This window comes from Zootoca vivipara, chromosome 17 (genome assembly GCF_963506605.1).
Source record: "Zootoca vivipara chromosome 17, rZooViv1.1, whole genome shotgun sequence".
Taxonomy (NCBI): domain Eukaryota; kingdom Metazoa; phylum Chordata; class Lepidosauria; order Squamata; family Lacertidae; genus Zootoca; species Zootoca vivipara.
In genome coordinates this window covers 1,424,267-1,665,413 of record NC_083292.1, presented here as the reverse complement: position 1 = coordinate 1,665,413, position 241,147 = coordinate 1,424,267, and the positions used below count along the sequence as shown (strand labels likewise).

The 241,147-nt window shown below is 44.7% G+C and overlaps 4 protein-coding genes across 14 annotated transcripts; 1 reads left to right on the top strand and 3 right to left on the bottom strand.

Annotated features, from left to right (window-relative positions):
* Window positions 1-9,996: 9,996 nt before the first annotated feature.
* ZCCHC8 (zinc finger CCHC-type containing 8) lies at window positions 9,997-27,222 on the bottom strand. 4 transcript variants are annotated; one of them, XM_035098231.2, is made up of 14 exons: window positions 25,389-27,222; window positions 22,721-22,763; window positions 21,455-21,529; window positions 20,803-20,908; window positions 19,566-19,643; window positions 19,101-19,204; window positions 18,524-18,589; window positions 16,839-16,902; window positions 16,322-16,464; window positions 15,311-15,453; window positions 13,707-13,831; window positions 12,215-12,298; window positions 11,076-11,190; window positions 9,997-10,896 (listed from the first exon to the last, which is right to left on the bottom strand). In XM_035098231.2, exons 1-14 carry the CDS (start codon window positions 25,570-25,572, stop codon window positions 10,079-10,081), a joined length of 2,148 nt encoding a protein of 715 aa, XP_034954122.1. In that variant the 5' UTR covers window positions 25,573-27,222; the 3' UTR covers window positions 9,997-10,078. The 4 variants fall into 4 exon arrangements, with proteins under 4 accessions (XP_034954122.1, XP_060125775.1, XP_034954123.1 ...); XM_060269792.1 differs by having other exon boundaries at window positions 11,076-11,178; XM_035098232.2 differs by having other exon boundaries at window positions 16,839-16,899.
* Window positions 27,223-27,918: 696 nt separating this feature from the next.
* RSRC2 (arginine and serine rich coiled-coil 2) lies at window positions 27,919-39,651 on the bottom strand. 3 transcript variants are annotated; one of them, XM_035098699.2, is made up of 10 exons: window positions 39,488-39,651; window positions 36,191-36,338; window positions 35,701-35,744; window positions 33,230-33,420; window positions 32,580-32,723; window positions 32,377-32,499; window positions 31,838-31,917; window positions 30,948-31,180; window positions 30,237-30,326; window positions 27,919-28,542 (listed from the first exon to the last, which is right to left on the bottom strand). In XM_035098699.2, exons 1-10 carry the CDS (start codon window positions 39,491-39,493, stop codon window positions 28,360-28,362), a joined length of 1,242 nt encoding a protein of 413 aa, XP_034954590.1. In that variant the 5' UTR covers window positions 39,494-39,651; the 3' UTR covers window positions 27,919-28,359. The 3 variants fall into 3 exon arrangements, with proteins under 3 accessions (XP_034954590.1, XP_034954591.1, XP_034954592.1); XM_035098700.2 differs by having other exon boundaries at window positions 33,230-33,442; window positions 39,488-39,636; XM_035098701.2 differs by lacking the exon at window positions 39,488-39,651 and adding an exon at window positions 34,914-34,991 and having other exon boundaries at window positions 33,230-33,442; window positions 36,191-36,279.
* A 16,002-nt stretch (window positions 39,652-55,653) lies between these two features.
* Window positions 55,654-140,859, top strand: KNTC1 (kinetochore associated 1). 4 transcript variants are annotated; one of them, XM_060269573.1, is made up of 63 exons: window positions 55,654-55,733; window positions 56,165-56,318; window positions 58,246-58,366; window positions 58,815-58,930; window positions 61,730-61,802; window positions 62,147-62,224; window positions 63,768-63,802; window positions 64,513-64,623; window positions 68,522-68,615; window positions 71,566-71,618; window positions 73,314-73,423; window positions 74,069-74,126; window positions 74,220-74,318; window positions 77,564-77,607; window positions 77,702-77,767; window positions 78,831-78,906; window positions 79,212-79,337; window positions 79,903-79,992; window positions 80,751-80,816; window positions 81,687-81,748; window positions 84,080-84,191; window positions 86,827-86,970; window positions 88,140-88,196; window positions 88,277-88,378; window positions 90,215-90,328; window positions 94,734-94,877; window positions 96,436-96,534; window positions 96,667-96,770; window positions 98,281-98,386; window positions 99,202-99,336; window positions 101,014-101,136; window positions 101,332-101,401; window positions 101,499-101,566; window positions 102,454-102,698; window positions 102,858-103,030; window positions 103,192-103,292; window positions 104,009-104,153; window positions 105,897-105,953; window positions 107,692-107,855; window positions 110,390-110,494; window positions 111,356-111,484; window positions 111,960-112,076; window positions 112,738-112,847; window positions 114,216-114,423; window positions 115,110-115,199; window positions 115,548-115,719; window positions 118,348-118,406; window positions 121,291-121,507; window positions 123,325-123,398; window positions 124,204-124,414; window positions 125,133-125,242; window positions 127,760-127,794; window positions 128,288-128,366; window positions 130,185-130,303; window positions 130,778-130,913; window positions 131,144-131,239; window positions 132,570-132,626; window positions 134,131-134,185; window positions 135,690-135,753; window positions 136,588-136,717; window positions 139,043-139,132; window positions 139,236-139,378; window positions 140,059-140,859. In XM_060269573.1, the coding sequence occupies exons 2-63, from the start codon at window positions 56,187-56,189 to the stop codon at window positions 140,222-140,224; spliced, it is 6,645 nt and encodes a 2,214-aa protein (XP_060125556.1). In that variant the 5' UTR covers window positions 55,654-55,733; window positions 56,165-56,186; the 3' UTR covers window positions 140,225-140,859. The 4 variants fall into 4 exon arrangements, with proteins under 4 accessions (XP_060125556.1, XP_060125557.1, XP_060125555.1 ...); XM_060269574.1 differs by having other exon boundaries at window positions 55,687-55,723; XM_060269575.1 differs by lacking the exon at window positions 55,654-55,733 and having other exon boundaries at window positions 55,748-56,318; window positions 140,059-140,149; window positions 140,703-140,859.
* A 1,897-nt stretch (window positions 140,860-142,756) lies between these two features.
* On the bottom strand, window positions 142,757-217,739 carry ZNRF3 (zinc and ring finger 3). 3 transcript variants are annotated; one of them, XM_035098013.2, is made up of 9 exons: window positions 217,168-217,738; window positions 168,744-168,869; window positions 155,129-155,203; window positions 154,830-154,961; window positions 152,871-152,981; window positions 151,375-151,542; window positions 150,789-150,891; window positions 148,819-150,492; window positions 142,757-148,397 (listed from the first exon to the last, which is right to left on the bottom strand). In XM_035098013.2, the coding sequence occupies exons 1-9, from the start codon at window positions 217,411-217,413 to the stop codon at window positions 148,360-148,362; spliced, it is 2,673 nt and encodes an 890-aa protein (XP_034953904.2). In that variant the 5' UTR covers window positions 217,414-217,738; the 3' UTR covers window positions 142,757-148,359. The 3 variants fall into 3 exon arrangements, with proteins under 3 accessions (XP_034953904.2, XP_034953903.2, XP_034953905.1); XM_035098012.2 differs by having other exon boundaries at window positions 142,757-150,492; window positions 217,168-217,739; XM_035098014.2 differs by lacking the exon at window positions 217,168-217,738 and adding an exon at window positions 169,298-172,632 and having other exon boundaries at window positions 142,757-150,492.
* Window positions 217,740-241,147: the final 23,408 nt, after the last annotated feature.

The following is a 241,147-nucleotide window of genomic DNA, read 5'->3' as shown; positions in this document are numbered from 1 at the left end:
CATCCCAATGTTGTTTTGCACTCCCTCTCAGCATGGGCGTACCCAGGATCAAAACTAGGGGGGGGGCAAGGGGAGGGGCCAAGGCACGGAAGGGGAGGGGCCACAAAGTGGGCGGGAACAGCGAACTCGCGCTCCGCCGGGCTGTGCCCCTCCCTAGAAGCAGGGCTGGTGGGCGGAGGCGGAGCCCAGCCCAGCGGAGCGCGAGTTCAGCGTTCCTGCCCGCCGCACCACGCTCTCTGGTTCCCCGCCGCGCTTGGCCTTGCCAGAGGGCGTGACGGGGAGCTGGAGGGAGGGCGCGGCGGGCGGGAACAGCGAACTCGCGCTCCGCCGGGCTGTGCCCCTCCCTAGCAGCAGGGCTGGTGGGCGGAGGCGGAGCCCAGCCCAGCGCGAGTTCGGCGTTCCCGCCCACCGCGCCGCGCTCCCTGGTTCCCCGCCGCGCTTGGCCTTGCCTGAGGGCGCGCCGGGGAGCTGGAGGGAGGGTGCGGCGCGGTGCGGCGGGAATGGCGAACTCGCGCTCCGCCGGGCTGTGCTCCGCCTCTGCCCACCAGCCCTGCTTCTAGAGTAGGGCAGCTGCCCTAACTTGCCGCATGGTGGGTACGCCCTTGCCTCTCATCTTGACTGGCTGGTGGCGGTGCATTTTTGTGGTTCACCTCAGGTGCCAAAATGTTTTGGGCCGGCCCTGGAGATGGCCATGAACTTGGATGGCTTTAAAAGAGGATTCAAATGCAAAGGTTCCAAGCACTCGGGCCAGGAGAGAGATTAATTTTAGTCTTCAAGCAGTTTTATTTTTTTATGATAATGAGACAAATTCCAGTTGAAATAAACTCCAGGACAAGGCCCTGTTTCGTTAATTCTTCGTCAGCTAGATTTTCATGGTCATGGTGTACCAATTCTATGTTTGCCTGAAAGCGGATTCAGCAAATTTATAAGAGGATTCAGAAAATTTATGGAGAAGGAGAGAGCTATCAAGAGCCAGTAAATGCTTCTGAATACCAGTTGCAGGAGCAGAGAGGCCTCTTGCACCCAGGTCCTGCTTGCAGCTTTCCCAGAAGAAAGGTCTGGTTGGCCACTGTGAGAACAGGATCCTGGATGAGATGGGCCACTGGCCTGATCCAGGTGAAGGCTCTTCTTCCATTATGCCAAGTCAGATCTAGTCCAGGATTGCCTACACTAACTGGCAGCAAGTCTCCAGGGCTTCTGACAGGAGTCTCCCCTAGCCCTACCTGGAGACGCCAGGGATTGAATCTCTAGGCCAGGGGTAGGCAACCTAAGGCCCGTGGGCCAGATACAGCCAAATTGCCTTCTCAATCCGGCCCACAGACGGTCCAGGAATCAGTGTGTTTTTACATGAGTAGAATGTGTGCTTTTATTTAAAATGCATCTCTGGGTTATTTGTGGGGCATAGGAATTCGTTCATCCCCCCCCCTATAGTCGGGCCCACCACATGGTCTGAGGAATGGTGGACTGGCCCATGGCTGAAAAAGGTTGCTGACCCATGCTCTAGGCTTCAGCATCCAAGGCAGCCATTCTACCATAGAGCCACGGGCCTTCCTTCCTTCTCTCACTTTCCTGTTTCCTCAGAGTAGCACCCCTTACACTACTTATGCTTACATCCTCTTTCAGTAGAAGTTCTATTTTTAAAAAATCCTCTTCTTTTCCCCACTTTGTTTCCTCATAGGCCCACCCAATCCTAAATATAAATTAATTAGCACTATCAATATACTGCAACTTCTTCCCCACCCTTTCTCTCTTCCCCTTTAAAAATTCATTCATTTTCACTTTCCTTCATAGAGAAACAACCAACCCTAGCTACATCCTATTTATTTCAGTGAGGCTTCCGTTTCCCCTACAACCTCTTTTGTAAAGCATCCATTCCTACTTTTCCCACAATGGAATCAGCAAGCCATATGTACATCCTATTGATTTGAATGGAATATTTTCACCGCAGACAGGCTGCCTAACAAGTGGAATCTGACACATGCTTACCCTGAAGTCAGTCCTACTGAATTATTTCAGCTGAAGCAAAGTAGCAGACAGCAGATTATAACAGGGTGGGTACATTTCTTTGCAGAAATCCATTGATTTATATGTAAGACAGCAGAATAGTAGGTGTTGGTTTTTTTTAAATAAAAGCAATGACTTTGTTCTTCATGGAGAAATTGGCAGGATTCATCAGCCAGAATTCCCACCTTAAAACACACCCAAGTGCTATTGGAAAACATTTGCAACTTTGTCAAAGAAAATGGCAAAATTGATTATTTAACATGAGCTTACTGTATGCCATATTGAACTATAGCACTAGAATTCAAGTCAGTGTGGAAATTCATGCCACATGAAGACACCATGAGTAAGGGTTTTTAAAATTAACCCTTTTCCTTCTACAGACCAATATGGTTCTGGGCTGATTAAGAAACACACCTTAACGGGATGCTTTACTTTTATTAATCTATATCAGTGACAACGAGTAGGATCAATATAATATGCTTTTTATTTTTTAAAAAAATAGTAGTGATGGTGAAAATGCAGAAGATATGTTAACAGTTTCAGAGGGAAACAGTTTTCTTTGTCACTTTCAACAATGGAAAACCCACAGCTACCGATAAAATGGGAGCAGTCTCTTTATCCTCAGTGGCCACATGGCCATGAAATTCCTGTCTTGTGCTCTTTGAGCAGATATATACATCACCACCCCCTGCTCTTTCCCCCTGTAATTGGCCAAGCAGAATCTGAAGACTGATAAGCCTCCCCCCCCCCAGCCCCATAGCAATGCAACTACCTTCTGCCACCTTTTGTTCCTCCTTTTGCCTACAGATATTGTATAACTGTAGCATAAGCAACAAGAGTTTACAGAGTACAATTCTTCAACACAAACAAAAGGGGATCAGGATAGGTTTATTCCTGTCTGTTTTTTGGGGGGTTGATTATGTACTTTTGGGACAAAATAAAATAATTAGGGGAGATTAATATTCAAGCAAGCATATGGATGAAGATGGCCACTGCTGCTTAAATCTTCATTTTTTTCTCTCTTTAACACACTCAAAATGTTCAACTCCACAGAAAAATATCATTACTGCTGGTCCATTTTAAACAGTCTCAGAGGGGCACCAGCACACTCTGCGTTTATCAATTTTACCTGTATCAGCAAAAATTGTAGATTTTTTTTTCTTGAGACAAAAAAGAGGAGTTTCAAAGTACACCAGGAACTGCATTATTTATTGTATGGGTCTTTGTCCCTCTAAGACAGGGGTGTCAAACTCAAATTCATTGGGGGCCGCATCAGCAGTTTGGTCACCCTCAAAGGGCCGGTTGTGTCTGTAGGACTATGTGTCCACTCTTTATTATCATAAATTATTGTCACTGCATTCAATTATTACTGTTTTTTGTAATAATGTAAGCTCATTCCCGCCCCCATGCGGATCACATTCCTGCGTCGTGGCGCGTGTGTGGGAGGGGATGTAAACGAGGGAAATTTGAACAAAAGGTGGGGATCGACGGCTTCCGGGGGGGGGGCTTAACTAAACCTTCGGCAGGAAGGAGAAAGCCACTGCTGGGATTAAAAACCTGCAGATGGAAAGAGGGCTTCCCTCTCCCGCCCTGCGCACACCCAACCCCCGCTAGGCAGGATGCCACACGCTGCAACCCACCCCATGCTTTGGAGAGGGGCAGGAACATGCGGTGCAGCGCCAACTCCCTGCTTTGCTTTTGCATCCTCCCTCCTCAGCGCCAGAGTCCCTTCCCCTCGCGCTGAGGGAGGGCAGCGGATTTCCCGAGGAGGAAGGCGGCGTCAGCCCCAGCGGATGTGCATCTTCACCTCAGAGCTGCTCTTCCCCCCACCCGCGCTGTTTTCGTCTTCGCCGCCGCCTCTCCCTACCGGGACTGCAGGCAGAGGAGGCTTGAAAACCTCCCCCCCCCCAAAAAATTTTCCCCTCCCACCTCAAACCGCGAGGCGACTCCATCTGGAGCCCTACATCACGAGGGGCTGAGAGGAGGCGGCGGCAGAGCGGGAAGAGCAGGAACCCATGCCGTCGCCGCCACCTCCCTCCCGGAACTGAGAAGCCAAAGGGCAGCTCGGGGTGGGGGGCAGAGCAAAAGCCAGGCACCCTCCCGAGTGTCTATGAGGAGAAAACAGGGGAAGAGGGAAGAGAAACTTGGCTCCATCAAGAGAGCGGCTGTTGCGCTTCGCCTACTTCCCCCTCAGGCTCACTCCGCGTCCCTTTCGCCCGCTCGCTCGCCCACCTCCCGGATGCAGCCGAGGAGAGGAAGGGAAGCGGCGGGCGGCGGCTCCCCAGTGCCGCCTCACTCGCTCTCGGAGACAACAGCAAAGCCCGCCAAAAAAAAATCCAGCGCTGCTCCGTCCCAGCACCAACTTTGCCGGCGGCGCCTGTACGGCTTTCCTACCTCCTTGGCGGGCTTCCTCCTCCTCCTCCTGCATCTCACTTCCCCGTCTGGCCGCTTTGCCACCGCCTCCCTCAGCCTCATTCAAAATTGAAATTCCCTGGCCAAGGCCGTCAGCGCGGCTCCAGCGCCCCGGCCTCCGCCTGCAGCCCCGCCCCCGGTTTTGACCCTCGGCCAATCACAGGCTCCAGAACTACTGTCAGTGGTTATTGTCGGCGGCGGCTACGCGGGCCACATGACGAGGTCTGGCGGGCCGGATTAGGCCCCCGGGCCTTGTGTTTGACACCCGTGCTCTAAGAGGAAAACAGGATAAGCACTTCCAAAATAAATTCGAGCAGTTTTGCTTCAAAGCATTTGCTCTTGATGTGTGTGTTTGCGCATGCGCACCCACCATTACCCTTCGGTAAAAAGGGAGCCAGAACACCGATTGCATTCAAAAGTGCCATTAAGACCTTGTGCACGGCAAAGAAGCAGTACCGTAAGTTGGCAATGCCAATAAATTGATCGAACATGGCAATTCCTTCTTCTAAAAGATGTGGCGAGCGCTTTCTAATGTGCGTTGTTAAATATTGGTTACATCTGCACTGTTGTAAGCGCTTCAGCAAAAGTGGGAGTGAATGATATTATGCAACCCTCAGCAGATGTTCTTTTTACTCCTGGAGTCAATATGGTACTGGCAAGTGCTGCCACATTGACAGGCCTGGACAGCAAAGCTCTTTGTTCCACAATGCACAGCACAGGCTTCATTCTTATGCTCCTGGCAACGAGACAGAATGCCTTCATCCCTGAAGAAGCTGAAAGGGAAACTTGGAGGCTTTGAAAGGGTGAATAAACACATGCAATGGACTTAGAAGAAGAAAAATGTATAGATCAGCAACACACACACACACCTGTTGCAAGCTATTTGCGTTACAATCCTGCACACCCTTTTACTTGGGAGCAAGCCTACTGAAAATGGAAGTTTCAAGAACACATAAAAGGAGCCCAGCTGGATCAGCGTGGCCAACCAGTGTCTGAGTGTCCAAAGTCTGCCTCTTCAAGAGGTTCTATATACAGTAGTTGTTTCTCCACATCCAGCCACCTTAGTTAATGGCCATCCCCACACCATGGGGCAACTCAATCCATTAATTTTGTAGTATGAATAACTATTTTCTTTTGTCTGTCCCAAACCATTCATTTCCCTGGGTGATCCCAAGTTCTAGTTCTTTGGGATAGAGAAATGTCTATTGGCTTTCTCCACACTACGCATAAATTTATAAACCCGTTAATCCCCATTGTAGACATCTTTTTTTCCAAGCGGGGAAAAAACAAAGCCCAGCCTTTGTGGCAACTTTGTGCCCTCCCATTCCCATCATGTGTTATGCTGCTTTTTTTAAATAGTAGTGTTCCTTGATTTTTATTTTTCTGCTGTTTTTCAGGGATTTCTTAAGATGCAATTCAGCAGTAAACCGGGTTTTCCTGGGGAAAGCGGTGGAGGAAAAAAACACAGTTCTCAGACCTGTGATAATAGATCCAATACAAAATAGTAGAAAGCATATGACAAAAGTGTGGATGGACCTTAACTTAAGTCCCCTTTCTTTCAAAGGGACTTAAGTGACTATTTTAGCTGGGTTGGAACCTTTGCCATTCACAGCTCAAATCATTTAAAGCAGTCCCAACAGGTCTGCATAAATCACCATCAGGATTATGTGGTAGGAGAGCTACCAGCCAGGTATGAATGGCATTAGAAAAGTTGTGTGGGAAAGCTTCAAGGCTCACTCTTACTTAGATCAAGCATTATTACTCACTCATTTTAATTACCTGGCCTAGATTGTCATAGAACACACCCACAGCCTAAGGGAGAAAATACACACTTGTTAATAGAGTCAGCCATGAAGGTCTCTCACCACAACAGACTAAAAAGGGTTCATTATGTAATAGAGAACTGTAAAAGATGTGAAACTGAACAAATATTTTAAAAAGCAAGAAAGGACAGGAGGAATGAAACCAGAAAAAATAACAGTACTATTATGTAAGTGCACAGAAAAAGTAACAAAGTCTAGCTTTTGTAATATACAGTGGTGCCTCGCTTAACGAATGCCCTTCTTAACGAAATTTCCGCTTAATGGGTTTTTCGAGCGGAGGTTGCCTCGCTAGACGAATGCTTTTTACGAAAAATTCGTCTAGCAAATCGCGGTTTCCCATAGGAATGCATTGAAAGTCAATTAATGCGTTCCTATGGGCAAAAAAAAATAAAAAAAATTCAATGCATTCCTATGGGATTCGCTAGACAAATTTTTCGCTATAAGAAAAGACCCGTGGAACGAATTAATTTCGTCTAGCGAGGCACCACTGAACTAAGAGTTCTGGATGGAATGCTAAAAATAAACATACACATACCTGACAACAGATAGAAATTAATTTCCCAAATACTGTATCTAAATTTAAGTTGCCTTGGAACAGTAATGAAACTATAGGAATGCTAATTACTCAAGCACTCTTAATAATTTTTCATATATTTCAAATAACCTTTGCAGCAACTGCTATGCGACAAAGTAGGCCAACATTTTAATTCCTGCACTTTGCAGGTTCAGACTGGTAGTAACTCAATGGTGGAGCATATGTCTTGCATGCAGAAAACTTTCTCCAGGGATGATGAGAAGCATAGTTCAAAAGATCTGCAGGAACACACTTAACACACATAAGCTACATGGCTCTCAGGCCTCTTTCCTAGCATTGTGTTCGCTGACTGAGCAACTCCATCAAAGAGTGAACGCCCCCAATTACTCAGTTTAATCCCTGGCATCTCCAGTTTAGAGCATTTTATGGGAAAGGCTTGCACTGGAGAGCAAAGAAAGCAGCTGCCAATCAAAAGTAGGCCACAATTCACACAAACCAATGATAGCATGGGCAAGTTCAAACAAAGTCAGAACTGCTCCACCCATTTAAAATCTCCTGTAATGTAGTCAATTAACCCTTCAGATGCAAGCACTTCTCATAGTTTGCTTTTTATTTTATTTTCAGTGATAGGTAGGTCATGTGACCTAGAATACATAATATTAAGAATATATTTATTTATACCCCGCAGCCATTTTTCCCTGACAGGACTGAAAGCAACTTACAGATAGAAACAAGAACCATTAAAAACATAGAAAAAGCAAAACAATCTCTGAAAAACAATTAAACACTCATACAATTAAAAACTATATACTTTCTTATTAATAATACTTAAACAGTACAATTTAATTCCCTGTTCGGAGCCCCTGATGAATGCCAAAGAAACAAAAGTGCCAAATGCAAGACACTCAGGCAAATGGAACGAGCTACCTGCCACCCTGAAAAAAAAACCTGGAAGGTATGGCACAAACCCCAAACATGCCCAGGGTGGGCCTAGAGTCGTCCTACTGTCATCCAAGGAGGAGCATTCATGGGAAGTGGATCGTCAGAGTATAGTGGTCAGTGACGAGGATCCACGAGGCTGAGTCATAGCTGCACTCCGCCATGAAGCACACATGGGCAGGTCTCTGCCTCTCAGCCTAATTTACTTTACGGGGTTGTTGTGGGGATTAAATGAGGAGCAGAGAACCATGTATACCACCTTGAGCTCTTGGCAAGAAAAGATGCGATAGAAATGTATCTAATGGGCCCTTCTCTGGAGAAGGCTTCCTTCAAATGCTGCCTCAGCTGAGGCATACGTCAATTTTATAGTGCCTGGAGAAAGGAGATGGAGCAGCCTTTGTAGCCATCAGTGGATTTCCAGCAAGATGTTCGTGGAAAAGATGAGAAAAGCAGCTGGAGCCCTGGTAGAAGGCCTGCTAAGGAACAGGTGGTGGTTATTATGTCCTCCTATGTAAAACCACCTGGGACGCGGGTGGCGCTGTGGGTTAAACCACAGAGCCTAGGGCTTGCCGATCGGAAGGTCGGCGGTTCAAACCCCCGCGATGGGGTGAGCTCCCGCTGCTTGGTCCCTGCTCCTGCCAACCTAGCAGTTTGAAAGCACGTCAAAGTGCAAGTAGATAAATAGGTACCGCTCCAGTGGGAAGGTAAATGGCGTTTCCGTGCGCTGTGCAAATAACGCGAGATGAGCGCCACAACCCCATGACTGGACCTTATGATCGGGGGTTCCTTTACCTTTTTATGTAAAACCACAGAATTCAAAGAAGGTGTACTTTCTTTTTCCCATGACTGTACTCGCCCTCTCAGAGGGATGAGTGGGCTTAGGGCAAAAGGAATGGAGAACCATTTACTATAAAGGCTGAAATAAAGAGTAAGGAAATAGATGAAGGAAAACCATGTTAGCTGAAGAAGGAACCTGTACTCAGTGAAGCAGGCAAAGGGAGGGGGTAGAGAAGGAAGAATACAGCACTTCCACAGATTCCAGGCCACGTCTTGCCTAATACATGGTTGTTGTGGAGGCCTCACACATACCATTGAGAATGACCATACACATCATTGGATAATCCTTTAAACAAGTGAAGTAAAAAAAACTAATTTGACATGGCACAGCATGTTCGTATTTGAAAACAGCTAGCTCAGCTATATTTTGAACCATAGGGCAGCTTCCTTGAAGGGCCAGGAGGGCACCAGTCTTCAAAATAACCAAGGTGCCTGCATTGGAGCATTTGTGCAAGGAGGGAAAAGGGCATTGGCGGGATAGCTGCACACAAACCTGCAGTGTGCTCCTGAGAGACTATCCATGCAATGCCACACCTTCATTTTTATGGCGAAAGGAAGGTAGCGTGCAAATGTACAAGCAGCTAATTATGTATGCATGCAACTTTAGAGAAGGCCATTCAACTTATTTTCCAGCCGATGGCCTCATTTCCTCATGAGCAACCACCTGGGGGCTGCTTGTGGTGGGCAGGGCCAAAGGGGGTGCAGGAACTGGTGTGATTTTTACACACTACAGTAGGCTACACCACACAGCTCTGCATCCAGGCAAGCAAGAGGCTGGTTTTTACCATTCAGGAACATGCAAAAGCACTTGAGGGGGGAGTGCAGCATGGGGCATGGGGAGGGCTGCGTGGCCTGGGTAGCGTCTCAAAGGCATACAAAAAAGTTATGAAAAAATTGTTTATTAAACCTCTGTACAGAAGCATCAATATGTATGTACAGCAAGTTCAAATATGGGACATTACTAAAAAGAAAGAAGAAAAACGGTAGTACTAAAAAAATCTGACCCACATAAATTATTTATAAAACTCTTCAAAAAGGGCAGGGATAATTGTGAAACAACCCCTGATTATTCCCATTTAATTGCTACAATTTTTCTATTTTAAATGAAGGAGAAACCATTTAAAAGGTTTTTGAACCTTTTAAAAACTACTGAGAATAAACTGGTTTACAGTGATGCAGAAAGTACAGAGAAAAGCCTCCAGTTGCTGCTGCTCTAACTTCACAAGTCAAACAGGGTCAGAAAGATTAACCCATATTCAGGAAACATTTTCAGAAAAGTTAACTCACTTGGTAACACCTTCTTGTATTAGCAGAAACATTGGTTTTAGGCAGCAACAGACCCCGAAGTCAAAATGGAAGCTCTGTACACTGCACTTTTTAAAACAAGTAACATAATTATAGGAGGAGCTTTCAATATGTCTGTTCTTACTTGGTCATTATTTATAAAGTAAGTACAGAGTAGTATCCAAAGTTAATTGGCCAGTCAGTTTCTTTTGGGTGCAAGCGTGCCGCAGTAGTCACAGGGCACCTAGGAGGAAGCCTTCTTGCTTTTCTGCTGGTTCCTAGGAGAGTTCTTTAGCACACTTCTTATTCGGAGGTAAATCCCAGTAGATTCAGCCATGTTATCAAATTCAAAAGGTGTTATCCCAGCAGCAAACTTGCTCATGTCAGGGACAGGGCTGGCATTTTTGGGCACCTCAGCACTGATGACCACAGGAGTGTCACTCTGGCTTTCCCTGGACACTGAGGTTGAGGGGCAGTTCTCCACACTGCCTTCAGAATCCATGTGGTTCGGTTCTTCATTGTCTGTCAAATCAATCGGTTCATCACCTGAAATCTGTTTCTTTTCGGACTCTTCTGCTTTGAGTACCTGTTCACTGTTGTCTGAAGTCCCAAGTTCCAATACATCCAGCTTCTTGCATGTTATTTCTTCTGGGAAAATGTCTGACTCGGCTCGAGATGGTGATGAGGCTACAGAGTTTCCTGTTAAAGGATTCTCTCCAGGTATGTCAGAGTCACTGTTTGCACTATCTGCTTGCTCCAGGGCTGCCCAAATGAGGCGCTGCTGCTCCTCAAGCTCTTCCAGTGTTAAAGTGTCTTCATCCGTAGCAGAGCCCTCTGCTCTCAGTGGAGCAGAATCACTGGAAGGAGTCAAAGGTGGAGTATCACGGGAAACTGGTAGGGGAATACATGGAGGAAGCTGTGGAGGGGTAATGTTGGGGGGAGTACATGGAGGGGTCCCACGTGGCAATGGGGGAGGAGTGGCATTCAGTGGTGACCCTGGAGGCAGTGGAGGTTGGAACTGGAAGCTATCATAGCCAGGAGAACTGTGTGGAGCTTCAAAGTCTGAAATCAGAAAAAGAGCAACTGTTAGTAAGCATCCCTATCCCTATCTTGTTTTCAATGGAAGCTGGTATTCAGGTATGGTGGATCAGAATTTTTAATAGGGATGGAAAGAAGGAAGTTTTAAAGCTATTTCATGAACTATATTTATTGCACAGGTTTATTAGTATTGAAAGGCTTACCAGAATCCATCTCCATGTCAGCTGATGATACTTCAGCACTGTGTCCTTTCTGTCTTTTTGGATGATGAGAGTTCTGGTGAGATGAAGATCTTTTATTGCTGGACTTTGGGCTCGACTAAAGAAGCATCGCCAAGGAACAAGAGAGATTAGGAGTATTCAACATGATTATGAAGATACATTCATGGAAGGTGCTCATGTGGGCCACAGCCATGGAGAAGGCAGCCTCACAGGGTCTCTGAGCTTTCAATGTTCATTTTTTTAAAGCATTTAAACAAAGTAAATTTCCATCCCTTTCCCTTGCTGCTTCTGACTTCCAGTAGTCTGGCTAATGATTCTAAAGGTACCAAAAGAACTGGAAAGCACTTGGAAATTTATATACTGTACACTGCTTGGATTTAGGTTTGTTTTAAAATGTATATATCTATGTACGTATTGCTATTTTGCAAAATAAATACTAAGAACTGCCTCCAGCATTCTCTGTCTGCTAGTATAAAGCTCTTGCACTAGCAGATGGGCAAGTTTTAATGTTGCATAACCAAGGAATCCAATGCTACAGTTATGCCACAGGCTGCATGATCTATTGTGTAGCACATTATCAGCAACCTGCTGAGCATTCTCTTGCGCAACAACATTTTGCTGGTGCAAAACATTACACCAGCAGAACAAGTATTCCTCTAACTTACGCTACACTGGATTCCACTACACTGGATACAACCCTAAATTTTAGTCTGCCTACTAATATGTCTGATTATAGAACTGCACACTCTTTATTCACATTATCATAGGTGGTTTGAAAGAGTTCAAAGCAACCAACTGCCATATCTTGAAGAAAATATGTTCCCATCAGGGACCCTAGCTCTTCTGTGATTTATGTTAACAGATTTCAATAACTCCTATTGCACTCTTCAACCCTGAAAGGCTAATGGAAAAGTAACTAATTGAAACTAATGAACAAAATAGGACCTAAAGACACCAGAAGACTAGCATCAACCATGGCAACAATCTACAGAAATGTACACCTCTACATGTTCCTCTGACCTATGTATGCTTTTTACTATCATAAATTAGATAATTCTATGTAGAACTAGAAATATGATTGTTAGCACACAGCTTTCACAAGCACATTTAAATATAGTCACCGAATGATAGGTAGAAAGATAGTGGGCAAAGATATCCTTCTGCTGACTGGGCTGAAGGGGTACGGAACCAAACATCCTCCATTCCTGCAGGAATATAAATACATGGCTATCAGTAAAAGAAGATGCTGATCAACGTGCAGGACTAGAAAACTTGCTTGCATATATGTGTTTAGCAAAAAGAGGAAGAAAGCAAAGAATAAACTGTAAGAAAAATATTTAATAAAGGCATTTGCTCGCTGAAGGCACGTTTCTGCGTGTGCGCGAAGCGCTGATAGAGCGCTTCTGCGCACACATCCGCTGCGCAGATCGCGTCTGCGCATCCGACGCCGCGGAACCCGGATGTAAACACTTTCGGGTCCGCGGCGTTCATAAATGGAGTTTTTCGTAAACAGAGGTAGGCGTAATCCGAGGTTCCACTGTATTCCAAACACAGAATTTACAACAGATGAGGACATAATATATCAATACAAATTAAAAACAAGACAATACAGCTTAGAATATAAAAACATTGGGAGCTGAAATACCAAGCTAGTATTAAAAAGTAGAACAGACTAAAACACACATGAAAGAAACCAAAGAGGAAACCCCTCCCCAGAAAGGGAGTTCCAAAGTTGAGGAACCACTGTCAAAAAGGCCCAGTCCGTGGTACCCACCAACTAGATCTGCCTTAATGGTGGCCCAGAGGAGAGGGCCTTTGAGGACCATCTCAAGGTCAGGGCAGTTAGCCGTGTTGGTCTGCCGCAGTCGAAACAAAATAAAAAAAAATCCTTCCCGTAGCACCTTAGAGACCAACTACCGTCTTTTTCACTCCATAAGACTTTCTTCCTCCTAAAAAGTAAGGGGAAATGTCTCTGTGTATTATGGAGCAAATGTGTGGTCGATCGCTGGCTCCCTTTCTGGCCCTGCCCCCTTGCCCAGGCCTCCGTTCTTGAATGTTCTGCAGACAGAGGCTATTTGTTTCCCCAGCAACATGTGACTGGCTGATTAGATTATCTGTCTGGAAACTGTAGAAACGGCTCCCTTTCCTTTCATAAAGAAGCTGCAGAACTCTGAGTTGAACCCCATAAAAACAGGATTTTTTTCCTTTTGCAAAGTAGGCTCAACAACTTTGAGCTGATCCTCAAAAAGGGGGGCTTTTCCCCTTTGCAAAAGAAGCTGCACAACCTTGAGCTGATCCTCAAAAAAACAGGGCTTTTCCCCTTTGCAAAAGAAGCTGCACAACTGTGAGCTGATCCCCCCAAAAGGGTGCTTTCCCCCTTTAAAAAACTAGGTGCGTCTTATGGAGCAAAAAATATGGCATGTTTGTTATTGGTATGAGCTTTCATGTGCATGCACACTTCTTCAGATAGAGGCCAGGGCAGTTCATGTGGAAGCAGGGAGTCCCTCCAAATAAATTTTGAAAGGACTGTCAGATACAGATAACATGTAAAAGAAATTCGTATGTCACTCTTTGGAGGAAGGAGGTGATGAAAGTGTAAAACTAGTCACTTACATCTGTTACTCCATTTGGAGTGGACATATTAAAACCTGGATAGTTTATCAACTTAGAGACATCATAAGTGACACGCCAATTCTGTTGGTAATATTCTTCCGCCTCTGTTTCACCACCAGGAGATGCTGTAACAAAACACCACAAATAGTTAGTGATACTATTGACAAAAGAGGACTTGGCACATATACTGGTGAGCTCTTGTTGCTTCTAACCACTTTGACAACAGGGTGCTGGAATGCACAGATTCTGTGATAAGAAGCAAAACAACATTGTATAATTAATCACAAAAGAAATAACCAGCCATTTTTTATGCACCATATTCAGAACTGAAAAATTTAGCACCACTCCAGCAGAACCCCAAGATAAACCACCCAAGCTCGGCTTATGGTAGTTATTTAAGGTTGTAGTCAATGCTAGTCCTACTCAGAAAAGACCCATTAAAATTAATGAATATGACTTAGGCACATTCATTCCAACAGGTCTACTCTGAGTAGGACTTTATTTGCTACAAGTCTAGCAATTGAGTCCAACTCCCCACAATGCAGGAATCTCAATCAATGCCTCCATAGATTGTTCCCATGAATTTTAGTAACAATGGAAGTTTTTCTGAAAACATGGGGGGGGGGGTCCTAAGCCACACACTCGTCTTATCATACATATAACTGTTTATTATCGTATTTGGACTTACAATCCACCCCAAACAATCCCAGGGGAGGGGTGTTTCAGGTTTCAAATAAATACAATGTACATTAAAATCAGAAAATGAGAAAAACAACCAATATTAGAACAACAGCACAGAACAAGAGGACAGACATCTGGTCAACCAAAGCCCTGGGTAAAAAGGTGTGTATTGACCAACTGTTGAAAATCTTATGTGTTGTTCCAACTTCTTAAATTGGGCTCCATAGTGGGCTGACAACCAGTGCAGATCTTTCAAGGTCAGTCAGAATGTGTATACATCCACCAGCAGCCTCACTTGAGTGTTCTGCACTAGCTGCAGCTTCGGAATGATCTTTAAGGGTAGCCTGACACAGACTGGGAAGTGACCATGGATCACTGTGATAGGTTATCCCAGTCAAGGAACAACATAACACTGGGTCTCAAATGACATAGAAAGATAAAGTAGGACCCACCAAGCTATAATCCCCCGTTGCTGCTGTCTAAAATCGGCCTTGAAGGTAGGAATGGAATCACTGTACAACAATGCCCCCAATTTCCAACCCCCAAGTTGTTTGAGAAGGATGCTGTAGTCAATAGTATTGAAGTCAAAAAGAATCAACAAGGTTGCACTACCCAGTTCCTTTCCCAAGAAACCAGGCCAGTCAAGGTAGTTTCAATGCCTTGAATTGAATTGGGTCCAGATAATCTACTCGTATTACAGAAGTTCAATTATTATTGGAAAGACTCAATAGGCAAACATCTCATATAACAGGCTGTAACAATAAACAACACTATTTTAACTATTTTCTTTACACTCAGAAACCAGAAAGGTGGAATGCTTTTCAAAGTCAAAAGCCAAATAATGGACAGGTATCCTCTTATTACGAAAAAATAAAACACATTTGCAGTAAGGTAACGAGGGCCTTTCTCACCACTAAACTTACCCTTTCCATCATAGAGTGTTAGTCCAGATTTTTCCATTTCTGCTTCCTTGAGCCAACCTGGGGGATAGCCCAGTTGCCGCATTCGATAGATGAAAGGAGGAAGAGTCTTGTCAGTGACACCAAGTGCATCTTGAAGTTCCTCGCTGCAATAGGAAAAATGCATCTTGTTAGAAATAAGAAGGGGCTGAACAACACTATTTGGGGAAATTGTCTGCTACATTTTAAGAAAACAAACGAGAGATTTGTATCCTGATGGAAAACTTAGGTCACACTGAAATTATATAAGCAAGCTGCAGAGTTGTGTCCAGCTTGAATATATTTGCATGTTGTTACACATAAGTGATTTTCATGAATACAGTATGTTCTTTTCCATTAATTGTTACTCCCAAACCAGCCAGGTCTTGATGCAGCTTTATTGCTAAGGGTTCCAAAATTACAGTTTGAAGCAGTTTTATTTTCTTGGTTCTTTTTCTGGTTGTTTGACAGTAGAGAGATCTTTCTGAGGGGCGGTCACTGCCACCCCTCCTTTGGCCCATTCCCTTTTTTTGCACTATTTGAGATACGATGTACACCTTTCTATCTGTCTCGGGCACTAATGCTGCTGGTAGATCTGTTCTCTGAGATTTGCTGCTGAGAATGTTGAATTTCCTCTAGTGACTACCAGATGGAAATGACAAGCCCAGTAATATCATATTCCTGCTTTTTGCAACTTAAACACTACTGGACACATTTCTCTTTTTTTCTTTTAAAGGTATTTTGAATGACCGTTTAGATTTAGTAAAAATCAGGTACCTGAAGGCAGGAGTGCTGAGCCATCCAGTCCCTTCCCCCCATGTTTTCAGCTTTCTCCAACTTTGTGCCTTCCAAATATTTTGGACTACAGGTTCCAGCAGCAGCCGCCAGCACAGCCATGCTGGTCTGGTCAGTGCTGACATGAGTTGTAGTCCAAAGCTTTCAAGGAGCACCAGGTTGGGAAAGGCTGGTTTATATTCAGTGAGAGAGAGAAAATACCTAATTATTCCTGGTTTGAACCTTCCAAACCTTTCTTCAACTTCATCTGCATGGTACCGCTGTTGGAAGTTTTGGTTTCCTGCTTCCCCACAAGCATCCATAAACTGCTTCCTTTTTTCACTTATACGGGCAGCATTTCGTGGCTAAAATGTAGTTAGAGGGGGGAAATCAGGACAATGTCAGCTACCAAGTTACACATAAAAATTCCCTTGATTCACCTGTGGGATAACAGTCTGCTTAGTACTATACAGAGTTAGACTATTTGATACTTAAAGGTTTTAGCCTCACAGAGGATATATGTTGCTGAATACAATTGTTTAAACTTGTTTTTTAAAAGACCCTAGAATATTTTAATAGGGACATACATAGCAAAATATGTTTCTTAAGATATAAAGCATATCAACAATATTCAAATGGATTATACAGTTTTATCAAAACCCAACTGAATCCTTCCAAATTAATCCATATCTGATTATCAATGTGCTCTGAGGACAGAACATCAGAAGGAATATTTTACCTGTGGACAATCTTTCATTTGGTGGTCTTCAGAGCCACAATTGAAGCAGTGAGATTTTGGCCTGCTTTATAAAAGTAAACAGTTTATAACACTAATATTTAATACTGGCTTAACAAATATGTGAGTCCATTACATATTTCCAACAGCCTTTTAAAAATGTCATCCATATGGTTAATATACCAAACCCAGTTGTGACAGCACAGAAGAATGCAGGATGAAGTATACTAACAGCAATGTCACTTAACATTTTAAACATTTTGCAACTATGCCACAACAGTCTGACAAATAAATACAGTGGTGCCTCAACTCACGAATTTAATCCGTTCCGAAGGCACCTTCGTAGGTCGTTGAAAAGTGCCATTCGAAACGCGATTTCCCAAAGGAATGCATTGGAAACGGAAAAATTCATAAGTCGAAGCAACCCCATCTAAAAATTCGTAAGTTGAAAAAACCCTATATAAAACCGCCGCGGTTTCTGTTCAGATGTTAAGAAATTCATAAGCGTGAGGCCATTTGCCCCATTCGTAAGTTGAAAAATTCGGTTGTCGAGTCGTTTGTAAGTCGAAGGAACCACTGTAAAGTAGTATATAGTGGAAATTTGGATGTTGGAAAGAAAAATAAAAAGTGCTCTGATCTAAGACATAATAGTTTGACTCTTGCTATGGACTTTGTGATTTCGTGCTCCTTCTTTCTCTTGCAATCCCTCCCACAGACCACACCGCAATTTGCCATGACATCCAAAGCAGGTGAATACGGTGTGCCTGAACCATGGAAGCCCATTTGAAAGTGTGGTTTCCAATTCAGGTTTGAAGGGAAACCATTGTTTGTGAGAATCAGGAAGTGTGAGAGGAAACTGAATGGGTCAGTGCATGAAACAATTATTTTCATGCTTTGCCTATTATGGAGAAGGCCACTTTCGCACTTAATATCACAAAATGCTTTAAAAACTGCAAGCTGTTACATCATGAAGGGTGCTCTTTTGGAGAAAGAGTATCATTATGGAGAAGACCACTTTCAACTTGCATTAGCAGCAGTGCACTGCTTTTCAAAATATTTTAGAAATACCGGTAACTACCTAGTCCATCTTAAGATATGTCAAGGTACATGGCCCTCTCCAATTATAAAGCTGAGTAAATTCTTGTTTTTAATTGTTCATGAAATGTTGGCTCAATCCATTATTCTAGTGCCCTACTTGAGGACTCATCTAGTTAATTCTTAATGAAAGTTAATTAATAAGCCTGTCTCCTAGCAGATTTCAATTTTCTATCAAATTAAAGAAAACGAGTTTTACGAGAGTTATGAGCAGGATGATGGACAGCGAGGTCTGAATAGCCCTTGCTAACCTGGTGTCCTCCAGCATGGCTGTGCTGGCTGAGGTTGATGGCAGCTGTAGTCCAAAACGTCTGGAGGGCACCAGGTTGACAAAGACTGCTATAGTTACTTTGGATGTAACTGAATAAGGTCTTCAAAGCACCCAGAACATTCCAACTCCCTCTCCCCATATACTTTTGGTCATAAGAGGCTGCACTTAACACTTAATATCACAATGAAGGGTGCTCTTTACGTCAGCAATTTAATCTGCGCTTTGCTCTCATTCTAATCTAAGTCATATCCATTACTAATCAACCACAGTACATTTCAGTTTTTTTAACTAGAAATCTTCATAGATTTAGAGAAATACAAACCTTTTAGGCTTTACTTGTATCTCCTGTCCATCTAGAGAAAGAATCTGCGTGAAAACTTGCTGGTATCTTAAGAGTTCAATAAGGAATTGCCATTGTATAAAACAGAACAACTGAGGTTTACATGTCTGTGTATGCATGGTGGCTATGTCCCAGCGGTGTTTTGGTATAAATTGTTATTACAAAGTTCAATTTTGTTTGTTTTTTGCTTAAGAAAGGTAAGATGAGACTCATAATCAATACCACAAAGGCAAGATTATGCTTGAAAGGATGGTTCCATCATTGTTGAAAGTATGCTATTTTTTATTAGTAGAGTTTGCCTGATCAGTGTAGCGTGTCAGCTGCCTGACTCCACTATTGAGAAATATAGCATGGAAGCACAGTAGCATCTTAAAGCAGAGCAGAAAATCCAATCACCAGAAATAATGTTTCACCAAAAAGGGCATTCCCTGTAATGTATGACACCACAATTATGTAGTTAATAGACTCAAAATATGTAGATTGAAACTGCTTTAGTACTGATTGGATTAAGTTGCAGTGTTAGCAGGAAAAGAGGAGGACATTAAACTAAATAGGATACTTGGGTATTTCCCATCCGTCTGTCAGCTGAGGGTTTTCATTTAATATAGGCTGCCCCAGTTTATCAAGACAAAAATTGGTAAAATAGAGAACACTTCCTACAACCTGTAGAAAGAGTCAAAAAGTGTCAGCATTTTATCAGATTGAAAGACAACATTCCTTTTTAAAAAATGTACTTAAATATTTCACAAATATGTATTCTGATATAATTAAGTACATTAAAATAAAGGTTCTCCTGTTTAAGGTTTTACAAATAAGATCTTACACCCTACACACCCATAACTAAAAGCCCAGCCAATTAATGAGTTTCGGCCTTCCAAGAATTACAACAACTTAACAATAATTAAATACAGTGAGAATTACATGGCTCTTTCAGCATCTTGTCAACCCTTTTCTAATGCCATGGCTCAGAAATCTAAAATGTAGGATTCAAGCACATACACCACAAAACAAAGGAGTAACTTACACTAAAGGCCTCCTTGATTTTTTTTGATGTATTTGAGATTGTCACTTTATGGTCTTCTTCCAACATAAAACTAGAAGGCTAATAGAAAGACAAATCACAGTTTGCAAAACTAAGCTTATATTTATCAAACAACAAACTATATAATTCTGAGTGTTCTCCTATACTATGCCCGAACTCACTTCCAGAACACTTGTACAGTGGTGCCTCACAAGACAAAAGTAATTCGTTCTATGAGTCGCTTCGTCTTGCGATAATTTCATCTTGCGAAGCGCGGTTTGCCGCGGCAAAAAAAAAAAAAACATCAACCCCCGAAAACCTTTGTCTTGTGAAGCACGGCCATAGAAAACTTCGTATTGTGAGTCACCAAAAACATCGCAAAACGCTTTCATCTTGCGAGTTTTCCGTTGCGTGAGGCATTCGTCTTGCAAGGTACCACTGTACAGTATCAGGAATAGGGAACCTGGTGCCCTCTAGAGGCAGCTGGGATTCCAATGCCCATCTGTCCCAGCAAGCATGGCCTATTGTCAGGAATGATGGGCAACTCCAGAGCAGAGCAACATCTGGAAGGCAACAAGTTCCCTGGCCTACAGGATTCTTTAAAAAATTCTTGCATTTATATCCCAACTTTCTTCCATCAAGGATACTCTCTCCCCCCCTCCCCACCGTCCCTTCAAATTTCAGCTAAAAATCCACTCTCTTTGCTCTCTTTGAAGTCTTTAGCTTAACCTCCTATAAGTATGGCGAAGTCCTCTTCCACAAAGTGAACAGGAAAGGCCATGTGTGCCCTGGTGCTCTGAGTGCACACTGGATGGACATAGCTCAGTGGCCACTTTGGATGTAGCGGAATCTCAAGCAAAAAAGTCCTCAGATAGCAGGGCTGGGAAAGTCCCCAACCTGAGACCTTGGGAAGCTACTGTTAGTCCCAATAAACAATACTGGGCTAGGTGGACCAATGGTTTGACTCAGTATTGCCTATCTTCACATGGAACAGTATACTTTGCTACTGAAGAACATGACCAGAGTTAACACATTGCAGCAGAACATTTTTGACAGACCAGTCATATGAATAGAAAGATGTTATTTCTTGAAAATGTAGCTTACGTGCTTCTCTTCTTATGCTTTTAAGGAAACACGGTACACTTTTCATCAATAACAAAGGCTAGTAGGGCTCATCTACTACTTTAGTAACAATGAATACCAAGAAAAGGTTTAGATCATTTCATTAATATATAAATACCTGCGGCTTAACATTGAAGTAGGTCTTGTCAGATTCAGCACTTTGTTGCTCCTCATATTTTTGAACTAAACAAGATATAAAATCTTCTATTTCTTGATGATATTGCCTATACAAGAATTATCAAAATAGATATGCTGTCTTTGATTGTTATAAAGCATCTCTCTCACAGACTGCTGTTACACACTGTTCAAGCTGAGGATTTTGTTCTGCAATTCTGCAGAAGGAAGAGCTTGTAGATCAAACTTGGGGGGGGGGAGGTAAAGGCATTTGTCCTATCCAGTGTTTTGGTAGCTCTGCAGTAATTCAAAATTCCTTTCATGTTGCATACTTTTTCTTTAAATATCTGTAGAGCAATAGTTTTCAGTGTTTTTTAGACTAGGGACAACAACCTACTATGTGGGAACTTTAACTTTTTAAAAAACCCTACATATGGCTTATTTACCCAACCACCCAATGTTTCCAGTTCTCATTTGAACACACACGCACACACACACCTAAATAATTGGGGTACAGCTACAGACATGACACCTTATATTGGGAGACAGTAGACTACAGTAGTGGGTTCTGACCCACCACTCAAAGCTCAATACTCTAGAAGGCACCCACGATTCAAACATTCTGAACTTAACCAATATAAAATATATACACTTACTTTGAAACAGTATTGTTCATAAATAAAATTTGTAACAAAGGCCCATCAAGTTGAGAGTCGTCAATGGTAAGTCCACTAAAAAAGAAAGCATAAAGCTACCATTATCATTCGGTAGCAGCAGTTCAGACAGGCCCACATGTCTCTTTGACGTAGTTTGGAAGTATTCTGGCCACATTAAGATACTTTAATATATGTAGGGACGCGGGTCACGCTATGGTCTAAACTACTGAGCCTCTTGGGCTTGCCGATTGGAAGGTTGGCTGTTAGAATCCCCACGACAGGGTGAGCTCCCATTGCTCTGTCCAAGCTCCTGCCAACCTAGCAGTTTGAAAGCATGCCAGTGTGAGTAGATAAATAGGTACCACTGCAGTGGGAAGGTAAACAGAGTTTTCATGTGCTCTTGCACTTGTCACAGTCCTCCGTGCACCAGAAGCAAAGCTGTCTGTGGACAAACGCCAACTCCCTTGGCCTGAAAGCGAGATGAGTGCCGCAGCACCATAGTCACCTTTGATTGGATTTAACCGTCCAGGGGTCCTTTACCTTAATATGTTTGTTTGTTTGTTTGTTTCTCTCTCGTCCCCCACCAAATTCTTAGTAATAAACCTTTCTCCTTACCGCAGTTTGTTAAGAACAGTGCATACTAAGCCAAAATTATTTTCTTTTGATTACATGCATTAGATTCTACAGCTTAATATCAGTGAAGTGGTGACCACTCAATACAAACAAATGACAGGTATTTTCTGCTACATCAACACCCAGAATCCAGAAAACCATGCTGCTTCACGTGCTCAAGGAGGCTTTGTGCCCCACCCCATAAATGGAGCAGGTCAAACCACCTTTTAAAAATCACCTAACTTTCGGCAAACCCGGAAGTCTTTTCGCCGTGCGCGTGTTCTGCGCCTGCGCAGAAGCAGCGCACGTGGTCGGCGCATGCACAGAAGCACAAAATAGAGCTTCGCGCATGCGCAAAGTGGGCGCTTTGACAACCGAAGAATTCAACTTACAAAGAGCGCCGCGGAATGGATCGCCTTCGTAAGTCGAGGTACCACTGTACGAACATAAAGTATGAATTACATCATACATCTAAAACATGGCAAGCCAGTTTTGAAACTGAAAAGAATTCCACAAGCAATTTATGCTTTGGCATTGTGTGGGTGGGTTGGAATCACACAGGGCATGCCCAAATTCTTACACATATCTAAAGTGGCTCTTGGGAGCCCATCCACTATATTAAACATCACAGATGATGAAGCAATTTACACATACCTTGGTCGAGTCAGCATATTCAATTTTCTTCTGAGTTCATGATGTTAATTATTTGTTAAGGAATTTAAAGTCATGCTACTATTTCAGAATAATGACAGATAATTTATGACTGCCCCTGTTCTGCACTCTCAATCAGTAATGATTAGAACCAGAGCTCCAGATGTAAGCTTATTTGACATATAAAAAGTAGGTATGAAAGTTAAAGTATGTTAGCTGTGAATCAACTGTGAATCAGAGAGCAGCTAAAACCTATTCATGGTACTCAATGTACATGAAGGAAGGAAGGCATCACAAGGGAAGCCTGATGATGGCAGAATTGAATGAATATATTGTCAAACGCTTCAGGCCACATCCTTCTAGGGCTGCTGACATTTATGTCACAGTTCTGCTAAAGGAAGAACTGTACTCCTTCCTGGTACAATTCATGCTTATGAACAGTCCCTTCTTTGAAATCTGGTATCCTGTGCCCTTTAAAAAGCTGCACGTGTGATATATTCAACAGGTGCTGCTCTCTCCACCCCAGCTTTGTCATGTGTCCTCTGTGTGTGTGTGTGACCACAAAACAATTTGCAGAGGGATGATGACAGTGGTACTTCAGGTTAAGTACTTAATTGGTTCCGGAAGTCCATACTTAACCTGAAGTGAACTTTCCCATTGAAAGCAATGGAAAGTGGATTAATCCATTCCAGACGATGAAAAACACCCCCTAAAACAGCAATTTAACACACATTTTACTGTCTAATGCAGGCACCCCCAAACTGCGGCCTTCCCAATGTTTTGGCCTACAACTCCCATGATCCCTAGCTAACAGGGCCAGTGGTCAGGGAAGATGGGAATTGTAGTCCAAAACATCTGGAGGGCCGAAGTTTGGGGATGCCTGGTCTAATGAGACCATTGATCCATAAAATGAAGGCCATAATTAATGTACTGTACTATAAAATAAAAAAGACAGTATTCCAGATTTTAAAAATCAACATTTACAGTAGTACCTCGGATTAAGTACTTAATTGGTTCCGGGGTGCCATTCGCACCCCAAAAAGTGGCGATAGAGCGCATGCGTGAAGTGCCGATAGAGCACAGAACGCTTCTGCGCATAGCACACAGATTGCTTCTGCGCATGCAGCGGAACTCGGAAATGAGCACTTCTGGGTCCGCGGAGTACTTAACCTGAAAGTACTCAACCTGAAGCATACTTAACCCGAGGTGTGACTGTAATATAAAAGTGCTGGGTGTTCTTCAAATCCATGCTCAGCTACAATGTTTACTAGGTGAACTTGGATAATTCAGCACCTCATGTACTTCACAGGATTGTAGCCAAGGAGAAAAGGGGACAGGAGAGAACCATGCACCACTGCTCAGAGTACCGGCCTAAGACTGGGAAGACCCAGATTCAAAGTCACACTCAGCCATGAAGGCCCCTGTGTGATCTTGGGCTGCCACTCTCGCTTGCAGTCTATCTTATCCCACAAGTAGGTGGTGTGGTATGGGATGAAGTAGTATAAAACAAAATTTAAAAATCACAGCAAAGTTCCAAGATACAACTTCTCAAGTGGATAGCAGTATGTTGCGGCAAACACAACACAAACAGGATCAGCAGAGTGGAATTTTGGTCAACTGGGGGGGCAGCAAATGGTTCTTTAGTTAATTTATTATTGCATTTTTACTGCCATAAAGGAGAAGAAATGCCTGTGGGAGTTTCTGTCTCAAGTGTCAACATAACTTTGCCAGTCTTGTTTCTTATACAGTACACTCCAACAGGAGCAGGACAGGGTGAGAGTTTCATTGTTCCTGCTCTCCCGAAGCACAGTGATGTAGGGTGGATACTTTTTCCAGAAATAATTTCACCAGTAACGGTGAATGGATGCAAACTACAAATAAGTAAGCCTGGCAGCTTCAACCTTCTTAGCATTGCTTATGGAATATATTCAGTTGGTTAGCTTTACTGTACACAGCCAAAGCATCTTATGAAATAAAAGTAAAACAAATGTACTAAATTAGATCACTCTTTAGGGCAGCCTTTGCCTGCCTGGTGCCCTCCAGATGTTGTTGGGCTACAACTCCCAACACAGGGCAGCCAAACATTTGCTAATGCAAAGTACCTTAGAATTTACTTAAGTATCTTTTTACAAAAAAAATCCTGATCACTGCTCAGGCAGCAAAACGTCTTGGGCCGGGCCAACCCTGAAAACAGAGACTTGTCAACTTCCTTCAAAGACTAACAGCGATTGTGACATAAGCTCTCATGATCCAGGGGGCTTGACTGTGTCACCCCTTCAAATGCCACGAGGCTCTGATCCCTGTTGCAAGAGGCTAGTCCCTAACACTTTCTGCAACTACAGCCGAAGCCCACGGAACTAAAACCACCGCATGTTCTAGATTATAGATGGGGTGGGGATGGGGGTTACAACGGCTAGGACCTCTTTGTGAAGATAGGTAACAAGATGTCAACAGCACATTGGGCGCCGACGCCCACCCAGAGGCGGCTCCATTCTCAGCCCCTTTTAAGAAAGCTCCACGCGGTCCCGTAAGGCCGGGAGGCGCCCCTCAGCAACCCCAAGGGCAGCGACGCAGCTGCCTCTCGGTGGGGGGGAGGGGAGCGGGGCTCTCAGGCACCCTGTCAGCCGAGGGGAGGGGGCGCCCCCCAGGCCTGCTTCCCCCGCCAGGATATTTTCGGCCTGCAGCTCCCTGACGGTCTCCTGGCACTCCCTCAGCCGCTCGCGGAGCTCCTCCGTCTGCGCATCGGCCTCCTCGAAGCGGGTGTGGACCGGCTGCGCGGCCGGGATGGGCGCCGCCTCGCCGGCGTCCAGCTGCTCGAAGAGCTCCTGGTCCCCGAAGTCCACCTCGGCCGCCATCTTAGGTCGGGGAGGGAAGGCGCCGGCCGCGTGTGGCCCGCCGGCCGCACGGCCAGACGCTGCGGAAGAAGTTGCCGCCGGGCGGAGAAGAAAGGGGGCGAAAGGCCCCGGCCTCACCTCGGAAAGGCCCGCAGTTTCACGCAAGGCCTTCTGTCGCCAGAGCTCTTCGGGCAGGCGACTACAACTCCCACAATGCAACGAGGCCGAACGGTACCAGCAGCCCGTAGGCCTGAACTTCAAACTGGGAGAGTGGCTGTGGGCAGCGATGCATGCTGGGATTGGCGAAGCACTTCCGCCCTATTTTCAAGCTTCCGGAAGCGCATACTAGCGGAAATTGACTTGCAATAGGAGTCGGGGGGGGGGGGGGACGAGCTGCGGCTGTTTTTGCTCAGTCTCTTCCTGTGCGCTTTTCCACTTTCTGTGCTTCACCACTTTCAGGAGTTCAAGCAAAAAGAACCTGGTTACAGCGCAAGCAGGAAACCAGGCAAATAACCCTCCTTTTCCTCCACTATTGTCAGGTCTCTCTCCTCATTAAAACATAAGGGCAGCAACAGACCATCCAGGTTCAATCACTAGGCATGTTCTGATAAGAGATAGAAGAAAAACCCTGGCAAGCCACTGCCACTTAAAACGTGTTTAGCTTATTTTTTAGTTGCTGTTTGGTTAAGTTTTACAGATCGTAATTGTTTTACTGATTATTTGTTCATAATATGACTTATGCTGTACTTGTGTTCTATTAGGTTACTATTACAGTGGTACCTCTACTTACGAATGTTTCTACTTACAAATGGAGCTCCGTCCACCATCTTGGGTGTGGTTTAGATAGGATTTTTTCTACTTACGAATTTTTAGATAGGGTTGCTTCGACTTACAAATTTTTTCGACTTACGAATGTGCATTCGGAACGCATTAAATTCGTAAGTATATGTGGAACGGCTTAGGGAGCTGGGTATGTTTAGCCTGGAGAAGAGAAGGTTAAGGGGTGATATGATAGCCATGTTCAAATATATAAAAAGATGTCATATAGAGGAGGGAGAAAGGTTGTTTTCTGCTGCTCCAGAGAAGTGGGCACAGAGCAATGGATTTAAGCTACAAGAAAGAAGATTCCACCTAAACATTAGGAAGAACTTCCTGACAGTAAGAGCTGTTCGGCAGTGGAATTTGCTGCCAAGAAGTGTGGTGGAGTCTCCTTCTTTGGAGGTCTTTAAGCAGAGGCTTGACAGCCATCTGTCAGGAATGCTTTGATGGTGTTTCCTGCTTGGCAGGGGGTTGGACTGGATGGCCCTTCCAACTCTATGATTCTATGTACCACTGTATGCTATTATTAAGTTTGTAAGCCACTTTCCATTCAAATGAATCAATACATCTATATTTCTGGGTACAGAAAAGCATACAGTAGTCCACTGAAGCAATCCAAGCACTCCCTACCTCTTTCAGTTATTTCCCTTTGAATAAATTCCACAGACGTCTGTGGGCTTTGATTTCAATTTTAATCAAACTGGCTCTTGTAACTCTATAGCATATGAAGCCCTTGGAACTATCGAAAGAGTACCACTTGAGAAAAACAGCATGAGAAGTCAATCTGGGGCAGACAGTATGAAAATTCTGCTACTGTTCCAGACCACCTATGCAAACTAGAATGCTAGCTTTGGGTGAATAAGGGCTCAATAACTGAACAAGAATTATTGACAACTGATTCTGCAAAGAGATTACCTATTGATCTTACAACACTTCTAGTGGTAGTTTCAGTTCTCTTCTTTAACAGCTATCCTAATCTTATTTAATAATAAACATTTTATTCATTAAAACTGAGGAGACATGCCACATTACATGGGCATTAGAATCTTAACATGCAACAAAAGTTACAGTTCAAAAGGTGCAGCGCAACATACTCTGTTGCTATGCAACTTTTTTAATTACATTACACAGCTTAACTAGAAGACAAAGCCCCCACATAGCATATTATGAAAAACATGTTTTTCATACAGGTCACATTGCAAATGTTGATGGTGATAGTTTTACTTTGCCAAAAGCTTTTATAAAAACCTACTGCTAGAATAAGCAGGCATGGGACATTGTAAAATTCATCTTGTTGGATATGGTATGGTTTACTGTACCTCCATTTGTTTGGGCAGGTTGGAAGAAGACTAGAGTGAGTCCAGTACGAACTCTGTCTAGAGGAGCCTGAGCAAGGGCTTTCAGTAGCATAATGCAGGAACTCATGAAAACTCGATTTTGCTCTGCTCTAGTTATGTTGGAGTAAGCTTCTTTCTAGACATAAAGTTATAATGAATTGTATAAAATTAAGCTCTGAGCAATTCATCCACTGAACTTAAAACAGTACTATTTGAGAAAAAACATTTTTATTAACCAGGTTTTTGCACTGCATTATGCACCCACTGGCCCAGTCTGCTAGAGTAACACCTACACAATGTGTTTTATGTTTCAAGAGTTGAAAATAACTGTACAAGGTTAAAGTACAAAAGTACACAAGACAGTGGACACAAAATATCCATGTATGAGTTTATCCTCACCTGTTCTGTTCTGAAACACAGAACTAAAAATGTCCTCCTACTGCTCTGTCAAGTATAATGGAAGTGAGTATAACCTGATTACAACATGGAACACCAGTTATCACTGATCTGATATTTACAAAAATTGTAATGTCAATAAATTAAAGTCAATGCAACACCCCATGCAAGCTAGAATGCTGGCCTTTGGTGAACAAGGACCCAGTATCTGAACAATAATCTTTGACAAAGTCTCAGGCTTTAAGATCACGTTCTTTCAAACAGCATCCATTCCTCGCATCGAAGATGTGAATCCCAATCCCATCCCTCTTTGGGTGTGTGTCTGTGACCTTGCCATTTCATATTGTGCATCTAGATTTCTAAATACTTCTTCCTGCTGTTTTAGAGTCTTGTAACTTTCTTCATCCACCGAACTACTAGCACCAGCTTCCTCTTCACTCTAGAATTGAAATAATGTATTATTATTTTTATTAAAATATGTTAACAGATATGTCCTCTAAACTAGTCATCTATTATTCTGGCAGTTCATTCATTAAAGCATCTTTTCTGCAGCTGGAATTTCCAGAACAAGTAAATGCAGAATGCAAAAGCCTGGGGAAATAGGTTATCAGTTTCAAGGATATATAACAAGCACCCCCAAACTTCGGCCCTCCAGATGTTTTGGACTACAATTCCCATCTTCCCCGACCACTAGTCCTGTTAGCTAGAGATGATGGGAGTTGTAGGCCAAAACATCTGGAGGGCCGCAGTTTGGGGATGCCCGATATATAGCTTATGTAACCTTCATTAATTCATTTTGGTGAAGGTTTATAGAAGCATTTTGCAACAAAAAAAAAACTTGCCAAGAATTTAACATTCAAAGATTCCCTTGGGTCAACCCAACACATTTTTGCTTTTCTTTGGAATATTACAGCTTATCTAGTACTTGTCATGGACTGGGTGGATGCAGAGGAATAGTGTGAGGCACCAGCTGGGGAACCCCCAAGGGAAGAGATTCTGAACCTGGGAAGTGGTGGTGGGATGATGGTCAGAGGGAGAAGACTAGGAGGAAGTGTCGGAAGCTGAAGAGGTAACACGGCTTAGTGAGAAGAGAATCTGTGGCAGAGGGAAGTCCAGAATCAGAAGCAGCAGACTCATCTCTGAGTCACTATTGAAAAAGTATTGGGGGGATCTCCCCCTCCTGCTGCGACAAGCTCCCATCCCCCTGGTCTCCCAGCACCAGGAGAGACATGAAGTGGGAGGAATAAAGGCCAGCACACTGCCACCATCTCAGATTGCTTGGGAAATATCTGGGAGAGGAGGAGACTTAACCAGCTGTGGGAAGGAGAGGACCTTCATTCCCCACAAATGTCTCATGGGGAAGACTTCCAAAGAAGAGTTCCTGTGCTTAATGGGTTTTGTACTCCTGAGTACCAAAGGGACCCAGGTGGCGCTGTGGTTAAACCACTGAGCCTAGGGCTTGCTGATCAGAAGGTCAGCGGTTCGAATCCCTGTGACGGGGTGAGCTCCCGTTGCTCGGTCCCAGCTCCTGCCAACCTAGCAGTTCGAAAGCACGTCAAAATGCAAGTAGATAAATAGGAACCGCTACAGCGGGAAGGTAAACGGCGTTTCCATGTGCTGCTCTGGTTCGCCAGAAATGGCTTTGTCATGCTGGCCACATGACCTGGAAGCTATAAGCCGGCTCCCTCGGCCAATAATGCGAGATGAGCGCGCAACCCCAGAGTCGGTCACGACTGGACCTAATGGTCAGGGGTACCTTTACCTTTACCTTACTCCTGAGCGGTTCCTGTTTCTTCTAATAAAGAGTTAACTCCACTTGCGTTCATATAAGTGCATTACATTTACTAGCACATAATCTGTGTGATTTATTGTTGGCTCACTCTTAATTATTACTTAATTAAATTTCTAATTTGAAGTTAGGTTTTGTGGGCTCATATACCTCCCCTGATTATACTGGAGGCCTACTGAACTGGCAATGTATTAAACTGACCACCTACTTCTGAGCCAGAATCTGCGGTGAATGGCATCTTGTCTTGCTATATATGCTGATTTGAACCGCTTCTACAGAGTCATTTAACCTGAGCTCTTACTTGAAAGCAGTTTAGGTTATGAGTTTCTCTACATTTCACATACCTTAATACCCATTAATTTTCTAAATTTGACATTTTGGTCCTTGTTTCCAAAGTTCAGTTTCTCCCAGATTTCTGCAGACTGTGATTTATCCTATAAAAACACAAAGTGATTTATTACATACATATATAACACATAGGTAAATTTGCAACTCATTTTGATTTATAGATCTGTTGATACAATGGGGGGGAACTGTTTAAATATACTAACATGCAACAGGTCCTAAAGTATTTCTCACACACTCTTGTTTTAACACATTTCCTTTGGAACTGGAACTAGAAACAAACTATCTGGCTGCAAGCCTAAAACCTTTCAATAATGTAAATAAGAATGTTGCAGGACTGCGGGTTTAGTGAACATTAAGCAAATATTTTTAATCCCAGCACCCTTAGGACAAGTTCTACTGGCTCTGTAGACCGTAAGACACTTGAGATTATGATGGCAGATGCTCATTAGAATTCTGAACAAACCAGACTTTTAAAAAATAAAACAATGGTTACACTTCCAAGTATGACCATTAGATGGCTAAATGTTCTGTGTGCTACTAAGAGGCCCCTCTTGCTGACTTGTGCCCATTGTATCACAGAATCACAGAATTGGAAGGGCCCCATGGGTCATCTAGTCCAACCTCCTGCAATGCAGGAATATTACAAGTTCTATCCTTGTCAACAATTCCCAAGACACAAAGTGGAATAATTAGACAAAGAAAAATACCCCTTCTTTTTTGCCTTGCCACAGCATTTTCCGCTTCTTTTCCTGTTCAGCAAACTTCATGGGATTTACTGCTGCTGGATTATAATAGCTTGGAACAGCTATTCCTGTCTCTGCCAGGGCCTTTGCTTGCAGGGCTGCCATTTGAGCTGCCATAGCTATCTGAGGAGTGACTTGTGTTCCAGAGGCCAGAAGAGCTGCAACATTGATGACAGAAGTGCCGGTAGCAGCAGCCGCTAAAATGAACATGAACATGTTACACAAGAAGCAGCTTCCAGATTTTTTTAAAATCTCAGATACATGGACTAAGTAAAAAGTTTTATATTAATGGGCAATAAGTACAAGCTAGCCAATTGAAAGATCTTAGACAGCTTTTGCTACGGTAGTTCTCTAACCATTTGTCTGGTGATGCAACTATTTTTAGGGACTGTCAAAAAAAGAGAAAAGTTATAAATATTTCCACTACTATTTTGTAGTGGAAAAGTACCTGGTCCCATGAGACTAGGGCCCTGTGGGACGTGATCTCCTTCTGCAGGGCCTGTAAGACAGAGTTATTCCGCCTGGCCTTCAATTTAGCCTGATCCCCCATTCCTTTTTCCCTTTCCTTTTTTATGAAGAAACCCATCTGGGTCCCCACATTAAAACTCTTCCCTGGTCTCCTTGCTGGCCTTAGCAAGTCTAACTTGGCGATGCTAGCCCTGGCGATGCTACATTGATGTTGTATTTTATGCTGTTTGTAAGCTGTTTTTTAAAGTCATTTTTAATCAATGTTTTATATTTGTTGTTAGCCGCCCTGAGCCCGTTTCTAAACCGGGAAGGGCGGGGTATAAATAAAAATGTATTATTACTATTATTATTCATTATGTTCTAGCAGTTCATAAAAACAGAATTACCAGCAGCCATTTCTTGTTGCTTCTGTTTTTCAACCAGTTCTTTCTCTCTCTGTTCTTGCAATTTTTTTGCTCTTTCCAATCTAGAAAATATGCAGAATAAATCAATTTATCAAAAGTTATTATTTCCCCCCACATTGATCTCTTTTCCCCTTTGTTTTTTATACTAACAATTGTTATGTTGTTCCTGAAGGGCATACATAGAACCCTCCAACTCAAAGAACATAAAGGAGTCGTTCTGTGTTGTACGTTTCTAGCTTTCACTATAGCAAAGGTACTTTTCAGTTGTGTATTGATGAAAGTGCCAATACATCAAGCAAAAATGTTGTGAGTACACTATTCTTTTGACTTCATCTAGGTATCAGTGGCTAAAATAGCTCTCCACATTTTAATCTAACTTAAAATTTGGTGCAGGGATGTGTAGAGAATGACAATGGTCCCCCCTCAAAGTTTGCATGCTGTGCTTCTACTCTAATTCAGTAAAAGGTAAACAGAGCAAGTTATTGGCGTCTATAAACTTAAGGCCAAAAAAATCCTAGTACCTTCTAGCTAATGCTTCCTGTGCATCCATTGCTGTGTTTCGACCCCTAAAAGGAGGTGGACTAGGAGTTCGGCTGTGACTTCTGCTGAATCGTCTGGGCTTTTCAGGTCTCTTCTTTCTTTCTCTGCAGGTAAAGGTATTTTATCATGTAATTCTTTGACTGTTTGACCATAAATTAACTGTAAAAGAAAGCACTTAACATACCTGCTTCTGCTCCTAGTTCTGCTTTTGCTCCTGCTCCGATGCCTGTGTCTAGATTTTGATCTAGAACGTGATCTTACACGCCGCTTTTTATCTCGGCTTCGAGATCGTGACTTTTTTCTATCACGGCTTCTACTACGGTGACGCCTGCAAACACATTCCAAACTTCTGGTAACATTTCCTAGCTTTATTATTCACATTTAAAAGCAACAAGATGCAAAGGAAACCTACGGATTATCTTCTACTGAGAGGTCACAAAAAGGTGTCAGACAGTTTTGGGCTCATCTACAAATAGTGTAACTTCACTTCAAATGAAGTCAGTGGCCTGAACACTACTGAGTATTTTCATTCTGTAAAACAAATTAGTGGCATAACCTAAAGGTTTGGCAAAAGGGTTACAGTAAACAAATCCTAAATCTGCGAAGAAAAAACAGCTGAAACACTGGCCACTTGATCCTCAAAATCTAGTAGGTGAAGGTTATGAACAGTTACACCAACCCATGCAAAATAATGATCTGGCACATCTGTGATGTTGTACCAGGTATGCTGGAACAAAGGATGAAGGTGTAGCTGGGCATGTCTACCAAAACGCAAACATAACAACAGCATAAAGAACACTGAAGCATTTCCAAAGTAGAAACTGTTAAGTATACCTTTCACGAGACCTAGATCTTGAATGACTTCGTCCCCTTGAGGATTTCCTCTCCTTGCGCTTATGTCGTTCCTCACCATTTTCTGAAGTGCTCAGGCTCTCTCTTCCTTTATCAGAAGAGTGTTCTTTGTCATTATGGTCTTCAAATTTGTGTTTCTTCGAGGACTTCTCTTTGGACCCATGTCTTCTTGCCTGTTTTAAGAAGAAGTTGGTTCTTTCAGGAAAATAGTGCAACAAAGAGAGTTAGTATGGGCATCAGCAGATAAAGAATGATATGTTGTGATGCAACATTAGTAACCTTAGGAGTGTGGCCCAGACAACTGTGATGGCTTTTAACACCATCAGCTACACAATGTTGCAGATGCTCACTATCATTCCTCCTCCCATTTCCCATCCCACACTTTTCAAACATTTTTGTACCATGTTGTTAAAGCAACACACCATTACCAGTTTCACAGCATTAGCTAGAACAGCATCCTCTCTAGTGTTTGATTACTTTATGCATAGTGACCATGTTTTTCCACCCCTATGCTCAAAAGGTAGATGGGATAAGCATACACATGAGAACTGTCTAAATGTTTTATGTACAAGCTCATCAGCAAATAAGATAGCTTGGAAGTACATGCACTGTAAGTATCTCCACCCTAAAGTCTTACACTATAGAGGTCCAATAAGACCAACTGTCATGTTTTGAATCTGCAGCAATCTGTGTGCTATTTTCTTTGAAGAAATTCTCTTAGCATATAAGGCCAGTTTACCCAAATTTCTAATTATCTCAGTAACTTTCTTTCTTTGTAAGTTAATTGTATGGAGAGATTTCTACTCTAAAGACCATGTGAGTCTTTATTATTTTTTAAATCCCCAAACTCAAACCCACAGGTAGAAGTAAAGGAAAACCTAGGTGCTTCAAATAATACTTTGCTTCTTCCAGGTGCAACTAACCCCATTGAAATACCAATACTGCACATTAAAGACAATACTGCCCATCAACTAACTGCCAAAGAGAGTTGGCTGTGCAAAGAGATTTTAATACTTTTTCATCTTAGACATAGTAGGTGGTGAATTTTTGTTTCAAATAGTTCCTAACATCAATTAGATCCATTTGGGCTACTTTTTCAGTCACTTGTACAACCACTGAAGAAAAATCATTAGAATTTTGTTGTAAAATAAATAGTGCAGAGTGTCCACTTATTATATACACGAAATGGGCAAGCCAGCCCGCAAACATGGAATGAACCCTCCACAAGGTAGAGGCAATCTGTGAGCTTCCTGTGGTGGGCATGCATCCACACAGGTGCAATGCCCGTACCCTTCTGCCCTTCTTCCTGTCAATTGTCTCACTAGAACCATAAAAGTCAGTGCATTAATTCAACAACTATTGAAATGTTACAGATTTTAAGACATCCACAGCAGTATCAAATAACACCACCAGTTATTCCCCATTGAATTTAAAAGCTAAGGTGTACAAGTTGTGCACAAAGAAACCAGCCTTTTAAAACAAACTTTTAACATGTAATCCTCCTTCTACACACAATTTTTTAAGTTTGAGTGAAAGATTTTCTTACTTTAACATAATGGAGCAGTCTTCTAAATATACACTTTGTATTTAAAACCACCATTATATCCCATAACCGATTTAAGTTGCTTTTTAAAGGGAAATATGAGTTTGAATGACTAATAGTTACCTTATCATGAAGTAGGCTTATAATTTTGCTATCTGAGTCTGGAGCGTCTTCAGTTCAGTCTCTTCGCGCATTAGCACGCTGAGTATGATTTATTATAGAAATGTTATCATGTGATCTAAACAATATAGTCAATTTCACAAATACTCTAATTTCTTTTTAAAACAGAGCTTCCATTGGGTAAAGGGGAAAAGGTCCCTGGCCCCACATTAGAACTGGCCCCATCTCTCTCTAGCCTAACACTATCCCATCAGAAGTTGGCTCACCTTCTGGCTACTGCTAGGGCTCCTCCACTGATATTACTTCACCACTGGAGGCAACTGCCTTACCTAACAATGTTATCACTACTACTGCCTCAGCTCAGTGCCCTGGCCTTTGATTTACTCTTACAAACCCTGGCAAATGCACTGTCAGGAAAACTTAAAATATTAAGGAAAACTGAAGAACTAAGTGGATAAGATTGGGGGCAGGGAGAACAGCTTTGCAAATTCTTGAGTAGAACTCTGGTCAATGGAAGCTCTGTGAGAATCAAATATACCAATCCTATTTCTCCAAAGAAATGTTTATTGTGGCTGTTTCCACAGTTAATCTGTCAATGAACTTTTGTCAACTGTTACCTTTTTGTCATAATGATGGCTTCAGTCATGCTTCTCTCTCCAAGCACATTTTTCTGAATTATCATTTTTTGTACTTACCATTAAGACATTTATATACTAAGATTTACACATGCTATGATGTACTTTTAAATACATCTTGTACAATTACCTAAGCACTACAAAGTATTAATTACCTCTTTGCTTCTGCTCCGACTTCTGTACTTTTTCCCGTCATTATCTAAGGAATAAAACATTTATTGTCAAGTAAAGGTGCTTGAAAAAGGATTTTCATTCTTTATAGACATGCCATTCCCAGTCATACCCACTACTTAAACTATTTCAATGGTTTACGTTTGAAATAGCATTTTCACATCTATGTTACCTTTCTGCTCCTCACCTACTCCAACCCCCAACCCTTAACATGATGCTGAAGCTTACGTGTGTTGAGAAATTTCATATTTTTAAGAGGTTGAAACATAGAACTCAAAAGGACATGCACATAAATCTAAAATTTATTGTTTACTTGGAAGTCGCAATAATTTCAATTGAATTCAATTTCACCTCTACATAAACATGCTTAGGTTAGCAGCCTAACTACACACTACCACTAAATCACAAGTTTATGCACCAGCAAGTTTTTATAGTGAAAACTCTTAACAGCTAGACTGCTAGAGGCTTCCATACCTGACTTTCGTTTTCGCTCTCTTGATCGTGAACGTGACCTTGAAAAATGATGTTTTGAAGTTCTAGGAGAATTAGATGCATCTTTTTTCTTTTCTCTATCAGGAGATGATTTCTCTGGGGCTATTGCCTCTTGCTCTGTATCACTAGCCTATGATGAAATGAAATATTGTTATTATTACATAGTTCGCCACCATTCTATTGCGAAGTAACTTAACTGCCTAAAGCATTCTAGACCACTATTTTTAAGTCATCACAAACATCCAGAAACTAGTTAATGTTGAGTTAATGTTGAGTTAATGACAGTAAGAGCTGTTCGGCAGTGGAATTTGCTACCAAGGAGTGTGGTGGAGTCTCCTTCTTTGGAGGTCTTTAAGCAGAGGCTTGACAGGCATAAGTCAAGAATGCTTTGATGGTGTTTCCTGCTTGGCAGGGGGTTGGACTGGATGGCCCTTGTGGTCTCTTCCAACTCTATGATTCTATGAGTTGTCCAAGCTATATACTCCACTAGTAGGAAATCAAGTCCACAGCCACTAGATAGGGTGTTAAAATAACCAAATTCAAGCACTACAACGTTTTCTACTGCAGAAGAGTGAGATGGATTTTCTGTATCCAATCCAAAAAGGATGCTCCTCCTCAGTGACATCTATGTCAACAGATACTGATGAAGTGACCCATACGGTAGTTCCTTCTTTGAATTGATTCTTTTCTGTACCTCAGGTGAATTTAGATGTTTTGATTAGTAAATTTTCAAAGAGAATGACACATCAGTCCTTGGCCTATTACATTTTCTATCTGTTTATCACTACCAGGCACAGCAACTGTGGCCTTTACTCCCAACAACAGAAGTCAATGCAGCCCAGTTTGAGGCCTGTTTTAATGCATAACAGCAACTTACCTACAACATGCATTTTCCAAATAGGTATTATTTTAAGCACATTTAAATCCAATATATAGTGCTTTGTATTTTTATGCTGTGAACTGCCCTGAGATCTACGGATGAAGGGTGGCAGTGTTAGAAACTAGGATAGAAAAGCTATCCACCCCATGGCTCCAGGAACCTGGGTTATGGGCGCAAAAAAAGGCGGCTAGTCGCCACCCCCACCCCCAATGCAACAGCACCTTTTATTTTTATAATTGTAGAAAATTTATTTCGTTCTTTTTGCAATTTGTGGTATTTAGAAGGTTGTAACCAGCCATAGCAAAACAGGCTGTATAGAGAGCACAATGGGATTTAAGTTTAGGCATGTATAACACACTACAGCTGCAATGGTAATTGGAGGTGGGGGCAAACCTTCAAAGAAACCAATGATTTTGAAATGGTGGAGCATCACCCTACTTTTTTAAATGTTTGCATGAGTGCTCCTGTACCATTTACAGGGGAATGCTTTCCTCTACAGAAATAAAAACATTAGAATTTTTAAAATAATCACGTTACGTGGGCATGAATGGACAGAGTGAGACAATGTCCCTTACCGGCAGCTCCACCTATCACAGAAGCTGTGACTTTACAAACTGAAAGAAAAAAGGTTCACCCCAGTGAGAGCCACTGTGGTGTAGTGGTTAGAGTGCCCATTGGAAGAGTGCACTGCTGGAAGTTAGTTCAAGGAAGCTAGACCCTATAAATGCTTACTCAGAAGCAAGTCCCAGTGTATGTATCTGATGGGACATGCTGCCACGTAATCCTATATTAAATATATGTGGTTACAATCCTTTTGGGAGATTCTAATGAAAGCTATGGACACCCTACCCATAAACATTCACAAAGTTTTGCATACAATTTATCTTATTACAGTGGGAACAAATCATATTGAGGTGCCTGGTTCACAGGACCCTCAAAGTGCATCCATGGATCTCAGGTTAAGAACCCCTGCTGTGTATGATCCCATCCTTAAATACTTAATTGAGGAATGAGTCCAGCCTTGTGCTTAAGCACTAGCCTGATAAGACATAGATTACACAAAGCCACATATTGGCAAGCACATGGAATTCCATGTAGGTCAGTGAGTGACAGAGCACTCTGCCCCTTTTGCAGGAAACACAAGCAACAAGACCCTCACTCCAGGTCCAACAGAGATCAGCAGCAGGGGTGGGGACAACTTCTCCACCATCCCCACCAGTTTAAGTCCTCCCCAACCCCCTGTACTAACTTCTGTGGGCTTCCTTACAAAGCTGGAGTGAGTTCCATTGAACTCAGTAATGTTATTAGGGATCCAATTCTGTCAGTTCTGACGAGGTTTAAGTTGCACAATTTTTCAAGCTACCACATAATGGCACATTTCCTTCTCCCACCCCAACTCATGTTAGGGCTCTCTCCAAAGCCTCATATATCATCACCCTCAAAATAATCCCTTTCCTCAGACTCTGTATTTAACTTAGCATTGTTAATTTAACTAGCTCTCCCCTGCTTTCCTTATTTACAAAGTGTCTAATAAAAAACATTATATATAGGTGAGCATGAACCATGAGAACCTTCATGCATTTACCTGGAAATGAGACCAACTGAACATAGTAGGCCTTTCTGTGCAAAAACACATGGAACCGAGCTGTCAAAGAACAGCCATACTTATAAAGGGGCCTAATTTCAAATACTGTACCACTCATATAGACCCTTTTTTGGGGGGGGGGGAGACGATGCCACTACCTTGCTATCTAAAACGGTCAACAGGAGTGTGGAGAGGAGAGGAAACCTCTTAGAACAGGCATCCCCAAACTTCGGCCCTCCAGATGTTTTGGACTACAATTCCCATCTTCCCCGACCACTGGTCCTGTTAGCTAGGGATCATGGGAGTTGTAGTCTCAAAACATCTGGAGGGCCGCAGTTTGGGGATGCCTGTCTTAGAAACATGTGTGAATATAGATTTGTATACTGTACTACCCTTTACCACAGATAACGGGGGAGGTTCACAACATGGAAATGCAAGCTAAAAACGGAAAATACATAATAATGAGGGAAAACACCCGCAAACCAATAACCGCCCCCCTCCCTCGCGCCATAAAGACCAAAAAAACCAAGGGACGTTGAAACCGAGATGCCTAACTCAGGGACGTTTCTATTGGAATAAAAACCCTGGCCGCAAGGCTTCCTGCCTACAGGGCACAAAGGCGGAGGGGCTCCGAGGAGGCGGGCTCGGCAGCCCCCCCCCCGCCCAGGCCCCTCCCGAACCCGCGGCGAGCGGGCGCCATCTTGACTGGCGAAACGACGGAGCCTCTCACCGCCCTGCCGGCCTCCTTCCGCCCAGATCGGCCTCCCCATCGCCCGTTCACGGCGGCCCCCGAGAAGGAGTGGCATAAGCTCACCGCCATGTCGGGGTGTCGGGAAACGCGGGCCCCTCGCCGGGCCACCGGCAGCTCCGGCTCCTGCTTGCGGCCCCTCGAGCGGTCGACGAGCAGCTCCAACGCCCGCGACGCCTCGGCTGCTCGGCGGCGGAGAGCGGTCAGGGCTGCCCCGCCCACTTCCCAGGGTTCCCGGATGTAACCTGGGCCTCTCGCGGGGAGGGAGGAAAGGAAGAGCGAAGCCGCCTCTGCGCTGAGCGGCTGCGCGAGAACGGGGGCGGGGAGAGTCTCAGAGGCATGAAAGGAGTAGAGTTGACATCGAGGTTGTTCAGGGGCGGAGATCCTTGGTGTGCTTATGCGTTGGGGTGTGTGTGTGTGTGTGTGGTTGTCATAAGGTTTTGATACTTGTTACTTTTTTGTTACTTAATACAGTATAAGTTTTCCAATTTATTTTTATGCGCATCGGACCATATTGCGATACACTCTATTTAGACTGGCAAATGTAAACAAGCAAGAGAATCCTTAATCATTAGTGCATTTGCACAGAATCAAAAGCTGGAAAATCCGGTCCCTGTGGCAGTTTATTTCCTAGGGTAAAATCCTTTTAAAAAACCAACAACAACAACAACAACTTCAACCCTTAAAAAAGCTCAACAACTTTGGGATAAAATCATTAAAAAACCTCATCAACTTCAATCCTAAAAATGGTTGGCTCTCATGACCCTTCAGTTCATCAAATCTGGCCCTCTTTGAAAAAAGTTTGTACACCACTGCAAGTTTAAGCAAAACAAAAGCCAAGCAGATCTATCCTGTTTCCACTTGCAGTTTTAATTTAATCCCATGATCGACCAAGATCAATCCCATGCTCTACTGGTCAATCGTGATCGACCAGTTGGACATGTCTGTTTAGACCACAGTGTTAAGGTACCTGCATTCCTGGAGACTGCCTAGGATAGGCCATTAAGGAGAACAAAGGGAAAAAGATGAGCCATTAGGAATGCCAGAGAGAGAGGCCCCTCCTTCAGCACAGAGTTACAGTGGTACCTCTCAAGAAGAAATTAATTCATTCCACGAGTCATTTCATTACGCGAAAATTTCATCTTGCGAAGCACGGTTTCCCACAGGAATGCATTGAAATTTTATTAATGTGTTTCTATGGGCCAAAAACGCAAAAAAAGGTGCCGACTCACCCGCCACGCTGTCCACCCGGGCCGGATGGAGGGCCAGGCAGTGGCAGCTTCACTTCCTGTAGCGAAGCAGGCACACGGCAGTGGGGAGGCATGGACGAGGCCTGCTGCCGGCTGCACTGCCCAACCAGGCCAGATGGAGGGCCAGCCGGCGGCGGCGGCGGCTTCACTTCCCGTCTCAAAGCAGACACACGGCAGTGGGGAGACGCGGACAAGGCCTGCTGCTGGCTGCACTGCCCACCCGGGCCAGACGGAGGGCCAGACGGTGGCGGTGGCTTCACTTCCTGTCGCCGTCGGAATCCAAACCACAGCCTCCTCTGGAGCGCAGGGTGGCGAGGCTACTTCGTCTTGCAAAGCACAGCCATAGACCACTTCGTTTTGCGAGTCTTCACAAAAATCGCAAAACGTTTTCGTCTTGCGATTTTTCTGTTGCCTGAGGCGTTCATCTTGCGAGGTACCACTGTAGTTAGAAGGCAAAATGAATGAGTTTCAGATAGTTTAGGATTAGTTTTTTCCAGAAATGTTGCAGTCTGTATAAATCAGCAAGCTGGAGATAGGGTCACAGCCACGTTTTGGAGCATGTTTGATTTCTGATTGAACCCTATGCTGCAATTATGGGAAAAGCAATAATATTGTGGGGTGTCAATGCTGTAAACTCCATTGCAGTTGTGTGTGTGTGTGTGTGTGTGTGTGAATAAACCATATGTCCTAAATACAGCACAGTCTTTGCTGTGCCTTATTTCTGTTAGAGGGAATCCAGGTCCAGATCAGAGGTCACAAGCAAAAGACTTCAGCCAAGAGACAGAAGCGAAACCGGGGCCAGCAGGCCTGATCACTTTATTCTTACAACTAGACGAAACAGCAAGAAGCCAATAACATCAGTTTTTAAAAGTTTCCTATATTTCCCTATATTTCCTGGCGTGCTGTAGTCCAAGGGGTCACAAAGAGTTGGACACAACTAAACGACTAAACAACATATTTCCAATAAAACATGCATCATCAAAACATCATAGGTATGTCACAGAAAAGGTATGGTGTCAGGCAGAAGTCTGAGATCCAGATATGTCCCTGTCAATCATGTATGGTTCAAGTACTCACTTCTCACAAGCTAATTAAAATATCTACATAACCTTTTGTCAGGAAGGTTCCTTTTGTCAGGAAGGTTCCCTCAGCATCTTTATTTGTTCTTCCTTGGTCTCATTTCCTTCTGATAACACCTAGTCTGGTCCCTTTGTCAGAGCTGTTAGCACCAGTTTGGGAAATTGGGAGGGGTATCATTAGTAAGGCTGCCATATTTCAAAAAGTGAGAATCTGGACAGAAAATTTGAGTTGTTGTTTTTTCTTTTGCAAAATTCCAAATAAATTTGACATTTTTAAAGCTATATTGAGGGAAATCAGGAAAACCAATGTTGCAAACAAAATCTGCCCTTATTCCTTATGGGGTACACAAGAGCCCTTATAAAGTCCTTTGTAGGTTCTCCATTGGTAGGAGAAAATAACAAAGGCCAACCAGAGAATATTGAGAAGCAAAGCAGCTAGTAAGCCTGATCTTTACTAAAGCTGTTGCAACAGGGTGCTCCCCTCACATGCAGGAGAGAGGAGGAGGACCCAGAACAAAGGTGTGCCTGCCCTTAGTCTACAACATAAAATTGAATGTTGTTGCTTTTCCTGTCTGCCAGGTTATCTGATAATCAAATGCCTTATCTGACTGCCTTTTCTGGTAGTCTGGCCATTCCTTTGAGATGGTAATCACTTAATTCCTGAGACAATGGGAAGGTTCCCTCACCCCTCCCTCCTTGCAGATATAAATTTGGTCAGTTTGGGAGTCAAAATGGTTTCAGGACTGTCTTCCTGTCCTGCTCCAGACATGTGTTTTATATATTTATACACGTACTTGTTTGTTACATTCATGAACATTTATTATACTGTATCGAAGACCTTAACATTCTTATTACAATTCCCCCCTTTGGGGCTATATTTTTATATAAAAAAACCATTGCCCCACAAAATATTAACATGGTATGTTAGAAATCTTTGTGTAAATCTGAAGTCTTGCATTTCAGGCCCCTTAAGGCTATTTGCAAGTGTAGCAGTGCACATGGCTGGACATAGAATATCACATAAAAATACCACATGTTTCATTTTGTTACTAAATTACTTGTGGCATTCTAGCACTTTGGAAGAAACATTTTCTCAATAGTGGTCTATGCATTTAGCAGGAAGGTCCACCAATGACTGAAAATGCTGTTTGTTTTGTTTCTGCCTTTTTGTGTGTTCTCAGGTGTTAAAGTTAGATCTCTGGTCTCACACCTTCAACATACCCACAGCAACAACTCCTGGCGAATTCCCTTAGGACTTTCATTTTGACTATGTCGCCTTGCCCCTGGCATATGTTTGGACATGTCGTGAGAGAGATGTCTTTGCCTTTGGCTTCCTATGGGATTGCATTATTATTATTATTATTATTATTATTATTATTATTATTATTATTGGCATTGGTCTTGCACTCTAGGAAAGTTGCTCAGTTGTTCTAAGGGGACCAGAGAAAGTTCATTGCACCTGGGATACATGCCCAATCAGAACTGAGCCCATGGTTATCAACTTTACAAACCAATCTGTTTATATATATATATATGTATATATATATATATATATATATATATATATATATATATATATATATATATATATATATATATAACTCTATAAGGGATTATTCCTTCATGTATCTGGTGTTTTCATGGATCCTGAAGCTTGGTAAAACAAGTTTTAACACATGTTAAAATGGGTAGGGAAGGTTCGCAGAGTGCCAGGTGAGACAAGGAAATGTGGTCATATATTGATCTAATCTAAATATTGATCTATTAGAAATAATTAAATGCGTGAGAATCCTCCATTGGGGTGTAATCAATAATACAGTATACATTAAGACACTATACATTAAACATAAAAACAATTACACACAAAAATTGCGTCATCATCCCCCCTTTGTGGAAATAACATATACTGTCAGACATAGTTCAATGTTTCTGCATAATATCACACAACATAAAACATAATAATTATATACGGTATCAGTTGCATATATTGAGGTAAATTCTTGCTGATTTGACATATCTTTTCAATTCTAGGGCCATAGCTGCCAAGTTTTCCCTTTTCTTGCAAGGAAGCCTATTCAGCATAAGGGAAAATCCCTGTAAAAAAGGGATAACTTGGCAGCTATGTCTAGGGCACAGAGTATTGAGGTAAAAAGGAGAGAGAATGTCCCTGCAATTCAACTTTCCTCCCTTTGTTAGGCTGTTAGCCCCCCACCCCCGTCAGTCTATGTCCTTTGGAAAGAGATTGCTGTGGCCACTTTGAAAACTCTGGTGTCTGTTGTTGCAGGTAAAAAAATAGTATTGTGGTCACAAGGAATTGGGCTCAGTGTTTTTCATCATTGGGTCTGTAGCAACATCTATAGAAGGGATACCCTGTAAGGGGCAAGGTTTGGGGTACTTAAAGACACAGTTAGAGAATATCCTTGAATTTTCTTGGGAAGCTGCAAACAAATGAACAAAAACTTAGAGTTAAGCATTTTATTCATGTCAATATAGTGGTACCTCTGGTTAAGAACTTAATTCGTTCCGGAGGTCCGTTCTTAACCTGAAACTGTTCTTAACCTGAAGAACCACTTTAGTTAATGGGGCCTCCTGCTGCTGCCGGACTGCCGGAGCACAATTTCTGTTCTTAACCCGAGGTACTATTTCTGGGTTAGCGGAGTCTGTAACCTGAAGCGCTTGTAATCCGAGGTACCACTGTATTATCATCACTGTTATTATACTACTGTTATTTTTGTTGTGACGTGGGGTTTGTGATTTCAGCTCTCTTGACATAACATGCTGGAGACAGTTCTCTAGTAACAGCTCTTTATTAAAGTGAACAAGACTGAAGACTGAGGAGAGGAAAGCTACATTTATAGGGACAGGGGACTAGCTAGGAAGGGATACATTTTGGAGGGAACAATATCAAGCAATCACAGTGCTGCCTTTTGGAGGAAACCAATAAGACAGAGGATCCAAATACAGCAGCTTAAATGAACCAATAGTAGCTGTACCCTCTGGAACCAAAAGGCAGTTACTTTATCCTAATGCAAATACAGACAATAATAATACAGATATAAAATCATTTGACTCAATACACAACACCCCTCCCCCCCTAGTGAGCACAGCAGACGTAATCCCTCAGGTACTGTGGGGTCCTACAACTTCTACCTGATCTCCTGACAACAGGTGTTGCAGGTTCTGGATTGGGTGTTACCTGTGGTGGAGGGGCTGCTATAGGGGTTTCATCAGGAACAGATGGAGTCCCAGACATCTCAGGGTCCCCGACCTGTACCTCGTCATCCTGAGGACTAGCAGACCCTGGTTCATTTGCTGAAGCCCCTGGTGACTGCACCTCTGGGCCATCTTCACTCTGGTCTCGCAGCTGTGCGTCATTAGCCAGGGATGAATTATCTGACTCCTCCCTGCTGAGCGCCCGGCGCCTCAGCTGATCTATATGTCTCTTCCAAACTTGCCCATTTTCCAAGGTCACATAATAGGACACAGGTCCACTAGCCCGGGTGATCACACCGGCCACCCACCGCGGACCTCGTGAATAGTTCCTCACCCAGACCAGATCTTCAGGGGCGAGATACCTTGTTGTGTCAGTCTCAGCCTGGGGGGTTGCTCTTGAATTACGGTTTGGCATTTTATCTGGGTGGACATAATCCAGCACCGTTACCAGTCTTCTACCTAAGAGCAGCTCGGCTGGCGACTTGCCCGTCGCAGTACACGGTGTCGCATGCTGCAAAAATAACATTCGCGCAATGCGAGCCGACCAGTTACCCTCCATTAAGCGCGCAATGGATTCTTTGGCTGTTCTTACCATGCGCTCAGCCTGCCCATTGGAGGATGGGTGAAAGGGCGCGGATGTGACCCCTCTTATAAAGTTATCAGCCAAGAATGCCCTGAATTCTTGGGATACAAAAGCTGCCCCATTATCTGATACAATGGTCTCAGGTAACCCGTGGGTAGCAAACAGCTGCCTCAACACCTTGATTACGGCAGCTGATGCCATGCTAGGGACCATCGCCACTTCTAACCATTTGGAATATGCATCAACGATAACCAAAAAGACCTTCCCTTGGAATGGCCCAGCAAAATCTATGTGCAGCCGGCTCCAGGGAGTCCTGGACTGCTCCCACCAGTGGACTGGTGCTCTGGCCACTTCTGGCCGCACCTCTTGGCATGCCTTGCATGTTCGTACCCATTGTTCTATGTTCTGGTCCATTCCAGGCCACCACACATAACATCGGGCTAGCGACTTCATTCTGACCATTCCCGGGTGTCCCATGTGAAGCGTCTCAAGAACCCTGTTTCTCAGTGGTGCTGGGATGATCACCCTATCTCCCCATAGGAGACAACCCTTATGCATGGACAATTCGTGCTGCCTTGTTGCATAAGGCCTGAATTTTTCTTCATGCGGACCACCTGGCCACCCCCTCCCCACCCAAGTGAGCACACGGGAGAGAACAGCATCTTTCCTAGTTTTCTCAGCTATATCCGTAGCTGTTACAGGAGCCCCCGGAAGTGTTTCTAGCATCATAATGTGCTCCGCCGGAGCAGGATCCTCATTGCTCCCGCCAGGAAGGGGCAATCGACTCAGCGCATCAGCATGGCACAACTGTTTCCCCGGCACATGGGTCAAGGTGTACTGGAACCCATTCAGGAATATTGACCAACGCAACATTCTGGGGGAGAGAATTTGTGGCGTTTGTTTGTTTGGGTTGAACAACCCTAACAGTGGTTTGTGGTCCGTTTCAATGGAGAAATGGCGACCGTACAAATAATCATAGAACCTTTTGATTCCGGACACAATAGCCAGTGCCTCTTTATCAATTTGAGCATAGTTGCGCTCTGTGGGCGACAACGTACGGGAATAGAAAGAGATGGGCTTTTCCGACCCATCCGGTTCCCTATGACTCAGCACAGCCCCCAGACCGTATTGAGAGGCATCACATGCCAGGACCAGCGGCTTTGACTCATCATAATGAGCAAGGACGCTCCTGCTACTCAGCATTCCTCGCAAGGAGTCAAAAGCCTTCTGCTGCTCCCGCCCCCATCGCCACACATTCTTTTTCTGCAATAGTCTATGTAATGGTTCAGCTACCGAAGCTTTCTGGGGTAAGAACGAATGATAAAAGTTAATAAGTCCCAGGAATGACTGCAACTCCGTCTTGTTCTGTGGTCGTGGTGCCTCGATGATGGCCTTAATCTTAGCATCTGTGGGGTGGATGCCTGATGCATCAATTTTAAACCCCAAGAAATCCACAGTTGGCACCCCAAAACTGCATTTTTCTTTTTTCAGTTGCAACCCCACCTCCTTGAACTTGAGCAACACTGCACGGACACGCGCAACCAGTTCCTGTGGGTCTTTTCCAGCAATCAAAACGTCATCAAAAAATGGCAAGACCCCCGGCAGACCTCTTAACAGGCGTTCCATGAGCCCTTGAAAAATCCCTGGGGCCACACAAACTCCGAACTGTAATCTGTTAACTCTGAACGCCCCTTTATGTGTGACAATAGTCTGTGCTTCCGCTGATTGTGGGGTTACTGGCAGCTGTTGGTAAGCTTGTGCCAGGTCAATTTTGGCGAACACCTTGCCCCCAGCCAGTTTAGCCAACAGATGTGATACGACTGGAATGGGGTATGAGTTTCCCCTGAGTGCCTTATTGATAGTACATTTGTAATCTGCACATATCCTGACTTCCCCATTTGCTTTAAGGGGCGTGACGATTGGAGTCTCCCACTTAGCAGAGTCCACGGGTGAGAGAACTCCCTGCTTGACCAATTTATCCAGCTCTGCCTCGATCTTGGGTTGCAGTGCAAATGGCACTCGCCTTGGTTTGAGTCGGATTGGGGCCACCCCGGGGTCCAACTCGAAGTCAACTGGGGGCCCTTTGTAACAACCCAGTTTTCCATTAAAGAGACCAGCAAATTCCTTGCATAATGCCTCGCTCATCTCAGGGCAGGTTTGGATTGAATTAAGCCCTGAGATACTCAGTCCCAGGGCGGGGAACCAGTCAGTGCCCAGGAGACTGGGGCGACTGCCCTTCGCAATCACCAGTTTGAGTACAGCCTGTTTGTCCCGGAACTGTACTCTCACGGCACACATTCCCATAACATGGATGCGGCCTGCTGAGTACGACTGCAAGGTTGCCGGGAAGGGCTCCAGAGGGGGCAACTTACCCCTGAGGAAGAATGTCTTCGCGGTCTGGTCCGACACGATGGTGAATGCAGATCCGGAGTCCACCTCCATGTCGCACTGCTGACCCTCAATCTTCACCTTGCCCTCCCGTTGATCTCCGTTACATAGTGGCAGTCCTTTAGAAAACGAGTTGCTGTGGGCGGTCTGCGATGCTCCAGTCTAGGTGCTCCTGTTGCTCCCGACGCCGCCGATCTACAGACCCTGGCGATGTGACCCGTCTTTCCGTACGTCCGGCACATAGCATCCCTGAAACGACAACTCTTCCGCTCATGGTTTCCGCCACAACCTGGGCAACTGCCTCGGCGATCTTTGTGCACTGTGCAGGCCTGACGCACCAACTCGACCCCACGGACTGGGCTCTGGCTCGGAGTAGCCTCTAGCTCGTCCATGGCATGCGCAACTTCTATCTGTGGCTTAGTGGCCTTGCGACTGGCATCAAGCTCCTCTCTTTCATAATTCTCCGTGGCGGTGGCCTCCTTCAAGGCTGAAGCAAGGGTAACCTCTTCTTTAGCCACGATGCGTCTTCTGGCTTTCTTGCTGCTCAGACCACCAATAAACCGATCCAGGAGAGTCTCTTCCAGATTTTGGAAGCCGCAATGCTGAGCGAGCTTCCGGAGCTCAGCCAGAAATGTGGATACAGACTCCCCAGCACGCTGCTGCCTCTTATGGAACTCCATCCGCCGGGCCATCTTGGTCTCAGTAGGCGCCAAGTGGCTTGTTAGGCAGGCAAGAATATCTTTGAGAGATGTCTCACTCAGCTTCGCTGGAGCAAGTAATGCCTTGGCCAGCTTGAAGGTCTCGGGCCCACAGTAGCTCAGGAATGTGGCCCTTCTTTTGCTGGCATCGGTGATCCCTTGAGCCACTGCGAAGAACTCGAAGCGTTCGACGTAGTCTTCCCAGGTGTGGGGCTCTGATGGCTGGAAGGGCTCCAATACCCTTGGACTCTCCATTGTCCTAGCGGGCAGGGTCGTCTTCTCAGCTGGCCAGTGAGTCTTGTTCTAAGCTGCAATCCGGACTCTGAGGCAGGGCTGTGTTTAACCGCTCCTCAGCATTCCGGATCCCACCTTCGTCGCCAGTTGTTGTGACGTGGGGTTTGTGATTTCAGCTCTCTTGACATAACATGCTGGAGACAGTTCTCTAGTAACAGCTCTTTATTAAAGTGAACAAGACTGAAGACTGAGGAGAGGAAAGCTACATTTATAGGGACAGGGGACTAGCTAGGAAGGGATACATTTTGGAGGGAACAATATCAAGCAATCACAGTGCTGCCTTTTGGAGGAAACCAATAAGACAGAGGATCCAAATACAGCAGCTTAAATGAACCAATAGTAGCTGTACCCTCTGGAACCAAAAGGCAGTTACTTTATCCTAATGCAAATACAGACAATAATAATACAGATATAAAATCATTTGACTCAATACACAACAATTTTCTCCTCAGTCTGTTTAACTTTTTTCACTTAGTTTGGCTGTGGAAGAAACAAAGGAGTTCTGCCCTTTCTCTGTCCCCTGTTCGCATTTCACCATCTTCTCTTCTAAGTGATACCACTGTTTCCTTGTTCTTCCTTTTGCTACGGACATACCCATAAAAGCCCTTTTTGTTGCTTTCAACCTCTCTAGCAAGCCTGAGTTAATTCTGTGCTTTAGCTTTTCTGACTTTGTCTCTACATATGCTGGCTATTTGTTTGAATTCCTCTCTGGTGGTTTCCCCCCCTTTTCCATTTTTTTATACATGTTGTTGTTGTTGTTTAGTCGTGTCTGACTCTTCGTGACCCCATGGACCATAGCACGCCAGGCACTCCTGTCTTCCACTGCCTCCCACAGTTTGGTCAAACTCATGTTCATAGCTTCGAGAACACTGTCCAACCATCTCGTCCTCTGTTGTCCCCTTCTCCTAGTGCCCTCAATCTTTCCCAACATCAGGGTCTTTTCCAAGGATTATTCTCTTCTCATGAGGTGGCCAAAGTATTGGAGCCTCAGCTTCACGATCTGTCCTTCCAGGGAGCACTCAGGGCTGATTTCCTTAAGAATGGATAGGTTTGATCTTCTAGCAGTCCATGGGACTCTCAAGAGTCTCCTCCAGCACCATAATTCAAAAGCATCAATTCTTTGGCGATCAGCCTTCTTTATGGTCCAGCTCTCACTTCCATACATCACTACTGGGAAAACCATAGCTTTAACTATACGGACCTTTGTAGGCAAGGTGATGTCTCTGCTTTTTAAGATGCTGTCTAGGTTTGTCATTGCTTTTCTCCCAATAAGCAGGCGTCTTTTAATTTCGTGACTGCTGTCACCATCTGCAGTGATCAAGGAGCCCAAGAAAGTAAAATCTCTCACTGCTTCCATTTCTTCCTCTTCTATTTGCCAGGAGGTGATGGGACCAGTGGCCATGATCTTGGTTTTTTTGATGTTGAGCTTCAGACCATATTTTGCGCTCTCCTCTTTCACCCTCATTAAAAGGTTATTTAATTCCTCCTCGCTTTCTGCCATCAAGGTTGTGTCATCTGCATATCTGAGGTTGTTGATATTTCTTCCGGCAATCTTAATTCCTGCTTGGGATTCATCTAGTCCAGCCTTTCGCATGATGAATTCTGCATATAAGTTAAATAAGCAGGGAGACAATATACAACCTTGTCGTACTCCTTTCCCAATTTTGAACCAATCAGTTGTTCCATATCCAGTTCTAACTGTAGCTTCTTGTCCCACATAGAGATTTCTCAGGAGACAGATGAGGTGATCAGGCACTCCCATTTCTTTAAGAACTTTCCATAGTTTGCTGTGGTTGACACAGTCAAAGGCTTTTGCATAGTCAATGAAGCAGAAGTAGACGTTTTTCTGGAACTCTCTAGCTTTCTCCATAATCCAGCGCATGTTTGCTATTTGGTCTCTGGTTCCTCTGCCCTTTCGAAATCCAGCTTGCACTTCTGGGAGTTCTCGGTCCACATACTGCCTAAGCCTGCCTTGTAGAATTTTAAGCATAACCTTGCTAGCGTGTGAAATGAGCGCAATTGTGCGGTAGTTGGAGCATTCTTTGGCACTGCCCTTCTTTGGGATTGGGATGTAGACTGATCTTCTCCAATCCTCTGGCCATTGCTGAGTTTTCCAAACTTGCTGGCATATTGGGTGTAGCACCTTAACAGCATCATCTTTTAAAATTTTAAATAGTTCAGCTGGAATATCATCACTTCCACTGGCCTTGTTATTAGCAGTGCTTTCTAAGGCCCATTTGACTTCACTCTCCAAGATGTCTGGCTCAAGGTCAGCAGCCACACTACCTGGGGTGTACGAGACCTCATATATCCACACTACCTGGGGTGTACGAGACCTTATACATATCCCTTTTGAATCTTAGCTCAGTTAAAAGATCTTTAGATAGTCACTCTGGCTTCTTTAGGCACCTTCCATGTTTCCGTCTCATCATGAACTCCCTTCTGTTTTAGTATTTAGTATTGCTGTCCATGGGATCTCACCCAGCGTTTCCCTAAGTTTTCTGAAGTCGGCTTTCTTAAAGTCTAGAATTTGAGTTTTAGTATGCTTGGTTGCTCCTTTCCGCTGTATAATAAACTCCAGAATAGCATGGTCACTTCCACCTAATGATCCTGCCACTTCTACCACGCTAAACAGGTCATCACTATTGGTTAGGATCAGATCTAAAATGGCTGATCCTCTTGTTGCTTCTCCCACTTTCTGGACAATGAAGTTGTCTGCAAGGCCAGTGAGGAATCTGTTCGACCTTATGCTCTTGGCTGAGTTTGACATCCAACAAATATCAGGATAGTTGAAATCCCCCATTACTACTATATCACTTCCTTTTGAATGCCATCTGTTCCAGGAAGGTTTAATCTCTGTCCTCAGTTTGGCTTGGGGATCTATAGTAAACTCCCATAATGAGATCACTGTTATTTTTCTCTCTCTTAATTTTGACCCAGATACTCTCAATATGGCTTTGAAGTTTTAAATCCTGGATATTTTCACAGGTATACACATCCCTGACGTATAACGCTGCTACTCCTCCTTTCCTGTTTGGTCTATTTATCTGAAATAGATTGTATCGCTCTATTACTACATTCCAATCATGAGACTCATCCCACCAGGTTTCAGTGATGCCTATTATGTCGTATTTAGCTTGCTGTACCAAGAGCTCAAGTTCATATTGTTTATTTCCCATGCTCTGTGCATTAGTATACAGACATTGAAGACCATTGATCATTCCCCCATGTCTCTTATTTCAGGATATTTTCCTCCTACCACTAAGTCTGTGTGCTGTTTGCTCCATTTGGTCCTTGACATTTGGGTGATCATCTTCAGCACTTGGTAGACTCCTACCTTTAGGACCACTGTCTCCCTCCCCCCCCCACAAGTCAGTTTAAAGCCCTCCTGGTGAGGTTTTTTAGTTTAATGGCAAAAACATTCCTCCCAACCCTTGTGCCAGAAGTCCATCTTCAATAAACTGCAGACCGTGATCTAAGAATCCAAACTGTTCCTTCTTGCACCATTTGCGAAGCCAGTTGTTCATTTGTGAAGCCAGTTGTTCACTATTTTTCCCTCTCTCCCTGGGCCATGTCGTTCAACTGGGAGGACAGATGAGATGACAATTTGTGCATTTAATTGCTTCAACTTCCTGCCAAGAGCCTCATAATCACTTTTGATTTTCTGAAGGCTATGGCTTGCAGTGTCATTGGTTCCCACATGGACCAAAAGGAAGGGGTATTTGTCAGTGGGTTTTATGATTCATTGCAGCCGTTCTGTTACATCTTTGATCTTGGCCCCAGGGAGACAGCACACCTCTCTAGATGTCTTATCAGGCCCACAGATCACTGTGTCTGTACCCCTCAGTAGGGAATCCCCTATCACCACTACACGCCTCCTCTTAGGCTTGGTCAGGATTCTTCTGTGTGCTGTCCCTTCCAAGGTCACCTGCATATTCTCGGAGGACTCACTTTGCTGCTTGTCTTCATATTTCTGACCAACTGTGATGAGGGAGAGATCTTCAAATTGAGTCTGTTATTCATCTTCTATGTTAAGGGAGAGCACTTCAAATTGATTGTTTAGTTCTAAAAATTCAGAACGATCCCTGGGCCTTCTACTTCTATGAGTCACGTTCCTCTATACATCTGGCTCCTGTGTTGGAGAACTGACCTCCTCCTCAGGGATGTCCCCTGTCTCCCCCTTGGTGCAGACAGTGTGCTCTGCTGCATCCAATAAAAACTTCACCTCTTTAATTATTTGGAGCGTAGATACACAGGCCATAGCTGCCAAGTTATCCCCTTTTTACAGGGATTTTCCCTTATGCTGAATAGGATTCCTCGCGAGAAAAGGGAAAACTTGGCAGCTATGACACAGGCCTGAAGTTGCTGGACCTTGTCTTCTAGTAGAGCAATCAATTTGCAATTGCTGCAGGTGTAGCTGCCTACATCCTTTGGCAATAATACAAACATTGTGCAGGAATTGCAGGTGATTGCAGTTGTTCCCTTACCCTCCATCTTGAAAAGCCTGAAGTCAGGGAAGAAGAAGAAGAAGAAGAAGAAGAAGAAGAAGAAGAAGAAGAAGAAGAAGAAGAAGAAGAAGAAGAAGAGGAAGCCGCCTAGGTCTCCCCCAATAAACGTTTAAGACAAGCTCCCCTAAATCTAAAAGGTGGGTCAAACAGACCATGTGCTCAGGAAGAGCACACTTCCAAGGTCACGTGCAAGGTCACCGGCCACAAACAAACACACAAGCCTGGACAGTCTCACAAATCCAAGAGGCAGAAGCCCTTGTGCTCCCTCCTCAGTCACTGAACTCCAGGCACTGACTAGCTCCACCCACAGCTAGTCACCTGACTCCACATAAGCCCCGCCCCCTTCGACCATGTGCTCAGGGAAAGCACACTTCCAAGGTCACCTGCAAGGTCACTTGACTGCTTTGAGCACCAGAATTGGGACTACTTCAGGTGCCACATAATACCTGTTCCATATTTGTAAGAACTGAGTCATTCAGCGTGGAAGCACCTGTACTTTGGAAATCCCTGCTTATTGAGATCTAGCAGGCACCTTCATTTTTTTTTCTTGTTTGGTGCCCGCCAAAAATAGTATTGTTTAGACAAGCCTAACTTTTGTTTTAGTATTTGTATGTTTTATAATACGGTAGGGTTGTGAATTTTTCTAACTTTCCTTGTTTTAAACCACTTTGAGGGTTCCCCCCCCCCAATCAAGTGGTGTATGAAGCTTATGAAATAAATAAAATGTTGCTACAGAAAGCAGGATGGCACCAGGGATGGTTCAGGTGAGAATTTAAAGTGTGCTGAGCTGCAGTACGGGATGTAGGCTGCACGTGTGAAGTCCAGTCTTTGTAGTCCTTAATATCCCAATTGTGCGTTTTGTTCTTTTTCTTTTTACTGCCCTATCCACCTGCCCCCCTCCCCAATTCAAAACCAGGGAAAGTGAAATAAACTCAGTGTAGAGCCATCGGTTTTCAACTCATAGTAAAATCAGTCAACCATCCGGTAGGAGTGAGTAGTGCCCCGCCCAGATCCTAGGCTATATATACTTTATTGACACCATCAGTCACACCTGATAGACTATTCCAAACTCCCCTCCTGGGGCCGGATTAAACAGCTCCTATGGGCCAATCAAATTGCTACATTATAAAATACTATCTGCCTATGGGTGAAACTCGGAAAATTATAATATTGTCAAAAAGTGCATTCATTTCAGTAATGCAACTTACTGTTTTTTTTGTGTTTTTATTATATATATTTTTCTTTTAATTTTACAAATGCTTTATTTTGGAAATTCCACAGTAATACAACAAATAGCTACAATAATACAAAAAGAAACATTGCTATTACATTTCATTAATCACATTAAATTTATAATTGACCCACCTAACGACAAATAATTACAATTACAGCAAATAAAGGCTTGGCATATTTTGCTTTGCATTTCATGCATCTATCTCATATATTGGTTTCACCTTTTAAGTTGCATTACTGAACTAAATGCACTTTTTGATGATATTATACTTTTCCGAGTTTCAGCTGTATTCCAAGCTCAAGAGACATAACAGACAGACAGGTAGGAGGGGGATGTTTTGCTTTTATCGTTTTGTTTTATCTTTCTTTCTCAATATTATTAATATTATGTTCATATCCTGCTTTTCCTCTGAGGAGTTCAGGGTGGTGTTCGAGTATCCTTTCCCTTATGTCTTCCTCACAACAACCCTGCAATGTAGGTTAGGTAGAGGGATAGCAGTCACACAGGGAGCTTCCTGACTGCGTAGTGATTCCAGCCCTGGTTTCCTGGGTTTCTAACCCACTTAACATCCCTTCTTTTAATTCCATATTCTTCAAAGAAGTTTCAAAACTGAACAGTACTTTTTTTCCTGGGGGTACTCACGAGGGCACAGTATCGGCATCGTTTTTTTTTTTAAATAAAATAAATGCCTCAGAAGCGAGAAAGCTACGGGAGGAGAATAATCTCCCTCTGTGAAGAAGACGCCGTGCTGCACACGCCTATTGGGCAGCGACGCCGGGGGTCTCTGCACATCACTCTCCATTCTCCCGCTGTTCTGAGAGGGGCGGCAGGTCTAAAGAAACAAGAAGTCTGTTTCCAAACATCTCTCTGCACGTTCCTATCTCTAGTGTGTGTTGTGGCGCGGAGTGGCAGGGCGGGGTTTGCCAGCAGCCGTGTGCGCTGTGCGCTGAGGAGGTTTGACCCTCGCGGTGTCCCGTAGCCGACTGCCACTTAGGAGCGTCCGCGCCAATTTGAGCGTCTGAGGCGGCGGCGGCGGCTTCTGCGGGGAGAGCTGCGTGTGTGTTGGTGGCTATCGTCGTCTTTTTGCCGTGGGGAGCCGGGAGAGCCTAAACGGGGGCTGTAGCCGGGCGGGGAGACTAGTATTATGGGTTGCTTTCAGCTGCTGGATGCCCAGCAGGCGAAGCGGGGGTGGGCTTCTCCTGTGGGATTTCTGACTGTTCGTCAGCTAAGCTGATGCGGGAGCCTGGCTAGCAAACACTGTCCGCCCAGCGGGAGGGAGTCCGGGGCGCTGACACGGCCCTCTCTCCCATCACACAGTAAAATGTAAAATGGGGGCACGTGTCTATTCTACCAACTAAATAGATGCATTTCAAATTTTTGCCTGTCAGGACATTGCTTAAAAACAGCATGGTTATTTTGTCTTAATACAAAGGTTCAAATAATTACTTTGCTGGTCTGCTATGTTGTTCATTAGTTTCTCTTCTGATTTTCTCCAGGGCATAAAGATTTATTTAAGCTATGTGGGATACTGTTGAGCTTTTGGTCTGTGATGATACAGGAAGTGGTCAGCTAAACTTACATTCCAGACAAGAATGTGGAAGTGCGCTGTATCAAATAAACACACTCGTTAAAATCACCTCTTCTGAAAAGGTAGAATTTCTTTTTGTGGCCTCACTGCAAGAGAAGACTATGCAAAGACCTGTACAGTATAATGAATGACTTTAAAACTGAACTAAAAATCATGTTGACAGATGTTTCAAAGGTGCCATTGACTGATTTGTCCTGTCAGTTGAAATGTGACTATAACTTAGGTTAAACTACTGTGGCATTATGGACTGTAGTATCTGGTCAGCATCTAGATCTACCACAGGGCCACATTATAATAAATAATAAATTTTATTTGTACCCCGCCCTCCCCGGCCGAGACTGGGCTCAGGGCGGCTAACGCAAATACAGTACACAGAATCAACCCCTTACCTCTTCCAAGAGGTTCAATGAATAGTGGAATAGATCTGCACAAGTAGCTAAGTGTGCAGTGTAAAAATGAAAGTGCAACCTTGTGAACAGAATACTCCACAAGTCTTGGGATTTTTGTGTGATGATTGTGCAAGTCAGTTGCATGTCTGTGCAACTCAGACTTGAGGCAAGTGCTGAAGGCACTTCAGGGCTGGCGACCACTTCCCAATCCCACTGGGTTCCAACAACTGCACTAACCCTTAACTGTACAGAATAGGCACCTGAATGTAGAAGCAAATCCAAAGGGTTTGTGGTGGGTGGAAATAGTAACTGGGATCTGTAAGTCCTTGGTGAGACTTTGAATTGCTTGCCAGACAACTCTAATAAGAGTTCACTGGTTCCAGGCCCTTCTTCCCAGAACTCGCCTGACATTGTCCAAACAATAAAGTCTACCTGGAACTTCAGTCCTGTAGTAGGAATTCCTGAACTCTGCTCCAATCCTTGGTTCCCCTTTTCCAGCTGTTTCTCCTTGGCCTGTTCTTTCTGCAAGCCTGTTCCACCTAGGCCTACCAACTGTATCTCCACCCTCCCCTCTAGAAAAAGGAAGTCCAGCCTCTCCAAAGCCAGGGCTGCTGGGAAATATAACCCCTTTTAGATTCCATTACATTTGTGTGTATAGCCTGAGATTAATCACAATATTCTCTCCTTGGAGGAGAAAACCTATTCTTTTTTCTTTGGCGATCACTTGTAGCCGAGTAAGATTGTCTTCCATAAACACAATTTTAACAATGGGTCTGTAAGTGACTGTGGAGGCCAATTCTGGATCCACACGTCCTTCCACAGTGGGGAGGCGGGAGTTGATCACGGTGTGGATTTGCCAAGCGTGCCTTCCTCTTAGCACGTTTCTCCCTATCATCCTGAGATCGAGTTTTTTCAAAGTCCATGACACCTTTGGTAAAGGCTGTTCTTCAACTGGAGCACTTGCAGACCAGTGTTTCCTAGTTGTCAGTGTTTATAACCTGTAATGTGTGCTAAAACTCAGTCTAAGCTTTTTTAAAAATTTGTTTAACCACATCAGTTAACAAACTTGGATACATATGCTATGTTATCACTTTAGTTAAATAAATTATTTAAATTGTTATTAAGGAAATTGTTTTTTCTCTCCTTCCAATAAAGTACAGCAGAAAAGTTGTCCAAATATGAAGTTAACTTATTAAACCTCACAATAATTTCATAATTATCGGTCTATGTATTTCTAATAGTATAACCAAAACAGTAATTTTTATATAACTGTAAAAACTACTATGAAAATTTATTATTACAAAAATGAAACATTCATCTGATTGTCAATATTAATATTATACCAGCAAGAATGAGTCTTTCTGTAAAAAAGTGATTTAAATCGTCTTACTGACTAGTGATTTAAATCAAATCCACCCTGTTCTTGGCTCTTATCCAGTCCACGACCGAGACAAGACATCGGTTCATTCAGATGCTAGATTTTGTCCTGGATACACACAGAAAAAGTTCCAACACACAATTTAATTTGGACAGGCTGCTTATCTGTTTGTATTTGTAAATAAGTTCTGTTTATGTTCAGATGCCTTCTTTTATTGGTCAGGTTTTGTCTAACCCAAAGTTATATGGCTGTTCCTCCAATGATGGATGTGTGTTGGTGGCTGACAGAACAGCAGTGGTGCTTGATAATATTTGCCAGTCTCTTAAGATGTTTCTTCAGTTTGGTGAGTTTACCATTTTGTATCTTGAAGCAGCCATAAATTGAATACGCGGAACTTTCAACGTAGTGTACCTCAGTTTGTTTTCTTAATTGAAATCTGTGCTCTGATCTGGAATTTGGCATGTTCTGTGATATGGTTTTGAACACAGGAACTCTTTCCCCTTTGAAGGAAACAGATCAGCCTGGTGTTGTCATCCTCTTATGAAATCACTTGATCAGGGCAGTGGCTCTCAGTATTAATGTTAGTATATTAGAGATACATACCCCAAATTTTAAAGTTTGTCAAAATAATTTTGCCATCTTTTGATCTATGAGTTGTTAAGACAGTAATAACTATCTAGTATTTCCCACAGCAGAGGAGTCTATGAGGCAAAAGTTCACTGCATCTCGTTATGTAATAATACATCATTATTTCTGAATATAGTCACTCGCTTCTTTTTAAAACCTTTTAGAGACTGAGGTGGAAGTTGTTGGATTGTGTCAAGAAGCACAGTTTCTTGTGATTGGGGAGAGAAGTGGAAACCTACATCTGATTCATGTATCATCCAAGCAAACCTTGTTAACTAAAGTATGTAGCTTATTTCTTTTTTTCTTCTATATGACTATATGCAGTTGCCTCAGACGTTCTTAAATATATGAAGTGTAAGTTTCTAAAAAGTTGCCTCATACTGGTTGCATTGATATGTGACACTAAACCCTGGGGATAAACCTAGGTGAGCTTTGGCCTCACGTATTGCCCCCTTCCTTTTCCTCCTTTTGCTGATTGCAAGGAAGAGATTGGAAGCTTTTGCTTATATTTTCAGCTAACTGTAGTTACTCATTTTGTCCAAGAACTGTGGTTAGGGTTAAATATAGTTTAGGGAAATAAGGTAGGATTGAAAACTATTGTTTGAAGTTGGCTTTCTCCCTAAACCTTAGTTAATACTAACCACAGTTTGTCTGGATTTCAACATAGCAAGTAACCATAGTAGATACGAGGTGTGTGTGTGGGGGGGGGGAGTGTGTGAGCCCTGAGGCTTGGCATAGTTCAGTGTTACTTGTGAACCATTCCAGCCCAGTTACATCAATAGTCCAGTGTTATCAAATCAGTTGATTTTTTTTTAAAATTATATTTTATTGATTTTATACAAAACAAAAACAAAAACAAAAGATACAACATTACATGTTTACCACTGGCTTCCACCCACCCTCCCAGGGCCCTCTTCTCCCACCAGAGGGACCCCCGAAAGGCAGGCAGCCGGCAGTGTTTCCTTTTATGGCAGGGTTTCTCCCCCACCCCTCCCTCCCCCCCCAGAATCCCCCCCTGCCACCAGGAGACTCCAAGAGAGGGAACGAAGAGGAGGGCATCCACCCAGCCAATTTCCAAACTGAAAAAAGCAAAACAAAAAAAAAGAAGAAAAAAAAGGAAAAATGAAAGAAAAATGACTTCCCCAACCTCCCCCCTATCCCGATTTCCATTTTCAATTCTTATTTAACAGTATTCTTATTCTTATTCCCATTCTATTTCTACAAAAAAAATTAACCTTATATTATGAAAAACTGTCCCACTTTTTAAATCCTCTTTAATCAAACTAGCTTGATATTTCTAAATCTTTTTCATAAACAAATCTGCTCATTACTTTTATTTTTGACCTGCCTATTTTTATCCTCCAAAGCTTCTCTTTATTATTCTTATTTGCACAGATTAAAAATCATAATTTTCCCCCTCCCCGCCCCGATCACGGCCTTTCCCTTCCAGTCCAGTAAGTTCCAAAGTCGTCAGTCCAGTTGTCAGTCCTTTTTATCTGTCCTCAAAAATTGATATTCAATCTTCAACCCACCCCCTTTTTAACCTGTTTCAAAAACCAACCCCCTCTGTCTCCCCATCCCCAGTCTTCTTTTCTTCTTTGCTGGCCATTTTTCTCATGGGTGTTCTGTGTCTCCTGTAGCTCTTGCATTATTGACTCCTGTGATCCATCTTTGTTCTTTAAGTTTTCCTTTTTCCCATCGCTCAGTTCATACCGCCGCTCGTCGTCTTGTGCCTTTTTTTCGGTTGAAACCTTTTCCTGTAATTCTTGTGTTCCTTCTTTAACCAAGTCCTCTTTTTGCAAATCTTGCTCCTTTTCCTCTGGTAAGTCCCGTTCTCTGAGCTCCTGTAGATCTTGATTTATTTCCAACAATTGTTGCTGAGTCTTGTACGTTTCTATTCTAAATTCCCATAAGAGTTTTATCACTCTGTCCTTGAACGCAGATGTGCAGTCTTTTGTTGCCATTGTTCCAGCTTGCTGAGAATGGCGCGAGGCTTGAGAGCCAGGGGGTGTTTACAAAAGAGATATATTATTGCAAATCCAAACTGGAAACTGTATATTGTCCATAGTATCTAACTTCAACTTTAAAATTGTTTCAAACATTCAATCAAAAGGTTTATAAGTATCAAATCCTTATTGGCATCCATCTTCAGTCAGCTTACCGTCCTCTCCGGGCTGCCGATTTCAGGGCAGGGAGAAGCTCTCCCTTTTCCTAAGGTGCAGGGAATATCAACTTTAAAATAAGTCTCCTTCACCCTGCCACCGGAGGTAATTCTTTAGATTTAATCTCTGAAGGAGTTCATATAATAAGCTGCTTTTCGCTGAGACTGGTCATCATTTCAATTGCACTGCTTCTTGCATCAATCAGTGGGAGAAGGTGACTTCCGTTCTTTTCCCCTTGCTCCCGTTACCGAATTACAGTCCAATATTATATATTCAAACTTTACTCACGGGTTTTTCCAAATCAAAAATTTAGAAGAATCTGCCGCTCACCACCACCGGACTCGAAGCTTCACTTCGCTGAGGTAACAATGTTCTCCAAAATGGCCCCCGCGACTGCAACCCTTTCTCTCCGGGACTCTTATTAGAGCTCACCAGAGGATCGGGGAGTCGCTGAAAAATGGGGCACCGCCGGAGCTTTGTTTCCAGAACTCTCGATCTGGAACTCTTTGGGGGCGCTGCGGCGCTTTCGCAGCCTTCCCCCCCCTCAGCGAAGCCGGGCTGTTTCGGAGCTCGAGACAAACCCCGCCGGCCAGATCGGGCGACAAACCGGAAGTCCTTTATCAAATCAGTTGAATTGCCTGTTTTGCTATCAGAGGTCTATATCACTAGAGATCCTTATAATTGAACTGTGGGACTTACGGGTGTTAAGCAAATATTCAGCAATTGAACCGTAGTTTTGGTATCCTGGTGAATTTCTGCTGTTGATGTGCTGACTGATTTTAAGCTACCATATAATAGATACTAATGTAATTTACAAAATTCATGATTTGAGTGGGATTAAATTAATATGTGGTGTAAATTACATTGCTTTTTTGAAACTCATTCTAATAACCTTTTTTAAATTAAAATGTGTTTAGATGTTGGTTCAAAGATCTTCAAATGACAGGACTTATCTGAATCTTATTCTAGAAAAAGATAATGGAGATACAGGTAAGATATTTTTTCTGAATAATCTGCACTTTCAGTTTTTTTCTCTTGTAAGCTCAGGTTGAATTGGGGGAGGGGAGGAAATAGAATTCTGCCTGATAGAGGAGACTTGTATTATGCTGATTTGAACTTAATTCTATGAATTTTAATCATATTTCAACTTGTGCACCCTTGATTATTTTTATTTACTTTGATTTCAATTACCTTGGTATAAACCAAGTTTTTTCCTTTATTTGCTCATGTTTGGAGATGCCAGGTGGCAGTTCCTTTACTCACATGGACACAATTTGATAACCCTTGCTGGGAAGAGTTGTTGACATTTACCTTGTCTTTGGTTATTTTGATAGGAACCTACCATGCATTTATTCTCACAAACAGTGGCTTCTTCTGCATTATGCACCTCCCATTTGCCAAAACTCAGGAAGGTAGGAAAAAGTTGTTTTGGATCTAAAGTCTAATTGTGCATCATTGCATGGAAACCTACAGTAAGAGATGGAGTTTTTCCTTCTGCTTTCTATAATACAGTAATTAGAATCTCAGTCTTGTAAAGTGCCGAGCACCAACATCTTAATACTGCAGGAGCAAGAGATTTTGTTTAAGTGGTCATTGGTTGTGTCTTAATTGAATTACACTAGCTTTGATCATCTTTATTGGTTTGTGGTATTCAATGCAGACCAATTTCAATGTGTTTGCTCTAGAGCAGGCACCCCCAAACTTCAGCCCTCCAGATGTTTTGGACTACAATTCCCATCTTCCCCAACAACTGGTCCTGTTACTTAGCTAGGGATCATGGGAGTTGTAGGCCAAAACATCTGGAGGGCCGCAGTTTGGGGATGCCTGCTCTAGAGAGCCAACAATAACCACACAAGTGTTGCAATTGTAATATTAATAAATGAATGCAGGATTCTTTTCACATGACCTTGAGCAGGACTTCAGAAACATTTAGTGTTGCTTTCACAATATCACAGCTTGTTGTGGTGTATTAACCAGAGATTGTGGTTTGCAACAAACAGGTTAGTTTAACAAGTTGTCTTCATAACCCATGGCTTGAGGTTGGCTTATTTTGAAACTAACCAGAGTTTGTTATAAACGGAGATTTTTGGTTTCTTCACAATTATAATCTGGGATTTTGTGAAAGTGAAATTAAACGCTACCAAAATACAATATTTTCAGAGGAGAATAGCGTGTGTGTGTGTGTGTGTGTGAGAGAGAGAGATGTGCAGGTGGGTTGTTCAGTTTTGTTTCAACTCTTGCATATAGTGTTAAATTGTGGATTAATTTTGCATGTGAATGTGGTCATTGAGTCATCTGGAGTTACCTGCCTTGTAAGCATACTTGTGTCATGCTCTAGTCTGGATTGTATGAACTGTGATGGTGGTAGTGGTGGATATCAGTCTTTGAAAAAGTCTCATTACAGTGGTACCTCCGGTTACGAATGGGATCCGTTCCGGAGGCCCAGCCGTATCCCGAAAACTTCATGACTGCATAGCTGCCAAGTTCTCCCTTTTTTTAAGGGAAATTCCCTTATGCTGAATAGGCTTCCTCATGAGAAAAGGGAAAACTTAGCAGCTATGTGACTGGAGGCACCCTTCTGCGCACGCACACGGAGTGATGGAGCACTTCACCGCATGTGCTGGGCAAAACTCGGAAGTATATACATTAGATTTCATTGATGCACAGACACTAGTCCATGGAAGCTTAAATTATATTAATCTGTTAGTCTTAAACTGCTTCAAGACTCTTTATGTTTGTATGCTATAAGTTATTGTAGTAAGCTATTGCAACTGCAAATTTCCCGACGTATACATTAAAAAAAGAGGCCAAGTTAATAAATGTGTGATCAGTAAAGAGTTTACAGAAATCAAATCTGCTTTCTGAATCTGTGGCTACAACAGTCCAATAGAAAATACTTTTAAAAAATAGATATATAATGTTGCTTTTCTCAAAACACTTTTTATGTTTATGTAGCAATTGACAAGCTGGACTTCAATACTGCAAAGAAGGCAAGTGGGAACATTCTTATATCTTATATATTGTGTTTTGGTTTTTGAAATAGTTTGGTTGTGATTCATAGTACTGGGTGTGTGTACGGATCTACTAGGGATGCAAAATGTTATTTGCCACTTAAAAAAATGAATTAATTTATCACATTTGTAATCCACTGCTCTTCTGTGATGGAGATTAAGCAGAGGGAGTTATTCTTTCCACTTGCCTTAGGAACAGGACGATGCAAATAACTTTGTGTATTACTCTGTTGGTGGAAGGAGAGACCTTCCCCTGTTCCAGAAAGCCGAAGAGATTTCATAGAGCTTTGTTAACATCCTTATAAGGATAGCTGCCAGATTCAAGGTTGATATCTCTGACCCCGATGGAAAAGGATGGCCTACGGTATATGAATCATAGATGGCACGCACCAACTTCTCTCATAGATGGGAGGGAATGCCTCTTCTGAGATGATGGCTGCTGCAACACATGCATGCATCACCTTATAAATAAAGCAAGCATTCTTATTCATCTAGAAATGCAATTTTTATCCATATCCAAATATCTAAAATGTAATTTATAAAACTACTTGGCTAAAGAACTCATTAGGTTTTTAAAATCAAGTTACTGCTCCAAATTAATTTTTTATCATTTCTCTTCTGATTGTGAGTTATTTCTACCACTTTAACAATAAGTAAAATCTGTGAGTGGCTATTTGTCTACCTTACAGTTACAAGGGCAGGTGGAAACATGTTTTATTTCCACAAAAGACTATCACACCATTGGCTGCCTGACTTCCACAACTCAGCACACAACTAACAAGATCACTTTGATAATAGGGGTAAGTATTATTTGAATACCTTTGTCTGTGAACTTCCTGTGGGTTTATCTGCAGCAATCTGTGCTGACTTGGATGTGTGCAAAATATTTGGCTTCTGTACTCCCTCTTATGCGCTCCCATCTCTCTGTTGAGAACATCACATGCAGCATTTTGTACCCAGGTGTGTTTTACTATTTTTGTCTTCGTATGTCTAAGGCCACAAAATGTGTCATGTGATGTTTCCTTTTCCCAGCCACTTCATTGCTAGCTCTTGCAGAGATAGGCAACATCATTGTTGAATATCCCTAGTGTTATAAGAACTTAAGGTCTCAAATACATAAATTAAATGTTCATAAGCTTACAAGGCACATAAACACATACATATGTATATAAACCACATGTCTGAAACGGTGTAGGAAAGCAGTCCTGAATCCATTTTGACTTTCCCAATGAGCTCAAATATTCCTCTGCAGTAAGAGAGGCAAATGGGGAAAGCCTCACCATTGTCTCTTTGCTCACAAATCCTGTCTTAAGGGCGTATCTGTGTTTGAATAGAGGGAAGCTGTTACCTGGATTCAGGAACTAAAGTATTAACCATCACAAAAGAGTAGCCAGACTGCCTAGGTAATGCAATCAGAGACCATTATCAATCATTCAGTGATCATTATCAGGTATCCTGGCCTTAGGCTTCTGCTGTAGACCGCCCCTTCTGTGATGTATGTACTGTATGATGTATTGGGGGGTTGCCTTAGCTTACAGGGTGGCAATTTCAAAAAGTCTATATAACGTCTTGCACACCATTGTTCTGGGTTCTTCCTCCTTCTGCATGTGGTGAGGGAGGACCCTGTTGCAACAGTTTAATAAAGATCAAGCTTACTAGCTGCCAAACTTTTCAATACTTTGGTTGGCCTCTGTTATTTTCTCCTACCGATAGGGAACCTACATAAGGACTCTATACGAGCTCTTGGGTACCCCATGAAAAAGGAGCAGTTTTTCTTACAACTCTAGATAGGTCTGGCAAACGGGGGCATGTCTAGTTCCTGTTCAGATGTATGGGCACTGGAAGTGCTAATTTCAACTTCCTGGCACTTTTATGCTCTGGGACGACGACCTATTAATGTGATGATATATTAACGTGATATGTGCTGTAATCTACATGCAGGTTACAGCTGGGCTCCAAGTGCCTTCTCCATAAAGGGGATTTTAATAGTAGTAATAATTTTATTATTTCTATTATTTATACCACCCACCTGGTTGGGTTTCCCCAGCCACTCTGGGCGGCTTCCAACAAAATATTAAAAATACGATAAAGTCTCAGACATTAAAAACTTCCCTAACAGGGCTGCTTTCAGATGTCTTAAAAGACACATACAGTGGTGCCTCGCTAGACGAAATTAATTTGTTCCACGGGTCTTTTCTTATAGCGAAAAATTCGTCTAGCGAATCCCATAGGAATGCACTGAATTTTTTTTTGATTTTTTTTTTTTTGCCCATAGGAACGCATTAATTGAATTTCATTGCATTCCTATGGGAATCCGCGATTTGCTAGACGAATTTTTCCTAAAACGCATTCGTCTAGCGAGGCAAGCTCCGCTCGAAAAATCCTTTTGTTAAGCAGAAATTTCGTTAAGCAGGGCATTCGTTAAGCGAGGCACCACTGTAGTTGTTTATTTCCTTGACAACTGATAGGAGGGCTTTCCACAGGGCAGGTGCCACTACTGAGAAGGCCCTCTGCCTGGTTCCCTGTAACAATCTACAAAAACGCGCTGTCTAATAACTGTTAGTAAATACATAATTGGTATGATATCATACAAAATATGCAAATAAGCCACTTCGAAACAATATACTGTATATATCATGCAACACATCTCACAAATATACAAGTAACTGCAAGACAGTGCATCTGGAATAGTTCAACTGTTTTGGAACAAAGTCTTCATCAATGAATAATTATCTATGAAATATACATACTAGTGACGATCATGCTAGTGGATCAGTGCTCACTGGATAATGTAGCTACAACAGTGAGCACTGATCCACTAGTATGATCTTCACTAGTATGTATATTTCATTGATAATTATTTGCTGATGAAGACTTTATTCCGAAACAGTTGTGAGATGTGTTGTATGATATATATATATTGCTTTGAAGTGGCTTATTTCCATATTTTGAATTATATCATACCAGTTGTATAATTACTAACAGTTATTAGCCAGCGTGTTGCATTTGCTTTTTTATAGATTCCCACATTTTGCAACACAAAATGTTGGTTCCCTGTAACTGCACATCTCACAGTGAGGGAACCACCAGAAGGCCCTCAGAGCTTGACCTCAGTGTCTGGGCTGAACGATGGGGTGGAGACGCTCCTTCAGGTATACTGGACTAAGACCGTTTAGCGCTCTAAAGTTCAGCACCAACACTTTAAATTGTGCTCGGAAACGTACTGGGAGCCAATGTAGGTCTTTCAAGACCAGTGTTATGTGGTCTTGGCCACTCCCTGTCACCAGTCTAGCTGCCACATTCTAGATTAGTTGTAGTTTCCGGGTCACCTTCAATGGTAGCCCCACACAGAGTGCATTGCAGTAGTCCAAGTGGAAGATAACTAGAGCATGCACCACTCTGGCGAGACAGTCTGTGGGCAGGTAGGGTCTCAGCCTGCGTACCAGATGGAGCTGATAGACAGCTGCCCTGGACACAGAATTGACCTGCGCCTCCGTGGACAGCTGTGAGTCCAAAATGACTCCCAGGCTGTGCACCTCATCTTTCAGGCACAGTCATCCCGTTTAGGATCAGGGAGTCCTCCACACCTGCCCGCCTCCTGTCCCCCACAAACAGTACTTCTGTCTTGTCAGGATTCAACCTCAATCTGTTAGCCACCAGCCACCTCCAACCACTCACATAGGCCCTTTACTGCCTTCACTGGTTCTGATTTAAAAGAGATGTAGAGCTGGTTATCATCTGCATAATAATAATAATAATAATAATAATAATAATAATAATAATAATAATAATAATAAAAATAATAAAAATAATAATATATTATTTATACCCTGCCCATCTGGCCAGGTTCTCCCAGCCACTCTGGGCGGCTTCCAACAAAACATTAAAATACAGAAATCAAACATTAAAAGTTTCCCTAAACAGGGCTGCCTTGAGATGCCTTCTAAAGGTCTGGTAATTGTTATTGTTTTTCTCTGGTGGGAGGGCATTCCACAGGGTGGGTGCCACTACCGAGAAGGCCCTCTGCCTGGTTCCCTGTAACTTGGCTTCTCATAGCGAGGGAACCGCAAGAAGGCCCTTGGCGCTGGACCTCAGTGCCCGGGCAGAACGATGGGGGAGGAGACGCTCCTTCAGGTATACTGGACCAAGGCCGTTTAGGGCTTTAAAGGTCAGCACCAACACTTTGAATTGTGCTCGGAAACGTACTGGGAGCCAATGTAGGTCTTTCAGCCCTACTCAAACCCCCAATGATCTTTTCTCAGCAGCTTCATATTCATGTTGAAAACATGGGGGAGAGGATTAAGCCCTGAGGCACCCCACAAGTGAGAGCGCGGGGGTCTGAACACTCATCCCCCAACACCACTTTCTGGATATGGCCCAGGAGGAAGGAGCAGAACCACTGCATAACAGGACCCCAAGAGGCGCAGAAGGATTTTGTAATGTGTGTAGCAGTTGCAATTCAAAGCAGCACTGGAAAAATCCACCAGCAACTGGTGGCCCAAAGTCTTCTAAAAATGTGATGCTGAGCCCTGAAATAGGGGTGGGAGGAGGATTCCAACTTGGCTATTACAATTTTAAAATCTTTGTGCCTTTAATGATTTTTATAAGAACTAAATATCTTGAGAATCACTGATTAGGTCTGTTGTGAAACAGAATGCAGGTTTCTGATACAAATACTGGTATTTCTTTTCTTAAAAGGGTACAGGTGACTGTGTGATGTCTGTGTGGGAGGTGAATCCTAACAAAAGGCTGATAAGCATTCAAAGTGTTGCTGATTCAAGTCTGATTGAAGGTACGTTTTCCAGGTATAGGCATCCTAAGACTTAGTTTCCCATGACCTTTGGTATTTATTTAAAAGCCTTTGTTTCCATACTCTTCCAGCTTGTCAAAATCCTTTTTAAAATGTGCTGCCCAGAACTGGACACAGCAGTTCAAGCGGGATCTGACCAAGGTGGAATAGAGCAAGGGTGACCAACTCTCAAGAGACTGCGATCTACTCACAGTTAAAAACTGGCAGTGATCTACCCCCATTTTTGGGGTGCAGGGCAAAGATGTTGAATATTTTTAGAAAGGAAAGCCCTGTTTTTTTGGGGTGCAGGTCAAAGTTGTTGAGCATTTTTAGGGAGGATGTAAGCCCTGTTTTTTTGAGGTGCAGGACAAAGATGTTGAGCTTCTTTTTAGGGGAGCCGAAGTTGTTGAGCTTCTTCGGGGGGAGCTGGTGATCTACTACAGACGTCCAGTGATCTACTGGTGGATCACGATCTACCTGTTGGACATGCCTGGAATAGAGCAATACTATGACTTCCCTTGATCTAGACACTATTCTTCTGTTGATGCAGCCTAGAATAGCATTAGCTTTTTTTGCTGCTGCATTACACTGTTGACTCATGTTCAGCTTGTGGTCTACTAAGACCTCTAGGTCTTTTTCACATGTACTATTGACAATCCAGGTGTCCTCCATCTTACATTTGTGCAGCTGGTTATGCCTGCCTAATTGTGTTACCTTACAAAGGGGGTCTGGAAATATGCCAGTCCTTTTTAGCCAAATAAAGGCAAGCAGCATCTTGGAAAGAGTTCAGATTTATTGCAGACTGCGGTAAGAATAAATGATCCAAAGGCATTATGGACCCTGAGCATACATTTCAAAACATCTTTACAGTATAGCTTTTGCTTTACACAATTAATTTGTGAACGATTCTTATCAACAATACAATTGGATAACAGAACATAAACAGCTTTTGGACCCCTAAAATTAGCTTCATTGGTTTACGAAAATTATGCTCCTATCTACCAGCAATACAATGGCAACAGATAGTTCTGAGCAAAGTTAATAGATTCACTATTCTTCCGTCTCATACAAATGCCCTTGAAGTTTCTAGTCTGCGAAGGGCAATGAGCTGTTGGTGTGTTTTGCTAAACTGATAAGAAAACAAGAGGCCCCGCTTGCTAGGAAAAAGACAGAAATACATCTGTTCTCAGGTGGGGATGCAGGGAGAAAATGCTTAAATTTCCAACTCTATGATTCACAGGAGTGCCTGGCGTGCTCTGGTCTATGGGGTCACGAAGAGTCGGACACGACTAAACAACAACAAATGATTCTATTCTACAGTGTACCTGACCATAGGACACACCTAGTTTTAGTGGAGGGAAACAAGAAAAAAATATTTTGCTTTCTTGAATTGTCCTATGCATAGCAGCCAACTCCTAGAGGCCTAGGTGCTTTTGCCCCTCCCACTTTAAATATTTGAGAAAGCTTCTTTTGTAAAGGGGGAAAGCTCCATTTTTTAAAATGATCTGCTCAAAGTTGTGCAGCTTTTTTGCAAATGGGAAAAGCCCTGTTTTTTTGGGGGGGAGGGTCAGTTCAGAGTTGTGCATCTTTTTTGCAAAGGGGGAAAGCTACATTTTTTAGGATCAGCTCAAAGTTGCTGCGTTTCCTTGGAAAAGGAAAAAAATCCTGTTCAACTCACAGTTCTGCAGCTTCTCTAGGAAAGGAAAGAGACACATTTCTACAGTTTCCAGACAAATAATCTAATCAGCCAGTCACATGTCTCCCTCTGCAGACAACAATTGAGGCCTAGTCAAGGGACCGGAGGGGCCAGGAAGGGAGCTAGCTCTCTTTAGTCCTTCCCTGATTTTTTGCAGTCAGCTGCTGAGCAAGTTCCTTTCTCTTTTGCTCTTGTTAGCCTTTAGCTCTTTCTTTCTTTATTTTTTTTAAAAAAGCAAGTTGTCTCCAGGGACCACGCATTCGCTCCATAAGACGCACAGAATTCCATCTTACTTTTTAGGAGGAAAAAAGTGTGCCTTATGGAACAAAAAATACGGTAAATCCTTCATTTACTCAATTGACAGAGATTATCTGATTGATACTGGACATTTCTGATTTTGGGATTTAATGAGCATTACATTAAGTGTGGAAAGAGAGAGATGCCTATATTTCCAGTACATTTCCAATAGAGGACAATGGCATAGATACATTGTAGCTGTGGCTGTGAGAACGTGCTTATACAGACTCAGCACTTAGCAAGCCTCGGTTTAAGTACGCTTCGGTTTGAGTACTTTCAGTTAAGTACTCCGCGGACCCGTCTGAACGGATTAATCCACTTTCCAGTACTTTCAATGGGAAAGTTCGCTTCAGGTTACGTACAGACTTCTGGAACCAATTGTGTACTTAAACCGAGGTACCACTGTACTGTGATAGAGGATGTGAACATAGGTGCACGCTGTGCTGTGTTGAGCTGAGGGTCTTGACATCTGTCCCAATAATGGCATTCACCTGGATCCCAGGTTATGACAGCTAGGTACATTTGTCTCTATTGAAATCTTTATTAGCTTTGACCCCGTTTCCTAATCTGTTATTATGGTCATCTTAAATCCCCAGAGCAACGTTCTAGGGCCTCAGGACCCTAGAGTTTCTGTTCAGAGACCCCAGGTGTTTTACTGTAGGGATGGGGAACCCTGTGACTCTCCCGATGGTGCTGGACTGCAGCTACTCTCCTCACCATTGCCAATGCCATCATCATATTATTATTATTTGTACCTCACACATCTGACTGGGTTGCCCCAGCCACTCTGGGCTGCTTTGAACATATATAAAAACATAATAAAATATTATACATTAAAAACTTCCATGACTGCTGTATTGGAGACCTGTAACGGGTTCCACACCCCTGTTTTACAGTTAACTTTTTAAAGCAAGAAATTAACAGACTTACATCTTTTTTTCCTTTTTACATTTTTTACAGCTGCAAAAATGCTTCAGGTTGTAGACGGATTATTGTTTGTCTTGGATAATGAGGCAAGTGCTATTTTGACTTATTTGTTGCCCAATTTTACAAATTGCTCCTGGATAAGGTTATTGTAAGGGTGACTCCCTACAGGGAGCCAGCCCCCCCCCATCATCCTGACATCCACCTTGTCAAGTACAGAGAGCACCAGTGGTTCTGAAGCAGCCAGAGGGGGAGGAAGAGACTTGGAGGGGGAGAGAAATCAGAGTGAGGAACAATGGGAAAGCTCGGGGGCGGAGAGATGCAGACGGGGGCTCAGGGATGCTGGAGAGCCAGGTCACCGACTGCTCAGGGAGGAAACTGAAAGGGCATCGCTCCTTCTGGCGCAAGAAGTAAGGAGAGCGCTGCGATGCAGGTCAAGGGGGAGGCGTTTTAGGGGTGCCCTGACTACTTTGGTGGCGTAGGAACAGACGTACGCCATTGTCGGATTCTGATTCGGGATGAGAGGTCATGTTTTAAGCTGTCTCTGCACTGTAAATAATTAGCACAATAAACGTCTTTGAAGACAAAATGGACTCAAGCGGAGTTACTCTAGTGTAGCCACGACGACCCTCTGACAGTTATGTTCCATAGTTTCAGTACTTTGTTTCCACTAGTGGTATTCAGGGGCATTCATAACCATGATGAGCTCTTATTTAAATGGTTAATTAAGATATTAAACTTTGGTTATGTTTTAAGAATGTTTAAGACAAAGGCTATTTTTATTTTTAATTGATTGCTAATTTCAAGTAACAAAGCATACCCATACAAGGAATATAGAGCTTAGTAGAAAAGAATGAAAAGGAGCAGCAGATGGTTTTAGATGCTTCAAGAAAGCCAATCAAATGAAAGTGTTTCTTGATAAGGTTCCATGACTTGATGGAGGGTGAAAACCTTGTTCGATTGTCTTAACAAAGTCAGTAGAAGGATACCATGTCAAGGCGTGAGCCTCCCCCCCCCCCAATTGATATTCCTTTTGTGAAATGGTTAATTTGTCCACAAGCAGGATTTCCAGTGTTCAGAATTTGCCAGGCACTGTGGGTTAAACCACAGAGCCTAGGGCTTGCCGATCAGAAGGTCGGCGGTTCGAATCCCCGTGACGGGGTGAGCTCCCATTGCTCGGTCCCAGCTTCTGCCAACCTAGCAGTTCGAAAGCACGTCAAAGTGCAAGTAGATAAATAGGTACCGCTACAGCGGGAAGGTAAACGGCGTTTCCATGTGCTGCTCTGGTTCACCAGAAGCGGCTTAGTCATGCTGGCCACATGACCTGGAAGCTGTACACCGGCTCCCTCGGCCAATAATGCGAGATGAGCGCCGCAGCCCCAGAGTCGGTCACGACTGGACCTAATGGTCAGGGGTCCCTTTACCTTTACCTTTTATCAGTGCCCGGATGGTGCCTGAAGTCTCCCATCTGGAGGTGCATGCCTAATGTTTTTTGGAACTTGATTGTATTTGCATGCTAGCAACATATCCTGTCATGTGGGAGGGGGACCAATGTGAGAGAAGATGTGCACTGTGGAGAAAAAATGGAAACGATGAAGGGACAGACGCCATTGACAGCCCTGATTAATGAATGTGACAAATTATCCACCAAAATAGAAATATTTGTTTCATAATATGAAAGATCTAAGTATCACAAATGTATACCGTCATGGTTCATATAGTCAAAGGTAATAGGTCTTAATTAGTTACATCATCATGACACTTTTGTTTTCCTTTTCTTGTAGAATGTTTTGTCTTTGTGGAATATTGCCACTCTTACCATGATTTGGAACTGTTCTGTTCACATTGAAGAATTTCTTCTGATTTCAGAATCGGATTTTTCAGCAGCTGCAGGGTAAATTCAGGATTATAGCATACTTGCTGAGAAATATGAACGGGTATGCCACAGCAGAATGGCTCCTCACCTGGCCTCTTTCCAGAGCTGATGCCCCCACTTTCTTGAAGTTTTGTATTCACTGACTTCAGAATAAGCCCCTGGGAGGGAACAAAGAGGGACCTAATTTCTGAGCAAACAAGGAATGGGCTGTGTGCATGTGTTGTGTGACTAATCAGTTGTTACTGAACTACATCTCTGGCCAGTCCAGTAGCCATGTTCCATGCTAAAACACAGGGGTGTTGGGGATCCATAATCATTGGAGGGCCACAAGTTTCCTATCCCCATATGGCAAGGATAGGCAACTTGGTGTCCCCTCCTGATGGAGCCAGCATAGTGTAGTGGTTAGAGCATCCAACTGGGTTCAAATTCTCACTCAGCCATGAAGCTCACTGGGTGACCTTGGGCCAGTCACTGTGTCTTAAACTAACCTACATCAGAGAATGCAATAGGGAGAGTGAGAATCATTTATGCCATATTTTGCTCCTTGGAGGAAAGGTGAGATACCAATGTAATAAATAACTAAAGTACTGAAATAAAATGTAAATGGTGATGGCTCAGAACTTTTGTCATTAGTTGATACATTTCCCTTCTTCTTTTGTTAAGACAGGGGATTGCCAGTCTCAAGCTAGTTGCTTTGACAAACCCTGATGATGGCAAACAGGTAATTGTCTTCTATCAGAGAAAAGCTTCAAAACTGTGTCTGTATTTTGGCAACATCCTTTAGGATTATCCTAATTGCACTGTTTCTCTGTAGATGAGGAGCATCACGGTGTTTTCACTGCCTACTATGCACCAGCTCTATTCTTTGGAAACTACTAATGTTTCTTCGTTGATTCAGAGCGGAATAAATATGGTATGTTTTTATTTCTCTTTTCTTCAATCCTAAGTAAGACTGGCGAGGGGGAATGTAAAAAGAAATCCAAGTCAGAGTTTAAGTATTGTAGGATTTGGTAGAAAATGAACATTTTTACCAGCCAGAAGAAGTTTGCACACCTTTCAAGTCTGTAAGTCTTCAGTAGAACCTCCTTACTAAGTATATCTAGCATTACAACCGAAGGGTGGAACTACATGTTGTATGGAAATGTGAATAGCAATAAAAAAGTAACTGTTTTTGCTGGAAATTCTCAGGAAGCCTCCTTATATTAGGTTCTAGTACTGTATCCTAAGAACATAAGAACAGCACTCATGAAACAAACTCAAAGTCCATCTATTCCAGCATTCTGTTCCCACAGTGACCAGGCAGATTCTGAAGGGAAGCCCGCAAGTGATGCATTAGCACAGGAGCACTCTCACTCTGACTTTAATTCTGGAAGTACTATATAACCCTCTCATCCAGTTGCCCAGGTTGGCCTTATTCATGAGAGCATCTCTCCAGGGTTCCAGCCAGAGAAAGATATTTTCCATTACTTGCTAAATGATTCAAATGTAATGTGCCTGTGAATGGAGGTAAGGCATTCAGTCTGATATTTTTGGAAAAGAAAACTGAAAATTTTCATATACAAAGAAGGAGATGCATGAAAGTTGGTGAAACTGAATAAAACAGTTCTCTTTAATTTCTAGCTAGTTGTACTGTTCACCATCAAACTTTATTACAGTTGTGGACCAGCATAAGATAAAAACTTGCGAATAAAATAAAGCCCATAAGACTTAAAGAAGAAAGGGATAAAAGCTAATAGTTAAGTGATTGTCTCGCATAAACTTAGAGAGAAACAGAAGATAAGCAGTTAAAAGCGGCTGTAAAGGATGGGATGTGAAGCAGCATGGGTCTTGCATTATAGGCCTTCAGTTTAGGCCTGGTTTGTGGCACAAACCATCCTTCAACGGATGTCCATCATGGCAGCACAAAATCTAGGTTTTCATCTTGGAGTAGTAGGGATATATAGAGTTGTTCTGTATGTCCTGGGAATTTGTGTAGTATAGGCAGGATGATCCTAGCCTGTATAGTATTGGCAGTGGAAAAAAGGCATGTTCTGTTGTTTCCCATGTGGGCGTTTCCTCTCCTCGTACACATGTAGTAGTAGTAATAATAATTTATTATTTATACCCCACCCATCTAAAAGCTAAAGCACAGAATGAACTCAGGCTCGCCAGAGAGGTTAAAAGCAACAAAAAGGGCTTTTATGGGTATGTCCGTAGCAAAAGGAAAAACAAGGAAACAGTGGGGTCACTCAGAGGAGAAGATGGTGAAATGCAAACAGGGGACAGAGAAAGAGCAGAACTCCTCAATGCCTTCTTTGCCTGAGTCTTCTCCAAGAAAGAAAACAACGCCCGACCTGAAGAATATGGAGCAGATGATTCAGCAGGGGAAACACAGCCCAGAATAAGTAAGGAGGTAGTACAAGAATACTTGGCTAGTTTAGATGTATTCAAGTCTCCAGGGCCAGATGAACTACATCCAAGAGTATTAAAAGAACTGGCAGAGGTGATTTCAGAACCACTGGCAATAATCTTTGAAAATTCCTGGAGAACAGGCGAAGTTCCAGCAGACTGGAGGAGGGCAAATGTTGTCCCTATTTTCAAAAAGGGGAAAAGAGAGGACCCAAACAATTACCGCCCAGTCAGCCTGACATCAATACCAGGAAAGATTCTAGAGCAGATCATTAAGCAAACAGTCTGTGAGCACCTAGAAAGAAACTCTGTGATCACTAAAAGTCAGCATGGGTTCCTGAAAAATAGGTCATGTCAGACTAATCTGATCTCATTTTTTGACAGAATTACAAGCCTGGTAGATGAAGGGAACGCTGTGGATGTAGCCTATCTTGATTTCAGCAAGGCCTTTGACAAGGTGCCCCATGATATTCTTGTAAAGAAGCTGGTAAAATGTGGGCTAGACAATGCTACCATTCAGTGGATTTGTAGCTGGCTTACTGACCGAACCCAAAGGGTGCTCATCAATGGCTCCTTCTCATCCTGGAGAGTAGTGACTAGTGGGGTGCCACAGGGTTCTGTCTTGGGCCCAGTCTTGTTCAACATCTTTATCAATGACTTGGATGATGGGCTTGAGGGAATCCTGAGCAAGTTTGCAGATGACACCAAATTGGGAGGGGTGGCTAACACCCCAGAGGACAGGATCACACTTCAGAATGACCTTAACAGATTAGACAACTGGGCCAAAGCAAACAAGATGAATTTTAACAAGGAGAAATGTAAAGTACTACACTTGGGCAAAAAAAATGAAAGGCACAAATACAGGATGGGAGACACCTGGCTTGAGAGCAGTACATGTGAAAAGGATCTAGGAGTTTTGGTTGACCACAAACTTGACATGAGTCAGCAGTGTGATGCAGCAGCTAAAAAAGCCAATGCAATTCTGGGCTGCATCAATAGGAGTATAGCATCTAGATTAAGGGAAGTAATAGTACCACTGTATTCTGCTCTGGTCAGACCTCACCTGGAGTATTGTGTCCAGTTCTGGGAACCACAGTTCAAGAAGGATACTGATAAGCTGGAACGTGTCCAGAAGAGGGCAACCAAAATGGTCAAAGGCCTGGAAACGATGCCTTATGAGGAACGGCTTAGGGAGCTGGGTATGTTTAGCCTGGAGAAGAGAAGGTTAAGGGGTGATATGATAACCATGTTCAAATATATAAAAGGATGTCATATAAAGGAGGGAGAAAGGTTGTTTTCTGCTGCTCCAGAGAAGCGGACACGGAGCAACGGATTCAAACTACAAGAAAGAAAATTCCACCTAAACATTAGGAAGAACTTCCTGACAGTAAGAGCTGTTCGGCAGTGGAATTTGCTGCCAAGGAGTGTGGTGGAGTCTCCTTCTTTGGAGGTCTTTAAGCAGAGGCTTGACAGCCATCTGTCAGGAATGCTTTGATGGTGTTTCCTGCTTGGCAGGGGGTTGGACTGGATGGCCCTTGTGGTCTCTTCCAACTCTATGATTCTATGATTCTATGATTCTATGATCTGGCTGGGTTTCCCCAGCCACTCTGGGTGGCTTCCAGCAGAATATTAAAATACAATGGTTCATCAGATATTAAAAGCTTCCCTAAACAGGGCTGCCTTCAGATGTCTTCTAAAAATCCGGTGGTTGTTTATTTCTTTGACACCTTGTAAAGTTAAAGCACATGCTACATATTGTTTCCCATGCAGGATACAATTTACTTTTTGGAAGGAATGTATGAAAATAACCAAAGGTAAGTTTGCACTTTAATAAAATACAATAGAAAGCTGCTGCTTTATTTTTGATGGTTATCAAAGCTCTTTTTTTAACCACACGCTCATTTCTAGGGCATCAGACCATCCAGTCTCACTTCTGGTATTGAGATGCTTAACTGAAGCCTTGCCTGAGAACAGGTACACATATATTTTGGCTTCTACTACTGCTTATGTATAAAATTTGGTACTTGTGATATGACTGAGCCAAAGTTCATGTGTCATAAGTCTCATTAACTTCAACGGGAAAGAGTTAAACATATGCTTAACATTACAATCCTATAAGTTTCCACTCAGAAGTAAGTCCTATTGAGTTAATTGCAGACTCATTTTCCCAATAAGAAGAAAAATGGATCTCCAGGTGGAAATCCCTAATGGTAAATGAAATGGGCTTTGGACCAAAAAACCTCTGAAATCAGTTTCTTTACATCTAAGAGAATAATCAGTAAAATGCACCTCTTTCCTGTCTGAATGTCACATAATTTCAGCTACCACAGCGGCTTGCTGGAGAGGGCGTGAGGAGGTTTGGTCATATTTCCTTATGTGGTGGTCCTGTAAGGCAGTTCAACCCTTCTGGTCCTCAGTTATTTAATTGTAGAATTGTAAAGCTGGAAGGAACCCCTAGGGTCATCTAGTCCAACTCCCTGCAATGAAGGAATCACAACTAAAGCATCTATGACAAATGGTAATCCAACCTCTGCTTAAAAACCTCCAAGGAAAGAGTACACCATCCTTCAAGGGAGTCTGTTCCACCGTCAGAAAGTTCTTCCTGATGTTAAGTCAGAATCTTCCTTCTTATAACTTGAAACCATTAATTTGTGTCCTATCCTCCAGAGCAGGAGAAAACTAGCCTGCTGCATCTTCCTTGTGGCAGCCCATTACATATTTGAAGATGGCTATCGTATCTCCTCTTTTCCTGGCTTGACAAACCCTGCTCCCTCAGTTAGTTAGTTTAGTTAGTATACCAGCCTGTGCCTGTAGATCTCAGGGTGGTTGACAACATAAAATTACAATATAACCCCCCCACCCCCCACAGAATACATAATAAAAATAAGAACAAAAACAAGTCAACTCCCACTCTTTATTTATCCCCCTCCCCAAGGTTGTGATCATGTAACTAAAGTGAGTGTAAGTAATTAGATGAATAGACTTAACTGGCTATAACCATGTTTATAACAGCACTTCATTTTCTCCCCCTTTTTAGACTGAGCCGCTTACTTCACAAGCACAAATTTACTGAAGCTGAGAATTTTGCTGTTCAATTTGGACTGGATGTTGAGGTAAAGGGCTTTGTCTGCAAATCGTACCTCATCACTTACTGCCAGCTGCAAAACCACAATGAAATACATAGACAAGGAAGCTCTCTCTGGTAGCTTCTATGCCTACTCATTCCAGTTACCCACTATAGCAGGAGTTTTAAATGTAAATGTCAAAATTGTTAATGGAGGCAAGGGGCTGTTAAAGAATAAACAAATGTTCTGCAAATTTTACTCTGACAATACTAGACAAGCCTGCTACCCTGAAAACAAGATTTTTCCCCCAAAGGGTAAATAATGTATTATGTGTGTGTTTAAAAAAACAACAGAACGTTTACAAAGTGAAAATGATCTCTATTTTGGAGAGATTGGCTTCAGAGTCTGTTGCCGGAGATTGCCAGTCAGCCTGGCTAGAACTTGTGGCTCAAGCTAAAGAAACCCTGGATAAAATAAAGGTATGGATTTATCCTACTATATTTCTTTATTTAAAAGCATTTTGATACCACTTTATATACAAAATATCTAAGTGGCCTACAACATAGAATGCACTGTAGCAATCGAGTCTCGTGGCTACTGATAGCCAGGATATCCCTTTCAATGAGCTATTGTAGGCATATCAGCCAAAGGGACAACTAGGACCTCCAATGACCAGTGATGGATCCATGAGTACTCCCACACTATGCTCCAGTTCCTTCAGAGGGTGTGCAATTCTGTCTATACAGGCAATTCACCTGTTTTCTGGATCCAAGTACCTCTCACCCACAGGACCTCATCTGACCAGGATTCAACTGCAGTTTATTAGCCCTTACCATGTTCAGAGCCTATACCACTACATCTGATTTAGATGTTCTGTGGAGAAGTCATACTCTATGCATGTCTTGTGCATGCGTATCTGTAGTTCTTGCAGTAGATAATTTGCACATGGGTGTATGTGATAGGTTTTTCTTTTAAGCTGTTTAGAAGATAAGTTTATACTTGGTTGTGGTTTTTGTGGTTTTAATTGTTTCTCCTTCTAAATAGGATAACCAGTTTGTGACTGAGTACTGCATAAATACACCGTGGCCAATATATGAAAGTGCTCGGGAAATGCTGAACTATGCTAGAAGCAGGGTAGGTTTTGATAGGTGCTTTCACACATCCTACTCGGCTAGGGCCTTGGGAGACCCATCTTGGAGGAAGAGGTGTGTGGGACCCCATGGAGAACCGAAGCTTAGCTGAGGGCCTGGAAGAACCTGCTGCAGTTCTAAAGCAGTGTAAAGTACCTAGTGTCACCTGGGTCACTGACAAACCTCGCCAGCCACAATACTGGCTTTGCCTCGAACCCTGATTCTTTTCGCTCACCTGAACCTTAAGAGTGAAGATGTCAGAGCATCTGGTGGGAAGCCCCAGAGTCAGCCTGGCTGCCAGGAGGCATTATCACCAGGTGTCTCTGTAGGATTAAGTCACTTTGGATGAAGGAGTCAAAAATCGCAGCTGAGAGCAATGGCCCAGCAGATGACCAAGAAGGGCAGGGGCTGGCAGTGAGATTCTCAGGTGGGTTAATAGTTGTTTACTGAGTTCCTTTGACCAGTTCCCTCTAGAGCAGGCATCTCCAAACTTCGGCCCTCCAGATGTTTTGGACTACAATTCCCATCATCCCTGACCACTGGTCCTCTTAGCTAGGGATCATGGGAGTTGTAAGCCAAAACATCTGGAGGGCCGCAGTTTGGGGATGCCTGCTCTAGAGCTCTCTTGCACAGGCCCTGCTCCAGCACTAGATATTGTTCAGACATCCAGAGCCAAACCTAATTTACAGCTACCCATGTAGATTTTTTTTTGTTACATTGTTTGCATTGGACTGCAAGTTAATTTAGCATTTATCATTTCAGATCCTGAAGAGAAATGACAAAACTGTTGCCCCTTTCTTGACTGGGGACCCAGCATCTCTTACAAAGGTAATGAAAATCAAACTATCCTAGACTTTTAAATTATCACGGGGTGTGGGTGAAATGAGGAACTGGGAAGAGAACCTTGGCCTCTACACTCTGGCTTGGCTCTAGCAAGTGTATAGAAGCTGTGGGGCAGGGCACTGATATGTCTTCTTGCCAAGGGCACAAGGGAGTGTAGGTATGCTTCTGACTCAAGCACTGCATTCATGTACAGAGGGAAGCACTTAAATTTATTTTAATACATTTCTGCTCTACTTTTTAGGGCAAACCTTCACAAGGTAGTTTATAATGAGAATAGTAATGAAACAATTAATGAATAACATAGTAAATAATAAGAAAATTCCTTCAGTAGCACCTTAAAGACCAACTAAGTTTATATTTTGGTATGAGCTTTCGTGTGCATGCACACTTCTTCAGATACACACATAGTAAATAATAGCAACATATAAAAGCTGTTTTCCAACTGGATGAAAAGGCTTAGGTGTTCATTTTGTATTGTTTTTCAAGTTTTTCCAGTCATTTTCTGTGCTTTTCAAAATAGTTTTAGCTGTTTTTGTGATATGTCTGTAAATCAACTTGAGGTGATATGTAAAATGTGATTAATAATTTTAAAAATGGCTCCCCAATAATTTTTTTTGGCAGAATTAAAGCAAAAGCCCCTCTGGGATCTGCTGATAATGCCACAAGATGTGAGCAAGTGGCGTTTTCAGAGGAGGAGATTCCAGAAATGGCTAAAAAGGCTCAGCCCATCCCTGATACCCCCCAACCTAATTTTGCACAGTGGAATACTGAGTTGGCAGTTCTGAAGAATCTGTCAGTCTATTGTCAGATCTCTTGTTAAATGTGCATTAAATCAGTGGGTTTCCCCCCATCCAGGTGATGAAGGCACAAGCAAAGCTAACTACATTTTGTGGAGCATTTGGATCAGAGATGTTCAGGTCTATCTTGTTTTTTTCTTGTGTTGATTTTGGGTTTGTGCATGTGTAAATTATAACATTTTCTAGAATCTATATATATATACAGTGGTGCCTTGCTAGACAAATTTAATTCGTTCCACGAAAAATTCGTCTAGCGAATCCCATACGAATGCATTGATTTTTTTTTTGGATTTTTTTTGCCCATAGGAATGCATTAATTGAATTTCAATGCATTCTTATGGGAAACCGCGATTCGCTAGACAAATTTTTCATAAAACAAATTCGTCTAGCGAGGCAACCTCCACTCGAAAAATCCTTTCGTTAAGCGGAAATTTCGTTAAACAGGGCATTCGTTAAGCGAGGCACCACTGTAAATGTAAAAAGGGCATGTGGGTGTATTTCCACTTTTCTCCAAAACCGCTTGACTGATTCCGTTCAAATTTGGACACAATGTCACATGCGAATGTGAGAGTAATCTTATAAAGTTTGCTAAGACAGATGTCAAACCTACGCCAGGTAAAACCCCCAAAAACCCGTATTCCAGAACACACAACTCACCCAAACGTGCATGCTGGGAAAAGAATCAGGTTGCAAACCATCGCTACAGTGGTACTACACCTATAGAACCTTCCCTCTCAACAGCACCTCAGCTGCCGTTTACATACTAGGCCGAAGCCTTTACAGATTAGGCCGAATGGAGGTACTGACTCGCCTGGGTGGGTGTTGGGGGGAGGAGGGGACAGGATAGGTCAGGACACGGTGGGACCAGTCACAGGGATGAGCCGGGGGTGGGGGGAAGAGGGGTTGTGATACGTCATGGGATGGGACAGGTTGGGGGGAATCACAGGGAAAAGCCTGGGGGGGAGGGGGCGGGCTATGTCATGGATCGACACAGGGTGGTAGCAGTCACAGGGATTAGCCACGGCAATGCGTGGCAGGGCCAGCTAGTGTTGTATATTAACTGTAGTAACTTCTGATTTTTTTTTCTATTTTGTAAGACTAGAGAAGACAAAAATGGGGATTTGAATTTTTAAAAATCCTATTAAGATTTATATACCACCCTTAATCATACGATCTCAGGGCAGTTCACAGAATAAAATACAGGCTAAAAAGAAGTAAACAAGTAGATCAAAACAGCAAAACAATACTCCCCTTTCCACAGACACATTTAAAAGGCTGTAAAATATTAATCAGCCAAAGGCCTGGTTGAAGAGGAAGGTTTTCACATGGCTTCTGAAAATATATAATGAAGGCGTTAGGTGAACCAATGTGTGAAATAAGTTTTTTCTTCTATATTTTCCTTATTTTCCTGTTGTAATCCAACATTCTCTTCGGCGACCCTTCACTTTCGTTTTCCGCACAGACAATTCTCAGTGCGTCACAGCCAAGACAAAGGGAGACTGGCCCTCCGCCATTAGCACCAGGCAGATATCCAAACTTTGCTTCTTTGATCTCATTCCAGCTGCTAACGAGCTACTGCTTCAACAAGAACACCATTACTCCCATCATAAATTCTTTTATCATTCCATTAAGAGTTTTGACTCTGAAAATTTGACTACAATTTTGGCAATTTTGTAGTTAAACTATGACCATAATGATAGCAAGATATTCTTTTAATCCCACTTGCATTTTCAAACAATCAGGCAGTCAGTCTTTCGCGGGGAATTTGCCAAATAAAACAGCAGATGCAAAATATATCAAAAAGAATAATGGAGGCTCACCCCCCCCCTTCGTTCTGACATACTAGTCCAATTGCGATGATAATCCTTCTCCAGGTCAAATCCTTGGCACCCAGTGGCTGAATCAGTTAGCAGAGTGCTTTATCTCCCCTAGTTCAGAGCATGCCTTAATTAAGTCCAAATTTCATCTTAAAAAGCAGGTGTCCTCTGCTCATGGTGACAACTTTGGAGAGTTGCCGAAAACATGTGGTGCATTGCACCCAGTGCCCCCTGCGCCCTCTTCCTTCTGGATGGGGAGCAGGTATTGGATGAACTGCTGGTGGAGCTGCCCCCCCCCAGCCCTCCCATATTATCCTTGATTAATCGCATGGAAAGGCGTGATGTAATGAAAATTGTAGTGGGTGCAGCCGTTCACCATGGCAGCCAGACAGGAAGTGTTCATAATTCATGTTTTGAATTATAAGCAAGGCTCAGCCAGCAGAGTTCCATGGTAATTTGATTTTTCATTTTTTTCTTGTGTCATCTAATCCAAAACCTCTTGGGTTGGTTACAGAAGTTAAAAGCTGAATACATTTTTGGAGGAAGAATCTTCTGTAGCTTAATTGCACCTTTGTTTTCGTATTTGTAATTTGTTTTTGTTGGGCTATGGTTTAATGTTCAATTTTTGTTCTAGTGGAACTGCTTGGTTTGAATTTCTGAACAATGAGGACCTTTTCAGGGACATCCTTTTACAGATAAAAGGAGGAAATCTCATGTCTGCACAGTACCTCTGGCTAAGGCATCAGGTAAATGGTTTTGGATATTTCCAGTGGTCAGCACCACCCTCTGTACTTACCACACTCCTCCCCACTGCTGTAATTATAAATAATAATAATAATAATAATAATAATAATAATAATAATAATAATAATAATTTTATACCCCGCCCATCTGGCCGGGCCTCCCCAGCCACTCTGGGCAGCTTCCAATAGAAATATTAAAATACAATAATTTATTAAACATTAAAAGCTGCCTTTTAATTTGTTGTTGTTTAGTCGTTTAGTCGTGTCCGACTCTTCGTGACCCCATGGACCATAGCACGCCAGGCACTCCTGCCTTTTAATTTATTAAACATTAAAACATTAGGGTTGCCTTCAGATGTCCTCTAAAAGTCTGGTAGTTGTTTTTCTCTTTGACATCTGGTGGGAGGGCATTGTTTGACCAAACTGCGGGAGGCAGTGCAAGACAGGAGTGCCTGGCATGCTATGGTCCATGGGGTCACGAAGAGTCGGACACGACTAAACGACTAAACAACAACAACAACAACAACGGGAGGGCATTCCACAGGGCGGGTGCCACTACTGAGAAGGCCCTCTGCCTGGTTCCCTGTAACTTGGCTTCTCGCAGCGAGGGAACTGCCAGAAGGCCCTCGGCGCTGGACCTCAGTGTCTGGGCAGAACGATGGAGGTGGAGACGCTCCTTCAGGTATACTGGACCGAGGCCGTTTAGGGCTTTAAAGGTCAACACCAACACTTTGAATTGTGCTCGGAAACGTACTGGGAGCCAATGTAGGTCTTTCAAGACCGGTGTTATGTGGTCTCGGCGGCCGCTCCCAGTCACCAGTCTAGCTGCCGCATTCTGGATTAATTGGAGTTTCTGGGTCACCTTCAAAGGTAGCCCCACGTAGAGCGCATTGCAGTACTCCAAGCGAAAGATAACTAGAGCATGCACCACTCTGGCAAGACAGTCTGCAGGCAGGTAGGGTATCAGCCTGCGTACCAGATGGAGCTGATAAACAGCTGCCCTGGATACAGAACTGACCTGCACCTCCATGGACAGCTGAGAGTCCAAAATGACTCCCAGGCTGCGCACCTGGTCCTTCAGGGACACAGTTACCCCATTCAGGACCAGGGAGTCCTCCACTCCTGCCTGCCTCCTGTCCCCCACAAACAGTACTTCTGTCTTGTCAGGATTCAGCCTCAATCTGTTAGCCGCCATCCAACCTCCAATCGCCTCCAGACACTCACACAGGACCTTCACCGCCTTCACTGGTTCTGATTTGAAAGAGAGGTAGAGCTGGGTATCATCCGCATACTGATGAACACCGAGCCCAAACCCCCTGATGATCTCTGCCAGCGGCTGCATATAGATATTAAAAAGCATGGGGAAGAGGACGGAACCCTGAGGCACCCCACAAGTGAGAGCCCAGGGGTCTGAGCACTCATCCACCGCCACCACTTTCTGAACACAGCCCAGGAGGAAGGAGCGGAACCACTGTATGACAGGATGTTATGGTCGATGGTGTCAAAAGCCGCTGAGAGATCCAGCAGAACTAGGAAACAACTTTCACCTTTGTCCCTAGCCCGCCGGAGATCATCAACCAAGGCAGTTTCAGACCCATGATGAGGCCTGAATCCCGACTGGAAGGGATCCAAATGGTCCGCTTCTTCCAGGCGTGCCTGGAGTTGTTCAGCAACCACTCGCTCAATCACCTTGCCCAAGAATGGAAGATTTGAGACTGGGCAATAGTTGGCCATATTGGCCGCATCTAAAGATGGTTTTTTAAGAAGCGGTTTAATAACCGCTTCTTTCAGCGGGTGTGGGAAGGCTCCGTCACAGAGAGAAGCATTCACCAACCCGCAAAGCCCATCGCCCAGCCCTTCCTGGCTCGTTTTTATGAGCCAGGATGGGCAAGGATCAAGGAGACAGGTGGTTGGTTTCACTCGTCCAAGCAGCCTGTCCACATCCTCGGAGGTAACAGATTGAAATTGATCCCATGCAATTTGACTAGACAGGACTCTAGCACTCCCTCGCCCCGGCCCTGCTCCCACGGTGGAGTCTACCTCTTCCCGAATCTGAGTGACTTTATCTGCAAAATCATTGCAGGAGATCATGTGGCCCGTGCTGGGCCCCGATGGAGCAGGTGGTTCCTCTAAATTGCGAACCATCTGAAAGAGTCTCCTGCTGCTGTTTTCTGCAGATGCAATAGAGGCGGTGAAGAAAGTCTTCTTCGCTGTCGCTACCGACACTGAGCTCTAACCCGTGTCCGGTCAGCTTCAGAGCCAGACAGTCAATAGCCCTGGTTAACTCCCCATCCAGCGGGCCACCAGCTATTTCTTGTTGCTGAAGTATCTATAACTCTGTGTAATACCTTGCTACATACGTTACCTGATCTTGGCTGCAGCTCCTCAAGAGATCTTACTACTCCACCGCATGTCCATTAGATTGGCTTGTATCCCCTTTTTATGATACAAAGGTAGCAGGACTGGCAAAATCCTCTGCCTGATGCCTCAGAGAGCTGCGGTCAGAGTTCACCATACTGAGCCACATGGACCTGATAGTCTTTGATTTAGGAAAGCAGCTGCGTATAATCACAAGCCATTCACTAACTACCACAGTTATTGGTCTGATGGTTGTGAAAATCTCTTTCCTTTTCTCCAGGAAGACTTCGAAAGTGACTTTAATGTGAAAATGCTGGAGAAGTTGCTTAATGCAATCCCTACAACAGTTTCCCTCAAAGAACTCTGCCTGTGGTTTAAGGATGTTATCATTCCTTTTGTAAGGCGTGTTGTACCCAAAGGACAGGTAGGGTCTAATGGGAGACAAGGGGATCCTTATAAAATATGGGTAAAGAACCAACATCTCAGGAGCCACATGTAGTCCTTGGTCTAATTCCATGTTCTCTGATTCTGCCTGGCACTGGCATGCAGTCCCTAAGGCGGGTGGGGAGATTTCTCATCCTCTGTCTTTATAAGATCTCAGTTGGTGAATAGGCAGATGCACTGATTTGTTTATTTTTAAGCCCTGGTAAAGGTGGAGATAGAGCAGGTTGCACAACTGTTGTGATAGAAAGCAGTTGCAATACATTTGTCCAAATACTTCTTAATATTTAAAGGACATTGAAGTAAAGTTGATACCTGTCAGGTTTTTAAAGTACGGTACTAAATTTAGCATACAAAATTATGGAAAAGAATGTTAATTGAAAGTGGATTACATTTTTTTTAAATGCCCTATGTCAAGGTCAGATGTGGATACCCAAATCAAAACACATAATACATTTTGTGTGTGCACCCTGGTGCTAGATGCATTTTTCACAAGACAAAATAGTGTGAAAGCTACGATGGTCATCTGGGCATGCTCTTCTGTATGCTTTGCTTCTACCTGGTGTGTTAGTGGAAAAGCAGAAGAGAACTACTTCTGTTTTGGTGCTCAGGCGATTGAACTCACGGCTCTGGGTAATCCATCTCTGCTAGGGATAGGGGTTGTGAAATTACCTGATTTGCCGTTCTCATACCTATTGGAACAGAGGTACTTGGAGTCGTCTACATATCAATGAATTTCTTACAGCTTATCTAAGGGCACATTTTTTTCTTAAATCTTTTTTCATTTTCAAGCTGCCTATAGCAGCTAGCAAGCACAGCACTGAGTGAAATACCTTTTTAAATGATCCAGGTAGCAGCTGTACATCATAATATATGACCTGTTACTGGGGAATTGTATAGAGAAAAAGATGGCTGCTTAGGTATAAGCGGGTAACTACCTTTTCCTATACAATGTCCATGGTAGCTAAGTAGGTGTGGCCTGATGACAAGTTCTAGTGCTCTCTCATGCAAGGGACCATCATGTAAAAGCACTGGATATATATAGTATATAGACTAGATGACCCTCATGGTCTCTTCCGACTCTACAGTTTTATGATATTCCCTCTCTCTCTGTGTCGCACTCTCTCATCTGGTTTGATCCTTATCTTCCAGAAAAAAATAGCAAAGTGGCTGGAACAAAAAGCACGAAACCTTGAGTTAACGGACAAGGTAACGTAGTAATTCTCCTGTAAAATCCTGCATATTGCCTCTCTCCAAAAATGTCACTAATGTTTCATCTTTCAAAACAGGCCAACTGGCCAGAAAATGGACTTGAAATGGCACAGGTGTTTTTTATCAGCAAAGATCCAGGTGAAATTGGATCTGCATCATCCTGGCATGGAGTTTCTTTGGTAAGGATTCTGCTTTCATGAAACCCATGTTTGGGAAAGTGTGAGCCTACACTTGTGCAGGTGCACATGTGTTTAGAATTTGAGGGAGGGGCAGCATATTCTTAATTTATCCTGTTAAGCAAATCGCCACATTGCATTTATTTTAATTAGTGAAAATTTTTGAAAGCACATAATTTTCCAGAATTTTGTATTTTTCCTTTTATAGTTTTGTTACAGGTGAAACTTGAAAAATTAACTATTGTCAAAAAGTTCATTTATTTCAGTAATTCAACTTAAAAGGTGAAACCAATATAGGAGATAGACTCATGACATGCAAAGCGAGATATGTCAAGCCTTTATTTGTTGTAATTGTGATGATTATGGCGTACAGCTGAAGAAAACCCCAAATTCACAATCTCAGAAAATTAGAATATTAAATGAAATCAATAAAACAAGGATTGCAAATGGAACAATATTGGACCTCTGAAAAGCAGAAGCATGCATATGTACTCAGTACTTGGTTTGGGCCCCTTTTGCAGCAATTACTGCCTCAATGCGGCATGGCATGGATGCTATCAGCCTGTGGCACTGCTGAGGTGTTAGGGAAGACCAGGATGCTTCAGTAGCGGCCTTCAGCTCTTCTGCTTTGCTCGGTCTCATGTCTCTCATCTTTTTCTTGGCAATGCCCCATAGATTCTCTATGGGGTTCAGGTCAGACGAGTTTGCTGGCCAATCAAGCACAGTAATCCTATGGGCATTGAACCAGGTTTTGGTACTTTTGGCAGTGTGGGCAGGTGCCAAATGCTTCTGGAAAATGAAGTCAGCATCCCCATAAAGCTTGTCTGCGGAAGGAAGCATGAAGTACTCCCAAAATCTCCTGGTAGACGGTTGCGTTGACCCTGGACTTAATGAAGCACGGTGGACCAACACCAGCAGATGAGATGGCTCCCCAAATCAACACAGACTGTGGGAACTTCACACTGGACTTCAAGCATCTGGCATTGTGTGCCTCTCCATTCTTCCTCCAGACTCTGGGTCCTTAGTTTCCAAATGAGATGCAAAAGTTGCTCTCATTAGAAAATAGGACTTGGGACTACTGAGCAACAGACCAGTTCATTTTTTCTTTAGCCCGGGTAAGATGCTTCTGACGTTGTTTCTTGTTCAGGAGCGGCTTGACAAAAGAAATACGACATTTGAAGCCCATCTCCAGGATCCGTTTGTGTGTGGTGGCTCTTGATGCACTAACTCCAGCCTCAGTCCACTCCTTGTGAAAGTCTCCAACACGTTTGAGTGGTCTTTTCCTAACAATCCTCTGCAGGCTGCGGTCATCCCTGTTGCGTGTGCAACTTTTTCTTCCACACTTTCCCCTTCCACATAACTTTCCATTAATGTGCTTTGATACAGCACTTTGGGAACATCCAACTTCTTTTGCAATTACCTTTTGAGGCTTTCCCTCCTTATGGAGGGTCTCAATGATGGCTTTCTGCACAACTGTCAGGTCAGCAGCCTTTCCCATGATTGTGATTCCTACTGCAGCAGACTGAAAGACCATTTAAAGGCTCAGGAACCCTTTGCAGGTGTTATGGATTGAGTAGCTAAACACTATTCTAATTTTCTGAGATTGTGAATTGGGGGTTTTCTTCAGCTGTACGCCATAATCACAATTGCAACAAATAAAGGCTTGACATATCTCGCTTTGCATGTCATGAGTCTATCTCCTATATTGGTTTCACCTTTTAAGTTGAATTACTGAAATAAATGAACTTTTCGACGATATTCTAATTTTTCAAGTTTCACCTGTAAGTGCAGAAGGATAATTTTTATGCAGGGAAATTTCACTGTTGATTTGTGTTTCAGGACAATGATGGTGAGGAGGTACTTGGTTTAGCAGAATTAGTCAGTGCTCTACAGGGCTTGGTGGACCTCTATAAGAAATACAACTGCAGGCTGGCCCTCTGCGACTTTGAAAAGGTACAGTAAATTTGTGGCATTAAATCTCTGTGTAGATGGTGCCTGTGTGTGTGTTTTTGTAAAAAGAATGAAGAATTACTGTTACATTTAATTTATTAATGGGATTCTATGCCACTGAGTCAAGATGGTTCACATGTAAGATCATTAAAAACACAATAACAATAAATACATACAAAACAAGACTAAAATCCTAACAGTCCAGCTGGGGAAGCCTATCAGAACAAAAATGTCTTCAGTGCAGATAGTGGGTTTTATCTCAACAAAAATGCTATTCTGTGGAAGATGGGCAGCAGCACTAAAAGCATGCTCCAAGTGACTGTGGAGTGCCCAGGCTTCTGAGATCTTTGACACTTCAGGAGAAACTCTCCCATTGGCTGCAGCAATTTACTGAGTGTATAAGGCAGGCATCCCCAAACTTCAGCCCTCCAGATGTTTTGGACTACAACTCCCATCATCCCTGACCACTGGTCCTCTTAGCTAGGGATCATGGGAGTTGTAGGCCAAAACATCTGGAGGGCTGCGGTTTTGGGATGCCTGTTATAAGGGATAATGAGGTCTCTCAATTACCAATCCCTTGAACTTGGCTTGGTAGCAGCCTGGAAGCCACTGCAAATTCCCCAAGCAAGGTGTTACATGCTGGTGGTAGTTTGCCCTTGGAAGCAACTTAGCTGTAATGTCCTGCACCAGCTGCAGCCTCCAGAAAAATTATCTCTGAAAAGCCATTAGAAGAGCCAGTGTGGCTAGAATATTGGATTCAGATGAAGGAACTGGAATCTGAATCACTGCTTCCCATGAGATACACTGGATGATTTTAAGCCATGGAAATTCTTAGCCTCATCTACCGCAAAGGTTGTTGTGAGGATATGATCTGATAGAGCCTGCTGGATCAGGAAGAGCCTGCTGGATCAGGCCAGTGGCCCATCTAGACCAGCAGCCTGTTCTCACAATGGCCAACCAGAAGCATGCAGGAAACCCATAAGCAGGATCTAGGTAAAAGGGCATTCTCCCCTCCTGTGGTTTCTGGCAACTGGTATTCTAAAGCATCACTGTCTCTGATTGTGGAGGCAGAGCATAGCCATAATCGGCTAGGAGCCATTTAGCCCTCTCCTGCATGAATTTGCCCAATCCTCTTTTAAAGCCATCCAAACTGATGGCTATTCTCCTGTGCGAGTGATGCATTCATTGAAAGAAGGGTGGGATGTAAATGTGAGGAGTAAATTGGAACAGATGGAGTGGGCTGCTTTGAATGGATAGTTTGGTTTAAGTAGTCATGTATTAACGGACAAACTTTGGTTTTTATTAATATTTTATTGAATTTTACTTTTGTTTACATCAATACCTCAAGTATAATCATAACAAAAAACACATAAGGTGAAATAAAAAGGTGGTGAGGAGAAAGGCCAGATTTCATAGCCCCCCCCCCATTTACTGGTGGGTCAAAATAAAAAAGAAAGACTTGGAACCAAAATACTTGAAGGAGAGCTCCTGCTCCCATTGTCCTGACTGGAGGTTAAGATCTAGGGAGATCTTCCTTGGTGTTCTACCTCAGGAGTTGGGCTGAGCGATATATGGTTTTCAGCATCACAATATATCACCAGCTAAATATCACGACATCTAGATATATATCTGCGGTGGCTGAGGGCCTTGCTGGGCCTCCCTGCGGGGGCAGAGGGTCCCGCCATACCTCCACGCAGTGGCAATGGGTGCACTGCGCTTCCCTGTAGCAGCAGAGGGCCTTGACGAGGCTTCCTGCGGTGGTGGAAGGTCTTAAGATGTAAGAAAGTAGTAGATTTAATAAAAACATTACATAAACTCCCATGTATTGTATTTAATATATTTTCAGCTAATTTAAGAGTAGTTTAAGTGATTTACTGCTTCCCTACTCAGAAGTCTAAAGTGGAATCTGTGCTTGAATAAGCTCCACTGAGTTCAACTAAACCAGGGGTGTCCAAACTTTTTTCAAAGAGGGCCAGATTTTTAGGATTGAAGTTGTTGAGCTTTTTTAAGGATCCCCCCCAAGCTTTTAAGCTTTTTTTACGATTGAAGTTGTTCAGCTTTTTTTTTTAGCCCAAAGTTTATGATTGAAGTAATTTTGATTAAAGTTATTTTTTTGGGGGGGGATGCTCACCCCCAGTTGTTGCTCTTTGAGGGATAGATAGGCAGGCAAGAGCGGCTGCAAGAGGATTTCAAAGAGGGAGAGCGAGCTGTTGCAAGGGCCTGCAGGCGGGTGGGCAGGAGAGCGAGCCACATGGCGAGCCGCTGCAAGAGCCTGTGGGCGGGAGAGCGAGCCGCACGCAGAGCGCCTGCGCAAGCTGGCCAGTGGCCGGAAAAGAGAGCAGGGCGCATGCGTGATCTGATGGGTGGGTGGTTCCAAGAGCCGCATGGTGAGCGCCGACTGGCGGACGAGCGAGCAAGCTGCACCGCATAACCACCCAGTGGGAACGCTGCCCACTCCCCCACCCCACTCCCAACTGCCTCTGGGGCTGGATTAAACCAACCGGCCGGATTTGGCCCGGGGGCCAGACTTTGGACATGCCTGAATTAAACGTACTTCTACTTTCTTGGGTGTAAGCCCCATTGAATTCAGTAGGGCTTGCTTGTGAGTAGACATGTATTTGCTTGCACTCCTTACTGAAAAACACCCTCCCCGTCATTCTCACGCAGCACCCAACCTCCCATTTCATCATAAGGCAGCCAAGTAAATCTTCTCCCCTCCATTACCTCCCCCCCGAAGCCCCCCCCAATCTTCACCCCACCTATCTCTTCCTTTTTATCAAAGGGAGGGAGAGAAGGGAAGCAAGCTTTCATTTAAATGAAAAAACACCCTTTTTAATTTGTAGGAAAGCTACAAGTATTTAGGGGGAACCAACAACATAAACACCACCAGGAAATAAAAATAAAAACTCTTCCCCCTTTTTCCCCACTGATGATGCTTCCTCATGAAGTGCTTTCCAGTTCTTTGTTTAAGTTCTTTTTTGTCCAGCCGTGGGCGGTTCCTCCTGTATTGTTAGCAGGCTCTGCATAATTAGCTGAGCTCTAAGTGGAAAGATACCAGTGAAGCTGAAAGAGTTTGGTGGTTTCTGTGAGGGCTTATCATCATTAGGGGGGGGGGGGAGGGAGAGAGCAAACAAAGCTGGAGACAACATGCCTGCAAATTATCTGCAAAGCAGGGCTACCCCTTGGGAAGCTGTTAAGTCTCCACCTTTTGTTCACTGGTGTATTGCCTTGTTGAAACACGTAACAATGTTATTTCAATACCAGTATTCAACTATATGGCAATTTATCGCACAGCCCCACTCAGGAGCTAGCTGTTACACAGTGACTCAGAGTAGCTCCCTGGTTGTTGTTTACAGTGGTACCTTGGTTTATGAACACAATTGGTTCCGGAAGTCTGTTCATGAACTGAAGCGTTCATAAACTGAAGCGAGCTTTCCCATTGAAAATAATGGAAAGTGGATTAATCTGTTCCAGACAGTCCGTGGAGTACTTAAACTGAAGCGTTCATAAACTGAAGCGAACTTTCCCATTGAAAGTAATGGAAAATGAATTAATCCGTTCCAGATGGGTCCGCGGCGTTCGTAAACCGAAAATTCATAAACCGAGGTGTTCATAAACCAAGGTTCCACTGTATTAGATTCATATGCCCCGCTTTATCACAGGATCTCAGGGCAGTTCACAAGATAAAAATACATGGTGAAAGCACAAATAGTTAAAACAAAAACAACAAAATAATAACCCCCCCTCCACAGATGTATTTAAAAGGCTGTAGTATGTTAATCAGCTAAAGGTGTGATTGAGGAGGAACATTTTTGCCTAAATATATATAATGTAGGCACCAGATGAACGTCCACAAGCAGGGGGCCACTGCAGAAAGGGCCTACTCTTGTGTTTGTCACCCTCCAGACCTCACATGGAGGAGGCACATGAAGAATGACCTCAGATGATGAATGGGTTGATTTATATGGGGAGAGGCAGTTCTTGAGGTTCTGCGGTCCTGAGCCATATTGCTGGTTGTAGAATACCCTTCCGTTTGAGTTATGGCTTGTGCAGACTCGTTTGTTCCTGCATTTGGTTGTTGACACACTTTTGGAAATGTTTAGACATTAAAGATGGCTATTAGCTGGTGTTTTATCCTACTGTATTACAATTTTCATTCCATCGTATTAAAATTATAGTTCAATAAAAGACAATATAATTAATTAAAAACAATAAAAATGCAATTAACAATCAATATGAATATTTAGTGTGGATACACTGTGGACCATCTGAATGAAGCTCACAGACCACATTTTGGTAACCATGCTTTAGAGCAGAAGGTGGGTTATTGTATCACAATCAATGCTACATTCTGCTCATCTTGCTACATAGCTCGTTCTTCTATTGTTTTATTTTGTTTGTTTCATAGGAAAATGCAATTACGACTGTGTTTCGTATGTTTGATAAAGTACTTGCAGCAGAACTCATTCCAGCTACCTTAGAGAAGTATATCGAACCATACATGCAGCATCATAATCTGGAAAAAGATGAAATTCTTTTGCAGTACATAAAGGTATGCTCTTTTCTCTATTCAGTTTATAGTCAAAACCAAGGAATTATTGAAAGACTTTTTCAAATTAATTTATCAGGAGAGGTGGAATTAAAAATGATATGGGATGCAAGTAAGGCATTCATGCGAGGTATTTATATCCAACAATAAAGTAAAGTTAAAAAAGAAAGAGGATATAATCTGAATGTAATAAAGGGGAAATTTGAAGAAAGGGGAAAAGAATTGGCAAGAAACCAAGAAATCCCAAAGTAGCATCACAGATTAAAATTTTGTGAAATGAATTATCGGCATTAATGAGTTATGAGATTGAAAAGAAAATTAAATCGGCAAAACAGAGATCGTTTGAATCTGGAGGGAAAATTGGAAGATTGCTAGCATGACAGTTAAGGAAAAGACAAAATGAAAGAATAATTACGAATATTAAAAAATGGTGAGAAGAATTGGACAAGTAGAGAAGATATACATAAATGCTTCATTAATTATTATAGGAAATTATATAAAGGAGAAGAAATAAATAGAAACAAATTAGGAAATTATTTTAAATTAAACCAGATAAATGAAGAGGAAAAGGAAATGTTAACAGTCCAATATCATTACAAGAGATATATGAAATCATAGATAAACTCAAATTAGGGAAGTCCCAGGAACAGATGGCCTCTCTAACCAACATTATAAGATTTTTGAAGGAAGAATGGGGGGGGGATACCAAAAACTGGTTAATGAAATTTTAGAGGAATGAACATTTCCCAGGACCTGGGAATTCCGAAAGGAGATAAAAAGAATGATCAAGTGGAGAACTTTAGACCTATCTCGCTCCTAAACACGGATTATAAAATCTTTGCAGGAATTTTAGCAAGTCGATTAAAAAGAGTTTTAAACAGGATTATTGGGGCAGACCAACAAGGGTTCCTTCCGAAAAGGAAAATGAGCAGTAATTTGAGAATTCTGGTGGATCTAATAGAGTATCTTGACTGGAACCCCAGTCAAAAAGCAGCATTCATATTCTTGGACGCGGAGAAAGCATTCAGTAATCTGGTCCAAGAGAGATGACCCCCTTGTTGCTACTTCCATGAAATGAAATGGTCAGTGAGGCAATTGAAGAATTTATTGGACCTTACAGTTCCAAGAGATATTGGGGTAGTTTAAGTCTCCCATGATTACTATAGCTCTCCTTTTTGAATGTTTGTTAATGAAGGCATCATCCAAGTCCTCAGTCTGGCTTGGAGGTCTGTAGCAGCACCCACAGCAAGGCCACTTGCTCTTTCCCTATTCCACAGTTTTTACCCATATACTCTCAATCTTCCATGTTCCAAGTCATGGGTCTCTTCACAAGTGTAAATTTTATCCTTCTCCTTTTCCCTTCCTGCTTGATCTATTTCTTTTGAGCAGGTTGTACCTCTCAATTTCTTCCAGTCTCCTTACCAGATTTCAGTAACACTTTTTCCAAGGTAGGTGTGTGTAGGACTGCAGTCTAAAAACTGCATAGGAATTTTTATACTAATGAATGGCATTATACTTTTGCCATAACATTTTCAAAACTGTTTCTTAAAATACTATTTAGGACTTACTGGAGCGGTATTGTAAACAGTCGACCTCTGTCTTTGACACTACGTGGGAAGCAAAAGCCATCGCCATCTTGAGCTGCATGTCCAACATAGATGTGAGTACGACAAGTGTGCCAATGTTCCAATGATCCCTCTTTTCATATTGAAATGCATGCGGGATGAGAAATGCCTCTGGCTTGGAAAGAAGAAGCCAGTGGCACATTAGTCATAGGAATTTTCTTTTATAGTTGATCTTTGAAGGCGTGCTAGCAGTAACATACAGTGCTGTGGTTCCTTGGAATCCAGGAGTGGAACAGCTGGTTCAACAGTACCTGGGCATGGACCATGACAAGTAAGAGAACAAACACACTCTTAGCCTTTAAACACAAGGGGTAGCAAACATGATGCCCTCTGCAACTTCCATCGTCCTTTGGTCTTCACCAAGCTGGGACTGGTGAGAGTTGTGTAGTCCACAAGATCTGAAGACCACCAAGTTGACTACTTCTGCTCTAACACTTAGTGACTTCAGGAATTGTTCCTTGTTTGTTTGACTTAACTGCTCACTTTTCTCTTTGTTAAAGTTTGAAGACTATATAACATTAAAATAATCAGTGGGCCAACATTGATGGGTTGGGCCTCTTAAAGCCTCTCATAGCATTGGGCTGCCAGATACCCAACTGGATCATTATATTAAAATTCACTCAGTGCCCCCTTTGGGTAAACAGTATTGTAGTGCTGTTTAAAACACCTGCAAATGCATAATAATCTTTCACGCATGAGCTGTCTTTCGTGGTGAGAATGGCATTGCGATTGGCCAGCCATGTGTGTCAAGGGACCCTGCTGATGTGCGCATGGGGAGTTTCTTCATTTAAGGGGATTCCTGGGATCAATCAGGAGTCCCCCCCCCCCTCATAAGGAGGAACACTACATTCATACATCAGTAAACAGGCAATATCTTTTTTCTATTGTCAGTCCTTTAGTCCATCTAGCTAGCATTGTCTCCACTGACTAGCTGAGTTCTCTCCAAGCCCTGATGCCATTAGGGATGCCATGCCCAAATGTGGGGCCTCCTGTGTGCAAAACATGTACTCTGTCACTAAGCTGTGGGCCCTCACTGAATAGCTCACATACTCTTCTTGCTCTCAGCTGCTTAACTGGTTTAGTATCCTTACGCTTGCTCTCCCAGGACTGAACTTTTAATTGGGTGGGAAGGGAATTGAATTTTAATCCTGTCCCTGAATGTTGGTAGAACAGAAGCCATTTGGACTTATTTTTTCCCATTTCTTACACAGCTTAGCTGTGCAAAGACAGGAGTGAAAAGATGCTAGAGCAGCCTTAAGTTTTAGCTGTTTTTCATACTGGTAATTTTTGTGCCATTAGTACAGGGATGTTGAAGCTCAGGACAAGAGAAAAAATGTGGTCCTCCAGGCCTTGTGGTTCTCTCCAGACTATACTATCACTAAAGTTTGCCTAGTGGAAATGAGAGTTGGCCAGAGGGGAGAGTGCAGAAGCCCCCAACTTTTGCATGGCTACGGTAGTACATAGCTGATTGTCATTGCAGTTATTTGCTCTGCCCTGGCCCTGCCCATTGGTGGCATATGGTCTCATGAAGTATGTCCATGAGAAATGGTTCCCTGTCCTGGCATGGTTGTGAATAATTTATTTGTGAGAGGTGGAGGGAAGATGGCTTAAGTTGCAAATGGGGCAGAAACATATGGGGTTGGCCCTTTGGGGAGTGTTCTAGCTGCTTTGGCACAAACTTTTTAAAATTTGTGGTATTTCTGCAACTGAAACAGCTTATTAGATAGCTCTGCCAATTTGTCAGAAGCCGAAATGTAAGTGCAGGCACACTTTATCCGCAGGGTGAAGCTTTTGCAAGAAGGCTATAGGCTTATGGAAATGAAGAAACTTTTGCGGAGCTATGGAATAAGAGACACCAATCTTTTAAATGATAAACAAGTGATGATGGTAAGTGGGCCACTTTTTTGGTAAAATGTACAGAAATAAGTCCCAACCATTTGAGTTAAAGAAGGCTGTCAGGAGGACGCCCTACAGAGAGCCGCCCCCTGTCATCCTGACAAGCTCCTCACCCAGCGTCAGCACGAGCAGCGAGTCAGGAGAAGGGAATGAGGAAGTGAGCGGGGAGGAGAGAGGGCTCTTTCAGGTATCAGAGCCTCAGCGCCGCTATGAGAGAGGGCCAGGGGAGGAGTAGTCTGGAGAGATGGCAGAAAGGAGACCGTTCCCTCTGACGCCCGAATTGAGGCGCTCACCCACCCATAGGGCCAGGGGGAGGCACTTTGGGGTGCCCAGGCTTTTATGCTGGGTGAGAACCTGGAAGAAGCCATTGCGGGGTTCTGACTCGGACTAGGCAGTCACGTTTGCTGATATCTTTGCACTGTAAATAATATGCACAATAAAACTCTGAAAGACTAGACGGAGTGGAGCGTCTTTACTCAAGAGTAGCCGCAGACACCTCTGACAAAGTCTGTCATTGTTTGCAACATTACAGCCTTTGTTCATATGCCAGTTTTGGTTTATGCATATTAAAATGTAACTTTATATGCAAGATATTATGTTCTGTGATGAACTTGAATATATTATGTCAGGCTTCCTCAACTTTGGCCATCCAGATGTTTTGAGACTACAATTCCCATCATCCCTGACCACTGGTCCTGCTAGCTAGGGATCATGGGAGTTGTAGGCCAAAAAATCTGGAGGGCAGAGGTTGAGGAAGCCTGTATTATGTATTACAGTATAGTGTACTGATTTGTGTCTTTTTCCAGATGCTGGTAAAGTACATTCTACAACAAGACTCCACTACTTCTTTAGAAGATGCTTTGAAAATAGTAAATGCATTCATGTTGCCCACTGCAGATGTCTATGTCTGGAGGATTGTGCAACTTATTGATAAAGAAAAGGTGTGAACATACTCATTCTTTATCATTTTTTCCTTTAAATAGCCAAACTGTCCATTAGAAATACTTCATACAGGTATTTAATTATATTCGGTTATGTGCTCTACAGCAGCTAGCTGTTCTACAACAAGCAACTATTGTAGAAATAATTCACATAATTAACACAATCTTACTTAGTGGTCCGTAGCTCACTGGTAGAACACAGGTTTGATCCCTGATATCTCCGAGTAGGATTGAAACCCCCATGTTGCCAATCAGTATAGACAATACTGAACCAGATAGACCAAAGGGCTGACTTAATATAAGGCAGCTGCCTTTACTAGAATTTAACTAGTGCCACATTGCCAAAGGGGTCTCCAGATGTGTTTTTTTTAAAAAATTAAGGATTTATTGATTTACAAAAGTATGTGCAATGGCTCTTGTATTTTTTCCATGTATCATTTTTACAAATCAGTTTCAATCAATGTTGAGACATTGGGAAGAAAAAGGGGGAAAGAGGTGGACAGGGAGGGAAGGTGGATGGGGGTGGGGTCAGGTGTCAATGTTTCTATTTTATTTAATATATGTAGGGTTTGTTGTCAGCGTTGCTTGTGCAGGTTCTCTGTTGTTCGCTTGTGTTCCTTTGGTGGTGAGAGAGGTTGGGGTTGGCCTAGGGTGTGATTCATCATTTGGGGTTGGCTGTGGTGGTCTTTGTTTTCATGTGTGAATGGGGTGGGTGGGTGTTTTGGATCAAGTTAGCCATATTGATTTGTATGCTGTTGGTCAATTTTTGTCATTATCTTGTAGGGCTGTGTATATGATAAAGGGGATCCATACCGGGGTGAAGGCGTCTTCTCCTATTTGTCCCCATGTCAGTTTCAGCTTATTAGTTAATTTTTCTAGTAAGGCTGTTTCCCATACTATTTGGAACCATTGGTCCATGCTTATTCCTGATAGGTCTCTCCGGTGTCTGGTTATGATGTTTCTGGCTGCTGTAGGTGGGTTATGAGTTCTTTGTGGTGTAGGTGGGCATTATTGTCTTGGAAGATGTTTAGTAGGGTCAATTCTAGGGTGGTTTCTAGTACTTGCTTGGTTATTTTACTTATTTCTCGTATGATTGTTGTCCAGAATAGTTGGATTTTGGGGCATTCCCACCAAATGTGGAGGTATGTGCCTGTGGAGGTGCACCCTTTCCTTGTTGAGGTTCCTGGGCATATTAGTGCTAATTTTCTTGGTGTTAGGTACCACCTGTAGGTGAGTTTCAGAGTGAGTTCTTTTCTTTTCGCTGATATGGATTTAAAGGGGGGTTTAGACCACATTCTGGTCCATTGAGTGGGGTTAATCTCATACCCTATGTCATCCTCCCATTGTTTTTTTATTGCGTCATGGGGTTTTGGAGTAGTATTTTGTATATTGCGGATACCATCCCTCTGCCGTGTCCCTTGGTTGTTAGGAGGAGGTTTTCGAAGGTTGTCAGGGGCCTAGTTGCTGCTGATTTTACTACTGGGCTGTTTAAGAAGGCTGGTTTGCCAGGTTTTGATTTGGAGGTTTTGTGCTGCGTGGTGGTATAATGGGTGGTACGCCAGTGGGATTAGTGGGGCTGGGGTCCAGATGTGTTTTTTGAACAGCAGACCTCTGTGCCACATGGCAAACTGTTTGTGAACTGAACATAGAATTAATACACTTTTTGTATGCTTTCAGGGGGATGATATTATAAGTTTATTAAAAACACTGCCTCCTGCTGAAGCTATGCAAATTGCAGATAAAATGTTGATATGGGGAAGACTGACATTAGAGAAAGAAACAGATGACTCTGAAGAAAAGGTAACTTCCATGAAATTGACTGCTACTGATAATGTGTAAGTTATCCCCCAAGAGTGGTCAAACAAACATGTTCCCTGTTAAAAGGACAATGGTGTTCTCAAATGTTAACAGTTAAATCTTGCTCTTTAAGTAACTTGAGGTTGATAGGAGTATTCTCACATTTTCTTTTTCCTGTCCCCTCTCCACTGCCAACAGAAAATGCAGCTGTATATTAAAAAAATTATTGGGGAGATCCTTGAATTCCTACTTGGTTGTTGTCAGAAAGGTAAATCTTGCATTTATTGTGTTTTAGGTTTTTGTACTGTAGTAAACAATCCAATAACCATTCTTATTCACTCCAACCCACTCTTTTTTTCGGACAGAAAATATTTTGAAAAAAGAGGAATACGAAACAAACTTTAAATTGTTTAAAACTCTTGCAGCCTTACAGGTAAGGATCATAAGGCATTGAATTTATTTAATGTGCTTTCTAGATTGAGGTGAATGTAATTATTTAGAGGAAAAGTGTAATCATGTATGTGTATTTCTTTAAAATACCCACATTCATCATTCACATATATGTGAATTCATTTTCATATATATGTATATGATCAGTGCTTTTTTTCTAGAAAAATAGGTGCTGATACTCACCATGAAGTTTTTCCAGTAAGTGCCACACTTTAACAACCAACCCTTGAGTTTCAACCCTGAAAAAACAAGCACTGTATATTATTGAACCAAACCTCTTCACTTTCTAATTAGTATAGGATAGTAAAGGATTTGGGAGGTCCCTGAAGGGTTTTGGGAATGTCATTGCTCAGTAGTAAGATTGCAAGCTTTCATAGACATGGTTCCAGGTTCAACCTCCAGTACTTCACTAAAGCAGGGATGAGGAACATGTTGCTCTCCAGATGTTGCTGGACTACAGTTCCCATCTTCCCTGACCATTTGACATCTTGGGTGGGGCTGGAAGAAATTGGTGTCCTACAACATCTGCAGTGCCACAGGTTCCTCATCAAGGAGTCAAAGCATCTCTGATAGCAGGGCTTTTTGAGGGGGGAAACCCATACTTGGAGAATCACTGCTAGTCCCATAAGAGTCAGAATTGGATTTGATGGCACTCTATTCTGCACGCCTATGAGGTGGCTCATTTATTTTCTCAGTGGAGTGTGTGTTCACATTTCATCACCTATGAATGAACTGAGTGCAAGTATGTGTTTAGCACTGTAAATAAACACGGTTTCTATGGTTGTGAAGCTGGACATGAAGCTACGCAATTCTATTATTTCTCATTTTCATATTTTTCCTTTCACCCTTTTATTTTATCTTCTTGTTTAGGAGAATTTTAATACCTGTACTCTGGTCGGAAGTCATTGGAATCAGTTATTAGTATCTCAGCTCCTTGAGAAAATTGAAGGAAAAGAGTCCAGTTTACAAGATATCAGCATGAAGAAACAGTTGTCCCATGTGAAGCTTTACAAACTGCCTTTGCTTCTGCAGAGGAGCAAGCATGAGATGGCCTTAGAACTGGTTCTGAGAGAATTAGATGCTGGAAAAATTGAAGAGGCACTAAATATATGCAGGTTTAAAAAATGCATTTGGGCTTAGCCATTACCAGTCACTGTGCAATCTGAAGTTTTGCTTGCTATATTAACTAACTATATTAATTTGAGGTTATTTTTTGACATCTTACGTCTGTTTGTACTCACCTTAATCTTTTCCTTTAAAATTTTGTCCTTAAGAGATTTTCATGAAGATCATCCTAATGAACAAACAGGACAGTTGCTGTACTTAGCATGTCAAAAACTTTGTCATATGCTGGGTTCTAGTACTCTGATGGTTATGCCAAAAGGATTAAATCTTCCAGCTGTGATCAATGAAATGGCATGTCAAGCAGTTACTATTTGCAGTCCAGGTAATGAATAACATCACATGTTGTTATCTTCTGGGAAAAAATGGTTTCTTCCATTCATTTTTACATTAAATGAGTAACAGTTCTTAAAAATTGTTTGAGCGCTTGTATTTTTTTTTTAAAAAAGTTAAAATATATTTAAAACATTCACACTCTCTTCACAGATCTGATCTTAGATGCATTGGAGCTTTGCAAATACACCTCATTTGCCCATGAAATTTATGGAAAGTGCCAAATTGAGGACTATGGATTTATATCAAAAGTGGTAATGCAGAACAAAGTATTTGCTGTTCATGGCATCTTGCTCTTCAGTTTAATAATCAAAGTTGTCCCTGTTGTACTAAAATAAAAGCAGTAAGGATGTGTTTGGATGTTTTGTATAGCAATATTTTAATACAGAGGTGCCTCGGAAGACGAAAGTGATTCGTTCCACGAGTTGCTTCGTCTTGCAGTGATTTCATCTTGCGAAGCGCGGTTTGCGGCGGCAAAGAACAAAACAAAACAAACAACCAAACTGCTGCAAACATTTGTCTTGCGAAGCACAGCCATAGAAAACTTCGCCTTGCGAGTCACCAAAAACATCGCGAAACGCTTTCGTCTTGCGAGTTTTTCGTTGCGCGAGGCATTCGTCTTGCGAGGTACCACTGTACGTGACATTTCACACAGGACAGGGTCTTACCCCCAAGGACTTCCAGTAGAAGCAACAGAGGCAGGGGTAAACAGGAGGAGAATATGGATCCCCACTTAACCATTTTCAGCTGTGTGTTTGTGTGCTCAGAGCCCCACCCATTTTTAACCTTATGAACAAGAGCCAAGCGCAGGCGTTTTCACACACTGGTCTGATTCCTTTTTTCTGTTCCCCCTTCCAGCTTGGGAGGGACAGTTAAGGACCCAGCAAGATATCTGTGTCCTCCCTACTGCATTCATCTTGTTTTTCTTGTGGAGCTTTGACAAAAATGATAGCTAATTCTTTTTGTTTAGACAACCTATTTTGGAGCTGATAAAGACTCTTATGTAGAGTGGATGTTCAATGATGACTTTTTCACTGAAGATGGAGCAATTCTGGACCTGCCCTCTGTGCTGCCTTCTGCATATGAAATTGCTACATCTCTAGTGACCCAAGCAGGTAATCTTCGGTGGTTTAAACTTATTTCCACTGTCTTTTCTCATATGAACTACTGTTTTAGGGAATTCTGGCACTTTATCCCCCCCCCCTTTCCCTGTCTCTCCAATGCCGCATCTCACTCTGTGTTATTCTTTTTTTGTGCTAGCTAAATTGGTATTATTCAAATGCTTTAGACCGCTATAGTTTACCTTTACACTATTCAAGGTTAAAATATCAGACATGTTAGTCAATAGTAGTGACACAAGTATTTGGTTAGTTAATAGAAGGAGATGCTTTGTTGATCTTGTGGAGCTGTGTTCTTTATTGTCATGGCTTTACTTATTTAGTGTGGTGTGTGTGTCTGTCTATATGTTGCACCCTGCTCTGGGATTGGTTTTATTTGGAGAGCTGATTATAAATAACCTGAATAAATAGTACTGCATTCACTCTCACATAGTATGATAAGCCAGGATTGCTAGTTAAGAACATAAGATCAGACAAAGGGCCCATTTAGTCTACCCTTCTGTTCTCGTAACCAGATGCCTATGGGAAGCCCACAAATAAGACATGAACGCAATAGACCACTCTCCACATTTGTGATTATCCGCAACTTGTATTCCAAGGCATGCTGCCTCTGGTTACGGAGAAGTTACACAGTTGTCATTAGTGGTAGCAATTGATGGCCTTGTGCAAATGCAGAAGCTCTTTCTCTCCCTCCCACCCTTGAAGAAAGTAAGAAAAAATAAAACTGGTGGTAATGGAGGAACCACCTGGGAAACCCCCAGGAGAAGAAGGTTCAGAGTCCAGGGATGGTGGTAGGGCAACAATGAGCCATCAGATATGGAAGACTGGGGAAAGGAGGTGTCGGAAGCTGAAGAGGTAACATGGCTTAGTGAGCAGGGAGAGGCTGGCAGAGAGGTTCAGAATTGGAGGCAGAAAATGAAGCAGGGGAGAAGGGAGACCAAGAGGCAGTGATGAGTCTGGCTGATGACAGGTGTCTTCCCCTCCACCCTTGTCTCCCAGAAGCAGAAGAGGCAGAAAAAGGGTGCGGAGGTGAGGTTGGCGACACACAGATGTAGTCTCTGATTCCTGGGGGGGGGGGTGGCGACCCTGGAGAGAAGGGGACTTCGACAGCTGTGGAGAGGCAGGGATCTTCAATCTCTGCAACTGCTTCATGGAGGCAGGACCTACCAGAGATGTGTTGCTGTGCTCATTAGGCCTGACACTCTTGTGCAGATCTGGTTTTGCTAATAAAGAGTTAACTCCAATTTGCACAATGTGATTTACTGCTGGCTTGCTTCTGATATTTCTCATCTATTTCAACTCATCCTGTAAATAGTTTCTGCATGAATAAAACCTTTGAATTCCGTAAACTGTAAGTGATGGTTCCAACCTAATTCATTCAAGCTTCAAGGTTTTCTAACAGTTACAGTGGTACCTTGGTTTGCGAACAGTCTGGTTTGCATACGTTATGGATTACAAACACGTCAAACCCGAAAGTGTGTGTCCTGGTTTGCAAACTTTTTTTTGGATTACAACCCATTTTTTATTTTTATTTTTGGATTACGAATAATTTTTTGGGGGGGAGGCCCCATTGACGAAAGTGCACCTTGGGTTACAACCTGTTTTGGTTTACAAACGGACCTCCAGTAAGGATTATGGTTGTAAACCAACATACCACTGTACAGTATTTGGAGAAGGAGGATTATCTAAACTGACAGTGTACCAAAGTATTTTGATACAGTTGCTACCTTTCTTTTGCAGACTGGAAGATGTATCCTCTGGACTCAAAGAGTTTGGCATATTGTCCATTCAAACAAGGTATTACATGAAAAAATGGTTACAACTACAGGGACAAAAGTATATATTTAAATCCTTAGTAGTCCAGAAGCAGAAATGCATAGTGTTGCTTAACACTTTTTCTTTTTTTCTTTTCCGCTGTAAATCCTTGAGTTTTAACTAGTTATTTGACTCACACAATCTTTTGAAGAATAAATGGTTAGGTTACTATTCAAATAGTTACTTTAGATATGCTCAGGGGCTTCGATATGACCTATAGGATTTTTAAACCCCTTTTTAGCACAGATTGCCCTAGCCTCTACAACCTGTTTTAAAGCTGACAGAGCTTTAGAAAAGTGTTCCTTTCTGCATTATAACAAAACGTCTGTGCAAATGTAATTTCTAAGGCCTTTTGCCTGTAGTAAGGTTACCAGATTTTTTCCAGAGAATCTGGGGACACTTTTCTTAAGAGAAAAAAAAGTTATTTTAAAAAAGTTGTTGTTGTTTTTTAAAAAGAAGTAATATATTCTCTTCTGTAGTCTCCTCTGCGCAGCCTTCCTCTGGGCGCTGGAGTACTAGCTGCCGTGGAGTAGGCTCGGTTCGGGCCTGGGCTTGGCTACATGTCCTTGCCCTCCCGGTGCTCCCCTACTTCTCCTCTGCGGTGGTGGCAGTGGCACAGCAAGGTCGGGGCTCCCCTCTATTTTTCTCCTTCCTCTTTATCCTCCTTCTCCTCTCCTCCTTCTTCCTGCATCAGCTCCGGGACTGCCACTGGGCAGTCTGGGCCAGGCACTCTCGCTCCCAGCTCGATTTGGATCACGGGGGGGGGGGGCAGCAGTTCCCCTAGTTGATGCGCTGGGCGTCCCCAGTTCCCCCTCGGCAGTGTCAGCGGCAGTCTCAGCAGCCTGGAGCCAGCCTGGTAGCGTAGTTGGCTTCAGGAGCTGCTCACTGCAGTGACGCCTGCCATTTTGCCTCGCCAGAAGTCCCCATATAATGTGTCTTGTGCTGTTGAACCAATCATGCAACATTCATTCCCTACTAATAAATCTACCCAACACTTAAAATATAAATGAAATCCAGGGACATTCCGGGGACAGATTTGTAAATCCGGGAAATGGGGGACATCTGGTTGTTTTTGTTTAGTCGTTTAATCGTGTCCGACTCTTTGTGACCCCATGGACCAGAACACGCCAGGCACTCCTGTCTTGCACTGCCTCCCACAGTTTGGTCAGACTCAAGAACACTGTCCAGCCATCTCGTCCTCTGTCAAACTCATGTTTGTTGGTAGCTTCAAGAACACTGTCCAACCATCTCGTCCTCTGTCGTCCCCTTCTCCTTGTGCCCTTCATCTTTCCCAATCAGGGTCTTTTCCAGGGAGTCTTCTCTTCTAATGAGGATTAGTTGTAGTCACCTTCAAAGGTAGCTCCACATAGAGCGCGTTGCAGTAGTCCAAGCGGGACTAGCTTTAGGCCACAATCCTACACACACATACCTGTGCGTAAGCTCAGCGGGCTGGACCTCTTTGAAGATACTGATCAGAGTGTGCCTCCTGGTTGATTGCTTTTTGCACTTCATTTCCTCTCTCTTGCAGGCCATCTTTTGGTTCGGATTTCAGATCCGCTGAAGTCAATCAGGAGTGTTACCACTGACTCCCCTCCCCCCTGCTTTTTCTTCAGTGGGTACCTTGCCAAGTTAGCTCACTACAGTGTGCCCTACAAATCCATAATTTCCAATATAAGCCCAATTGTCATTCTTAACAATGTTATGTAACTTTCCCCTCTAGGAATGGATGTTTGCCTATCATGCAGGAATCCCATCTTTGTTCTGCTCAGCAGCTTACAAGAATTTGGCCAATTAGAGTTGGCTTTGGGGCTAATTGCTTCCGCTTTTGGGTCGTTCTTGCAGCATATGACATCAAACAGCATGGAAATTAGTCTGTGTGAAAAGGTATGTGCCAGATCTACAAGGAACCTCCTCCAGTGAGGTCTACTTTAGGCTTGTGCCTAAGGCCAAACTGGATAGGACACCATTCACTCAATTAGCATTTGTGTGAATATACATAGCAGGTGGGGGACGGTGACAGTAGTGAGGCTTGGGCTCTCTGCCCTGGCTGTAGTCAGATCGAGCACTGGCAATATCCTATTTGCATGGGAAGTAAGGTTTGCATTTTGTGCCAGTGGCAGCCATTATATAACTGCAATCAATAAGTATTCCTTCCCATGCAAATAGCAGACATGGGGCCCTCTATCTGGATCAATACTGCAGAGGAGGCAAAAGATGAAAAGCAGCCATCATGGTCTTGATCTGTATCAAGGCCACTCCCCCTACACTTGCTGTTTACATCATAGAAATGGCATTAATGTAATTTCTGAGTGTGTGAGTGGTGTCATGTCTAGTTTTACTCCTAGTTCCCTGCCTATGATGGTGTCTGCAGAGTATGTGAGTGGAGGGCCAGATATTACTTAAAGCAGCCGGGTGCAGTGATCTGGGCTGCTGTCCAATTGCACTACAGCTCAGGCTCTGCTCCTAAGAGCCAAACGGCTTTGCCAGTTTGTTACAATTATATGTTTCAACCCACATCCGTGTCCAGCACTCAAGTGTATTCATAAAGCAATGAGAGGTTTGAAATCTTTTGCTTCTCACTTTGCTCATCTTGCAAATTAAGTGAGTGAAATTCACCCCAGTGGGCTATGACTTGAACTGGCCATCTTTTGTCAGTCCTCTGCCTTCAGATTATTCCGAGGGCCCCTGTTCTGGAGTTTAATAGACTATTTGGCAACTAAATTTGCATGTGTTGACCATTATGCAAGTTGTGAGAAACTCAGGATTTGCCTGGATGCCTTTCAGGAGATGAGGCTGGATTCAGACTTGTACCAAGGTCACCAGAGTTCACCATGTAGGGTCTCCTGTCATATTTAAGTTATGTTGATCTTTATACTTAAGCTATGATCTGCAGAGATGAACCATATGATAAGTTCAGATTAACACACCTGTTCACAAGTTTGTTCCAGGGTGTCAGCCAGAGCTAAACTTCTGGTCTGCTCCTGATCTACTTAAATTGGGGTCCTCGTGTGGGCTTTGGCATTGCTGTCACCGACCACTTTTCTGCCCACACTTGTAACACGGTACTCAGTGGCAGGGTGGATTTGATTTAAATCAAACTGATTTAAATCACGATTTAAATCACTAGTCAGTAAGGGTTGATTTAAATAATAGTTTTCTACATAAAGACTAATTCTTGCTGGCATAACTTTAATATGCAAGTAGATGAAGATTTTTAGAATAACAACTTTTCATATTAGTTTTTTATCCCCAGTTTAATGGGTTATTCATATTTGGACATCTTTACTGTTGTACTTAGGAAGGAGAAAAATAATCTTTACCTTAATAATAACAATTTAAATAGATCTATTCAACTGAATCAATAACATTACAGCATATGTTATTTGCTTAAACAAACATCCATGTTTGTTAACTAATTTGGCTAAACAAAAACAAAATATATATATTTTAAGAAACTTAGACTGTCAGCCCAGCCTACACATGAAAAACTTAAATACTGTCCACTCCAAACAATCAGAAAAATATTGTTTCTATTCTATTCACTGAACTTCTTGAAACTTAGCACTGAAGGGGTTGTTTCTGTATTCATAGGTTTGTAGAACAATAGGATTAAGGTCTTTTTCTCAACTATTCATGTTATAACATTTTTGCTGTGAAGAAGAGGCATGTGATCTCTGTTGAGTCAGATTCAGTTTTGAGAACTGCAAAAGTAAACCAAGCATCTGTGATAATATCTTGTAGGCAGAGAAACTGCCCAATAATCTTACAAAAACCTCTGGAAGAGCATGACATTGTGAATGGATTAATGGAATTTATTTACCCCCAAAATTAAACATATACAACCTTATTCTACATAATTAAAAAACTAATCTTTATTTCATGATGGAATAACCTTTGGATGGTAATATATTTTCCTCAAAAAGCATTTTATTTTAAAAAATCCGATTTAAATAAAAGAAATCCGATTTTTTTTTTACTTTTTAAAAAAATCATTGATTTTTATCCACCCTGCTTGATACTGACAGAAGTTAGTCACCAGTTAATGGGTCTTGAAAGGAGTTTTACACAGTTCACAATTGGCTTAAGCAGTGGGGTTTTTATCTTACTCGTAGTAGTGTATTTGTGTTTTATTTACATTTCTGTTTAGCGGGGGTGGGGGATACCTGTGGCTCTCCAGATGTTGTTGGACTCCAACTCCTATCAGCCCAGCCAGCATGGACAATGGAAGATGTAGTCCAACAACATCTGTAGTTTTTGCTGTGTAGTATCATTGCATTGTTCAAGATTAAAAGCCAGGGTAAGCAATGCAGACTCCGGTTTCTCACCATGGACCTCCATATTTGTGATGCCTGTAATGTATATGGCACATGTTTTCATAGCAACAAAATTGTTCCAGTATATTATTCTTTGTCCATCAGCTGTATGACCAGAAGACACTGGATGATGCCAGAACATTCTTCTTAACAATGATTCAAAGATCTACATCACTAATTAAAAGCATTGTTATGGCCTTATTGCACAAGGTGAGCATGTAACATACGGAGTAGGGTGATGACTTTTTTTTTACAACCTCATTTCCCTGTATCATAATTTGATTAGCTTTCATCAAAGATTAGATAAAATTTTACTTTCAAAGAGATAAAAAAAACCTCATGCACAAATGATTTTAATTTTTTTTCATTTATCAGGTTTTTGACCATTTTTGAAGTCACTGTAAGCAGATGTAAAATTGAACCCAAGCTTTAGAGTCACATATATACAACATAATATAGGGTCATCAAACACACAAGGAAGCTTTTTTTAGCTGCAGTAACAGTATAGACGCCGCTAGAGGACAATGTTTTGCTACCTCTCCTGTAGGTTATTTTCCCAGCATACCCGGCAGGGTCTGCTGGCTGAGTTTTGAGGTCCCAAAAAGGGGCTTTTACCTTGCGCAGGTGTGACATTTGTATACCCTATGTTGCTAAGAACACTCCCCAATGTGGAATGTGGTGTTGTGTCCAAATTTGATACGAAATATATATAGAATTGTTAATACAATTTTATGAAATGGTAAAATGGCATACAAAAAAATTGTGCGTAACCTTTTTAAATATTTCAATGGAATATACCTCATTTTAGTCATTAATAGGCAAAAGTTCATCCATTTGTGCTACAGGAAATAATTTTGTGAGGAGGAAATGGCTTTGCAGAGCATCTGATTCCCTCTCCTTAGCTCTTTTGCAGTTCCCATTCATTTGTTGATGCTTGTGCAGGAGAACTTTCTTGGGGGATGGTGCCCTTTGTTTGCCAAGTGCCATATCCTTTCCTGATTTATAGAAAATTTAAATTAAGGCAGACTATATTTAAAAAGAGCTTACTTTAAAGTATTTTTACTTCCAAAGGTTTTCAACAGCCACCTGATAGACCACAACCTTGCACTGGGTTACTGCACTTTGTTGTCCAAAGATGATGTATTTAAAAAGCTCTGGGACGTCATAAATAACACGTCACAGAATTACAGCAAGATTCTGGTAAGTTGTTAAAAACATTTTTCAGTTAGTTATGCCTTGTTTCTGGGCTTCCCATAATTGTATGGTTGACCACTGTGAGAACCTAATGGTCATGCCATAGTTTAGTGGACTTTGTGTGCTCTATTGGTGATCCAAAGGCTGGTGTCATAACACTGGAAGGAACTTATGTCTCCCCCAATTGTTCAGTGGTAGGAAGACTTAACCTACTCTTGCAGCATATGATACTGCACTACAGATTGATGTGATCTGTTGCAGAGATATGTTTTTTTTCCCTTTTTGTTTTTATGCATTGAATTGATACTTAAGGAAAAATAAAAACCAATATAATATGAGAAAAGTCTAATTGAATGATAGAATAAGCAATAAGATACAAAAGCATGAGGAGGCTCCTTTTTAAAAATACCCGAAGGGTTTGTGAATGATTGCAAGTCCACTTGTGTTTTTCTTCATTACAATTTCTTTCCCTCACAAACAGGCAGTTGGTCTTGTTGGAGTGCAGCTAGCCAGTCACTATGATGAGACAAACGAGAAACAAGCATTTGAAGAATTAATCACTGATGCCGAATGGGGTATTCAGCTTGGCAAACTTGGTGTGAGTGCTTTTTAGCATTTGAATTTGGATCAAATGGTTTATTTACATTTCCTGGGAGCTGATTCTTAAATTGGCTCTTTGACCAGATAATATTTGCACATACTGTATATATGATGATAAATATTCCTCCAAACCTTGCTGCTGCACATTTTCTGTTGAAGTTTGGTGATTTTTTGTAATCTGCTCATGACGTGAGTAAAATGAGTGACTGGACCACCCACTGCTGCACAGAAGCCAGAAACATGTACGAACATTTACTTTACCCTTCAGTACACTTACTCTAGAGTTGTTTTGCTTAAGTCCTTGTACATGCTCCAGAGTAAATGAGTTGCAGCATTTGCTGCTGATATAATTTTAAATTGGAGAGAGAGGGCCGCTTAGAACGGAGCTCCCGCTTCCAGGTGATAAATTTGGCTAAAACCCACCTGATTACTAAGCATTTATTTAAAAACCATACTCCCTCTGCCTAAGGGAATGTCCATAACAGTATTCCGCTCCAGACAAGGAAGCTTTGATCAATTCTTTGTGCCAAAAGAAATAAGTAGTGGAGAAGGAGCTGCTCCAGAGGAATAACTTTGAGGGGGGAGAGACATTCTGTTCTTCATCAGGCAATGGTGTTTCCACCACTTCCATTTTCTTAAATTTGGCATTTTGTTTATAGATCTCTTTCCAGGATTTATTTAGAATGCCCTCAGTAAGGAAGAAAGAGCTTCTAAGAACTTTGGTACAGCATCCAAATGTGGATACAGATCTCATACTAAAGTACTGCAGGTAAGAAAGCTAAATATCTTTCTTGCTATAAAAACACCATTTTATTCCATAAACATTTGTTGGATTAAAATAATTTAGAAATATCTTTTTGTAAACTGCTCTGAGGTATGTGTGTGTGTGTTTTACAATCAAGTGGTATATAAATTTTATGAAATAAAATAAATAAAATGTCTGCCTAATAGCCCCTCTGAACTGGTTTTTAGAGATGTGTTCTGTAACACATCATTAGTGCAATCATGGTAGCTAAGATTATCAGTGACTCCTGGCCACGGTCAAAGGCAGTCATGCCCTCTGAATACCAGTTCCTGGAAACCACAGAAGGAGAGAGGGCCCTCAGATTTCCCTTCCCCCAGGCATCTGGCTGACCACAGTAAGAACAGAATGCTGGACTAGATGAATCACTCTCCTGATCCATCTGGGCTATTCTTACGCTCATGTGTATGTTCATTAGTGCTGGATTTATATTGGACTGTCCACACATCCTTCCATGTTATTGTCTTCTCTGCAAAGCTTCTTCAGTGTTACTGTATTATTGTAATTTGGAGGGGCCACTTTTGCACTTTAGCACAACAAAAGTAGCACAACACCCCCCCCCCCCAAATTTAAAAAAATGATTTGTTGTAAAAACAATTGACAGGATTTCAGCAGGAAGTTACAGGTCATGCAGTGATTGCAGTGATTGTAAATGAAGCAATAGGCCCACCCTGAAACTTTTGTAGGCGCAAAAAGTATTGAAAATGGAACTTCATTACTATCATATCCTTTTCTCTGGAATTGCTGTAATGCTGCTTACAAATTAGATGTAGCCTTTTAACCATGAGCTGTATGATGATCTGATATCACCTGAGTTTCTCTTTCAGTTTGGATACTTCACCATAAACATGATTAAAGTAAAAATAGATTAGTAATTTTTGAAAATGCTAAATTTGGACTGTGCCATTTCTCCATATTAAATATACCTTTGATAAAATGAAATTTTTACTATTATAACTTCCCAGAAGTATATTTTTTAGTCAATGGAACATTTCTTTGTTCTGTATGCATTGCACTGAAAGATAAGATTTAATTTATTAATTTTGGGTGTAGTTAATTTGATTTATGTAAGCTGATATTTCTAACTTAATAATTTATATAAGTGAAATTCACTTTTTAATACTGAATAAATATAATTGTGTACAACTGCTCGGATACCAAATCCATGAATGTACAATAGAAAAGATGTTTGGAGAGGCCCTCAGATAAATATTCACAACTCTTATCATATTCAGAACATACTCACTGACTGAATCATTGGTTTTATGAATAAAGATACATATTTTTTGATGTTGTATCCCTCTACTTCCATGTGCTTTTTTCTTTTCTTTTCAGCACTTTCCAGTTGGATACTGATTCAGCTTTGCAGCTTTGCATTGAAACACACCTCCAGAATGCTAGCATGAGTCATGCTGAAGGGTATTTGGGGGGTCATTCTGGGAAGCAGACTCATGCATTGGTAGTGGCCAGAGCTGCAGAAATAATCCCTCTTCTGAAAAGCACTACCGACTTGGTTACAAGCCTCAGTGTAATGTTGCACAAGGTAAAACGTATAGGCTTGTTTATCCCCCAAACCTAAATTCCACAATTTCTATTCCATTTTATGGAATAGGGCAGTATTAATTAGAAGGATGAACTGATTAAGCCTAACAGGTTTTTATGCAAATAATTTTTCATACTAATTAGAAGGAAGAGGCCGAAACTCTTATCTAGTTTCAGCCCCAGCACTTTTAAGACGAGGTCACCCACAGACCAACCTGCTCTTAACTAGATTATGACAGCCCACTAGTACCTCCAGAGCAACTAACTTTTATTTACTACTTCATTACAGAAGATAGATGCCCAACATTACAGTCTCCAATTGTGCACAATTTGCTGTCCCACTGTGTGTGATCATTGCATGCACTTAATAGCTGCATGTGAATTTGACCTTGGAATGGTTAGTTATTTAACTTTGTTCCATCTGAACCAGGGTTTGAATCTGGTTAGCAAACCCTGATTATGAGAGAACCTGGTTATCACTATCCATGATTAAGGTCAGCAGGGGAAGGGCAAGGGGCATTCATGTTTGTGACAGCAAAGTCACTGAGTGGAGGGAGCATGACCAAAGGCTGAGCTTTGTTTCTGTCCTCAGCAGCCTGACGTGTATTTGTTTTTATGAGCTTTATCTTTTGGGATTTATCAATTCATTTTGGTTTATTCTGTGTTTGCTTCTAATCCCTGGAACAGCTCGATCCATATGACTATGAAAAGATTGAAAGTCTTCTGATAATCATAGAAAAGGCTGGTATGGAAGCAGCAGGCATCTCTCTGAATCAGGTAAGATAATGAACTGAGCCAATTAATTACAGAATTGCAATCTGGCTTTTAAATGGGGGATCTGTTTGATGAACTATGGATTATTCTAACCCATTGCTGCATATATAATCATTTTTGAAGAGAACCTCTGGAATCACCTAGAAGTTTCAAGTACTACTTGTTACCAGAAACAAGTAGTACTGCTAGTCCATTTGAAAAGTATATACTTTACAGGCATTATTCTTAAATAATTTGTTACGTAAGTAATGCCATTTGTTCAGTCGCCCTGCCTGAATCTTATTCCAGAGTGTGTATATTTATCTTTTAAAAGCCAGCTCTGGAATGAGCCTTGTGTCTTTGTCCCTCTAGGCCCTGAAGCTCATAAAACACCTGAAATCCTATAAAAGAACTTCCACTCCTGGAGATCTGGAACATCAGTATGCTTTTGAACAGGCTATTCCTTTATCACCAGCTGCTCAAGCCAGGCTGCCTTTCCACTTGATCTTCTTTAGAACATTGCAGTGTTTCTGGAAAATCATTTGTAAGTTTGCAAAAACAACAATAAAACACCACTTTTTAAACCTTCAATGAAGAGAGGTGCATGTAAAGTGTTTTCCCTGCTTTCCTCAGGTGAAAAAAGCTCCCAGAATAACTGGCAACAATCATTAACTTAAAAGTAGCTTGCCTTCAGCCTTACAGTCTTACAAGAGGAAAAGGGAGTAGGAAGGCATGTGGGGCAGGGAGAAGTAAACTCAAGCACTCTGTTCATGGAATGTAAGAGCCTCCTGGATCAGGTCACTGGTCCATCCAGTCCAACATCCTGTTCTCACTGTGGCAAACCCACAAACAGGACCCAAGCACGAGAGCACTCTCCCTCCTTATAATTTCTAGTAACTGGTATTCAGAAGCATTACTGTGTCCAAGTGTGGAGGCAGAGCAGGGCCATCCTGGCTAGGAGCATGGATAGCCTTACCCAACATGAATTTGTCTAGTCTTTTTTTCAAGCCCTCATGGTGGTGGTCCTCATTGCCTCCTGTGGGAGCAAGTTTCATAGTTTAACTATGCACTGCATGGAAAAGTCCTGAATCTTCAAAGCTTCACTTGAACATTCACAAGTTCTAGTGTTATGAGAGGGGGGGGGAACTTTTCTTTATCCACTTTCTCTGTGACATGCACGCCATATTTTTCGGACCATAACATGCACCTAGTTTTTTGAGGAGGAAAACCAGGAAAACATTTTTTTCTGGTTTTCCTCCTCTAAAAGGCTGGGAGGGGGGCACTGGAGGGGGAGCGAAGGAGGCAGCGGGGGTTGGCGGGGAAGAGCTAGTAGCATCCCTCGGCTGCCCCCGCTTCTCAATGAATGTGGTGGAGGCGGGGGGGGGGGAGGCTGATATGGTATGTGAGATGGGGCTTACCTGCCTCCCCCAATATTTTATTCAAGTTGGAAGAAGGAGGGAGGGAAGGAAGGGGTATGAGAGAGAAAGAGAGACAAGGAAGGAAGGGGTGAAAAAAGAGAGAGAGAGAGGAAGAGAGAGAGAAGGAAGGAGGGAAGAAATGAGGGAAGGAAGGGGTGAGAGAAAGAGAGAGAGAAAGTAAGAGGGGGGAAGGAAGGAAGAATAGAAGCTGGGAGGAGGGGCGGAAGGGGCTCCCTTCCGTCTCTCCTCTCACCTCGCTCGCTGTCACGGAGACAGCCCGAGAGCCGGTTTCCCGCTGTGCGCGGCTCTGGCTCTTGCGGGGGCTCTGGTTCTCACTCTTCGCACGGGCTCTGCCTCTTTGCAGGGCTCTGTTTCTGGCTCTGGCGTGGGGCTCTGGCTCTGGCATTTGTGCTCCATAACACGCAGCGACTTTCCCCCTTCCGTTTTAGGAGGAGGAAAGTGCGTGTTATGGTCCAAAAAATATGGTACTTTTTATAACCTATCATGCTACTTATTCTCCTTTTCTGTAAACTATAAGGTCCCCAATGCTGCAACCTTTCCTTATAGGAGAGTTGCTCCATCCCCTTGATAATTTTGGTTGCTGTTTTCTGAACTGTTTCCAATTCTACAATTTTCCAGTTCTACTTTTTAAAGGTGAGGCATGCAGAACTGCACACGATATGTTTGCAAGTGTTCTTTCTGGCAGGGCAGAAAGCTCCCTGCAGCTGCTCATTCTTAGGCTGATGGTAAAGGTACATTTGCAGGTGTGGACGACAGGACACTTGATTGAGAGGATTACTCCTCCCACTGACTCAGATAGGCAGGGTCCTTTGATGTGTTCTGTCTCCCCACCCCGTGCTTTCCCCCCAGGGGGTATGCAGTACCGGCACTTTTTGGGTTTTTTTTAAAAATGTGGCATTTACTGTAACAACTTAATGGTGAGTACCAGCACCTATTTTTCTAGGGGGAAAAGCACTGCACTGGCAAGCCCATGGGACACTGCGGAAAGTTCCCCCAAGGGTTCTCACTCACTCACTCACTCACTCACTCACTCACTCAGAGGGGTGTCCTCAGCAGCCTTTCCTCATCCTTTGATGTGGCATTGGGGAAGAAAGTGCTTCAAAAGATAGTCAGAATTTAAGTAGATATAAAGAATTTAAGTAGGCCTGAAAGTACTGCTCTGTTACAGTCTGACAAAATTGAGTGTCCTCCAAACCACTCCTGCAAAAACAAAAATTGGTTCTTACTGTGAATTTCAGTTTGCGGGGTGGACTATCGGGCATTTGCTCCACCACTTTCTTGGTTTTCTGCATCTCATCGAAATGTTTTTTCTGAAGGGAGTACAGGTGGGTGATGGATATACAAATCCGTTTGTTGTTTTCCTATTGAGTGGTTCATGGTACTATACAAGTGCTGTGTGGTTTCATTGTATACTTACCATATTATTTCATGTCCCTTTTGGCGTACTTTTTTGAATAATTGGCATGGCTCTGGTGCTGTGCCATAAAAATGGTGTTGAGGGGTCATCCTTAGCTCTGCCAGTTGATCTGGAGGGCAAGATGACTTCTCCCCCTAGTTGGGGAGATGAATCGTGTGAAAGAGCGCTGCCTGTCTGAGTCAGTGGGAAGAGGAATCATCCTGTTAATTGAATATCCTTGAGTCTGCTTCTCAAACCTTCTCAAAATTCATGACAGGAGCCATTTTCTGTATTCTGATAGCATTTGAGAAATCATTTATGGCTTTTCTTTTTGTAGATCCAGAGCTGAGTGAGGAATCTTTCCCAAAGATTCTCTTGATCTCCAAACTCTTGAAGGTAATGATGAGCATACTTTTGATCTTGTTTTAACTTGTGGAATTAGCTTGTTGCAAGATGAGATGAGCACAACACAAACTTAGGGGGCATCTTTCTAAAAGCAGATTAGGTAAAATCGTGAAAGGCAGGCATATCAGCAGCTATTAAAATAGGTAAATGGACCCTCCAAGTATAGTGGCAATTTACCTCTAAACACCAGTTGCTGGGGGCAGACTTACTCCTTCACCACAGGAGAGTGTGGCAAGTGCATTCAGGGATGCCTTTCAGATGGGGTCTAAACCAACGGTATCCCCAGACACTCAAGCCAGCGCCTTCATCGGTATGGTCTGAGTTTTATTCCTTGGCTACATTAGAATATGACCAAATGGTGAGAGAGTGTGAGGTGGAAAATATATAATGCCAGAGTGGGAACCAACAATGAACAACTATGTAGCAAACTAAATTGGAATACTGACAATGATATCGCACATGCCCTGAAAATAGGACGATTCTCCAGAGATAGGGTTGTAAACAACGAAGGCTTACACCTACTTGAATTGTGTAACAACTTTAATTTGCAGATTGTGAACGGTTCAACAAAAGGTGATAGAAACGGGGAGTTTACATACTTCTCCCCCCGAGGATGCAGTGTCATCGATTATATTCTTGTCCCTTATAATATTATAAATTCGATCATGGACCTCAAAATTGGAATGCGTACTGAAAGCGACCATCAGCCATTATCGTTGTCTATTAACTTAAAGGATGAAACCAAAATAACCAAGTACAATATCATAGAACCTTCTCAATACAAACAAATGACCCAATTAAAATGGTCCCAGGAAATGAGTGCAGCAGTGGGGCAAAAACTTACAGCCAACCTGAGAAAACAAGTATTATCCAACTTAAAGACCACTAATTCCCACAGTGATATTCCGAAAATTTATAATGAAATCTTCCAAATGTTCGTAGAGCTTAGTACTCCACCTAAAGTTTGGGTACTTAAACATAGCGCTAGCCCTTGGTGTGCCGCGAGATGTTGCCTGGTGTGCCGTGGGAGAATTACTTTATATATAGTCAATATAGGAACAGAGTTAATTTTTTTAACATTTTCTAATGGTGGTGTGCCTCGTGATTTTTTTCATGAAACAAGTGTGCCTTTGCCCAAAAAAGGTTGAGAAACAAACCATCTAGAAGATCCTTTTTTCACATCATCTCCCCAATTCAAGGTGTTTAGTATTAGTGCACTAAGCCATAAACCACTTGGAAGCCAAAGCGTGCAATTTACACTCAATTTACTTAACACAATTGGAATCTTACATGCATGGCTGAAAAACAAACAAACAAATAGAAAAGAGTGGAAAAATAGGGGGGAAACAGAAGAAAAATGTCAAAAGGGGGCGGAAGAGCTGGAAAAATTATTGGCAAGCCTATCAGCCATTGCATTCACCCTAGGAGAGTGTTTGAGTGTGGTCAGACAGAGAGTGGGCCGAGTGAGAGCACAGAGAGCAATGGGGAGGTGGTAAGAGCAAGTGGAGGTAGATGGAGAGCAATTGCAGATGGTCAGTGAGCATGGAGAAGGTGCTTGGAGAGTAAGCAGAGGTTCAATCTGAGAGCATGGTCCCCAAACATAAGGCAATGGATGGGAAACAGCAGAGATGTAGCCCACACTGGAAGAGAAAGTGGGTGTGCTGGACTGCTTGAAGGATGGCATGTCTGCCTGCAGTTAATATGACTTGGCATGCAAATATGACTTGATGGCATCTGTGCCATCAAGATCTGAGAGAAGGAAATGCACAGGGCTGTGGCAGCGATGAACCAGGTGTGTGACAAGGCCTTAGTCAAGACTGGAATGGCATTAAGCTTGTGGTTGAAAGATGTGAACCAGAAATATGTGCCTGTTGATGGCCAAAGAAAATGAACCTGTGCTGCCAATTCTCGTAATAGACCAATATGAAATAAGCAGCACAAAGACGGCACACAAAAAGATACCACACTATTCCACGTTCTAAATCTAATGTTAATGATCCAAAAACAGAGAGAAAAATGTACAAAAACTGTTACAGAAGCCACAAACAGGCAACGCATACAAATTTTGTCCAAAAGGAAATTTCAGTCTTTAGAATTCCTTAAGCCAGGCTCCTGTAGATATCAACGAAGGTAAAGTTGATCAAACGACGTGTCAACGGTATTGCGCACAAGAGTTAGACAGGGTGCCAGCGTTCGTCACCTGTTTTGCCCATGAAGTGTTTCGGGCTTCTTCAATAAATTCTCTGTCAAGGTTTTGATATATTTGTACACATACACTGGGGATATAAACCAAACCTTATTAATATTTGAACAGAATTTCTAATTGAACAAGTACAAAAAACAATACTTACAATTCATATGTTACATCTCGTCTTTGCTTAAGCTACAACGTTAAATTTCTTTCTTCAGAAAATTCTCCCTTAAAGTTTTAGTATAAGTATATATACATTCACTGGTGATATAAACCAAAACCTATTGTGCTATTGGTGTATAGATTTAAATGAATACTGAAAGATCAAGATTCGAATTTAGTCCCCAAGGACTAATGTCTTGAACATAAAAATCAATTTTGTTTCCTGTTGTCTTAGTCCTTTTTGAATATCCTGTTTATGGTACTTCCTTAGTGTGTACTGCCAAATTGCAAAAAACAAAAAATCAGAATCACTATGTTTCATTTGAATGAAATGTGATGTTAGAGGAGCTTCCATTACTTTATTACGTATACAAGATCTATGTTCCCCTATACGCAACTAATGGTTGTGTAGTGCTCCTCTAACATCACATTTTGTTGCACATCCGACTTGTAATACCCTTAGGTTTGTTGGGAGAAAGATCTCACACTGCCCTGTCAGTTTTTGTGCTCTTTTTTTCCAAGGTTTCACTGGATACGCTCTACACATCCGCAGCTAACCACCTGTTCCAAGAACAACTGAAGCCGAAAATGCTGGAACTGGCAAGAAGTGGATATTTGCTGACATCCAACAAGGAAATTGCCAAGACCATGCAGACCATTCAGTCTTACTTGCTGTCTATAGCTAATCCAGAATGGGCTACAGCGCTCGCCTACAAGATCTTGCAAGAACTTCCAGCAGGTTAGCGGGGAGTATACTGTAGTCGTTTTAAAAGGGTATTTTGCACATCAGTTACAGTGGTACCTCGGGTTACAAACACTTCAGGTTACAGACTCCGCTAACCCAGAAGTAATACCTGTTAGCATTTTCACCCCTCCCACTGTGAGGGGTGATCTAATGGTAATTGAGAAAGGGGGCATGGACAGATCCTGGCTTAAATTCAGAGTACCTTGGGTTAAGAACTTTGCCCCAGGATGAGAACAGAACTTGCACACTGGCGGCAGTGGGAGGCCCCATTAGCTAAAGTGTTACCTAAGGTTAAGAATGGTTTCAGGTTAAGAACGGACCTCCGGAACGAATTAAGTTCGTAACCAGAGGTACCACTGTACTTGAATTGATGCCCATATGGATATAGGAAGCTGCCTTATTCTGGACCATATTAGTTGTCTAGCCTAGCATTGTCTACTCTGACAGCAGTTCTCCAGGATCCCAGGCAGATGAGGCTGTTTTGCTCTGCAAGAAGATGCTGGGGATTGAAACTGGGACCTTCTACGTGCAAAGGAGATGGTCTTCCTCTCAGATATGCCACTTCCCAATATGCCTTCTAGTTCTGATTTATTTAGAATGTGAAATGCACTCTGTATTTTCTTTAAGGCAGCCTGTTGATTATTTATGCACTGGCAGACTGGGGTGATTCCTACACTCCAGCCTCTCCAAACCCCACCTGTTTGCCCTTCTGAAGTGAATATTGTTCCCTGGAAGTTCATGACACGCTTGCATAGCTCCAGTCCTTGCTCTTTTCGAACTGTGGGGGGGGGGCGGGAGGCTCCATTGGTTGCTAAGGGTTGTATGCAATCTGTTACTTAGTGGTACAGTGGTACCTTGGGTTAAGAACTTAATTTGTTCCAGAGGTCCGTTCTTAATCTGAAATGGTTCTTAACCTGAAGCGTGCTTTTGCTAATGGGGCCTCCTGCTGCCGCTGTGCCGTTTGCGCGCGATTTCCGTTCTTATCCTGGGGCAAAGTTCTTAACCTGGAGCAACCACTTCTTGGTTAGTGGAGTTTGTAACCCAAAGCGTCTGTAACCCGAGGTACCACTGTAAACTGTTTTCCACTGGAAAAATCTTTTGTGCCTACTGAATTTTGTTGCACAACTCACTCCACAATTTGCTGTACAACTGTTGCAATGGATTCACAGCATTAAAACTCACCCATCCACTTGAGCAAAAGCCTTTGCACTAGTGGACAGAGAACAGGTTTTATACAGGAATATGGTGGAGCAGGCCAGGCCTCTTGAGTGACTCATTTATCTCATGATCCCTTGTTACTTTCCACATTCCAGAGTTAAGCTTTGTCATTAAGGTTAAGGGGTGATATGATAACCATGTTCAAATATATAAAAGGATGTCATATAGAGGAGGGAGAAAGGTTGTTTTCTGCTGCTCCAGAGAAGCGGACACGGAGCAACGGATTCAAACTACAAGAAAGAAAATTCCACCTAAACATTAGGAAGAACTTCCTGACAGTAAGAGCTGTTCGGCAGTGGAATTTGCTGCCAAGGAGTGTGGTGGAGTCTCCTTCTTTGGAGGTCTTTAAGCAGAGGCTTGACAGCCATCTGTCAGGAATGCTTTGATGGTGTTTCCTGCTTGGCAGGGGGTTGGACTGGATGGCCCTTGTGGTCTCTTCCAACTCTATGATTCTATGATTCTATGATTGCAACCAGACTTTTGCTGATGAATGCCAGCTCAAACAGTTTAGAGATCTAAGCAGGGAGGAAGGGGAAAGTGAATGAGAGAGTGCTTTAATGCCTTATTTTTTTTCTTTTTTCCCTCCCCTTCAGGATCCCCCAAGGCCCAGACTTTGAAATTCTGTTGCAGTTTAGCTGAAACGTGGCTGAAGAATACAAATGTGACGGTATTAACTCTTGCACCACACGCCTGTTATCAATATTTAGAGAACAAGTTTGAATTACACAGATGTGTGTGTATAAGTAAAATAACATACCATTTCTCAGATTCTCCTCCACTGGTGAGACCAGGAGACAGAACCAGGGGCTGTGGCTATGCAGATAAGAGGAGGCTTGATTCTAAGTGGTTGGGATCATTGGAGGCAGGGAGTGAACTTTACTTTCTCTCCCCATTTGTTCCTATGGTCAGAAGTCAAGCACGGTGCTGGTGGGTATTGGTGCCACAGGGCACAAACCCTTCCCTTCATTACTGACCCTGAGTTGCCTTGTTCACACTGACTTTGCAGAGACGGACAGTCTGTCTTCCAGCAGAGCCTGCATGTGTCTCTTCACAGAAACTCTGCTTTCATGGCAGACAGTATGCTAGCTTTTGGGTTTGGTTGGTTGGTTTTTTCTCCCTTGCAAAGCACATAAAGCTATGTGGTGTACAACCATTTTTTAAGTGTTATAATTAATGAAAATCTTTAATAAAAATGATATTAAAACAGAACATTTAGAAAGAACCCCACAGAGCAGCCCCCACCTGCAGATGGGATACAAAGGAAAAAGGTATGTGGGGGGGAAAGAGAGATGGAGAAAGTTTCAGGAGAAGAGAAGCAGGGAAGTGGGGTTGTGCCTTCTTGCCTCTGCAGCATTCAGGGAATTCAGGAAGAGAAGAACATACCGTAGCTTATTGTTTTCGTTTTTCCATTTGTTTGTTGATGCAGCTTGTTAGCTCTGTTTGTAAATAAAATGTTCTGTCTTCCGATAAAGGATGACTCTCGTGAAAAGGCCCGAGTGCACCTGAAGAAGCTGCAGATGCAACACCAGAGATCTGCTACTGAGGCTGTCCTTGCAGAGCACAAGCTGCACTTTGAGAGCCATCAGAAGCTCATTGGAAAACCTGCAAATCTGGTTGTTTTGCTTTATCAGCACAGCAGCATATCTGAAAGATTTCAGAATCCATCTGGCAGAAATTACCCAGGTTAGGTCACACCTCTCTTGCCTTCTGTGAGAGCCCGCATTTTCCTGGGACCCTTATAAAAGCAATGCTCCTGCGGACCAAACAAGACTACTGTTCCCAGTCTGCTACCAAAAAAGGCTAGAGGGAACATGAGGATTCTCTGTTTGCACACCTTTCTTCACAATGAATTGGCTTGACTAAGGTCCTTTGTCAGAAAGGTGGCCTGTTAATATTTTCATTAATAAATAGTAGTGTTTTGTCTGTAGCCCCTCCCCCCCCGACTAAAGCTTTTACTACTGGCTCCCTGACAAACTAGTGGTACCTGGGTAGAGCAATGGTTTAAAAACTGTGCCTGGAAACTTGCTTTTTCTTCTTCTTATTAAATTCTATACTGCCCTTCATCAGAGGATCACAGGGCAGTTTACAATATAAAAACACAACAATACATAACAGTAACAAACAAAAACAATAACTGTCCCCACCCAGTTTAAAAGGCCATAGACTGTTGTATTAGCCAAAGACCTGGGAATCTTATCCTCAGAATCTTATCAGGCAAAGCAGCTTCCTTGAAATATGGCTTGCCTGCAACTGCCAATCATCCTCTGCAATGCCTGTTCATGGGAAAGTGTAAGACGCATTCTCATTTTATTTATGTTGGGCACTGGTGCATTCTGAACAGTGTGTATACAAGCTGGAATGAGGATTTTGCCATAAAAAAACTGTGTCTCTGTCTGTGTAGATATCCATGCAATGGCTAAAGAAATAGCTGAAATTAACAACTTGGATATGGAGAAAATACGGAATATGCTATTAGAAAAATGGCTATGTCCAAGTGTGCCACCAACAGATGTAAGTGCGCCCTTTAGAAAGAGGAATCAGTCACATTGTATTTCCTGTATTGGTAGCAATCTTCTTAAAGTGCAGAGTGCGTGTTCAACTACACTCAGCTTCCCCTTGTCTGTGTATAACGAAACCTAAGAGGACATAACTTCCTCCCAAGTTTCCCAGTGCTTCCACTTTATCAATCAGTTCCTCACTCATGGTGAGGACCAGATCTAAAATAGTTTACCCCCTTGTTGCTTCTATCACCTTCCTTTTCTCTAAACCAGGGGTCCCCAGACTAAGGCCCGGGGGCCAGATGCGGCCCAATCACCTTCTAAATCTGGCCCGCGGATGGTCCAGGAATCAGCATGTTTTTACATGAGTAGAATGTGTTCTTTTATTTAAAATGCATCTCTGGGTTATTTGTGGGGCCTGCCTGGTGTTTTTACATGAGTAGAATGTGGTCCTTTTATTTAAAATGCATCTCTGGGTTATTTGTGGGGCATATGAATTCATTCATATATTTTTTCAAAATATAGTCCGGCCCCCCACAAGGTCTGAGGGACAGTGGACCGGCCCCCTGCTGAAAAAGTTTGCTGACCCCTGCTCTAAACTAAAAGTCCCCAGATGCTTTAACCTTTCCTTACAGAGAAGTATGAATGATGCCCAGATCAGTGTAATTATTTTGCCATTTTTTGCATTTTTCCTAGGTTTTTTTTATAATTATTTTTAAATTAGAAAATCATTTGATATGTTCACACCAACACCCTCGGAAAGGGCTTAGTCTTACAAATTACTTGTTATATTACTGGACCGATGAGGTGGAGAGATGGGGACAAGGGGCACACACTGCAACTAGATTCTTAGAAACTGCCTAGATCTAATAAAATCATAGAATCTTAGAGTTGGGAGGGACCCAAGGGTCATCTAGTCCAACCCCCTGCAGTGTAGAGGTGTGTCTTATGGAGTGAAAAATACTGTACTTCCCTTGATCTGGACACTACACTTCTGTTGATGCAGCCTAGAATAGCGCTAGCTTATTTTCCTGCTGCATCACACTGTTAACTCATGTTAAGGTTTTGGTCCACCCAGACCCTAGATCCTCTTCACATGCACTGCTAGTAAGCCAGGTGTCCCCCACCTTATATGTGTGCATCTGGTTCTTCCTGCCAAAGTGCAGAACCTTACATTTGTCCCAATTGAAATTCATTTTGTTAGCTTGCACCCAGTTCTACAATCTGTTAAGGTCATTTTGAATTCTGATTCTGTCTTCTTCAGCATCTGCTGCCCCTCTGTTTGGTGTCATCTACGAATTTGATAAGCACCCCCTCCGTTCCAAGTCATTTATAAAGACGTTGAACAACAGTGGGCACAGGAGATTGTTTGTTTAAAAGTTTTATAAATCTCCTTTTAGGATTCCGATCCTCACATGGCAGCTTCCATACAGTATTAAAATACAGAAACCCAAATATTACAAAATCCTTAAACCATATTCAAAACAAAACCAAAAACCAGCACAATAGCATTTAAGAGCAGCTAAGCTTTAAAAACCACATAATCAATTATATGTAGTTCCAAGCCCTTTGAGTAAACTGCCCAGGTGTAGTCATGATGTCCTTGAGCTACGAAAAATGCAAGACTCCTGAGTATTCCAATCCAAAGTACACACTTTCCAGGACTATTTGGAAGTTTCCTCCTTCTTTGGTGGAAAGAGCCAAATACACTCAGTGGTAGAGTGTCTGCTTTGTAAGCAGAGGTTCTAGGTAGGCCTGGGAAAGACTTTCTTCTTGAAAGCCTGGAGAGCAGCAGCCAGACCGTCTAGACCAGGCATCCCCAAACTGCGGCCCTCCAGATGTTGTGGCCTACAACTCCCATGATCAAGGACCAGTGGCGGGAGAAGATGGGAATTGTAGTCCAAAACATTTGGAGGGCCGAAGTTTGGGGATGCCTGGTCCAGACATAGAAAGTTGCCTTAGACCAGTGTTTCCCAACCAGTGTGCCTCCAGATGTTTTGGGACTACAACTCCCATCATCCCTAGCTAGCAAGACCAGTGGTCAGGAATGATGGGAGTTGTAGTCCCAAAACATCTGGAGGCACACTGGTTGGGAAACACTGCCTTAGACTATGTTTCTATTGAGGATTAGGAATGTCAAGATTTGGGATTCTCTGTTCTTAGATCAGCTCCAGATTTATGTGTTCAGGAGAGTAATCTGCAAATCACAACCCAGTTGTAGCCGTGCCAATTTCTAGTTTTAACACATCAGTTGAGGAATACTCTGCATTTACAAGTGTAAATGTATGTTTGGGGTGGGATATACTCAGTCCAAATGTACACAGCATTTGGAAGTTGCCAGAAAGGTAGAGCCCCAGTTAAAATGCAGCAAAAGATCTCACCTGCTAAGCAGGTTCTCTTCCCCACCCCCATGGTACAGTACACTATTGGGCTTTGGCCTGACTGAACATCTCAGTCTTGTCACTGAAAGCTAGTTTTCCAAAACCACCCTCTTCTACTTTCCATTTACTTTCCCATATCTTTTAAAAAGGTTTTCGAAAATATCCAAGATGAAGACTTTAAGAGGTAAGACTTTGTTCTGATGCAGCCCACTGATTGGTTGGTTGGTTGGTTAGTTCATTCTACCTTGGGCTTCAGGCTTGGGGGAGCCCTTGGGGAATATATCCTAATGTGAGTAGGGGCTTGCCAAGGAAGTGTAACTCCCACTCACTGGACCTCTTCTTCTGTGCCCAATCTGCACAACTTCCCAGAGGGAGTTGCTGCTATGTCTCCTTCACTCTTGCATGTCGGAGAGGGCAGGTGAACAGGTAGCAACAGCAAGGAAACAGGTCTGCAGGACCAGGAGGCCTGAGAGGTTGGGAGTGGGCCCTCTGTAGTGCTGTGGGCTTCAGCAAGCACCCCGGCACTGACCACATGTTTCCTTTAAAGACTTGTTCTTCAGTAAGTTATTGATTTCTTTAATGTATGGTGGAATTAAAATGTCAGCTTTACACACAGTAAAACAAACCGCTTTAGTGCAATCTGGAGTTACCATTAATTTTTAATTCCCCCCCCCCAGAGTTCTCTATCTCTTACAGCTTGGCCCAGTGGATAACCACTTGAGAATCCTTTATGAATGTACAGTATCCACAACTTCCGTAAGTTATTTGTGTGTGTATTATAGATGCAGTGACTGGACATTTTATGCTGCACAAATTCTCTACTTCAGAACTAATTGATGGGGAGGGGGGGACTGGAGTCCCAAGTCTGAGCTAGAATTTGAACACAATGGCCAGGATCCAAAGAGCTAGTGTTAAGCACATCTATGGCCTAAAATAATTCATGACTTCCTCTCTCAGAACCTGCAGAACCTACTACCCCTAGTCATAACACTTAACTGCTCTTGAAACCTCCTTCAAAAAAGGTTTGCCATGCAGCATGGCAGGCTGTTGTTTGAGAAACATAAGCCCTAAATCCCCTTTAGTGCATGGAATTAAAACTATTCTTGGCCCCCCCATAACTACTGAATTCTAGCTTTGAAATATATCTTCAGCAAGAGCATAAAAAGAGACTGCCGGATCAAGCCAATGGCCCATCAAGCCGAGCAACCTGTTCTCAAATTGGCCAACCAGATTCCTGTGGGGAACCTGCAAACAGGACCCCCAACACACGAGCCCTCGCCTCCTGCATTTTCCAGTAACTTGCAAAGAAAGAATATAGACCGCTGCCTTTTACCTGGTCATAGTCCTTTTCCAACTCACTCAGCTCTGACTGGCAGGAGCTTTTTGGGGACTGAACCCAGGACCTTAGGTTTACAAAGCCAAGGATGGGGAATCTAGCCCTTCAGCTCACATCACCCCTGACCATTGGCCAGGCTGACTGGGGCAAATGGAAGTTGGAGTTCAACAGCAGCTGGAAGACCAAATTATTCCTATCCTTTTACTAAGCTGTGGCCTAGCGTGAAAAACAAATGCTGCTGGCTCCCATAACTTTGCAAATTTATCAATCCCTAAGTTGTTTTGTTTCAATTTTTTTATTTATTTTTGAAAATTTTAATGCTGTTTGCTTTGGGAGTGAACGCTGACAGTGTATGAAAGAAAATTTAAAACAATTTCACAAAATAACATACAAGTTTAAACATTATTTTGATGGTTTTAAACTAGCTGCAGCAGCAACTGCAAGGCGGTAGAGTAGGTTGAATGAATGTAATCTCTAAAAGCACAATGGAGATAAATGGGCATGGGCATCCTTCAGAAGATCATTTCAGGGCCATGGCAGAAAACGACCTGCTTCCTGTAACTGGCAGTCTGGCCTCTCTAAATCTTGGAACTTGAAGCAAGTCCTCATCTGCTGTGTCATTTGGGGGAGGCATACATGGGCAAAGGCCTCAGTTGGCACCTTGAACTGAACTCTGAAAGCAACTGGGAGGCAAGTTGCCAGACAGGTCAATGCCACTTTGGGTCCGTGAATCAGGAGCTGGGGCTCTAGCCCACTTGGCATCCTAAACTGTCTTCCGTGGCATCAATGGGGCAGTTTATCTCAACTGTAATATCCTCTCATTCAATAAGCAGGTTCTTGCAGGGCTAGTTTCAGCAACATTTTCACTCAGCAGCTGTCCTTTGGAAGAATGGAACTTTTTGCTATAATATCTATATCTATATCTATATCTATCTATCATCTATCTATCTATCTATCTATCTATCTATCTATCTATCTATCTATCTATCTATCTATCTATATCTATTCCAGTAGCACCTTAGAGACCAACTAAGTTTATCATTGGTACGAGCTTTCGTGTGCATGCATACTTTTTCAGATTTTGCAAATAGTCAGGAATAGCATCTCCCTCCACCCCCAGCACCATTTAACAAAAAAAAAGGCAAATAAACTGGGGAAATGATACTGTATAGTTTCTTAATAGTTTAGTGCTTTAAAAGTAATAATTCTGTATTATTTTCATCCCCTCCCTGTTTTAGCCTATTGGAGTAAACAAGTTGACCTTTGCTCACAGAAGCCGGGCTCTCAAGTGTCTGCTCTGCCTGGCGGACCCTTGTGCTGTTGAGACCCTCTTCAAAAAGCCCCTAGAGGAAGTGAAGTAAGCAGAGTCTTGTTTTCCTTCAGACATACAAATGCCAACCAGTGATGAAGTTTCATTCAATTTCCCCAAACGCCTCCCCCAAGGAATTCAAGGTGGAATGTGTTGTGAGCTAGTAGGCAGATCAATCGCCCAAGGTAACCCAGTAAGGTTTGTGGCTGAGCAGGAATTTAAACCAGAGCCACCACATCACACTGGCAGATTTGAGAAGCTAAGATCCAGCCAGTGCATGGACGAAAGCCGGGTCCTGAATTCCATGCAACTACTCAGTGAATTTTTAGCATTTGCAAAAGGGCCATGCATGCACAACCCTGCATGCACAGTTTTGGATCAGGGAAGGAAAAAAACACCGTTCCTTATCTAGCTCAGTTTGGCTGTGGACTGTTTGCACACAGCTGTCTTTATTAGAAGTTTGTAGCATTTTGGTTTCCCTGTTGTGAACCTCTACAATAAATGCACATTTCTTTTTAATAGGAATTTCCTGAAATGCTTAATTTTCCTTGCTCAGTTTGAAATTCTGAATATCCCATACACCTACTCAACGTTTCATAGCACTCCCAAGGAAGGAATGATCAAAGGCTTGTGGAAGAACCATAGCTACGAACCCATGGTAATAAGGCAGGGGCTTGGAGATTGGAGGGGACAAAACACATCTTTTTCCTCATGGTCTATCTTTTTATGCACAATGGTATTAAGGACATTATCAGGTACACAGAGAAGCATAAGAAGTGTTTTAAGTCCTACATTAATGAAGACCAGCAAAAGTTTTCTCTGCTTTGGAATGATTCACAGTAACATGGTGTTCAATAAAGAATAAAATAATTTACTCATTGCTTTCAGGCAGTGAAACTTGTGGCAGAGCTTAGCTTGGAATATAAAGTGCACGATCCTTTACTCTGGAATGGTTTGCTTCAGAAGCTAATTAGTTTCCACAAGGTAAGACTTCTTTGGAGAGGGAAAAAGGTAAAGGGACCCCTGACCATTAGGTCCAGTCGTGACCGACTCTGGGGTTGCGTGCTCATCTCGCATTATTGGCCGAGGGAGCCGGCGTATAGCTTCCCGGTCATGTGGCCAGCATGACAAAGCCACTTCTGGCGAACCAGAGCAGCGCACGGAAACGCCGTTTACCTTCCCGCTGTAGCGGTCCCTATTTATCTACTTGCATTTTGACATGCTTTTGAACTGCGAGGTTTGCAGGAGCTGGGACCAAGCAATGGGAGCTCACCCCGTCACAGGGATTCGAACCGCTGACCTTCTGATCAGCAAGCCCTAGGCTCAGTGGTTTATCCCACAGCGCCACCTGGGTCCCTGGAGAGGGAAAGGTCCCCCCTATATGTTTTGGTGTCCTGCGAGAAAAGCTTCCTAGTGCTAGTGCAGGTTTGGGTTCTAGTTAGTTCAATTTTATAGATTCAGGTATGTAGCCGTGTTGGTCTGACGCAGTCGAAATATATAAAAAATTTTAAAAAATTGTCCAGTAGCACCTTAGAGACCAACTAAGTTTGTTCTTAGTATAAGCTTTCGTGTGCATGCACACTTCTTCAGATACGATATGTAGTGTGCATGCATACCAAAGCTTATACCAAGAACAAACTTAGTTGGTCTCTAAGGTGCTCCTGGACAATTTTTTTATTTATTTTAATGTTATTTTAATGTTTCAGAAGGGGCTGTCTTCATCATTTAATTAACCAACTCAAGATGTGGTGATGGTCACCAACTTGGGATAGCTTTGAAAGAGGATTAGACAGATTTACAGAGGATGAGGCTCCCATTAGCTGCTAATCATGATGGCTGTGTGCTGCCTCCAGAATCAGCAGCTGTATGGCTCTCAATAAGAGTCCTGTTGTGCTTGTGTCCCACCTGCGGGCACCCCAGCATCATCTGGTTGGAATTGATGTTGATGTTTTATGTTATAAGACACCTTGTATATATATTAGGAAAGGGGGGATAATTTAAAAAACAATAATGATAAAAACAAATCTATTTACTATTCACCCTTTATTTTCTAATTAGGTTACAGTATTCTCATTTGCCCCTCCTCAGACCAATTAACGGGGGAAGATTGCATCAGGGGATGTCTTGAATGTTTGTTTATTAACTTTTGGGTTTTCATAGACAAGCTAGAAAACTCAAAGGTGCATGTTATCCTTTATTGTCTGATAAAGATGGGAGAGAATTAAACAATGCCATGCCCTCCATTAAAGTTGCATCTTAACAGCTTCCTCATGCTGTGCTCATACAATCATTGAAAATGCCTTGTGTGTTTCAGGTTCATTATCTGAAGAAGGTTTTGACAGAGATTACTGGGATCTATTCCTTATGGCAGGTACGTGAATTCTCACCCCTTCTCAAGCTGGAATATTTGCCCAACTTTAAAAAGAAATGAGTGTCATAATTTGTTTATTTGCAGACAATTTAATATTTAATTTAATATTAAGAGGTCATTGATGTTACCAATTGCCTCTGAAGCACTGAGTGCCTTTCTACCAGCTGTGGCCCTGCCTGGACAGAAGGAGCATGGCTGGCCTTAGTAATCTATGCATCTAGACTATATAAGTGGGATTGCCTTTTTAAAACTCTTCAGAAATTGCAGTTAGTCCAAAATGCAGCTCCAAAGTTGTTCCAGTTAGGAGTTAAGATCACATTGCACTTAATGCTTTACCCACTAAAATGGCTCCAAGTTCATTTTCCGGTTCAATTCAATGCCCTCATTTTTAAAGTGTAAAATATTTCATTACTGGGACTGTAATACCTGAAGAGCCACTTTTCTCCAGGTGTCCACCTAGACTCTTGAGACCTTCAGTAGTGGCCCTGCTTAAACGCCCTTGCCATCGGAGGTGCAGCAAAGAGCCTGACTTGGCAATGGCAGCATAACTAGATTGCACTTTGCAGGAAGATGTACTGGGCAGTTAACTTGAAATAATATGTGCACAAGGAAAAATACTTAATTCCCCCCCCCAAGCTTTTTGATCCACTGTTCATTGCTTTCCTGCAGCTTGATGTTTATTTTTTTATTTCACTGACTGCAGATGGGGCACCCCTGCCCACTGCTGCTAATCAGGGCACATTCATGGCGCCCTGTGAGTCTAGCACCGCTTTGCAAGACTTGCAGAAATGGTACTGGGCTTGTGGGGCGCTGTGAGCTGTTGTGAGCTTGAGGGCCCTGAGAAGGATGCAGCAGCTCACAAGGTGGCAAGGCACTGTGGTGCGTCCCCCTCCCCCGCCAAACCCAGGCTGGCGGCCCCTCAGCCCCCCCCCCCCGCATGCTACACCACTGAGTGGTGGTAGGTGACTCCCTACTTAGGGGGACAGAGCCGCAGTGTGTTGAGGTAACAGGATATCCCAGGAGGTGTGCTGTCTTCCAGGTGCAAAGATTCACGATGTAGCAGGAGTTGCCATGTCTTATAAAACCCATTGACCACAACCCCTTCCTTCTGATTCATGTGGGTACAAACACACAGCCTTTAATGTATAGAAAAGGACTGAGAATCTGAGCAGGAAGCTGAAGGGCCTTGGGGCATAGGTGATTTTTTCATCACTCCTTCCTGTTGATGGAACAGGGAGGAAAACACTGGAAGTAAAACACTGGCTGCACAGGGGCTTTTGTTAGGGAAGATTTGGCTTCTTTGACCATGGTCTCCAGTTCCTTGAGGAAGGACTTCTGGCAAGAGTTGGGTTGCACTTCACAGCAGTTGGCAAGAATGTGTTTGCTAAGAGTCTCACAAATCTGATCAGGAGAGTGTTAAACTATATCCTTGACAGGAGGATCCACTAACCAATAAGTTTGACATTCTCTCAGGCATTTGAAGATGTGTTTTAACTTTCTGCAGATTCCAAACTTCATCCTAGCTTGGCAGAGTGTCATCCTGGCGCCGTGCCGTTCAGGTTAGCTTTGTTTCTTTGCTCTCGGATCATGCCACCAAATCATCACACAATGCTTTAGTGCATTTTAGGTAGAGCAATCTATTCCCCACTCCCAAGTAAAGTGAAGGAAAAGCCATCAAAATTTGGTGGGTGGGTGTGGGTGTGGAATTCAGCATCTTGGTTTCATTTACACAAAAGGATTCTAGCCTGTTTGATTGCAAAAGAAGAGCCTTCAAAGCATGTGCAAAATAACTCATAGAAACATAGAATTGTAGAGTTGGAAGGGGTCCGAAGGGTCATGTAGTCTAACCCCCCGCAGTGCATTTCCCCTTGACCAACAAAAGCAGAATATAGCTGTGGTCTTATATACACTCCTAGGCAAGTCCTACTAAACTTAAGTTTTGCTCCTGAGTAAACATGCATTGCATTGCATTCTTAACTTATAGAGAAGTTTTTTAAATGTACAATTTGGATTGGAATGAGTGGGCAGCAGAATAGGACAAAGTGTTTATTCATGCAGTGCATAATGAATGTATGGTATTAAAAAGCCACAGGATGTGATCATGGTCACTGGCTTTTAATAATAATAATAAATTTTTATTTATACCCCGCCCTCCCCAGTCAAAAACCGGGCTCAGGGCGGCTGACACCAACAGAACCACAATAAAACATAAAAACAATTAATTAAAATACAGATTAAAATACAGTATTAAAATTATAGAACCAGACAAAATCATGGAGGAGAGGCCTGCTCAAAGGAGAAGTGATAGATCCTTGTTCAAAGGCAGTATGTCTCTGAATTCTAGTTGCTGGGGAGCAACAATTGGGAAGGGCTGATGCTGGCTTTCCTGGAGGCATCTGATTGGCTACTGGAGGAAGGAAGATTGGCTCTTGGTCTGACCCAGCAGAATGTTTCTTAGTTTCTTATAGCACATATTTTTAATTCACATTTGCATACCCCCCTCCCATTTTTGCCTTATTCACTTATTTGGTCTTGCTTAAATACTATGTGGTATCTGGCCATCCTACTACAGTAGTCACACATTACAAAGATCACTAGTTTTCTAGTGTATAGAGAGATTTATGTATTTATTTATTTAGAGCATCTGTATCTTGCTCTTCAGCCAACAAGGCTGCCAGACGACTTAAATACCATCAAAGCAAGATGGTCCCTACCCACAGGCAAAGGGGGCAGGGAGGGATCTCAGTCACAAATCTTTGAACGGTGGTTCCTATATTGACCAGCTGGCACAGTTCAGGGGCAGGAGGTGCCTGAAGGGGCTGGGCCTCCAGCAAAGCTCTCCCACTGATGGCCGCCCCAGATGGGAGTTGTGGGGAGAGGAGGCCTGATGGAGCTGACCTGTCACAGCAGAGCCAGTGGAGGGAGCTCTGCTTCACAGCTCTCACGGAGGGAGTTTGGATACTATGAGCTCCTCTGCAGAGCTGAAAGCAATTGCTCTGTGAAATAAATCAAAAATTCAGTGTGTAGAAATCCTTTCACTATGTGTCTGTTTTGTTTTTAAAGCTTCACAGCCACCAGGTGCTAATCAGCTTGAAGCATACTACGAGTCTTTCAGAACATTATTGAGGTAAATAAACATCTCATGTGGGAGAAATAGACACAATGTTTCCTTAAGAATTAAAAATTCCAGTACTCTCCATGTGCAGCAGAATGAGGTGGCTGAATGGACCATACTACCTCAAGCTGCAGGTGGGGAATAGCACTTTTCCTATTAGGGTTGCCTGACTCAATAGAGGACAGGACTTCTGTGCCTTTAATTGCCCTGCTCTCTTTTGAGTCTGGAAACCTTAAAGAGAAACCAGCAGACCCTTTGCTTGGAAATTAAAGAAAGGGTCTGCTGGTTTCTCTTTAAGGTTTCCAGACTCAAAAGAGAGCAGGGCAATTAAAGGCACAGAAGTCCTGTCCTCTATTGAGTCGGGCAACCCTATTTCCTATGTACTTGCCAATTTAAAAAGCTAGCCTTTTCCCTGCTTTGCTGCCTTTATAGTTGCAGGGAACTTTTAGTGTGTGAAAGCAATTTTCCATTGCCGCTCTTGCAGTTTATTCGACAGCTTCAGGTGGCTTTGTGTGTATACCAGGTCTGTGATAAGCAGTGCTTTTTTCAGGGGCTACTCAAGGGTATTGGCACCTCTTTTGTTGTTGTTTAAAAGTGTGGCACTTGCTGTAACAACCTCATGGTGAGTACCAGCACCTATTTTTCAGGGGGGGGGGGAGCACTGGTGATAAGAACATGAAAGGAACAACTAAATCATGAAAAAGTTGGAATGATTAAAACATGGAATTAGTATGTACACTTATGCATCAAGCTGTTAGGCCACTGAAGGAAGGTTGTTACTCTGTTAATTTATAAAATAACTGTACCTGCTTACTGTTTCCTCCACTTCATGGCTACTTCCCAAAGGTGTCCTCTCGTGGCTGATCTAGATCTGACTGGGATTGCAAAGCAGTATGCCCAGTTAGACCTGCCAGCTTTGGCCTTGGGGTGTCTGTTGCTGATTCCACAACCTGAGAAAAGAGCTCAACAGATTCAGGTGAGTGAATACAGACACACATACACACACACACACACACACACACACACACACACACACACACGGGTGTACCCAAATAGTTCCTGTACTTTACAATCAGTTGGTGAAGCCCCTGAGTTTAAATTCTACAGTATCAAATCTAGACTAAAGATGGATTGGGGGACCTGTGGCCCTCCATAACTTAGACTACTGTCATCGTTGGCAACTGGCCAGGCTAGCTGGGGCTGATGGGATCATGCGAGTGAGAGTCCAACACCTGGAAGGCCACGGCACACGTTCACCCAGGAATTCCTGCCACAGGCCTTATGTGTTCCACTCCAAGCGTTTATACAATCCTTCGTGCTTTTTTTTTTTTAAATCACCAGTAGCTCTGGGTTGGGAGTAGGTTGCATCCACCCTGAGTAGATTTTGTATTTGCAGTGGTACCTCTGGTTGCACACGGGATCCGTTCTGGGGCTTCGGTTGGATCCCGAGGTGTGCGTATCCGGAAGTGCCACTTCTGCGCATTGGCGCGGTTTAGCACTTCTGCACACGTGCATAGAGCACTTCTGCGCATGCGCGCGTGGTGAAACCCAAAAAAATACTTCCAGGTTTGCTGCATATGTATCCCAAAGAATACGTAACCGGAGGTGAACATAAGTAGTGGTACCACTGTATTTGTGTTCTGTACACAAATGAAACACTTACTCTTCCATTATTTTTTTACTTTGGCTTACTTCTGTTTAAAAAAAAGGAAAAAAGTTGCACTTCTTTCTTCCTCTAGTTTTATTTTGTGACTATCAATTTAGGAGAGCACTCTTGTAATGAAGGTGATGTCACGAATGATAGAATCTTGGAAGGGACTCTGAGGATCATCTAGTCCAACCCCTGCAATGCAGGAATCTCAGCTAAAGCATCCCTGGCAGATGGCCATCCAACCTCTGCTTAAAATCCTCCAGGGAAGGAGAGGCCACAACCTCCTGAGGGATACTGTTCCACCGTTAAAACAACTCTTACTGTCAGAAAGTTTTTCCAAATGTTTAGTCAGAATCTCTTTAAATGTAACTTGAAGCCATTGGTTCGAGTCCTGCCTCCCAAAGCAGGAAGGGAAAAACCACATGTTCCCTCTTCCATGTGACAGGCCTTCAGATATTTTAATTTATTATTTGTACCCCGCTCATACGCCTGGGTTTCCCCAGCCACTCTGGGCGGCTTCCAACAAAGATTAAAATACATTAAAATGTAAGATGGCTGTCATGTCTCCTCTCAGTCTCATCTTTTCCAGACTAAACATCCCCAGCTCCTTTAGCCATTCCTCATAAGGCTTAGTTTCCAGACCCTTGATCATCTTGGTTGTCCTCCTCTGCACATGTTCCAGCTTGTCAACATCCTTCTTAAATTGTGGTGCCCAGAATTGTACACAGTAGACAAAATCAGAATACAGTGGTACTATTACTTCCCTTGATCTGGACACTGCACTTCCGTTGATGCAGCCTAGAATAATGTTAGCTTTTTTTCCTGCTGCATCACACTGTTGACTCATGTTAAGCTTGTGGTCCACAGTCCCCTAGATCCTCTTCACATGTACTGCTAGTAAACCAGGTGCCCCACATCTTATATTTATGCATCTGTCTCTTCCTGCCTAAGTTCAGAACCTTACATTTGTCCCTATTGAATTTAATTTTGTTAGTTTGTGCCCAGTTCTTCATTCTGTTATGGTCATTTTGAATTCTGATTCTATATTCTGTGGCATTAGCTATCCCTCCCAGTTTGGTGTCATCTGCAAATTTGATGAGCATCTCAATTCCTTCCTCCATATCATTTATAAAGACATTGAACAACAATGGGCCCAGGAAAGAACTCTGCAGCACCCCACTTGTAACATTTTTCCAGGATGACGAGGAACCATTAATGGGTTCTCTTTGGGTTTGGTTAGTCAATCAGCTACAAATCCACCTTACAGTTACCTCGTTCAACCCCCATTTTACCAGCTTCCTCACAAGAATATTGTGGGAGACTTTGTCAAGCCTTACTGAAATTAAGATGCACTATGTCCACAGCATTTCCCTTTCCCACCGAGTTTGTAATAGCATTTTTAAAAAATGCTGCTTCTGCATGAAAGCTTCTGCTGTAGAGAATGTAGACTTTAAGACCCTGCAAAACTTTTTGCTACAATACATTCAGTACAGCTCCCATATAGGATTTCAGAGTTTGTGAAGCTATTATCCTTTGCAACCTCTTTGAACAAAAGTGCTGTAAGAATCAAGAATATTTCTCTTATGTTTGCATTATGATCCATTTGTTCTCAGGTGCTTTAGAATATTTGATCCTGTTTTTCCCCACCAGGGCTTCCTATCCTCATGTCAGCTTGGGACTGTGTTACGGCAAGTAAAGGAGCACATGAACCAGGGTATAGTAGCTGGCTTTGCCATACAGGTACCCCAATTTCAGCCCTTTGGGACAAAATAGACAAAGACACAGTTGATTCTTTCTCATAAGCCGTGGACCTAACCAGAATAACTCTTTTACTGCTTTGCAGATTAGATGTCTGATTTTAGACTACATCATAAATGAGAAGTGTGAAGAGTTTCTAACTTCAGAATACATTCCATTCTTGAAGTTGCAGGAGATTCATCCTGGGAAACTTAAAAGTTTGGTAGAAAAACTTGTAGAAAAGAATAGGTAAGTGAGTGCAAAATCCTCAAGTTTCATTTTTCTTTCTTTCTTTGTGCTAGGAGGGCCTAATCCTACTTTTCTCCACAACTGTGCTAAAGGATGTTCCCTTTCCTTACACATGGAAGGGAGAGGTCTTGTTCATTTACAGTACCAGTGAGCCATGTGTGTGCATCCGATGTAAACAAGACACTGTAGCTCCTTTGTCAGGGAGCAGCAGGCACACAGTGGAGGAGGAAGCTGGTGGGCTTGAGCACTCTTTCCACCTCTTTCCCCTGAGGCAGATGGTGGGCAGCATGGAGAAGGGGAGGAGCAAAAGAGGGTGTATGCAATGCAGGAGGAGAGCAGGTGGGCAGGTGGAGAAGGAGCCAGCAATGGCAGAGACAGCAGTGGGTGGATCCCCCGCCCCTCCATAGGTCCTGATCCGCGCCCCCCCCCCCCCGGGCAGTTTTCTTCATGCAATGGTTTGCCATGTGCAATATATGCAACAAACTCTGCATTGGATTGTTGTCTAAATGAATACATGCCTCTCCCCCCACTCCCACTACAAAAAACCCAAACCCTACAGGTATTGTGATTTTAGGGAAACACTTGCCTCTTTTCTCTCTGTATGCACTTTTTCTTTTTTGCATAGTTCAAAAATATTGATTTGTTTTCTGCTAATGACTGCGTGGATGTGTTTTATGCAGGATGGATGATGCAGCAGCCCTAATAAAAGGGTATCTTATAACATCTAGAACTCCTCTTACAGAGGACAGGACACCTTCAGATGTTGTGAAGGTAATAAAACTTTTGTTAAAAAAAAGTCAACCCACCATTAGTTTCCTGAAATGCTTTCTATCTATTGATTTTTAAATTTGTATCTTGACCTTTGTTTCAAAGGAGCCAAGAGCAGCAACCAAAATGATTGAACAAGGTCCAAGAGCATCATAGCTGAAACATGTTAGGCCATATTTTGTGTGCATCTGCAGTAAATAAAACTGCCAATCTGGAAATTAAGATTCAGTAACTAATGAATTCTAAACATTTTTATTATTATCTATTTATAGCCTGCGTTTTCTCCAGACCCGGCACAGAAGGTGGTTTACACAAATTAGAAGAACACAGATAAAAATGCAAAAAGCTAAAAAATAGTCAAAAAGCAATTAAATAATTGTCTTTTATCTATCATCTTTTATATGTTTTATCTTTTTTGTATTTTATCTGTGTTGTTTTATGTAAGCCGCCTAACAGATGCAAATGTCTAATAGACATAGAACAAAATACATGCTTAATACACATTCTGTTTCTTATAGAAAATTGAGTGGCTGGTAATTTTTTCTTCTTCCTTCAGATGTACTTCAACGAGCTGGTGTAGAAGTCTTGTCATTCATATATATGCAGAAAGCCCTTTATGAGGTCTCAATATCCTGTATATTTATGCTTTTTGTATTTTACTTGGCTCTGTATTTATATTTGCACCAAAAATTCACTAAAAAATAACTTGCAAATCTTGTTTGAGATTCCCATTCTTATGAAGAGAGAAAGTTTGCCTAAAATCAAGGCTGCTCTAAGTTTTAGGGGATTACTGCATCCTTGTTGCACTTTGAAATTATTTGCAAATCATATGATACTTTGGTATCAAGACTGTTTTTAAACTGTTTTTATTCCAGTGCAGATAAATCTGACATTAAACCCCAATATGGCAACCAGTGTTTTTTCACGAGCCTGAGACAAGCTAAGGGGTACTTCACCCACCCTAGTAATTCCACTGTCATCTCAAGATGGCAGTCAACTTTTCCCCAAGCCCTACTCCCCGGTCACTGCTCAACATACCACCAGACATCTCTGCAGCAGCAGTTCCAAGCTTCAGGCTGTTGCTTTGGTGCAGCGACAGTGCACAAGGCCTTGTGCTGGGTGGAATCAAAATATGGACATGTCCTTTTTCAGGTTTTGCGAGGCTTCTCCCTTAGCTATTGAAAAAATATAGGTGCCTCTATTTTCTCCTGGTTTTCAATCTATTGGCTTAAGGAACCACTGAAATACACAGTAGAGTTTAATTTTCTGTCTAATGTGAGACTTGGTTATTGCCTGCACGTGAGGGTAGATTTAGAGTGGATTTAAGAGCATCTCCACCTTGCTTGGAAAAAGCCTTGCCCTTCAGGGACGGCAAACAAATTAGATGCACTCTCCACTCCTACAAGACACTGACAATATGTGGTCAGGCCTTAGATTTCCAGCTCTTCTAAGGCCCCCTTGTTTGGCCAGATCAGCCTGGAAACTTTCAGGCTCAGGTGACGTTTATCCCAATACAGTGGTACCTCGGGTTAAGAACTTAATTCGTTCCAGAAGTCCGTTCTTAACCTGAAACTGTTCTTAACCTGAAGCACCACTTTAGCTAATGGGGCCTCCCACTGCTGCCGCGCAATTTCTGTTCTCCTGAAGCAAAGTTCTTACCCTGAGGTACTATTTCTGCGTTAGCGGAGTCTGTAACCTGAAGCGTCTGTAACCCGAGGTACCATGGTATTGCTTTCTACCTGTTTTGTCCGTCCCCCAATGTCATGCTTTCTTCAATTAGGATAGAGAGCCACATACTTTATTCTCAGTGAAGGACTCCTAGCCCAAAACAGCCCCAACCTCAAGGCGGGAGACAGAAACAAAGCTTAAATGTGACCAGTTATTATGTTCTTATATTGCTGGACAATGAGCCCATTTGGATGGAGTGAGAGGGGTCACTTCCAACATCTCTTTGTTCTACACTGAATAAATTATGCTGCCATTTCTATGGAACTTAACATACCATAATTCTTTTTCACTCTTTTGGAGGGAGACTCAGGGCCAAGAATAGACTCCAAAATGGCCACATGGCTGAGAGGTTTTGTCCCCCCCTCCCCCTCCTGTGTGCAATTCAGCATCTGGAAGATTTGAGAACTTCGTAACATGACTAGCTCCCTTTCTGGTGCATTCATCCACTGAGTGTAAAAGAAAGGAAGATGGGGACCTTTTTCAAGCAAATAATATCGTGAACCCTGCTTCTTGCAGCAATCAGATATGGAGCTGCAGTGACATCAGATGAGAAGCTGGTTCAGGGCTTCTCATCTGTTGGACAGGAGCCTCCTAGACTACCAAGGTCTATAAGGACCAGAGCCCCTCCCCTGCCCATGACCAGTCTAGCAATGCCAGGGGTGCTTCAGAAGGGGGGCTGCAGAGTGCCTGCCTTCAGGCCAGAGAGTTGGCTGCCCTTTAAGGCTGAAAGCGCTCAAAGCAGGGGGGCCTGGTGCCAGAGGCATCAAAGGTGTCTGTCTGTCTGTCTTGCTGCTCCCTCAGTGCTCCCCTCAGCCCAGCAATCTTTTTGTGTGGGATCCCAGTCTCTGATCAGAACATGACAAAAACTGTATTTCAGATGTATTTCAAGTTAGACAATAAAACTGTATTGAAGGGAGGGGGGTTAAACAGACATTTGTACACTTTTGTTACAAAACCGTAGAGCTACAATTTGTTGTAAAATCACTTTTTGGTCAGCAAACATTGCAAAATCTTTGTGTGCAATTACTGTGTATTTACAGGCTTCCTGTTAGTGATTTTCAATTATTATTATTATTTAGACAATAACATCACACACTCAACATAGGACATGGCTTAAGATAAATATATTAGTAAATAAATATTCTGAGAACATCTTTCCATAAATGAAATGTGCTGCTATACATATACAGAATGTACACAAATTGTTTCCTAGCCTTAGAAACATTAAAAATAGTAATGGAGAAAGAGCCCTTTAACCATATTACAAATCTTTACAGTACATTTTATACAAAACTGTTTTAAGTGCTACAGAAGTTTCATTTTCTTAAAAAAGTTTTTTTTAATAGTGCCTCATGAGCCCATCAAAATGGCAACAATTAATTAAATAGGAAGGCATTTTGGATTAAAAACATCTATTGTACTGACCATTACAAAACCTTTGTCATGAAGCTCTCGGACGAGGAAATGAAGACACACAGGAGCCAGAAACTGGAAGCACCCTCGTTACTGGGGGTGGAGAGAAAGCGAAGAGAGACTTTCTAAGCCAGCTGCAAAGTGTCCAAGCAAGGCATGCAAGCTCCACAGAGGAGCCTGTTCCTGCCTTCTGATCCTGAGACTGAGCTCAGGGCTGGCAAACCTGCTGTTGGGATTACACCCTCTCCTCGTCCCTGACCTCTGGCTGTCCTGGCTGGGGATGATGGAAGAAGCAGGAGGCCACAAGTGCCCCATAACCAGGCTGCTTACCTGTTGCCACTTTCTGAGTGGTTCCTTGCATTGTCGCACACAGGTGGGATCTTCACCTGTGCAGAAAGCATTTGGGAAGGGCTTAGGACAGCTTGCAGCCCCTGCTCTCAAGCAGGGAAGCTCCATGGCCACTGTACACCTCAGGCCTCTCCTGCCATTCCTTGGAGCAAGCCGCAGCCCCTTCATTCAACAGGGAAGGAAAGTGAGTACAGAGGGGCATAGATGGCCACTCCAAAGAGTTCTGGTTCCTCCCGGAATGAAACTTGGCTGGTTCTGTGGCCTGGTCTCAGGGGTGCATCCTGTGAAGGGCACATCATACCTGTAGGCAGGCATCCTGAGAGGAGATGATGGCCCTGTCATGCAAGTCAGGCGATGAGGCCCCTTAGGGAGAGGCTCCACAGAGACCAGGCATTGCCATCAACCAGTACCCAAGTGAAGGCTATAAAGAGAAGGTCAGATTCTTGAGTGAGTCCTGAAGATTGATCTAAAATGAGGATCAACATAGACAGAATGCTCCAGAAAGGAAAAGGCCACTCCCGATAAACACAAAGGCAAGACCTCAGGCCAACTAATCATTGCTCACGTGGGGCAGGCAAGCTCACTGGACTTTGTGGCATGCCTTTTGTCCGATGAGAGTTAGCTTTCAGTTACCTAAAGTTGCCAATGTAGAATTCCCCCACAGAAAAGCAAAGCTCAATTACTGGTAGAACATGAGAGACTTAATCTCATTGCAGGAAGTTGGACTAGATGAAGAGCAAAAAGCAATCAACTCCCAGACTCTGGAGGATCTGAAATTGGCCTGAATACCCCAGGGGTGTTTTCAAGTTTGTCTTTGAAATGCAAATAAGTGTACTGACCAGGTCCTCCATCAAATGGAGGGGGGCAGGAGAAAGACTTCACCCCTAGGCTCTTGTAAGGTGGTCCAAACAAGCCTGGAAGGGCATAAACATGCTCAGGTTAGACACTGAGCAGAAAAGATCTGTTCGTTGTTTGGTGCTTTGAGCCTTAATTCTGTGCATCCTTCACAGCTTGGGAGCTGAAACACTGCTAGAAGACAGATGCCAGATTGTCAGACCTCGTGGACAAAATTCAAAGATTCAAAGAAAGTGCTAGTGACAGAAATCAGTGCAGGACAGAAAAGTGGGTAACAACCACTGAACCTGTTTAAGGGTGTATATTGGGTAGTAGAAGGCACTCAAAATGGATCTACCCAATGACTGCTAAGGATCAGAGGCAGTGCCTTAGCATTGCTACCAAACAAAGGGAAGTGTGAAAAATGGAAGCTAGAGTTTGGCATCAGATTGCTGACACCCAGCACTTCATTAGCATGCAGGCTGTTAAAACTTCTGGTACTAAGCGGCAGGCTAGGTAGTGAAATGAATTCACCCCTCTTCCATCTCAGAGATAGTAATCATTCAGAAATGACCCAGGTACCAAGACTGCAGAATTAATTTAAGTTCTAGAGCAGGGACCAGATCTTCGGCTGTTTGCAGTGTTATTGTGCTAGATGCGGGTATCATAAATGCTTGGTTCCAGAGCTTAGGTAACCAAAGGTTACAGAAGTCCACGAAATTATCTACACAGGTGTGCTGGGTTCCAAGGCCCAGGCCAGATCATTCCCACAAACCAGTAATGTTTGCTAGATATGCATATAGGCTACAAACTGCCCTTATGCATGATGCATCTGTATGGCTCCTGGTATGTATTGAGATGCCATCTATAAGGTACAAGATCTAGACAATGTCCTTTGTGTTAAAGCATCTATACTGCATGTGCTAGACACAAAGTCTGTGTCTCCAGACACCTAGGGGGTTCGTCTACCAAGACCACAAGCAACCTGTAGTGGGAATAAATCCGTATCTGTGCTTGGTACGAAGACTTGGGTGAAATGCCAGGACTCCATTATCATCCATTCAGAGAGACAAGAAGGTGCCTGCATTTAAACCACATGCCTCGAGTACAAAGAGGGAACCAGAGTCTGTACTGAGGATGCTCGTTACAGAGGACTGATCAGAGTGTGAGGCCAGCTGCACACGTGTTTCAGGACCAAGCTGAGGAGCGTGAACTGGGGAGTCATCGTGGATATGGAAGCCTCAGTCATCACCGGAAATGATGACACACGGGCTCTAGGCTGCCCAAAGCACAAGTTGTGAATGGAAGTGTATGAGCATCCAAAAAAACCAGATTGCTGGGCCGACTGCAGAGGCAGAAACAGAGGTTGGAACCGATCATGGTGCAGTTTTGGGGATAGGACAGCTCTTGCTATTAGCCTTGTGCCATTTTGAGCTCAAACACTTCTGGCCCCAGTCAGTATCATCACAAAACTTGGGGATTGACAAACCTGGCAGCCCTTGGATGGGATACAAACGAGTTGAGGCAACAGCCTTCAGCAAGATGGTCACCCAACACAGAGAACTGTGGCCGGGCATGGGCCACAACAGGGTTCAGCCTGAGCACCATGTTCCCTTCTGAAAAACCTTCCTGAGATGGACCTCAGCGGAGCACATTTCTGTCAGGCACAGGGGGGGGGGTGTTCCTACTTGAAAGATACAGGAGCCACACTTTTTGTACATTAAAAAAATGAAGGCAAAAGTATGGATTCCTGCATTGCAAGGGGATTGGACTTGAGGACCCTCAGGGCCCTTTCCAACTCTATAATTCTATGAAAGCAGATAGAAACTGAGGTACTCAAAACAAAATAAAATTCCTTCCAGCAGCACCTTAGAGACCAACTGAGTTTGTCATTGGTATGAGCTTTCGTGTGCATGCATAGTGGTTAAGAGCGGTAGACTCGTAATCTGGGGAACCGGGTTCGCGTCTCCGCTCCTCCACATGCAGCTGCTGGGTGACCTTGGGCTAGTCACACTTCTCTGAAGTCTCTCAGCCCCACTCACCTCACTAGAGTGTTTGTTGTGGGAGAGGAAGGGAAAGGAGATTGTGAGCCGTTTTGAGACTCCTTAGGGGATATCAAATCCAAACTCCTCCTCCTCTTCTTCTTCAGAAGGCTCATACCAATGACAAACTTAGTTGGTCTCTAAGGTGCTGCTGGAAGGAATTTTTTAATTTTGTTTCCAAATTCAGTTCCTTCTCTCCTCTCTCGCTTTGGATGACACACGTATATTCAATGACAGGAGATAAACTGAAATGAAATATTTTGGGGATAAATATTTGTAAAGCAAGAGAGAGAGAGAGAGAGAGAGAGAGTCTTGAAAAGAAACTGAGAGGAGAGTGGAGGCCCCTGACTTGAAGTCAGCCGGCACAGGGGTCCCCTCACTTCGGAGCAGGGCTGCAAGCTCTTCTAAGCTCTAGAACCTTCTGGAATGCTGCTGTGTGGCTGCAGATCCCACCTATGTCACAGCACAGAGATCATAAGAACATGAGGCGAGGATGCCCATGGGCCGGGCCATCACCTCTTGGCTTTGATCTCATATGCAGAAATCAAAACGGAACCTATTTTCCTTCCATGTACTCCTCTGGCACACAGAAACACATGGCTGAGAGATACTGCAGCTCACCAGGGAACTTCACTTTGTGAACATGCACAATGCTGAGTTAATAATTACTGATGGGTAAAACACTGGGGTCTGTTCGTTTAACCTTGAACAGGTTAAGAGCTCCTTAAAATGTATACTATTCAAGCTTTCTTTTTATTTTCATGAGCTGGGCACAAATGGAGAGGTTAGATATCTTCTGAATCACACAGTGCCATTGGTTTTAGTAAATTAAACAGGCTGGGGTAGGGAGAGAGTTCTAGGCACATTCCATTAAGAAAACATTAAACACCCTCCTCCCACAATCCACATTTTGGACACAGTTTAGCAAAATGTCCATCACAGACATCACAGAGAAGATAGAAGCAGCCCGCATACAGCATGCATCCACAGACCCCAAACAGTGGCATTCCCTGAGGTCCTGCCCACGCAGACCAGGTGGCCTTTGGAATCATGCCTATGGGAGACAGAAGCCATTGTTTCCACAGGAAACGATTAACAATTGGAAGCAAGTGACAACATGCATCAACAGAAAAAGAGGGAGGGATCTCTACCTGCCGGGACACGAACACAGGCAGGCACAAGGCACGGGCCTCAGAGCCATTGGCAGCAACCATCTCTGCAGCAGCAAACACAAGGCAGGGCTTAGGTCCAGCCTTAACCAACACACCCCTAGGAAGAGCAGCACCAAGCACCCGCATCATCCCAAAAAGCCCTTTTCCTCTTTCAGCAGAGCCCCTGAGATTACTGCGGCAGGTGTGCTCCTTAGAAACATTCATTGGTCCCCCGACCCCTCATCTTCCGGGGGCAGGTAAAACTATCCTGGAAGATGCTATGCTCCAGAACGCTCCTGACTTCTGTCCCCAACTCATTGACTGGTGCTGGACTGGCTGTGAGGAGGAAGGGGCACTCCGCAGCCAGCCTGCTTCCCCTGCCCCCTCGCAGTCATCCTCATTGCTGCCACTCCTTTGGACTTCTTTTGCTTCAAGGTGCCGTTTGCTTTCTAAGGCAGGCCCAGATGATCTCTGCAGGCAGCGGGGCTTGATGGCCCTCTCTGGGCTCCTGCCCAGCTGCAGGAGGCGGCAGAAGTAGCACGGTGGCTTCTTGCGAACACTTTGTGGCATAGAGGCTTCAATGCACACTGCGGAAGGTGCCTTCTCCAGTTGACCACTTCAATGGGTGAGCAAAAGCTAAAGACAATTTTGAAGTCCAGGAGAGATCGCGAGGCACAAAGACAGGCTCCTGCTCTCATTAGTCACCAACCTGGCCTGGGCCTGGAGGATCACAGCCTGAAAAGACAAAGCAAGTGCCTCGAGTAGGCAGCCAGAGGGGAAGGCTTCCACATCCACAGCAACTACAAGCAGCTGAAATTGAGCAACCCACAGTTTAGCCAAAATCTGCTTCCCTGCAAGCCCCACGCCCTGCGCAGTTGCGTCCGTTCCTTCTCTCTGCTTGGGACCATACCATGGGTTCTACGCTTCTGCATGCGCAAAGGCAGGTGTCAAAAGTGACACCCCACCAAGCCCACCGCCCCAAAGCCAGCACACTCCCAGGAGGGCCAGGTAAGAGCCTGGCAGGCTGCTGTGCCTGACATCCAGCAGGAACACATTTCAGAGTTTGCCATCCCTCATGAAGCATCTATGCAGATTGAGGAGCTGGTGTCCCACCTCCAACACCTTTCCTGCACACCTGCTGGAGCTGCTGACTTACCCACCATCTGGGTGCCTCCTCCTCCTGCTGCTGCCACAACAGCTGCCTCAGGACAGCTCAGGAGGGGGCTGGGAAAGAGCCCCAGGGCTTCCCCTTGCAGCAAGTCCCCCGGCTGATCCTCCCCTGGACCCAGGCAGAGTTGGTTCATGGCTGCTGTTCCACGTGGCTCCTCCCGTGAGCGGCTGCTGCCTCCGTGGCAATCCGTGTGAGGCAGGGGCAGCTCACAGTCCTGGTCCTCGGGAATTATGGAGATGCGCTGACCCAGGTCACATCCCCCCACGTAGCAGCCCGGCAAGGCAGAGGAGTCCTCTGGACACGACGTATACTGCACGCTGACAGCATAGTCCTCGGCGGCATAGCAGCCAGGCTGCGTCAGGCGGCTGTTGCTGGCCACCTGCTTCTCTTCATAGAAGCAACAGGGCACAGCTTCGCATGTCCCCCCCTCTGTCCTAATACTGTACAGATCTTGGCTTCTTCCTGCCTGCAGCTCTCGCCCAGAGCCACACCCTGTCCAAAGAGGCGGTCCAAGAAGCAGCATGCTGCACTCAGCTGCCCTGCCCAGCGACTCCCGGGGTGCAGGAGGGGCCTCAAAACAGCAGGCACAAACCGGCTCCCGGAGTCCTCTGCAGGTCCGGCTGGCTCCCCCCGCCAGGCCCTCAAGCCCTCCCCCCTCGGGGATGGTGCCTGGAGGCTCCCGGTGCTCTAGTGAGGAGTTGCTGCTGTAATTCATCTCCAGGCTGCAGTTGGAGAGCTGGTCCCCTGCGGAAGTGGCCAGCACAGGCAGGCAGTCGCCATCCACCACATTCGGAGCAGGGGGCCCTTCCAGAAGAACCATGGTCCCTCTGCTAGCCCCTCCCACCTCACCCCCCCGACAGGGACTTTTGCTGCGGTAGATGTATGGGTCATAGTCACTGCTCAGGGAGCTGCGGAAGGTGGAGCAGCTCCCATAGACCCCCTGGTTGCTGACCTCGGTGCAGTCCACCATGGAGTCACTGGAGGAGCAGTGGCAGGGGCCCGAACTGCTGCCGCTGCTGCTGCTGCTGTCGCTCCCAGGGCCGTCGGCCAGGTAGCCGCTGCAGACGGAGCGGTGGCCGTGGTAGCAGCTGAAACTGGAAGTGCTGCCGCTCTCCAGGCGGGAGGAAGGGGCAACATGGACCACAGGGGCAAAGAGCCTGCCACTGCCACCACCACCGCCCACAGGCTGGAAGGCACGCGAGGGGCCCTTGGCAGCAACGCCCAGGGGCAGCGGTCCGTTCTGCTCCGGGTAGCTAAGGCCTTGGAAATAGTAGTGCTGGAACATGGTCTCGTACTGGGAGAAGCAAGCTGGCTTGGAGAAGTGGTGGCTGCTGAACTTGGGCCTTCGGAAAGTGTGAATGGCTGGGTAAGGCCTGTGCTCCACCCCACACTGGTGTGTGTTCAGAGCATGGTCCAAGTGGATGGGCTGGTAGCTCCGGAGGAAGGCTGGGGCCTCCCTGTGCCGGTCCACTGTCAGGACGGTGATAGGGTTCCCGTGGGGGTCCATGCTGGTTCGTGTGGGGTAAGTGGTGACCTGGCTGGCTCTGTGCACTCGGCCAGGGTAATGGACGGGCAGGATCATGCGCTGCTGCTGCTGACGGCTACGCATCTGATTGGCAAGGTCGTCACACACCTGGCCGGTGGTGCCCTTCTTTTGCTCTGTGCAGAAAGATGAAAGACGAGTCAGAGAAGGCTCTTGCAGCAAGGACTCGAGGCATCTGCCCATCCAACACCCCTACAGACCACCCAAGGAACTCCAGGGGGAGAGAGAGAGACTTCAACAAAGTTGTCCTACCGTGCTGGAAGATCCATTTCCCCTCCTGTTCCAGCTCTACTCCCAAGTATTTGTCCATTTAGCCTTCTATGGAGATGAGAGCAAGAGCCATCTCCCTTGGTGGGCAGGAATGGACCTCATCTTCCCTTTTCCCTAGGACACAGCAAGTGCCTGGACTCACCAATGATGTTGTGGCGGCAATGCGGGCAGGTGTGGTGCTGCAAAAGCCACGGGTCCACACACTTCCTGTGGAACCGATGAGCGCAGGGAATGACGCGCAGCTCCTGTGGAAGCAAACAGGGGAGCTGAAGGGGTGGAAACAGCCATGGACAGGGGCCTTTGTCTAGCTGGCTTTTGGCTCATTCAGAGCAGCTCAGAGATTCTCAAACCAGGACGACCAGGTGCACATCCTGGCAAACATCGTCTCTGCTCAGATGACAGGGAACTGCTCAGCCAGGTGCCACCTCAAAGGGTAGCAAATGGCATGAATAGGGCCCAAAGCCCCTTTTCCTTGCAGAACAAGGCTCCTCCCCCTCCCCACCACGCAGCCAGGAAGATTCTTGTGTTGCAAGCAGATGCCAGAGGCTCTCTTTACACAGCACACTCAAGACACCCACCAACAGCAACAGGGAGGCCAGCTGCCTTGCTAGAAGCTTCTGATGAAAAGCAGCCGGAAAGTGTTAACACCCTAGATGACACTTCCTTCCCCGGAGGGGAGGGGGAGAAGCTTTCTACGGCAGAGCAAGGCCACTTGCTCTCTTTCTCACCTCCCCATCCAGGTACTTCTCGAGGCAAATGGCGCAGTCAGAGGTGGAGCTGCTGCTCAGTGTGTCCAGGGCAGGGCAGCTGCCTTCGCTGGGCCCTTTCAGCTTAGACTTGAACTTCCGGGTCTCCATCTTCTCCAGGGCCTGCACAGCAAGCCTGTTCATGGAATTCTGCAACAGGAGAAACACGAGGGCATTCCTGGGAAGCAGAAGGAGGGCAGTCCCCATTCACTCAACCCCTGCATGACATTCTCAGCTCCAGGGTAAAGCAATGGCTGGGGGTATCCCCAGACATGACACAGGCCGTGAAGGGGGTGGGAATGGACTTATGTCCTTCTTTCCAACAGGCCACAGTATGGACTCCCTCCAGATGTTAACGTAATCACAGTATGGTACAGCTGGAAGGCACCTCCCAAGGGCCATCACAACTAATCTCATGCTGCTGAGCTCCAGCTTCCCTCAGCCTCAGCTCATATGGCCAACGGCCAGAGACACTGGGGATCTGAGGCCAACATCGGAAGGGGTCTGGAGCTGTTCCCCACCTCAAAGTAGTGCAATGCAGGGCCTGTTGCCTGCAGAGAGTCCATCCTGAAGCATGGAAGATCTGGGCAACACCCCTCCCAGCACCGTGAGCCCCCACTGGTTGCATTTGCACTTGGGGCAAGCCTCCCTCCCACCCCATTTAGGACGGGACTGACTGGGACTCACTGAGGATCCACATGCCATGAGGCTCTCTCTGCCAGCAACTCAGGCCTGGCTGCTAATGGGACCCTCCAGGGAATGCAAGAGCAAGAGCAATTGACACTGGCACATCAGGAAGGCTTTGAAATTACTACAAATGCATTTGCCAACAATGCCACTAACCTGTCTGTGCTAATTAAACCAACTCCCAAAACATAACATAGGACATTTCCAAACAACATTGACCAGCCAAACGAAAGCAGAGGTGATCCTTTCAGGCCTCCTTCAGTTCCCAAGCCAGAAGAGGAGCCACTTTTCTTTTCACCCAGACTGTTTACCCTAGTTAATCTTGACCAACCCTGCATGTTTCTACCTGCTCCCTCCAAAGGTGCCTTTTCCCCTCCTCCCTTTTAAATCCCTCACCTTCTCCAGTTCTTTTTGTCTCTTTGCAGCCTGCTTTCCCACTGCAGGAGCCTCCATCAGGACAGGACTGGTGCTTCTGGCTTTGTTGAAATGGCTGCTGGTGGTCATGGCAAGGAGGAAGCCAAGAACTCCCGCCTGTCCCATTACACTGGCCAGCCCTGGGCACCCAAAAAGCAGTGCAGACTCTAGACCCACCCCACAAAGCCAGAGGCAGTAGTAGAGCAGGTGTGCCCAGAAGGCCTTGGCCCCTCACACCCCAAGGCCAGCGGAGGTCAAAGCATTTCCTGCCAGGAAGCTGCCTGCTGTCCCCTTCCCAGAGCAGCCCCTCTTCCCCAGAGGAAGTGACTCACCTTCCCAACAAGACACAACTAGAGGCCCAGGCAGCTCTTCCTTACCTGGCTGCGGCGCTGCTTCAGTTTGATCTTGACCAGAAGAACAAGGCACACGAGAGAGACCACCACGAAAAAGGCCAAGAAAATCCCCATGTCGAAGTATTCGGTAGGTTGCTTAGAAGTAAAATCAGGGAGAGGAGGAGGCAAGAGATGGACAAATATCAGCAGGGTTAGCTTTTTTCCAGCTCAATGACATACGCCTTTTGGTTACATTCAAAGCAGCCTGAGATTGTTCAGCTGGCAGCAGCAGCTAACATTTTGAACTAAACTGGAATGGTTAAAGTCTGAGGCACGCCCCACACCCAAAATACTCCAAAAGGAATCCCAAGGTTTCAGAGTTTGCTGAAAGCTTTCATAAGAAATTCTCCAGGGTTTGTGCATGCACAGAACCTGTTTCCTATTCCTCTGACAAGTGTGTGTTTGCTGTTTGCAAAGATTTGTCCCTGACTGGTAGTGAGTTGAAGGGCAGGTGAAAATCCCACCTCAGAGACTTAGTTCACAGTCCTTGCCTGCAACCTCAGCCTTGCGAAAGTGGTGGCAAAAGTTCTTCGTGAGGGGCAGGGTTTGGCAAAGGGCTGTGACTCAGGGACAGAGCACCTGCCTTGGGCACAAAAGGTCCGGGTTCAATTCCTGACAACTTCAGGTAGCACTGGGAAAGATCTGTGACTTGAAGAATCAGAGACAAGCTCACTGCTAGGCAGCGTCAATGATACTAAGCTAAGATAGACCAAAGGTCTGACTGCATAAAATAGTTCTCTGTGCTCTCACTCTGTGAAAGGGAATTCTACATCCCAAAGCCAGGTGCTAATTCAGTCCATTTCTCTTCTGTGATGCATCAAGAGTTGAAATCAGCACCCTTCCCCATTACTAAATTCTCTGAGCAAACATTTTCATGACTGAATCAAGCCAGCTTTAGATGAAGAGGGCTCTCATGTATGGACGCCTCAACTTTTCATTGGGAAGTGATTTGCTCCTATGAGATTAGTTTTCATGGAAAGGCACTTTCAAAGACCCCACCCCCACTACAGGTGCTGAGCGGCCATACAAGGACTTTGCCCATTCACTCCAGTGCCTTTTTAAGCAACCATCACCCACCTGCCCACCAAGACCCAACCCTCCTTCCCAGCCTCCTACTAGGAATTGCTATGTCCAGCTCCACAAGCATCTGCCTGGCTGGCTACTCTTTCTTCCACTAGCTTCTGGTCTCAGGGCATCCAGAGATAACCATGCCCTCTTCATTTGGAGGCAACAAGACTTCTTTCCCACGCAGCAGCTGTTAACTGCAAGAGCCATTTCTACATCATATGCCACTAGAAAGCAATTGCTTGGATTTCATTATGCTCTTCTGAAGGCAGGGGAGGGTTTGGCTGATTTTAACTGCCTAGTACTAGCAGGTGAGAGTCCCTGAAGAATGTTTACTCAACCCAAACATGTTTCTCCTTCCCCTGGAGCGAGGCAGAGTGCCACTGGGTCAGAATCTTACAGCTCAGCTTCAGCCAAAAAATCCCTAAAAATGACCTTGACAAACTACACACTTTCAACTCCATTTGCAAACAAGAGGAAGTGAAAAAAGAGGCAGAATTCTAACTTAAGAAGACCAGCCCTCCACCGATGCCATGAGATCAGTCCAGTGGTGGTCCTTGGGGGGCCCTGATCAGCACCCAGGCCAAGAGGCAGGAGCCAAACAACCAGAAAAGGGAGCAGGGAGAAAGAAAGAAAGAAAGAGGGAGGTGCTGTTCTGGAGCATGTTGCAGTCTATTCAACTGGTGGGAGGGACTTATATTTTAATCTGAAGATTAATTTCCTAAACATTTCTATTATTTTTTGTTAACTTAAGGTTAAATACTGAGACCCCAGCTAGGCTTGCAGGGCCTTGCCCACCGGTTAGTGAGCTGCAATAAAGGAAAGGAGAAGAGCAGCCCACAGGGAGCCCCTGACAGGGGCCTGCCTGGGTCGCCTTACCGGTGGAGGCCGGTGCTGAATCCTGGCACGGGCCACCTTCTGCTTGTTGACAATGTTCATCAATTTGACAGCATCTGCTCCTTTCACATACACAATGGGCCTTTTCAAGGGGTCTTCCAAGCCCTGGTTCAACTAGAAGAAAATGGCGAAAGGTTAAGCTATTCCCCGCAAATCAACCTTTTTCTGGCAATGAAGCAGATTGCAGGCTGACCAAGAAACACCAGTCCCCCATCAGCAGAGGACCAACAATGATGAGCACACGCCCCCTTCACCACACAAACACACTGGATCCTGCATACCTGGTCAATTGCATCTGGGTTCTCGGATACGTCAAAGATGACAGCTGTGGCCCCTCTTTGAACTGCCCGCTTGGCCTACAGGAAGTGGAGAGGGAAAGATGGAGGGAGTGACAGAAAAAGAATCAACTCAGCCCCTCTTGCCTTCCCAGCCTGTCAACAGCAGCTCAAGGAGGAGAAAAAATCCCCTCCCAAGAAAGGCAGCTCCTTGCACTGGCCACAAGAGGTCAGTCATGAGCTGGAAAAGCCTCCCCATGGTGCCCCAAAGCTAAGCCAGTGGCAGGAACTGCCCCTCAAATCTTCACTCACATGTCATCTGACACAAAGGCCGCTGGTCTTCAAAGGAAAACTCAACCCTCTGCAGTGTGACGTGAAGTATTTCCCTTCCTCTCCAGCCTTTTGTGTAGTTTTGACCACACAAACTGGGTCCAACAAGCACCTCATCCTTGCCCACCCCCTCCTGAAATGGCACACTGTCCTAAAAAACTTGGAGGGGGTGTGCAAAGAGCAGAGATCTCAAAGCATGTCATTCTCAGAGCCACCCCGCCCTGCCCATAAAACAACACCTGCACACACACACACACACACACACACACCCCACTTCCAACTCTTTGGATCTGCTGGCGGAACAGTCCAGGGCAGTTATGCCAAGGCTGATGCCACCCAGATGAGAGCTCCTCTGTTGAGTAAGAAAGGAAGCCAGGACAACACACACACCCCGCCATTGCCCGGTTTGAGAGCCCCCAGCGCAGAGTGAGAGATTTGGGTGGCTTGCCCAGGCGGGGAGGCTCCACTCCTGCATTCCAGTGTGCTCCGCGCTCCACAGCTTCGCTGCAACTTGGCCTGACCTTCCAGGTTTCCCTGGCAGGAGATCAAAGCAGAGAAGCCACAAACACACCACAGAATGCAGAGCCCTCCGCCCTCCCTCCCTCTTCCATTTCCTCCTCTGCTCTGCTCTCAGACAAGCTTTGAAGCCACAGGAGGAGCAGCAGCAGCAGCATGGAGCAGGCTGGAGCCTGACCCCCCCCCCAATGCAACTTGGCACACAGGAGGTATCTCCGCCAGCCCACCACCTGCTGGGGGGGGGGGTGACAGGACTACACAGGTGGCTGCCTGCCTGCCTGCCTGCCCCACCACAAGAAGGAAGAATAGGAGGAGGTGAATGCCTTCTCCCTCCCCTCCCTGGCAGGGTAATTAAAGTGGAAAGAGGCCTTTGACACACACACACACACACACACACACACACACACACACACACACACACACCCCTTCAGCAGCAGAGCCCAGATGAGATGTGGGGCAAGAAGCTGAATCCCTCCCCCTGGGAGAGGGTAATTAAAGTGGAAAGAGGCCTTTGACACACACACACACACACACACACACACACACACACACACACACCCCTTCAGCAGCAGAGCCCAGATGAGATGTGGGGCAAGAAGCTGAATCCCTCCCCCTGGGAGAGAATGACGGGGAGGGGAGGGGAGGGGAGAGCTAGAAAGACAGGCAAGTTGTGCCTTCCCCTTCCACCCCAGGAGAGAGGCTGCTCTCCTCCTTTGCCTGCAGCCCAGGGCTCCCTGTGGATGGGCTATATGTGAACCCCCTCCTTTAAAGAGGGGCTGGGTTGGCCAGAGGGTGCTTGGGAAACTGCCTTCCCCTTCCCCTGGCCTTTTGACACTTGGCTCAAAGTATCCTGGACCCCAAATAAGTGAGAGCAGAGGAGGGCTACCGACTTATGGCCAAGATTCTCTTTCTGCTTTTATACAAGGGACAAATTCACGGTGGTGGCAGCAGTTCTGGAACAGCATTTCCAGAGTTTTCACATTTAAGGCAGCCTCAGCTCACATTAGATACCTGCCACCTGGTACAAGACACAGAGCCTTGGAAGGAAGGAATGCCACCCATTTCTGCTGCAGCTTGGCAGGTTTTTGCTCCAGGTACAAAAAAGGAAGGGGGGGCAGTTGCACCCTGGGCTTCCTGCCATGCGTACGGATGGGCTGGATGAAAGCAGTGCCCTCTTTTCAAAGGCATAATCTGGTCCCCCCAATGCTGCACTGACAAGAAGGGGGAGAGAGAAGGGGGAGGAGGAAAACAACAAGAGAGTCAGCAGTGATGAGTCAAAGGCGGCTCCTCCGCCTCCTCAGTACCAATTTCACTGGCAGCTTTGTGAGCAAGGCCTCATCTCCACTATTCATTGAAAGCAGGATCATGCCACATTAAACAGTCATTGCTTCCTGGGAAGTGCAGCTTGTTCAAGGTGCTGAGACTTACTAGGTAAAGGGACCCCTGACCATTGGGTCCAGTCATGACAGACTCTGGGGTTGCGGCGCTCATCGCGTTATTGGCCAAGGGAGCCAGTGTACAGCTTCTGGGTCATGTGGCCAGCATGACAAAGCCGCTTCTGGCGAACCAGAGCAGGGCATGGAAACGCTGTTAACCTTCCCTATTTATCTACTTGCACTTTGAGGTGCTTTCGAACTGCTAGGTTGGCAGGAGCTGGGACAGAGCAACGGGAGCTCACCCTGTCGTAGGGATTCGAACCGCCGACCTTCTGATCAGCAAGCCCTAGGCTCAGTGGTTTAACCCACAACACCACCCTACAACTCCCAGAGTTTTATTTTATTACATTAATTTATTAAATTTGTATACCGCCCTTCATCTGAAGATCACAGGGCAGTACACAACATAAACATCCAAAATGAGAACACAAAATGCACACCAAAACAACAAGAAGCCCTGGGAAGAGGGACCGTAGCTCTGTGAGGGGACTAAGCTGAATAGGGCTGTGTGTGAATCTGAACTTATTCTGTGGTTTATTACTATGGATCGTGGCATAGGGAAGAAAAATGACGTAACTCTAATATTACTCCATGACGCTCCATGAAGACGCTCCATGAGGACCTCGGCACAAGTCTGATCTCAAAACATGTCCAGAAGGCATTCAGGAAACGTCCTGAGCTCCTCCTGCCTTGCATAAAGGTCAGCACATGCAAAATTAGTTGCCATTGCAGTCTCTTCACCATCTGACAATGGTTAAGACAACTTGAAGTCAGAGAGCAGACAAAAGATAACCAGTTCAGTCACAGCCCTCTAGGATGATTTTCTTTCAAACACTAAATTTGGAAGGTGAGCAAGGTGAAGCTGGGCAGGAACTCTGGGGGAAAGACAACAGGACTATTGGAAATGGTAGAAATTGCTCATCTCAAGGCCCCCCTCCCTTCTCCATTGGGATGCCTTGACCAAAATCAGCCGGCTCTCCGAGACCCACAGAAGACCTTCATTAAGTGATCACAAGGAAGGAAGACATGTTATAGGGCAGGGATCCCCTTCCTCCCCTCCCTTTCCATTTCTTAACTTAGCAGCAGTGTGGGTCCTGCTGCCAAAACTGTCACGCTCATGTCCCTTTGAAAAAAGGGAATAATATTCCACTCTTCAGATCAAGGTGTGGGTACATTGTAGGATTTCCTGCCTGCTTAAACTGTAATTTTGCTGTCTGAAGCAGCTTTACAGGCGTCTCCCCACTTACCTGCATTCAACTCGCAGGCCACCACATATTATGAGCAGCACCAGGAAATAGTGAAATCGATCAATTTAAACTGCAAAAATTGCGTGAAGAGCAGCAAAACAGCTAGCAATCCCAGGAGCCTTTGCAACTGCAATCCCTCTACACCAGAGCCGTAGCTCGGTGATCTTGCGCCCCTGGCAGAACTGTACAGATTGTGCCCCCTGGCAACGGACAAATTAGCTCTTCTTTCCGCCTCTCCTCCAAACCCCCCTCCACTCATTCAAAGCTATTGTACTTCCAACCTTACTGTATGCTTGTGAAATATGGACCACTTATAAATGCCATCTCCAACTCCTTGAAAGATCAATGGTATCTCCGAAAATTTTTACACATCACTTGAGAAGACAGCCAAACTAATGCCAGTGTACTGGAAGAAGCAAAGCTCACCAGTGTTGAAGCAATGATTCTTCAACATCAACTTCGTTAGACTGGTCATGTTGTGCAGAAGCCTGATGATCGTCTTCCAAAGCAACTACTCTATTCCAAACTTAAAAATGGAAAGTGTAATGTCGGTGGTCAACACAAGAAGTTTAAAGACTGTCTCAAGGCATATCTTTAAAAATTGAGTATAAACACTGACAAATGAGAAGCACTGGCTTGCGAGCGCAATAGCCTTTACCAAAGGTGTCATGGGCTTTGAAGATGCTCAAATTCAGGACATGTGCTAAGAGAACAGCACACTTGGCAAATCCACACCATGATCAACTCCCGCACGGAAACCAATGTCCCCACGGTGGAAGGACGTGTGGATCCAGAATTGGCCTCCACAGTCGCTTACGGACCCACTGTTAAAACCGTGTATATGGAAAACAATCTTACTCGGCTACGAGGGATCGCCAAATAAGAAGAAAATGTGATGTAAAATGGCCTGATGGGGCCCAGTGCTCCCACTCTGCAGATGGCCACCTTAACCAGCCAAAGCTTCAGGGAACTGGAAGGGACAACATGAAAGGCTTGCCCAGGTTTGCTCCTCCTTGGGGCTGGAATGAGGAGAGGGAGCAAGGACAAGAAAGGAAAGGAAAGGGAAAAGGGAAAGGAAGGAAAAGGGGGAAAGGAAAGGAAAGATGAGAGAGACAGTTTCTCCAGCCAAGCCAGCAAAGCCTTTCCTGTAAAAGCAGACAGAGGCAGGCAATTAGAGAGGATTCTTAACTTGGCACACAAGAGAGAGAAAGAGAGAGTACAGGATTAGAGCAGAAATAGGAGAAATAAAGGGCAAACTGTCCAGTATTGAATCATAGAATCATAGTTTTGGAAGAGACCACAAGGGCCATCCAGTCCAACCCCCTGCCGAGCAGGAAACACCATCAAAGCATACTTGACATATGAGCTGTCAAGCCTCTGCTTAAAGACCTCCAAAGAAGGAGACTCCACCACACTCCTTGGCAGCAAATTCCACTGTCGAACATCTATTACTGTCAGGAAGGTCTTCCTAATGTTTATGTCTTTCTTGTAGTTTGAATCCATTGCTCCATGTCCAGTTCTCTGGAGCAGCAGAAAAAAAACCTTTCACCCTCCTCTATATGACATCCTTTTATATATTTGAACATTGCTGTATATTCCTGCTTATAAGACTACTTTTTAACCCAGGAAAATCTTCTCAAAAGTCGGGGGACGTCTTATACGCCGGGTCGTATTTATTATATGGCGAGTATATCCCAAACTCTTTATTTTAACTGGAAAAGTTGGGGGTTGTCTTATACACCCAGTCTTCTTATACGCCGGAATATACGGTACATTTCCAAGCACAATTCAAAGTGTTGGTGCTGACCTTTAAAGCCCTAAACGGCATCTCCACCCCCATTGTTCTGCCCAGACACTGAGGTCCAGCTCAGAGGGCTTTCTGGCAGTTCCCTCACTGCAAGAATTGAGGTTACAGGGAACCAGGCAGAGGGCCTTCTCTGTACTGGCACCTGCCCTGTGGAACGTCCTCCCATCAGATGTCGAAGAAATAAACAACTATCTGACTTTTAGAAGACATCTGAAGACACCACTGTTTAGGGAAGTTTTTAATGACTGGTGTTTTATTGTATTTTTTATATTTTGTTGGAAGCCGTCCAGAGAAACCAAGCCAGATGGGTGGGGTCTAAATAAATTTTTATTATTAGCCAAAGAGATTCCTTCATGCCAAAGAATGCCCTGTTAGCCAGGGGAAGCCTTCTTCTGTCAATCACTGCCCCCCCCCCCGCAACATACAATAGGCAGCACTGCCAGGGGCGTAGCCAGGATCAAAATTAGGGGGGCAAGGGGCGGGGCCAAGGCACAGGAGGGGAGGGGCCACAGTGGGGCAAGGAAAGCCATGGTCATTCAGGGGTGAGGGGGCGCCAGGATCAGCCCAAAATTGGGCTGCTCCGACCCCCTCCTCCCCCAGCAGGGGCGAGGGGGCGGCAGGATCAGCCCAAAACCGGGCTGCTCCGACCCCCTCCTCTCCCTCCGCGATCACCGGGGCGGGTGGAGGGAAAGCCCCAGAGCCGCGTAAAGTGTTTGGCTGGCTTTTCCTCCACCCGCCCCACAGCCAGCGAGAAGGGAGATGTCCTCTAGCCAGCTGGCTGTGGGGCGGGCGGAGGGAAAGCCAGCCAAATGCTTTGCGCGGCTCTGGGGCTTTCCTTCCACCCGCCCCACAGCCAGCCAGGGAGACGGCACCGGGCAGCGGGGCAGGCTGGGCAGCGGCCCTGCTTCTAGGGGGGCAACTGCCCCCTCCTGCCCCCCTGCCTACGCCCATGAGCACTGCCCCTTTCCTCCCCCCATCCCAGCAGCTGCTTTGGTCCCTGAGAACCATCTTCCCTTCCCTATCGCCTAGGAAAGCTGCTATGTGCCCAGCCTGGCTCTGCAGGGTTCCTGCTCCTGCTCCCTGGATGGCTCTTGCGGAGGCCATGCCACTCCGTGTCCCAAATTCACATGTTGCTTCGTTTCAAAAGGAAGAGTTATTACAAAACTGGAAACTTCTCTCCACACAATCAGAGGAACATAGTTGCATTGCAGAAGCCTTGGGACAAGGATTACAGAAAAACAAAAACAGAAACCCTTCCACCTCTGATTAGGGGTCTCATTTGCCAAATCCGTTCCACAGCAACCAGCTGAGATGGAAGGCGTTGCTTGGAGAACGTCTCCCAGCAGGTTGGCTCCTTTTTGGGAAGCCTGCTCCAAGCAAATGATTCTGGTGACAGAGAGGCAAAGGGCCTGCGGGTTGTTCCCCCTGGCCTTGCGTCGCAGGAATAGTGAGATAAAAAGCTTGACCAGGAAAGCCAGACCCATTTTCTCCTGCACGCTGGCATTCTCTCCTCTGCCCTCTCTGCCAGCCGTGCCTATTTGCCTGGCGCCCAGCCCCCTCACCACGGACACTGCGGTGCTGGTGGTTGCGGCCATGGCTTGTGACGGGAGCGCTAACTTGCAAGAGGTTAACCTCTGCCAATAAACAGGCAGGCAAGCTCATTAGTCCCTTGCAGAATTGACTTCCAGCAAAGGAGCAGTCGGGAGACCGCTCTTTTAAAGTCCTGCCTCCAACCCACGGTGTCATGTATGACTTCATGTGTAGGGTGGGTGGGAGTTAACCCCCAAACGGCCTCATGGGCCAAGTGGGGAGGCCTAGTGGGCCAAATTTAGCCAGTAGGCCAGAGGTTCCCCACATGGTTCCACATGGTCTACTTGGGAGGTTTCAGTCCAAGTGAGCAGAGTGGCCGAGGGAACCGCTGGTGTTCTTGGATTCCAGAGCAGAGCTGAGGTGCAATTCCAAACTAAACACAAGCGACCTGTACAGTCAAAAAGGAAACCCCTCCCTCCTGGTTCCTCCTTTGCAAGCTAAATAAATGGAAAGACCCAGCATTGGCTATGGGTCTCTTGCTCCCTTCTTGCCTCCTGACAGTGGACGTAGAAGACAGCCATTGTGACTAGAAGCCATTGACCGCCTTGCAGCTATCATATGCTTATTCATAACACAAATTCTCTCCTTGATCATGCTTTCCACTAATTTATTACCCAGAAGAGATGCTAGCCCAACAACTCACATGTTTCCCCACTCCCCACCCCAGATTACTTTTTAAACATTGGCCATATTGCTCACTTCCCAAGAAGCCCAACTTCAGTGAAAGTTGCAAATCTTCTTAGAAAGCCAAAATGAGCCAAAATCCCACCCCACCCCCCGATTGGGGGGGGGAGTCACTGCTAACACAGAGAAGCATCTCTCCACAGACAAGTTCGGGTATTTCTGACTCCCAAAATATGGGAAGAATTTATTTAGCTAAGGATCCTGAAAGCCGCCCCCTCGATGGAGAGGTTTTGGCCGGCCTCCCCGTCCTTTCGCCAAAATCTCCAGGAAAAGGAAGGGCTGATAGGGAGCAACCTGGTGTTGACAACTCCAGAGAGGCAGCCTCTGCTCCTTCCCCCCACAACACGAAGGGCTGGTGGCAGGGGTGGGGTGTCTCTTTGAAGCAGCCGCACCAGGCACTTTTCACGGTGGCCATGGAAACAGACTCAGTGGGTTCCCAGCCTGGGAACCAAGCCGTAGCAGCAGCAGCAGCAGCAGAAACAGCAGCCTGTGCGCCACCATGGCTCAAAGCAACCTTCTCCACCCCACCTCCGAAGGAAGAGGGGGACAAAGGCAGGGAGCAGGATTAGCATAGCAGAAAATCTTGCCCAGAGGGGGCCAGGGCTTCTTCTGCTCTTCTCCCCTCTCTGCCTGACGGTTCTATTCAGAAGATCATCGGATCAGTCAAGAACAGCCCTTGAGACGCCTTGATCAGTCAATGGGGCAACACCCTCCGCAAAAGCTTCCACGGCATCCCTTCCAAACACCCCCACCTGCCACAGCACCCACAGAGCCAAGTCCTTAGAGAGAAGGGCAGGGAAGGGTGCTGGTCTTGCTGCTCCCACTTTGAAATGAAGAATGGGGGGTTAATACCCAGTTCAACAGAGGAGTCAGAGCCTGGGGGGGGGGCTCTTCCCCGTAGAAAAGTAGCAGTAGCACCATTGCCATTCTTGCACAATGCTTCAGGCTCAAGGGAGCACCCGAGCACAAACACACAATCGTAGAATCATAGAATTGTACAGCTCACTAAGCCCTCTCTCACAGCCAGCCACCGTCCGCCACCTGCCTTTATCACAGGAATCATGAGCAGGGATGCCCTCTTGGCCTCCTCATGCTGCTGAACTACAACTCCCAACAGCCCCCATGGCCAATGGTCAGGGCTGATGGGAGTTGTAGTCCAGCAGCATCCGGAGGGCCCCCACAGTTCCTCAGTCCTGCCCTAGGGGAATCCTATTCCTCACCCTGGAAAGGAGCAGGGCCCTTAGCAACTGGAAGCCAGGATGCTCCCTGCATGCTCCCTTGGTGTCCTCACCCCCACTGGGCCTGGTCAGCCTCACCAGGAAGGGTACTTTCCCTAAAAGAAACATCAGTCTGATGCAGCAAAGGTATCCACTCAGTACTCTTCACTGCTGGGGCCCCCGGGGGGGGGGGTAAGTCCTCCACTTTAGAAGTCAGAAAGTAACACAGCTTCTTCCACCAGTGGACACCAGTCTGCCCAAATGAACAGTGGGGGGTGAGGAACCACTGACCCAATGCAGGTATTCCCTGGGGGCCCTTGCTGCCTCGAGAGCTGCTGGGGGAGGGTGCCCATAGCCCACATTCTCCAAGGGAAACAGAACCTGCATAGAAGAACAAGTCAAGCCCTTCTGGCTCAGCTGCCCATTGCACAGTGCCAAGTAAAACCAGCATCAACCTCTCACACTTTTCCAGGTGGGGAGGAACCTCATAGGCATTCTTTTTTTTTTAAGGTATGCCTCAGCCCTGCCAATGGCCCTCTGGCAAGAGTCAAGACTGCTGCTCCCTGCCACTCCCCTCCCCTCCCCACCCCAGGGCTGTTCTTTGCCTGGTGCTGCTCCCCAAGGCTGTCCAGGCTTTAGCCTCACTGACCACCACAGCTCTTGGTCTGCCAGCAGCCATTTGCAGCCACAGCTGAGGCTGGGGGGGGGCAGTGATGGCTCCCTTGCAGCGATGCCTGCGGCTGTCTTCCCAAAAGGAGGCATCTTGGAATGCATCCAGCTTGACCTTTGCCACAAAACACAGACTTAGAGTTGGAAATATGCCAGCTTCTAAGTTTGGCAAGAGCAACGTCAGGAGATGGAAACGTAAAGTTGAACAGCCTCTCTGGCAAGGAAGAGTCATGCATGGACTACTAGGGTTATTCTCCAGTGGAGGGACACTCTCAGGTGCCTCTGCCTGACCAATGGGGAGGGGATAGGAGGGCCAAGGAGGGAGATCGACATTATTAAAAGCAGCAGTGGGCTGGGGCGCTTAGTGCCTTACAACAGACCTGGCCTTAGACAGACACCCAGCATCTGGTGGGAGTGAGGGTTCACTCTGAATCTGAAGGAAAGGATGTTCTTGGGGAGGAACGGAAACAGATTACAACGTGGCAGCCCTAAACAATCCAGCATAAAAGCACTGAATCTGCACCTTCTGGGGGAACATTCCTTCATTGCCCATTTGGACAGTGCAATGCACACCGAATCTCCTGCACCTCACAAGGGTTGGGAGGAATGTTTTTGCCATGAAACTTAAAAACCTCCTCAGGAGGGCTTTAAACTGACTTATGTGGGGAAGGGAGACAGTAGTCCTGAAGGTAGGAGTCTATCAAATGCTGAAGATGATCATCCAAATGTAAAGGACCAAAAGGAGCAAACAGCATGCAGACTTAGTGGTGGGAGGAAAAAATCCTTAAATAAGAGACATGGGGGGAATGATCGATGGTCTTCAATGTCTGTATACTAATGCACAGAGCATGGGAAATAAACAAGATGAATTTGAGCTCTTGGTACAGCAAACTAAATACGACATAATAAGCATCACTGAAACCTGGTGGGATGAGTTTCATGATTGGAATGTAGTAATAGAGGGATACAATCTATTTCGGAGAAATCGACCAAACAGGAAAGGAGGAGGAGTGGCGTTATACGTCAGGGATGTGTATACCTGTGAAGAGATCCAGGATTTAAAACTTCAAAGCCATATTGAGAGTATCTGGGTCAAAAATAAGAGAGAGAAAAACAGTGATCTCATTGTGGGAGTTTACTATAGCTCCCCAAGCCAAACTGAGGACACAGATGAAGCCTTCCTGGAACAGATGACCAAGCATTCAAAAGGAAGTGAGATAGTAGTACAGTGGTACCTTGACTTACGAAGACGATCCGTTCCGCAGCCGTCTTCGTAAGTCGAGGTTTTTGGATGTCGAAATGCGCGGTCGGCGCAGGTGCAGAACGCGCGCGGTGGGCGCGCGTGGCAAAAAGACTTCCGGTGTTGTCGACTTTGGAAGTCGAGTCCTTCGGATGTCGAGGTATGACTGTAATGGGGGATTTCAACTATCCTGATATTTATTGGAAGTCAAACTCAGCAAAGAGTATAAGGTCGAACAGATTCCTCACTTGCCTTGCAGACAACTTCATTGTCCAGAAAGTGGGAGAAGCAACAAGAGGATCAGCCATTTTAGATCTGATTCTAACCAATAGTGAGGACCTGGTTAGTGGGGTAGAAGTGGCAGGATCATTAGGTGGGAGTGATCATGCTCTTCTGGAGTTTATTGTTCAGCGGAAAGGAGCAACCAAGCATACTAAGACTCAAATCCTAGACTTTAAGAAAGCCGACTTCAGAAAACTTAGGGAAACGCTGGGTGAGATCCCATGGACAGAAATACTAAAAGGGAAGGGAGTTCATGATGGTTGGGAGTTCGTTAAAAGGGAGATATTAAAAGCACAACTTCAGGCAATACCAACGAGACGGAAACATGGAAGGTGCCTAAAGAAGCCAGGGTGGCTATCTAAAGAACTTTTAACTGAGTTAAGATTTAAAAGGGATATGTACAAAAAATGGAAAAGGGGGGAAATCACCAGAGAGGAATTCAAACATATAGCCAGCACGTGTAGAGACAAAGTCAGAAAAGCTAAAGCACAGAATGAACTCAGGCTCGCCAGAGAGATTAAAAGCAACAAAAAGGGCTTTTATGGGTATGTTCGTAGCAAAAGGAAGAACAAGGAAACAGTGGGGTCACTTAGAGGAGAAGATGGTGAAATGCAAACAGGGGACAGAGAAAGGGCAGAACTCCTCAATGCTTTCTTTGCCTCAGTCTTCTCCAAAAAAGAAAACAATGCCCGACCTGAAGAATATGGAGCAGATGATTCAGCAGGGGAAACACAGCCCAGAATAAGTAAGGACCCAAGAATACTTGGCTAGTTTAGATGTATTCAAGTCTCCGGGCCAGATGAACGACATCCAAGAGTATTAAAAGATCTGGCAGAGGTGATTTCCGAACCACTGGCAGTAATCTTTGAGAATTCCTGGAGAACAGGCGAAGTCCCAGCAGACTGGAGGAGGGCAAATGTTATCCCTACTTTCAAAAAGGGGAAAAGAGAGGACCCAAACAATTACCGCCCAGTCAGCCTGACATCAATATCAGGAAAGATTATGGAGCAGATCATTAAGCAAACGGTCTGTGAGCACCTAGAAAGGAACGCTGTGATCACTAAAAGTCAGCATGGGTTTCTGAAAAATAGGTCATGTCAGACTAATCTGACTTCATTTTTTGACAGAATTACAAGCCTGGTAGATGAAGGGAACGCTGTGGATGTAGCCTATCTTGATTTCAGCAAGGCCTTTGACAAGGTGCCCCATGATATTCTTGTAAAGAAGCTGGTAAAATGTGGGCTAGACAATGCTACCATTCAGTGGATTTGTAACTGGCTGACTGACCGAACCCAAAGGGTGCTCATCAATGGCTCCTCCTCATCCTGGAGAGAAATGACTAGTGGGGTGCCACAGGGTTCTGTCTTGGGCCCAGTCTTATTCAACATCTTTATCAATGACTTGGATGATGGGCTTGAGGGCATCCTGAGCAAGTTTGCAGATGACACCAAATTGGGAGGGGTGGCTAATACCCCAGAGGACAGGATCACACTTCAAAATGACCTTAACAGATTAGACAACTGGGCCAAATCAAACAAGATGAATTTTAACAGGGAGAAATGTAAAGTACTACACTTGGGCAAAAAAATGAAAGGCACAAATACAGGATGGGAGACACCTGGCTTGAGAGCAGTACATGTGAAAAGGATCTAGGAGTCTTGTTAGACCACAAACTTGACATGAGTCAACAGTGTGATGCAGCAGCTAAAAAAGCCAATGCAATTCTGGGCTGCATCAATAGGAGTATAGCATCTAGATCAAGGGAAGTAATAGTACCACTGTATTCCGCTTTGGTCAGACCTCACCTGGAATACTGTGTCTAGTTCTGGGCACCACAGTTCAAGAAGGATACTGACAAGCTGGAACGTGTCCAGAAGAGAGCAACCAAAATGGTCAAAGGCCTGGAAACGATGCCTTATGAGGAACGGCTTAGGGAGCTGGGTATGTTTAGCCTGGAGAAGAGAAGGTTAAGGGGTGATATGATAGCCATGTTCAAATATATAAAAGGCTGTCATATGGAAGAGGGTGAAAGGTTGTTTTCTGCTGCTCCAGAGAAGCGGACATGGAGCAATGGATTCAAACTACAAGAAAGAAGATTCCACCTAAACATTAGGAAGAACTTCCTGACAGTAAGAGCTGTTCGGCAGTGGAATTTTCTGCCAAGAAGTGTGGTGGAGTCTCCTTCTTTGGAGGTCTTTAAGCAGAGGCTTGACAGGCATATGTCAAGAATGCTTTGATGGTGTTTCCTGCTTGGCAGGGGGTTGGACTGGATGGCCCTTGTGGTCTCTTCCAACTCTATGATTCTATGATTCCTATTGCAGCAACTGGTACAGGATCAAGTCTCCCTGTGATGGAGATCCAGCAGCACACCAAGAGATCACGGCAGCCTGGAAGCATGTTTTGGATAAGGGGCATCAAGGAGTAAGTTTCTGGCAGCAACAACACCCACCCCCGCCAGGATCATGTGCGTGCTCTACCAAGCTCACATCTACCTGGGAGTCAACCAGCACCATGGAGAGGCCCACCCAACAAGTCTCCTGGCAGCATGGAGTGGTGTGGGGCAAGGGCATGGCCCTCTGCACCATCAGGGAGGGTCTCCTTACCTTGCCCAAGACTGTCAGACAGGGCTTGGGTTCCACCTCCGGCTGCTCCAGCTTCACCACTCCAACCCAGCCATATTCGTACAAATCCTCTTCATCATTGCTATTGCAGAGTCCCAATGGATGCATCTAGAAGAGGAGGAGGAAGGAAAAGAACACCATGAAGGAGATGAAGGAACTCCATGAAGGTTCATCTCATTTGCTTTCCATTGTGAGGTCACCAACCTCTGTGCCCCTGGCACCCCGCCCATCAACACATCCTCAGGTTCCCATAGAATGGTCCTAAAGATATTGCTGAGCCCAACTCCAGGCAGGCGTCTCAACCTCCTCCTACCAATGCTGTGACCAAGAGAAAACCAAGAAGTCGTGTGTCGCCTGTTGGGACATATTTGCAAAGTCCCAATGCCCCTGAGGCTGAAGGGCGATGAACGGCATTAATACTTGTCAGGGGGTTGTTGTGGCTACTCTCGAGTAAAGACGCTCCAGTCCGCGCTGTCTTAAAGAGTTTTTTGTGTGCATACTATTTACAGTGCAGAGATCATAGAAAATATAACCACCTAGTCACTTTCAGAACCCGGCAATGGCTTCCGTCTGCTTCTGGGCCAGCATAAAAGCCTGGGCATCCTGAAACGCCGCCCCTTATTTGTGGGTGCACGCCTCAATTCGGGCGCCAGAAGGAGAGGTCTCCCCTCTTGCTGGCTGGGGTGGCGCCTGGGCTCCGACATCTCACTGACCCCCTCATTCGCTGTCCCTCAACCAGAGCGGTGCCAAGGCTCTGACGCATCTCTGAGCCCTTCCTGCCTGCCCTGTTCCCCAGAGCATAGCCAGGGCTCGGACGCCTCACTGAGCCCTCCCTCCATTCCGCTCCATTCCTCATTCCCTCTTCCTGACTTGCTGCTCGTGCTATTGTTGGGCGAAGTGCTGGTCAGGATGACCAGGGGGGGGGCTCCCTGTAGGGAGTCCCCCTGACAATACTGGAAAATGCACAAGTCTTTGTGGGTGTCTGTACATGGGACTGTTCTAGGACAAAGTAGCTGAAGCAAAATGCTACAAAATGAAATGCTGCCAAAGCAGATATTTCTTCGGAGGGAACATCCCCATTCCTCCCAGCAGGCAAATGGCCAAGGCAAAAGGGGAGATGTCTCAACGCCTAACAGCCACAGAAAGAGCAATACAGTGATACCTCGCAAGACGAAAATAATTCGTTCCGCGGGTCATGCCGTCTTACGAAAATTTTCGTCTTGCGGAAACAAACGGCAGATTGGGGGGGGGGAGTGGCAAAAAAAAGTGTATTGCAAGATGCGGCCATAGAAAGTTTCGTCTTGCAAGGCAACAAAGAATTGCTAGACGCTTTCGTCTAGCAAGTTTTCCGTTGCACGAGGCATTCGTCTTGCGAGGTACCACTGTATCTCACTCATTTCTCTAGACCTGCTGATACCTGACGAAGTGTGCATGCACACAAAAGCTCATACCAAAATAAAAACTTCGTTGGTCTTTAAGGTGCTACTGAAGGAATTTTTTCATTTTAATGGGTGCACTCTCATTCTTGTTTCATTCTTGGGATGGTCCCTAACCATCTCTCCTTTCCTACAGCTGCCTCTTTTTAAAAGCAAAACCATATTGCAGCTTCTTCCCTTTAGGAAGAGACATCAAGCGCTTGCCTGACTTTGCTTGCCTCTTCCTCATGCTCTGAAGCAGCCTTGTTTGCATTATCTAAAGGCAAGGTGTACAACTGCATTAAATGCTGCAGGAGACAGAGCCATCATTTCCCCATCAGCATTCCCAAAGGATCTTCCTATACCCCTCACTGCCTGCTTGGAGTTCCTGGGTGGTGAAGTGGCACAGAAACGGCACATTATTGTGTTTGCAGTCAGGTTCATTTCCTGCAAGAATCTGTTGCCTCCCCAAACACAGCTTTTACATAATCTGCATTTCTTCGCAGACATTACAACGGAAAGTAGCCTTCCTCATGCTCTCCTGGCAACCTTATTTCCTCATGTGGGCAGAATTTTATGTTTTATCAGAGGACACTTGAGCACCTTGGAATAATTTTAAAGGATCCATTTGGATTAAGTCCAGGGGAGTGACCGGCTGGTCTGTTCCACTGCCAGCTATTCTAGGGCATTCAATATATCTAGAAATTTTACCTACTTGTTGTGACCGGAACACGCATGTACTGGGCCTGTTGTTCTTCAACGTTTTATAAATGATTTGGACAAAGGAACTGAGGAGATACTTATTAACTCATCATTGGAGAAGCCAATCCCCCTGAAGTCAGAATCAGGATTCAATGTCACCTTAACAGATTTCAATAGGTGTTGCACTTTGGCAGGAAGAACCAGATGCACACATATAAGGTGGGGGACACCTGGCTTACTAGCAGTGCATGTGAAGAGGATCTAGGGTCTGGATGGACCACAACCTTAACATGAGTCAACAGTGTGATGCAGCAGGAAAATAAGCTAGGCTGCATCAACAGAAGTGTAGTGTCCAGATCAAGGGAAGTTATAGATAGTCCCACTGTATTCTGCCTTGGTCAGACCACATCTGGAATACACATCTGTCATGGATGCTTTAGCTAAGATTTCTGCACTGCAGGGGTTGGACTAGATGACCCTTGGGTCCCTCCCAACTCTAAGATTCTATGATTTTATGAGATCTAGGCAGTTTCTAAGAATCTAGTTGCAGTGTGTGCCCCTTATCCCCATCTCTTCACCTCATTGGTCCAGTAATACAACAAGCAGTATATGTGAAAAGGATCTAGGGGTTTTGGTGAACTGCAAGTCAACAGTGTGGCACAGCAAAAAATGTTAATGCTATTCTAAGCTGCATTAACAGAAGTATAGTGTCCCAAGCAAGGGAATTCATAATCCCACTCTATTCTGCCTTGGTCAGACCACACCTGAAATCCTGAGTCCTGTTCTGGGCAGAATTGACCAGCTGGAACATATGCAGAACAAGGTGAACAAAATGATAAAGGAAACCAAGCCTTGTGAGGAACGGTTGAAGGAGTTGGGAATATTTAGCATGGAAAAGAGGAGACTAAGGTGAGATGTGACAGCCATTTTCAGGTTTCTATAGGCGGAACAAGCTAGTTTCCTCCTGCTCCAGAGGCTAGGACCTATGGTTTCAAGTTACAAGAAAGGAGATTCTGATTAAACATCAGGAAGAACTTTTTGGCAGCAAGGGTTGCTTGACAGTGGAACAGACTCCCTCAGAAGGCGGTAGACTGTCACTCTGAAACTTATCTATAGATGGTACCTAACACCACGCAAGCTGGTGCTGATACACCCAGGAACCTCATCCAAATGCTGGAGAGGCTGCACCTACATAGGCACATACCTCCACATGTGGTGGGAATGCCCCAAAGTTCAACCCTTTTGGATATCACTGCCACAGGAAATCTCCAAAATAACAACAGGTAATAGAAGCAACTCTAGAACGCTAGCCCTATTAAACATATTCCAGGTGAACAACACACATGCACATGACAAGGAACTCATGTCATAGAAATATTTTAACTAGACACTGGAAGAACCTATTAGAAATGAACATAGACCATTGGATCAAAATATACGTGAAACCGACCAATTAGAAAAGTTAGCCAACAAACTTACAACTAGCACAGGGACAAGCAAAGGAGTTCCTCTTCATCACATACGCAACACAACAAGACAACGAACTATCCCCCACAACAGCACACAAATCAATATGGTTAACCTGACCCCACAACCTACCACCCCTCCCCCCAATAAGCCACTCTGCAATCAACTGAACGCAACTAACCAAGCTCTGGACCCCTCTATCTCTCACAATGCAAATAAAAACAATTAACTATATATGGTAAATAAAAGGCCTACCCTCGAGACGGTGACACAAAAAACCTGCACAGACACTATGCAACTGAATGAAAAAAATCACTACCCCCCCAACCCTCTCCCTCTTCCCCTTTCTCTCCCCCCCCCCAATGTCTAGGACAATAGTGTCTCATGCTGAATATAAACAAACTGTGAAAAAGACTATGAATCAAATGTCTGTCACTTATGATCTAGTTGAGATTCCTGCATTGCAGGGGGTTGGACTAGATGACCCTGAGGACCCGTTCCAACTTCACAATTCTATGATTCTATGGGACCTGCCTAGAAGGGGATAACTGGGGTCATCCACTACCATATAGCACTTCTGTCTTTGGGTGCCTCCTTGTTTTTTAGGCTCCAAACCCCCTCCCCTCCTGAGCATTTTGGTCAGGGACATGATAGCACATTGCCAGTACTAAATTACTCTTGGGGATTAGTGGGGGTGCCTGACCCTTTGGGAATTTCTAACTTGTTGGACTCAACGCTCTTGCTGACATAGAGAGTGAGGCCACCTCCAGTCTGTCCTATGGAGTTTATAGTCAGAGAGAACCGTGGTCCCCCTGGTTGGCTCAGTATAGTACAGTGTCTCTCGTCAACTGCATTTGGAACAGACATTTTTAACCTCCTGTGCTTCAGCCTCCTCCAGCCCCCCACCACACGCATGGATGTTCCCGCTTCAGCTTCCCCCCAAGCCATCTATATATATAAAAATGTAGAAAATGTATTTTGTTAAAGCCCACCTTTCTCCGAAACCGCTTGCCCGATTGCCATCAAATTTGGCCACAACGTCACATGCAGATGGCATAGTGTTCCTATCAAGTTAGACTGGACAGATGGCACACCTATGGCAGGTATTATACCTTAATTTTGTGTCAAAATAAATAGTGACCTCCAGTGGACATCAAAGGAATAGGCGGAATAGGACCATACTCCCATGAGATCCAGACAGTCCACTGAGATCCAGACCAACCAACGACAGCCCCGGCCCTGAGATCCACACACCTCACCAAGATCCACCCTTCACCCCATCAACCGAACCAAAATCAAACCCACCCCGCGATCCAAGCAAACCCACCCTGAGCAAACCCACCCCTCGATTCAGCCAGTCCCAGAGATCCACCCCCCCCCGCCATCCAAGCAAACCAACCCCGATCGAACCCGCGAATCGCGATCCAACCAGCCCCGGAGATCGAACCCCCCCCCCCGCCATCCACCACACCAAAAATCAAATCCACCCCGTGATCCATGCAAACGAATCCCGATCAAACCCACCCCGCAATCCACCGCACCGAAATCCGCCCACCGAGATCCACCCACCCCTGGAGCGAAATCCAGGCCGCCTCAGCCCAGGCCGCTTGCCCAGGAGCCACCACCGCCCACCGAGATCCACCCGCAGCTGGAGCCATACTGCCTGGGAGACCACACCGTCACAAAAACAAGGCCTCCCCAGAGATCCAACCTCCCCCATCCACCGCAAACTCCATACACATAACCCCCCAAACATAACTCCCACCTCGGGAACCCTAACCACCTACAACTTACCCTCAGTCTACAACACCACCCACCAAAGCCCCACCCCTACACCCCAACACAGTAGTAGATATGATAGTCATCCAAACTGAGTTCGCCCATTCCTGTCCATTTTAGTTCACTGATGCCCAGGATGTAAATATTTATTCTTGCCATCTCATTTTTGACCACATCCAGCTTACCATTGTACATGGATCTTACATTCCAGGTTCCTATGCAATATTTTTCTTTACAGCATTGGACTTTCCTTTCGCTTCCAGGCATATCCGCAACTGAGCGACCTTTCGGCTTTGGCCCAGCCGCTTCATCAGCTCTGAATCTACTTGTACTTGTCCTCCGCTCTTCCTCAGTAGCATGTTGGGCGCCTTCCGACCTGAGGGCCTCATCTTCCAGCGTCATAACTTTTATATGCCTGTTGTCTTTGTCCATGGAGTTTTCTTGGCAGGGATACTGGAGTGGCTTGCCAGTTCCTTCTCCAGGTGGATCACGTTTAGTCAAAACTCTCCACTATGACCTGTCCATCTTGGGTGGCCCTGCATGGCATAGCTCATAGCTTCTCCGAGTTATTCAAGCCCCTTCGCCATGACAAGGGGACACAGGGATACCCCTATCTAAATATAACACACAAAACAGGGAGACTCTGACGGTCAGGGGAGTCTGAAGGGGGACTCTGACCCTCCATTTAACAAACAGAGCCACAGCAACGTGTGGCAGGGCCAGCTAGTCAATTTATAAAGGCTGCTCCATTGCCATCTCTTCAGCTAACCTAGGAGAGGGTTCCTCTTCCTTCTTCAGTCCATCTCCAAGAAGCAGAGCAAAGCCAAACTGGGGACGAAGGATCAGCCAGCCGTTTAAACCACCAAGCTTTTGCCTTTAAATAAAATCATTGAAATAAATGAGTGGGGGTGGGCAGAGATCTTCCCAGATGTCTGAAACAGCCTGGCTCAAAGGGGGCTGCTGCTGCCTTTTTCCAAGGTCACAGTATCTGCACACACTCCCAAGGGTTTAAAATAACTTCTAAAAGGACCGCACAACTTAAGTGGGGCTACTGTTACAGAGCAGGCCCAACGTGACCAGGAGGAAGAGTGCAGAACAGTCCCCCCACCCCAAGAAAAAAGCGGCTTAGTGATTCAGAGGGGAGAAACTTCCTCTCTTTTGTCCTTCTAGCAAATAAAGCTCCCTATCTTAAAAAGGCTGAATAACCAACTTCGCCATTTAAATCCCAAACCAAGTCCTCTCTAAATCACAGACTCCCTTTCCTCTTGGGGGAAGTGACCCCGCTTGCGCAGGGAAGCCAGGACACAAAGGGAAACTTTCTGGAAGGCATCCAACAAGGTTTTACTCAGAGTGGCCTCATTCATAGGCCTACTCTGAGTAGTAGTGGGTTGGCTGCCACCCTCCTACGGAGACTCCACCCTGGGGCTTAGGCTTCTTATAAAGAGAGGGCTAGCAAGGCCTCAGGTTGGGTCATGCCACTCAGGGGGGCAAGGTTCTTCCTGCGCTCTGCTTCTGAGGCTCTGATCCTCAAACTCTGTGACTTCAGAGTCTCCATGCAAGACACAATCTGAGATATCGGGGAAGGGAGAGAAACAGCCTCTGTTCTGCTCCTTCCATCTCAAATGTGAGAAAAAGAATGTTGTTCTTCAGCAGCAACAGAAAGGCCAGAACTCATAAATCTGTTGGTCACTGTGAGAACAGGATGCTGGACTACATGGGCCTTTGGCCTGATCCAAAAGGGCTTTCAGACCTTGGTGTACCTAAGATATGACAAGACTATCCTTCTAGCACCGTCAACAGTTCTATCAATTGCTTTATCCTTCATGGATCTGTTGTATACTTTTGAAAAATCACTGCTGGCTCAGATTGAAAGTGTCACACCCCACAATGCCCCAGGGAAGCCCAAAGCAATGAGGTCCCTGAACTAGCATGACTAGCAGCCATGGAGAGCCTTGTTCTCCTCCATGAATTGCTTCAATCCTCTTCTAGGGCTACCCAAGGGGTGAGGGAAGGGCACTGCTACATCTTGTTGGAGCAAATCCCATAGTTCAAGCATGTGCTGTGATAAGTAGCATGTCCTTTCGTCTGCCCCGAACATCCCAACATTTGGTTTCACCAGATGGCCTCAATGGGTTTTATCCTCATGACAGAAACAGAACAACTTCTCTCTTTTCACTTTTCTCCACACCGTCCATAATCCCATAAGCCTCTCATCAGTTCTCCCACTTCCTCAATTCCCCCCCCCCCATTAATTAGTCTCAAACTGTGTAATCTTTCCTTACAGGTGAGTCTGCTCCAACCTCCCCATCATCTTGGTTGTCCCTTACTGCACCTTTTCCAGCTTTACAAGTTGTGGCAGTTGTAAGAGCATACAGGTGCGGCCACACTATCAATTTGTATAAAGGCATTATGATGCTGGCATTTTAATTTCTGATCCTTTCTTAATGATTCCTAACATGGATGTCACCCTTTTCATGGCTGCCGCACACTAGGACCAATTCTTTCCCAGAGCTTTCTGCCACAGCCCCACAATCGCTTCCCTGATTAGTTCACCATGAGTTTAGTTCCCACCTGTGTGAAGTTAGGATTTTTTGCCCCAACATGCATCAGTCTCACTTCAATAGACCAAAATACATTTCCCACTGTAATGTTCATTCAACAAGTTTGGACTCTTTTGCAGCTCATTCCCAATCACTTTGAGCATCTGCCAGCCTGAATAATTTGTTGTCATCTGTAAACCTGGCTGCCTCACTGCCCACCTCTCCCTCGAGAACATTTCTGAACAAGCTAAAAAAGCCTCTCTCCCAATGTAATATCCTTGGGGAGACCTCATTTCTTATATGCTTCAACCATGAGACCGCCCAGTTAGTCCTACTCTCTTCTTCCTCAATCTATGTATGTTCAGAGGCAAGATGTTGAGTTAAGCAGACACACTGTGACCTGACCCAGCTGGGCTCAACTTATGTCGGGTCCAGACACAGAACTCTTACACCAGTCTTTTCTTCTTGTTGATTTGGACCAATCTTCTATGTGCTGTGGGCTTAGGGGGTTCTATGCCTAGAGGCTACAAATTCTTCATAATAATTTTACTGCACAATACTGATTAATTGTCCTGAGGAGATTACAAACAAGTGAGATAATCCTGGCAATATGCACTCAAGGCCAGGATATGCTTCTGTGAATGACCCCAATTTGTTTTAGAAGCCTAGTCTTGGCTCAGCAACACTCCACTGTGGGCATGAAGTCCTCATAGGATGAGGAAAAGTCAGGCTGACTTTTGAATATACTACTGATGTAAACTGCCCAAGTTATGAAGCCTCCTCCTTTCTCTAATTTACAGTCATACCTCGGTTTAAGTATGCTTCGATTTGAGTATTTTCAGTTTAAGTACTCCGCGGACCCGTCTGGAACGGATTAATCCACTTTCCATTACTTTCAATGGGAAAGTTCGCTTCAGGTTAAGTACGCTTCAGTTTAAGTACTCCGCGGACCATCTGGAACGGATTAAACCACTTTCCATTACTTTCAATGGGAAAGTTCGCTTCAGGTTAAGTACGCTTCAGTTTAAGTACTCTGCGGACCATCTGGAACGGATTAATCCACTTTCCATTACTTTCAATGGGAAAGTTCGCTTCAGGTTAAGTACGCTTCAGGTTAAGTACAGACTTCCAGAACCAATTGTGTACTTAAACCGAGGTACCACTGTACAAAGCAAAGTTGGAGTCTGCCCTGCAGTCCCATCCACAGGCTCCCATTTGCCCAGGAAGAGGCTCAGGTCTTGGCCACTCCTTCTTCCTGTCTCTCTGCCAGTGTGACATGTAACTCAGGAAAAAAACACCCCTTAATTCTAGCCATCAAATGCGAGTGAGAAGATTTCACAGTTCCATTAACCTTTACACAATTTCTGGTCATGACTGAGCATTAACCTTGGTGGAGTACCATATTCATCTTAGTTTAGTAGATGCTAAAACCTCAAATTCCCAAGTTTTCCATGCCTGAGGCAGTGGGGATTACTCACAGATAGGTCCAGGCCACACACTCACCCAGTTTGAACAGAACCCAGAATATGTCAGCCTGGAAGTCTGCCAGGGAGTGATCTTCCAAAGGCCAAAGAAATACCATGGGATTATAGGTTCTTCCACTCCCTCCCAGCTTATAATGCATCCATTAGACAGCATAACCATAAGCATTTGGTCTCCTGCAACTGTGCTTCTTTTAAGAGAGTAGAACAAGTCCCCACCCCACCCCACCTACAACACATCAGCCACAGCATGGTTGTGTCTTCTTCCAATGCCGGCCAAAGGCTTATGGCACATGGCCCCCAAGGAGAGAAAAGAAAAGAGAGTGAGGTGCAAAATGATATGTTCAGGCTATTCCGGCAGAAGAGAATTGCCAGTAGCTCCAAGAGCCAAAAGTTCTTGGCACTACCTGAAAGGAAATGACCCTGAAATATGCATATGCTGTAGTTAAAGCTTCAGAAGGGATCCAAGGCTTCTCCCTCCACCTCCTCCCAACCACACACACCTGTGGCATGGCAACCATGTCCCTGGGGTGCAATCCCAAGCCACTGGGGAGCGTGGAAGTGAGAGTGTGAATGCCAATGGGCATCGTCACCACACTTGGGTGAAAAATCAACTTCCTCCCTCTGTTTGGAGTGGTTTCCACACCACTGAGTGCAGATCTGTGCCCTGGCCTGGCCACTTCTGATGGTCGAGAAGGAAAGCACACTGGTATCAACAACTTAAGATGCAGATAAGGTGGGGACACCAAGTATGGCAAGTTCACAACTGGGCTGTGACAGAAATCTCCAATTTACACCCATGGTAGAAAGCCAAGACACCAGTCGTCTCCAGAAGGATTAATGGGCCTTACAAAAACTGCTCCAAGGTGATAGACCCCCAACCACCACATAGACAAGGTGACAGCTTGAAAAGACACCCCACCCCTTTGTGAGCACAGAGCAGCTTCTCTCTCACCCTGGAAACTTTCTAGGTGCTGAAGCAATTGGCCCTGTGCTAAGCCACCTAAATATTGCTCACATTACGTGGAAGGGACATGATCCCAGTACCACTGGGCTCCCCCAGCTTCACTCACAAATGCTCCCAGGGTGCCTTTGCCTGGTCCTCCTTGTGTCAGACACAGCCAACAAATCCACCTGCAGAGCCCCACTTCTTCACCTCTCGTCTGCAACCTATTACTCACATCTTATCAGTGTTAGAAACTGGGATAGAAAAGCTAGGAGCCAAATGTCTCCTGGGACCTGGGTTGTGGGCGCCAAAACAGAGTGTTGTCTAGTCACCCCTGAGTGGGGGGTGGTGGTGTCAGCAACAATTTATTTATTATTTTGATCAGCATTAACTAATATATAACTCACATGCGTGACATCTTGTTAAAATAATATTTTAAGCACAAATTGTTAATGCATGTTTAATTTGGTGTTTACAATAAAAATATTGGTACTGTACTTCAGTTTTCAGTTTCAAACTCTACTCTTTATTGTTAAACTCCTTAACATATTCTTTAGAGGCTTCAAAGCGCATACATTTTCAGTAATCCTTGAATGCCAGCCAGGTGCAAAAAATGGCACCGAGACTTTTTGAGATGCTCGCAAATGGAAAATCTAAAGCCCTGCTAATTTTGAACCCTGCATCTTATGTGAGGATCAATCATTCTCATTGCTCATAGGGGTTCTACACCAAAACCCCGTTTCTGTAGCGGCACTCCAATCTGTCAAAGAGTCTTGCTAGCATCATTTTTTTCTCAGTGCCAGGCAAAGACTTTCCACTTCTCCCAGGCATCTGTCAATATCTAGTCTGCTCTGGTGGATTTCTAGTTGATTTATCTGCTGTTGGGGGCAGTTGTGGTTTTGCCTTGCTGTTTTTAGAATCAGAATATTATGGTGTTCACTGTTCTAATATTTTGTGTGCTTCATATTGAATGGATTATTTGTTAGCAGTAGGCAACTGACAAACAAATAAAGGATAAAATAATAATCAGTCAGCAGAATGGGGTCATGTTATCAAAGTGCTAGCTAAGTACTGCAGAGATCTAAAGGACAGGAAGAATACTGTAAGAAAAAGCAGGCCTTAAAATGTAACAAATAAAATGGGGAGAGACTGCCTCAGGTCAGGTCAGGCCATTGACCTATCTATCCCAGGACTGCCTCCACTGACCAGCACAAGTAGCTCTCCAGGATCAGGTACCGGGGATGGGAAGAAAAGTCTCCCTCCATGCCTCTGGAGATGCCTGGGGTTAAAGCTGGATCCTTCTGCACACAAAGCCTGGGCTCTGCCATTCAGTTGACATCAACTGAAACTTTCTCTGAGCCTGCTGGGTGCCTAATCCAGCCCCTGGAGGCTCATCCCTTGGGTGCTCTGAGGTGAAGTTAGCACCCCTCTTATGGAGTGAAGGCCGCTCGCAAGAGCAGGCTTGGTAGCCGCCGTTGGGAGCTTGGTAGCGGCGGTTTCCCCTGTGAAAGGCGACGGCGGGATCAGCACCCCAAAAGGGCTCCTTTCAGGGCGCTGATCCTGCTGTCGCCACTCGTAAGAGCGGGGGGGGGTAGCCGCGGCTGCCCCCGTGAGAGCCGGCGGCGGGATCAGCACTCCAAAAGGGCTTTCGGGGCGCTGATCCTGCCGCCACTCACAAGAGTGGGGGTACCTGCGGTTGCCCCTGCGAGAGCCGGTGGCGGGATCAGTTCCTTTCAGGGCGCTGATCCCGCCGCCGCTTCTCGCAAGAGCAGGCTTGGTAGGTACTTCTCTCTCTCTCTCTCTCTCTCTCTCTCACCCCTTCCTTCCTTCCTTCCTTCCTTCCTTCCTTCCTTCCTTCCTTCCTTCCTTCCTTCCTTCCCTCTTCCCTCCCTCCCCCCTTCTCTTCCCCTCTCTCACCCCTTCCTTCCTTCTCTTTATTTCACTCTCTCACCCCTTCCTTCCTTCTCTCTCTCTCTCCCACCCACCCCTTCCTCCTTCCTTCCTTCCATCCTTCTCCCTCTTCCCTCCCTCCCTCCCTCCCTCCCTCTCTCTCTCTCTCTCTTTCACCCCTTCTTTCCTTATCTCTCTTTCTTTCTCTCTCTCACCCCTTCCTTCCTTCCTTCATCTTGAGGTTGTCCACAAGGTCTGCTTGCTTTACAGCGAGGCAAAAGGGATGGACAGGAGCCCCTTCCGCCCCTCCTCCCAGCTCACTGTAAAGAACCAAAGGGAAGCCGCTTACATGCTCTGCGCAGCTCTTGCTAGAAAATAGTTTTTAGAGGAGGAAAACAAGAAAAAAAATTGTGTGTGTCTTATGGAGCGAAAACTACTGTATTTGTTTACTTGCACTTTTACGTGCTTTTGAACTGCTAGGTGGGCAGGAGCTGGGACCGAGCAACGGGAGCTCACCCGTCTTGGGGATTCGAACTGCCAACCTTCTGATCGGCAAGCCCTAGGCTGTGTGGTTTAGACCACAACACCACCCGCGTTCTTTTGTTACATAAGAGTAAATCAACTATTTTAATATCTCTGGGGTCTCTGAGGCTGTAAAAGCTGTTGGTCCAAAAATGGTAGTTAGCAAATGCTAATTACCATTGAGCATTTAAAGGTAATTCATATTTATCTCTTAACACAGAGTATACATAAAATTCATCCTTCTCATCAGTCAATTGATCTACTCTAGAGTTAATAGAGTGGCTGGGGAAACCAGATGTGCGGGATAATAAATAAATAATAATAATAATATGCCCAACTTCATCCAATTCTTCCGTATCTCCATTCCCCCCCTATTTTTAGAGTCGGGCTTCTCCACAAAGCCATTTTAATGTGGGAGAAAAGGTCATATTTTTATTTATTTTGGTCATATTTTGTTGATGTTTAGTGGTACTAATTTAGACAAATCTCATGGAATGACTATGCCTAGATATTTAATATTTTCTGTGCAAATATAAAATTGGTATTGCTTGAATGGTTGAACCAAAAAATTATTTCCCATTAGCATCAACTCTGATTCAGACCAATTTATAGTACAGTGTTACCTCGGATTATGAACACAATTGGTTCCGGAAGTCTGTTCATAAACTGAAGCGTTCATAAACTGAAGCGAACTTTCCCATTGAAAGTAATGGAAAGTGGATTAATCCGTTCCAGACAGTCTGCGGAGTACTTAAACTGAAGTGTTCATAAACTGAAGCGAACTTTCCCATTGAAAGTAATGGAAAGTGGATTAATCCGTTCCAGACAGGTCTGCGGAGTACTTAAACTGAAGCATTCATAAACTGAAGCATGGGTGTAATTGGTTCCAGAAGTCTGTTCATAAACTGAAGCGAACTTTCCCATTGAAAGTAATGGAAAATGAATTAATCCGTTCCAGATGGGTCTGCGGCGTTCATAAACCGAAAATTCATAAACCGAGGTGTTCATAAACCGAGGTTCCACTGTATATCCTGAAATTTTGCGCGCACACACACACAAACACACACACTGCATCATTGGAATGGTGCTGAAAGGTTGTGATAAACAAAACAATATAATCTGCAAACATTACCAATTTGTATTTGAATGAGTTATGAACTAAATCAAAGTTTTCTTTATGTTTGGGGACGCCAGGGGTTCCAAAAATATATTAAGAAGTAAAGGCAAAGGTGGGCAGCCTTGTCTTGTACCTCTGGATAATAGAAAAGGTGCAGACATTATACAGTGGAACCTTGGTTTTGGAGCGTCTCGGAAGCCAAACAATTCAGAACCTAAATGCTGAAAACCCGGAAGTAATTGCTTACTTTTTGAATGCGCCTCAAAAGTCGAACGGTTTCCGAGGCGCATTTTTCCATTTTTTCAATGGATTTTGCCGACCGCCCATTGATCCTCAGTTTTCGAACGTTTCAGAAGTCAAACGGTCTTCCAGAACCCAGATTACGTTCAAAAACCGAGGTTCCACTGTACCATTTACCTTCACTCTAGATGTAAGTGAACAATATAATATACTTTTACTTCGCCAAACCTTTATTAGGCATTACAAATATAGGCCATCATAAAACATCCATATATAAAAAATTAAAATATATACAAACAGCCATGTAAAAAGTACAGTAATCACAAGGATTTTCCTTGGAGTTTCTTCCCACTAAATAGTGTCATCCACCACTCTAAGAGATGTTGTTGTTGTTGTTGTTTAGTCGTTTAGTCGTGTCCGACTCTTCGTGACCCCATGGACCATAGCACGCCAGGCACTCCTGTCTTCCACTGCCTCCCGCAGTTTGGTCAAACTCATGTTGGTAGCTTCGAGAACACTGTCCAACCATCTTGTCCTCTGACGTCCCCTTCTCCTAGTGCCCTCAATCTTTCCCAACATCAGGGTCTTTTCCAAGGATTCTTCTCTTCTCATGAGGTGGCCAAAGTATTGGAGCCTCAGCTTCACGATCTGTCCTTCCAGGGAGCACTCAGGGCTGATTTCTTTAAGAATGGATAGGTTTGATCTTCTAGCAGTCCATGGGACTCTCAAGAGTCTCCTCCAGCACCATAATTCAAAAGCATCAATTCTTCGGTGATCAGCCTTCTTTATGGTCCAGCTCTCACTTCCATACATCACTACTGGGAAAACCATAGCTTTAACTATACGGACCTTTGTCGGCAAGGTGATGTCTCTGCTTTTTATGATGCTGTCTAGGTTTGTCATTGCTTTTCTCCCAAGAAGCAGGCGTCTTTTAATTTCGTGACTGCTGTCACCATCTGCAGTGATCAAGGAGCCCAAGAAGGTAAAATCTCTCACTGCCTCCATTTCTTCCCCTTCTATTTGCCAGGAGGTGATGGGACCAGTGGCCATGATCTTGGTTTTTTTGATGTTGAGCTTCAGACCATAATTTGCGCTCTCCTCTTTCACCCTCATTAAAAGGTTCTTTAATTCCTCCTCGCTTTCTGCCATCAAGGTTGTGTCATCTGCATATCTGAGGTTGTTGATATTTCTTCCGGCAATCTTAATTCCGGCTTGGGATTCATCTAGTCCAGCCTTTCGCATGATGAATTCTGCATATAAGTTAAATAAGCAGGGAGACAATATACAACCTTGTCGTACTCCTTTCCCAATTTTGAACCACTCAGTTGTTCCATATCCAGTTCTAACTGTAGCTTCTTGTCCCACATAGAGATTTCTCAGGAGACAGATGAGGTGATTAGGCACTCCCATTTCTTTAAGAACTTGCCATAGTTTGCTGTGGTCGACACAGTCAAAGGCTTTTGCATAGTCAATGAAGCAGAAGTAGACGTTTTTCTGGAACTCTCTAGCTTTCTCCATAATCCAGCGCATGTTTGCTATTTGGTCTCTGGTTCCTCTGCCCTTTTGAAATCCAGCTTGCACTTCTGGGAGTTCTCGGTCCACATACTGCCTAAGCCTGCCTTGTAGAATTTTAAGCATAACCTTACTAGCGTGTGAAATGAGCGCAATTGTGCGGTAGTTGGAGCATTCTTTGGCACTGCCCTTCTTTGGAATTGGGATGTAGACTGATCTTCTCCAATCCTCTGGCCATTGCTGAGTTTTCCAAACTTGCTGGCATATTGGGTGTAGCACCTTAACAGCATCATCTTTTAAAATTTTAAATAGTTCAGCTGGAATATCATCACTTCCACTGGCCTTGTTATTAGCAGTGCTTTCTAAGGCCCATTTGACTTCACTCTCCAAGATGTCTGGCTCAAGGTCAGCAACCACACTACCTGAGGTGTACGAAACCTCCATGTCTTTCTGGTATAATTCCTCTGTGTATTCTTGCCACCTCTTCTTGATGTCTTCTGCTTCTGTTAGGTCCTTACCACTTTTGTCCTTGATTATGGTAATCTTTGTACGAAATGTTCCTTTCATATCTCCAATTTTCTTGAACAGATCTCTGGTTTTCCCCATTCTATTGTTTTCCTCTATTTCTTTGCATTGCTCATTTAAGAAGACCCTCTTGTCTCTCCTTGCTGTTTTTTGGAAATCTGCATTCAGTTTCCTGTATCTTTCCCTATCTCCGTTGCATTTTGCTTGCCTCCTCTCCTCCGCTATTTGTAAGGCCTCGTTGGACAGCCATTTTGCTTTCTTGCATTTCCTTTTCCTTGGGATGGTTTTCGTTGCTGCCTCCTGTATAATGTTACGAGCCTCCATCCATAGTTCTTCAGGCACTCTGTCCACCAAATCTAAATCCTTAAACCTGTTCCTCACTTCCACTGTGTATTCATAAGGGATTTGATTCAGATTGTATCTTACTGGCCCAGTGGTTTTTCCTACTTTCTTCAGTTTAAGCTGGAATTTTGCTATAAGAAGCTGATGATCTGAGTTACAGTCAGCTCCAGGTCTTGTTTTTGCTGATTGTATAGAGCTTCTCCATCTTTGGCTGCAGAGAATATAATCAATCTGATTTCGATGCTGCCCATTTGGTGATATCCATGTGTAGAGTCGTCTCTTGTGTTGTTGGAAGAGAGTGTTTGTGATGACCAGCTTGTTCTCTTGACAGAACTCTATTAGCCTTTGCCCTGCTTCATTTTGAACTCCAAGGCCAAACTTGCCAGTTGTTCCTTTTATCTCTTGATTCCCTACTTTAGCATTCCAATCCCCTGTAATGAGAAGAACATCCTTCTTTGGTGTCATTTCTAGAAGGTGTTGTAGGTCTTCATAGAATTGGTCAATTTCACTTTCTTCAGCTCCGGTAGTTGGTGCATAAACTTGGATTACTGTGATGTTAAAAGGTCTGCCTTGGATTCGTATCGAGATCATTCTGTCATTTTTGAGATTGCATCCCATTACAGCTTTTGCCACTCTTTTGTTGACTATGAGGGCCACTCCATTTCTACTACAGGATTCTTGCCCACAGTAGTAGATACGATAGTCACCCGAACTGAATTCGCCCATTCCCTTCCATTTTAGTTCACTGATGCCCAGGATGTCTATATTTATTCTTGTCATCTCATTTTTGACCACATCCAGCTTACCTCCACTCCTGGTTCTTACATTCCAGGTTCCTATGCAATATTTTTCTTTACAGCATCGGACTTTCCTTTCGCTTCCAGGCATATCCGCAACTGAGCGTCCTTTCGGCTTTGGCCCAGCCGCTTCATCAGCTCTGAATCTACTTGTACTTGTCCTCCGCTCTTCCTCAGTAGCATGTTGGACGCCTTCCGACCTGAGGGGCTCATCTTCCAGCGTCATAACTTTTATATGCCTGTTGTCTTTGTCCATGGAGTTTTCTTGGCAGGGATACTGGAGTGGCTTGCCAGTTCCTTCTCCAGGTGGATCATGTTTAGTCAAAACTCTCCACTATGACCTGTCCATCTTGGGTGGCCCTGCATGGCATAGCTCATAGCTTCTCTGAGTTATTCAAGCCCCTTCGCCACGACAAGGCATTGATCCATGAAGGGGACTCTAAGAGATACCATTGATTAAAAACTCAGCCACCCTTGCAATTACTTCTAGGTTAAAGTCAGACAGATAAAATCTGATGTTTTCATTGTGCCGTGGTGTTAACTACCAAAAAAGGGGGGGGATAGCATGTGTTTGTATAGCTGGTTGTACAATGGACAGTAGAAAAGAATATGTTCTACTGTGTCTGGCACATTCAAAAAACTTGTATATTATATTATATAAAAACTCGGTATATTATATTAATCTATTTTATAAAATCCAGTGGAAAGCCAAATTTTTGTAGTACTTTTTCCATGTATTGTTTATGGACCTTATCAAAAGCTTTTTCCATGTCTAGAGATAATATAGCTAAATCATATTTGTTCCTGTTTAAATTTATGAAATCCACAACCACCCTGATATTACCTGCAGCTTGTCTGGTCTTTATAAACCCTGTTTGATCATTTTTAATAATAGTCGGTATTACTATATGCAGTCTTCTTGCCAATATTGCCGTTAAGATTTTTGCATCAATATTAATCAGAGAAACTGGGCAATAGTTAGCACATTGCGTTTGCTGGGTTTAGGAATAACAGTAATGTATGCCTGATTAAATAATATTGAGCTAATTTCTTCTTTATATATCTCATCTTTTAATTGGCATAACCTAGGCACCAAAAGATCAATATATGTTTTGTACCATTCCACTGGGAAAGCCTCTAACCCAGGTCCTTTACCATTTACCATGTTTTAGATTATTTCCCTAATCTCGGTTTCTGATACTGATTCAGGCAAGGTAGATCCACCCTGGATCATTGCTTTTTTCTAGCACATCTCATGGACAAGTAAGCTAAGAAACTACGTGGTGTGCTTTATGAAGTTTTCATCAATTTGAAAGCTGCATTTGACTCAATTTCGCGAGTAAGACTCTGGGATAAACTGAACTCAAGTATAGACAAAAGACTACTGTACTTGATCATATATATGTAGAAGGTGCATACTGGTGGGTTGCCACTTTTCTCCAAAACCGCTTGACCGATTCTGCTGAAATTTGGACACAGCATTCCAGTCCAATATGTGACGGTTTGCATAACCTTAGAGTCTCCAAATCCCACACCTAACACAGGTAAAAACATGAATTTGTCTTTAAAAACCTAGCACCCTCCAGTGGACATGAAAAGAACATACGCCATACTGTGTAGGAATAGCACCACAATCCCGCCCCCTCCTCAACAGCACGTAGGCTACAGTTTACATACTAGTCCAAAACCTTTACAAACTAGGCCGAATGGAGGTACTGACTTGCCTGGGTGGGGGTTGGGGGGGAGGGGACGGGATATAGGTCGTGACAGAGTTGGGGAATTCACAGGGATGAGCCGGGGGGGGGGGGAAATAGCCTTTACAGACTAGGCTGAATGGAGATACTGACTCGCCTGGGTGGGGGTTGGGGGGAGGAGGGAGTTGGGGGATTCACAGGGATGAGCGGGGGGGGGAGGGGGAGGAGAGGAACAGAATAGGCCATGGATCAGGACAGGGTGGGGGCAGTCACAGGGATTAGCCACTGCAACGCGTGGCAGGGCCAGCTACCGGTAGTGCTTATATAAAGATACTGCATTGAAAGTGTGCTGCTCCACAAATGGACAACTTACAGGATCTGTACCCGCCAGAAAGGGAGTCAAGCAAGGGTGTATTTTAGCTCTGGCACTATTCAACCTATATATGTGATATTGTCTAGTGTCTAACATCTTCAGAGTATCATGCCCCTAAATTGGCCACAAAACCCATCTCAATACAGTACTATTATATGCAGATGATGCATCCCAAACAAAAGCAGGCCTAAAAAGACAGATGAGGGCATTTTCAGGATATTGACAGAGAGAACAGCTGGCAGTGAATTACAAGAAAACCAAAGTCATGGTTTTCTCAAGAAACTACAGGGCCCATAGATGGCGCATGGACAACCAGCTAATTGAACAGCTCAAGGTTTTCAAATATCTTGGCCTCATTTTCCAGTCTACGGGGTCATGGGGAGCACACCAGAAATGTGCAAAAGAAAAAGCATCCAAAAGCGCCAAAATTCTGACACGCTTCCTCTACACAAAAGGTGGTAAACATATACCATCAGTCCTGGAAGTGTTCCAAGCTAAAACCCTAGCACAGTTATTATAAGGGGGTCAGATTTGGACAGGCACTCACTTTGGATCTAGAGAAGCTGTCCAATCAAAGCTCTTAAGGCAAATTTTCTCTGTACCACCCTGTGTCCCAAATGCCTCATTGCGCCTAGAGCCTAATCTTCCCTCAGTAGAATTACGGATTTGGCATAGGACACTTAAGTATTGGCTTCGCCTAAACTTAGATCCCCCCGGTCTAATATCCCTAGTGCTGCAAGATTGTCACAAGAGCGCCTAGACTAAAATTGTCTATCAAAAACTTCACTCTTGTGGTTTATCACTACAACAGCTACTCACTTTGGGTTTTAGTAAAGCAAAGTCTAACCTGTCAGCGCCAAAATGATATCAAGCGTCAAAACAACTTGGCCACAATAAGGAAATTTTGCCCATGGTATGACAATTTTCTACCTACCCTATCTGCATAACCTAGCAATTCTAAAATATAGGCGCGATAGGTGCGCTTTTACTCTCGCAAGATTGAATGTATTGCCCTCGGCTGTAATTGAGGGACGATTCCAACAGATTCCACATGAAAAACACATGTCCCTGTGGAGAAGGCAGTACCAAATCAGTGGCACATGCCTTTCTGGCTTGCACTCTTTATAAAGATTTGAGGAATGAGGTTATCACCCCTCTTTTATTGTCCATGCCGGATTGCCCAGACACTGCCACAATGTTCTTTCTCTTGGCAGATCAAGATGATCAAGTTTGCAAGGTTTCTAGCCCACTATTTGACTATTGATTCAAAACCCAAAAATGTATTTCATATAATTGACTTTTTATTTCTATTCTTTGTATATCGTATTGTTGTTTTGTTGCTATGGCCGATGGCTGATGCAAATAAGGATTCATTCATTCCTGATATTGGAGACATTAATACAGTAGTTGTTTTTGCATGGTCTCAAGACCTGGTAATTTATTTATTTTTAAGTTCTTCATAACCTTTTCAGATGGGTCTTTTGGGTTACTATACAGAACTGAGTAAAATTTTTAAAACTGATTGTTCATATTTGTTGAAGTTATACGTACTTCATCTGATTCCTCTCTAATTTGTGGGCTTGTTGACCTTTCTTTCTTTCTTTCTCTTTCTTTCTTTCTTTTTCTTTCTTTAAATTAATTTGCCAGAATCCTACCCACCCTTTCACCTGTTTCCCAATGCTTTTGTCCCATACACATGAACATGAATTCTACTTGATGGGATAATATATTATTTTGCTCAATTTTCTTCTTTTGTAGCTTACTGTACAGTTGGGTTGTTAACTATTAATGCGCATAGATCTTTTAATTCCTCTTTCAATTTTTTTCTTTACTATTTCTAAGTTTATTTCTAAATTTCTAAATGTGATGTGTATGCTGTAATTTGACCTCAAATAAAAGCTTTATATCCTTCCCATTTATACATTCTAGTGGTCAAAGTCTCAGCATTTAAGTCAAAGACTTGTTTAGTCTTAGTCTTCTTTTGTTTTATGAATAGATCATCATTAAGTAATGAAATGTTAAGATACCAGTTTCTTAATATTTCAGTTGTATTATGACATCTCCAATCAAATGTTATCGCTCTGTGAGTAGATACACAACAAACATCAATGTCACAGTCTTGATTTTGATAGTACAGGGACACTGTTATTAAGAAAATGTTCAATTTTTTTATTAAGTTGACTATAGAATGAATATTTCTTCTCGGTGGGGTGTCTTAAGCCTCTGGAGCACAGAAAACAAGCTTGCTCTATCTTCCAGGTGACAAACCTTCAGATATTTGAATACAGTAATCATATCTCTCTGTGTCCTCTTTTCCAGGCTAAACATACCCAGCTCCTTCAACCATTCTTCATAAGGCTTGATTTCTAGACCCTTGACCATCCTGGTCACCCTCCACTGCACACGTTTCAGCTGGACAATATCTTTCTTAAACTGTGATGGCCAGAACTGGACACACGACTCCAGGCGTGGTCCAGCCAAGACAAAATATAGTGGGAGCATAACATCCCTTGATCTGGACACAATTCTGCTGATGCAACCTAGAAGAGCATTAGACTTTTCTGCTGCTGCATCACACTGTTGACTTATGTTATGTTTGGAGCGCACCAAGACCCCTATATCCTTTTCACATCTACTGCTAGTAAGCCAGGTGTCCCCCATCTTATATTTGTGGATTTGGTTATTCCTGTCTAAGTGCAGCACCTTACATTTAACCCTATTGAAACTCATTTTGTTCATTTGGGGCCAGTTCTCCAACCTGTTAAGGACATCTTGAATCCTGATTCTATCTTCTGAGGCTTTAGCTATCCCTCCTCATTTGGTGTCATCTGCAAATTTGATGAGTGTCCCTTTGCCCAAATCATTTATAAAGATGCTGAACAACACCAGGCCCAGGGCAGAACCCTGTGGCACCCAACTTGTCCATCTTTCCAGAATGATGAGTATTCCCCTGATCCACCAGGCTCGTAACATTATCAAAGAAATAGTCTGGCATGACTTGTTTTTGAGAAACCCATGCTGGGTCTTAATAATCACAGCATCTTCTTCTAAACTTGCATTCTAAACAATGAAAGAAAACAAGGCTGCCTGCTTCCTTCTACACCAGGGTTGAGGAAACTTCTCAACCTTCCTACGAGGCTCAGCCACCAGCTCCGCAGCCAAGCAGGTACTCTTTCCCTGGCTCCACCATACATGCTTCACCTCTCTGAGCAAACAAGGGGTGCCTTTGTCTCTCTCTTAAAAAAGCTTTGAAACCTGTCTCACAGGCTATGATTACATCAGTCAAGAGCCTTCTGGTTTTTTGTATCAGTTCTGCCTTACCCAGGCTTTGAAGAGCCTCTGTGTGCTGCTGCTCTGCGCTTTGATCTTTCCATTTCATTGCTCCAGGGCCGGAGGAGCTGATAACATCTGCTTTGCCTGCACAGTTCAGGGCAACGCAGCAGCACCCATTCCTGCCTAGCCGAGGTTTTGCTAGATCAACTGGAGGAGCAGGAGCGGAACAAGAGGCGCATGTGCACAAGGGTGCAGTTCTGCCCCAGTCTAGGTCCAGAAGCTGAACATGGCTTCCTGCCTGCCAACCCCTGGCCACATCTGCATAGCCAGCATAGAGGCTGGGAATCTGCCTGCCCCTCAGTGGTGCAGTTGGCCCCAAACCTACATGTCAGCTGCAGTGCTCTCCTTCACAGCAACAACAATGAACCTGCAGAAGCAGGTGCTGAGTGGCCCTGGGCTGCATCCAGGGAGCTAACTTCATCCCATCATCTTATTTATAACATGCTATTATTTAAAAAAAACCAAAAACCACTATTTGCTCACACATAAAAGTTGCACCGCACACAAAGTCAGACCACTGCTTCAACTGGCTAAGTACTGTCTACAGTGGCCTTTCCCAACCTTGTGCCCTCCAGATGCTACTGAAGTACAACTCCCATCATCATCTGTGACCACTGGCAATGCTGCCTATTGGGTCTGCTAGGAGGTGGTCATGAAGGGCACCCAGTTGGGCAAGACAGCTGCCTGGCAGTAACTGTTCTCCAGGGTCTAGTTATGATGCTTCTAGCAGAGAGTAAATAGCTTATGATTTATTTGCCATGGGAGTGACATTATTGTCTTGGGATATATTTAGTAGGGCCAGTTCTGGAGTTGCTTCTATTACCTGTTTTGCTATTTTGCTGTTTTCTTGTAAGACTGATATTCAAAAAGATTGAATTTGGGGGCATTCTCACCACAGATGGAGGAATGTGCCCATGGAGGAGCTACCTCTGCAGCACCGAGGTGAAGTTCCTGGATGTATCATCACCAGCTTCTGTGGTGTTAGGTACCATCTATAGGTACGTTTCATAGTGAGTTCCCTTCTTTTGGCTGAGATAGATCTAAAGGGTTTAAAGAAACTCAGATATGTATGCTAATCACCAAATGGCATCTTAAACCTAGGTTATGGTGACCACAACAGAATGTCTAGGTGCCAGGCCCCTGCCCCTGTGGGGAGAATGATGATGATGATGATGATGATGAACATCTAGAAAAACAATAAATTCAAACTTCAAGGGAAATATTCCAGATCCTTCCCTAAGTGACATTTTGCTTTCCCCATTGTTTTACCTACTTATAGCAGAAGTACTTTATGAAGTCAGTGTAGCGTAGTGGTTAAAGTGTTGGACTAGGACCTGGGAGTTGAGGGTTCAAATCCCTACTCAGTCATGAAGCTCACTGGGTGACCTTGGGCCAGTCACAGCCTCTTAAAGGTACCTCACAGGGTCATTATAGGGATTAACTGAGGAGGCAAGTGAACCATGTCCTCCTTGGAGAAAAAGGTGGGATATAAATGCAATAAATAATCCCTTCTGCTTACCTGCTTAAGAAAGCTGGAGAGGCCAGCTAGATGGGGATGTCAGCTGTCAACCTGGCATCCAGAGATCTCCACATGGTCACAACTGGACCCACGCCAGTCACCTGGCTAATTTCAAAGGCTGTTGACTAGGAGTCGTTGTGCAACATATCCACTCCCCCCAATAAAGAAAGTGCACTAAAAAGTGTAGAGTAACTCTTGCTTTGACGTATCACCTAACCTCCCAGCAAACAGATCAGGATGAATGCTAAACATTGAAACAGCCAGAGACACATCAGTAGAGTTCATCAAGCTACACATAGAGATAGCCGACATTCCCTACACTTAATGTAACTCAACAACATTCTCCACTGCGATATTTAAGCAGTCTCCTCAACTGGGTAGGCCAGATGTGGTAATTGGGGGCATTTACTATACCACTTTATATTTTAAAGAAAAAAAATCTCAAAGCAGTTTACCATCATTAAACCAGTGTTTCCCAACCAGTGTGCCTCCAGATGTTTTGGGACTACAACTCCCATCATTCCTGACCACTGGTCTTGCTAGCTAGGGATGATGGGAGTTGTAGTCCCAAAACATCTGGAGGCACACTGGTTGGGAAACACTGCATTAAGCCATCAAATAAAACAATCCAGAATTAAACAGTGACAAGACATCTCCACAGATTGGCTGGCTGGCATGCAGCAGCATCTTTTGACGCTGGGGCAGGTGGGGGGACATGCAGCAACTCCAATTCCAGTTGGTCAGCACATGAGTTTTGCAACTAAGGAATCATGCCTAAGTTGGCTTCCCCTCCCGTAGCCATGAATGCATTTTGTGTCAGCCAGAAGGCAACAACTATAATATCACTGACTGTTGTTAACTGCTTTTTTTAGCTGATGAGTGGGCTAAAAATATTTTAAGTATGCTTATGTACCATTAACAGTGGCATCAGAACACCCTTATTAAAATGAAGTAACCACAGAAGACCCCTCACAGATATGCCAGACGATAGTGAGCCTTGGGAGGTCACCCCAGGGTGTTGGCACTACCTTCTGGCTTCATGGGGGAGATGGCACTTCCATGCCTTGGGAAGACTTCTAACCCTACTACTGCTGCTGCTGCTGCTGCCTGAGGATAGGGAACAGTTCTCAGGACCTTGTGCAAGGATAACACCTCTCTGTACAAAGCCCCTCCGAGACGGGAGAGGGGGGGAAGGAGGACAACAACAACAACAACAACAACAACAACAACAACAACTTCAGGGAGATCTCCTTTCTCTTAGAGGAACTCAGACCAATTTTGCTTCCTTTAGAATCCCCCAAACTAGAACTACTCATGCAACTGCACAATAAACTACCATTTAGAGATTTTTAAAATATTCAGCAGTTAATACATACTTTCAAATGCATATGCAGTACACTGACATGCCACCACTGCATTTTATAGGACGCCTCTGGAGAAAAGCTGAGCAAGGCATCATTCAGCTCCCTAAGAAGCCTCGCTGCTCTTTCCTTTTGCCAGGGGAGAGAGCAGCTCTGAGCTCCAGCCTCTTGCCACAGTTATGCAGTTACTCAAGTTACCCAGTTAATTTAGTTGTATTTTAAAAACTTATTATAATTTTATGATTTATTAAATTCGTATACCCATCCTACTCTGTGAGGAGCTTGAGGCAATGAACCAGTCACAATACAAAAGCAATATTTCACAATATAAAACAACATGAAAACCAATAAAACCAGGGTGATCTTCTGGCACCCCCAAATACTGGAATCATCGGCCAAAAGGGCTCTGTGTGCAGCCCTTCCAGCTGCCTGAAATCAGAGGCTGATGGAGCCGGGCGCCCCTCGCCTGGTGGCTGTCACCACAGAGAACAATGGCCAACCACAGTGCTGGCTGCATTACTGCAATGAAACAGTCTAGTGTAGAGCAACGCATGGAGGAGCAAAATAAGAGATACTTTTTGAGAGAAGATCTGCATCAGCACAACCAGACGCCTTTGTCTGCCCCAGCTGCAACAAAACACCTTTCCCATATCAGTCTCTACAGCCACAGCAGGCATAGCAACCTTCCAACGGTTTGATTTCATCCCCATAATGCACTCCTCTGCTGTCTCCAGAGACAGGTGGGTGCCAATAACAACAAGAGGGTCCATGGCTTGGCTTTTGAAAAACAGGGGGTCTGCAGTACTTCGCTAATTGCAAACCACTGGTCTAGAAGGTAGCAAAGAATGGGACAGAGAGGCCATTAATAGGGACTGAAAGATACAAGAACATCACCTTCATCTGGTAGGACAATTCATCCTCGGACACCTTCCCTATAAAGAGCTATGTAAAACAGGGTTGTGTTCTGGCCCCAATTCTCCACTTGACTGAAGACTCCATTCAAGGAGTGACAGGTTCTGTTCAACCTGGCGCGTCTCCACTCCAAGACAAAAGTGTGGTGGGTTCTTATCCACAAGATGTTATTCACAGATGGTGCAGCCTAAGCAGCGCACTTAGAGGAAACTCTACAGAGGCCTATCAACAGTTTTGCCTAATTCTGCTTGGAGGTGGGCCTTTCCACCAGCCTCATGAAGACCAACATCCTGGGTCAGCACTCCACGCATCAGCATTGGTGACCACACCCTTGAGCAGCGTGCAAAATTAGCCACACACATTTTGTGACTGGGAATTGTCAGAATGCAAGCACTTTGAAAAGTATTGTCACCATGTGTGACAACTGAGACTCAAGAATAAAATTGCCATTGCTGGCACTAAGAGAATGGGACGAGAAACAGCTCCAGTCTATTTTAGGATTTTTTGTGTTGTACTTTGTTATTTTCCTTTTATCTGGCTTTTAATTGATTCTGTTCGTATTTTATCCTGCTTTTAAGCCAATTTGAGACCTTTTTCCTGCATGGTGTGCATAGCTGCCAAGTTATCCCTTTTTTTAAGGGATTTTCCCTTATGCTGAATAGGCTTCCTCGCGAGAAAAGGGAAAACTTGGCAGCTATGATGGTGTGATGAACAAGTGCAATTAATAATCACACACACACACACAGCCTTTAGCCATGTTAGCTGGGTCTAATGGAAAGTGCACTATAACAAGATATGGAGGGCTCCACAGCTGCTGGCTACCCCACCCCATCATTTAAACAGAGGCAGCTCCTGTGATGCCCTCCAGGTGTCACTGCTGGGGGTGATTGTTGCATTGGGGAGGCTACGCTCCTCCTCTGTTGTCAAGACTCAGCCACGTGCCTCTCAATATCTTTTTAAAATGAGCTTTTTTTTCTTTCCACAGAAAGAAGGGTAGGATCCATACCAATGGATTCAAGATACAAAAAAAGGAACAAGGATGCTTCAATTGAGATTCCAGCATTGAAGGGGTTGGACTAGATCAGGGGTGTCAAACTCAAATTCATCGGGGGCCGCATCAGCAGTTTGGTCACCCTCAAAGGGCCGGTTGTATCTGTAGGACTATGTGTCCACTCTTTATTATCATAAATTATTGTCACTGCATTCAATTATTACTGTTTTTTGTAATAATGTAAGTAATAACTAGCTCTGAAAGCAGAAACATAGTCAGAATAATGGCAAGTAGATATTCAAATGTACAATTATTGTACAATTTATTGAAAAATGATTTTTGGTAACTGCACTGTGTGGTGGAGGCTCGCTAGGGTTTCATGCAGGACCTTTGCAGAGCTACTAGTACCTGGAGATGCTGGGGTCCTTCTGCATGCAGGACAGATGTTCTGCCAGTGAGCCACCACCCTTCACCAAAGGGACTGGCTGAGGTTGACTCACTGGAGCTGCTCTCCTGGTTCCAGGGTTTAAGGGCCAGAAGTATAAAGCAGCATCCTATGTTTCTGAAGAGAGGGAGAGGGAGGGAGGGGAGGGAGGGGAGGGAGGGGAGGGAGGGAGGGAGGGAGGGAGGGAGGGAGGGAGGGAGAAAAGAGGCAGTGGGAGGGAGAGAGGAAGGAAGGAAAGAGGGGAGAGAAAGAAGAGTAGGAAATAAGGAAGGGAATAAAGAAGGAAAGAAAAAGAAAGAGGGAGAGAAGATGGAAAGGGAGAAAGAAGGAAGGAAGTAGAGGGAAAGAAAGAATAAGAATGAGGGAGAGGAAGAAAGTTGGGAAGGACGGAAGGAAGGAAGGAAGGAAAGAGGGAGCAGGAGGGAGAGAGGAAGGAAAGAGGTGAGAGAAAGAAGAGTAGGAAAGAAGGAATAAAGAAGGAAAGAAAAAGAAAGAGGGAGAGAAGACAGAGATAAAGAAGGAAGGAAGGAGAGGGAAAGAAAGAATAAGAACGAGAGAGAGGAAGAAAGAAAGGGAAGGGGGGGTCGCCGCCTTGATTCAGCGCCAGAAAAGAGCGCGAAGGGACCCAGGGGCAAAAAGCATTTCCCCGGGCCCAGCTGTTTGTCGGCGCTTTGTTGGCGCTGCGCTTCAGCAGCAAGGTCCCACTGCTGGGTCCCGCTGGCTGGGGCACTCGGCGGGCCACATGACGAGGTCTGGCGGGCCGGATTTGGCCCCCGGGCCTTGTGTTTGACACCCGTGGACTAGATGATCCTCAGGACCCCTTCCAATTCTACAATTCTATGATTCTGTAAAAGCAGTTTGCATTTGAAGTGCCGAAAGCACTTTGAATACAAACTGCTTTCCCTTCTGCAGAGACTTGACAAGGGGCTCCCTGCAACCTAGGATCAGCGGAAAGAAGGTATTCAAAGGCCCATCAACCTGTCTTAAAAGTGGCGCCAATGCTGCCACTTCCAGGTGGCCCAGAATCGCCCCCTCTCACAATGAGGCACTAAGGAGAGCGGGGAATGAGGCCACTTATCAGGCACATATCACGCCAATGCTGAGGGACTGGCGCTGGCTGCCTCTTATTTCATAAAATTTATACCCCACTTGATTGTAAGGAACAACCTCGAAGCACCCCCCCCCCTATGAGCCACCAAGCCAGTTTCAAGGTTCTGCTACCCTGTTTCTCCGAAAATAAGACGTAGCCATAAAATAAGCCATAGCAGGATTTTTAAGCATTCAAGGAATATAAGCCATACCCTGAAAATAAGCCATAGTGATAGGTAGTTTAACCTTGTAGGTTTAACTGTACCATACTTAATTAAAAAAAAATAAGACACCCCCTGAAAATAAGCCATAGTGTGTGTTTTTGAGGAAAAATAAATATAAGACGGTGTATTATTTTCGGAGAAACGCGGTGCGTACAAGTTACCAGAAAAAACCTTCCTCTTCACCACCTCTTCCCACGATGCTCATGGAACCTAGTTAGTTTTGCCACAACCTGGTGAGTATTGGCTTGTGGCAACTAGGAGGTGGGCTCTTTCACTGGCACTCCCAGTGCTGTGCAGCACCCCCCCCCCTGCCGAAATGCAAGAGGTCCCATCAGTGTTGTCATTCCACCAACTCCTGAAGACACACCTGTTTAGGTGAGCATTCCTCTGAACTGAATTGGTGATTTTATTGTTTTAACTGTTCTTTAAGTGTTTTAATTGTTATGCTTTATAATTGTTTGTTTTAAGTAAGGGTGTTTTAATGTTGTTGTGTATTGTAATTATGGGTCGATTTTAGGGTTGTAAGCTACTGAGATGTCATTTTGGCGTGTAAGCAGTATTTAAATTCAGATCACCACCAGCACCTCCCCGGTCCTCTTGGCTTTTCCCTCCATGCTTAATTTGACAGGCCAGGAGGGGAAGAATGCAAGTGGCCACTTAAACCTGTCCACATCCTCAAGCCACACTCACTGAAACTTGCCCAGTAACACTGGACCAGGCAATACTCTGGACACCCTGTGAGGGTGACCTGCTACAACAGCAGGGTCTCTGCAATTGCAAGCAACTCTATCCTCCAAACACGTTGCAAACAAGTTGCAGCGGATTGCCAAGGATACCTGTACTAGTCTTTTGGGGGTCAGTAAGTAAAACATCCCACATGATTTTGTAAAATTCTACTACAGAACACAAAGGGAAAGCAATGGCAGCAGAGAAGCAACTCTTCCTCATCACTATCACTGAGGAGGCTCTTATTAAAATGAGCCCACCCAGAACTTGACTGCATCCACCTGCAGCTTGCCTCCACTAGCTTTCTAGCTAGTTGTTTTACTGCAGCACTTGCAACACCGCCCAAGATGCGCCCAGTGGGAAGGGGCACTCAAGAGTACAGACAGCAACTGCCTGGGTCATTTCTGCATTCCATCGATCAACCAGGGATTCAATGGGAGAATCAGTCCTACCACCTACCAAATGGAAAATCCCACAGAGCAACCTGAAGTCCAGGGCTGGAGTGTGCTAATACATCCCCTGCCTCTGCAGAGAACAAAAAATAAAAAAAATTCCTTCCAGTAGCACCTTAGAGACCAACTAAGTTTGCCATAGGTATGAGCTTTCTTGTGCATGCACAGTTTCAGATACACTGAAACAGAAGTCACCAGACCCTTATGAATAGTCAGCGGGTGGGGAGGGATATTACTCAGAAGGGTGGTGGGAATGGTTGATTGGCTGTTAGGAGTGCTAAAACATCTGATCGGCGTTCTGTACTCCAAACAGAAGCTAATAAAGGAGGAACTCTCTGCACTGGACAACTCTATCAAGAATCAACCAGCTTGGAAAGAGTTCCACGAAGAAAAACAAACCATTTACCACTCTCAACTGGAGTTACTGAAAAAACAGAAAAACAAAAAACTCTCTAACCTTTCCAACCTACAGGCCACTAATAAAAACAACAAGATCAACAATATTGTCAGTCTCTCACAGCAAACACTCAGCCCAGCTGAGGAATCAGTCCTTTCACGTGGACTATCATTCTGCCCTGCCAAATCCCCACACATGATTCAGTTCTGCGGGGACATGGAAGCTTTTTTCCGCCATCTACGCCTGAAGGAGTACTTTCAACACACACAAGAACAAGACAAAGTAGAACAAACATCATCTTCACAACAAAACATCTCTCAACCTACTGGGGAAAAACGACCACCCTCCCAACACATTAATGAACAGAACATTGACCACCAACCACCACCGAAAAAATGTTACACAAAAAGGGACTCCACATGGACCCCTCCTGATGGACGCAATACCACACTAGATCTGTACATCAACTGCTTCCGCCACAGAATCCAAACGGATGTGACCAGAAAACACCATCACTTACAACAAAATCTAAACCAGGGGTCAGCAAACTTTTCCAGCAGGGGGCTGGTCTACTGTCCTTCAGTCCTTGTGGGGGGCTGGACTATATTTTTTTTGGGGGGGAATGAACGAATTCCTATGCCCCACAAATAACTCAGAGATGCATTTTAAATAAAAGGACACATTTTACTCTTGTAAAAACACCAGGCAGGCCCCACAAATAACCCAGAGATGCATTTTAAATAAAATGACACATTCTACTCATGTAAAAACATGCTGATTCCCAGACCATCCGCGGGCTGGATTTAGAAGGCAATTGGGCCGCATCTGCCCCCCGGGCCTTAGTTTGGGGACCCCTGAAAACGAAGCTGAAAGGAGAGCCATAGATAATCTCAGGAACAACCCAGGCATTATAATTAAAGAGGTGGACAAGCGTGGAGCTGTCGTCATCATGAAGAAAACTGATTACATCCAGGAGGTTCACAGACAACTTTCCAATACCGCCTTTTACATGAAATTGGATTCAAACCCCACACAAGAATACAAAAAAGAACCGAACAAGATTGTTAAGGAGCTACCCCCACACATCCAAGAACAGATCCTCACAAACACACCAGCGGAACCTTGACCAGAAACGTTCTATCTTCTACCTAAAATACACAAACCAGGAAATCCAGGATGCCCCATCATCTCAGGTATTGGCACTATTACAGTGGGCGTTTTTTGGCTATATGGACTCTGTTCTGAAACCATATGCTATCAGTGCTCCCAGCTACGTACATGACACCACAGATTTTCTGAGGAAAATACCATCTTTGAATAGTCTTCCTAACAACACTATACTAGCCACTATGGACGTGGAATCTCTGTATACCAACATCCTATACAACGATGATTTACAAGCCATAAGGAACACCATTTAAGATAAAATCACAGCGGACTTTTCTACCAAACTCTGCCATTGTGTCCTTACCCACAACCACTTCAAATTTTGTGATGACCTGTTCCTCCAGATCAGCGGCACAGCCATGGGCACCCGCATGGCCCCACAGTATGGACTGGACCTGGACACCTTCCACCAGACATTCAATGAATTTCACCCCACCATCAACCTAACAATGAACCAATCTATGCAAGAAATACATTTTTTGGACACTACTATAAAAATACAGGATGGGCGTATAGGCACCACCCTATACCGAAAACCAACTGACAGACAAACGTATCTACATGCTTCTAGCTACCATCCCAAACATACCAAACAATCCATTGTATACAGCCAGGCCCTACGTTACAGCCGCATCTGTTCCAACTCTACAGACAGAGACTCTCACCTAAGAGATCTATATAATAATAATTTATTATTTATACCCCGCCCATCTGGCAGAGTCTCCCCAGCCACTCTGGGCGGCTCCCAATTGAGTGTTAAAACAATACAGCATTAAATATTAAAAACTTCCCTAAACAGGGCTGCCTTCAGGTGTCTTTTAAAAATAGGATAGCTACTTATTTCTTTGACATCTGATGGAAGGGCGTTCCACAGGGCAGGTGCTGCTACCAAGAAGGCCCTCTGTCTGGTTCCCTGTAACCTCACTTATCGCAATGACGGAACCGCCAGAAGGCCCTCGGAGCTAGACCTCAGTGTCCAGGCTGAACGGTGGGGGAGACGCTCCTTCAGGTATACAGGACCAAGACAGTTTAGGGCTTTAAAGGTCAACACCAACACTTTGAATTGTGCTTGGAAACGTACTGGGAGCCAGTGTAGATATCTCAGGACCGGTATTATGTGGTCCCGGCAGCCGCTCCCAGTCACCAGTCTAGCTGCCGCATTCTGGATTAGTTGCAGTTTCTGGGTCACCTTCAAAGGTAGCCCCACGTAGAGCACATTGCAGTAATCCAAGTGGGAGCATGCACCACTCTGGTGAGGCAGTCCGCCAGCAGGTAGGGTCTCAGCCTGCATACCAGATGGAGCTGATAGACAGCTGCCCTGGACACAGAATTGACCTGTGCCTCCATGGACAGCTGTGAGTCCAGAATGACTCCCAGGCTGCGCACCTGGTCCTTCAGGGGCACAGTTACCGCATTCAGGACCAGGGAGTCCTCCACACCTGCCCGCCTCCTGTCCCCCACAAACAGTACTTCTGTCTTGTCAGGATTCAACCTCAATCCGTTAACCACCATCCATCCTCCAACCGCCTCCAGGCACTCACACAGGACCTTCACCGCCTTCACTGGTTCTGATTTGAAAGACAGGTAGAGCTGGGTATCATCCACATACTGATGAACACCCAGCCCAAACCCCCTGATGATCTCTCCCAGCGGCTGCATGTAGATGTTAAAAAGCATGGGGGAGAGGACAGAACCCTGAGGCACCCCACAAGTGAGAGCCATGGGGTCTGAACACTCATCCCCCACCACCACTTTCTGAACACGGCCCAGGACCCAGGATGAAGGAGCGGAACCACTGTATGACAGTGGCCCCAGCTCCCAACCCCTCTAGACGGTCCAGAAGGATGTTATGGTTGATGGTGTCAAAAGCCGCTGAGAGATCCAGCAGAACTAGGAAACAGCTCTCACCTTTGTCCCTAGCTTGCTGGAGATCATCGACCAGCGCGACCAAGGCAGTTTCAGTCCCATGATGAGGCCTGAATCCCAACTGGAAGGGATCTACAGCAAACCTTTTTAGAACTAAAATATCCACCCGATGAAGTTAAACAACAGATAAACAGAGCCAGACTGATACCCAGAGAGAACCTGCTGCAAGACAGACCCAAAAAAGAAAATAACAGAACACCACTAGTAATCACATACAGCTCCTAAGTTAAAACATCACAGCGCATCATCAGAGATCTACAACCTCTCCTAGACAATGACAGTTCTCTTTCTCAAGGTCTGGGAGGAAGATCTTTCATTGCCTACAGACAGCCACCCAATCTTAAACAACTCCCCACCCACAATAATACCACCACCAGACTTAACATGGACACTGGTACCAGAGCCTGCAATAAACCCAGATGCCAACTTTGCTGCCACATACACCCGGACAACACCATTACTGGCCCCAACAACACCCAACATACCATCCCAGGACTATTTAATTGCTCATCTTCTAACATTGTGTATGCCATCAAATGCCAACAGTGCCCTTCAGCTCTCTATATTGGACAAACAGGCCAAACCCTACGCCAAAGGATAAATGGACACAAATCTGACATCAGGAACCACAAGACAGAGAAACCATTAGGAGAACACTTCAATCTCCCAGGACATTCTATACAAGATCTCAAAGTAGCTATTTTATTACAGAAAAAAATCAGAAACAGACTGGAAAGAGAAGTTGCTGAATTGCAACTCATTACCAAGCTTAAAACCATGGAGAGACCTGGTCTGAATAAAGACATTGGATTCTTATCTCATTATACATGATAAAACTTTCTTTAGCCATCTCACCCCTTGCTTTTTCCTGCAAGACCAATTGCAGTCGTTAAGAGTCGTCAACAGGTTTACCACTCCTATCAGCCAATCACCCATTCCCACCATCCTTCTGAGTAATACCCCTCCCCACCCTCTGACTATAAATAAGGGTTTGGTGACTTCTGTTTCAGTGTATCTGAAGAAGTGTGCATGCACAAGAAAGCTCATACCAATGACAAACTTAGTTTGGTCTCTAAGGTGCTACTGGAAGGAATTTATTTTATTTTTTGTTTCGACCACGTCAGACCAATACAGCTACCTACCTGTAACTAGTTCTGCAGAGAACAGTTGTTGTAAGTTTAACCCTCAAGAAGTAGTGACCTGACCATGACAAGAGAATGGTGCTAAGATCCTCACACCTTCAGATCACATCTTCCTTCTTGCCCCATTGAGAAAACCAGGGGCAAAATGCCTCCAAGCCAATGCAGAGAGCCAATAACATGTTGTGACAGTCCCACAGTCCTGAGCCATCCCAGAGCTGGTGGCCTCAGCGTGAATGAGAAATCCTCCAGGTCTGAAAGCTTGGAGGACCTCAGCACCAGCCAGCATCCAAAATTCCTCAAGACACCAGGTGCACTTTTTGACTGCCACCGTCCAATTGTGACTAAGTGAAGATGTCTTGTGGTCAGGTTTGCAGACCACCACCTCCACTATCTGGCTGGAACACAGCAGAGGTTTCTGCTGCTGCACATCCCCTGCCTGCCCCAGCATCAAAAGATGCTGCTGCTGCATGCCAACCAGCCAGCCTGCTGATCTGTGGAGATGTCTTGTCACTGTTTAATTCTGGATTGTTTTATATGATGTTTTAATGTGTTGTAAACTGCTTTGAGATTTTTTTTTCTTTAAAATATAAAGCAGTATAGAAATGAAACAAATAAAAAGAATAAGAAAATCCAGTCAGGCAAAAGAAAAAAGCTGTCTAGACAGTCTGTTATGATGACTGCAACCTAGGTTTAAGGTGCCACTTGGCAATTAGCTTATATATCTAAGTTTATAACACTGGCAACAGCTCAGCCCCATCTCTATCTGCTCAAGCAGGGAAGCTGCTAGGCAGTGAGGTGGGCAATACATCAACAGAGCCCCTACTCTGCCCTGTGTGCCCGATGCCAGGTACAGACACCCAACTGAAAAGAAGCCTCGACATGCTCACTTATGAAGGAAAACTGCCCCTTTGAAAGTCCCAGCTCATATCCTACATCCAGTTCTCCCCGTGTCAGCCAGGCCTCTGGCAAGAGAGAAGAGACAACCAGCGGAACTGCTGCACTAAGCCCAGCCCAGCCCAAGTCAAGTCAGCTCCCAGTCCAGGTTTTCCTCTCAGCCGCTGCTCGCTCCCAAGACTTCAAAGGAGAAGTATTTTTGTGCAGCCCAGCAAGGAGTGTAAACTGGCCAGCTGCTTGCAAAGCACATGGAATTAACTCTTTAGCAGCTAGCATCTTCCACCATCACTGAGAGCCAACCAGCAACAAGAAGAGGGGAGGCAGCTGGGGGAGGAGCGGGGAGCCATCTTTGATGTGGCTGACAAACCTGGGGAAAGCAAGGCAGCCAGGACTGCCCAGGTCCACCCCCAGACCTCCAGGCAGCTCCATGTTGTGCTTCAGAAAGTCAGCTCAGTGACTAAGGCAGAGTCCTCCGTTCCTCTAGCAATGCCAATAGGCAGCTATAAATAGCTTCCTCACAGGCTGGAGGTTCAAAGGACCTTAGCAATTCGCCACTTCAATGGAAAATGCCCCTCAGATCCACTCTGGTGTCACTAATCCACGCCCTGTCAAAAGGTTGAAAGGGAGGCTTGCAGTGGCCCTGCAACCCCAGTGGGGCTGCCCCCACCCACCCCAGACAGGTCCCATGGAAGGGGCTGCATGCAGTTTCTCAGCTGCTACCCTGCAAAGGAGCCCCCCACTCCTTCCTTCCAACAGCTGAGTCACCCATTTCCCTCTCTCCAGGCTGTTTCAAGGGGGGCTTGCAGTCAGCTCTTAGCTAATCCAATTCTTCCTCAGAATGGAGAGCAGGAAAAGGCTGGATTCGGCCCTCTCAGCCCAAAGGGGCACTGCCAGGCCAGGAGTATTTATCTTTGTGTCTTAGCAAAGACGTGCCGAGGTGAAGATGGCAAAATGCAGGGGTCTAGACTAGAGCTATGGCTGCCTTCACTGGAGGAAGTGTTGGGAAGGGATAGGAACTGTAAGGCAGCTTTGCATTTAAATGTTTGCCAGGCCTCTCCACATGTGACAGAGAGCTCCATGTGAATGAGAGGAAGAGAGAGATCTGGATGACCAGAATCGGGGCGAGCTGCCAAGGCCCCTGCTTCTCTCCCACTCAGCAATGCAGTCACAGGGGTGGTCATGGCCTCCCCCAGGGCAAAACAAAAACAGCACCTGCCATGCACAAGGACCAATGGCCCCTTGGTTGGAGGGGTCAAGGGGGAGAAGGCAAGGCAAGGTACACCTGCAGCAGAAAATGGCAATCACTCTTCCAGCAGCAGTGCAGAGGGAGATCCCTCTAGCCGTGGGCAAAAAGTGGACATTTCAAGAACAAAGGCTGGGCTAACCACTGGAGAGCCAGTGGGGTGTCGTGGCTCAAGGGTCAGTCTAGGTCTAGGATATGGAGGAGATCAGGGTTCAAATCCCCAGAAGGCCCCATGAAGCTCACTGGGTGACCATGGATCAGCCTCAGTCAAACCCACCTGATGGGGATGTTGTGGGGATTTAATGAGCCAAGGGGGCAGCTATCACCTCTTCAGAAAAATGGTTTGTTCGAGGGGGGCTGGGGGGGGCTCCTGCCACAGCATTGCCAACAAGGTTGCCTAAGTTACCAGCCTGTTTATGGACAGCATGGAATTGCAAGAAGTTTACTCAGAAGGAAGTCTTGCTTTAGTCACTGGGGCCTTGCCAGGTGGGGAAGAAGAAAGGATCGACCTAACCTCTTTCCACACCTTACCTGGTAGGTGGAAAGGGACATGCAGAGAGGAGGAGGAAGGAGAGTGATGCTTAGTTTTTATTAATTTGTACATTGCATTTATATCCCACCTTTTTCTCCAAGGAGCTCAAGGTGGCTAACCATTTTTCTGAAGAGGTGATAGCTGCCCCAATAGCCACCCTCTGGTGGTCTCCAGCCACATCCCCCTCCCTCCACCTGCTCTGCGGGCCCCTGCTGCTCCTCTCCTCGTGACCCTTTAGCCTTGCTCTTTCTGGCTCTCCTTGATTCCCTCAGAATCCGCCAGAGCAGGAAGGCCTGTGGCCTCTTCTAGTGCGGCTGGACTGCAGTTCCCATGCAACACAGAGGGCACCTTCTCTCCTTCACCACCCAGGAGAAAGAGGCCAACTGGAGCTGCCACCAGCTGCCTTCAGCTTCCAGGTCGCATCAGTCTAATCCTGTGCTCAGCCTCAGAACTAATTGTGCAATCAAATAAGACAAAGGGTTTGCAGTAGTTCAATAATTAAGCCAATCAATTAAAATCATTTTTTAATCCACCAGGCAGTAAAACTGTCCCTGCTGGTGGCGAGCAGCCTCTGCTAGAATGGTGCCCCAAGAATTATTTCCAAACCAAGAAATGATGGGCTTTAATTCAGAACTAGTGCTTTAACTCATATGCAGAGCAGATTAAGTTGATTGGTTTAAACAATGTGTGCACTTAATCACCCATGATCTGTTTATTTGAGTGGCAGACGTGGCTTGAAGAGATGCTTTCATCACAGTACACCAAAAGCAGGTGTGGAGTCTCTGGGGAAAGGAAAATGTCTGAGGCCAAGTCAAAAGGCAGACCCCTCCAGGACCCCATCCAGAGGAAGGTGCTCAAATTCCAAAGACACAGAAGCCTCCTGGGAGTTAACAGCGTCCTCCCAAGTCCACGGATATAAGAAGAGCCTGTTCACACAACCCAAGGGCAGGGAAGGAGACATCAAGCAGAAGGTTGCAGAATACTAATGGAACAAATACCGTATTTTTCGCTCCATAAGACGCACCTTTTCCCTCCTAAAACAGAAGGGGAAAGGTCGGTGCGTCTTATGGAGCAAAGGCAGCTGCTTTCGCGCTTCCCGCTCCCGCCCTCACCACCCTTTTGCTCAGCGGGGACTCAACCAGTGTGCCTAGGGCAGTGCCCCAGAGCACTGGCACTGCTCAAAGAATTTCTCCTGGGTGCTCCTTAGTGGCATACAAAAAGGTGAGGAGGGTCATAGAGCTCTGTGTTCTTCAAGGAGGTGGCATTATGACATAGCAAGAGGGTCTCCCTAGCCTTCTCTGATTAGGATGGCTTCACACATGCTGCTTAATTGGTGTAGGGTGTAAGGGGAGGGAAATACAGGCACCGTATCACATATTTGTGGGTACACAGCTTAGGAATCAACTTCTGCACATGGCTTCAAATGGAGTTGTATATGACCTTCACCCACAGCTGTCCACTTTGTTCTTTCCCCCCACAACTTAGACAAAAAATGGGTCATGTGTGAAAGCTTCCAGAAGAAAGGAGGAGGTGGGCAGCTGAGGAAAGCAGAAGCCTGCTGCACTCCCCCAGAGAGAAAATGGTGTGTGCAAGTGCTGCATTCCTACCCAGGACCAGGGATTTTGAACTCTGTGGCTTTTGGAGGCTCATCTGCCTGTCAGGACATCCTTGATCTGTCCTCAGTAGCTGCCCTTCTCTGTCTTGCAGCAGACAAAGTGTCAGTAGGAAAGGGGATGCCCTGACCACTCCTGTCCTTCCCCTCCTTGGCTCAGGATAAGGGGCATCTCTCAGCACAACACCCATCAATCTGGGCCAGAGGTCTGTCTTTTTAGGAGACATCTGACACATATCCCAAGACTCTGCAACTGGCAGCCAAGACTGCTGCTGGTGCTGCTGCTGCTGGGCTCATTTCTTCTGGGAGTCAACTTACAATGATCAAATTCCAAATTGTATCATCAGAGCAGTAATGAAACTCTACTATAAAGGATGCTTCAGCTTCCCAGGCAGTGCAACCTAATGCTGGCTAAACTGGGAGCCAAGGATCTGTTTACTAGAAGTGTGCCCACTCATAAGTCACCAGCAGCCAGTTAGGAGGAGAGCAAATATTTCCTTAACATCACAAACCCTTGACTCAGGTTCAGGCACTCCGATTTGGATTAGGACCGAAAGCAGCTCTCAGAAGCCTCGACAAGACCACTCGCAGAGTCCTGAAAGGCATCTTCAATGCCCTTAGGGAACTGAGAGAGTTGAGGGGAGAGAGTGAGAGAAAGAAAGAAGGGGGGAGTCACCCACAAAGCTCTCGGTAAGGCACCTGCAGAAGCCAAGGACAGTCACCAACCCCACGCCTGCATCTGACACCAGGTCCCACTGTACCACAAGGGCTTTAAACTGAGAGATACTCATAAGTCATCTGTGGCTTCCATGACTTTGGGATAGGAGCCAAACTCTCAAACCCAGACCAAAAGAAGGTGGCCTCCCTTCCAGCTCCCCAGAACGTGGAAGAGGGGTTCTCCCAGCTTGACACTAGGAGAAAGATGCCCATTTGCAAGATAGCAGATCACTGGTGCAGACAACACAGACTGGAACCAAGGTTGGTGTGTGGCTAGGCAACATTCAGATCCCCAAGGCAGTCGCGATACTCCAGAAAGGTATTCTGCCAACTACCAAATCAAAGCAATCCGCTGCTCTGTGTCAGACAGGATCAAGTGGCCAGCAGCCTAAGCAAGCTTTGCTCAAGGGCACTTGCCAGTCCCGGGTATGAGGAGTAGCAAGGCCTTGGGCAAGAAGAATTCCAGGAGGGCACCGATTCATCGGAACAAGAATGGAACAAGTGGGTGATTTGGAGTGGTGGCCGCTGAACCACCCAAGACCACAGCACATCACGCCTATGGTGGGAAGAGCGTTGTCTGCCTCTCTGCCACCTTTTCTGCAAAGGCAAGGCAAGGGAATTTCCATGTCCTTGAGTTGTCCACAGGCTATTCGTGTTGTGCCTGATTTCCATACACAGCTGTGGCTTAATGTTCTGCTATAACATTCCACACGCTAACCTAATACTGCCCCCACCCACCCAGCCCCAGTGCCTTTTCCTGGTCCCTGGTCCTCCTGCCCACTCCCTCTACAACCAGACACTCTGGCCTCACTCTCCATGCAATTCTCAGCAGCCTCAATGCAACTCCCAGTTACTTGCATTTCAAAGTGCTCTCTGCTCAGACACAGCCTGACTGTTCCAGAAGTGTCATTTAGCTTCAAATGTCAGTGAAAGCAGGAAATTAAAAGTGGTTATGTGTGATATGCTCTGTTTTTAACTGCAGTGTTTATTCTTGGCTGCCCATACCATGGTTATTCCATAAGAACTCAAAATGAGCCTGCCACAATAGCCTCCCTGGCTCCACCCTGTTACTGACACAACTTGCTCACACGTTATGGAGAATCCAGGCAACATTCCTGCCAAGCCAAGCTGTCCTGAGTTTTCCTCAGCATTGCCATTCCTCCTACTTGTCAGTGCTGTTTTGGAGAACATCAAGGTTGCTGAATTACAAGTTGAATTGTGAACCCATTACAGGTGAGTTTAGCACAACTGTCTTACCTGGTGTGGAGGACTAATCTGGACAGGATTGCTAATGCAAAAGCTCACTTTTCTATCTCCTGTGCTTCACCTCTGGGGAAGGTCCTCTCTCTTTCACTGCTACCTTCTAATTTCTTAGAATTACAATTACTTTGGACTTCACTAGTAGCACACCCTCATGCCCTTATAGAATGACCTACTCTACTTCCCTGAGCATCAAGATCAGCCTCCAAGGCCTTTCCCAAGTCTCTCTCAGATCAGAAGCAGGGCAGACAGGAACTAGAGAAGGGGCCCACCAATCTCTGGGCTCTGTCCCCTGTGAAGCTCCTCTCATGCTTCACCAGTTTTCTGTTGGGACCTGGTGGTCAAGATCTTTTTATTTGCCCAGGACTTTTAGATCTATCAGCCTGAAAGGGTGTCAGTGTATTTTTTGTAATTTATTTCAAACACAGGTTGCTCTGAGAACCTGCTGACTGAAGGGTGGAAAAGACTGTAAATAAAATAAAGTAAAAGGGGGAAATGCCCCTCAGAGCTAGAGCTGGAGGAGCAGCAGCAGCACCTGGCTGAGGAAAGGGAGAACACCTTCTGCAGGTAAGGAGGGCTATGTACCACCACTAGCCCAGCCCAGCATCTGGACTGCCAATGCCTCCATGAGAGCTAAACATTCACCTGGTCCAACTTCCTGCTCTCACAGTGGCCAAACAAATACCTCTGAGAAGCCAACAAACAGAGCCTGATCACAACAGCACCCTCTTCCAGCAACAAGTACTGAGAGCCACACCACCTCTGATATGCTGGGCATAGGATACGGCCATCATGGCTAGTAAAACACTGATAAACAAATTCATGGAAGATAAAGCTAATTCTCTCTAAGTAGGTGCCAGTGCCACATTTTGCGGAAGAAAATCCCACAGGGCCTGGAAGAAGCCAGCTCTGAATCCTGCAATATGGAGGTGCTGCAGGTTCCAGAGTCTCTAGATGATGGGTCAATTGCCTGCTTTGTTTGAGTCATACACCCCCTGAAAGAGCAGGGTCCACACTCTGTGCATGCCCCTGGATCCATGTCCATCATAAGAGACATAGATGACCTCACTCAGTGGCTTGGACCAGCTTCAAGTGACAAGATGGATAGGGTCATTTCTAGGCTGGGAAAACCTAATTCAACACCGTTGTCTCTGCACTGGTGACCTCCAGGGTGGATCACTGCAAATGGCTTTTCATAACAAGAATTCAAAGCTGAAAATGAATGAACTGTAGCTAAAATATTACATTCATTTTTCACATGGTCTAGTCCAGGCATGTCCAACAGGTAGATCATGATCTACCAGTAGATCACTGGATGTCTGCAGTAGATCACTGGTAGATCATTGGCTCCTTCCAAAGAAGCTGAAGAACTGTGGCTCCCCTAAAAAAAAAGCTCAACATTTTACCTCCTCCCTGAAAAAACTCAACAACTTTGAGCTGAACCCAAAAAAGGAGGTAGATCACTGTCAGTTTTTAACTCTGAGTAGATCGCAGTCTCTTGAGAGTTGGTCACCCCTGGTCTAGTCAGTGGGTAGGCAAACTAAGGCCCAGGGGCCAGATGCGGCCCAATCACCTTCTAAATCCGGCCTGCAGACGGTCCGGGAATCAGCATGTTTTTATACGAGTAGATTATGTCCTTTTATTTAAAATCCATCTCTGGGTTATTTGTGGGGCCTGCCTGGTGTTTTTACATGAGTAGAATGTGTGCTTTTATTTAAAATGCATCTCTGGGTTATTTTGGAGGCATAGGAATTAGTTCATCCCCCCCAAAATATAGTCCAGCCCCCCCCCACAAGGTCTGAGGGACAGTGGACCGGCCTCCTGCTGAAAAAGTTTGCTAACCCCTGGTCTAGTCTTTCCCCTGCCCGCCCCCCTAATATTCTTAAGAGGGTCTCTTCTCCAGTCTTCAGAGAGTAGCTGGAAGTGGAGAAGCAGAAAAAGGCCCTCCTTTCATTCCACTTTGCAGTTTTAATCTGAAATCTTAGGCACAGTACTGTTCCCAGAGCTCAGAAACTACTTGCGCTAATGAAATTCCCTGTCACAAAATGCATCTAGAACAAAGGGAGTTTTGAACACTGATAGGAAGAGATTAATAAATGAAAATAATAATAATAATAATAATAATAATAATAATTTAACTATGCCTGCCAAATGTCTTGAAATACAACTCCCAATGGCCAGCATGGCAAATGGTCAGGGTTTTGGGGCATTGTAGTCCAACGCTTCTGGAGGACACCAGGTGAGGGCAATATAGTGTCAAATACTTGTCTTTGTCTGTCTGGAATATCCTGACTTCACTGGGTTCTAGTATGATGAGGGAAGGCAGGCTGGGGGGGGGTGCTTCTTCAAACTTGCATAATTTTTTACACCCCTCTATCCTGTCTCTTCCCTTTACTTGCCTTTGTTTCTAGACTTGGCAATTAGTTTAGTTTGATTAAACTTCTTAGATACCTTTTCTAAAGAGAGACTCAAGGTGCAACCAAGCTCATATGGAGGGGGCATGTCTCTCACCCTCCCTCTCCTTTAGCTAGTGCACACTACAGCTGGGGCAGTTTCCAGCGCCATCAGCATTTATTCTGTGGTGTTGCTAGGGCTGGCCCTCCCTGGGATTCCCCCAAGGTTCAGGCATCCAACTCCTTCACACAAACACCCTCAGCCGTCCTCCCACCCCCCCACCCCCCTGCCTTGCTTCATGTTCGCCCTGAATCGTTCTGACTTGGGGAGTGGCCAGCAAAATGTTGGACCAGCTTCAAGCACAGAAGTTGGTACAACTCAGATCAGGCTAACCAGCCACATGGTGTTCACACAGGACTACAGTTCCACTTGCAGGCTGGCAGGGGAGGGGGCTGCTCCCAAGAGGCCTCTTGCCTCATTTTATTCCCCCCCCCCTTTCCCATTTTCCACAGTGCCCAAAATAAACAGCACGTCCACAAAGGATACAAGATGAAAGGAAGAACTTCAGTTTCAGTATAAAGAAGTGCAAGCTGGAGTGATCTGAAGCTGCCTATAAATATGCAAGATCAAAGCCGGTCCTGTTAAATTAAAAATGCTGTCACACAGATAGGAACTAGCCTCTAGCACTGCCGGCTGCAACATGCGAGCCTCTGATCTGAGGCAGAGAGGATCAGCGCCCCAAGAAGCTGCATTCACCAAAAGGAAAAAAGGAAAGTGGAAAAAGAATTTCACCACCAGCAGATGAGTTTTAATAAGGATATTAAATAGCTTATATGCAAGTTATTAGAAACTTAACTCTTTCAAGACAGCCTCAGGGCTTTGCAGAGGAGGAGGCGCTAGCAATTTTCCAGGCTCCAGCAGGCCCCTTCCAAGTCAGAATATGAAGCAGCCACAGCAGCTATATGGCGTAGCTGCAGCACTGCAGGACCCCCTATCAAAGCAGGAAGCCATGGCTGTCCTGGGAAGGGACACCTGGAGACACAAGGGATGGATGTCACTGCAAAGCAGAGACAGAGAATCTGTTCCGCCACATCCCCACATGACAATGAAGAGAGAGTTGGCAGGTGCCTATTCCTTTCAACCTGGATAAAGCAAAAAGGCAAGTGCTGAGGTCAGACTAGTACCGTAAATGCAATTCAGGAGCCCAGGTGGTCAAACCAGCTCACCCTCTTCAACCATTTATCACACCCTCTTCTTCCCACACTGCAGCTCTCCTCTTTTTGCCTGATGGTGGCGGAGGGACTAGATGAAAAAAGCAATGGGCCAGCTTTGGGAGCACTTGGGTGCAAAAGAGTTTATAAGTCCAGTTCAATGAACCAAGAGCCTGGTAAAGAATCTCCCCCTTATACTTTCTTCCTCTGCTCCTCTGGCTGTAAGGGCCACCCCTAGACCAAGCCATGGCTGGTCCCAAGAGGAGCAGCTCATAGATTTGCTGATCATCAGAAATGCAGCACCAACAGTGCCAACATCAAAGCATCACTTCCTTTTTCCAGTTAAAAGCAAGATAGAAAGACCTGGAGTGTACAGGCATCCTGGCATGCAAAGCCACAGACATCCACAGGTAGGCCAGTCAGTTGGTTCCCTCTCTCCAAAACAAAGCATGAAGTCCAGCCAGCCCCAATGTCTGCTGCAGGACTAGAAACATAGGCAGCACTCTGCAGCTGAGCTCCTGTTTTCCAGCATTGGCCTCTGACAAAGGCATCACCTTTGACAGAATGCCCAACTCTGCACCCAAGAGAGGATCCAGCTTTTCAGGAGTATCTTTTTCACCATGCTTACAGGTGAAACTCGGAAAATTAGAATATTGTTGAAAAGTGCATTTATTTCAGTAATGCAACTTTTTATTTTTATTTTTACAAATGCTTTCTTTTGGAAATTCCACAGTAATAAAACAAATAGTTACAATAATACAAAAATAAACAAAAATAAACATCGCTATTACATTTCATTTATTACATTCCATTTATAATTGACTTAGAGAGAACGACTGACAATGACAACAAATAAAGGCTTGACATATCTTGCTTTGCATGTCATGCATCTATCTCATATATTGGTATCACCTTTTAAGTTGCATTACTGAAATAAATGCACTTTTTGACAATATTCTAATTTTCCGTGTTTCACTTGTCTGTCAAGACCGGTAGACCTTACTCACATTTAACTGCTCTTGTAAGCCAAACTTAAGCTGCAGGATTCCCAGGGGAACAGGAAAATACCTGCTCAAGGGCTATTGAGCATTGAGACGCTATGCTGGGCTTTGCAGGACCAACCATCAGTGTGCAGAAAACAGGGCCCAGAGGTTTCCACCACATCAGAGGCTCCCCTGCTGTCATCCAACAGGCAACAATCCTCATATACTGCAATAGCAGCCCGTAATCAGGACTTGCAAATGGCAAAATAAGGCAGCATTGAAGGAGGTTGCACCTGACCAACATTTCTAAATAACTGCTTGAAAACATGTTCCTAAAACAAAAGTATCAACCTGGGAGTTGCGAGAAGCTTAAAGGTTTCACCGCCATGGTTTATCCTCCTCTTCAGATATGCACAACCCGCATCTGAGGCACACTAATGACAAACCCTGGAAGTAGTTGGTCTGACCCAAGAGGCACACACATCCCCCCCCCGAGCAGCAACTCTGCCACTTGCACAGTCAACATGCTCTGCACCATGACTCCTAAGGTGCTTCACACACCACGGCCATTCAGGCTGAGCAGGTGAACTCCTGCCCCACTCACATAGATGGCCAAGGCTTCCCCGCCAAGAACCTAGCCTCAAAACTGGAAGAAATGTACACCATGGGGGAAGCAGATGCTCCGTGCAGCCCAAAGAGCTGCCAAAACCAGGGGCCACACCCAGCCTCCTTGTCACTTGCACAGCCGTGCTGCCCAGCATCATTTCCTTGCCACTTGCCTGCCTGCCTGCCTGCCAGGAAGAGTCAAGGGTTTCCTTTGACACATACAGAAGGAGTGAGTAAGACACCTCTGGCAGGCAGCTGCACTCATCTCACTCAAGCTTCAGCAGCGAGAAGGGAAGATGCCATTTTGGGCCCACCTGGAAGACAACCCTCCTCCATTGCTTTTTATTGCGCATTCATGATTATTTGTGCTATTGGGGCAGTCATATGCAGCCCCACTTTCAAAGCTGGCTGCACCTATAAAAGGTTCTGGGCAGCCACTCTGCTGCAAATGTTCTGGTTTATTTTTGTCCTGCTTTTCTTGTGCTATAGCCTATTCAGACCCCAATAATGTGGCAGTACTAGGGAAGCACTGCAGAGCAACGAAGAAAGCAGAATAAACCCACCACTAACGTCAGTAACACATTGCAGGATACACCCACCATAAAACAGTGTCTGGAGGAGCCCTTAGTACAACAAAAGCCAGTTTGGGGCCCAGCCCTGGGAGATGGAGGCTTCCCCTGCCTTTTCCTTGCTGGAAGAGCTACATGGCTGGACAAGAACTTCAGCAGAGGTCCAACATGTGTGACACGTCTGAGCAGGTGCCCACAATTCCTTCAAGAGCTGCTAAGAGAGACACTTTCAGTCCTATGTACCTGCTTGACAAAAGCCCTTGGTAGCATTCGCTACAACACCAGCAGCTTGCAGAGGATGGGCTGAGACAGACTCCTTCTCTGCAGGCTGGCCAGATTCTGGGGGAGGGGGGGCAGGTTCCCCCCCTCTCCAAAACAGGGCCACTACTGGCTGGACTTCATTAACGCAAAGTTAGAAACATGGACACTTTTGCCACCTGAGCTGCTGTTGCGCTTTTGAGTAAAACAGAGCTGGTGCCCTCCACATGTTTGGACTACAACCTCCAACAGAGGCTGATGGGAGCTAAAGTCCAAAACATCTGGCGGGCACTGGCTTGGGGAGGGCATACCGGACAAAAAAATTCTTGTCGGGCACTTTAATTTGGGAGACAAAGGCTCTCTGTTTAACAGGATAGGACAAAAGCATGTTTAGAAACTAACGGGAGGAATGAGGCATTTTTCATTAAAACACGCAGGCGCTGCATGCTTCTGCGATTCAGGCTGAGAGCCAAAACCACCTGGCTTGGGGCGCCTCCGTCCACCCAGCAAAGCGCCTTCCTCTTCGCCCTACTCCAAGGAGGGTTTCGGATTGCCCCCCAGAACTTAGCAAGTGCCCCCACTCACCCACAAGGCGTCCCCCACAGCACCCTCGGCTTGCAGGCCAAGCCGACCGCCAGGAACCTGCAGCACCTGCCCAAGCCCTCCCGGCCAAGCCGTCGCCTCCCGTCCCCTCCGCGGTGCCCTCCGCATCTCCGTCGCACGGCGACCAGGCGGGCCCGAAGCCTACGCGAAGAGCCCGGAGCCCCGCCGGCAGCCCTCTGGACCCAGCAGGAGCACCACGGCCCGGAGCCAGGCCGCCGCACGGGCCCGCCTTCCCAACTCCAGCGCCCGCGCAGAGAATCAGGCACTCTGCAGATGCTCAGAGGCCCCTCCCCGCGCGGGAAGGTCAACGGAGGGCCGCCTCTTGCCCAGCGAGGCCTGCAGAACAACGGCCTGGTCTAGCCAGGCGCCCGCCCGCCCGCCGGGGACCTTCGCGGCCAACCGGACGGACTCGACGCCGGAGCCAGGCAGCGCTGCCTGCCCCTGAGGCGCCTTTCCGCGGCCGCTGCTGCTCGTCCTCCTCCGCGGTCGCGGGCTCACCTGCACGATCTCGCCCTCGGCGCTGAGCGTGGCCCCTGCACGGGAGAAGCGGCCCTGCAGCCCCGTGGTGTAGGTGGTGTAGTCGCCGCCGGGGCTGGACTCGAAGAGCACCACCTCCACGAAGGCCGTCTCCTTGGCCAGCGCCGCCGCCGCCATCCTCGTCGCGGCCGCCGCCAGCAGCGCCAGCAGAAGCAGAAGAAGCCCCGGCGGGGAGAAGGGAAGCGCCGGCCCCGCGAGAAGCCTCATCGCGCCGCCTGGCCCACCGCGCCGACCACGGGCAGCAGCAGCGCAGGAGGCGGCGGCGGCGGAGGCGGCGCCCGGTGGAGGCCACGCATCGCTCCCGCTGCGGCTGGCCCTGCCCGCCCGCCCGCCCGCTCGCCTGCCTGCCTGCCTGCCTGCGGCGGCTCCGACCCCCAAAGCGCGGCGGCGGCGGCGGCGCCTCCTGTTCCTGGCCGGGCTCGGCTGGCCTCCGGTCCTCCGGCTCCCTCGCCTCGCTTCTCTCGCTCGGCGGCGGCGGCGGCGGCGGCAGCGGCTGCCTCCCTCTCTCCTTCTCTCCCTCCCTCTCTCCTTCTCTCCCTCCCTCTCTCCTTCTCTCCTCCCTCCCTCCTTCTCTCTCTCTCTCTCCCTCCTCGCTCTCCTTCTCCGCCCTGCCGAGCCGCTTCCCTTTCATCCGCTCCACGTGACGGGGACCGCGGGGTTATCTCCGCCTCCGACTCGCCTCGCTGCTCACCAGCGCAGCCCTCCCTCCCCGGCGCTGCTGCGGCCTGGGCTGGAGAGACAGAGAGAGAGAGCCGCCTCTTCGGCTTCCCGGACCAGCCGCCCCCTGGCCGCGCGGGGGGCAGAGCGGCAGAGGCGGGCGCCGGGCGGGGTATTGCCGGGACGCCTCCAAGCGCACACCGCTCCGCGCCCGGAGCCACCAGGCCGAGCGTGGCGCGGCCGGAGCACGAGGCGCGCCAGGTGCGAGGCGGCCCCCCGGAGGGCTTCTGCGGGAAGCTGCTGCTCGGCTGCCTTTTCCTGAAACGTCGGGGAACGGAAGGCGGCCTCGTGAGGAGCCCGGGGACCGTCGTAGCTAGGATTTGGGGGGGGGGCTAGAACCTCAGCTGAGTATTTTGTATAGATTTACTTGATTGGGGGGCTGCCCCCCTTTACGCCCATGGGAGCGTCCAGGCGCCAGGAGGAGGCCAGCGCCCCAGAGAAGGAAGAGAGGTTGGGGGGGGGGGCTTGCTAAGCCTTGACCCCTCCAGTGCTCCCACCTGGTCTTCTTCTTTGGCGATCACTCTTAGCCGAGTAAGATTGTCTTCCATAAACACGGTTTTAACAAGTGACTGTGGCTCCCACCTGATACAGCGAGGGTGGCTGCCGCCCTGCTGACAGAGTTCTCCAGGGGTCGCTGCTTGGCCCCGTATGGAGGCATCTCTGGTCAGAAGGCAGCATCTGCAGCGGTTCCAAATTGGGGGAAGAGGGTTCCTCCAGATGGACTCCCTGCCCCTAATTCCCACATAGCGGGGGGGGGGAGGGTCACCCAGGGGCTTCTGTGTCACACCAGTGGCCACTGCAGATCCTGCCCCTTTACCTGGCTGATCCTCAGCCAAGGAAGTGGAGAGATGAGGGTAGGCAGGTGACTGAGAAGGTGTACCTGCGAGAAGAGGCCTCCACCTCTCCAACCACCCCAGGGGGAAATAGAAACAGCCACCCTACCTGGCCTGTCGGATGGATATGGTTTCCCCCAGTAATGTCTCCATACAGCAACCTCCCTTGGGTACTTCCTCAGCCCAAAGCACCACTGAATTCCCCCAAAAGGGGCCTAGACTGGCCGTTTTCCTTTCTTCCTCTGGGCTGGAAGGAACTTCTGTTTTACGCACCTGCCACCCACCACCTTCTCCTCGACATTGCCTGGAGTCTCCCTGTTTCCTAGTGCAGCTGACTGTTCCTGCTATGGCTGCCATTCTTCTGGAATTTGCCTGCCCCCTTTCCCCCACTGCGGTCCATCAAGGAGGGGGCTTTGGCCAGGTGGCTCTGTGTCCTCTGCCTCAGGCCCCAGAAGATCTGCCAAATTCTCTCTTGTTGCAAGCGTTTTAATTGAAATGACATTCAAGGTAACTCCTAGCCAAATGGCATGGGATTAGGAAGCAGGAAGCCCTATCCCACCTTTGTTCCTCCAAGCAGCTCAAAGTGGCAGGCGTGGTTCTCGCTCTCCCTGTTTTATCCGTGAAGTAAGTTAGATTGACAGACGGACTGGCTCAAGGTCACCCAGTGAGCTTTATGTCTCAGAGTAGAGATTTGAACCCAGCTCTCCCAAGCCCTTGATCTGAAATGGCTCAACTCAGTTATGCCATCCCCACTGCAAATGCCACAGAATAGCTGGAAGCTGGCCCTTCACAACATGGGTGCAGTCGGGGGGCAGCTGCCCCCCAAATCAATAAAAATCAACATAAATAACTAACTGAGGTTCTGGGGGGCCCCCAACAAAAATCCTGGGTACGCCCATGTTTCTTAAATGTTTTCCAGCCTACTGTCTCAAGAAGACCCACTTGCAGGAGGATCTCTGGCTTTGGGTGGGTCAGCTTGGGGTTCATAGGCAGGAGCCCCTGCCCCTCACGGCTGCTCAAATGTTGACACATGGAGGGGCCTTTCTGGGTCCAGGGTAACATTCCCCGGAGCAAGGGGCTTGCTGTGTCTGTTTCCTTCTGTGGTTTCGGGCTCTTAAGATGGTCTCATGTGGACTAGTCGTTATACAGATTCCTATATGTATAAACCACCCCAGCAGGTGGAATGGGGGCAGTGGACCAGGCTTAGCTGTCATGAAGAAGCTGCCAAGTTTTGTTACATAAGTTTTAGCTGGACTTTGAGCTGCTGCTTTGTTTTTCCCTTCTGACACCAACTTTCAAAGGTTCTCTTCATAGTGAAAACTAAATGGAATTGCTTGGCCAGTGATAGGTTAAATGTAGTCTTTAAAATGGTCTTCAGATTAGATAAATAGGTCCCTGTGGGTGTTGCAGTGGGTGAGCTGCATGCCCTGAGTTGTATTTAGAGCAGGCATAGGCAAACTCAAGCCCTCCAGATGTTTTGGGACTACAACTCCCATGATCCCTAGCTAACAGGACCAGTGGTCAGGGATGATAGGAACTGTAGTATCAAAACATCTGGAGGGCCAAGTTTGCCTATGCCTGATTTAGAGGCATGGAAGGGTTCTGGGAGGAAGAGGAAGGTGTGAGAAGACAGAGCCAAGGCAGTGGGAGTGGGGCCAAATAGGCTAGTTTTCAGTTTTGCGCCGCTCCTGAAATAAAGACGTTTCCAGCCCTTATCTCTGGTTTGTAATTCCCACTATGGTACATACATCTATATAGGTCTGAGGAAGGGTTGGGCAACTTGTGAATGATGCCCACAGCCCTGGAAGGAACTTGATGGGTCAAGGTTGGAATCTGGGTGGTGGATTTCATATGAAACATTTAAAGTAAAGCCTTTTCAATTATAATAAGTCTTAAATAGGTAAAGGTAAAGATACCCCTGACTGTTAGGTCCAGTTGCGAACGACTCTGGGGTTGTGGCGCTCATCTTGCTCTATAGGCCGAAGGAGTCGGCGTTTGTCCGCAGACAGCTTCCGGGTCATGTGGCCAGCATGACTAAGCCGCTTCTGGCGAACCAGAGCAGCGCACGGAAACGACGTTTACCTTCCCGCCGGAGCGGTACCTATTTATCTACTTGCACTTTGTGCTTTTGAAGTGCTAGGTTGGCAGAAGCAGGGACCAAGCAACGGGAGCTCACCCTTGTCCGGGGATTTGAACCACTGACCTTCCGATCGGCAAGCCCTAGGGTCAGTGGTTTAGACCACAGCGCCACCCGCATCCCATAATAAGTCTTAATAACAGCCAATATATTTAGTGGGTCCTCATGATGTGAGGCCCTAAGACAGTGGTTCTCAAAGGGTGTGGGGCAGTACACTGGTGTAGCAGAAGAGGATGGCAAGTGTGGGATGATTCAAGGGCCATCGGAAATATAGTATTTTATTTTATTTTATTGCAGAATATTGATAGATACCTTTTCAAAATGAGAGTAAGAGCATCAAGTGATACTGAGGACAATCGTAGTCGTGTTTTCCAATCTATTTCTTTTCAATAAGCAACTTGGTGTGTTGCGAGCAAATTTTTATTCTGAAAGTGTGGTCCAGATGAAAAAGTTTGAGAACCACTGTGTTAAGTTATGCTGTACTTGGCTTGCACCCCTGGACTTGTTCTTCTCCAGCCGATGGAACCCAAGTGAGCAGAGAAAGGAAAGGTCATTGCTGTGGAGCCTATCAAGCTCTCTGATAGGAAGTGTGGGAAAGGTATCCCCATTCACCACCTACCAGCAACAAATAAATTGGCAAAGCACCAGACACATCCAGAACAGGCCATTAGAATTGTGCAGGGTTGGCTGGCACTGAACACTTTGACGCCTAACCTATATAAAACTGAACTGTTCTCCCATGTGTTGGCGATGGTATCCCACTAGGGACATATCAGCACATGTGGTGGGAATATCCCAGAATAGGAAAAATGCATTTACAAAAATATTTTTGATTACAAGGAAGATAGTCTCCGTGACCACAGGACTGGCACTACTTAACTTACATAGTCCTGTTATGTTGCAATTAGAAACAAAGAACTCATAACACATCTATCAATTACTGCAAGAACAACTATTATTGACTATGAATCAATGATATACAGTAATGCAATTTGGAAAACAGCATTACTGGAAAAACTAAGTAGCATATTACTGGAAAAATATAGAGGCATATGGTAGAACAGTAACCAAAGTACTGGCATACAAAATCAAATCAAACTTTATTTGCATAGCTGATGGGCCATAGCATCAAAAAGACAAACAAACACCAACACAAATACATTACAAATATGGTTACCAATAAAACCTATTAAGCCTATTAAAACCCAAGGTAAAAGCTGGGTTGTCATTCAGTCGATATCCCTCTTTCCCATGGGCGGCAACCTTCTCTCTGGTATAATGTTCTGGGCCGGTTAAATGTAGAGTCCAGCCAAATTGAAATATTGTGAATATAGCCTCGGGAGGATGGTCAGGACATTATTATAAGCAGGGGATAATAAATACAGTAAAAGTGAATTAAAAATATCATTCCTTGAAACTTGGCATGAATAAAAAGAATAAAATCCTAGGCGGGGGATCCAGATAACTACACTGTTGTCATTCAAATAGCAGCTCTCGGTCTCATTGCTCTCCCGATAAATCTGGCAACCTTCTCTGTTATCGAGCTGTTCCGGTCGGCTAGGAGTGAAAACAAATTGGCTTCACATGAGCGGCCCGGGATGGCAGATAGTAGCGGCGTGATGGTCTCATCCCTCAGGTCTTTATATAGGGGGCAAGACAAGAGAACGTGTGACACAGTCTCTACGTAGCCGGATCCACAGGGGCAAAGCCGGTTCTCGATTGGAATTTTTTGGTATCGACCTTCAAGAACAGCTGAGGGTAACATATTTAGTCTGGCCAGCGTAAAGGCCCAACTAAATTTTGGGATGGTTAGGTTAGACAAATATGGTGCCCGAGAGTCAAAGTGGGAGGGGGGCAGATAATCATACCAAGCACTAAATTTCTTAATAGAGGCCAGATTATTCTGCTGTTCGATATCCTTCAAGCGCTGGTCAATAAGGGTTTTTGCCTTGGGGAGACCCATTTTAAGTAGGTGTTGTGCTTGGAAGCCACATGTTAGTAGTTTTTGATGCACTGCTTTGGACCACAGACTTCTGTGTGCATCCCATGTAACTAGGGACAATAGGCCGGATGGATTTAAGTTTAAGCGAAGCCAATAATTAGCCAGGTCCGAGTTTCGACAGAGGGGAGGGTCAGCCTCCAATCGTAGGGCCATGTTTGGTGCACATGGCGGGACGGCTAGAATCTGTCTTAAGAATTTAGATTGGACCGTTTCAAGTGTGCTACAATTATTTCCTGTCCAGATTTGGGCCCCATAGAGTAATTGCGCCAAAGGTTTTGTTTGAAAATATGCCTGCCTTCCTTCGTATAGTAAAAGCGAGACAGTAACTTGGCACTTTGGGATGCTTTTTCTCTAGCGTATTTATGATGAGCCTCCCAAGACCCTGAGGTATTTGGAAATTTTGACTTGTTCTATTGGCTGATTGTCCATCTCCCATCTGTGTAGTCTGTGTCTCCTAGCGAAGACCATGACTTTGTTTTTTTTGGTGATTTACCACCAGTTGGTCTCTCCTACAATAGGCTGAGAATTTTCCTAGTAGCCTTTTGAGGCCTACTTTAGTTTGTGATAGGAGAACCGCATCGTCCACATTTGCCCCTATAAAGGAGTGCTGAGATTGATTTTTCAGCCAGCTTAGGGGCATGAAACTGGGGCTGTTAGGTATTTGACCATGTCGTTTATGTATAAATTGAATAAGGCCGGGGGTAAGATGCAGCCCTGCTTGACTCCTTTGGTGGCTGGTACAGGGCCAATTAGTTGCCCGTTAACTGAGGTTCTTACATACAGCTTGGAGTCTTTGTATAGGCTTTTTATCAAGAATAGTAATCTTTTGTCAATGCTGGAAGTGTTCAATTTGGCCCAAAGTTTGACTCGTGAAATTGAGTCGAAGGCCGCCTTCAGGTCAATAAAGGCTGCGTATAGAATCTCACTGGGGGGAACAATATTCCATGCATCTTCCTCATCTTCTTTAAAGTCAATTACATTGTCCAAGACTGATGATTGTTCTTCTTGCTTCTCTTCATTCTCTATTGAAATTAATCCTTTTTCGCTGTCCACACAATTCTGTTTCCTTTCATGCATTTCACACAACTGTATATTACTTTCACGCAACAATACCGTATATTATTTTGCAGCAATTCATTTCTCAAGTCCAAAAGCAATTCCAAAAGTCCAGGCCATCAGGCTACAGGCAGACATCCTGCTCATCTCAGATTTCATGAGAACAGAGCAGGAAGTGGCACAGATCTTATTTCCAAAAACATCAGGGACCCAGTTTATATCCAAACTGGTTATACTCTCATTTTTAATTCTTCTTCATATCTTCAAATTCTTGTGACCATTTGTGAAAAGAGCATTTATCAAACTTCTTATACCCAGCTTTATATTTTGCGCTCTCTTCAAAATTGACAGTTCTCAACTTCAAAGAGGTAAACAAATTCCTTTCTATTGTGATATCATAATGGCGGCTCGCTGATCCCTCCAGGGACCCAACTCCAGCTTCCGGGGGGGGGGGCTTTCCCCAGTCCAAATTTAAAATTTTAAAGGGATTTTAGTGGATTCAGCGCTTCTCCCCCTTACCCTGCTTCAGTGGGAAGGTATTGAGCCCAATCCTTGGTAATTGAAAAGTTCCTATCAGTCTTTCCGGCTACAGGCAAATTAAAGAGTTCTCTCAATGGGGGAGATGGGCTTCCTGTTTAAATCTCCTCCTGTGGCCAATTCTTTTCAATTTAATTTTTTCCCCTTAAATTTCTTTCTGTTACGGTGTCCAGTGTCTTCAAATCCTTTTTTTGGGGTGGGGAATCCACCACTCCTCTGCTGCCAGCACGGAGCTTCGCTCTGTGAGGGTAGCGATATACTTGAAAATGGCGTCCGCGACTCTCACTACGCTCACTCTTGGAGCTCTTAAAAAGAGCTTATTGGGGGGGCAGAGGAGTCACTTTGGGGTGCAGTCAAGCTCTCACGCCCCCAGAAAGCTCAATCTGGGGTTCTTCTGGGGGGCCGCATTGCTCTCGCGGCTCACCCCCCCTCACAGAGCCAGGAACCTCGGAGCTCAAAGATTCCTCGCCAATCAGTGATGGCGGTAGACCGAAAGTCCAATACTGTACATTATTTTATATTTGTAATAACTAATAAATTTGGTATATACACTGACACAGTTTTGTTAATCAGAAACATTTATCTGCGTGTTGTTTTTTAATTTTTTATGTGATTGTTGCATGCCATATGCTCTATGTGTAAACAAAGCTATACTGTATCTCAATGCAACCATGTTAAACAATTTAAAAATGCAAATGAATAAAAACTACCTTACAAACAAGAAACAAATAAATTGACGAAGTCAAATCCTTTGTTGATGGAGTGGATCCTTAAAGAGAAAGACACATGAGATTGCCAACTTTGTGGCTCCAGCCGAGTCATGTTAAGAGCAACGTCACCTGTGGCCTAGCAGTCTGTCATGGAGCTTGCAAGGCTACAGGTGCCTGACAGACAAGTAGGTTGCCTGAGACAACTATATTTGCAACCCCAAAGAGGAAGAGCCAATAGCAACTGGGTCCTTGCTTTAAAGAAAAAACTAAAGTTTAATTATTGCAAAGGTTGGACTAGATGACCCTCAGGATCCCTTCCAACCCTACAATTCTATGAAACAGAATTAAGAAATTGAAAGTTACTTCAGCAACATGGTTTTGTTGCTTAGGGTATGGGAAAACATGTAGCATCTGTTTATGACCTGAAAGGCTTTTTTTTTTTTGGGTGGACATAGAGTCAAACGCCTTCCTGATCCTGATGAATACTGGTAGCAACATCTTGTTCCCATAGCTACTTCAGGCTATCAGTAGAACCTTTAGTACTTTTCCTTAGTACTGCGTTTTTCCATGTATAAGACGCCCCCATGTATATGATGACCCCTATTTTTTGGAATCCAAAATTAAGAAAACAATATTTTAGAGTCACCAGAACCCTAAAATTGAAGTGAAAATCCAGACACGAAAAAATATGGAAATTCATATATGTCAGATGTTACAACTTTGTTTCAAAAAGTGTTAGTGTCAATGTAGCCTATGTTTTTACCTCTAATAGTGAGTGGGAGTGTTGCTCCTGGTGTACCTGGAGCCAGCTGAAGGACACTATAGTGATTTTGTATTAAATCTGTTCAGCAGTTAAGGGTTAAGTTGTAATTGTTGTAATTTATCCTCACAGTAAAATATGTAGTGATACAGGAATAGAATGAGTGGTGATGTTGGTGGGGCTAATTTTATCAACTATTCCTTCCAAATTTTAAAATTTCTATTAAAAATGGGTTGTCTAGTTTGTTCATTTTTTTTTCATTGTATGAATCAGGAGTGCAATGTTTTTTATTTTCATTTGTTCCCAATTTTCAGGATATTCCACACTCAACCAGATGTTAGGATATTCATCTTCAATAAGTGCAAAAAGACATTTTAAATGAGAGACATTGTTCTAGCAGAGCACATCTGGAACACCCAGGGCTCATGTGACTTATAAAATACTGGATTTCTGATGCTTTGTTTCCCTCATTCATCAATTTATTGATTAGTATCTGTCAGTTTTTCGGTTTTGGTTCAGCTGTTGCAATTAGAATTACCTGCTATAAAAGTAACCGTTCAGGCAATATCACTTAAGCTTATTTTGTTAAAAAAGCTTTTTATTTATTTTAAATATAAGTGAATAAGAATTAATTTTAAGATGTCATGTCCAAGTTTTAGGAATTGTGACATTCAGGTATTTAATTGAAGAGTATAATTCCAGTAGTGGTTTGTTGCATTTGGTGCTGTGGTGTGTGTGTGGTATATTTAGACAGAGCATTTCCAGCTTTTGAAAATTAATTTGGAGATCAGATAAAGCTCCATAAATGTTAGCACAGCTTATTATCCCTAAACTAATCTAGACCTCTGCATTGGTGTCTGTAAGGGCCATTTCGTCTGCAGAGAAATGTACTGTACTGTGTAGTTCAGTTTGTACATGCTCTTAATAAGGGTCCCATGGCTTAGGTTGCATCTCACTTTTTGATAAAGGGCAAGAGGGCTACGCCAGTTTTCCTTCCCCCCTCCCCCTCCAGAGAGAGGCTCTCAAGTTTACAAAATCATTTTTCTAAGGACTTCAAAAAGTAAAGGCCAATATGATTTGCAAAATGCTTCTTTCCCATCAAGTCACAGTACAGTCATACCTGTACACTTCGGTTTGAGTACTTTCAGTTTAAGTACTCCGCAGACCCGTCTGGAACGGATTAATCCACTTTCCATTACTTTCAGTAGGAAAGTTCGCTTCAGGTTAAGTATGCTTCAGGTTAAATACAGACTTCCGGAACCAATTGGGATATATCTCTTTCTTCCTGTGGTACAAAACATTCAGAAACTTACTGGGTCACCTGTAGATCTTTTCCATCATCACCATCACCATCATCAATTAAGTCTATATTGCCCTTCATCTGAGGCTCACTGTGTGGTTTCCTCAATCTTTTGCAGTCTTCTGGCTGTTACACTTGTAAAAAAAAATGCATCTATATTAAAGGTATCAGTCTACAGTATATGAGTCAATTCTTTCTCCTTGCTTGGTTTGGGTATAGTATGACTCTTGCATCTTGCCACAGTTCTGGAATAAGCACTTAATATTTAATGTTATTAAATAACAGAAACAATAAAGGAATCAATTATTCTTTAAATCTTTTAAAATCCACCTATGTATCCATCTTGTCCAGGGGATTTGCCTGGCTTTAAATTTTTACTTATTCAGTCTATTTTGCCGATTGTGATTGGTTGGGTTAAGTAAGCTACTTGATCCTCATCTAGTTGTTGCACTCCTGTCCTGCCTAGATGTGTATTTATTGGTGTTTGGTCTGATTATTTCTCAGTACTGTATACAGATTTCCAAACAATAGTTACAATTCCAGTGAGGTTTTTTTGGGGGGTGGGTTCATACAGTCTCCTGTTTTGTTATGTTATGTTTTGTTTTGTTTTTAAAGAGGGGAATAGCATGTCCTTTGCATTTTTGTTTCCATTTGTAAGCCAACCATATCGTTCAGTATCAAATTCATAATATTTCTGATTACTATACTGGAGGGGTCCTGCAGTTTTTTTTACCTCTCAGAAATCTATTTATGGATTCCACCTCCTTCCCAGTTAATATCCAGTGCATCCTCTTGCTCCTAGTCCTTTCATGTCTAAGTTCTGAATTGTTAATTTCTTAATTACTGTAATTAAGGCTGCTTCTGTTCCTGTCCGATCTTAAGCCAACTCCTTCTCATATAAAGGTGCCCCTCAAAACTGCTTTCAGCGTATCACATAGCAGATTGATGGAATAAGCCTCTAGCAGATCAATTGCAAAACAATAACAAAAACAAAACAAAAAGCTGTTTTATGTCATCTCTGATTTTTTTCTGTTTCAAGTGTGTTAACAATAACAGGTCAGGCAGGTCACAGCACTCACAAATAGCAAATTTGTGGAGGGGGAGAGATGAGGGAGTTGCCACAGTGGCACTAGGCAGCATTAAGGTTTCCTTTCCTTCCTTTTGTTTTGTAGGGTGCTCTGGGGCACATACTGTATATGCTGGCGGGGCCTAAATTAGCCGTGTCCAGCCAGTAGAGAGGTTGTGAGGTCATGGCAAGTAGCTTGAAACCACTGGCCAAATGCGTGGCTGCAATGTGGAGGTTTAAGCAGCCATTCAAGGCTGATTCGTTCTTCATGGGGACAGGACTAAGTCTCCTGCCCCACCTCCTTGCAGGTTTTAAAGGGAAAACCTAAAATCCACACAGAAATATGAATGTGGACAAGTAGGACTTATCAGCTAGTTGACCAATGTTATTTGCATTGCACATATGTTGAACAAAAAGTTAGCCAGCAAACCACCTTGTCTGACCCCTCTGGTTGAATCTGTTTCTTGTTGCAACTGCCCTTCACTGCCTGCTCCAACTTGAAGCCTTATGCCTGTGAATCATCAGGCAAGGTATAAAACTTAAGTCAGACATTTTGCATACTGTGTCCTTTAAATGAATATGCCACGGGGTGCTGATTATTAACTTTCTTGTGGAAAGAGGAGTGGGGCAGTCTGTCATCCTTGTGCACGACCAGAGAGATGGAGAGGAACAGGACCACTGGCAACATCTGCAGAATGGGAATGCCAGCAATGCTCAGATGGCTTCATTTCCAGCTTCCTGGTCCTATGTAAAATCTTGAGACATTTTGAATCCCAGTTTTCCTCAGTTCCTTTATTCTGATGAGAGTGATTCTGCTTAAACTGATGCCCAGACATAGGACAGCAATCGGCTCCCTCTGCTGTTAGCAAAAAGAAAAGGATTGGTCTGCTCAGTGTTGCTGCTGCACAGACACACCTCCTGCCTCCAGGTGCGATGAACAGCTAGGGATTCTTCCTGCCAAAAGTGCACAGCTGTGCAGGGTGTCAAACAGCGGCTCAGTCCACCTGCTTCTGGCAGTAAGGTATCTATGGGCTAGTTCACACGCCTTTACCTTCAGAGAGAATACCCTTGTGGGGAAATTGTAAGGTGAAAAGGCCTTAGAGCAGAGGTCCTAAAAGGGTGTGTTGTGCCACACTGGTGAAGTAAAATTTAAGCTGGTTCCTATGAACCCAGAGAAATGGATCCTGACCCAGGGAGAGCCCAAGGATCCAGGCAAGCAGGCACGATGTTGCCGCTGGCCGTAGAATGACAGAGACCAAACTAAGGCTGTCAAAAGCAAAGTACAGTTTATTAAAGAATAAAAAACTGTTGCAACAGGGTCCTTCCTCTCACGCAGGAGAACAAGGAAGGAACCCCAAACAAAGGTGTGCTGCCCTTAAAAAGAAATTTGAAATTGGTTTCAGCCCACCCCCCAGAAGCATCATCCATATGTCACAGAAGGGGTGTAGCCCAAGACCGCCCTCCCTAGATTCATCATAGGTACATCATGAAAGGGGAGGTCTGGTGGCAGTAATCTGAGCATCCTGGACCCTGCCCCCTGCCCCCCAAACCTAATCAACAAAAGAGAGAGATATTTACATTTCCCTGTTTCCCAGCCAAGTTAATCACACCCTTTTGTCTGGCACCCAGGTATCAGGATGCCAGGGATTATCACTTTAATTCCTGAGACAATGAGAAGGTTCCCCCCACCCCCCTTCTTCCTTGCAGAGGAACACCTGGTCAGAGAGAGAGAGAGTCAAAATGGTGTCAGTCAGGCCTGTCTTCCTGTGCTGCTTCAGACATGTTTCTGTACATTCATGTACATGTTTTATGAATTATTATATATATATATATATATATATATATATATATATATATATATATATATATGAGACCTCAAAATTCTTATAACACTGGCATGTCAGAAGAAGCAGCCAAGGGCGGCAGGAGGGTTGAAGGCCAATTATGTAAACATTCCACCTAATAAGATTCCACCTAAACATTTCAAACTACAAGAAAGAAGATTCCACCTAAACATTAGAACTTCCTGACAGTAATAGATGTTCGGCAGTGGAATTTGCTGCCAAGGAGTGTGGTGGAGTCGCCTTCTTTGGAGGTCTTTAAGCAGAGGCTTGACAGCCATATGTCAAGAATACTTTGATGGTGTTTCCTGCTTGGCAGGGGGTTGGACTGGATGGCCCTTGTGGTCTCTTCCAACTCTATGATTCTATGATTTCAGTACAGTATGGTACAGTACAGTATAGTATCAAATAATTTTATACACACACACACACACACAGAGTATCTACACCTCTCTTCAAGAACAGTGGCTATTCTTAGTTCTCCACAACTGATGGTTGTGAACAGGGATTTCCAACTTTGACAAATATGAAAGGTCAAAGAAAAGCTTATTTGTGTTGATGAGGAGAGGAGAGTTTGTCTCAAATTAGACCTGATATAAATAAGATTGCCCGGCAAAAGCAAGCTCACACCTTAAAGTACATATTTAAGAGGCTTGTTTATAATTATATTTTGGAAATGATTCATGCTTTTCTCTAGTTGTATTGTTTTATACTTTCTGGGTGTTCCATGTTATAAATCCCGCACTGCTGGGAGATGTTTCTTTTTGTTTTCCAAAGCATTTTTACCAATACACAATTTGGTGTTGTGTGAGCAAAGTTTTATTCTGAATGTGTGGCCCAGAGAAAAAAGTTTGAGAACCACTGCCCTAGAAATACTGAAAAGGTGTTGTCTATATTGCCTGCTCAAATCCCACATAAATATCAATTCAGACTGCTGAAAATTATTTTTACAAACGAAACTCCCTTTCTTGTTCCCATCTGTGCTGGTGCACATAGAAGGGATTCAGTATTTGAAAGTGTTTTGATACAAGGCCATTGGAGAGGTCAGAGGGGGAAAGGGATCTTGGGCAGAGGCGGATTTCAGTTGCACTGGGTGCAGCGCCTTGCAGGTGCTGTTGTGGGTACCACAACTATTAGTTAGAATGGAGTTTGAGAGGCAGAAAGGCACCAAATTTTGTCATCACACAGGCTGCCGCTTAAATTTTAGACCCCAGGGTCTCCCACTATCTTGGGGTTGTGGTAGACAGCTGCATATGACCAGCATGTCTCTGAATACTTGCACTGCAAAATAGCAGCAGCAGAGTAGTACTGCAGCCATGGGCTGCTTGTGGGCTTCCCTTAGGGGCGTGGTTGGCTACCACTGCCAGATAGATGCTGGTTTAGAAGCTTGTCCCTTGCTTTAAGCCAGCGGGGCTTCATGTTTTCTCACATTTAACCAGATAGAATCATAGCATCATAGAGTTGGAAGAGACCACAAGGGCCATCCAGTCCAACCCTCTGCCAAGCAGGAAACACCATCAAAGCATTCCTGACAGATGACTGTCAAGCCTCCGCTTAAAGACCTCCAAAGGAGACTCCACCAAACTCCTTGGCAGCAAATTCCACTGTCAAACAGCTCTTACTGTCATGAAGTTCTTCCTAATGTTTAGGTGGAATCTTCTTTCTTGTAGTTTGAATCCATTGCTCCGTGTCTGCTTCTCTGGAGCAGCAGAAAACAACCTTTCTCCCTCCTCTATATGGCATCCTTTTATATATTTGAACATGGCTATCACATCACCCCTTAACATTCTCTTCTCCAGGATAAACATGCCCAGCTCCCTAAGCTGTTCCTCATAAGGCATCGTTTCCAGGCCTTTAACCATTTTGGTTGCCCTCCTCTGGACACGTTCCAGCTTATCAGTATCCTTCTTGAACTGTGGTGCCCAGAACTGGACACAGTATTCCAGGTGAGGTCTCACCAAAGCAGAATACAGTGGTACTATTACTTCCCTTGATCTAGATGCTATACTCCTATTGATGCAGCCCAGAATTGCATTGGCTTTTTTAGCTGCTACGTCACACTGTTAACTCATGTCAAGTTTGTGGTCTACCAAGACTCCTAGATCCTTTTCACATGTACTGCTCTCAAGCCAGGTGTCACCCATACTGTATTTGTGCCTTTCATATTTTTTTGCCCAAGTGTATTACTTTACATTTCTCCCTGTTAAAATTCATTTTGTTTGCTTTGGCCCAGTTGTCTTATCTGTTAAGGTCATTTTGAAGTCTGATCCTGTCCTCTGGGGTATTAGCCACCCCTCCCAATTTGGTGTCATCTGCAAACTTGTTCAGGATGCCCTCAAGCCCATCATCCAAGTCATTTATAAAGATTTTGAATAAGACTGGGCCGAAGACAGAACCCTGTGGCACCCCACTAGTCACTTCTCTCCAGGATGAAAAGGAGCCATTGATGAGCACCCTTCGGGTTCGGTCAGCCAGCCAGTTACAATTCCACTGAATGGTAGCATTGTCTAGCCTGCATTTTACTAGCTTCTTTACAATAATATCATGGGGCACCTTGTCAAAGGCCTTGCTGAAATCAATATATGCTACATCCACAGCGTTCCCTTAATCTACCAGGCTTGTGACTCTGTCAAAAAGTGAGATCAGATTCATCTGACATGACCTATTTTTCAGAAACCCATGCTGACTTTTAGTGATCACAGGGTTCCTTTCTAGGTGCTCACAGACCGTTTGCTTAATGATATGCTATAGAATCTTTCCTGGTATTGATATCATGCTGATTGGGCGGTAATCATTTGGGTCCTCCCTTTCCCCCTTTTTGAATATAGGGACAACATTTGCCCTCCTCCAGTCTGCTGGGACTTCGTCTGTTCTCCAGGAATTCTCAAATATTACTGTCAGTGGTTCGGAAATCACCTCTGCCTGTTCTTTTACTACTCTTGGATGAAGTTCATCTGGCCCTGGAGACTTGAATACATCTAAACTAGCCAAGTATTATTGTACTACCTCCTTACTTGTTCGGGGCTGTGTTTCCCCTGCTGAATCATCTGCTCCATATTCTTCAGGTCAGGCATTGATTTCTTTTCTGGAGAAGACTCGGGCAAAGAAGGCATTGAGGAGTTCTGCCCTTTCTCTGTCCCCTGTTCGCATTTCACCATCTTCTCCTCTAATTGACCCCACTGTTTCCTTGTTCTTCCTTTTGCTACGGACATACCCATAAAAGCCCCTTTTGTTGCTTTTAACCTCTCTAGCAAACCTGAGTTCATTCTGAGTTCATTATTTAGCTTTTCTGACTTTGTCTCTACACGTGCTGGCTATTTGTTTGAATTCCTCTCTGGTGGTTTCCCCCTTTTTCCATTTTTTGTACATATCCCTTTTAAATCTTAACTCAGTTAAAAGTTCTTTAGATAGCCACCCTGGCTTCTTTAGGCACCTTCCATGGTTCTGTTCCATTGGTATTGCCTGAAGTTGTGCTTTTAATATCTCCCTTTTAACAAACTCCCAACCATCATAAACTCCCTTCCCTTTTAGTATTGCTGTCCATGGCATCTCACCCAGCGTTTCCCTAAGTTTTCTGAAGTCGGCTTTCTTAAAGTCTAGAAATTGAGTCTTAGTATGCTTGGTTGCTCCTTTCTGCTGTATAATAAACTCCAGAAGAGCATGATCACTCCCACCTAATGATCCTGCCACTTCTACCCCACTAACCAGGTCATCACTATTGGTTAGGACCAGGTCTAAAATGGCTGATCCTCTTGTTGCTTCTCCCACTTTCTGGACAATGAAATTGTCTGCAAGGCCAGTGAGGAATCTGTTTGACCTTATGCTCTTGGCTGAGTTTGACATCCAACAAATATCAGGATAGTTGAAATCCCCCATTACTACTATCTCACTTCCTTTTGAATGGTTGGTCATCTGTTTCAGGAAGGCATCATCTGTGTCCTCAGTTTGGCTTGGGGGGTCTATAGTAAACTCCCACAATGAGATCACTGTTATTTTTCTCTCCCTTAATTTTGACCCAGATACTCTCAATTTGGCTTTGAAGTTTTAAATCCTGGATCTCTTCACAGGTATACACATCTCTGATATATAATGACACTCCTCCTCCATTCCTGTTTGGTCTATTTATCAGAAATACATAGTATCCCTCTATTAGTACATTCCAATCATGAGACTCATCCCACCAGGTTTCAGTGATGCCTATTATGTCGTATTTAGTTTGCTGTACCAAGAGCTCAAGTTCATCTTTTTATTTCCCATGCTCTGTGCATTAGTATACATACATTGAAGACCATTGATCACCCCCAGCCTCTTATTTAAGGATTTTTTCCTCCCACCACTAGGTTTGCGTGCTGTTTGCTCCATTTGGTTCCTGACATTTGGATGATCATCTTCAGCACTTGATAGATTCCTACCGTACCTTCAGGACCACTGTCTCCCTCCCCCACATAAGTCAGTTTAAAGCCCTCCTGATGAGGTTTTTGAGATTCTTGGCAAAAACATTCCTCCCAACCCTTGTGAGGTGTAGCCCATCACTTGCCAGAAGTCTATCAGGGGCTCAGGGAAGCCCACAGACAGGTCAGCAGTGCCTGCTGTTCTTATGATGCAGGGGCTAAGGATTTCCCAACATGCAGACAAGGAGGGATGTTCCCAGCTGGTTCAGGGAAACCACTAAGAAGCATCTCCTCAGATAACTGGCAGCGACTGTTCCCTCCCTGATGTGCACAAGGGCAAATCCTGCCATGTGGGCCAGGACTTCTCAGCAAAGCATAGACGAGCTGCTCCCAGTGCTGGGAAAAGGGCTGCTGCTGGGAATGCAAGTGGCACAACCGCCCACACAGTCTCACTGCTGCTGCTGCTTCTTGCAGCATAAGTGTCCTCAAGGGCACCCTGGGGGTCCGTAGGACCAGGGCTAAGGCAGTGCTAGGCTTAGCTCATCCCTGCCTCTCCAGCCCCTTGCTGATGCTGCTGATGCTAGAGACAAAGCCACTCCCCGCCCCAGCCTTTTGATTTAGTACTTTCATGTTATACTGTGCTATTGTTGTTCTTATGTTTTCTTTTTTATTGCAAGCTGCTCTGTTTCTGATGTTTATGAGATAGGAACGATATAAAGCCAACCTGAACCCCAGGAGGCTGCTGCTGTGCTCCAGGGCATGGACTATCTCATCAGCTGGCTTGGATTGTGGCTGCCCATGGCCGATCTTTTAAGGCAGAGGAAGCCAAGGACGAGACTGGCAGTGTTGGGTGCCATACTACTCACATCCCAGCACAAGAAAGGCTCAAGGCAGGGCTCACCTATGCCTTCTGCCTTTACATAATATAATTCCCCAGGGCATTCACAAAGTGTCTTTCCCTCAGGAGCCTCAGTCAGACTCCACACATCTGTGGGTGGTGGAGAAACAGTCTTCTTTGGCTTCCAAGGCTCTAGTTTTGGATGTTGTGCTGTAGAGTTGAAAACAGCCACATGACCGGACTTGGCAACAGCCTGTTCAGAAAAATTGTGGCAAAGAGTAGCCCACTCATGCCCATGTGTCCATATGCAAATGAAATCTCCCAAAGACCCTGTGTGGAGCTGGACCCTGAAAAGGCGCCTAGGCCTGATTGCTCTGTCTACCCTCCAATGAGAGGACTATCTGCCTGCCTGCCTGCCTTGCATGGCTTTTCCTCTTATCCCCTGGGCTGGGGAGGTAGCTCAGTTGCTTCAAGGCAAGGACAATCTACCGTAGGCAGCATAAGAAAGACAGGCAGGCTTTGGATCAGCAAGTGGCCTTTTGTTTGTTCTCCACCCCAGCTCTTCCCTCAACCAGAGAGAGGTGAGCACCACCCGGACTTCACAGGTATTTACAGGAAGGAATTCCTGCTCCAAACCAGGATATGCAAATAAGCAGCAGCTTATGGGAAGGGAGACAGCCAAGATCTGCAAGGCAGTTTCCCGATGATAGCTGGTTAAACCAGCTCCCTTTGGAGCACAGCCAGCCTGAGGCAGCAGAGGAGGAGTGCCTGTCAGCTCAGACCCTCAGACTTCTCCCCCAGAGGCCTGGTAGATACCGAATGGCCAAATCAGAATGGCCAGATCTAATGCATCTCTGAGACTAGAAAGAAAGAAGGCAGTTTCCTCCAATATCTGATAGAAGTAGCAACCCTATTTAAGGAGTATAAAGGCAGCAATGTTGGCATGGTGGAGATGCTCCAAGTACATACTGGAAGATGAGAAGTGACCCTTAATGGAATAAGCAGCTCATCACTGATTTTTTACATCCTTCACAGAAGTGCCTGATGGTAGGTGCAGTTCAGACATGGCAGTAGCAATGAGGAGTTTTGCTATGGACATGGAAGAAGTTGAGGCTGGATCCACCACAGAGAGAAGACTTTACTATTGGCTGGGGACTCTAGGGCAGCCGTGGGCCAGTCCTTTAGCAATGGCAGGGGAGGATCCTCCCTGTCCAAAATGCTCAAGGGCAGACACACACAGCTGACTGCTGTGAGGTCCTTTCTGGATGTGACCTGCCTGGTGGGCACTTCCTGGGAAGAGGGAAAGCTGCAATCTGAAAAATAGCCTTCCTTGGAAATTGCTGCTCCAAGGGCTTGCCAGGGTCCCAATGACTACTATTTCCAAGACTTGAGTTTCTGCAGTCCAGGAAGAATCCTGATGTAAGCTGTGTCTCAGACAAAGTGACACAGGATGCTAATGTCTCTGCAAAGTACTGTGGGAGGGAGGGGGCATTCCAGGCTGAACTGAGTCTCTTCTTACTGAAATTGTCACTCAGTTTCTTGTTTTTGTTTAAATGTGCCCAGTTTCTTTTGGCCAGCAGCTGCTAAAAACTCATGGGATTGTGGCTGCTCACTTATTAAGGGATTCACCTCCCCCCCCAAATGCTCCCAGGAGGGTCCATATTTGCTTTGGTGGGTACTGTCCCATCATCGCCACATCTAGACAGCCAGTTTATTGAGCATTCCATCTGATTTTATTGCACAAAGTTTGTGGGGAGCTTATATCACAACATAGGCTGTTTATTGAGCACTCATTCAAAGTCGTCTTTGAGGAAGTTATATGGTGATGCCACAACAAGCAGTCGTTATTCCATACTGTCCAGGGATCACTTTATGTATTGTAAAGAAGGCTGCTTTTGTTGTGCAAGAGTAACCTGAATTTGCCGGCATTCAGTTGAATCCCACCCACAATATAGAAACTCATTTGAAATACAACCATAGGAGCTGGTGGCTGCATCTGCCTTTATGCATTTGCCTTACAAGGGTAGGGAAAGGTATGTTTGGGGGGGGGGTCAGGCTGGGAAAGGGGCACACATGGCACAGGAAGGTAGCAACTGTGCCATGTGCCAGCCCCTCCTCCCACATGGGGAATTGCAGTTATCCTATCAGTCCCCCCCCCCGGTGTGCATTAGTGAAATCACAAAAAATTGGGAGCTTCCTCTAAAAGGCTGTTAAATGTCTATTTTATTTTATTTTTTTACTGCTGTCCAGCTCTCTCTTCTGCTCTCTCCAATCCAGACCAAAATATCTAGAGTTGAAGCTCTGGGGCTGGCAGGAAGCCAGAGGATGCACAGGGAAATGGCTGCTGCTGCTGTGCTACCCTGCAAGTCAGCTGTTAGGTGGGGGAGGAGAGGGCTGAGCAGCCTCATCAAAACCCTGCTGCGCTTCTGGTCTCCTGGGCTTTCTCCACCCTCACTGACATCCTCATCAGGCTCTGGGAAGGGTCTCCTTGTGACCCATGAGGAGTCTCTAGCTCTCTTCCGCCATTTCCTGGTATGATTCTATTTATTTATTATTTCCCAGCACCATATGTATACATGGTCGTGCGCAAGTAGAATGCACGCATAAGTCAGGTGTGTGCCTGTATTATGTTGTGAATCGTCCTGTGATCTTCAGATGAAGGGTGGTATACAAAAGTAATAAATAAAATTTAAAAATAAATCCAAATGCTCTGCTTGGAGAAATTTTTAATGCTTTACCTGCCCTGTTTCATGAGCAACTTTAAAGGGGGGCAGCTCCTCTGAGTGCCATCTCCTTGCCTAGTGCCCCACCTAGAAAACCTAGACCTAATCTGAAGGAGAGAAGATGCTTCTTTCTTCCCTTCCCTCCACACTTAAGTGAAATCCTCATCCTGTCTCTCCGCTTCCTTCGCTAATTCACTTCCCCCAGATATTGTTTTTCTCCTTTAAAGTCTGTTTATCCCACTCTTCAGTGCAATTAGTGAGTCAGCCGTTGCCCTCAACCTTACTATCTAAGTCAGTGGTTCTCAAACTGTTTTCTCAAAAATTTGCTCATGCCACACCAAATCTTTTTGTTGGAAAAACCAACAACAAGTAGCAGTGCTTGATTTGTAAAGTAGAACACAACTACTTTATATGACCATGGGACATCCAGAAAGTACAAAACAATGCAGCTACATAAGACCATGAATCATTCCCAAAATATAATTATGAGCCCCTTACCTATGTGCCTTCAATATATATACAAACTCAATGAGAGGTGTGAGCTTGCTTTTGCTGGAAAATCTCATTTATATTACCGGTACGTCTAATTTGAGACAAACTCTGATCCCTTCATAAACACAAATAAGCCATTCTCTTTTCTGATATTTCATGCGGCTTAGGGAGCTGGATATGTTTAGCATGGAGAAGAGAAGGTTAAGGGTGATATGATAGCCATGTTCAAATATATAAAATATATAAAAGGATGCCATATAGAGGAGGGAGAAAGGTTATTTTCTGCTGCTCCAGAGAAGTGGACACAGAGCAATGGATTTAAGCTACAAGAAAGAAGATTCCACCTAAACATTAGGAATAACTTCCTGACAGTAAGAGCTGTTCAGCAGTGGAATTTGCTGCCAAAGGAGGGTGGTGGAGTCTCCTTCTTTGGAGGTCTTTAAGCAGAGGCTTGACAGCCATATGTCAGGAATGCTTTGATGGTGTTTCCTGCTTGGCAGGGGGTTGGACTGCATGGCCCTTGTGGTCTCTTCCAACTCTATGATTCTGTCTTGGGCCCAGTCTTATTCAACATCTTTATCAATGACTTGGATGATGGACTTGAGGGCATCCTGAGCAAGTTTGCAGATGGCACCAAATTGGGAGGGGTGGCTAATACCCCAGAGGACAGGATCACACTTCAAAATGACCTTAACAGATTAGACAACTGGGCCAAAGCAAACAAAATGAATTTTAACAAGGAAAAATGTAAAGTACTACACTTGGGCAAAAAAATGAAAGGCACAAATACAGAATGGGTGACACCTGGCTTGAGAGCAGTACATGTGAAAAGGATCTAGGAGTCTTGGTAGACCACAAACTTGACATGAGTCAACAGTGTGAAGTAACAGCTAAAAAAGCCAATGCAATTCTGGGCTGCATCAATAGGAGTATAGCATCTAGATCAAGGGAAGTAATAGTACCACTGTATTCTGCTCTGGTCAGACCTCTCCTGGAGTACTGTGTCCAGTTCTGGGCACCACAGTTCAAGAAGGGTACTGACAAGCTGGAATGTGTCCAGAGGAGGGCAACCAAAATGGTCAAAGGCCTGGAAACAATGCCTTATGAGGAACGACTTAGGGAGCTGGGTATGTTTAGCCTGGAGAAGAGAAGGTTAAGGGGTGATATGATAGCCATGTTCAAATATATAAAAGGATGTCATATAGAGGAGGGAGAAAGGTTGTTTTCTGCTACTCCAGAGAAGCAGACAAGGAGCAATGGATTCAAACTACAAGAAAGAAGATTCCACCTAAACATTAGGAAGAACTTCCTGACAGTAAGAGCTGTTTGACAGTGGAATTTGCTACCAAGGAGTGTGGTGGAGTCTCCTTCTTTGGAGGTCTTTAAGCAGAGGCTTGACAGGCATATGTCAATAATGCTTTGATGGTGTTTCCTGCTTGGCAGGGGGTTGGACTGCATGGCCCTTGTGGTCTCTTCCAACTCTATGATTCTATGATATTTATCAGAGTTGAAAATCCCCGTTCATGCTATGTTGTGGAGAGAACTGTAGACGAAGTCAATGGTCATGAATACTGTTTCTGGTTGTATATCCAAAAAGAGTCCAGTGACATTTTCAAGGCCCGATCACTGAAAATGCATGTCATTGCCTCATCCTGAACAGCTGCACTTTCCAAAGGAGTGTCTAACCCAGTCAAAATTTTATGTAGACAACGATGCAAAGTATGGTAATAAATCCTTTCTACCATGTTGCAATATGTATAAGGCTGTTCAGTTCACTGATTGCTTGCCATCCTCTCCTGCCACAGCAGTGTGGGGTGCCATACCCTCCAAGAGCCCCTGATCCAAGTCATGATACACAGTTGTCACTAGGCAACAGCTGAAGGAGAGCCGAAGATCTTGGAGAACCAGTTGAAGGAGAGCTAGCCCCTCAAGGGAGCTGGTGGAAAAGCCTCACTTGCTTTTCTCCTTTGATGTCTTCCATCTGTTTCTGGCTTAATCCAGCCACCCCACTGAGCTCTGCCTACTGCAATCAGTCCCTGTTGCCATCACTGCCCGTTAGAGGGGTTCGTGGCAGAGTAGCTGTTGTGTGCAGGGCCAGAAAGGCATGCTGAAGGCGGCCTAGCATCACACAGACCCCAAGGACAAGGAGGGCATAGTGCCCCCTCTGCAGTTTGCAGAACTGTATGCAAGGAGGGCCAGGAAGAGAGGCAAGGGTGCTTTTCTCTCCACAAAGCATAGGAAAAGTGTCCTTTGCAAAGGTCTGGCCCCAGCCCCACCTGAATTTCAGGAGGGAGGGCAGCAGCAGCAGCAGCAGCGAGGGCCCACCTCCTAAGTGCTACCAATTTCCACAAGGCACCTGGGTCCAGGGGCCCAGGCTCACCTGCTGCCTCAAGAATGGCTTCTCCCAGGAGAAGGGATGGAACAACTCCTGTGTGAAGAACGGTTGCAGCACCTGGAAATTTTTAGTTTAGAGCAAAGGTGAGACAGTATAAAATGTTCCATAACACTGGAACCTGTGGACACCCAACAAAGATGGAG

Coding starts and splice junctions, on each gene's coding strand:
- KNTC1 (XM_060269573.1), top strand. CDS start 56,187: ATGTGGGATACTGTTGAGCTTTTGGTCTGTGATGATACAGGAAGTGGT. Junction 86,971..88,139: donor GTGTTGTACCCAAAGGACAG/GTAGGGTCTAAT, acceptor CTTATCTTCCAG/AAAAAAATAGCAAAGTGGCT. Junction 105,954..107,691: donor ATATTGTCCATTCAAACAAG/GTATTACATGAA, acceptor TTTCCCCTCTAG/GAATGGATGTTTGCCTATCA.
- ZNRF3 (XM_035098012.2), bottom strand. CDS start 217,413: ATGAGGCTTCTCGCGGGGCCGGCGCTTCCCTTCTCCCCGCCGGGGCTT. Junction 155,204..168,743: donor GTCTGACAGTCTTGGGCAAG/GTAAGGAGACCC, acceptor CACTTCCTGTAG/GCCAAGCGGGCAGTTCAAAG. Junction 150,892..151,374: donor AGAAGTACCTGGATGGGGAG/GTGAGAAAGAGA, acceptor TTGCTTCCACAG/GAGCTGCGCGTCATTCCCTG.
- ZCCHC8 (XM_035098231.2), bottom strand. CDS start 25,572: ATGGCGGCCGAGGTGGACTTCGGGGACCAGGAGCTCTTCGAGCAGCTG. Junction 21,530..22,720: donor AATATGCTGACTCGACCAAG/GTATGTGTAAAT, acceptor TTTCTTTTTTAG/TGGACTTACCATTGACGACT. Junction 10,897..11,075: donor TGACATGGAGATGGATTCTG/GTAAGCCTTTCA, acceptor TTCTGATTTCAG/ACTTTGAAGCTCCACACAGT.
- RSRC2 (XM_035098699.2), bottom strand. Junction 33,421..35,700: donor GTCGGAGCAGAAGCAAAGAG/GTAATTAATACT, acceptor TTCTTAAAACAG/GCAAGAAGACATGGGTCCAA. Junction 28,543..30,236: donor GAAAATTAATGGGTATTAAG/GTATGTGAAATG, acceptor TTTCAATTCTAG/AGTGAAGAGGAAGCTGGTGC.